Source organism: Nesoenas mayeri (genome assembly GCF_963082525.1).
Source record: "Nesoenas mayeri genome assembly, chromosome: 2".
Classification (NCBI taxonomy): Eukaryota; Metazoa; Chordata; class Aves; order Columbiformes; family Columbidae; genus Nesoenas; species Nesoenas mayeri.
The window spans coordinates 157958947-158241263 of record NC_137543.1 but is presented as its reverse complement, the minus strand read 5'-3'; the positions used below and the strand labels follow the sequence as shown (position 1 = coordinate 158241263).

Genomic DNA, 282317 nt, shown 5'->3' with positions numbered 1-282317 from the left:
AGATACGCCACAGTGTAGTGGACTTCTTCCAATATGGTTGATTTACAGAATAAGTCATGGCATGTATGCTATTGTAATTGTATTACTGTAGTTTAATGAAATAATAAATACAACTCTCAGTATTCCAGAGGTTTTACTCAAATAAGCAAAATCTTGCTTTGTATTTTGTCCATGAGGATTATTTTTTTTAATCTGGTTTCCTCTGGTGGAGAGGCAAAGGCAACCGTGCTGTGTGTCTATCAGTCACTCCATAAACAACAGTGTTTATTACATACCTTCCTCAAACCTCACACAATGGTTATGTTTTTTGTTCAAGCTCATTCCTCCAGTTGTGGTAGGCAAGAGAGACATAAATAAGTATTCCCACTGGGGGAAAACTGGCAGCATCACTTCAACGACTCCCTTACACATCAGAAACCCAAGCTGGAAAGACCCATCAGAGCTGCTTGGTCATGGTGGTGAGCGTCATCCATGGCCATGGAGTGAGGCCTTGACTTAAGGGAGATGTGTCCCATCAGTGGCAGGAGCCTTTCCCCCTTCTGCCTGTGTTTCTCTGAGGGGAGGACCAGTTTTCTCTATACTGCAAAGATGAGAAGAAACCAAAGTACAAGTAATGTGGACAGTTAGGAAATCTGGGTTGAAACATTTGTGGTTAATGTAAGACTAAGGATGTAATCATAAACTCTATTTCTCATGAAGCTACATGTGTACATGCTCTCTCATTATTTTCATCACATTTTCCTCATAAAGGTCTTTATCTTTCTTCATGTCCTCACTATCTTGGGGTTCCTCTCAGAAAAACACATGTCCAAACAAAGCTCTATCTTTTCACCTTTGTACCAGTACTTTGGAGATACTTTCAGCTGATGCACTTTACTATCTAACAATGTTATCTTATTCTTCGTCATGCATCAGACATAGTTATAAATTACCCTTGACATTTTAATTTCTTATTTATCTTCAAACACGTGACATGCAAGTCAGCATAAGATGCTTTATATTTTTCTTTGTCACAAGATCGTAGCTTTGTGATCGCTATTGGGGTTGGCAGGTTCTGTCGTGGCTCATGAGAGATTTACCCTCCATGCTGATTTCACACAGAAAGGAAAATGGATTTTGCAACTGAGGGGGACCTGCTGTACCCTCTGCTTGCAACTCCTCTCTTCAACACCCTTTCTCTACAGTTGCAGTTATATGTCCTGTCTTCTGTCATCTTCCTCTGCTGCCTTTTTCACCTCTTCAGATTGTGAGTTCTTTGGACAGAAATTCTCTTTTATTGTGAATGGTGAATTACACCTTAATAATGAGACTGTTTTCAGTTAATACTGTCTGAACAATGGTTGCAAATAAATAATATTTATAATACCTTTACATTTTAATGTTCTCTGTGGTATTCCCTTAGCTTTTCATAGCCACCATAGCATTTTTAATTAGTTTTGACTAATACTCCCTCAAATTTTAAGATAGATGCGTAGTCAATCTGCTTTATACCAGAGAAGTCAACAGCTCTGTGCCATTGGAAGCCATGGCACTCTATTCCTTCAGATTAAAAGATAAAACTAATAACTAAAAATAATTAATAAAGTTAAATGGCTTTCCATGGCTAAAATGATTTTTGAAACGCCCAGTTTGTCACTCACCACAACTTAGAAATTGACTACATGGCAGTTGTGAGATGGTGTTTCTCAGGTCCAGCCTGCCCAATATCTGCCTCTCATGATGTGTAGGGTCCATCAAGCAGCAGTAATGGGCCACACATACCATTCTCATCAATCTGGGTGTGCACGGAGCACTCCTGACATCGCAGCTTCTTGAGAGATTATGTATTTAAACACATCCATACCTAAAGGTTATGCAACTTCTCTTTACCAGTTCATGTGCCAGGACAGGGTATTTTTGATTGTAAGAATAGTTAATTGAGAGTGAGATACATACAAGGGTTGCTGAAGTCCATCTGCCTGGGAAGGCCATCCTGAAAATGACTCAGAGCTGTATCAGTATAGAAGAATGAATGCAAAAGACCGTTTAGTACCTTTAGTAAACTGTTTATTGGTGCAAGAAATGACAAGTACTCCCCAGGGTGAATTTTGCTTTCTGCAGAAACCTTTCTGAGTAAAGGTGTTACTGTTTCGGTGAAGCTAAGCCTCTTGGCATGTTGTTTAATCCTTCTGGTTCTCCTCTAAACCCTCTTAATTTTAGAAACATAGAACCATTTTTGGTTAGAAAAGACCTTTAAGATCATCAAGTCCAACTGTTAACCTAACACTGCCAAGTCCATCACTAAACCATGCCCCTAAGAACCTCATCTACACATCTTTTATGGGGACTCCACCACTGCCCTGGGCAGCCTGTTCCAATGCCTGACAGTCCTTTCCGAGAATAATTTTTTTCTAATATCCAATCTAAACTCCCCTGATGCAACTTGAGGTCGTTTGCTCTCATCCTATCACTTGTTCCTTGGGAGAAGAGACCAACCCCCTCCATGCTCCAAGCTCCTTTCAGGCAGTTCAGAGATCAGAAGGTCTCCCCTCAGCTCCTGTTCTCCAGGATGAACCCTCCAGGTCCCTCAGCCACTCCCATCACACTTGTGCTCCAGACGCTTCCCCAGCTCCATTGCTCTTCTCTGAACTCTCTCCAGCACCTCAATGTGTTTCTTGCTGTGAAGGCCCCAAAACTGAACATGGGATTTGAGGTGCAGCCTCACCAGCACTGAATACAGGGGGATGATCCCTGCCCTAGTCCTGCTAGCTACTGATCCTACCAATGTCCATACTCAAATCCTAGTTTCTCGTGATGGATGAGTGGCCTACAGCCTTGTTTCCAGACGGATTGTTGCCCTTTTTGGTTTTCCTGAACGACGTTTTATGTGTCAGTCTCCTTTTAGCCACTATTAATTGCATTAACAGCCCACTGTCTTCATTACCTCTTCCATAATCTAGGTATCACTTATAAATTTTACCCCAAAGTATTGCATTTTTAAAGAGATTATTGACAGAGGCAACAACACAACTATGAAGGCTGAGAGCTCTTCTCTCTGACAGCCCATGAGCAACACCAGCTCAATAAGGTTATGTTTTCATCTGTTCCTTTGATAGTGATGTAGCACAACAAATATAGAAATGAAGGACATGAGAATATCAGAACAATGGTATCACTCTGTAGTAGGCTTGATTTCACTACCTAAAGCACACATATTTTTCACAGGAAATCAAAGTAATGGAAATGCCTGGAATATTTGCACACCAGTCAAAAGATTTAAAGACAAAAATCTTTAAAAGTACTATATGGAACTAACCAATAAAAATCTATTTTCTTCAGCAAAAAGCATAAGCTAGCATGACTGAGATTATAATTATTAATGGTACCATGCTGATAATATATTTCAGTGTTTTTCAGCTCTTGGTCAAATCAATGGAGCTGCGTGGTATGAAACCCCTATTGCACTTTAAAGCAAAGAGAAGATTTTCCTCCCATTTGCCAGATATCTTTGCCATTCAACAGTTGTGAATTAAAATTGGATCAAGTGCAGAGAGGCAGTACTAGAATGAATAACAATGTATATTAGGAAAAGAGATTCAAGCTTAGTTTGTGCAGCCTAGAAATAACAGCTGAGAGGATGCATCATAATTCTCAGAAAACAAAGCAGGTGGGAAAATAAAAATGAGGGAGAAAAATGCTTAAAGGTCAAACAGAATAGTCAGGAAAAAAATTACCCTGGAAAATAGAAGTTGCTTTTATTCTTCAGAGAATGGAGTCATGAAGTAACATTGCAGGAGATGCAGATGAGCCAGTCTTACCAAAAGGTGAGTAGTTACTCGTTTCTTCAAGGGATTATTTTACATGGCACTGTCAAGGGGATCTGTGACCCAGCAGGATCCTTGGCGCCTGCTCACAGCTCTCTGAACTGTATAAAATTAAGGCTGAGATCTGCAACAGGACAGTGAAACTTGTTGAATGCTTCCTCCTAGTGGTTTTAGATCAAAATGACATAGTCAAAGCGCAAAAAAAAGTTGGGGTGTTTATCTCAACTGCAGAGATCAAAACCTAGAGAAATAGATAATTGCCTTAAAAAGGAATATTAGCAGCAAGCAGAGAGGTTAGAGAGAGTGGGACAAAGGCTTCTGCTGAAAGAAAGCTGCAGTTTATAGTTCAGAAAATGAAATGAGTGTTAATTTCCAAAGAGAATTTGACCATCAATAGGAATATGAAACAGAAATTTGAGTCAATCCACAGATGAACACAAAAAGGAATTAAAGCAATGGAGTCAGGGGCCAGAACAGGGGCTACCCTATTCAAAAATACTGGCACATAAAACTGCAAATCTGACAGTAAGGATTTTGTGAGAATCTGTTGAATCACGGAAGGTAGCAGGAAGGAAAAAAAGTCCCCCAAACCCCACCCAAATATCATACTTGTATTTGACTAGAAAGCAAGAAGAAATTCAAGCAATCAGAGATTTGCTGATCTGAACTGAGTGTGTTCCATGGCTATGAAACACATTTTGAAGGGGACATAATGAAAGACTAGGAAGATAGTGGAAAATTGAATAAAATAGGCTTGAAATCTATTTACTACTGTGGCAGATGCACTCTGCTCCCCCCTGCCCCAAAAGCAACAGAAACTTCTAGGCTGATGGACCACTATGGCCAGGCACATGCCCCTTGGTTGACAGACAGGCCTCTTGACCAATGAAATGCCTTGATTGAGAGAAGTTTCTGGGCCACTACCATAAATGACCACAGCTGGGTTTCAGTTAAGCTTTTAAATGGAGCCCACCAGCAATCCCTGTTGAGTTGATTGTCGTTAGAGCAGTGAGGCTGTAGCCTCTGTTTATTGGACTGGGACACCATCTATGGAACATTCCCTGTGGACTGAGACACCTTGCCAACCTGGTAAGAGATCATCTGAGTACTCTTGAGAGTCCTTGCTTTGACACAGAGTGGGAAGATGGACATTTTTGAATCATTACTCTAGAGTTTTGGGATCTGATCTCCTTGACTTAGTCATACAGTAATTGAACTCCTAACTGGTATATGAACCTCTGTTGTATAATTTTTTTAGAGTGCTGAATAATTCTGAATGAACCCCATTTGTAGTTTGTTTCTGTTAAACAGGTCTGCTTAGAATAAAGTCTGTTTGGAGCTTGTTGGGTTTTGGTCTGTTTGGAACTTTCTGGGTTGTCTCGGGGGCAACTAAGAAGGAAGGATGTGGTAGACCTTCTCTACTGGTATTCTGATGGATAAAATGTTGTAGTGCAGAACATGAAGTTCTCTACGGGGGGCCAGATGGTTTGTTACCAGATGATGGAAAAAGCAGAGCACTGTGAAGACCTGGTTAAATTACTGAAATAGAATAGTTGTGATGCATAATGTGATGTAGTTAAATAGAGAAATGTAAGTGAAGATCCATCAGCTGAGAGACAGTCCATGGAGTGCAGGATGTACTAATGCAATGGGCACGCACAGGTGAGGTCACATCTGTACGCATGCATCCATTTGTAAATGATGCTCAAGAAAAAATTCATACAAATCAAACAAGAATTGAAGGACTTCCATGATAGACAGGAGATTAGAAAGGCTTTGGAAAGAAGCCTGGGGTCGTAGCTCATTTAATCCTGCAAAATGGAAGTCAAGCGGAGAGATGTAACTGTTCCTGAGATGGGAACAAACGTCCATGAGGGTTAAAACAGATCATTGAGCAGTGCTTATTTTGAATACAACCTATGTCATTCACTCTTCTTCCGAAGTGTATAGGAGGGATGCAGCTCCCCTGTGGTGAATTTTCCCCGTAGAAGCTTTCCATGATACCATGACTACAGGCTAAGGCTCTGGCACTGAGAAAAACCTGGAAAATGCACCTAATAATTTTGTCTTACATACCCTGTTGGTCTCAAAGCACAAGTTGCTCCAGAACAGCAAAATCCAGACATCCAAAATGTACCTGCTTATCCCATCCAGTCAATTGAGATGGTCTCTGAGACCTCATGTTTTGGGACAGCAACACCAGAAGGTGGAAAGAGATTTTCCTGCAAAAAGTACAAAATAACTTTTGCAGAAGGTTATAGGGTGTAGCAAAGCAGGCTGGCCTGCTCACAAAGTCATGTGCAGGACACGTTAATGTAACTGCAATAAATAGATGCAGAAGATTGTTGGACAGGTAGTAAACTAAGGTTTGTGCAAGCTGATATGAAAAGCAGATCCAGAAGCTCTGCTTTTGGATAGTGCAAGTGCAAACAGAGTGACCTTAGTGCAGGTCACTATGTTATAGCTGTGTCATGTCGCCGCTGAAAGAAACTGGAAAAACAAGCTCAAAAGCTGATAAATGTTTTGCAGGTGAGTGTTGGACTGCATTTGACTAAAACAAGTTGTCCAGCTGGAGTAACAGTTCTTGACCTGAAGACTTCAAGGGGAACGTCTGCCCCCGTGGTAATTTGTTTGAGTTAATTAGCCTCACTCTTAAAATCACAAGCCTACCTTTTCATTTAAATTAGCTTGACTTCAGCTTCAAGCTACTGGTTCTTGATATACCTTTAATGCTACATGAATGAGACTTTTAGTACCTGATAGTTTCATTCAATGAAGGCGTTTATTCACTATTGCCTCTCTATTTGTTATTGTAATGGGTGTGGAATGACCTCTTAAAACCTCGCAGGCAGGCATTTGTCTCGTCAATCAATTAATCTTTTGTCTCTTTCCTGCATCTTCCTATATCTGACCCACCAACACTCTAGCTGCTGCCTGTTGTGGTCATTTTAGCCATGATAGTATGCAGCCAATTGTCCCTTTCCTGGAAGCTGAAGAGCAGAAAACAACTGTCAGAATCTTTACTAGATGTGGCAGGGAAGGTGTTAATTTATTCAGCCATCAGGAGCCAGCTGAAAGGTATAAAAGATGGGAGAAAGACTGGAGGAGTTGATTGCTCAGAACAGAGGTATCTATGAGAAGTGTGTCTCAGCTCTGCTAAGGTAAGTTGTGGGAGAGCTAAGTGCAGTTTTGGGGGGAGAAGTGGTTTGAGGACTAGCAGCTGGAAGAAGCCTTGGGTGGGTTTAATGGAGTTGGATGACTTTGGGTAAAATGTGAGCTTCTGTGAGTGGCAGGATCTCAAGGGGATGACCTACCCATGGTGAGTGAGGGCGTACCTTGATAATTAATTCTTGTGTCAAACTCCCTGGTAGGAGGAGATGACCCTGTGCTGTAAGAGGGGCCAGGATGAGCCTGAGTCAGCCCAGAAAACAGCTGTCTATCGGCACCATCCTGAGGAGAAACAATTGGGCTTGCTTACTGCTCTGGTGGTGGCTTTAGCCTATGTCAATTTAACCTAAAGGGGGAATCAAAATGTTGTATGTTTCGACATATCTAAAAGGAAAAAAATTCAACCAGGACCAGCATAAGATTAGTGACTTGGAAATGGTTGTCTTAGTTCACCTTTTGTTCCTTCAAATCAACACTGACTTTTGAAAGGAAACATCTTTTCCAATGCGGCAGATATATTCTCCCCTCTGCCTGAAAGCACCAGAAACTTGTAGGCTGTTGGACTACTGTGGTCATGCATGCTCCCTTGGTTGAAAGACCAATGAGATGCCTTAGTTGAGAGATGTTTCTGGACCACTACCATAAATGACCACAGCTTGGGTTCAACTAGAGTATAAACAGAGGCTGCTCAAGACCCCTGTTGACCCCTTCCTCAGAGCAGTGGGTCTCTCCTCCTTAGATTGGCCATCTAGGGAACATTCCCTGGGGACTGAGATATCTTGTCGAGCTTGTAAGTGATCTGAGTACCCTTGAGAGTCCTCACTTTGACACAGAGTGGGAAGATGTGTATTTTGAATCATCACTTTAGAGTTTTGGGATCTGATCCCTTGAGATTTGAGCCAGTTTTCTAGTAACTGAACTTCTCTCAGGTGTCTGAACCCGTGGGGGGTTTTTTTAACATTGTTGGAATGCTGAATAATTTTGAATAAACGCAATTTGTAGTTGGTTTACTGCTAAACAGCTCTGGTTAGAATGAAGTCTGTTTGGAGCTTGTTGCCTGCTTAAATTGATTTTTGGGTTGTCTCCATGACACCTGACATTGAGAGAATTGGTTAGTTAAATTTTAGGTCGTTCTGCTAGGTGATCCTCAAATGTATCCTCACACAATTTCTACACCCCCCACCCCTAAAAAAAAAGGCAGGCAGGGGAGATCTCAGATAGATATTTTTCCCTTGTTCTGGTTTGTCACTTCTCAATGGCTAAACCCACTGTTGGTTGAGAGAGTCCCTGGGGCAGTGAGGTCCAGAGTTTGTCTCTTGGTAACAGGCATGATGCAGTTCTCACCTTGGGCTCATGCTTTTTGGCAGGTCTTTTACTTCCATGAGGTTCAAGGCATATTTTCAAAGCTTCTCCTCGCTGTGTAAATTGCAGCTTTATTCTGAAGTAAGAACTGTGAGTCTGATGTGATACTACATCACAAGACTCAACACAGAAGCTGTCCCCTGCCATGTGTAGCTCGGGAATGCCAGAAGAGACGAGTGACCTTGTCAGATAGTTGTATTCAGGAAATGGTGCTAAAATGTGTGTAATGCAATGACAGCATTTCCATTGATACCCAACTGTAGGGCAGCCTCATCAGTGTGTCCTGCCATGGTATTAACAAAGCACAGTTTTAATGTTTCATTGGATCGCGTATCATGTAGCATACACTGTGTTTGTTGGCATTGATTGCAGGATCAAAATGCTTAATTAAAGTGGAGGATGCCAAAACTCTCCCTTTCATGCAACTGTGTTTGATAATCTCAGGCAAGAGTGACCACTGCTATGCTCTTGAAAAATGTGGTTCACTCCTGAGCTGAAGATGTCTGTGCAATTAGAATCAAATCCCATGAAAAAGCCCTGTGCAGGACTGGATAAACCCATGCTACAAATTGGGAAGACAACTGAAACTACAACAGCCACCAAAAATAGCTATTTTGGGCCCTGCTGCAAAATGTGTCAATGAGCACTGCTGCCACCTCTGATGGTGAGCAGCCGGGGAGGCTGGTGGGGGTGAGTTTGTCCCTGCTTCCTTCACACCGCTCTTCCCACCACCTTTGACCATCCTGTATTGCACTCTTGGGTTTCTATACAGGCAAATCTTCTGCAAGCACATTTGTCAGATTCCCTAGGCAGGGAGCAGGATGCTTGATGCAAACTTAAATATGTGGGTTCCTCCACAGATGTTGGTGGGATGGGAAAGACAATGCAAATAGCCCCTCCTGGGTGCTCAGCACCCATCCCCATCTGCATTGTATGTAGCAGGTGCAAAGTAAAACTTTATCACACCTCATTTATCTAAGGACAAAGATCTTAGTGGATTTGATTACTTTATTTCCAGAATAACTTCCCCCCTGCCCCGTTCTTCCCTAAAGTTTTTGGAGACTTATTTTTGAGTCATTTTTTTTCATGGAAAAAGCAGCTGGTGAATGTTTAGGTTCATATGGCAATTAGTTCCCTCTTCCATTGAGGCTGCAGCACAGTAGTAAGAAAAATTATAGTGACACCCACCATCACCCAGAAGTAAGTTAATTGCAGCTGTTCATTCATTTTTAATTTATCTGAGGAACTTACTCACTTTTCACTTCTTCAAGCAATTCCTGAGTTAGGCCCTCAATGGGTATAATTTCACTGATGGTGTTGAGCCCATTTATATCAGCTGAGGACCTTGTCTATTAAAATCATCATGAATTACAATGAATATATGGAGGCTTGGGGGTTTGGGGTTGGATTTTATTTCTTTTTGGTCAGTCATGAGACAAGCTAATATAAAATTTTTACATTAGAAACAATCCAGATTTTTTTCCCCATTTTTAGTTAAACTGAGTTCTAAGCCAGCCTTATGTGCGTTACCAAGCCTTTTAGCAAATACTGTTTTATCCTCTTGTTACTTAAATTCTGCAAACTTCCTTAAAAATCAATTTTTTCCTCTTTTTGTGCAAGTGTTGCCAGCCCATTAGCTGACATCAGTCCCAACATCTACTCCAAACAACTTCAGACAAATAAACTCATTACAGTACAGTTCCTTGGGCACCATCTCTCTCCTGTTGTTGCTTTCTCAAGTGCACCTTCAGGCACTGCACTTTCTTCAGGACTATCTCCACCCTTCTCTTCAATCTAAGAAAAATCTGAAGTATGGCAGCTGTTACAGACAGCAAAGTGACAGAAAAATCACATGTATCTCCACAGTAACACTTTGAAGGGGAGACATGATATGACTTATTTGAATTTGGGCTTGTCTAACACTTAGACACGTGAATCCTGCTATAACTCACACAAGATAAGAAAAAAATTCACAAACCTTGTAAAATACCAACCTCTGATGGGTGTACTGGACAATCACAGTTCTGGGAGAAAGTCCCAGACTCAGTAGTGAGCCCAAATCTGCTTTATCTAGTGAGTATTCCCTCTTGTTTCAGTCTCTGGGTTTCTTGTGCTATGCTAGTGTCGAGGGTTTAGATTGTGGGGTGACAATAAAACCCTGGCAGATGTATTGTTAACCTCCTCTCCTCCCCCCACTTCCCCCTTTTGCCCCTCCCTCTCCCCGTTTCCCACTCAGGACAGGCAATCGGGAGGAAAAGAAGGACAGAGAGAAGAGAGTTGGAAAAATTAAAAATGTTTTACTAATACTACTAATAAGAATAGAGAAAATAATACAAAATATACAAAACCAGTCTTGAAAGTCTCAGGAACTGCAGAGCCAGCACCCCAAGTCCTGGACTGGACTCTGCAGCCAGCCGGAGCTGGATTCAGTCTGTCACTGGCCTCAGTTCAGAGGGACAACTGGCAAGGTCCTCTCCTAATGTTGGCCATAAGCAGAAGGGAAGTGAAGGCAAAAGGGACGAGATCCTCGTGATCTCCCACTTTCATATGAAGTATTCAGGTGAATGGAATGTTATACACCATTGGTCAGTTTCTTGGCCACCTATTTCTTCTTGTCCCTCTTGCAAGATGTCCGTCCATGCTTATCAATAAGTTTGCATTCCATTGCTATGTTTACCAAAACATGTATCTGTTTCTCCAGGAAAATGCAGCTAATATGAAGCTTTACCTGACAGGCAAATTCACTAAAAGAGAAACTTGTTTTTTAACAAAACCAGGACAACTAGCAACCTGATCTGGGTGAAGACATCCCTGCTCATTGCAGGGGATCAGACTAGATGACCTTTGAAGGTCCCTTCCAACCCAAACTATTCTATGATTCTAGCCCTAAACCAGTTATTGCCTCTGTATCTAAGGAGGTAATAGAGCTGAGAGAGAGATTTATGCTGAATTTCTCAGAAGTCCTTGCTGGAGATATTATTGGAGCTAGGCATTCAAAACATGGGCACTTGGAGTGTTCAGCCTATTTGTTTGTTTTTGAAGAAATTACTGCTTTTGTTTGCTTATAAATGAAACTCTTGCTCTGTTGTATGGGCTGGGTTTCACAGATCCGCTTGTGTTTGTGTTGGATGGTAAACTTGGGGTGTGCAGTGGGACTGCAGAGTGGTGGGAGGTTCTTAGGGAGGGACTGTCATGAGTGAGTTACTGTGTCAGTGTGCTGTACAAAAACAGTAAAATGTGACCCCACTAGTAAGAAAAATGGGGTAAATTAAATCAAAAGTTGGTACCTGCCTTTTACATATATTTCTACTTCATTTTTTCCTTGACGCCATCCATTTGAACCAGATTCAGTGATGTTTTTCCCTTTTCTTCTGATATGAACATGACTGCAGAAAAAAGTGAAAATCCATTAGAAAAAGCAAAATATGAAAAGTGTCAGGTAGTGGGAAGTGCTTCTCCAGCATTTATCCTTTCTGTTGGACTCCCAAATGCCCATAGAGACCACTCTTGCAATCATCCAACTCTTTTGGATAGCAGAGTTAATTGTTAGGATTTTGTGTTATTGTCTGTGGGTGGTTGTGTTTGTGTTGAGGACAGCAATTCCTTTCAAAATACCTGGCAGAAGCGCCAGTTGTGTCCCATTTAAAGTCACCCCCAAATCAATGCCTGAAAATGGATGAAAGAAAAAACAATAATTTAAAAAAACTCTGAGAGAACACTCAAACTCTGCAGAGAAAAAAGAAAATGGACTTTGCTTAATGCTGAGGAGAGCATTCAATATCCAGCAAAGATCTGACGCTGCACTCAGAGGGGGTCAGCTTGTAAAGCAGAATGTGGTTGTTCAGTGTTGATGTGCTTTAATGTTAGATTTCCAGTCATGGGCAGTACAGTTCTCAAAGACTCCATTTGTCAGAAGTAGGATATTGCATTAAGAATGAAATATGAAAAGCCGAGACCCTTAGCAATTATGGCTTTATTTAAAGTCTTCTGCAAAGAGGCAAACCAGAAGGATTCAAAGGATTCCTTGATTTTTAACAGGGCAAATTTCCAGATGCTTCTAGGACCTGGTGACTACACTGCAGTTTATCCCAGCAAGTAGCTGGGTCTGTTGCATTAGAAACCAGATCCTGGTTGAATGCTGTCGTATTCCTGCACTTCCTTGTTGTTGTGAGTGGCAGACTGGTTTATTATGTTAGTTACAGGTGATTGGTGCCAGAGGATCTGCTTGTAGAGACTGTAATTTCGTCTCAATAGTTTGGTCTAAAAATTGCTTGCTAGGAAAAGGAAGATGGGGAGGGAATAGGTGGTGGGACCTGATGGAAGTACAAGTTTTAAGTCAGAGTAAATGAGAGAGGGGTGAGATGTTTGCAGACTGTGCTTGCAAACATGCAGACAGAGCAGAAAAGGAGAACCCCCAAAGAGAAGTGTGAGAGCAATACTTGACTCGGTATTAACTCAAGCAACAGGCAGCTAGTGCATATATTTGGTAATTATTTCTGGCTGTATAGCATTCGTTCAAAGGGTTGAGATCTGCGCCTGGAAGTTTCTCCTGGTTTTTGGTCTTGCTGGTGCCTTTCGTATTCCACAAGTAAGAAATGAGTCAGCTCAACACAACCACCAGTTTGTGAAGTGCCTACTTGTCATTCAGTCCTTTTCTACTTATAACCTTCTACCTAGGCTTTTGCTGATCACCCATCCTCCTTGTGCCTTCATCCCAGCAGGAGGAAGATGGGTACCAACACCCATGAGAGCAGTCCTTGAAGGCAACAGGACTCAGACACGTTGCCCATGTACATGCATTGTCATGGAACCACAGAATGGTTTGTGTTGGAAAGGACCTTAAAGATCATCTAGTTACAAACTCCCTGCCATAGGCAGGGACACCTTCCACTGAGCCAGGTTGCTCAAAGCCCCGTCCAACATGGCCTTGAACACTTCCAGGAATGGGGCATCCACAACTTCTCTGGGCAGCCTGTTCCAGTGCCTCACCACCCTTGTGGTGAATATTTTTTTCCTTATATTTAATCTAAATCTACCCGCTTTCAGTTTATAGCCAATACCCTTTGTCCTGTCACTACAAGTGCTTGTGGAAAGTCCTTCTCCATTATTCTTGTAGGTCCCCTTTATGTACTGGAAGGCTGCTTTAAACTCTCCCTGGAGTCTTCTCTTCTCCAGACTGAACAACCCCAACTCTTTCAGCCTGTCCTCATAGGAGAGGTGCTCCAGCATTCTGGCCATCTTTATGGCCCTCCTCTGGACTTGCTCCAACAGGTCCACATCCTTCTTATGTTGGGGACCCCAGAGCTGAACACAGTTCTCCAGGATAAGGAGTTTTACAATGAAAGAGCTTGAGGGCAAGCCCTGTGTCCACCTGGGACTCCTTAAGATGCTCAGGTTGAAGATGCTGAAAAAAATGCTAATGAGTTCCCTTCCAATCCCTAACATTCTGTGATTCTGTGACAGTTCCTGAATTCAGTAATTTCTTCCTCTTTCAGAAGGAAATACTGTCACATCTCTGTGCTGTTGCAGTAGAATTGGGTTGAAAATGGATGGAAAAGGAGGTGTGCTTAGGAAATGTGACCAGAAAGAAGTGATCTGGTAGACTGTAGACTTTTGCAAGCAAAATAACATAGGCAATCAAAGCCCTGCAGCCTGCAAACCCCTGATTTGTACCTTAGTAAGTATGAAAACATTGGTGATGAGCATCAGGAAAAGGGCACTGAAGGATAAAGATGATGTAGAAACCTTACAGGAAACCATGCCAGAAAGGGAATGGGTGGATAGGTTAGATTAATTTCCCTCATTTGTCAAGCTTTTCTCAGAATCTCTTGAGTCACTTAACCACTTGAAACCGCAGTTTGCTTGAGATCTGGCCCATGTGAGCATCACTAGGCCTAGACCAGTCCAGGAAGTCCACAGGATTGTTTCCATGCTGGAACACATTGTGGTATTCATTGCTTAGCTGCACTGGGTCTTTCTACTCCAAGCACTTCCCAGAAATTGAAAAGACAGTGTCTGAATGCAAACTAATAGGCATTATAATTAATTAGAAGATTCAAATTAAAAAAAAAAGTTTCATGATTCATGTAAAATATGAAGTAAATGTACTGGAAGAAAGCTTGACTTTAATTAGTGTTAAAATGGAGGAGGGAGAGCATACTGGGCAGCAATGAAAGGAGAGAGATCAGGGTAATAAATACAAAAGATGTTTTTTTCTTTATCACTTTGAATTTCCATCCAGTGGGAGTCTTCTCATCAGCTGTGCCTCCACGGTACACCTGTAGGCCCATTTCTCACTCCAGGATTGCAGGTACTGTTTGACCAAAACCAACCAACCAACTTTCTCTGACTCTTTTAGAGATTTTTTGTCTTCTTCAGTATCTTTAACATAAAGAAATTGCAAAGGACAAGCCAGTATTAGTTTCAGCCTGGAAACATTAGTGGGATACATTGGAGATCCTCTGTATAATGTGCAAGAGGTGGCTCTAGAGGCAGAAGTAAGGCAAGGATTTGCTTGAAGTGGCTGTGGAAGGGAAGGAAAGCACACAGCAAATGTGATTTGTGGCAAATCAAATGTGATTTTATTACATCATCTCTGGTCGATCTTGCAGCATCTACAAGGCACCAATATTTTATATACTGTAGATTCTATGTGGATGTTTTTCTAGAAATGGTTAACTTCTCTTTGTTCTGCTTTGAAGCCCTTCCCCTATGGAGACCCTAGCCAAAACTCGCCCTAAAACATCTCCCCAGGGCATCTCAAGTCTAACTACACCTCCATGGACCAAGTCTTACTGCTCCTCAAAGCCACTGAAGACATAATGGTGTTCTGTGCTAGGGTTGTTGCAAGAGTAAAGCAGCTTCAGTGTCATGAGTTTGTGCTTTTGACCCCAAAAGCAGGGGAATATGTTTCTATTTCTTGGTCACTTTGCAAAAAGATTCAGTGTGTGACTGCTCCCTTGTAGGAGGCTTTAAATACCTGGGAAAAGGGGGTGGGTGGGTTGATAAGTCAGCAAAGGAAAGTTCATGCGAGGTGAATTTTGCAATTCTGGGTGTCAGAAATTCATCCAGCATGCAGCTTATGATGCAGGGGACATGGGAGGAACAGAAAGCTTTGCTGTAAAGCCAGGCTCTGCCTTTCTGACATGGCTAATCACTAAACCCCATGTAAATGCTCTCCTCACTTAGCAAAGGAGCATTTCTCTACTCTCTCAATGGCTTAATCACCAAATATTTGTGCTGTCCACAGGCAGCAAGAGTGTGGTAATGGGACATAATTCAGCACAGCACAACCTTCATCCCCTTCTAAATTAAAACACAGCTATATTCTGGTGAGACACAAGTGGACTAATTTGGGGTGGAGTATGGGGGGGCAAGCCATTTCAGGCAGACAGAATAAATTTAACTTTAATGGTGTGAGCTGTTATGTGTCTATCATGGCACTGAATGCTTCCTTCACACTTGGACACATTTGTTGACAGAGGCACTGCCTGCCTGCAATTTTTTCCTTATTTTTTTTCCCCAATTAAATTAGATTAGCTCACTTTAGGATTGTATCTTCGAGTCTGATTGAACAAATGTAGCAATTTAGCCAGGCGTTACAGGATTTCCCCATGGATGCTTGATGAGAGATGCTCTGTGAGGATGATACACTTAATTAAAAGATGCAAGCTGAAGACTGATACAGATGTATTCTGACACAGCAGCTGGGTTTATGTCAGGGTCTCTTTGCTTATTGAAATTGAAGTGGGGGGATGAGAAGAAATCAGGGCTCTTATTGCAGAGGGAGAAACAAGCCCAGATCCTGGACAACATTATACAATGAAGCTTTATCACCATCCCTGGTGCCCTGCAGGTTTGCTCCATTTGCTTGCAATGGGGCTGGGGGGCTTGTGGGGGATCCTCATTGAAGGGGAGGAGGTCCATATGGGATGGCTAAAACCCTTTAGCCCAATTAATAAATCAGCAGCGTGTTGTTAATGCTGAACCCTTTCTTCATCCCACACACCTTAAATCTCCCACCATTTTTAGATAGGAAAACCCTTCTCCTGCTGTCTCCCTTTATTTCAAAGAGAATTACAACAAATCGCAATATTTTTCTTTACCAGTAGAGGGAAGTATTGGCTAAACTGAGTTTTGGGTGCGACAACCTCATGGCACCTTATGCTAAAGAAGCTTCTCACACCACTTAGCCCAGGTAGTAAAAGGCTTTCTAGAAAGCCAGGGTCTGTGGAAATCAAAGAGCACTCCACTGAGCACCAGCAGGTGGGAGGGCAGGAAAGAACCTTTCAAATTTTGAATAAAAATACATTTTGTTGTTGTTGTTTTGTCAAATGAAGTTTTGCAAGAAAAGTATTTCTGAATAAAATAATAAAAAAAAAACAAAAACCAAGAATGTCTTCTAAAACTCACAGTTTCAAGAACTGCACAGTTTTAGATTTCTTTGTTTCCTTAAAAAAGGTGGCAACAAATGTGTAGGTATATGGGATGAAAGAAAGCCTTTATAAACATCCTGGAAGAATAAGTGGCTCTTTGCAACCAGCACCGCTGTCTATAATACCTTTAAGAAAGCAGTAATTGCTTTGTGTGGGGAAAAAGGTATGTTTTTGGAAAGAAGTGAATAGAAAGATGACATAACTGATCTCCTGCATAGTGTTTATTTTGCTGCTGGTACTTACTTCCATCTGACATGCACATTTATTGGGTTTCAGCTGACTCGCCTGAACTTTCTCAGACATTCGGTAAGCCAGCATTACCTGAATGTTTCTTGCAGAATGGAAGATTTTTTGGCCAGGCAGCACATATTTAATAGATTTTTTTCAGTCTGTCTATAGGGTTCCAGTTAACGTAGTTGCTTTATGATTAGTGTTTGCATTATAAGTTGCTCCTGTGCCAAGGATGCTCCCTCTTGCTGCATGAGTTTGATGCTGGATGGACTCACAACCCACGCCCGAAGTGCTGCCTTCGGCTTATGCTCCTCGGTTATGTTTCTGTAGCTTCTGAAGCAGCACTCAAAGGCAATTTAGAAAAAAAAAAATCCAAATAACATGTACATATTTGCACTGAAAACTGGGGGAAGGGATGGTTTTCTGGACTGCGAGTTGAACTAGAGGGGAGCAAATGGGAGCCTCCCTCCATCCTGCTCGTGGCATGGAATAAATTTGACAGGTAGATTTCCTGTCCTGTCCTCCTTCCTACCTTTTATGCATCTTATTTATGTCCTTTGTGAATATTTCTGTGTTTTCTATAAGCTGGGTTCAGACTGAGCTGATTACATTATCCCAGGAATGAGGATTTGCTAGTGTTAGGAATAATTTCTCAATTTCAGAAGACAGGTGAAAGACTGTTTTCCTGGTGCTTCATCAGGGTTTAGTGTATTTCGTCCCTCCATCAACAAGCAGAAGAGTTGAAAATTTAGAGTAGCGTTACATATTACAGACTGTGAAAGAGAAGAGATGGGACAGTGGATGGGACATTGAGTGAAAGCTTGTGGGCTTTCTGCTCCTCTCCCTGGTGTGGCAGTTGCACCCCCCTGAGATCCGCAGCGCTCATTAGGGCAGTTGATGGCTCTTTTAGCACCTTTTGTGCCCCGTTGTGCCTGTCCCAATACACCCATCAAGGGTGGCACCAAGGTGCTGATGGTCACATCTCCCCTACCCCTGGGCAGGGTGACTTCACCCCCACCAGCTGGGGGGTAGGAGGGGTGGGACCATCAGTCAATTGACATGGTCCTCAGCAAGGGAGGTGCCCAGGGAAGCTGAGAAGCTTCTGGACCATGTTGTAATACCCACAGCCAGATCTGACAGGCTATAAAATAGTGTCCCCACTGGAGACCACCTTGGAGTGGTCTTCTCGGAGCAGCGGGTCTGTGAACTGGAGCCCTCCCCTTAGACTGGGATGCTGTCTTAGGAGACTTCCCAGAACTGAGTGCCCTCACCTCCTCCTGTGGTGAGTGGTTATTTACTGGGTATATCCTTGAATGAGCCCTCGCCTAACCAGGCGAGTGTGAGCCTTCGCCTAACCCAGGCGAGTGATTATTTCTTGTGGGTACCTTGGAGCCTCTGGTTTTGTTTCTTGTGAGTGTATAAATGTACATTGTGGATCCTCATTATTCTTATGTTGTTGTACCGCAATAATCTCCTCAAATGATATCCCAACCTGTGTTTTATGTTGTTGGAGTGTTAAATAATTGTATAAACTCTGTTTCTAGTCTATTTGCTACACTTTTCTGTCTGGGATAAAGTCTGTTTTTGGAACCTGTTGCCCACCTAAAATTCATTTTTGAGGTTCCTTTGTAACAGCTGGTTGTGACACTAAATCTGCTGACATTACTCTTGAAGGAGGGAGGACAGAAATGAGGATCTTCATTCACAGATTGTGAGTGGAGCAAGAACAGGATGGAAGAGACTAAAATATTGACTTTCAGAAGTCAAATGAAATTCCTAATTCGAAGTCAAAACTCCAGCAGTGTCTGTGTAACATCAAGCTGCAGACACAAGCTCTGCTCTCTGAAAGCACAGGCAAGGGTTTCCCAAACCAAAAATTCCTCCTAATGCATACGTGTGTAAATCAGCCCCAAAACATACGTCTTCACCTGCCATCAGCACAGAGGGCATTATGCCATAGCCAAGGGAGTCTGTTAATTAACCCCTCCTCCAAAGAAAGAAGCAATAGATTCAACCGTCCTCTCTCTGCACAAGCCTGGCTCATCTGTAATAATATTATCTGTTTGGGTGATTTCAGGGAAGAAACACCACTTTCAGAAGTGATGTAGAGCATTGCTCCAAGTAGGAGTCTGTACAGCTCTGAGCCCCTCACAGTGATGCTGGACCCAGAACTGGGGGTGTTTCTGGGTGCTGAGAGCATCTACATGGTGGGACCCTACCATGGCCATCCCAGCATGGAGGATTTCCACCGGGTTCAGGCCATCAGCAATTGCTACACTGCATTTTTGCTCTGGTGTGAATTCCTTTTTCTGGCTGAACTTAAAATAGTGTTGGAAATCAATTAAACTGTGCTGGGGGAGTGAGAAATAAAAGCTGTTCCTCTTGTAAGGTAGAGATGTCCTGCGGAGATGTGCTGGCACAGCGGTAGGCATTCAATGGCAGGGGCCGAGCTGCCAAGGATTCAGAGTTTGCCTTTCTGGTGTTGAAGACGTGTTTGTTCTGTGTGCACTTTGGGTCCTCATGAGAACAGCATTCCCTTTGCACAGCCACCATTCAGCTTCACGCTGAGTGATTAAATCCCCGAGGATTTGTCTTCCTTCAGTCTCCTACCTTGCACATCGTGCTGTGCCTCTGCACTGCTCTAGGCTCTCGGAGGCTGTTTTCCCAACAGGGAGCTCACGTCTATCCCCTTCTGCCTTTCCCAGTCTTCATTCCTCTCCATCTCCCTTCGTTTGTAGACTTTGGTTTCCAGTTTCTGACCCTTAGCTCTTCTTCTCAGCTCCCTCTCTCCACCTCCTCCCACTTCTGCATTTTCTGTTTTCCCGTACTGAGACTTATACTTTTAATTTCTAACAGATAACTTCTTGGTGTATTAACTTGTTTTCCAATTGACATCTACTCTTCATCCACCTCCTTGGGACTGCAGCTGCTCTTTTTCACAGACTGTTCTGCAGCCTCTTTAGTTTCCCCTATATGATCTCCTCCTGTCCCAGCACTTGCTTTCTTTGATCACTACCAAGCCCTGAGATGCTTTTGCAGGAGTGTTTATTGCAGCTCAAATCTCTCTTTCTGGAGTGGTAACAGCCACTTCACAGCCCATCACTGAGCCAGTGAAGTGATGTCCGTCTCATATGCCCTATTTTATCTTGCTCAGTATTTTGGTCTTTTACCAGTTTTTTTAGAAGTTTTTTCCACTTTTACCATCCTGAATACTTCAATATTGCCAGCGAACTCTTACCACCCCTCTCTCCACCTGTATATACCCATCTGTGACCTTCCCAGTCATTCCTGGGCAGCTTAATTTCAATAAAAGCTGCTGTTCCCACTCACTGGGGTTGCTGCCCTGTGTGACCCAGGCCTGAAGCACTTGGGGCAGGCAGCTGCAGGAGGCTTTGGGTTCCACAGTCTATGGGGTGAGCAGGGAGTCCAGCTTTGGCATTGTTCATGCCTGTCCCCTTCCCCTGCATGCTGGTGGCACCTTGCCCTGTCCTGCTTCCCAGCACCTCTTCCATTGCCCCTGATTGAACCCTCTCTCCAACCCCCCTGCACTGTGGCAACCTCCAGCTTCCACTGCAGCTCCCTCACAGCTTCTTCCCTCTCCCACCTTTCTCCCCAGTCTTCTTTATCCCACCTTGCCACCTTTATCCCCTCTCCTGCTTTCTTTTCCACCCTGCCTTCTCTTCCATCCTTCTCTTCTCTATCCCTCCTTTCTTCCTAGCTCTCCCCAACCCTCCTTCCTCCCTGCCCCTCTTCTTTTCCCACCTTTTTACCTTCCACACCCCTGCCTATCCTTCTTCCCCATCCTGCCATCATCCTCATCCTTTCTTCCTCCCTATCCTCTATCTTTCCCCATCCTTCTTAGAATCATAGAATCATTTGGCTTGGAAGGGACCTTCAAAGCTCATCCAGTCCAACCCCTGCCATGAGCAGGGACATCTTCACCCAGATCAGGTTGCTCAGAGCCCCGTCCAGCCTGGCCTGGGATGTCTCCAGGGATGGTTCATCCACCACCTCTCTGGGCAACCTGGGACAATGTTTCACCACCCCCAGCGTAAAAAATTTCTCATGTCCGGCCTGAATCTCCCCTCCTTTAGTTTAAAACCATCATCCCTTGTGCTGTTGCAACACGCCCTTCTAAATAGTCTGTACCCATCTTTCTTATAGGCCCCTTTTAAGTACCGATAATGCAATAAGGTCTCTTCCCCACCCCTCCCTCTTCCCCACCTTCCATCCTTCCTCCTCTCCTTCCTCCCCCTCCCTCCTCCTCCTCCTCCCTCCCCACCCCCGCATCCCCCTCCCCGGCCCCCCCACCGGCGGCAGGGGTCGCTGCGGGCCCGGCTGGGCTCGGAGGGGCGGGCGGTGCCTCCCTCCTCCCTCCCCGTCCGTCCCCCCCGGTCCCCGCCCGCCCCCGCCGCCCGGCCGGGGCTCCGCTCCCGCGGCAGCCGCAGAGCCGGCGCGGCGGCTCCGAACCATGCGGCCGGCAACCGGGCCCTGCCCGCGGGACGGCACCGCTCGGGGACTAAAACTCTGTGGATACGATGAAGTGGCTCTGGGACCCTTGGTTTAGCAGGAAAAATTAAATAAAGCAATGTAAGTTTCTCTCTCTTTTTTTGTTTGTTTGTTAATAATTTTTTTTTTTAAAAAAAGAAAATTAAGCCGAAAAGATGCCTGTTTCCGAGCGTGTCGCGGTGGAGGAATTGATAGTGCCGGGGTTTTCCCTTCCCCAAACTTTCCTTCGAGGTGAGAGGAGCGGTCCTGTCCGGGCAGGGTGGCGGTGAGGCTGCCGAGGCTGGAAGAGAGAGAAGTTGGCTCAGAGAAGCTTGCAACGGGTTGTAAAAGCTGAGCATATGGGCTGATACATATTTTGCTGTTGAAGGGTAACCCTGGTGGAGAATCGGTCTAGTTTCCATCTTGCTTCCGTGCCCAGAAGTGCCGGAAAGAAATAACAAAACAGAAAATAGACTGCAAATTGTTTGGTTCGTTGTCATGTGGCGGCAGATGTGTTCGAGTGGCAATTTAGTAGCACGTTTTGACGGGAGGAAATGAACTAGAGTGTGTATTTCTGTGATGGCAGGGAAATTGTATCCTTTTCCTGTATCATGAGAATATTACTGGCATTACTTGTTGTAAGAACTGACGTATTTTAAGAATACATCTTAACAGCCCCACTCACTTCAAAGCTGTTGGTAGAATAGCCCTGCTGATAACATTTGAAGTTTTTACTGGCACAAATTTAAAAAGTTGACTTGATTTATGCAAATAAAAGTAAAAAGGGGAGAACTGTTCTGCACTCTGGCAAAGGTGATCATTATTTTATGGAGGCAGCCCTGGGGGGGAAACAGTGACACGCTGGGAGCAATATAAGAATGAAAGCCAAATTAAAGCAAAACTTATGCAACCAGAGTGTGGTTGCGAAGGGAATAAATCTGACCTTTCAGTTTTATTTTTCATGGATATTTGGGTGAGGAGGTGAAGATGAGCTTCTAGAAAACGGAGAAACGCACGAGCCGCGCACACCTACAGCAACAGGTCTTGTTTTGCCTGGGGAGGATGAGCTGAGCTTTGCGAGTGCTTGAGCCGAGCCTTTCCAGTCGCAACTGGGGCAACCGCTGATCCTGCAGATGAGTGTCAGATCTGGAGCAAGTGGCCCCAATTTCTCCCACCACGGGGCTGGCAAGCAGCTCTTCCCGAAATACAGGGCGGATGGTGGAATAAACGTGGCGATTCAAAGAGGATTTGTCAATACTAAAAATAAACAGGCCCGCAGATTTGTCCTAGAGGGTCATGTCCAGGCGCAGCATTTTTGGGGCCGATGGGCCGATTTTGGTGATTTTTATTTTATTTATTTATTTTTTCCCCTTCGCGTGTCCTGTCCAAGGTGCTGAAGTTAATTTTGCTGTGATTTCCCAGGATTTCGGGGCTTCACAGAAGTGAGCTTGGAGGCTTCCTCTCATTGAAACCGGCGTGTGAGGGGGTGTACCCCCCCCGCCCCGGGTGGTATGAAGAGAAAGCAGGGATGTGTTTTCAGACACGTATATTTGATCCGTCCTTTTGGCGTGGGAAAGCAGGGCAGGTGGAGCCACAGATGGATCCGGCAGATCCTATAAGCTTTTGGTGGCAGAGAATTGGAAAGGTCAGAGCTGCAAGGCAGTGAGGAGGGAAACCCTCTTATTCTATCACACCGAGAAAGTGGTGGTTTTTGAGAGTGTCGCTGCTGTCGGTTTGGGTGCACTGCTTCCAATGAGATACCTGGTTCCTAAAAAGTTAAGGGGAGCCCAGTGTCAGGACAGGATGGGAATGATGTAAATGGGATTGGAGTGATGTCCACTGATTTATTTATTTATTATTATTTTCTTCTGGTGTAGCTGTTTCACATGGTAAACACAGTTGACAGCTTCACAAACAGAGGGTCCTTAAGGAAAAAAAAAGCCTGTCTTTTTGGGGGCAAGTGTCTCGACATTTAAGCAGTGAAAGTGTGTACTGAAAGTTGTGATATTTTTAGATTAATGTGCCAAAAGGTCTCAGCCGTAAGTAGCGGAGTTTATGTAACCTTTGGTATGAGGCAGATCACAGTATTGCCAGAAATAATTGTAGATGAATATGTTACTTAACTTGTATATCACTGAAGTTCGATGTTTTTCATTGTTTTTCTCAGTTCTTGACACTCACTCTGAATTCATTCTTTAACAAAACCAAGACAGGTTTGTACTACTGCTTGAGACTCTCAGAGGGTTTTACAAACGCAGAGGGTCAGATTCTAATGTCCATGTTTGCATGGAAAAGTAGTTTATGCTGTGAAGAGTCCTGCAGATTAAAAGCATACAAAAACTCTCTACAGTATGGTAAAGAACTGATGTTGTTTCATATTCTCAATCATTTGTCAGAGATCACGAAGGTATGCAGTTGCATCATTAGGTATGTAGCCTAAATTCCTTGACCATGAACGGTGTATGTAGACCATGAGGCTTCCTGTGAGTGACAGCTTATGGGTACAGACTTTAAAACTGCAACAGAGTTGGAAGTGTTGTATTCCTGGCTTGAATCAGAAACTGGCTTCTGTTCTTGCTATGAGGGACTAACACCTGTGGCACCAGTAAACACCTCCCAGGATTTTACAGACTACAGAGAAGCGTTGGGTAGTTGCTGTGTTCTTGATTCAAAAGAGTTGTGAAAATTGTATTTAAAAATGTGCTGATGAGAAATGACATCCTAATGGGCAGGTGAGATTTATGAACTATAGCAAACTTTAATTTCTTTAAAAAAATCCTTTTTATGATATTAGACAGGGATTGATCTCCTTTCTTTCTCTCTCTCTCTCTCCTCGGAATGCTCTCTGCATGTGTGTGAGGAAAGAACATTTTGGGGTTACATATTAAATCATGTTGGTGGCCGTTTGGAAATCCTGGTTATGCTTTTCTGAAGGAACAGGTTATTATTTGTTATCACTTCAGAGGTCTTAGATTTTTGGAAGCTCAGTTTGAAAAATATAGAAGAGACTGTGATTTTCAGAGGGTGGGTGCTCACTTCTTCCTGTAAATTACTACCTTGTAAGTTGTCTGCAATCGTCCTCAAGAATTACTTTGGAAAATTATAACTCTGATAGTTAAAAGGTGACAACAAGTAATTTCTCGGTTCCGTTAAATAAAACTTGGGTGCCACAGAAGCAGTGTCACTCTTAAGCATCACACTTCTGTGCTTTGTGTTTACATGCTGCCTTGATGTAGGGCCTTAATCATAGTATGAAGCAATTTATATTTGAAATTCTGTCATTGCTTTTAACTTTTGCTCTCTAACCTGGAGGAAAATACGTGAAGTTGGTTTGCTATATTCCTGTTTGGTTATAGCGAATATCTCTTCCATGGTGTCATGTATGACTGCAAACAGTTCAGATAAACCTGTGTTTAATTTATCTTTTAAATAGCGTCCTTACGAACATCTACTGAAAGAAAATTCTGGTTATATTAGTATTGATTTTGGTTTATTATTTACTCTGCAAAACAAACTGATGGGCCCACTTTGACCTGGCTCTGTCTCTTTGGGTTTCTCTTGCAAAGTGACAGTTTCTAAATCAGGAAGGAAATCAGGTCACATTTCTGGCTCTGCAGGATTTATCTCATTGCTCTTCTTTCAAAGTAATTAGAGCTACTAATAATGAGGAAAAAAAAACTTTTCCAGAACTGAAATGTCCCTAACCCCTCTCTCCTTTCGGTTTTTGTGTCACTAAAGAGATCCAGGTAGTTCAGAAAGTTTGCTGTGGAGTATCCTTTTGCTTCTTTATACAGACAGTGACTTCATTTAAGTTTAGCTGCAAATGTACCTTATTTTTCTTTAATTAATAATGTTTCCTTATTTATTTCCCACTCATCATGGGATGGTGTTACTGGGCCAGCTGTGGGCTGCCCAGCTGCAGTGGGTGAGATCCCAAATCTCAGCCTGGGAGAAAAATGAGATGTTGACCCAAGTTATCCCCCATCCCAGTCCCTAAGCAGGCTGGGGATGGACTGGACACACTGGTGTTGTTAAATGCATGTAATACCAGCTGTGACAAGCACCGTCTGTTCCCATCCATTTCAGGTTTCTTACCAGTCCCAGTTCACTGAGGTTTATTCCCAGGAAAGGTGGCAAATGAACCACAAAAATTCCCTCTCTTCTAACATGCCCGCCTTTGAGGATGTGCGGCTTGGCCTCCCGCAAGGAGGTCACCTTGTGAATCTTTTGTGTGCAAAATTTTTGTCAGTATCAAAAGATCCCTTATCTTTCATGGCAAAAACATGCCTCCCTGCTCTTCGTAATGAACAAAGCCTTTTAAAGCCACAATTCTGCATTACATGAATGACTCGGGTTTTTTAAAGTTTTATCATAATATTGCAAGAGCTTTTTAAATGTAGATATATCACACATCAAATAATATTGTAGCAAAACACACAGGAAAATTAACAATTCTGTTAAACTCTGAGTTTTCCCTTTGCCTTTTTAAAATGAGAAGATTTTTAGTTTTCATCTTGGAAAAAATAAGTCCATTCTTTACCAGATTATTTATTTCATCTTTCACCTTGAACTTTCTTGGTTCACTAAACTTCTGCCAAAGAGGCTTTTACTGCCATGCTAGAGAGCCTTACCAACAGGTTACAGATTCCTTTTAAACCTTGCTGAATTCCTAAGGTACCAAAACCGTTCTGCATCCAAGTTATCACTTGAATGTCATCTGTAGGTTGTGTGTTACTCATTTTAATCCATCTCCAGTATTAATATTGGACATTTCAAAAGTCTTACTGACACCAGATTCGTGTTTAAGTGTATAAAAGTCAGGTAGCTGAATGCAGACTGTGGACATGAGTAAGTGATATGTGTTAGAAGCAAGGAGTCCCTCTCAATATTCATGGTATTTGCATGCTGATTTTGAACAATAAGGCAGATTTTGGGGTTTTGTAGGGGTCTTAGGAGGGGGGAGTTGTGGCTAGTTTTTGGGATTTTATTAAGAGAAAATAGAAAAATCTTTATGATAAGAAGTTACCGGAAAACTTTACCATGGACAAATTCTTTCAAGACTCGTTAGCTGGATATAGATTAGATCTTAACTTTTTAGGGCAAATTCCATTCTTACAGATTGTATTATTTCTGAAGTGATGTTTTATAAGATTCTTTTTCTTATCATAATGAAGTGGTCACGTCATGCAAATAAATGAACAGTTTTGTTAGTGTCTCAGTGGCTGAATACACCACTGTTTCTCCGGGCCAGCTTACGGCACGCTGGGTCCAACAAGCTGTGTGTGCATCACGGCTCCAGGTTCACAGAATCTTGGTCCTGGGTAATAAGGAACAGGCCAGCACAGAGGGATCACTTCTAGTTATTTTCAGTGAGCAGAAATTCACCCTCGTAGGAGCCAGCTCAGATTTTATGCCCCACTGCCAGCCCATTTCAGTCCTCTGAGGAGCACCTCTGCTGCCGGCCTGTGCAAGGGCAGACACTGCCCATGGGAAACCCTGGAAAACACGCACTGTGAAAAAAGTGATGATTAAAGAAACAACAAAAATAATCCTCACCATCGTGTAAAGCTCCGTGATGAAATGTTTTTTTTTCCCTGTGATGTAGCCACCAACAGTGGGCATGGATCTATGGAGAGAAATGTCAGAGAGAGGTTTTTGGTGATGGGAGGAAGGTCTGCGAGTAGCTGGAGATGCTGCTGAATCCCCTGGATGGGGATGGAGGTGGAGGGGGAAACAGTGAAAAAGTTTCAGCCCAGACTCAACAGCTCTGAAACGCATCATTAAAGTATTAGTACAGCCTGACCTGTAGACGGGCACTTTGTTGTCGGAGGCCTGACATGTTAGTAGCTGTTACATAATGCACAATTATAAAGTCACACTAAAGCCTCTTTGAAATACCTGCCTGACTGTAACAGAGTAATTATGCCACATTTAATGGAGCTGGGTGCTGTGGGGAAGGGACTCCCCTTGCACCAAAGCCCCTTCCTCTCCCTGCCATGTCAGTTGCAGCCAGTGGTCCCATCCTCTTGCCCTGGGGATGTCCTAATCCCTCCAAAGCCCCCCGAGGTTGTGCGTCTGCTCCCCGCTTTGTGCTCTCGTGTTACAGGGATTGTCCTTTCCTTCCGGACGAGGATTTCTGGCCCCATATTAGTACAGCCAGTGCCACAGCGTGACGCAGCCGCCCTCTGTCCCTCCCCGGGGCTGAGCACGTCGTCTCCATTGCCTCCCCAACCCCATTTCCAGCTTCTGACATCGAGCTACGTGCGGCTCCCGTACTGCTGGAGGGGCCAGAGATATCACCAGCGGTGTCTGCAGCAAAAGGGTCTGGAAAGCACTGCAAGTATCTTAAGAATTTTTTTATTTTATTTTATTTTTACCCCTTTATCTCTTTTCAACAGTGTTGCACGTCGAGAGGTCTAATCTCCTTCGACGCGTGCGTGTAATTCTCATTCATGTCAGTGCAGGGGCTGCTGCTGGCGTGTGCTGTGCGTCACTTGGGAAATAACCCCTCTGGAGTTGCAGTGCATAGAAAAACTTCCCCCGGTTTGCCAAAGTCCTTGTAGCTCTTTTCTTCCCTGCATCCATCAAACAGAGGGATGAATCCTGTTCTAGGCTCTGCTGACATAAATCCAGATCGATTTGTTTGTCTCTGGTGGAGCTAATCCAGATTTACGCAGTCCTTTCTCTGAGGACTTCCCTGTTGTTGTATATTCTTCCTTTTAACTTTTTTTTGCTGTAGGTGACAGCTAGTGGGCCAATGTCAGAATACATCTGATGTAGTCAGATTTCCTGTCTCCATTAATTATTCCCTGGCAAAAGTTTCTGAGGAAGAGGGGTTATATTTGAAAACAATATACAAATTCTGTTGCTAATTTTAGAAAGTGAGGGGGACTTTTTTTTCCCCTCCTGTTGAAACTAAATATAATTTGAAAGATAATGTACAAAGATTTAAATATAGCATGCAATTATATATTGCATATGAATAGTTTCTCTCATTTTTAAGATGTTTAGTTTATTTTTCCTTCTTTTTCAGCAGACAGCTGTTAGATAAAGAGAGAAAAGTAAATAGTTGTTATGAAACCATATGTCATAACTGAAAGGAAAAAAAAAAAGCAATCATCATATGAATATGGGAAGAAAAAGGCAGAATAAATCCTCTCTGTGTTTTTCCCCTCTTGTCCCATCTTTTCTTGATACTTCTAGTAGTACTTTAGCTAAGGCAGTACTTTAGTACGTTGGTCTAGAACAAATGTCCCATAGTTGCATTGTGCTTCTCATCCTGCTGGGTTTTGGCAGTTTTGAATGGAGGCTCTGAGTTCTTCATGAGATGATGAAATTGGGGTAGAAAATCTCCTAGGAAAGTCTTAGAGTTCTTGGGTTTCTTTGCCCTTAGTGGAAATTTTGCTTGAGTTACATTGATTTTGTTTTTCTGTGAAGTTGCCTAAACTTGATGGTCCCCCAAAGTTTTGCCGTGACCACACTGTGTCTGTACAAGCATCTCCAAGGTGTCCAGGTGTCCTGGCTGCCCAGGATGGCTTGGAGAACCTGCTTTCTCCTATAGCTGTGAAACCACATCTGAAAAGACTCCATCACATGGATTTAGTGCCTGATGCAGCCCCACTGAAGATCCCTATTGGCTTCAGGAGGCTGTGGACAGGTCTGCATGTTCTGTCTGCTGAGGAGCAAGTGTCAGGAGTCAGGGACCAAAGGTGTCCCCAGACATGAGAGAGCCTATGGTCCTGCCAAAAGGCTGGAGGAGGTGAAAGAGGGACAAAGGTGATGTCCCAGAGGACCGTGGTCCTCCTCAATTTGTGGAAAACTGTTCTTTTTGTTAAAAGATTCCTCCAGGTTTTCCCTGTTTTGTGAAACCTGCGCGGTGCTGGGCTGGCAGGTCTTGCTCTGTGTGTTGTGAGCTGAATAGTCGGGACACAGTGAAGCTCTTTGCTTTTCAGCTGCTCCTCAGGGCAGGCCCAAAAGGACCTAAAAACACTGCACTAAGTCACATGTTGCCTTTTTTTAAAGAAATATGGAAAATGACAAAAAAGACCCCCAAAATAATAATAATAACTACAACAATAATTAAAAATGTCCTGGGAACTAGACTCCTGGGAACAGAGCAAGTGACTGGATATGAGATTATGGTCTGAAAACACTGAAAGGTTCTGGGCTGTGGTTTTCTTTTATTAATTAGCTAAAGTGATGTTCAGAACCTGAAACCAAGGCTTTTAGACACATCTCTGGTGCCTAATTCTGCTCACTGTCTCGTAACGGGGTGAATCAGGAGACTGTTTATTGAAATCAGTGATGCAGCGTCAACATAAAAGCAACATAAGGGAGGTGGAGGGCTTGTTTGTGAGCATAAGAGTCCCCTGGACAGTTTTAACAGTGAAAATTACTGAATAGCTGAAAAGCACAGAGCTTAAATGTAACTGAAATAAGTTTTCTGGAACATTTCCAGAACTATTTTAAGGGCCTGATCCAGAAGCCAGCGGTAAAGCTCCTTTTGACTTCTTTGAATCTGGCATTATGCTTTGAAACATAATTTCCTCCCTGGAATTTTCTGAAGTTGCCTTTTAGGTGTTTTTTGATTAACTATTATGCCAGATGTAATGTCTTTTGTGTCCCTTTAGTGGTTAGACTGGTTAAATGTAAGTAGGGAATAGCATAATTACTTTGTTGCACAGGAAATTTTAATTTTCTGTGTATTTAGTCATTCATTAGACCAGACATACAAAATAATATTTTGTTGCTCGGTTTCCCAAAGGCTGTTTTTATCGTTGTTCTCATTACTCATCTGTCTTATCCTGTAGCTTTTGAACTCACTGGACAATTCGATGTGGAGTTTCAGGACTAAAGGGTTTTGCAAGCGTTGCCAAATGATGTTCCTGGATAGAGAGTAGAGAGACTCAAAGGAATGTCATACATAAGAAAGTGGCTGTAGGGTGACTCAGTCACATACTAAACAGCAATGAGATCCATAGGGAAGCAGATTACTTAAGTAATGTGGGTTGTTCACAGTTTTTATTATGTTATACTGTATAGTATTGCATTTTGTGTTTAGTATCTCATTGTGAGTGCTTAACCTACATCAGCCAGGCTCGTGGCATCAGGTAATACCAGGTGGAGGCTATAATTGTGTAGTTTTAAAGTGAACTTGGAAATAAAGCCCTGGGATGTCATCCCCATTTGAAACCTCATCTGAAGCGACTCCATCACATGGATTTTAGTGCCTGATCCAGACCCACCAAAGATCCCTGTTGGCTTCAGGAGGCTGTGGACAGGTCTGCGTGTTCCATCTGCTGAAGAGCAGGTGTCAGGGACCAAAGGGACCAGACATGAGAGAGCCTGTGGTCCTGTCGAAAGGCTGGAGGAGGTGAAAGAGGGACAAAGATGATGTCCCAGAGGACCATGGTCCTCCTGCTCTAACCCTGCCCCACACACTATTACAGCTGACTCCCTGTGCATGTGGGGGATGTTTGACTGTGTTGGCATTGCTGCCCAATTATGTGCATCAGATATGGATTAATTACCGTAAATATATACTGAAATGTGTTTTATTTATAGATGCATATATATATATAAACAAATTGGGATTAAGCAGGGATATTGAAAATGCAGTTTCCAGCTCCTCCAGTCTCATACTCCCCATTTTGCTGGGAACGTGACATGAGTGCCCAGCTATTGCAAGAAGCAGGGTGGCAGCAGGGGATGCACTGAGGATCCCCGCTACGTGTGTACCCCCCTGCAACGAGTCTGCAGCTATTTCTCCCCCAGCCCTTGCTCTCACCATCACTGTGAATGATATGAGGAAGGGAAAATGGAGGGTGTCCCTGACCCCAGTAATCCCCAGCTGCCACCGAGCCTCCCGGGAGGGACCCGTGGCCAGTGCAGATTAACACAGCCCACAGCGGGGACTGGCCCGCAGCCAGCATGGCCCCGGGATCAAAGGAGCGTGGAGGTGGCCAAGAGCCTCCTCACCCCGCTCTGCAGCAGCTTTTGCCTTCCCTGATCAAACAAACCCACTCTCTGCAGTCGGCTGCAGCTCAAAATGTTTGTGTTTTTTTTTCCCCCCCTATATATTGCGTAGGGTGTTTATGGGCAGGTGTGCTTTCTGAGCTAATAATTGGCAGATTTTCTTCAGCATCCTGCTAGAGGACTGACATGCGTGTGTCCTGGCTGTGTCTTTTTTTTCTCTTGATAAATAGAAACAGGATCTTCTGACCCCAAACAATAAATCCCGGCAGCACGAGGCTGGGAACCATCACGAGGTTGTCACAGGCAGATCCGGCGCAGAAGCACGTAATGAGCTCTGGCCAGTTCTCTGCAGGATCCTTGCTGGCCAAGTCTCTAGGAGGAAAGGAGCAGGAGGGAATTTCATGCATCATTACTTTGGAGTTTTAAAGGTCACAAGGAACCAGGGAAAACACAGGCCAATGCACACCTAGTGCTGAAAATTGTGTATATTAAGGGCAGGTGGCCATGATTTGGTTTGCAGTGGGTGGCCTAGCTGAGATACTTTGTCAGTTAGAGATGTGATTTTGGAGGGCTGCTTGTCTGCCAGGACCAGGAGGAAGGTGTTCTAAAACATACTTTGAAGGGACAGTTTCCATGCTTTGGAGTCACCATCCCTGGAGGTGTTTGAAAGGCACATAGATGAGGTTCTTATGGACATGGTTTAGTACTAGAGTTAGGTTAGGTTATAGTTGGACTCTATGATCTTGAGGGTCTCTTCCAACCGGAATGATTCTATGATTATGTGACCATCAACATTGTTCTCATCAGCTATAGAAGCTTTCATTCCCCAAAATGCACAGGGTATTATCCTGTGTGTGGGTGAGCCCTTTCAGGAAGGTTCCTCATCCCATACACACATGCACACCCCTTGGGCTCTTTCATTTTCAGCCTTTTTATTGCGGGCAGAGGGCAGCTTTGTAAAGCAGTGAGTGCTGCTGATGGGCACTGTACAGGCACCAGGAACCAGCCCCATCAGCCCCGTGGTTGATAGATTCATTTTCCAAGGTGGGGATTGTGGCAGCTTTGCTGTGTTTATGGTGAGATGGTCCTTGGGGGTGGCCAAGGAATAACAGTGCCTTAAATTTTGTGAGTCTGTCGAGTTATCTCTCCCTGATGCTAACCCAAATTTCTGCTCAGCCAGGAAACAAGCTGAGCAGTGACACATGGGTGAATGCTCTTGCAAGGGCATTTTCTTCTCTCACTTCAGTGGACCAGAATCTTACCCGGAATGCAGGACACCATCACTTCATGACCATTTTAAGTTGTGGTGGTGGAATACTCAAAGTGGTTTGCAGGACCAAAGCAAAACTCAAAAACCAGCACCTCGCATATTTAGGTCTATATATGTAAAATATGTTGTATGTTCTTCCCAATGCCAGTTTGAAAGCTAAATTTTTGGTCGTGGCCAGCTTTGCATATATTTGAATGGTTCCCTGGTACATATTTTCTTTCAGGAGGTTCCTATAGTGTTAAAGAATGTGAAAACTGTGATTAGCATGGGAAATTATCGCATATAGCAACTACACCATGTATCAGCTTACTCATCACTCTTGCTGTTAGAGCACTCCGCAGAGTTCAATAAGTGATGCTGTTTACACAGTTGCTTTTATGATCTTGGGAAACTTCGTGAAATGTCTTATAATACAGGCAACGGCTTTGCTAAAAAGCAAGTTAGCTTCATTGATTGCAGTCCTTCACTTTTGTTACTGAGCTCACGCTAAAAATAAATTTAAAAAAGCAGAATTGGGATCAATCTCTAATTGATTTTTTGACTTGTTGTATCCAGTTAAAAGCAGAACCAATGCTTTCTGAAACGTTACTGATGTTCAGGAGCTTGGTAGAGCTGCGTATGAGAGAAAGCATCAATAGCAGAGTGTAAGATCTCTTAATTTGTGCTTCATACAGAGTTTTAGACACTTAAATGTCAGACAAAAGTTCAAGTGTTCATCAAAGTCCTACGAGGATCTTCAATGTCAATGAAATTTCTATTAAAAACTGTCCTGTGAGGCTTTGCTGCCTGAAAATGTTGGTTCCTTGAACGAGAAATTGCACAGGCCATTGAAGCAAAGGCCTCCACAGGATAATGGGATGGCTGGAGAGAGTTTCCGAGTGGGGAACAAGGCGAGAGCTGCCACAAGAGCCAAGCTCAGCGGCTTTGCTTTGGCTATGGGTCAGCTGGGGACAGCATCTGGGGGGCAGGGACAGGCTTTGTGGCTCTGCTCTGTCCCCAAACCTCCACTTGGGCTGGGGGCTCAGGGCTGCAGCTCCCCTCATAAAGGTGGTGGAAATCACTCCATCCCAGAAGCAGGAGGTCAGGCAGGGACCCCCTTTGATGCTCGACATCGCCCCCATAGTGCCTCATCCTGCTCCTCCATCTCCAAAAATACCACCCGGCTTCATCCACAGAGGCTGCTGCTTTTCTGGATATACTTTTTTTCCTGGACCGCCAACACCGTGCCTTCACGGGGGGATGGAGGGAGAGCCAAACCAGAGGACAGCCTATTTTTAGGCTGACTATCTCCCACTCCCTGGCAGGCTGGATGCCAAGGAGGCAATGTGGTGGGGCGACGAGCGCCTGTCTCTAATGCAGCCCCGACAGCAGCCAGGCTGCACTGGAGCAGAAACGGGGATTTGAGCCGTCTTTCTGCTGGCAAGGGACCCTGAGCCTCTCTAGATTTGCAGTGATGTTTGTTTTTCACCGTTGCATCTGTTTATTTTTAACTGGATATCTTTGCAGTCCCTCCCATCACATTTTATAACAGAGCTGTGTGCACGCTGTGTTATATGGTGTTTTGAAGCCCAAGTGTGCGATATTGACTTGTGCCTTTCTGTTCATTTGGTAGTGGGATGGAAAAAAAATATCTATATATGTAGATATATTTTTCTAAGCTATAAAATTGAGGCTCAACCCCATAATTTAGAGATGATAAATCTGTAAAGTAAAACTGTGATCATCTACTCTGTCTCCAGAATGTTAGAGGGCTCCTCATAATTATTGTTGTTTGATCTACAGCATATTCTGTCTAGAAAAGAAGAAATGAGAGGGATGGATTTTCCATCCTTCAGCCTTTGGTAAATCTGCAGTCTTTGGTAGACCATGATTAAATAATTTCCTTAAAAGTGTGCACATTGTGCCTAATTTATATTTCTTTTGTTCCAGTTCCTAGTCCCTGCATTTTTTTTGTATCTTAGTCTGACAGACTGCAAAGCACTGTGTAATACGTGGAGTAGCAGTATTGTTGTAGCCGTGTTTGTCCAAGGGTGCTGGTACAGTGATTAATTCACCCCTTTACTTTCTCTTTGGTATGATTGAGCTCTTTGCAGCATTTACTATAAGCCTGTTTTCCAGCCCGTAATTGTCCTTAGTGATACTTCCCTAAACCTTTCTAATTTATCATCATAACCCTTGCATTGTGGACATCAAACCCGAAATACTCTACAGGGGTGATGTTTCCACCAAATTGTATTACTGTCCTTTGAGCCCTGATTAACCAAAGCCTGCATCAGCTATTCTGCTTTTTTGCCCAGAAAGCAGAGAGGCAGACAGTCACTCAGATCTTCCTGTTCATCCATATAAAATACTGCCACAGCCACGGTTTTCTTTTGGTGCTGTACAACAGTGTCCCAATACGTAGGAAAGCAACATTGATATTCAGAGTACATCTTGGCCAAGTCTGTAGTAACTCTAGGGTGCAATTATCCTGACTTTTTGATTTAAAAAGCCTAGCTAAAGAGGCTGGTGTATATTGTAGTTCCTTATGGCTCTCAAATTGGAAAGAATGTCATTCTCAGCATATGATTGCTCTATCGCATGGATTTTTCCCAAGTACACAACAGAAATATGTATTGAACACTTCTGCTCTTTCCGTGCTGTTGCACCTGACAGTACTTACAAGATACATTTTGTTCCTTATATATTTGAAAAGTTCCTTCTTGTGCTTAAAAAGGCCAGAAATGTCTCTGTATAAACTTTTCTCACTCTGTCTTTGTACTCTATCACAGACAACAGAGTTACATGTCTTATTCTTGACTTTTTTTCTTCCTTTAAACATTTTGCATTATGGAGTGTGTGCAGCATTTCCTTGCAACGTGCAAGACATTTGGGTTGACATGGGATAGGAGGTAAAACTTTTTTGAGCCCTTCAGTGCTCAGGGAGAGTGACTGAGTGACTGTGTAGTCTCTGTACTATGTGGTGAACATGGGATTTGAAGGATAACGCATCTGGTATTTGGAGAGAGAACTAGAAAAGGGAGAAGTCCCCAATATCTCATTAAAGGTGAAATCCTTCGTCTGCAGAAAGCATCAGCAAAACAGATTTGCTTTGCATCGCCAAACCTTGATGCATTAATGTTAATAAAGGACAGAGTAAGAAGGGCTACAAGCCTCCAGCTGTTAGAACAGAGCAGTCTGATCCGTGCTCCCACATCCTATCACATGATGGTAACTGTAAATATGCTCTTTCCCCCCCCATATGCTTGCAATATCATGCCACCATCTTCTGTGTTTCTGCTGACAGCCCACATATAACTAGGACTTGGGAAAATGATACCAGGGTCAAAACCAGAGTCATCAGCCTACAGCTGCTGGTGTTTTTTCTACAGTCATGCAGTAAATTGCTCCTCTCTCAATCTTAAGCTGGACATGGCAACAAAAAGCATCCTTGGGACAGTCAGTGACCTCAGCATGCTCTTGCTGGGCTGAAATACCCAGGACTTCAGGAGAAGTCCTCTGCTTGGTGGGAAAGCCCAAGCTGGGAGATGAGCTACAAGCAACTGGGTCAGTGAGCCAAACACCAAGGGTTATGAGGAGGACCAATAACTTCCCAAATCACAGTTGAACCCCTACAAGCCATTTTCTTCCATTTACTGAAAGTATCAGAACTCAAGTCTTTCAACCCCATCAATACCAGGATCCTTTAGCGAAAGGTGCCAGGCCTCCTGGCTTTGACTGCACGTGAACTCTGGGCTGATGCATATTTATTATTATTTTATGTTTCATGCTGCTGATTGTCCTAGATGCAGGGGAGGAAAATGACTTTCAAATTAGAAGATTTTTTTTTCATAGGCCTACAGCGTAGCTGAACTTGGAATGCAAACTTTAATCAGTTACTTGCCAGAAAAATACGTAACAAAAGTGCAATCTCTGCTGGGTTTCCTTTCATCCTAGTATCAGGTGTAGGATGATGTCTCTTGGAGGAAACATGAGTTATGTGTAAAGAATTTAAGCACCTTGTGGCAGGGACCAACTACCTTTCCTATGTGCCCTGAGAGCAATAATAAATATTATTAATAAATATTAAGAGGAATGATGAAGTTGACTTTGTGGGAAAGCTGTGCTTCACTGGCTTTACTGGGGAAGAATTTCTAAACCTTGTTTTTGGATTCAAATGTTGTCGTCTTCAAAAGCAGCGGGTTTTCTGTACTCTTGGTCAAAGGAATGCCCTCACCGTTCCTTCCAGCGCCCCAAAGCCTCTTGCCCTGTGCACCTTGCAGGTAGTGACATACCAAGTGCAAGGAAGCTCTGCTGCAAGCCCAGCAGCATCTCTGTGGCTGATTGCATGAGCTGTCAAGAGTCCACACCATCCCTTACTATCCCACCGTGCCCAAGGGACAGTCCATGCCCCAAGAGCTTTTGCTGTGCACCTAAAAAACCACAGGCGATCATGTAAGTGGTTGCATAAAGAGCTACCAGAGGAGGCTATTTTTTTTTTCAGGACACAACCGGAGAGGCTACTTAGCATAGTTTTACAGGCTGCTAATGTGGTTTTATTGCTTCTAGGACCTGACCTACTCTCATTGTGTGCTGCTGTATTATGTGCTATGGATGCTTTTACTCATTTGGAGCTGGTCCAGGGATCTCAAACAGGGCTCTGCACTGTGTGACCTAGGTGTGCTCAGCGTGACACCATCCCCTGCGCTGGGAAAGCTGGTTTATAGCACTGCTGTGGACTGGGAGGATTGGGGAATTAGGCCAGCAGCCCGCCCTACCTTATGCTGCGGTCTGGAGTACTGAGGATGCCAGGGAGGGGTGGAGGAATGGACGCCTCTGTGGTTTCCATCACTGCATGAAGCCACAGGTTTCTTTTTGCTCCATTGAGAACTCTGCATGTGTGTGCAGGGATGTGGTGAGCAGTGAGACATCCCCCACTGCTGCCAATGGGAAACTTGACAGCATCCAAATTAGAAATGGACAAAGGATCATAGAACAGCAAAACAGTTTGGGTTGGAAAGGACCTCCAAAGCTCATCTAGTCCAACCACCCTGCCATGAGCAGGGACATCTTCACCCAGATCAGGTTGCTCAGAGCCCTGTCCAGCCTGGCCTGGGATGTCTCCAGGGATGGTTCATCCACCACCTCTCTGGGCAACCTGGGACAGGGTCTCACCACCCTCAGTGTAAAAAAATTTCTTCATGTCTGGCCTGAATCTCCCCTCCTTTAGTTTAAAACCATCACCCCTTGTCCTGTCACCAACAGGCCCTGCTAAAAAGTCTGTCTCCATCTTTCTTATCAGCCCCTATAAAGTACTGAAAGGCCACAGTAAGGTTTCTTGGACTCACCTTTCCCCAGGCTGCTGAGCTCGGGAGTCCTGCAGCTATAGCTGCTCTACTTCATCCCATCTTCTTCCTCCAGAAGGTTGAGTCTGCAGCTGTGAGAGGAAGGATGATGCGGAGGAACACACACAGAGTGCTGGTGAGGGAAAGATTCCCATTTCTTCTGTCACATCACCAGAACTACCCTCTGTCTTATGATTGTTCCCATGGCAAAATAGCAGGTCTTAAGGTTATCTGTAGCCCTTTAAACATTTACCACAGTGGTATATTTAGTAATGTAAATTATATTTTGTCTGTTTTGGTGTTGTTAGCTTTTATATATGTATCTGTGTTTTGTTTTTTCGTTCTTCACCTTCAAATTGCTGAAGTGAACATGAGGTTTATTGTGCTTTTCATGATTTCTTGACAGTTAATAGCATTTTGCTTTTGGAATACTTTCCTATATATTTTTTTTTCCTTGTCCATGCTTAAAATTTGGATTCAGGCAATAACATCTTGATTGTGAGGCCAGTTTCTTTCTGAAATGTTTAAATACAGATTGAAGAAAAACTACTTTTGGTAAATGGTGGCTTTTATGGCTGAGTAACCCATATGGGCTTTGTATTTTGAAAATCTAAAGAGCTCTTCTTTGTTACCAAAGTAGCAAACTATGCTATGATTCTATGATTGCCCGGAGACATGCTTCTGTCTCTGCACTTGTGCCATATGAACCTAGACTGTCTGTGCTCTTACCTTTTGCTTTGCTGAAGTAGGAGGGCTAAAATGTGGTGTTTGGGTGATCAAACACAAAAAATCATCTTCAGGGATGCTGAGTTTTTCAGCCAAGGTCTATGCTGCTCTTCAGTCCTCAAAATAGGCCTCTGTAGGAGCCTGCTTGTTTTCTTTTCTGCATGCAATTTGCTGTGCATGTTGAGATTGTGCTGTAGGAATAACAGAACTTTCAAAGTGTGGCATGAGTAGCTCTAACCCTGATTCTAACTCTGCATAGACTCTGAAAATGCAGACTCAACAAAACTGCTGAGCATGTGTTGGATTGCTTAGCCATGAGCATACAATGTCTGTAAAATATTTAAAAAGTAGTCAGAAAGGGGAAAAATTTAAGAGCAAAATGAGAAGAATGTGTGCTGCTAGTTCAGCAGAAAAGACAATGGTACCTGCTAGCAGCAAGAACAACTTCATCATCTGATGCATGGACTTCTTCCAGCTTGTCACAACAAATACTGCGCACTCAAGGCTGTTTGTTGCATTAGCAATAAACCAGTGAGCATAGCGAGCTGCAGTTCCTGTTGGCACATCAGCTGGGCACCAGTTACCGGCTGTGCAGATATACTGTTGTTTAGCAAGCAGGGGAAATGGTGGAGACATGAGTTGGGGTCACGCTTTGTTTCCCACCTCCTCTGAACTGGGTGTTGATCAAGCCCAAGTGCTGAGTTAAGCCTCAAGTGGTAGTATTATCTACTGTTTTGCTGGGAGTACTTAAGACACCTTTGCCCTACAGCTGAGGTTCACTCTACTGTAGTTAAGACAGGACCAATCTTTATTCTAGGACTGTGCAGAGCACAGCAGGAGCTGTCTTCAGATCCCAAACAGCAGCTCAGAGATTGAGAAACCCACATTCAGCTGTAAACGAATAGAGGGACATTATTTATCTTACTCTGAACTCAGGCAGGATGGAGGTGAGATGTTTTTCCCAGTATGACTGAATTCCAGAGGTAGGATCTGTCCTACAGACACAGCTTAGCTCCATCACACAGTTGCATCAGAGTGGCAGTACAGCAGGGGCTCAGGTCTTTCTTTCAGCTTGTTGCTAAGGTCTTTCACACTGAATGACACATGGGAGTGAATTAGCAGTCAGGTGTGCACATATCCCATGTGTAATGTACTCAAGTGGTCTTGTTTGTTCAGAAGGCAGACAGCCTCACATTGCAGTTTGCTACATTCTTGACAAAACAGTCTTAAACGTAGCCTCAAGTTGAGTATGTTGTGATAGTGCAACCTTGAAATTGCAGAGGCGTGAATGAACTCAGTGAGAACTTCATTTTATAAAGGTTATGTACAGTCTTTTGAAACAAAAGAAAGGTGCTCCTATATAGCACAGACAGAAATAATACCCCATGTTGTAAATGACCCAAAGGACATATGCCACAAAGGATAAGGTATGGAAGAACAAAAGCCCACGTTACTCTTGTTGAAAGCACTTAAAAGTAGTTCTCTGCTGGACATCACTCTAATTTATCGTATTTGAGGTAAAATCACCTGGCTTTCATGAAGATCCCAGTCTGTTCCAGGAACTGGATGACAGGTAGACAAGTGAGCTGCACCTTCTGGAAAAGGATTTTAAAATAGCATGTCATTGGCTTTCATGGTGGAACTATAACCAAGGTGTATACAACTTTGTAACCCAGAATTTTCTCAGCGTCTTGACCTGAACAAAGCTGTTCACAAGATAAAGGAATACAGAGATGGGAGTAATGAGGAAAGAGCAATTAGATGAACTATCCTCTGGGGAAAAAAATCATACTGCCTTGCTTTCTGATGGCAGCTTTGAGGTTGCCTTCAAGACAAGACTTGAAGGACACGTGGACAGTAAATCCTAAACCATAGAGATGGGTACAGCAGATGTGGCCTTGAAAATCACAGGGTTGTTAATAGCTGTGGGTTAATATATCAGAAGTGTGTTTACAGGCTGCCTGGGAAAGTGCTTACAAGGTAAGGAGAGGGACAGAGCACAAGGTACCTGGAGTCCATGGCAATTGATCTTTTAGGCCTCCACTAACCAATCCACAAAAATCTAATTCCACCAAGTCCAGTTTGGCCTCCCAGGCACCTCAATTGTACCTTGTCCTTTCAATTTCCAGCTCTGGATTACCTGTCAGGCACTGATTTTGAGGTGAGAGCTCCTTCTAGAACCAGAGCTTGACTGATGGCAAAGCATCTTGGCTGTTGAGTGGGACGATGACCTCCCGTTGTGGGCATAATTACTGCATTCCTTGACTGGGAGAGGAGCAGAGCAAGCCTGCCTGTGTAGGACTTACATGGAAATGGCATTTTTATGGGAATGTCTGAAATGCCTCTTATAGGCACCCAGTTAAACACTCCTTTCTGTCTGGCCACAGGCCAGTCTGGAGTCCTTTGAACTTGCCCTCCAGGCAGAACCCAGGCTTGAGTTTTCCTGCTGACTTCCAGGATGCTTGGTCACTGCTAGCCATAGTGAAGTGAGTCCAACCACCTAAAGCATTGCCCACAGCTTTGTGTGCGTCTCGTTGACCGTGGTAGCAGTTTTGCAAGCAGATCTGAAGGCAGGCTCTGTCTTCTGTGCTTTTTGTGGCACTGTGTCCACTGGCAGACCTCTGTTTTTAGCAGGGTTAGAAATCAGACCACAGCTGGTAGCCAGGCAGTCTGCCAGGGTACTGGGACCATCAGCCATTTCTCATGATATATAGCAGCTGAGCTAGATATTTTTTTTGGTGGAAGCTTTGAAACACATTGAACTTACCATGTAGGAAAAAGTCCTGTTAGTCCTGTGCTTGTTTGCATCCGTTTGCATGGGCACGTGAGTTTGGGAGTGTATTTTTGCTCCTGGATTAAAACTGGCTTCCAGCACATTGTGCATGCATGCACAAGATCTCTTGTTAAGATACCAAGATCCTGTTTCTAGGTGCGGATCTACAATGTGGTGCATGTAGTCAGGGAAATAAAGCTGAAAGTATGTGTAAATTCAGAGGCTGCTTTTGCAGATCTTGTGTACCATAGGCTGTTCTCAGGAGAGTAGAGTTTCAGCCCAACAATCAGGCTCCTGTTGGAGTCTTTCCCTGCCACTTTGCCACCCTGGTCAGAGGCTTTTCATGAAGTTATTACCCCTTAACCAAAATGAGGACTGAATGCAGCCAAGGAGGCGTGAATGTCTGTTGTGGTGTCACTATTCTGCATGGTGCTGCTTTAAGGGATTGATTCACGTTATCACTGTCGGTTTCCTCCTCTTTCATCAGGAGCTAAGTTTTAGGCTTTACTGTTTCAGGGTGGAAGAGGATAAGAGAGAATGCCATGATATTAATCCCTGCACAACCACACTGATTCTGCTTTTCTAAGGCTATTATCATAAAACAGGAAAAATAAAGCTCGTGTTGCTTTGTGAGCAGCAAAACTCATTTAGCATTATTTCCTATGGACCTGATGTCTTTGTCTTTAACTTGCATTTGAGGTTCTTAGGGACATGGTTTAGTGCCAGAGTCAGGTTATGGTTGGACTAGATGATCGTGAAGGTCTCTTCCAACCTAAATGATTCTATGATTCCAAGCCCATAGTATCTTCCTGACCACATTTGGGGGTAAGCGGCAATGCTTGCTATGGCTTATTGAGGATTCGTTTGCATCCCTAAAGTGATGGACATGCTGACTGCCATCTCTCAGAATAGATACGGGGTTAGAGCTACACCATAGTGGGGGCACTAACTACCATTGGTTTATTTTACTTAGCTCTTCGTTTCTATAGGATGACTGGGTGTTTAGTGTATCTGAAATGCCTACTTCCGTCTCAAGTGTGGTTGAAATTGGCCAATGGATTCAAAGTTATTAGAGGGGATTAAAAGACAGACAGCATGATCAGATAAGCCTGTTTCCTCAGAAAACTAGGCTAAAAAGGGAAAAAAAAAATCTAGTGCAAAGACTCCTGTGATGTTCTCTGTGCATCCTGGGTTTTTTTCAGCCTCTGCAGTAGTTAATACTAGAAGCTCTGAGTATTTACAAACAAATGATGCGGCACATGCAGACATGCCTCTGTCCTTTCCTCTGTTTATTTACATTACACCTGCAATATTGAATGTGCTCATCCCATTAATGTGGTATTGATTGTCTCTGTCTCAGCAACTGAAATTTGTCACGTGTGTGTGTGAGGAGTGGCTCCAGGTTACACACAACCCCTTTGCCCAAAACAGAATTTAACTGCCAGGAGACAAGCCCCATAGACTAGTCACTGTTTGTTGAGGGGCTGTAAGACACGTGAACAGGTTGGTCATTCTGTGTATTTGAGCACCTGATGAGGACTTTGCTGCTTCTGCTCAGTCTAAATGTGAACATGGAAATATTTTAGATGAGTATGGATATGAGGCTGTGCTCATCTCAGCCCCCAATATATATTTGAGTGGCACCTTTTGCAATTGGCAACATCTTGCTGTCTAGACACTGCCAATTCAGTTTATAAATCAATGTCTATAAACTCTGGGAGGTGGGGAAGCCCATGAGGGTGCTGTGCTTGGTCTCTATTTCAGAGGTTGCTACTCTGCATGTACACCAAAGCTGATGACCCTTTGATTCTCATGCATGTATTAGAGTTAACTCTGTTAGTTGTGATCCCATGATCCAGGAGGAGTGTCAGAAAGGGTTTGGGTTTAGAATCATAGAATGTCCTGAGTTGATAGGGACCATAAGGATCATTGTGTACAGCTCCTGTGTCTGGATAGAGAAGGGTGCTGGCATGAAATTCAGCCTCAGTTGAAAGAAAAAAAAGCAAATCAACAGTTAAAGCCTGTGAAGGCATTATGACTTGGAATTGAATTTCAGGCTTCTGAGAGATGGAATTGGAAATGCGAAAGAAAGGTGCGAGGCTAAGATTTGGGGTTCTGGGTTATCTTGGCATTTCCACCCCAACCTCCTGTGTTCCTGTTTATATAGCAGAGCTGGTGCAAATTTTCAAGCAGACACGCAAATCCAGAAATAAAAGGAATAGCTGCTCGTGGACCTGCCGCCCACACACACAAATCCAGCGAGCCAGCTGGGCTCCAGCGCTCCTCCCTCCCTCCTCCGACATCCCCGTCGCCTCAGCCCTCACAACATGCCTGGGCTCTGAGCATTGCTGAGGCTCGGGAGGCAGCTTTCTAGAGCAGGATGGGGAATGAGCTCCAGACAAGAGCCTGGAGAAACTGCCTGATTCCTTTGCACCTGTAGTGCTGCGAGTTTAGCACCCTCAGGGAGGTTTTATGGCTCAAAATCAGTGCTTTGAACTCCAGAGGAATTTGGATGACCTGGTGGACTACATGGTTGTTTGAAGTGAACTTCATCTGGCATCTATCACACCTGCGAAGGGAAAGGTTTCATCTGGTGCTTTATTGGGCTTTCAGACCTTCTGAGTGTGTCTCACCACAGTTCATGGTGCAGCTGCACTTCTTGCATGGAGAGGCAGAGGATGGGCTGCTGGGCAAGGCCTGGGAGAACTGGGATCCCTTCATTTCACTGGTGGAAGAGGCAAATAACTTCACACCTTCCTGCCCTTCATTCAATCCACAGTGTGTTTATCCAGCTGCAAAGCAGATTTATTTGGGGCCTCTGGGTGCTACTGTCAAAGAATGAAAAATAGCTACAGGAATTTTTGGGGCTGGGCTTCTGTTCAGAGGCTCAGAAAAATTATGCACACTTGAAAATCCATCCCTGCCTTTCCTCCTCAGCTGGGCACTTAACTTTGTGAAGGAATGCTTGGTACCATGCCTAGCCTTCAGATTAGTAATTAGATTTGTTGTTTCTGTTAATATGAAGCCTATTACAATGCAACAGAAATTCAGCCAAGTTTCTTCTTAGAATCATAGAATGTCCTGAGTTTGAAGGGACACACAAGGATCCTGAGTCCAACTCCTATCCTTGGATAGGACAGCCTCAAAATTCACACTGTCGGAGGGCATTGTCCAAATGCTTCTTGAATATTGTCAAGCTTGGGGCCATGACACCTCCCTGGGGTGCCTCTTCCAGTGTCCACCACCCACTGGGTGGAGAACCTTTTCCTAATACCTTGGAGAAATCTGGGAGGAGGTACTTAATCTGGTGTTAGTAACGAAGTACTGTGCTCGAAAGGGTCATTATCTGTTACCTTGCTGTCCAGAAGGGACCAAGCTGCCTTTACGGCTGCATCGAATGTGCAGCTGGGGGGAAACCCCACCATTTCCCACCACAGCCAGAAAAAAGCTCTGGAAATAGTTGAGTGTCACAAAGCATTTTCCCAGCTGAAGTCTGATGTTTCGTTTTCTCCTGTGGGCCGCAGAGCTGCTGCCTTTTGGCAGTTTGCTCTCCAGAGGTAGTTGAGAATAGAGAACTTCTGCCCCTGCTTTTGTTGGGTTGGTTTATGGGGGAGTTGGGTGTGCGCTGTGCTATTCACAAGTGGGGGTCACTGCCCATTCCTAAAGGCTGCAAAATACCTTGCAAAGTACTTATGCCTCTACCCAGGCAACATGTATTCTGTATAAGGTTCTGCCAAATGCTTCTCCCACCCGAAACCCCCACTGAAACCAGCTCAGACTCGTTGTTTTCCTTTGTTGCTAATTTGTGGTGGTGTTTTCTCTTCCTGTGCTGCAAGAGATATAGCCTCATATAACCTGGCTCTAAAAGACTCCTGATACTAGCTCCCTTCCAACCTCTTTATTTCCATTCGTCTTGTGTCTCATTTTGCAATTGCTATTATTTCATCCCTCTGGGGCACCTACTAAGGCAACCCCGATGAGGGATGCTGCCAGACCAGATGCATAAATATTAAGAAAGGTGGAAAGAGCCAGACTTGCAATTTCTTTGTGCAGAGCAGTGATGGGGATGCTGTTCTTGCAGCTGACCAACACATCTACAATCTGAGCTCCAGATTTAAAAGCCTGTAGATGCTGGTTATGATAAAGTTTTAGCTGGAACTGTAGCTGCATAGCATCTTTTGGTCAGGCAGAGAAGCAGACATGCTAGTTATACTGGTGATTTTCGCTAGATCACTAAAGGGCTTGTTCTGGAGACTGGGCTGTTCTCCAAATGGATACTGTACCTTCTCTAATTTCTGTTGCTGGTAGAGTGAGACAAATTTGTGACTAGATGATCATGTTTATTTGCAGAGTTTCCTGAATCTTGACATGAAAAATCTGATGTGAACACCAGACCCTGTGCACGGCCCTAGAAATGATTATGTTAACCGTCAATCTGCGAAGTTATCCTTGCAGTGCAGTATCACAAGTCACCTGTCTATGTGACCACCTTAATAAATCAGTGTGTGATTGCCTGGAATTGTCAGGGGTTTGGTATTATCAGAAAGCCTGATGGCAATATTCAGATACTGGAAGAACAGAAAGCCTTGATTAACGCTGAGTTAGCTGTCTCTTCTCTAATGCTGCTTCCAGTTCAATGGATGTCTTGATAATAGTGTTTGAAGGCCACAGACTTATTGATGGCCACAAATCAAAATACCATCACTTCTAATAAATTATGCTTCCCTATTTCTGTTAAGAAATGCACCAAGAAACAATATGCATAAAAACAGGGGCAAAATCTGAGTGTTCTCAAAGACTCACAGTGCTGCTAGTCAGAGTGAGAGCAAACATGACTGAAGTACATTTCCAGCAGTGAGATTCGGGGAATGCAAACTGATGCTGACAGTATGTCTTTATTGTGGACCCCACAGCACTTTAATGCTGGTGTTGTTTTTAGAGGATGCCAAATTCAAGCCTGGTCCTGCCTGCAACTCTTTCTGTATCCCTGTTTGCCCAGCTATTCCACCTTGGATCTGGTGTAGTTTTGGTAATTTGCGGATAGATAGATCAGGACTATTACTAGAAAGTCATAGAATATTTTTCTTACAGCTCAGGGCTGCAGCTAATAGTGCCACAAGTTTTTGATGGACTAAAATCAGTTCCATGCTCAGTCTCTAAAACATCACTTCCCTGTTATTAGCACTGAGTATTGAGGACAAGTGCAGCTGGTGTGATGATGCAAAGATCTCAATAACTCTACACCCAACACCAACTGCCTAAACTGATAGCTTGTAAAATCAGGGATTATGAATATAAAACAATCCTTATCTTGTAGATCTCTCCAGATTAGCGTGGAGTATCTCAGTGATCTCACCGCTCTGGATCTTACCTTGGCACTTCACATGTGCTGGAGGTAAAAGGAAGCTCATCAGATTTGCATTTTCCAAAAATATTAACTTTAAATTGCAAAAATTGTGCAAATTACTTTCCTCTATTTAGAGCTAGTGATCAGAGTCCTGTAGAGTTGTTATAGCAGGAAACAGATTGGAACACATTTCACGTCACAGCATACAAAAGTTGACCGTAGGTCCAGAATCACTTGTGTCCATTTACTACAACGAACCCTAAAAGCAGCTTTTTGCAGAGTTCACTTGTTTCCACAAGATGACAACTTTTGCTTTGTGACAACCTATGAGCATCCATTACAACACAGACTTGGGAGCAGAGCAGATTGTGTGGTACTGCCCATCTGCACATCGGATACCCATGCTTGCTTTTTCATAAGAGTAAGGAGATGGATGTAATGTCATACAGTCATAATTCTTGGCAGTTGTTATAGTTGGTATTTTTATTGGAGGCTGAAGCTTTGGAGCATTTATAAGATTTTTTTTCTATGCTTCCTGTGTTAGTGCTTGGGGTTTTTTTTCAGCTGAGCTCTCAGACTGCCAAAGCCCCGTTTGTAGGGACAGAGCCATGTGTCCAGTGGAGTATTTCATGGGATTATGCTGAAAAATGTGAACAAGTCTAGAAACACCTGTCTGGGCAATGCGTGTTCGTAAACATAGAGGTTTTGTTAGATGTTTTGAGGACAGGAAGATAACTCTCTTGTAAAAGAGTCGGTTGTGAAATGGAAATGCTAGCCTGAGAGATGACGGAGTTTTCTTTGGAGAGAAGGTGGGTTGTAGCAGACTGACCTCGGGGAAGGCAGCATTTTCTACCCTCTGGAAGTGAGCTGCAGTGTACTCATCTGCCCACCTTGGAATGTCATGTAAGGGTTGGACTCAGCCTTGGAGCCATGATGTGCAAGAGGGGGTGATAGAGCAGCTGGAGCCAGGGCAGAGTTTCTCGCTGGTCCATCCAGAAACCTTCCTGAAATCATATGCTGCCTCAGTCACTTCTCCTAGGAGAAGGCTCCAGGAACACTGAGGATGTACCTCCGCCACCACCGGTTTTGTTGTCCACTCCCTGTGCCGTGACACCGAGTGTTCAACATCCCTGTGCTCCTAAGCCAGACTAGCGTGTGTTCCCAGGCGTAAAATGAGAGTCACGGTCCTTACTGTGCAGGGCTGAGGGGAAGAGATAGTCCTAGGGCTTTGTAGCTCTAGGTGTGGGCTGTGGGATCTGCAGGGAGAATGGCTTTTTGGGAGCAGCCATCAAATGCAGGGGGCAGTGCTTGCAAGTCTCCTCCTCTTTTTTTCCTTTTCCCATTGCTTCCTTTGTGATTTAGGAGGTAGGAAGGCAAAAACAGAGGATGCTCCAAGCTCCCTGACTCCTTAGACTCCAGCCCACAGTGAGCCAGGTAAGGCTGGGGTTTGCCCTTAGGAATGTGACATGTTGTAATATTTTTCTAGGATGGAATTCCTGCTTTTAATGAAAGCCCCATTTAAATAACCAAAGTCCCAACGATGAGATGCAACTGGCTCATTTGCCCAAGAGAGCATTTCAGAATACTTTTACCCAACAGTTGGTCTGAGATCAAACAGACTTGGCGTTGTGCTGTTTCCTGGATAACACGCCATCATTATTTATTAATCTGAATCAAAGTGCTTGTTGTTTTCATGCTATCAGTTAGAGCTTTATCATCTGCCTCCTTTTTTTTTTTTTTTTTAATATATTTGTTGTGTTTCAAGAAAGTTTTGAAGCTGTTGCAGTGGGAAATCCATAGCTTAAGTGGCAGCTTGCTCATCTCTTATTTATTTTGGTAATAATCATGTTGTTACTCATTCAAAGCTCCAAAAGATCTTTGTCCTCAGTCAAGAGTTTCAGGCTTGTATGAGATTCTAATGATGACTTTTAGAAGAAAAGAGTGTTTTCCTGGTTTTGAATATATATTGTCACCTTCATTGCTTTGTGATTTAAAGAAAAGTCATTTGTCTGGTTGAAACTGAGTAGTTTTAAAATACATTTTTATACCGACCTCAAAATGAGTATGTAAAGTTCACAATTTTTTTCTTATACTTCAAAAACATAGATACAGGGATGTCAAGCCAGTGGGAGAAACAGCATTGGGGTGTGATTAGGGTGATTTCTGGTCTGTTTCCCATCATTCTTGGAGAGTTCATTCTTTCTTTATGATTTTTCCCTGAGAAATCTGTTCCCTTTTCAGTTTGGAGGCTTCTCTGTTTTACAAAGAAATTTGTGTCTCAAAGTAGATGCTCTTTACTGAAATGCTGCTCTTATTGGAAAAGCATTTTTCTATAGAAATGGAGTTTCAATAGGAAATTTGCAGTCAGCTGTTACACACGGCAGGCAGCTCTGCTCCCCCATCTTCTCAAAAGGGTGGCTTCATATAGAACCTGCACTTCTGCATATCCATGCCAGTGTTGTGGTTTTATAAGCACATTTTCCTATTTTAAAATGTTTTCCTGTCTCCTGTTTTTGTGTAAAACATCCTCACAAAGAGGGAGGATGATTAATTGGAAACTTTAGCGGAAACTACAAAATCAATTGCACTCAAAGAACTGTCTAATGTAGAAACTAAACTAATAAAAAACCCCGGAGAATTAGATGTTTTCTTCTCTCCCCTTATGCAGTCGTAGGAGTCTTAGCTGTTACTTGGAAGATTTTTCTGAAAGAGAATTGTAACCCTTATATATTATCTCATTGGTGCTCAGCTACACATTATCTGTGAACATAGGAAGCAATATAGACAGCCAAAAACAGTCTCGATGGGCTGAAGAGTCACTCTGACCATTTACACTAAAAGAAAAGATCTAAAAGATCTGATCCTCAAGCTGATTGTGCTTCTTTATAAAATTAATCCGTAAGATTTTCTGCTCATAAATAACTGTGAAATGATTGAACTTTAAAACATAAGACTTCTCATGTGCTAAACCTCACGGAAGAATAATCTCTTGATAAATTTAGTTTTAAAGTAACGGAAGCATAGATGATTGCAATTCTGTTTTTAGAAATGCACAGTAAAATATTTCTATTTGTTCTATAGTAATGTTAGTTTAAGTCAGAGCATCCAAATGAAGATGGAGATGTGAGAAGGAGCAGGAACAGCAAGGTCAGCATGGTGAACAGTCTTGGCCCTGGGTTTGGGGGCAGTTTTGGAAAGATGGACCCAAATTGTGTTTCCCAGGGCAGGAAGAAGGTGGCAATGAGTGAGATACAAGATGGCCAGAGCTGATGGCATCACTAGCCACACCAGAAACACTTGAAGACCAGGGCATGTATCTCTGCTACTTATCTATACCAGCCAACAGAAAGCAAAGCGCATCAGTTCTTGGGCTCATTGCAGTGTTTATTGGGTAAAATGGAGTTAGTGATGTCTGCGCTGACAGGCCAAACCTAAATAATAGACACAAGTAGACCAGGCATGGAGATGTGTTTCTGCTTCGGATGTGTAAGAAGTGAGTTACGATATATCAGCAGAACTCAGTCCTGGGCTATCTTATTCTTGTTAGCCACTGAGAGAGTAAATGTTAAGCATGTGAAATGGGTTTTCCCATTACATTCTTAATGTGAACCTTCAATTTAATTTAGATTCACCTGGGAATATTGTAAGTTGTAAGAATTGAGAGTATCAGTAATACTTTTAATGGTCTGATCTTTCCAGCTAGATGTTCTTCTTGCTTGGACCTAAGGGCTTGCTTGCTTTTGTGTTTCGTCACAGCATTTTACACAGCTCTCTTTGCCAGTTCCATCCCTTTGGGGGATGGAAAGGGGAGGGAGAAGTCACACTGTAGACCAAGGCTGCAGTCTGGTCTGCTGTGACCATTTACTTCCAGGGCATCATCTTTAACTTCTCTGCATCTTGCTGACTTGGAGAACAAGTGAGAAGCAGTTTTCTCAAAGGATAGTGTGGTCGGTTAACCATGTCTGGCTGCCAGGTGCCTACCAAGCTGCTCATATTAGGCTAACCCACCACAGATAATTATCAGGTAAGGGGGACCTAATATACAACTGTCCTATATAAAGGATGGTCATTAGGCCCTTAGAGAGTGTGAAATGTATCCTGGAGATGTGGACAAGGGAAATCTGTGAAATGCCACCCAAATTTGCTGCTTTTCTTTCCTCCAGTTAGATTTATCTCTTCTTTGGCAGTAGAGAACTTGGATCCCAGACAGCTTTTCTGGAGTTAGCACTACAAGTTTTGGGAATATTTTTGGAAGGGATTTAGCATTGGGGAAGCATATTTTGGAGCCAGAACAAACACTTGTGTGGGAAGGGAGGAACTGTGCTATCCCCCTTGTTTTGCTTTTAAACTCACTGTATGTTTTGACATAATCTGCAAGACAAGCCGAAGACTGGAGTAAGAAATTGGCTGTGAAGTAGGGCAGATATGCATTTTCACACCTTTTTCAGGTTGTTTCATTGTGGTCCTCTAGGAGTCATGGATGCCACTAGTCTGTGTTTCACTCTACTTTTAAAAATATTAGCTCAAAACAACTTTTTTCCATGTAATTGCGCAGTTCAGATCTCAATCATCCCTTTAATTTGTAGAAGAAAAAACTGTTCTAGATTTGTGCATCCATGGTGGGTCTGAGAGCATCAGGATAACCTGGGTGATCATGTTTCTGGGAACAATGTGGTTGTCATTTACTAATTAAATGTATGCAGTCTGTCAAAGCTGAAGATCTATACTTAATGTTATAAAGTAATTGTGGGCACTGGAAAGCTCTTGTAGAATTGTTAAGACTTTGCCACCCACTGGGATGATAGAGCTCCATGACTTGTGGCTTTACCATGATGCATGTAGAGATAGCTGGTCCCTTTTTTTCTGAGAAGACAGAAGCAGAAGAAAAGCTAACACACATTGCATATGTTGCATCGTATTCCACAGTGGTCTGAATTTTGGAGAGAGGGGACTGATTTCAGTCTGGATGTCCCTGCTCTGTCAGAGAAAACCAGTCATGCAAGTATAGACATCCACTTCACAGGTACCTACAGATGCATATCAACAGTTAAATTTAGGTGTCCTAATAAACAAATCGAATCATCAAGACCTTTGCTAGGGTCTAAAGCAGAGTTTTATCTCACTGAAGTAGACAAGAAAAACAGGAGAGATGACTCATGTCCTAACAGTGCTTACTTTTCCCTGAACGGCTGACATGCCACCTTTCTCTGGTATGGCTAATCTGTTCCAATGCATCAGAGAAGCTAGATTTTTGTTGGTTTATTCAGTCCTCTGTATGAGGCTACTTCACAGGAGTTACATATCAAATAGATTTTTTTTTTTTGCTAAAATTTTCTAGAATACATTATTTGCCCTGTCTGAGCTGAGAAACTATACTGCAGGATGGATAAGGATAGAGGTGAATGTACAGAGGAGCAAGCAGCACATGAATTATTAGCCCCTCATGTGGCAGATAACAAGAGATGTAACCAAAATCTTCCCTTTTCTTGTCAAATTTTTGGAATGTTCGAGAAGTAGAGTAACTTCTGTACCATTTTAGGACCTTACCAGAGCAGGTGCTATTATACCTCATAGACACAATGTCTCTTGGGGGCTCTTACCTTGCTGCCAATTTTCATATCTTATTGAAGACCTCTAGCACAGCAAGAACTTTGGCCATAGGAAGGAATTAGGGTCAAGATATTTGATTTCTTGGTGTAATTTCTGTTTATCACTGCTATTAGTAATAATAAAGTTATTTTTAGAAATAGTGTTTTTTCTTTCAGGAAGTGCAAACACATTCACAAATTCTGGATCTAGTGTATTTTCCATTTAGAAAAAGTCCTGCATCGATACCATCATCAGATGTTCCTCTTTCACAGGCTACTTGATGTATTATTTTCTGGTTTATTCATTGACTGTTTGGTCCCATAAGCTAAATTAAGCAAGAATCCACAACAGGGTTTGCAATATTAGGCCATTATTGTATGCTTCCAAGTGCATTGTGCCTCAAGCCCAATTGAGTATTACCAACCACTCAAGCATGCACTGTTGACACATAAACGCATATTTGGATGTAGCTTGTTAGTAAATGCAATATCCCCAGCAGTTTCATTTGGATGATTATATTATTGCTAATTAACAGAAAATGTCATGACTTTTGAAAAAAAAAAAATTTGTGCAACGTGTTATTTAGTCTGAAAAAATCTTTCATGTTAAAAGATGAGGAAATTATACAGGGGGAAAGGGGAGGAATATTCAGGAGATCCACAGGGTTCTCAGAAGCGTAAGTCTCATTGACATCAGTGGGTCATAGCCAAAACCACTCCTGGTGATGTGACTCACTCATACCTCTAAAATCATCCATGTTCACCACTCTTTAGATGTTTCCTCTCATTTTGCTCAGATAAACTTTAGGTTTTGGTTAATGTCAGGAGAGATAAAGTTTAATTCAGCTAACCTGCCAGCAAAATGCAGTAGCTAAAAGGCGGCAATCTTGGTGCTACCATTAAAGGTTACTTGTTTTTTGATTTTTATTAAAAAAAAACCTCACAAACAAACACCACCACCAAACAACCAACAAAAACCAAAAAGAATCCCAACAACAACAACAAAAAAACCAGCAAAAACCAAAAAGAATCCCGACAACAAAACCAAATACAATGAAAAATCCCTGGCTTCTTTGCCTCCTTGCCTTTGTCGGCCTCATTTACATAATGGTTTAGAGTATTATGTAATTCAAATCAAATCGCTGTCAGTTGGCACCAGCATCCATTGCATCTTTTCCATGAAGCTACGCTGAGCTTTTGGAGTAAACGTATTTTAAAGGAATGACAGAAGTGAAATAATTCTGTGTCTCTGGCGCCAGAGGTCTGACCCACCACCTATTGCTGTCACACAAAATATTCCCCTTGACTGACGTGAGCTGAGGATTGCACCCCCAGAGCCCATGTAAGCTCTTAACTCTGATTCCTAAACTTGGCAACCGAACCATGTCAGTTTTCAATTGCAAACGGGCAGAATATCCCTCCCTTTTGGACAGCAGTAATCTTTCTCTCTCAGGGAGGGAAATCTCTTCCATCAAGTGGAAGATCCACTAGCTTTATCCAAATGGTATTGTCAAATTTACAATGCACTAAATAATGAATCAAATCTTTAATATACCCCAGCAAGCAGTGACCGGCTACTCGCTGATAGGTTCCTTGTTCAGTTTGTCCTTTGTGAGTCTCTATTTCCATTACCGAGCAGGATAATTTTGCCAGTGTACTTCTAAATCTGTGCCTTCTGTTTTTTCTCTGGTGTGTTTTATTGCAAAACTGCTGAAAAGGCCTGCATATCATAGTGCTGAACACTATCTAAAACCATAGATAGGGACTATGCATCCTTGTCCAGGGGAACTTACCATGAGAGACACTGATGCATTTCATGGGACAAAGGAAAGAATAAAGTAACTGTGCCAAAATCACATAGGATTGGTGTGAATGTCATAGAATCATAAAATCATTTGGGTTGGAGGGACCTTCAAAGCTCACCCAGTGCCACCCCTGCCATGAGCAGGGACATCTTCACCAGCTCAGGTTGCTCAGAGCCCTGTCCAGCCTGGCCTGGGATGTCTCCAGGGATGGTTCATCCACCACCTCTTGGGGCAACCTGGGCCAGTGCTTCACCACCCTCAGTGTAAGAAAAATTCCTTCCTTCTATCTAAGTCTAAATCTCCTCTGCTTTAGTTTAAAAGAATCACTCCTTGTCCTGTCATGACAGGCCCTGCTAAAAAGTCTGTCCCCATCTTTCTTAGAGGCCCCTTTTAAGCACTGAAAGGCCACAACAAGGTCTCCCTGGAGCTTCTCTTCTCCAGGCTGAACACCTCAACTCTCTCAGCCTGTTCTCATACAAGAGGTGTTCCATTGCTCTGGTCATTTTGGTTGCCTCCTCTGGCCCCTCTTCAACAGGTCCATGTGTGTCCTGTACCTGAGGGCTCCAGAGATGGATGCAATACTCCACTTGAGGGTTATCACTGTGGACAGGGAGAGGTTTGTGGAAGGGTAATGTTGACTTGGAATAAAGTGAGTGGGAGGGCAAGATCATTTTCTTGGCGAGTGTTTAGGAAAGGGATGGAGGTGGAGAGGGATGGGAAGTTGGATGTAGGTTTGCAGATGGAGTGGAGTTCCATGAAGGATGGTGGTCATGGAGCAAAGTGCTTCCGATACTGCAGGCTTGGCAGGACCTGCTGTCTCACTTTGTATTTGCAGGATGTCGAAAGGGGACCTGCCACCTCTCACAGCTTAATGCTTCATAATTTGTGTTTGTCTGTCCCAGCCTTTCACGTCTAGTATTTTCTTGACCCTTCACCACTGTCTCTTTTTGTTTCTGTCACCTGAAAGAAGGAAAACCTATATTGTTCTGTTTACTCTGAATAATGGAGTTCAGTTGTTATGTCATGTTTGTCTGTTAGTTCAGTGCTAAAATTGTGAAAGAGGTGCTGGCTTTACTTAGAGTTTCATCCATCTTTTTTAATGTAAACGTGCCAGTTCTGCTGATGGCTTTTGTAAGTCTGTTGGTTTTCCCTGCTGATGAAATAATGTCTCCATAACTTAGATGGGGGGGGGGGGGGGTGGGGAGATCAGTGATGCCTTACTTATAACTTAGTGGTAATACATCAGACAGCTTTCCAGCCGTGTCTTCCTCTTCTCTGGAAGCATATAGCAAAGCTTTTGGTGGCCAGAATAAAACCTGCCATCTTTCAGCAGTGTAACTGTCCCATAATGGCTTCAGAATATGTTCTAATAGCTGTTTTACAGTGTCCTATATTCATTGGAATGTCCTTATAAAACACTCTGTGAATAAAATAGACCAGATTTGACATATTTTATTCATATGGGCATTCAAAGCACCTCATGGTGTGAGTAGTATGTATGATACTTGGCACAACATGGATTCCTCCTGTAGATTTCTTATTTCTTGTTCAAAAGCTAGTAACTGCATCCTGAGCTGAAAACATTCCTCTTTCTTGGTAGCTCTTTGCAAGCTCTGTAGTTTTAAAGTAACAAAGGAGAAATGTTTCCCTGCATCTGAAGGCTGGGTAGTTTATAGTAAAATAACTCCGAGGTGAATCTCTAGTTAATTAAAATAGATCTGAAAACCTGTTAGGTGCAGAGAATTATAATTTTCAGCAAAATATAGAGATGCACACTGTAACTACAATATGCTGCTTCCCTTTTGCTTATTTATGTTATTTGGTTGCAGCATAATTTGAAATAAAAACACCTGCAAAGAAAGCAGAATATTTTTAGCACACTTAAAATATATATTTTATTATAAGAGAAGACTTAGTGCCAGCATTTAATTCTTGGCATAACATTTGTCATCCCCAAATACCATTTCAGTATCAGAATGAAATCTTCTGAATTCATTTCCTTTTAGCACATGTTAGCTTTCTGAAGACTTTATCTTATCAATAAGCCATTGGTAATGTCATAATGCCAGCAAAACTGATTAAACTGGATTTAAAAGAAGCTGCATTATAGACAGACCTGGTTGTGATGAAAGGCTCGTGGCTCAGTGACTCTGAGGGTTTGGTTTGGACGTTTTGTGGGGGTGTTATTTTCCTCAACGATGTGAACGCGATGAGTTCTCATGTTTATTTCTGCCCTTGGTCAGCATGGATGGCGAACAAACAGGGCTCATTTTAGGAAGTCTGTGTTACGCGATGTCGTATCAACCTGCAGGGTTGCCTCGTGATGCGGGCAGCAAGAGGAACTCTGTCTCGCAGCTCCTCCTGCGTCAGACGGGGGCTGATTTCCATGCTGCGCTTTTCTTAGGAGATCTCCTTCAAGAGCTAAACATTGCAGCCTTTTTCCATCAGATTTTTGTGGAATAGAGAACTTTTCCACTGCAGGCCAGCCACAGGAGCCTCCCTGGTCCCCACCAGGTGTTGGTGTCTCCAGCACCTGTTTTTTGCACTCTGGCTCTGAACTCACCCAACAAGATACCTCTGGATGAAGAAGCATTTACAGATTGCCTTCACACATTGTGAAAAAAACCCAGGGTTTACCAGCTCTCTGCAAGCTTGGTTACCTTCTAGGTCATTACTTTAAAACCTCAATTACACACTCTCTGGTGTTTGTGCTCCAGTGTGAAGGTACTTTCTTTAAAGAAGGCATTTCTATCCAAATATTCCTGGTGCTAATAGATCACTTCCCCAGCTGCCGTGACCTCCCTGGGATGGGTAGAGCTCTGCTGATTTAAGCCAGCTGGAGGTCTGGCTGATTATATGTGTTAGGAACGTGTGCTACAAAAAAATCATTGTTTATGGGCTTGACAAAATTATGCCTGTTGGAAAAAAGAAACAAACTAGATATCAGTTTAAGCAGAAGTAATGAATGTGCTGTGTAACATTTCAAGGACTGTATTATTTAGTTCCCCCTTGTTTTGATGTGAGCGCACAGACCCTCAGAATGTGTACTAGCAGCAACTGAAATTTTTCAGTTAAAAGTGAATTTCCCATGACACGTCATAGCTGTGGAATTGAAGTGTGGTATAAATATAAGTGAATGAAGTCTCAAAAGTTTGGCTGTTGGTTGTCAGGAAAATTATGAAGAGTGTGTAAGTCTCCTAGACTCCTTTAACATTTTGATCTTTGTTTCTTCATGTAGAAGGTCTTTATTTGATATCAGTTAAAACCAGGAATTCTCCATGAAATCATTACTTCATGCCTGGAATAAAACTTCCATGCAGTCCCATATCCCCTTGTAGTCTTTTTAAACACGACAAAATGTTTGTGCGTATGTGTAAACTTATGCATGAGAATTTGTGAATCTAGGCCAGTAACATTAAATTAGATATGTCATCATAGGGTTCTGTATTTCCCTAGCCTGTTATTCTCATGTTTTGCAGTGCTCTGCAGGTCAAAGGAAAACGCCAAAGGGATTATATGGAAAAGAGGGGGGGAGAAAAGATGACTGGTTTCCATGTAGTCTCAAAAATTTAGGATAAAACCATCCTCATGACTGTTACCACAGCAGCAGGAATGCAAAGTCTATATTTAGTCACAAACACTTCTTAAATCAAAGGAGAATTTAGGACTCCTGATTATTACCTTTTATGCTTTAGATCTAGTAGAATCACAGGGGAAACACACGTGGTGCTACAGGCTGTCATCCATCTACTTAGCCCATGGTAGACTCTTGAGTGGCATCATGGATATCAGTAGGGTTGATTGAATACAATCCTACTCAAGATGAGCATGTCTGATGGTATCTAACCTTTGGCCTATGAGTGCCACGTTCACATTGTTGATCTTCAAGTTTGGCTCCTTTTTTTACCATTGCCAAATGTCTGAAATATATGCATGCATGTCCTTGATACTTGTCAGGCAAAGAATTCAACACTATTCTTCAAGCATCTTGGGCCATGATGAGGGGCTGGTAGGCACCAGAGTGGTAGTCTGAGTCCACAAAGCCTGTGCAAGAGAAGGAGGACAGCCAGCTTGAGGTGAGCGGGACCCACTTTCCCAGTATTTACACCACCTATTACCCATAGTGGCCATTTGAGTGATGGTCACCCATCCACAGGGAGTCAAAGAAAGGCTCGTAGGGCATGCAGGACATGCTCTGAGAACCTGAAAGGTCTTTTGAGCTGGGGTGGCTGAAGCTTATGACAGCAAGGCTAAAACTGCAATGGAAAATGACATTTATCTTTGTGAATAAATAGAGACGCTAGCTTATTTGTTTGTACTGTTCTCACTTCTTACCATGCCATAGGAAATATGCGTCTTGGGGCTTTGTTTTTGTATGCACATTTTGTTTACATAACCAGTACATTTTTATCAGCAAGAACCGATGTTAACTGAATTTAACAAAGACAAAGCAAGAGGGAAACATTCATTCTGTGCATGGTGATATCACAGAAACAATGTGTTTGAAGACTTGCACTTCAAAAATATGCTCAAGAGGAATGCAAAAATCCAGGCTTATATTGTAAAATGTGAGTCACAACAGGTATTATCTCTTAAGAAATGGCATTCCAGCTCTTTGATTCAGTCATTGATGATTTTCCTTTGTAAGTTGTGGTGCTTTTTTACTCTTTTAAGAAATATCTGGGCTAACCCTGGCTATTTGTAGAAATGCTTGCAATTAATAGATTAAAATAAATTAGGCATAGAGAGGGCCCATTAAATTATCTTGTCCATTTCCTGAAAGCATGTGAAATTAAAAAAAGAATTAGGCTAAATATATATACTAAAACTTGGAACTTTAACTTATATGCAATATGAGCACAAAACATGCCAAGATGTTTCAGTTGTAAGGCTGTTGGAAAAGTAAACAAAAGAGTAGCAAAACTCTATGTTTGTGTAGGATTTTCCAGTTGTTCCTAGGCAGCTGTCTTTCTGGAATTAACAAATTAAATTGAAAAGATCTGGTTTCACCAGTTTGAAGTTGAATCAATTTTCTACTAAGAGAAAGCTTTAAGCATTTAAAAAAAACCCAAACAAAGAATAATAAAAAAAACCCCAACTTCTCGTTTTGATTAGGTTTTTCTGGCTATTTTGTGTGTCTCACCATTCCCTATCCTTTTTTGTTTGTGGGGGTTTTTTCTTTGTTTGGTGGGGTTTGTTTGTTTAATTTCACTGTTGCCAGAATAGCTTTTCAGAAGTCTTCAAGAAAGTCTGAGAAGGATGCTGAACATACTAGTGAAGATTAAGTTTTTGAGATCCATGAAAACTGCAGCACTTAGCAGAAACATTCCACACATTCTTTTATCATCTCAGGAAGGTACTTGGTGTCCTTCATGCTATATGGCCATGCCTCCAGTTCACCTATAAGGAGAAGGTAGTGCAGAGGTGGCTTCCACCATCTTTCCAGTACAGGGAATGTAGGTTGGAGGCAGTGACCCAGCCTACCTGTTCTCTGAAGTATTAGAAGCAGGTAGTTGGTGCAGTGTGGATCTTGAGCACATGCAAATGTACAGGGGTATTAACTTCAGTTCTCTGTGTGCTTCTGTGTCTGTGTAAGCTCAGGCCAGCCACAAACCCTACCTGGAGTGGTGGTCCAGCTCTGGTTCCTCAGCACAGGACAGATATGGACCTGTTGGCTGAGAGAGTTGGGGTGTTCAGCCTGGAGAAGAGAAGCTCTGGGGAGACCTTATTGCGTCCTTTCAGTACTTAAAAGGGGCCTGTAAGAAAGATGGGGATAGACTTTTTAGCAGGGCCTGTTGCGAGAGGATAAGGGGTAATGGTTTTAAACTAAAAGAGGGGAGATTCAGGACAGACATAAGGAAGAAATTTTTTACAACGAGGGTGGTGAAACACTGGCCCAGGTTGGCCAGAGAGGTGGTGGATGAACCATCTCTGGAGACATCCCAGACCAGGCTGGATGGGGCTCTGAGCAACCTGATCTTGTTGGACTAGGTGAGCTTTGAAGGTCCCTTCCAACACAAACTATTCTAAGAGTTTATGATTCTATGACTTGGCAGGCAGATTGAGCCCTTGCCCAAGAAGCATAGCCTGTCTCGTGTTGACATTAGTGCTACACAAGGACAAAAGGACGTAAGATCAGATGACGGGTTTCTCCAGACTGGTAGCCTAGGAAGAGTGTAAAACTAGGGATATCATAAGTAGTCTTCCTTGCATGTGCCCGTGTTCTGCAACTAGGGGATTTTCTCAGTCAGAGACAGCATTTTTTGTTCAAGACCATTAATAGATCTTTCACCCTTGAATTTGTCTGGTGGCTTTCCGAATCCTTGCCATTTGCAGCCAACAAGTTTCACAGCCTAACTGCACCATGTGGGAAGTGGCTCCAGTAGTTGTTTCAAACCTGCTGATCTGTGATTTCATTTGAAGGTTTTCCATTCTTTTATTAGGAGAACAATCATTCCTCATTCGCCATCTAACAGTGCTTACGATTTTCTAGACCTCAACTAACAGCCCACAATGATCCCCTCTCCAGTTTAGAGACCTAGTCTGTGCCCTTCCAAAAGTACCGATCAGCCACTGATTTTTGTTGTCCCTTTCAGCACAGAAACAGGTTTCACTGTGAAGAAACAAAAACTGAAATGATAGAAAAACTGAGAATTCTATGACCACCTGTACTGATGTAATTTATAGAAAGTGAAATTCTACTTGATTCCACTGGTGCTGAGTCACAAAGCGTTCAGCATAAGAAAACTCAGTTTGCAGGAAAGCTTCTAATTTCCTGTTTTTCAGGAGGAAGGGAATAAAACAAATGATGTAGGGGGAGAATGGAAGGGAATAAAGAGAAAGATCTAAATAAAGAAGAATGTCAGAATACCCAAACTCGAGGGGGGCTAATTCATTTTAGCCATGCTTGTTCAAACACGCAGTAAAGCAGAGTATAATGTACAAGCTCCAGTAAATCATTCCTGTATGATAGGCTGTGATCAATGACAATTTAATGAATTCATTTGTAAACAAAGACAGAATAGGAAAAACAGTGGTTATTTGAAAGAGTACTTAAATAAATTGAGTCAATAAATATGCTATTTGTCATGCAGAGTCCAGTTAAAGTCTTGTTTGCTAACAAAAATGCTGTCATCGCAGAGCCTAATAGAAGCAAACTATCTGGAACTATCCACTCCAAATAGACAAATACCATCTGAAAGGAGAAAACAACAATCGCAGCTGAACAAAGAACTGTATCCTGCACACATCGATGAATGCGATAGGACAGCTCACCTCAAAATCTACTATTTTGTTTGTCACCAGCTTATATTCTGATTCAGTGTGCACGGTCTGGTGGTGGTTAAAAAACACGGGCTGTATTTCTTCTGTGAAATTAGTCTTAATTGTTGCATGGTGAGGATATCTCTTGCTGGAAAAACATACCACTAAAGTCACTCTTAAATTGGAAAATATGGCTTCAGTGAACTTGGGTGGATTTGTGCAGGCTACTAGAACAGGGATAAGCCTCATCCCTTTTCATACAGTAGTTTTACATTAGTTTTCACAGCTATCCATGTTGTTTAGAGCGGATAGAAGAAGGCATTCTGTTGTGTTTTTCATGCTTAACTTAATTCATGCAAGTTGAAGAGATGTGGCAATTCTCACTTGTTTTCATTCAGGTGAGAATTGGAAGTGTTTGCAGTGAAACACCATCAACCCAAGATGGTCAGACCTCTCTGGTTTGGGTTAGATTTTCAAACTGGTATTGGTTGGAAGGGGCCTGGTTTTCAGATGTGGTGAACTGGCAGCTGTGGTTATTCAGCATCTCAGAAGCCTGGAGTGCTCTCATGAAGGTCCCGGGGCTTTGGGAGGCAGAGTTGGGCTTCCAACATCCTTCAGATTGTAGGGTGTGGAGGAGAAGAAAATGCTTAAAAGTCTTGACAGATGTCTTGAAGATGGTATTTCCTATCTCAAAGGAAAATAAAAATTATGTTGCAGAAGCCTAAGACAGAGATTATAAAGAATTTCTATGTGTTTTAAGAATCTGAACTTGACCCTTCTTCACTCTTTAAATTTGGAATAGAACAGCTGGGACATTTTTAGAGTTTGCATCATGTGGCCAAAGATGGGCTGATTTAAATCTGCCTTGCAGTCATGTTGGGCACATCGTTCATCCACTCCCAGAGCTGCATTTTCAAAAATGAGTTAGGAATCCAAATTACTGTGGCTTTCAGTGAAACTTAAGCTTGTGTGAATCTTGAGTTACTCCTTAGTTTGGATTTAGGATCCCAAGTGACTGAAAAACATAAGGATACTCCAGTCTGTCTACAAAGTCTTTTTAGCTCTGATGGTGAGTGATTCCTACTTCAAAATAGTTTCAGTCTTTTCTGTTTTCCTTGATGTTCTACTAACCACATGAAAGTAGATGAAGGGGTTCCTGATAATAGATAGCCAACAAGTTATTTGGTTCATTTTGTTTGGTTGATTGGTTGGGTTTTTGATTCTGATGGCTTTGTTCTTCTTGCTTTGCTTCTGTCACTAACCTTTGGTACTTCTTGTTTCAGCTGTTTCCAGTACTAGGAGTAAAGACCAGTAAAGACAAAGCAGGATGAAAAGATGGCTGACTTCTTGTTACCACCGGGTACTAACAGCTTCCACCGGTTCACGCCTGAATCCTTGGCTGCTATTGAGAAACGAATTGCGGAGAAGCTTGCAAGGAATGCAAAGCAGGAATATAGAGAGCAGCTGGGCGAAGAAGAGAAGCCTCAGCCTCAGTTTGATTTGCAAGCTTGCAAGAAGCTGCCGGATATCTATGGGACTGTTCCTCCAGAGCTCATTGGAGAGCCATTGGAGGACCTTGACCCTTTCTACAATGATCGTAAGGTGAGCACCAACCAGACATCCTTTGCTTTTGCTGAAGCATAAACTCTGTCTCTATTTTGAGGGCTCTGGTTGTTATCTTTTTACATCCTGTAAAAATGGGGGTTTTTTCCAGATTAAGGATCAGAGTTTTGTCACAAGCAGGGCTCCCAGAAAACATCTAAGCAGGGGGGCAGAGAGGGATAAAAAACCATAATTAAAACTTAGGTGTTTTTAGATAACCTTGGGTATGAATACACAGTGTCTGAAAAGAGTAGAGCAGTAGCTCAGCTAAATGAAGCCAGAGGTTTTTATCTACTCTGTCTTGCCTACTGCATGAGCCTTGACTTTTCACAGGTCTGGTTATCTCTTAAGCCCCTTAATGTGAAGGACTTCTGGGTGACTTGAGCCTTGTGCTAGCACTCCACACAAGAGCAGGAGGCACCTCCGCAACCGTTCCTGGGGAGCAGTGGTTCTTTGCCTGCTGAGGGGTAGTTCAGCTCCATTTAAGATGACCAAAATAAGAGCCGAAGGGAGATGTGAGCAGCTTTTGCGATGCTGCTGCTTTACAGGAGGGTGAGGTTCACCCCAATTGAACATCACCTGATGAGGAATCACGTGTAGGCTGGACCAAAGCCACAGCAGCACAAACAGCTTCTATCAGTAGACTGTTGACAGCCGAGCTGGGCTGGTTGCTTACTACAGTTCATTCCCCTTTGCAAACATTTTGCAACACAGGGAACAAAAGAAAGCTTCGAAACACAGTGTATTTTTTAAGGCAGCTTCCAGTTCTTTCAGGTACTAGTATTCTGATTTTGGTATATTATTTCCTGTAAATAATAAATCAATATGATCATGATAATACTTCTATTAAAACAGTGTAGGAACAGGTGCAATGAATGGCTAATGAATAAAAGTTAAATGGATAGGGACAAACAGATTACTTACCTGGAAGGGCCAGAATTAACTTACCTTGAAATCTGCCGGTTATTCCAAGGCACAAGCAGCAGGATATAAATTTGCAACTTTACTGTCATGAAAGTCTTAGGCTCAAGGTGGATGAGTTGCTTGTAGTTTCTCTATTGAGTGTCCTGATACTGTCTCTGAGTGAATATTAGTTCCTCCGTGCATAGTGGGGCATCTTCAGAGCTCTGTAAATTGGACCAGCATCCAATTCACTTTTGCTTTGGATATAAGATAACTTGGAGTATCAGTTTCGTCTGCCCATATTAACCTGAGTGCGATGACCTGAGTGCCAAGGTCAGGTCCTGCTGCGGAGCTGTGACTTGTGCAGCTTCTTACTTGGTGAAACAACAGGTATCAACTGAGAGAAAGTGCTCAAGGTAGGAAAGATCGAATAACAACACAATAAGGTTCCCAGCACCTGGGAAGAAGAGCATCATAAAACTCCCTCCAATACCTTTTAGTGTCCAGGTAATTGTTTTATTTTTAAAGGTGATCCCACTCTCTTCCCAGTCCTGTGATGGGAGTTGTGGCACAGGACCCTGTAAGGAGTGAAGGAAATAAAAATAATTGGGATATTGCAATAGGATAGGCAACAGCTCTGCTGGGAGGGTTTGGACAAAACTTTTCACTTGAGTGAAAAGGAACTTGGGGTTCTTGGGAGGGAGTGAGGAAAGGAGTATGAGATACTGGCAGGAATTTCCCAATGGGACATGGGCTGGGAAAAGCTGAGCATAAATGCAAATACTGAATGTTCTCATTTTCTGTTTTGTTTTCCAGACATTTATAGTACTGAACAAAGGGAAGACAATCTTTCGATTTAGTGCCACTCCTGCCTTGTATATACTTAGTCCTTTCCATCCAATCAGAAGAGCAGCAATTAAAATTTTGGTACATTCATATCCTTTCTGTTGATTTCCCTCCTTGTGTATTTTATGTGGTTTTGAAACACAGATGGATGGAAGTCAGAAACCATTTGATTTCATTAAGCTGTTTTAAATCTTTTGGCTGAATTTGCTTGCACGAGCAGAAATGCACTTGGATTTTTGATTTGTTTTGTTTTATGTTGTTACGTGAGCGATGAAAACGACCATATTATACTGCTGGCATCAGATAACGTGAACTGCACTGGAGGGTCTTGGTGAGTTTATTCAGGACTAGAAGGTGTGAAGGGCCTGATTGTGTTTGGTAAAGAGTCAGTGGAAGAAACTGGCTGTGGAACCTTAGAAAGGAAGGGAACCAGGAGGCTGGAGCACACCTGGAGAAACCTGTGCTGATGGAGGGTTTTGCTATTGAGCTCTTAAGCAACTCTCCCATGAGACTCTGTGGCATTGTATGCAGATGGAATTTAATTTTGAACTATCTCAGAACTGATTTTTTTCTTTTGCTCTCTTTTTTTTTAATGTGGCCACAGAAACATTGTATTCTGACATAGTCACATCTCTGTGGAAGACCAAACTGACCCAAATGTTCAGCTTTGTGTGAACATTACTGAAAACACGCCCTTTTTTGTGAGTTGCATTCTTTGACTGCAGTGCACATGGGAGACCTGGCAGTGATAATTCAAAGACTCCACGTGCTGCTGTGATGATCGTGTAATGGTTTAGTGATGGAAATCCCCCATCTGCAATGCTCATGGCCACCAGAGAGAACTAATAAATACTGATCAGGCAGCATCTTAGAATCGTAGGTTTATTATCAAATTTCAGGGGAAACAGTAGAGAAAGAAGCAAGATTCCTAGCGGGGAAAAAATTCATGTAGTGGGAAAAAAATGCGAGCATAGATAATCTAATATGAGAAAAAAAAAGGTAAAGCATCTAGTAAAAGTAACTCTCTCTGTGCAAAAATGAATATGCGATATGAGCCAAGACATTAGTATGGTTACTAAGTGTGGTGTATTACCATAGAATTTTGAAGAGATATTTGCTTATGGACCAGGTTATACATGCAAGCAGCACAGTTACATCAGCACAGCCTTGCTGAAGTTAATTGAGGTCAATGAATTTGCACAGGTGTGACTAAGAGAAGAATTTGAAAACTGAGCTTCTTAGAAAAAGGTGTGTATGTGTGAATATTTGCTACAGCTTTGGAGGCCTGTTCTGTCTTCTGCTCACTTTATTCTATACTGACTAGTGAAGCCAAGATGTCACAGGTGTGTGTAGTACACAGGAACTACATGCTCTTAGTAGCAGAGTATGCAAGAAATCGTCTCACGTTACTTTGATGGATAAAGAGTACAGAGGAGTGAATTTGAAAGATATGTCAGGAGCAGAAATACGGTCAATAAGAGGTGTAAAATTTTCGGTGTGGAAGGTCAAAATGCAGGCAGCATTTTAGTTCCAGAAAGACCCAGGTTATTACCTTGTGTTGATTATGTCAGGAAATCCAATGGCTCAATCTTTGGCAAGCGCAGGCAGGAGGCAACAGCTCCAGTCCCAGTGAAAAGCGATGAAGTTCCTGCATCAGGCACTGATTTGTTTTCTGTCGATAAAGTCCTTTCACATCAAACTGAAACACAAAGGCCAACTGGCTGAGCAGGCAGTCGATATCCCAGGCAGAAAGGAGCCTGAATTGGCGAGTACTCAAGCAGATAATATCACAGACATGAATCTGGGAATCAGATCTGTTGTCTTGCGTGAGTGTAATCAAGCAGTCTTTATTTTCCCCTGGGCAGAAGCCGAAAAAGAGCATTAACAAATGGTGCCCTGTCACATAAGTGTCTGAAGCAACTTCTTTAGTAGATGCCATATTTCCATTTCCAGTCATTGAGTGTACCTTGAAGGCCAACAGTAGAACAGAATAGAGAGGACGGAGTAAAATCAACCTATATAGGAGCTGTGGGGGTCACGTTTCTTGATTACTTAGCTGTATATGGAGTTCTTCCTCTGAGACTTCAGACAGGATTGATCCTATCTTTTCCCTGCTCATCTAGCCAAGCCTCACTAGTCTACTCATTCAAAAAATACAGCTTTCCAAGGGAAAAAACATCTATGGCCTACTAGTAATGTGAATTATTTCAATTAGCAACCTACCTCTAAACCACTTCTAGTTATATCTCCTCTTCTTCAGAGTCTAGGAGGCCTCAAGAAAGGACCATGGCCCAGGTGGCTGCCTAGAACAAAGTCCTGGTCCATTTCTGTCACAGAGGACATGGGGAGTGTAGGTCTGCATCCCACTGAATGAACACTTTTTGAGTTATACATCATTATTAGCTATTATAAACATATTTATTTACTATCTCCATCTTTTAATAAGATTAAACTGCTACTCACACTTCATTGAATACTGTATGCTTAAGAGATTCCTTTCATTGTTCTTGTCTGCAAGCCAAGGACCATTCTGTGGTATCCATAGTTTCTCCAAGCAGTTTGCTGCCCTGTATAAAATCCATAGCAATTGCTAGTCCTAGTTTTTCTAGGTATTGTAGATAGTTGCTTTCAGTTTGTCACTGATCCAGAATTGGGTTTTGGCCAAAATTACTTTCCTGGATGCTAGAATTATGGATTCTGGCCCATCAGAAAAGAAAAGAAAAATCTTAAAGAATTTCTAGCCTTTGTTCATAGTTTCTGCTTGCAACTTTCCTCCCATCTGATTTTACACACTTTCCTCCGTAAGAGAAAATAAGACCTTGTGAAGCACCAATTATATGTACTATTGATTGGGACTAACCTTTGCTTGCATGTATTACATGTAATTTGGCAACGATCACTTAAAGAGCCTCTAGTATTCAGTCTGCTAATTAACAATTATCCATCGTAATGAAGTCTAGAATAGAAGTATGCTGTGTTTCACTCAATATCTTTGTGCCAAAAGTTAAAATTTATAACTTTTATAATCAGTTTGCTTAAAGGCTACTCTATAACTTCAAATTTGAAATAATAGGTTTAATTAATTGCAGAAAGGAACCTGATGAGCTTATTATATTTGGTTTGTGGTCCATAACAGAGTCCAACTGATGCTTCTGGATGAGTTAGCCATGTCAACTCATGGATCAGTAGGCTTTCAAAAACTGGAATTCACAACAGACAATGGTGGTAATATAGATTATCTCAATTTCATCTCCTTTACTTTGTTTCTGAGTAGATCATCATCACAGACTTTTTCTAATGCAAACAATTGCATTAGAATTCAGGAAGGAATGCTAATTTTCATTCTGTAGGAATTTCCGTTTTCTTTCTTTCAACACAGGTCTCTGACTTTGGTGCATAACCAGCTGAAATGTTTCTTTCTTTTTTGTTCTGTGTAATTTTCAGCTTGGTCATGAAACTCTTTGAATTCAGAGTGCATTCGATGTCCCGAAGCTGATCCCTTACATTTTCAACCCGTGTTCTCTAGTATATTCTCTTCAGTGTTTCAATAAGAAGGTGATGATACCTGCCTATGAAGGAGAATCTGGGAAAGCTGTTAAGATTCAACTTGTAGCACAAGAAAACAAGGATGTATAAATCAGACCAGTGGTTCTAAAATGGGTGGTTATAGAGGGATTTCCTTGCTTGGAATTCAGTTGGAGGACAAAATTTATTTTGGCTTGGCTTAAAGATACCCCTCTGTTTTACAGTTGTTGTTTTCATAGCATTTGACAGTAAGCTTACAACGTAATTGTGTTAACCAGATGGACATACCTTTTGGATATGCATCTCAGGCTGACTTGAGAAAATGTGGCTCGATATCAGATCTCCTTCCCAGTCCTTCAGCAGGAGGTGTTGGCCCCAGAAGTGGAAAATTTTGTGAGCTCAGCAGTCCCTTTGAGTTCAATTACTACCTCCTGCAATGGCGCTGGGGAATATGCAGGTTGGTTACTACCAATTTAACCTCATATTTGCTTATGTGGCCTATCGGAAAACATTCCACTCTGTATTCAGCAGAGATTCTGGCTTTGTGAAAGGACAATTTTTCTACAAACATTTTAGGACGTACCTTTGAAATTATATTCCTTGATCACTATTCTTAAACAAAAATTACCACCAATGGGATCAGTAAAGGGGTGAAACAGATAACCACACACTTGAATTTTTTCCTAAAGAATTTTTTCCTAAATTTGTATTCTACTGTTCTTCCTTGAGATGGGTTCCAACCTATTGACTGAGTTGTAGGCTGTTTTCCTTTGCCTTATCTTCTCTCCACTTAATCAGGTAAACTTTCTCCATTAGTACATGACCTATTATTTATGCAGGAGAATCCTTTAATGTTTTGCCATTTTTTTTTTCAGAAATTGGCATATGCTTTTAGGACAGCAGTTCAATGGACTATGTTTTCAATTTCAGAAATTTGGTTTAGGGTGCTCCTTTTCATATTTATGGCTCCAGCTTAGCAGCTAAGTGCATGGACTATACACTTGGGAGGTTCATTTTAGTCTCCAATTAAGGAAACTGGTGCTTCAGCTGAGGCAGTTGGCTTTGCAGAACAAGACTCTGTATTTGCCGTGAGAGTTTGCAGACCAAGCCTTAAAATTAGTGCTCTGAAACCCATATTAGCTTTTGGTGAAACTTTATACTGAAAGCGAGATCTCAAGCCCATAAGAGAGATTACAAAGACCAGATTTATAACTTGCCCTACTGCCTGAGAAATATTTCAGGATGCAAAATAATGAGGATTTGCAGACACAGGTTTTTCCGTTGATACTTAAATGATACTAATCCCTCTTTTCATGCAAAGTTGTGCACCTATGCACACTGTCATCTGACCAACACAGCTGTAAATTTGGGGTATTGTGTTTTCAGAAGACTGCAGAGTCAGTATGTTTGTTTGCTGTATAAGGTTATTTGTAAAAGATGCAGGCAAAGAAAATTAAAACGGGGAAGATTTCCTCATTTTTTATGTTCATATGATTATTTGTTTCCTCATGCACTTGAAAGGAAATGTCTATAGTGCTTTTTAAGCATTGTGCAAATTATGAGTGAGCTGTCACATCTTGTATGAAATGACAAAAGTTTATGAAGTCTTATATGCGTTGTTTTCCTTAATTCAGTTATTTACATTGTTCAGTATGTTTATTATGTGCACTATTTTAACTAATTGCGTATTCATGGCACAATCAGAGACTCCGTCATGGAATAAATACGTTGAGTAAGTATCCTTGCTATTTTACAGCTGCCCTGTCTTTATCTCATCCTTCCTTTTCCATTTGTTACATTTTTTTCATCTTCTTTGCTGTTGTCTAATCTCTTTCCATTAACACTGACCATAGCATCTGTCCTGACAAAACATTTTGCCAGGTGTTTCTTGTTTATGAAAACTCCCTTCGTAAGTCAACTAACAATTTTTAGACTACCAAGCTCATACTTAATGCTAAATGCATGTCCTCTGCTACCTCTGAATGAAATCACATATGAGAACAACTCAATTTGATTGAGTTCTCAATCTCAACAACTCAACCGTCCAGACTTCCATGGTTCCCATGCAAGAGATTCAGTGGTTGGACACAACAGAATAGGCTGATAGAGTTTAAGTTGAATTATTTCAGAAAATACTTCCTGGGTGTACATAGTTCTGTCCTTAAATTGAAACTTATTGGAGACAAAAGTTTCTTCTGGACTGAGCGTGTCATGATAAACGTTCCCCTGTAATCAGTGGTAGGCATACTTATGAGCAAGCATGAAATTGTCTGAGAACACTTGTATTAATGTCTTTATAGCTTTCAGACCTTCAGAAAAAATAGCAAAGATCTCAGTTGAAGGGTTTGCTTTGTTTAATTTTTTCCTTAATTATTAATATATTATTGAGGGAGACTGACAGGCTTCAGAAAGCCCATTCCATTTCTTTAAGTTGCTTTAAAATATTCCTGTTAGAAACAGATACCAGATGCACAAGCTAATCAACGTACAGTGCATTAAACAATTATTTTGGCTCATTGAACCAATCAGAACACACTTTTTATTTCTGACTGACATATGATAAACACAGCCATCTGCTGCTCCGTAGCCTGGTGGTTGGTCTACTCAGGGCTGTGAGGAAAGACAGTAAAGTGCCCTTATTTTAGGTTTCATAAAATCATGCAGGGCACATCTTCTAGGCCATAAATTACTAATTATAGGTAGTGCTGAACCAAATATTTCATCTGATCACAATAACATCCTAATCCCAGGATGTTTCATGTATTTCTGTATAGTGTACTACCCTCAAGTATGTCTGTGACTTTCCTTTTCCCTCTCATGTTGTCCTTTTCTTATTGAAAACTGTCACACAGAACCATAGCCATGATGTATTCAGCTGAAACATGGACATCTCACCCATGTGAGTCAAAATTAAGTCTACAGCTGGGAATCTGAACACTGTGAAGGAAAACACCCAAGTTCTTGTTGTGTCTTCCATAGTCAGGAGAATGTGGGTGATGTTATCAGTGCACCAAGTGGGGCATCCAAGAAACTTGGAGCAGAAATGCAAATGGACCCATGTGGGATGGAGTAAATATTTTCTCTTCCATGTTTCTTCTCCTATGTCCCCTCATACCTCTCAGCTTTTCCTCCTCAAGTGCAGAGAATGAAATCAAAGGCAAGTACTTTCAAGGAGCGAAATAACCCAATGAACTGTAATTCAAATTGATTAATATTGGATTTGGAAAAGAGACATTTAATCCATTTTGTTCTGCTGTTCCAGAGACTCACAGGGGATACAGGGGTAACCTTGTGCAAATATTTGTCCTAGATTCTTCCTTTAAAACATTTTCCATTTTGGAAAAAGAAATAAATTCAATTTACCACATTTATTTTTTTTTTAATCCTGACTTCTGCTGTTAAAGAAGCTGTTCAATTGCTGGAGGACTTTGCCCGATCCATTTAGAATTAGATGATGATTATACAATCAATTAAACCATCTGACATGCTGAATAAATACAAGTGCTTTATCATTTTAATGAGCTTATGTACCGTTAAGTATTTTTTCCAGTTCTTTGCAGGGGTTTTCTGCATGTATTACTAAATACACATGCTTAAAGAGACTGTCACATGAGTGACCTATATTTGAAATATCAGAGCAAAACTAAACAGGAGCCAGGAAAAGTCAGACACAGGGTAATACACAGGCGTATGGTCAGAGAGGAGATGTGAGAAATTTTTAATGCCCACTGTTGCACAAAACTAGTCCTGCTGATCTAGGCTTTAAGATGAAGCATGCTGAGGTTTTATAATGTATGTAGTGAGCTCTGCTGTGTGACATGATGACAGGAGGGCCTGAGATTTGCCACTACCTGTATGTGTGCCCATTTGCAGATCAGCAGGATACAGCTAATAGAAGACCTTTCCTTTTTATGTATAGTGCATAAGTTCTCTATATTATCAACTTTATTTGCTTACACCTTTTGTTTTTGCTAAACAGGAATCCCAACTCCTACTTTTTTCTGTGTATGATGGCACCATCATAGCTATTGATGTTTAGGGGCTGAACAGAAAACCCAGGCTAGTGTTTCTAGTGAAAACCCTGATATCCTGAGATTTATGTTCTGTGGAATTTCAGGTGTTTGTTGTCTTTAACAGGCTTTGGTATCATCTGCATCTTCAATTGGAGAAAAGGAATAGGGAGTGCCAGTGGTGGATACTAAACATTTATTATATTGGTTAAGATATGGCCTAGAATAGCTAGTCTCATTGGGCTAGACGTCTTGGGTAGAAACATTTAAAAAGAGGTGTCGTATGCCCTGAGGTATGTCTCTAACAGTAGGTAAAGCCCTGAGTGAATACAGATCTGAATGTTATAGATCAGATACATTACTGTCCCCCACAGAGCATTTACTAAATTTTATTACAAATATCATGTTTACTACAAAAGGTGAGATGTATGTTCTATCCAAGATCATCACAGTAAAGAGGCTGTCGGTAGTAAACAGCTTATCTTCCTAAGGAAAAAAAACACCCTTGTGTCTCTTTTACTGTCAAGAAGGTCAAAATTACTACGTATAGTATTCGGATGGGAGTTGTTTTCCTCTTTTTCAGTGAGAGCATTCTGTTGTTTAATTCTGAGGGCTGGCGTGATTTACTGTGTATAGTGAAACACAAGGGAAACAATACCCTTTTTAGCTAATAAAACCAAGTGGTGACTTTTTTTCTTTCAACTCACTGTCCTTCAAAATGTCCCAAGCAGGAAGAGATGAGAGGTATGAACAAAACAACCTCCCTCCTTCAAATCAGAGAAACAACGAGGAATGTGGCATAATCCATTGCTCTTCAACTGACAGTTGCAAGCAGAGCTTCAGAAGTCCCGTAGCACAGCTTAGAAATATAGTATTCATGCCTGAGTGGGGATTCATCAACGTACTCCCTATGGAGAAAATTATCCTGCCGCTGTCATTAGCGCTTTCCCATTTCTTACATATTCCTTGGTCCACACATGGAGCTGCTCATCGTGACTCAGGTGAACAACCCCAACGAGATGGGCAGGAGTGTCTCAGACAAGTAGGATTGGGTTGACTGTGCCTCTGCTGTTCCTGCCATCTACCGCTTGCTAATGCCCTTGCTTATCTTGGCCGCTTTGCTCCCCAGGTACACTTTCACTGGCATTTACACTTTTGAGTCATTGATAAAAATACTGGCGAGAGGATTTTGCATGACAGAATTCACCTTCCTTCGAGACCCGTGGAACTGGCTGGATTTCAGTGTTATTGTTATGGCGTAAGTAGCACTCCTCTATATTTTTCAAGACTGCAATATACAATAGAACTTAAAAATATCTAGCTGTTCTCTTATTTTATTTTTTTTTCCACTCAAATTGTACTGAAAATGAGAAAATGCTGAAGTGCATTAGGATGGAGGGGTTTTTTTTCCTGAGTGGTTTCAGAGGAAGAAGTCAGAGGAATTCTCAGTTCTGTTCTTTCAATTCACTAGATTATTCTGGGGAAATTATTTACTTTCTCTGTGCTCCACAGAGAGAGCTGTTTGTAAAATATCTTTAATAATACTTGCCTATCTAATGTAGTTTTGGGAACATTCAGACCCCTGAAGAGTAAGTGTTACATGACTGAGTACCCTTGTATTTAAATCCCTATTTATACTTTACCTATATCAGCACCAAAGGTGTTTTTCTGTTCTTCATAAATCCTCTTCACCCTCAAAGTAGTTACTATTTTCCTACAATAGAGCATTAACTTAAAGGCCTCTGAGACTTGTTACATATCTCTTGGGAATAGAGATCTGGCCCCAACATGACGTTCCCCTTCAGCTGTATAGGTTTACCTAGATTGTTAGAGTTCACTCAGGACATGAGGGGTTCTTGTGCTATGGAGATGCTGATGGATTTGTGGCATCTAGACAGCTAAAAATACATAGGGTAGGGGAGCAGTCGGCCAACACTCACAGCAGACACAGGGTCAGGCCAAGCTCCAGCCAAAAGCAGATGTCTGACACTGTCGGTATCTCCAGCTGAGCTAGAAATCCAGATGTCCTTCATAGTCAAAGAAGAGAGGAAAAGCACATGAAGAGCACAAGTTGTCCTGAAGTGGAAGCTAATAGAAATGCTCTGAAAAGCCCCATTTCCTAATTGTAGAAGGATTTCGTTTGATCTCTCTGTATTTTCTGCGTAGTGATACCTATATTATGTTCTGGTTTTAGTTTAGTTCTCGCTGCCTTCTTTAAACCTCATCATTCACAGCCTCAGGTGAGATAAAGCACTGACATTTGAGCTGAACTTCTAGGCCTGTGACATTTGAACGGAACCAAAATTGGTAAACAATGTTCAATTGAACTTAGTTCAAACACCAGTGAGGGCCACTGAAGTTGTTGGAAAAACCCTGGCAGGCTGCGGGAATCAGGACCAATTATCCAAAGAGGGTCTGGGTGATGCTCTTAGTCATATGATTTAGTTTTGGGTAGTTCTGTGAGGAGCAGGGAGTTGGACTCGATCCTTTTGGGTTCCTTTCGACTTGAGAAATTCCACGATTCTACAATTCTTAGCAGCATTTAGCAGAAGACCAGCATGAAGATGTGTAAAACCTATGTGGAATTAATTGGGAAGCCTCCTATTTATTTTAGTAGGCTTTGGATCAAAGCCAGCCCTAGGCCAGATCCTGGTATCTGTTACTGCATTCCTGTGGACTTGGCTGAACTGACATCTGGGCATCATGATAAGCCTTAAAAAAAATGGAACACAGATAGGGAGGAGCTTTTAGAGGTCAGCAAACAGGTATTTTTCTCAGATAAACTTTCCACCAAGCAGTGCTAAGTTCAATTCTCCTGCAACATTGAGAAGCGGGACAGAATGACAGAAGTGTCACCTGCCTGCTCTCCTGTCTGTCAGACCTGTTTGTGAGTTAGGATGTGAGTTTATTTGCAGGTGTCTGAATTCAGGACAACATGAAGGGCTTCTGTGCATGGGTTCCCTCAGTTCTACAAGGAAGGAGGCTTTTGGCAGTGAGGTAGAAAGGCACAGAGAAAAGGACAATGAGCCACGGCTTGAAACCTTGGCAATGCATCTGTTGCACTTCATCTTCTCTGCTCAGACAGAGGTTGGGGTGTCACCCCTGGTTCTGCAGAACTGCTCTGGGAGTATCTTCTTTCCTGTCACTGAAATTCAAGTCTGAATGTTCAGTGCAGGGCAAGGTCTGGATATCTTCTAAATTATCTGCCTTATCTCTGAGTGTTTTGGGCTTAGGGAGCTGAAGAGACATGAAGGTTTGCACAGATCTTGGGAATGGACAGTTGGCCAGAGGTGAACTCATTCCCTGCAGGTAGAAACCAGGGTCTGGTGCCAAGAGGTTGTGGGCTTAGACCTTGTTCTGCTTTTCTAATTCTTCTAGACTTCAATGGCCACTCAGTGCTCCAGCCCAAGGATTCATTAAAACTTCTTTAAGGCTTATTTAATGAGAGGGTTGGGTGTCTATGCTTTCTTTCCTAGCTGCGTTTCAATTTTCTTTCCAAATGATATTTCATCTCCTAGTTAGAAGATCCTTAAAACAGGGTTTAAAAGGTGTTTAGAGAGGTTCTTAGGGATGTGATTTAGTGCTAGAGTTAGGTTATGGTTGGACTCGATGATCCTGAGGGTCTCTTCCAATTGAAATGATTCTATGTGAAAAATCAAGCTTCTCAGTATAAAATTATGGCACTGTCTGCACTCTTCAGAACCAGCATCCATTCCTATTTTTCTTTAAGACTTATTGTACTGACATTCTTAGAATAGAAAAATAATTTGAATTCTGGAATAGAAAAGAAATAGGAAAGTGTTTCCATGAGCTCACAGGCAGCAGTGAGAGAGTTAAATCTGACTGTTACATGATCTTAATATATACAACAAAACCTCCTTCCCAAGTGTGCAAGCAGTGGATAGCACAGAGTGCTGGATTATGGACTCTATTCTGATATGATTTATCTTTCATATAAATCCAATTTGCAAGTAATTGAAAGTAAGAGTGATTATACAGGTAACTCCGGTGTTGTCTTTGCTAGTAGCTAGTGTGATTCTAGTGGTATTTCTGTATCTGTAAACAAAGATGGCATGACGGTTCAAAATGAGAAAGCCTGATAATGGGCCATGAGATCTAGATGGACCAAGGATTTTGAGGTAAAGGAAGATCCGATTCTTTCAGTGGTACGACTGTCACTTGCTTTACATTTATTGCCAGATAACTTCTTACCTCCTCTTTGAGGCAGAAGCAGCACAGATTGGGTTTCAGAGAGTAGTTTTAAATACCATGCTAGAGATTAAGTGGTGCCACAGGTCTCCAGGGCTTTTCTTCTGCCTTGTGCTAAGAGACACAGCTGTGGCTTGTGACCCTCTCTGGGGCCATAAATGGGTTCAGGGGAGATTATGAAACTGTCCCTGTTTAGGTCACTCCTTCCCAGACAAGAAAGTACTTTCCCAAACACGTGAGGAAGAGGCAGCTCCAGCTCTGGGTGGGAAGTTCCCTGGCAAAACCTTAAAAATTATAAGATGGTTAACAGGAAAATTCTGGATGGGAGTTCCAGTTGCTTCTTAGTCCCTGATATGGAGGAACTGGTCTGCTGCATTTTCATCCAAGAAATGGCTGAAATAAATCTTAATTAACTATTGTGAACGAGCAGTAGTAGTCTTTGCTTCATATGCTGTTCACATATTATTAATGTGTTCTTACAAATCTCTGGGCAGCAAAACCATATTCCTAGTTTGGGAGAAAAGCATTGGGTAAACCTGGGGAGGAATTACCAAACAGGTGAGTCTTTGCCCAGGCTCCTCTATGAGATTATGAAAAAGAGAAGCAATATTGCTCTTCCAGGCTATAATCTGGATTAGTAGATATGAAGAGGATGCTTTGTCCTCCCCAGAGGCCTTTGCACAAAATCCACTTACACAGACTTTGTAAAATAACGAGGTGAGGTTTTTTTTTCCTTGACATATAAAAACAAATGCCTTAAAGAGGCAGAATATGCAAATGAAATTTAATAGAAATTTAATAGTCAAATGATCCAAGAGGTTTTTTGTTCAGAAGATACAGTGGTGACTTTTCTTCTACTGCATACTGACTTGGAGGAAATAATTTTGTGTAATGCTGAAAATGCCAAACTCATTCCATAACAGACCCTTCTGGGAGCATTTTGCTCAGATGTGGCGTGGTTCTCCATGATGAACAAAATAGGCAGTGAAGAACTGCGGTTGGTATTCTAATCATAAGTAGTTTTTAGTAGGATCACAATTATATTCTTTCAAAATCCATATTCCTGCAGCCAAAGGGCACGGTTTTTATGTACAAAACAAAATAAAATTGTATGCAACTCTTGAAACCAACTTTTGCTTTACCACAGCATAGAGCATCTTAAAATAAACAACGCAGTAGAAATGTTTGCACTGATATTTTCACATGTTGTCCTATATGTAGTTTGCAGAAGCTATTATGTAAAAATTACTTGAGTATTTGAAGCTTTTATTTTTTTTTAAGAGTGGCAAAATAACTCTTAATGTGTCCTAAAACATAAGGAATTTTTGTTATACTACATGATGGTAAAATCTTCTAAGTATTTATTGCTGAACAGCATGATAACAAGTTCACCCAGTAGTTTTAAAGAATTGATGCCTATTACATAAGTTTAATAGTTCAAGAGCCATTTGAAAGAACATGAATTATGAAAAAAAACCCATGACAAATGGCATTAAAGAACAGCCTGAAAAGTGGATGCACCTCTCATTTGGCTGCGTTCACTCCCACTGTTTATGAATGTATTCTTCATTCAGACTAGTCTCATCCTCTATTGTATAATGCCAAATAACTGTGACTTAATTCTACAGGTATGTAGGAGAATTTGTGAATGTAGGCAGTGTTTCACCTCTTCGGACTTTCAGGGTATTGAGAGCTTTAAAAACTATTTCAGTAATTCCAGGTAAGAAGCTCTGATCCTTATGTTTTGGCTCTCAGCTACAAGTGATTCTTTCTCTGTCTCTCTTTGTCCCTTTGACTGTTGTTTTTTTTGCTGGTGTTTTGTCATTGTCTGTGTGTGACTTTCCCTTGTTACAGATACATAACTGAATTTGTGGACCTGGGCAATGTCTCAGCCTTACGAACGTTCAGAGTGCTGCGGGCGCTGAAAACAATCTCAGTCATTTCAGGTGAAAATCAGGTTAAACACTCCGGCTGCAGTTGAAGCCTACATGCCATTTCCAGTAGTAAACACAGTAATTACAAATGACTTAACCATAGATGCTGATCAGGAAATGGAGGAATGTAGGGAATGTGACCTGTCAATAGAATACATTTTTCATATGTTTTTCCAATACTGTTTTTGTGGGCAGAAGTAGTTACAGTGCCTCCAAAATTACACACTTCACTAAGATGAGTGCTGCTGTAAGAACGGCGGTATACCATGGCTTGTGAATCACATACATAAAGCACTCATTCATGAACCATAAGAAAATGGCAATGAAACTTTTAAAATCTTCGGATATTGATTTTTAAAAATGGAAGGTTAATGACCTCAAAATGCATATTCGTGTTTAAAAGCACATCAATAGAAGAATCTATATCTGCGCTATGAGCTGAGGTTTCAAGACTGCAGGCACAGCCTAATTTGTCATGGTGTTTATCCATTTGCATGTGACAGAAACACTATTTAAATTTCAGACCCTGAAAAGATCAGAAAATGTTTCATCATTGATTTTGGTAGGTTCAGCATTTCTGCAGCTCATGTCTTCTCACATTTTCAAGGATATGATTCCCTACTGCCTTCCCCCACAAAAAATAACCCAAAAAGGATCAGTGTTTTACTACAGATCTGGTAGTGAAATAAGCTATTTTTTCATAGCTTTTTATCTAATTTATTACTATTTCTTAAAATAATAAATGACATTTGCTATTAAGTAATTTATGCAGAGATGAGTCCATTGAGGACTAACCATATGACAATAATTTCTTGCCAAGCATTATCTATGGACAGGTCTCATTCAGCCTCAGTGTTTAACATCTCCAACCTGCATGACAAGGTAGAGAAGATAGCAAAAACCATGCATGGTAGATCCTATCAGTGATAATCCTGAACAGATGTTGGCAATTACGTGTCAAAAATACTCTACATAATGGAGAGAACTGCTCAGATTCTCAAGCACAGCTCTTTAAGGTTAGAAAGGATTTTCTATCTATCATATTATGTACATCTACACTGTAATATAGATCTAAATAAATTCCATGGTGTAAACTTTTATGAACGGCATTCACATGGAGTATGAACTAGAAATAGGAATTCTGGAACTGATATGTTAAGAAAACACGTATCTCAGTCTTACTCCCTCATTCCAACATTAAAGTGATGAAAATCGGTGAAATTATTGAAAGAGCAAGGTACTTTTCATTGGAAATGTGTGTCAAAATATAGCTTTTAAAGATTAATTTAGGATAATTTATTTTGTCTGGTATTCCTTGAACTCAGTTTCTGTCTTAATTTTTGTCTTTAAGTTTAAAAAGAATGATCTCTTATCAGAGAGGATTTGCTCAGTGTTCTCTAATTGTATATCCATTGAGAAAGGACTTTTCTTTTCTTGGGAAACAGAAAGTTGAGCACAGTTTTACAGATTGTGTGGGATAGTCGTGGCTAATCAGAAAGAAAATTGGAGTTTGCTCGGTTCCTTTGCTAGCAATGTGAAGACTAACTTGGGGGGACAGCCATCTCCGGGGGACACCATTTCCTTTCCGTCGTGTCTCAAGCTTGAGCCTCTTCAGAGCAGAGCTTGTCAATATTGCTGAGTTATATATATACATACATATATATATATATATATATATAGCAATTTTCTGCTGCCCTATATCAGAGTTGGAGCAGAATCCTGTTTTGCATCAATTGATAGATTTTGGCTGGTTTTTTTAGTAGAAAAGGAGTACTAAGATTCAGATTTTAATACACCAAAGACCCTCAGTGATGTTAAAACCAGAGTTGTTCCATTTGTTGCTTAATAGATTAAAAAGAATGAGGAGTATTATTTATTACAGTAATACATAATAACTCACATTCTCTTTTTTATTTCTGACTGACTATTTGATTAGTTTTTTTGATAACTGCATCTTTAGGTACAAGTAACTAAATTATTTCCTGACATAACTGCATGAAGATATACTAATATATCATCTGGCCTTAGATTTTATTGTCAAGATTACCTGTGCCCTGTTTAAATTACAGATGTGGAGAGCTACAAATTGCTAAGGAACAGCAAGCTGCCTGTAGAACAGTTATTTTTGTTTTTAATGTTAGCAGATAATTTCAGAGGAGTTGGTTCATTTTTCAGTTAGACACATGTATTTTAAAAGAAATATTGGCCATGATGCTGTGGTTTATTTGGAGATCAGTCTGAGTTTTTAATGATAACACAGGCTTATGCTGAGATGAAATATTTTTCCACAATAAAAATGAATATATGATGAACACTAATGTCTTCCATGAGATTTTGGGTTCAAGTGCTAGGGAGAGTCAAAGGAGGCTGTTAATTCTGCTTCCTCTTACACCTAAGGTGAAGAATGCAAAGATGGATTCTCCTTTGCATATATCTAAGCTTTTCCTTAATAAAATTGATCCCACTTTCCTATCAGGTAGTTCTGTTTGCACAAACATACTTGGACTCAGTGTGCTCAGTGAAATTGTTTACCGAAAGTAAGGGGCCAAGTCCTGCACAGTATAAGGCTTCAGTCCAGCAAAGCACTTAGAGGCTGGTTTTCAAAGGCGTTCTGCTCCACTGGAAATCAATGAGTTTCACTATTGACTCCAGAGGGAGTCGGTAAAGCTCACAATTAGTGCTTTTAAAAATCTCACCTACCTTCACTGCCTTGCCCTAAGTGCACATGCAGGCACAGGGACATTTACGGGACTCAGAAAGATCTCCTAAATTCTCGGAGTCCGTTCCCCTGGCCTAAGGCTGTGTTTAGGACAGCTCAGTCCTGGCCTGATATGTATTACCTGACTTATTCTAACAATCCTTCAAAGGTGGAAGCCTCATGGTCTTCCTGAGCAGTCCGTTCCAGCACCTCGTTACTTTCGCCATTAGATTTGCCCTGGGAGGACGAGTTCAGATGCAGATTCGGTGACCCAAATATTAGTGTTTACCAGGAAGCTGTGTGCTTCCTGCTCACTGGAGATCTGGGGCTCAGTTTGGTGGCCATCACGCTGGCATCTCCTGCTCCCCAGGGCCATGGATCACCTGCAGGTCCTATCTCTGAATCCAGACCCCTACCTAGCCTGAGTTTCTTAGCGCATTATCAGCTCATTATTCTTTTACCTGACAGCCAGGACATCAGGCAGCCCTTAACATGCCAGAGAATCTTCACAGGTTCCCTCGATTTTCCCTTTTCTGCACTAAGCACACCCATTTCTTTCTGTTTTCCAGTTGCCAATGGTATTGGGAGAACACAAGCTGTGTACAGTAGCTGGATATCTCTTTATCCAGCCTCATTAAAAGAAAGTTATTCATTTTTTCACGTACTCATTCTGTTGAGATTCTTAGAAACAGTTAACATTTTCTCTATAGGAACATAAAACCTTTAACTCTCAGTGATTTTATTTATTACTTAGCGTCTTGCACATTGCCATGGCAACTGGATTTGTTCATTTTCGATTTAGATAGGAACATGGTCAGCAGCTGAATAACCCACTGAAGTCACTCACTTGTCTCCCATTACCAGCATATCCAAGTCCCAGTGTGCTTGATAGGAACCATTCCCAGAACAATAAAGGGTCTCAAAACATGTTCTACCTGTGTGGAAAACACCAGCATTTTTTGATAACTACTACTTGAGGTAGTGTAAAACCCTGAGGTAGAACCTCCTGTGCCTCCCCATGACCAGGATTTTGTAAAGTACCTGTATCCAGAGAAGCTCTGATGCCCTTTGTGGAATGGGCATGTACATCACGAACATCTCGCATAAAATGACAGGATACCTGCAAAAGGTGACCTCATAGAAAATTGGGCCAAGGCACTTTGGGGCCTGATCCAGCTCCCATTTAAGTTGGTGTGAGTCTATAGGCTATAAATAGTGCTGTGAATGTTATCCAGTACTTTACTGATAGCCAGAACAGAGCTCGGAGCACAAGAATTAAAACTGTGTGGAGGAGACTGAACCCTGTTCACTGCTTCAATCTCACGGAAGTTCTCCTGCAGAGAGATAAATGTCATTCTTCTGGTGGGTAAATCACTTAACTCAAGATGTAACTATCCCAGAGGTGAGAAATACATGACATATTTATGTTTTCCTTGGAAACTGGCCTGACAGTCACATTTCCATGCAGTGATGGTCTACAGGAATGCTGACAACCATTCACGTTTGCTGGCACGCTGTTAAACTTTTTGCTGCCCTACGTGTCATTAGCTAATGACAAAATACATTAGTCAAAAGTGAAATCTTCCCTCCTTGCATGCATGCGACTAGTACAGACATTTGCAAGACACGTATATCCTCATAAGAAGGGGTAGGCTAGATGGGGACAATCATGCTGCAAGTCACAACTCTTTATTTTTCCTTCTTCCTGCTCATTTCCAGCCTGAAAGTGTCTGATGTTCTACAGGTGATTGCCAACATCTGGTATAGATGTCATACTGAATTACGCTAATACTTTCTCACATCTCGTGGGAGGAATGGACGGTGTTGTGAGACCTTGCCATTGCTCATTGTTTGGTGTTGCTTGCATTTTTTTTATGGTTTCTCGTTTGCATTTGGAAACTGATTATTTAATTAACCGCTGAATGTATTGAATAATTTTCTACATGTATTAACAGGAATGTTTGGGCCAAATCCTTCTTGCTTTCTGCAGATGTCAGGCTGCCTCTACAGTCCCCATTCCACTGACTTTGGATGCTGTGGTGGTGTTCATGTCACGCAAGCAGGATTTGGCCCAGAAGTGTGGAAAGAATTCAGTGATTCAGGAAAAAGCTGTATCGATTGTTCCATAGGGAGTAATCTATAGACCCGTTGTCATTAACAGGTGTAGATGTTACTCAACTTTGGATCAGATCCTCAGTTTTTTCTGCATGCTGCCTGTTTCAATGTTTGACTTGCAAGAATTAAGTAAATGCCTTTAATGTCCCATAAATAGTCTCTTCTATTAAGCTATATTGCAGTGCTCTCATTGGCATAATTTCAAGGGAGGATTATTTATCTAGAAGATTTAACAGTGCTCTGAATTTGAATACATCTAACATTGTTTTTACAAACATAGGATTGATTCAGAGAAATGCAGAGCACCTGCGGGAGGTTCTGGATGTCCTTATTTTCCCTCAGCCCTTCCATTTATGAGGCACAGAAAGTTTAAATGTATGGTGATTTAAACACTCTGCTTAGCAGTGAGTTGTTCCAAGAAACTTGATGGATGGTAGTTCATTTTCTGGGCAAATTTTGTATTTAAAGGGTGAGAAAAAAAAAAGTTTGATTGATTGGTTTTCCTGGAAAGTTTTAAGAAAGGTCCAGGAGGCAGAGCACAAGTTATTTTTAAAAGCTTTTAATTGCAGCAATTGTATTACTAAAACATTCTCTTCTTAAAATGTTCGGAAGCCTGTATGCTATTGAAACAAAACAACAACAACAAAAAAACAACTACAGAAAAAAAAAAAGTAAAGCAGAAAGCCCTTTCACAAAGAAATTATTTGACACCTGCAAGGAATGAACTTTCAAAACTAATAGTATAGAATTACTATTCTATTTAAACCCCAGTAAGTAAACTGAGAAAAACATGTTTCATGAAATGACCTTGAAATTAACAATACTGGGGCTTGATTTTCAAAACAGATAAATTTTATTGGTGATGAGGATTTTGTAGGTCTTGTTTTCCTAATATTATCCCTGTTCACATTAGGACTCCCATTGTCCTTGCCCATTTGGGTAAGATTAATTAGTGTACTTAGATGATAAAAATGCAGCCTCCAAGCTTGAATTTGTATTACAAACAAATAAATGTGCTGCGGGGATTCCACAGAGGCTACTGAATTAAAAGAAGTTGTGGTTTGGCTTTTATCCCTTTTTTAAGACTCGGTTTGCATTTGGGCTTCCCAAGTTTCACCAGCTTGAGTGAAGAAATGTCTGTGCTTTCAAAGGACAGCCAGTGATGAGAATAATCAAAACCATTTCAGAATATGAGATAGAATTAAAAAAAAGTTCTATTGCATTTACAGATCATATTTGTTTTTCCTCACCCCACTACTTGTTTGAGACCTGACTCTCTTAAAGGTCTTACATTCTTAACACTGGATAAGGGTGAGAGAGCAGGAAATCCTTTAGAACTAATTTCACCCGAGACCAGATTATCAACAGAGTTATACTTTTTATTTAGGCATGAAAATGGGTAGCCCAATCTATAAATGAACTCAAAAGTTCAAAGCTGTCCTTTTCCTAGGTACCTGAACAGATTTGTAAAATCTCGTTCTAGTGAAGGGTACAGGTAGCATGAAAATCCAGGTTTTGCTTAATGTTTGTACTGCAATATTTTTGCTTTATTTTTGAGTAGAGCAGGGAGCTGTCGAAACTCTCCTTCTTTACCATGACACAAACTAGCTTAAAAGAGACAAAGAAAGAATTCAGGGGAGAAAGAGGGGAGAAAGGGGCTACCCACACCTGATGGGTAAATGGTTAAATGGCCATTTAATATCCATTAATATCAGTTGCAGTTTAACCTAATGGCAATACCTTATTCAGGAGTGGAATATTTTAGGCTGCTGGACCTATTGGCCACTCTGGCAGCTCATCCTCTATTGAGAAACTATGATTTCCCCTTACTTGAACCTCAGAATTTTAAGCAAGACCAATACCTCATTTTGCCTTCCTATGAGTCCTCAAGTACATTTTGATATTATTTTAAATTATACAGCACTAGCTCAGCCTTTGTGACTGCCAAACTCTTGAGGTAGAATTCCAGGGAACTGAGAATTAATGTGTGTGATCATATTCAGTGAGCAAATCAACATGCTTGTGAGAATTGCCCAGGAGAATTCCTCCTGTTTCCTCTTTGCATTTTCTTTTTTCCATTTAACTAAATTTCTCTTACTGCCGCCATAGTGGTGGCACTGGTTATCAGAAGCACTGATTGCTACTTATTGAGTATTAATGAAATATAAATAGTAAAAGACCCAGCAAGATTACTACCCTCGTGCAGCTGATATTAACGCCCTACTGCAGCACATAGGTTTAGAAGGGTCTTTTTTTGAGAAGAGTGGTTTTATCGTGTTCATGTAATGTTCAATCAGTTCAAATTGTGCTGATCTGCAGGAACACTTCAAAAGCAAGCAATATCTTTTGAGAAAACAGTGTACTTATTTATATCTGTGTATTTGTAGAATAATAAACTGAAGCTAGTGTTACAGGGTGAAGTAACACAGGAGAAGCTGATTTGTGTGACCCAAGCCTTTGGTGTTTCTAATAAAACGATTTATCTACATTGGCAGCATGTTACAAAATGATTAACTTTGCCCAGGTATTGTTGAAGACTCAGGTTGTTTTACTAAAATAGTTTCCACTGGATTTATTTGATTGCCCATATTATTTAGCTTATTTCTAATCCCAAATTGATGTTGTCTTAAGCAAACGAAGGCAGAGGAATTGTTCATATGAGGACAGCGAGCTGGATTTGGCACTAAAATATGTAAAATAATCGGGGAATAAATAGCATTTCTGTACCTCTTCATCTGTTTATGTGAGGGATAAAGTTATCAGAGTCACCTGAGTGATTTAAAACTAATTCACATTCTGAAAATTCAATAGGATTTAGGCTTTACAACCTTTACTTCGGCTCATGAAAATATAAAAGGCATTCCATATTTTCTTTATCCATGAATATTTTTGTATCTCACTGTTCCTCCATCCAGTTCTTTCCTTCCATTTTTAAATCAGTGTTTGTGTAAGAGTATTACCAAGACTTTTGTCCAGACAAAAGTGGGCCAAACTAAATGTTCATAGTGATGACTTGTCTCTCGTTTCTGCTGTCCAGTTACAAACACATAGTAGAAACCCTTTTTAATTTCACTTCCATGGAGATATTTCATCTTGAAAAGCAGCTGTCTACAGGCATTTTTAAGCCTCTCAGTCTATAAACTCTTGGCTTTTATCTCCCTAGGACTGAAGACCATTGTAGGGGCACTCATCCAGTCTGTTAAGAAACTTGCTGATGTGATGATCCTGACCGTTTTCTGCTTGAGTGTCTTTGCCCTCATAGGCCTCCAGCTCTTCATGGGCAACTTGCGACACAAATGTGTCAGGGACTACACCAAGTTTAACTTCACCAACGGCACGTTGTACTTGGATGGTAGGATGTGGAACACCTCAGAGGAATTTCTTAGTGATCCAGGTAAACTCTTTACCTTGTTGTCTGCTCTTTGGTTGTTTGGGTTGACAGGGTGTTTTTTCTGTATTAGTTTGGTTTGGTTGGTGTTTCTTGGGGTTGTTTTGTTTGTTGTTGTTGGTTTTTTTTTTAGTAAAATCTGTATGTGAATCAGCAAATGCAGTATTATGTGACTACTTGCTCTTCATTATGTTAATGTGGTTTCAAAAGACCTAGTTAGCATTTTCTGATCTCTGTGGTGCCTTCCCAGTTCATGCTAAGAGTATTTCTGGTGCTTTCCTATGATACAGACTAAGGTCCTTGGGCACATCATTGATGATTTTCACAGTTTTAGGGTGTCTCATGACATTTTTCTTAAAAATCTCTTTCCTGGAGTCAGGCAGTCACGTGAAAATTTCATCTCAGAGTGTGGGTCTTGTTTGCGTGCTGTTTCTTTAAGATAATTCATAGCTCTTACATTTTCTAGAAAAACTATAACATTTGAATTAAGAGTCTTAAAAAAATCAAAAAGTGAAGCAGAGCAATTCAGTATTTATTAATCTGAAAAATCCCAAGGGCATTTTTTTAAGGAACTCTTATTCTATTAGGGCCTTAACTCATTATCTGGGTTGGGCCATCCCGCAGTATCTGGTGCTCTGATGTTTATTATCAAAAGGCTTCTTTCTAGGCCAAAGCAATATTTAATACTCGACAGTCTTCTGTACTTTGCATTACAATGAAATAGGTTCACTGAACTCATTTATTAACATCTAAAAAAAAATAAAAATAAGCATTTCATGTAAATAAATTTCAGAATGTAAACAAGTGGCCCAGCTGTTGCTCCTCCAAAACCCCTTGTGTCACCAGAGGACCCACACCAGTTGCAGTGGATGTGGGTCACATCTGAAACTATTCAGTGATGCTCTTGAGAGAATGAAGCAGCCAGAGTGACATGCATTGGTAGGAACTTGCGACCAGTGACTTGTGGTATTTTATTTGTTTTGAGGAGGAGAATGAACCACATAGCTCATTAACTGGAAATTTGCTTGGGAAGTACTGGTTTGGTTGGTCACTTTTGTCATGGGGTACTTCTGCTCTGACTATGTGGACCCTACAGTCCATAATTCATGTATCTCCAGCCATCTGCACTATAAAAACCATCAACCTGACTTCTTGCAGTTGCCTGGCTTCACCCAGGGCTCAGTTGGATGCCTGGCATAAGGTTGCCCCAACCACTGCTGGCTTCTCGGCTTGGTACATGTCTTCAGCCAGGCTACGTGGTCCAGAGACTGGGCCAAGGGCAGTCCCACCATTCCCCGCTGGTGAATTCTAGCGTCCTCAGTTCCTGGAAGGAAGTGGTGTTAGGAAGGTCGTATTCAAGGAGTAAAAAAACCTCAGCATTGGTGTGTTTAATGCATGATGTGGTTGAGGCAGCATTAAGGAATGGTGGCTCATGAAGCTCTGGCTGAATGGGGGTCATCTTTGGGACTAACCCTGACCATCAGGTTATGTGTCACCTCAGTATCACCCTCTTGTCGGCTGAAATGTGGAAATATCTCTGTGCCAGAGCAATAAAAACTACATTGAACCTATGCTTTCTGGTGATAAGCCTGCTGGCGTGTTTTCCCATCCATGCTCTTCATGCTTCCAGCTTGGAGATGAGAGCTTGAGGAGCTACCAAAGATGTCTCTGCACCTGTGCGGAATTAAGGCTCTTCACGGCTCCTCTACCCACAGATAACTGACAACTCTGTGAGGTGATGCTCTTCTTTCATAGAGGCATTGAGAGATACAATAGTGATGCTGGAAGTATAAAGCCCTGCAATAAAGGTGAAGGGATGAAGTGAAGCTGTGAAGATAGTCTGGCTCTCTAGGAATGGAATAGGGTAAATGTACCACTGGATGGTTACACAGTTGATGTCAGGACCAGCGGCTGCATTGTTTTAAATGGGAGGAATTGTACAGCTGCTCCAGCATGCCATGACCAAATTTATTTGTGTGGTCCTGATATGGGGAGAAGGGGAGATGCTCCCATAATTCCATTTGGTAAATCCAGAAATGGTTGATACGGTTGTGAAAATACAGTTGTTATCACTAAAGGAGTTTTACCTGCTACAGAGATAATCAACTTGGTGAGGTAATGGATTAAAGTGAATTAAAGTATGAGTATGTGACATTAATAGTAAGTAAGAATAACACCAGTGAATGGCTTTTTATGTTTTCACAATATCTGAAAATAAAGACATGGTTCAGTATAGCAAACAGATGTTAGTTATGGAGGATGGACAAAAATATAGTTGAAGCGTTGAGTCAGTTCAGCCAGCCACTGAACAACTAGAAGAAAAGTAGATTTACAGGAAAAATATACTGGCTTCTGAATAAGAATTATGAAGTGTTCCTTGAAATGCCGGAGGAGGTTGCTTAACTATTAGGTTGGAGAGAACAATATTAAGTAGCATTTTCATTTAATGTTGACTATTGCACTAAAGTAATTCAGAAATGGAAGGACTGGCTCATTTTGTAACTAGATGGGATAGTGCTTTATATTTCATTTTGCGTAAGTATTATGGTGAAATGAAGTGACTGTTTAACAAAGTAGTACTGACCACAATTTAATAACAGTCTGAATTTCAAGTGCTGCAGGGAATTAAGCAATACATACAGTTAGATTAAAGTGTAGGCAGACCAAATTAGATAAAAAGAGGAATGTATTAAGAAACAGAGTAGTGTCAGTGTTTATTTTGAAGAAGAACTAGAGGAGAAAATTGGCCAACATGTTGAGAAAGTAGAGTTCACTCGAAGGGAGCACAGACAATTACAGAAGCTCTTTGGAGACTTCAAAACCAATGTGGCTGAGTCAGTTTGGAGCAGGGATACTAATCTAAAAAGAAAACAGAAACTTGAAATATTGTCAGAGATTCATAATACTTATTTCTTCACATGCTTTAAAAAAAAATGGAGTAAAAACCACTCAAAAACAAAATTGGAAAAATTATTTGTTAATTCTGTTCATTGGGACACCAAAAGGGGTGATAAGCCAGTTCTGCTCTCTTGGAGAATAAAATTTTGCTCTGGATTATCGGAGAGAGTTTTTAATGTTTTAAAGGACAGCAGGGAGCCTCTGAAATGGCATCAGCCTCCTCTTGTGCCCTTGAACCTCTTTTGCATGAATGGGAAAACAAAAAAAGAGTAGAAACCCTTAAAAGGGTAGTACAGTGAGGGATTGCCTGGTGCTGCAGAGGAAGTAGCTGACAGACGTAGTCATAATGTGAACTCAGTTTTCAGTCTTTCAGAGCCCCTTTTAGCTTGAGATAGCTGTGTGCCACAGCCACTTGGTACAGGAGACATTTTGGTTTTGTAGAAGACCTAGGATAGCTTCAGCGCTGCTTTTTTTTCTTTTAATTTTATCTTCTTTTAGCCCCCAGGCAGGAAATGTTTCTCATCTGTCTTATTAACCCTCTTGTTTTGATTTTATGGATGGGGGGAAAAAAGTCAATTTGTAAACTTCATTTGCATCATCATTGGCTTAACCACAGATGTGTGGTAACGCTTGAGTTTTGGTTGATCCTTGAGGAAATACCCACCATGCCCCCAGGGTTCAGGAGCTCCTGCCCTTAGGCACACCACTCCTCTTCTACCTCTGTGGTCACCACAACCATCTTGGCTTCTTCCCACTTCCCAGCCCCTCTGTACCCATGTTTCTGCCTCCACCACCACTAAAGGCAGCAATGACAGCACCAGTACTGGTGGTGAAAGGAGTTCTAGTGGCAGAAGAAAAGTCTTTTTTTCCTAAATCTGGAAAAAAAAATATTTCGTCCATTTCTGTGCATGATAGATCCATTAGTGGTCAGCCCTCACCACCTCCCCTTTTAGGCCTTTGGCTATTACTTAGTCATTCTTGCATGAACTTGTGAATCCTGCATTGCAAGGTTGGTCGTGTTTTTGTGAGTTGTTGGGTTTTCTCCTCCTGACCGTCATATAAACTGAATCCCACCAGGAGTAAGGATCTCCTACCTATCCACCCAACACTTTCGCTTGTTTTTCCCAGCATGAGGACTCAGGAAAATTCACACTGAGAGATCTCTTCCATTTATTTTCACTAATCACTTAGTTCTAGTGTACAAAAATGACACTGAATGTTCCTGATCAGACTGTTAATAAGGGCACTTTCTTGGCATTCTCATTAAAAGCTATTTCTATGAAAGAATCTTCATCTGAGCTACTGCGGGTGGTTTCTTGACTTAGTTCTACTGGGCACAACAGTCATGGTAAAATAAGACATCTGCATAGTCTCTCCTCAACTCACAGCAGAGACACAGGTTGAAAATTTGCTTTTTGGTGAGCACATGTGCCTTGTGATGAACAGGAGGGATTTTCTGTTCTTTCTACCAATGTAAATGACTCTAGGTCTTTATAATTTACACACCAGCCTCTAAGAAGAAGTCTTATCAGAAGAGTTAGTCCAGTTTGGTTTTGCCTTCCATGAGTAATGCTTACCCGTGCAAACCTAGGCGGGGGGGAAAGGAAGATAAAGACAGGAGTAATTCATCCAGTCTCCCAGCCTCTTCCATAGGACTGTTCTTATCCTGTATGAATGGAGTATGGGATGGGGAACAGTTGAGCATTAGATAGAATCGGGCTAAAAAACTCTTTATGTCAAGTGCCAGTGGTAAAGTTAAAATGGAGACACAGCTCATTCACCTGGGAAAACACTGACTATGGTAAGTAATGATTTCTCTACCTTCAATTCTAGATTGGGTAAGGGACTGCAATCAATAAGCCCAAGGAGGATTATTTTTAGATATGAATAATAACAAACAGGGGAATCTGAAGTTGTAGATGCAGCAGTGCTCATATATAAAAATGAATTGAAAAAAAAGTAGAAAATAGCGATAGTTTACATCCACAGCATTATGAAAATTATGTGATCAATATATCAATATCAAAGTTATTGAGCTGTCAGTTATCTTAATTCCAATACTTATAAAGATTTCTAGGAAAGCAGCTGCAAATAGCATGCTTGAAAGCCTGTCTTAGGTTGTGGTGTTTAAATTAAAGATGTATTTGATGAAGTGAAGCTTTATGAATGTGTGAGTCAGAGTGGATTGAAAGGTAAATGATGTCAGATATGTCACTGGCTTAGACATACCAAGGGACTGAGTGTAGTTGATTCACATGGCTGATGATTGTAGAATCTTTAATGTCATTTATGTATTCCATTACTAAAATGGATTATTGACTAGTCAGTAAGTAGCAAGTAGAAGTCTCAGTTTAAATAGTGTGTTCTTTTGTAGAGCAGAGCTCAATGGAAGTGCTGAACAATGCATAAGAAAACCACTTAAGAAAAAAAAAAACACTTTAAAATATAGTAAAATTATTATAAAATCACTTTTGAGATGATAATCTTAAACTCCAGTATTTTCTTTTCTTTTTTTTTTAAACTAAATATCCTACTTAGAGACACTCTGAAAGGTTCTCGTTTTGAATGTTTTCTCTCATAATCAGTATCTTGTAAGGTAAAATAAAACCATGTAATTTCTTTTAGATAACTCTAAGATATTGAATTAAAAAAAAATGTTTAAGCTTTATTAACCTTTTACTGAGAGGAATCAACTGAGGAAGAGTGTGACCAACAGGTTGAGGGGAGGTTGTTCCTCCCCTTCCACTCTGCCCTGGTGAGGCCACATCTGCAGTTCTGTGGCCAGTTCTGGGCCCCCAAGTTTAAGAAGGACAAGGAATTACTGGAGAGAGTCCAGCGGAGGCTACAAAGATGCTGAGGGCTCTGGAGCATCTTTCTGATGAGGAGACACTGAGAGAGCTGGGGCTGTTCAGCTGGAGAAGAGAAACTGAATGGGGATCTCATCAATGTTTATAAATATCTCAAGGGTGGGTGTCAAGAGGATGGACCAGACTTTTTTCAGTGGTGCCCAATGACAGGATGAGGGGCAACGGGCACAGACTGAAACACAGGAGGTTCCATCTGAACATGAGGAGAAACTTCTTTCCTTTGAGGTGCCAGAGCCTGGCCCAGGCTGCCCAGAGAGGCTGTGGAGTCTCCTTCTCTGGAGACATTCAAACCCACCTGGACACCTTCCTGTGCGATCTGCTCTGGTGAACCTGCTTGAGCAGGTGGGTTGGACTGGGTGATCTCCAGAGGTCCCTTCCAACCCCAACCATTCTGTGATTCTGTGATTGATGTGATATCCATCCAAATAATGGTCTTGGTACTTGAGAAGGGCTCACAGGCTGGTTTTGCACAGGGTTTGAATGCAATCAGGACCAGTCTGGCTGCTTGGAGCTGATAAATCAGGAGCAGTTCCAGACCATTAGACAGTATGAAATATTTCTAGAGTCTTTTCACCACCTCCTCTTTGATGCCCTAGGTGTAATGCATTGGTGATGCAAACAGACATGAATGCTGAGGCATATGTTTTTGAATATTTAGAAATATATGCGTGTGTACATATATATATATTCTCTAAGTTTTGTGCCTGATTGTTAGCTGTGCCTGATGAACTGCTTCATTTTTACTTTTAGAACCACTGAAATGGAACTGTATGAACAGATATTCTGAAACTGTATGAGAACTGTATAGAAAATAATGATGTCCGAATCAGATAATAAGTGTAGAGAGTTTGGGGAGAGCTGAAGTGTTTGAGGTGTTTTCTGAGGTGGTAATAGAAGACAGTGAGTGTTTGATGAGTAATTATGGAGGTGGGAGGAAAGAGGGAAGCAATAAATCAGGTTGAGACTGGAATAGGTGTTTTATTATGTATGATTGTATGTGAACCAATGATTAAGACAAAGAACCTCTCTGGGCTTTCAGACTGTGCTTGTCAGCATGGAATCTATGCATGTTACTCCACCATTAACTGTAAATATTGTGGCTTTGTTCAGGTGCTGTGGATCTTTTGACAAATAGCTTCATAAATGCTCAAACATTAATGCTCTGATGTGTTACTAACATGGGTATTGCATCTGTGCACTCTAATGTTTTAAGCTAAATAGAAAGGCCCAGCAAAAAAAAGTACAAGGATAGAAAAACGTAAGAATTGGTACTGTTGTATCCAACACTTGCCTTTTTTTTTCCCCAGCCATTCAGTTGCATTTTTTTCGCCTTGTGGTACCTTGTCTTAGAACAGTTTGTAAAACAGGGATATTTGTCCCTCAGGTACATTTCTTTTGCTTTCATCACTGCGTTGCTGCTCACAGAAAGGAGAGATCTGCTAGAGATCTGCCACGGAAGATTCAGACTGAACATTTTCAGAGTCTTCCTCCACCTTCAAATTGTTCATCAGCTACCAAACCAATGTACTTGCACGGTGATGTGCATTTGAAAGGACCTCGTCTGTGCCCTTTGGAGCCTGTCCAGAGACTTTTGCTTCTCCATGTTCAGCAATAATGTGCCTTGCAAAGGCAAGAGGGAGATCTTGCTTTTAACTCTCAGCCATCAGTACAGGTGCACTATGAACCCACCGGCAGAGAAGGACTTGCGTTGCTGCTTTCCCTTATTGCGCTGGTTTTAAGGAATGTGTAAGGAAGTATTTCCTCCTGATACTTTTCATCAACACTGAATTCACTCAAGTGAAGTGGAGATAAAATATGGGAATTGCCAGGCTCAGTCTGGCCTTGATTTTACCTACAACAGCATCTGTCTTTGGCACAGAGCAGCCCCACGTGTTCCAGAAGAAATTAATACAGCCTGGATTATAGATATTTTTCTATATTTTTATTAACATGAACTGTTATAACTCTGGATATCCTTATCTACATAAGCAACAAATCTCTCTTTGAATGTTTTGGCCACAGGGGCAGCCTGCAGCAGTAACGTCTGCAGTTGAAATGGCAAGTGCACTGAAAAATACTTCCTTTGTCTTTAGTTTTGTGGGTTTTTTTTTTCCTTTCCACTCCCCCCTCAATTTTCTTAGGGCAAAAAACATTGTTATCATGTTCTGTGACCGGAACTCTGATAGTCACCTCTTTTTTAAGATAAAAGATCTCAAATTTTTCAATTGCTCTTTAACTTAAACTTTTACCAGTCATTCTCAATACCCTCCAGTCCAGCAGTTACCCCGTGGAATGCAATGCTGCCGTCTGTCCTCTGGATGAGACAAGCTGCTGGTTTATGGGTTGTTTCCTTTATCCATCCTGCTCCTCCTGCCTCTCCATACTACAGTCTTCTTTGGTCACAGCTTGACTTTACATAAAGTGTTGCTGAAGAATCCCTGAAAGTATTCTATATCTATACCTGAACTGATACAGGGAATTTAAAACTTGACGAGATTATGGATGGATTTTGTCTTTCACTGTTTACTTCGCATGCTGACAGCACAATATCTCACTTTGCAATTCTCCACTCTTTTATTTATTTTTTTTTTATCAGTGGATAGGCCTCTTTAGTGTTCCTCATTCAGTCCTGGCCTTGGACTTGATTTACCTGGAAAATACTGTGTATAGTAGATTTGTCACCTTTCTGCTCACCTTCTCTGTCCTTTGTACTTAAAAATGTAATAAAGTGATGCAGATACAGCCTTCTGCTAGCCTTCAGAGATATTGCACATTGACTTTTCATCTTAACCTTTGTCTTCTGTCTCTTAGTCATTTTTGATCCAATTCGTTTGTTTTCTTTATCACTGTACAAGCAGGAGTATTTTCTTCTATTTTCTGGCATCTGTAATCAAAAATGCATTCAACCCTTGCAGCAGCTTTTGATTTTAATTCCTTTGTGTGAAACACTTGGGAAAACAACCAACCAACCAACCAACCAAACAAAAACAAAACAACAAAACACCACCAAAAGGCAAAAACCTCTACAAAACGTCCAGAGAGCACACTTCAGCATTTTGCTGCCTATTCATGTGGGGTGTATGTCTAAACAAGTGGTACTAACCATGCTTTTAGTTATGTGCTATGCAGCCTACATCCCTAAGAGCATGGGGCTGCTGCCTGGTCAGACAGATACATGGAAGGAGGTTATCTGAAGATGTTTAAAAGCCAGCATATATATTTATTACTGGTGATCATCTCCTGTCTTGTCTTCCTTGGGACGGTCATGGAGTTGGTGTGGTCTCCAAAACAATTTGACAACATCTAAATTCTCTGTTCCCCTCTGGTCCACAGCTCCAAATGCTCCTGATGTCCTTTTCCTTCCCTTGGACCAGACAGACAGCACGAACCAGGTGCTGCAGATCTTGGAGGCTTTCAGAGCCTCTTCCTAGTGTGCAGGAACCATCTGGAGGAGGGCTTGATTGATATTTTTAGTGGCTTTTTCTCAAAGAGGAGAAAAAACTGTACTGTCAAAATTGGACACGTTCTTTTCTGTGCTATGGTGACTGCTGAGCCCTGGTTGGGAAATTGCTTCTTTGGCTGCTGTCAGGCATAGGGGGATAGACAGACAGGTGTCTGCCAGAGACACTTCAGCATAAGAAGACCACTTTCCTTCCAGGACCTTGTTGTATGGTGTTCTACGACCTCTTCTCAACCCTTCCGTATGTCCTGCAGGACAGCTGATGCCTAGGGCAGTCCCTGAATTCAGAGATGCAGTTACCCTAAATACACATATAAGCCAATGCTGGATATTATAGAATCACAGAATAGTTTGGGTTGGAAGGGACCTCCAAAGCTCATCCAGTCCCACAACTGCCATGAGCAGGGACATCTTCACCCAGCTCAGGTTGCTCAGAGCCCCGTCCAGCCTGGCCTGGGATGTCTCCAGGGATGGGGCATCCACCACCTCTGTAGGCAACATGGGACAGTGTTTCACCACCATATAAAGATGTAAGAACCTGAAAAAGAGTTGTCTGCTTGTACTCTGCCCCTCTACCCCCCCAACCATCCTCACTATTAACTCTTCCTTTTATAACTGAAGGTTGGAAAACATCCTCCGAGGCAGTTATGGGGCAAGGTGGTGGGAGAGAGCTGGACAGCAGCAAGTGCTCAGGGGAAGAGGGAGGGAAGGATGGGAAGAAAGGGGAGGAAAAAGGGAGAGAAGATCCTGTGAAACCCAGCAGAAGGACTGGCAGTAGCAAATGCCAGGGGAGGCAGAGGACAGTCCGATCCCTTGTCATGAGGTGAGCAACAGGAGAGCACCTGATTATTACAATTATTTGCAACCCCTCTTAGCAGGGAAGAACTAACTGGCAGTGCTGTTTATTCCCAAACATTCTTCCCTAATAATACTCTTAATACAACCTGTTCCATCGCTTTTGTGAGGCATGTTTTTCATCTTCAAACTCAATTTCATTTATTAGGGACTTCACCGTATGTGACACAGTGTGCACACAGCAAGTGCAGCAAGGATTTATTTTAATTATTATGTATTACCAGGAGGTACAGTGTGTTTGTGCCGGTGGGCTGAAGGGCGAGGAGGGGGGTGTTATCTGTTTTGATTCTGTGTCACGTATCACAACTGTAAGGTGGTGGGGCTTTCTGAATTGCATTTTAAATTTGGAATCAGGACGTTTGGTGACTGTCAGTGCTCTGTGCGAGCTGTAGTGCAGGGAGAAAACCTCCAACCAGCACCCGTGTGGCTGCAATAAATAGTCTGAGATAACAGACACCTCTCTGAAGTTTTTGTTAGAAAGTCAGCCAGAGGACTCCGCTCTGCGTAGTGACTAATGATATTTTAACGCTGCTCTTTATGCAAGTGAGGTAATATATAGTTGTTTGGTTTTTTTTCCTTTCAAACTGGAATGAATTTGTTGCAAGAAACAGCAAAATATAATTTCAATTGAGTCTTCGAAGGAGGAACAGAAGCTGGATTCAGAAACCGTGTTTTCTAAGCTGACTCTAACCTTTTCTATTTTTCTGAACTGGAAACTTTTCCTTAGCATAGAAATGAGAAGGACTTCTACCCTGCAGCTCTACACACTCCGCTGGCTTTCTGCGCGGTGGTGTGACATGTAGGTGTGCAAAGTATAAGCTGAAACCATTGTGAATGTTTGCTCTGTTAGAATTGCCTGATGTGGAATGGAGCAATGCAGAAATCTGAAAGATAGCGACAAATCTGAGTAAGTGTAGAATCAAACAGCAGAACCATGAGAATTGACTTGGGAAGGAAGACAGTGCAAGGTAGTCTAGAGGAATGTGTGTATTTCTTCTCTACTTGCATACAGCAACTTTAAAAGCAGGGCTAATGTGTGATTTGAACAGTACATAATGCAGAGCATGGGCTTGCGGAGACATAGCAGCTCATAGAATCACAGAGTGGTTGGGGTTGAAGGGACCTCTGGAGATCATGCAGTCCAACCCACCTGCTAAAGCAGGTTCACCAGAGCAGATCACACAGGAAGGTGTCCAGGTGGGTTTGAATGTCTTCAGAGAAGGAGACTCCACAACTTCTCTGGGCAGCCTGGGCCAGGCTCTGGCACCTCAAAGGAAAGAAGTTTCTCCTCATGTTCAGATGGAACCTCCTGTGTTTCAGTCTGTGCCTATTGCTCCTCATTCTATCTAACTCTTGGTGTTACCAAAGGAAAAAATTACTTGATATATTTTCATCTTCCTAATGAGGTTTCAAATCTAATTTTTAAGGGACCAGTGATCATTAGGGCTTCTACCAAGCTTCTTGGTGTCCCTGGAAAGCTAGGAGGTCTGAGGATGTTGGAGAGATTGAATTACTATGGGTTGATGTAAATGTAATGGAGAGCTGGATTAGTGAACATTATTTCCTGATCTGTGTTTAGTTTAAGGTCTGTTTGCTGGTGATGGGAAAGATCAGGTGTTACTTGGCTCCATAGTCATGACATTTTGCTGTCTGGGCTTTGTGTCACGTTTCAAGACAACCACCAGTAGTCCCTACCAGATAATAACGTTAGTGTTTAACAACTGTGCTGAGTAATATTTGTTACTAACCCTTCCCTCAAAACACGGGAATTCATTAGAGGAATGTTCGCTCTTTGATGCTACAGGTGTGTTAATGTCAGTGCTAAGGAAGATGTGACCCATAGTAGATGCAGTTCAACCTCTACTGCTTTCTACCTACCTGGCACAAGTAAGAGTTGCAGTGAGGTTCTGGTACTGTGAGCACTATCATAGCCAGCTAAGGTTGTGGATTTGGGCCAAATCTTTACTTTTACTGATGCTTGAGCCGCTTTGAAGCAGTTGCCCTTGTTTCACTGTCCTTCTGTTAGAAGGTAAAAGGCTGCTTGTGAGCACTTACTTTACAGGATTACTTTATTGAACTTGGCACCTCTAAAACAGAAGCCATGGAAAGACAGCACCAACATATGGATTCATCATACACCTATTTAATAGCAGTTGAAACAATCTGACACAAGCGATGTTAAGCACTGGAGATACAGGGTCTCAGTATATATTTATAAGCCTCAGGAACAAATGTGTGTTTGTTTTGAAGATAATGTGGTTATTAGAAAACATATTTCTGTTGAGTTTTTGACTGCTGAGTACTGACGATAAATGTTTTGTATTATTGAAAAATAGATTAGTTTATCTGGAAACAGTGGAGTAAATAATGTGCGACTGACCAGAAACTGATGTGAAGCCAGTATTTTTCTGACTCATTTTTTCAAATTCTTTCAACATGATCAATGGAAATACCTGTAGAAAAGTTCCTAAAAGGCATTGTATACACCATAACTGTGACATCAACATTGTACTAAAGCCAATAGAAAAATTTATTATAATTTCCTTTGCAAAGAATGGCATGTTGCATAAACACTATGTGTACACGCACACATATGCACACAAACATCATTGTTTTGGCTTGATTTTACTTTAAAAATTGAAAGAAAACCCCACCTAATATTAAGTTTTTCAGTTTTGTTTCCCCATTTTCATTTTCTTAAGTTGTTTCCCGCTGACGTGCAGAAGTTTTTCAGTGAAAAATCTAACAAAACAAAATAATCTTCCAAAACAATGAAAATGTCATTGTGTTTTTCAGGTGGTGTTGATCAGTTTGAGCAGTTTGTGTTTCAGAGAGAAAATCCTACAGTAAAAAAGGAGTTTTATGTTCTTTGTCCATGTTAGAGTTAACTGATGGAAAGCCGAGGCCATAGGTTAATGTGATCCCAAGGTGGTTTGTTTTTAAAAGCAAGAGTGATGACTGTTTGCTTCTTAAAGACCTCCGATTGCCCAGTGTGCTTGATCAAAATCCAAATCAACTTGCTTTGAATGACAAATTGATTGTTGTGCACATTTTTTTATAATACAGCAATTTGTCTCCTTGGGTATAATACTCTAATCCCCTCTTCATTTATGAGTAGAGACTCAGCAATTCAGCTTTTCCCCAGGCTGAGGTTTGGCACGGTAGCTGTGACGTTCTGCTGTGTAGTTGCAGACTCCATGGTGAAGTTACCCCCTCCCAGCAGCATCTACGCACTGGTTCCTCAGTATGCATTTCTTACCACTCTTTGGCATCTCCCATATTGCTTGTTTTAGGAATGTTACATGTTTGTCAACAGCAGACATCAGATTTTTTCTGTTCTTGAGGCTTTAAATTTCTTGTTTGCACACAGAATCTCCTTTTCCTCCTTCTGTGCTCTCACACTGTTCTCATCTTCTGATTTGGTTGACCAGGAGGTGTTGGTTCAGTCTTCAACCAACACGGTGCTCCAGAGCTTCATCCCTCAAAGAAACTGGTCAACACACAGTGACAGATCTATGGTCTTCCTGGTGTTAGCATTTGCAGTATGCAAAGTTGCAAATCCCAGGGAGTCATGCATATTTGTCAAGCTCAGGGTACCCCGTGTGGTGGCCATTTCATAGCAAGTTGCAGAACCTCTGCAGTTGTTTGTCTCTTATCTCAAGGTTGTGCCTTATTTCCTCCATACCCCAAAGTCTGATGAGTTTATGTCACTATGTACCCCAAATAAGATACCACCTGTCCTGAGAAAAGCACACGTCTTTTACCACCAGAATTGGAGGGTGGAAGGAGAGGGAAGACACAGCATCCTTCTCCTATTTGTGGTGACCAATCACAGATCTTTAACTGTATTGAATACCTGGGTATTGCTGTCGGTTGAGATGTTTCTGCAGAAAGCTCACATGTAAGACAAAGTGGAAAAGCATACAGTCGGAGCTTGGATGTATGCTCCGATAACTTGTGAACACCATCACGTGCTCTTGTAACCACAAGCTCATGGGCAGTAATTCCCTCTTGGCATGCAGCAGGGCACGGCTTTTCCACTGCTCACAGCTTTACTGAGAAAGCCACAGCACATCTGTTCGGTGGCCTGAGCCATTGAGCATTCTTTGCATAGCCTGCCTAGATAAGCTGTCACTCTCGATTTTTAAAGCATTTCACAACAGAGACTTAGCCTGGAATGAAGAACCTCTTCTGAGCATCATCTGCAAGGCTGCCACCACCGTGTCTTATGTCAACAGGGAAACACATCCTCTCTGCTGCGGCAAAGCACACTAGTGTGTCTACCCTCCATCAGTTGTCTGCTGTCTTTGTTTCACATTTGTTATGTTTCTAGATCGACGCTTTTATCTATTCTACCACACGAGTTTTAGAGATGCTCCTTAGAACCTCTCTTTTCTTCAGATTCTCACTGGAAAACCAGTTTTGATTACTCTTTTGAGAAGAAGTTGGCTTACTGTTCTGTTTCTCTGAATTTTAGAGTTTGTTGGCTGGGGATAGAAGAGGGAGTGTGTACACAAAGGCTCTCATTAGCCTGGGGATGCTAATTTCTTTAAGCCTCATCGATAGTCAACCAGGGAATGATCCACAGCACTTGCATTTAGCTTACTCCTCTGAGTCTCCCTTGAGAAGTGTCTGTCTGTCTCCATGGCCATTACAGATGACTGTGTTGATAAATATTTGTCTTTATGAATACCTCCTTGTTTGTTCTTTAACAAGTTGTATTTTTATGTTTATTTTGCTTTATACTGTATGCTTTCTATGCTGAACAGAATCCACCAGATTACAGGAGTAGGCTGCTTCGTTAGTATTGTTACATGACTAGGTGATGTTTCCTACAAACATTGCCCACAGCCCTACTGCCACCTTATTAAACTGGTCATTTTGAAACACAAGTAGCAAGTGCTTGAAGAGCTTTGAGAAAATGTATTGGTTTTTTGGAATTTATAGAAGTTAAAATTAGGAAAACAAAAGCATGCCTTTCATATTTCAGTTACTGTACCAATTGAAGATGCTGGTTGGTGGATGATATTTGTGAATGTTATAGTTCCCAGAATGTACTTGTTAAAAAGCCATTTCTCTATTTCTGTTGCAGTGAACTATTTCATAAAAAATGGTACAGAGGATGTGTTACTGTGTGGCAATAGCACTGATGCTGGGTAAGTGCTTTAAAAATACCTTCACTTCTGGTTTGGTTTTGTTGCTTTTTTTTTTCCCTATGTTTTCTTTCAATTCTGTCCACTTCTCACCAGCATGAAGTATATATTTCAATTTCCTTGTGTCGGTCGTAATAGGAGAGAGGATAATGGCAATATTTTGCGTAGTAATACAATTTTCTGAACTGCAGGGAAAAGAAGTTTGTGTGTGTCACTTATTCAGGTCTAAAATCTTTAGGGGCCTTATTACAGTTCTTTTTCAATAAGTTTAAATTTCTCAGTAAAAAAAATAGTGAAAAGTAAGACAGACTTTGGCTGAGTGGAGAGTATTTTAAAGGAAATGAAAGAGGAATGGAAACTGAAAAGCTGGAGGGATTTAGACTGATGATGAATTCTTGGCTTTTGGCAAAGGAAGATAAACAAATCAACAAATGCTAGTCCCCAAAATAACATGCTTTGGAAATGGGAAGGTACTCAGTTTTGAGTTGTGTTCTACATTTGTACGTGATGTGTTTATAGAGTACGCATGTTTGATTTTCTTATAGTGTAGACAGTGAAGAGATCCAGAATAATGTGGTATACTAACTTACTCTGGATAAAAGGGTCCCGCAACATAAGGGCATGGACTTGTTGGAGTGAGTTCAGAGGAGGCCATGAAGATGATCAGAGGGCTGGAACATCTCTGCTGTGAAGATGGGCAGAGAGAGTTTAAGTTGTTCAGCCTGGAGAAGAGAAGGCTCTGGGGAGACCTTATGGCAGCCTTCCAGTACCTAAAGGAGACATTTAGAAAAGCCTGAGAGGGGCTTTTTACAAGGGTGTGTAGTGAGAGGACAAGGGGTAATTGCTTTAACCTGGAAGAAGGTAGATTTAGATTGGACATAAGGAAAAAATTCTTCACCATGAGGGTGGTGAGGCCCTGGAACAGGCTGCCCAGGGAAGCTGTGGATGCCCCATCCCTGGCAGTGTTCAAGGCCAGGCTGGACAGGACTTTGAGCAAGTGGAAGGTGTCCCTACGCATAGAAGAGAAGTGGGTTTGGAACTGGTCTTTAAGGTCCCTTCTGACCCAAACCATTCTATGATAAAGGACTTCATTCATATCCCTACAATCTGTGGATGATGGCAGTACCTCGTGCATCCAGTCCTGGTCTAAGTGCACTGCCTGTGTGACTTTATTTGAGAGGTTCTCTTGATCTCGATGGAAACAGAAGACTTTAGATGGGATGGAGATGGATGGTATCTTGTGTGGTCAGAGGAGACTGTAAACCATGCTAAGACTGTAGGCTGTTAGGACCTACAAACTTGCTTGTGGACAGGAGGGCAAGAAGACCCATGGGGTCCTGGAGAGAGACACTTGACTTTCAGCTGACACCATCTATATCTGTATTTACATAAAACAAAGGGAAAGCTGAAGTGTCAGCCTTCCCTCTCCATGTCTGGCGTGATTGATCTGTGTTGCCAGTCTAATTTAGCCTGTAAGCTCCTTGGGCAGAGGGCCATGTTTTCCTCTTTGTTTGTTCCAAGGAAGGCACAATGTCAGCATTCAGTAATTAAATGCTTTGTTGATTGTAATACATTGCATTTATCCAGGCTCAGGCTGGGCTCCAAGACTACTGGGATGTTTCCTGGGAATCCCAGGATCTGGCAATCTACCTGTGCTTGTGAACTTCGACTTTTGCTATCCAATAGGCAATAATATTGAGGAAGAAATGTTCTGCACATCAACAATATTTTGCACATCATTAAATATTATACATTATTGTCTTTGATCTGAACTATTGTGGTGGCTGGCTGCTAAGGTCATAAATGATTTCAAAAATGTTGATTAGATTATAGATTGTGAGGCATAGCTTAGGGACTACTGCTATGGAATTGCCCAAATGGTGGAAAGTTAAATACTGATCCAATACCCACAGAGTATCTAGCTAGTAGCTAGTATGGTTTTAAGGGTTGGGTTCTAGCAAAGCATATTAGCAAAACCACTCTTGTTTTCTTCCCTAGAAAGTTAATAAATTGGAGTGTGTTAGCAAAAAGCCATGACTGGAGAAAGCCTCCAAGGGAGGTACTGTGCCCACGATAGAGTCACAGCCCGAAACAGCCAGGGGAGAAATTCCAGCTCTTGTGCATAAGAGGAGGAAAATGCCACCCCCGTGTTTAGAATCTGAGTGCTTGTTTTGATAAATACATTAAAAACTATCAGTTTTTGTGCCATTAAGGGACAGTGACTTTCTCTTTGTGCATCAGTTTGTTTTTCCTCAGCCTCTTGCTATTTTAGTTAAGTATTTAATACCACTGGGTAAAGTTTGGATTTAAATGCCTAAAAATGTGGAATAAATACTTTTACTTTACACTGTTTTTTAGCTCAGGACTAGCGAGTATTGTCTCATCTGCTATAATTTGCTCAGAGTTCCTGACACTCATCCCTTTGTTTAAAGACATGAAGATAATTAGGAAGATGATCCTAAGGCCTCAGGGGACCTGCAAAGTCATGTATTCCCACCTGTTAAAAGAGACCGTAACTTACAGGCTGATGTATCTAACAGAGTGAGATTTGTTTTCTCTCATCCTTCAATGGTCAAAGCCAAGACCAAGTACATTCAATAGTAAAATGTAGAATCTGAATGAAGGGGACCTTTTAGGACAAGTTGTACCACAGGATCAGGGGAGTTGAGTTAAGAGTGAGTGGACGAATCACACTGTGGTTTTACCCTATTAGTACAGAAATTAATGACACATGTGGATGCTTAAGTTGGGACCCCATCAAGGCATCAGGAAGGGGGATCAGGAAAGACAGATGGCAAGGCCATGTCTGGATGTTCACAGCATTTTCGCAGCGTGCGTATGCTCCCAATTTGGAGCCTGACTTTATCACCCTCTGGAGTGCACTGAAGACCCAAAGGAAACGTGGGGAAGGTGGTGTCATGTGTGCACTCCTGGAGGGATGTGTTGTTAGAGAGAGGGATATCTGTGTTGTGGCTGGGATATTAAATCTCGAGATAATTGACAAAGCCATCTTAGTGCATTTTTAAAAGCATGTTAATGACACTCTGAGGTTTGGCTGGTTGCTGTTATTATAGCAGAGTAAAAAAAAACAACAACAACAACAGCAACCTAAATCTACTATGGCAATTATTAGGTGATGAGACTCAGATGGTCTGATGTAAGAACAGGTAGTGATGGAGACTGCAACTTGAGCTGGAGCAGCAGGCCAAAATCAGCAGGGAAATGATCGGCAGTGGATGCTATATCTCAGACAACCTAATTATCTCCAAGGTGGGGGCTTTATTACATTACTAGGAGGGACTGTTTTCTGAACAAGCACCCAAACTGCCAATAAAACAGGAGGTAATGGATCTATCTAATATTGATTCTAGTTCAGGAGGGATTTGAATGGATGTATGTCGCTCAGCAGCAGCAAACATAGCTCTAGTACTTTAACTGGTAGTTGGAAGAAAAAACATTTGTTTATGTCTTTAGGTAGGCTCAAGCAACCTCAAGGAGCTACTTTAAAAATCACGTTGCAGAGACATGGTAGAAATAATAGGGAGATGGCCTTTTTCTTGGTTGCACAAGGGCTAACCTGTCTGTGGGGTTTCCCATGTGATGCCTCAGAAACTTTCTTCACAATGCCTGAAATTTGATGTTTCTTCAGTTAATCAAATAGAACTTTTGTGTCTTTTTCATTTTTTTTATCCAGCTGCATTTTCCCCCTTGATGTACTGCAAGACTTTTCTTTGTATTTACAAAGAACAGAGTCTAATGGAAACAAGAAGTAATGTCTGGAGTGGGGAGAAATAAAATGATTGTGATCAAAGATGTTCTTTGACTCAAAGTGAATGCTAGTGATGCATACTCAGTGTTTCACAACAGGCACATTCAGGGTCCTACATTAATGGAAAAATTTTCTGCTCTGAGACGTGTGTCACAGATTGGTTGGACACTGGAAGCAAAGCTAACAGCAAAGCTCTTTTAACAAAGAAAATGTAGTGTATTTGCAGAACTATTCATGTTCCTAGATGTGTTTCAGGGTTAGATTTGGTTGTTCTTTTGGACGTGGCTGCACTGGGATTTGTCCAAGTTGGTTCTCTTTGCGATTTCAGCTTCTTGTATTTGATTTGGTTAAAATAAATGGAGAAAGCTCCTATAGACAGTCTGATTTTCAAAGGGATTACAAATTCTATAATATTGCTTTTCAATTTAATTCCCAGTGTAGTAGCTTATCCAATTTTGAACACCTTGTTTTAGCCCTGAGGAAGGTCCAGGAGAGATCCAGCACAATAATCAAATTGTGCTGGATCTTAGCTAGGAGCAGAAGCTGAAGTCTCTTCTAGCCTTCATGAAATCCAGTCTTAGCATCAAATGGACTATGGTTTGCAAGGGCTGCAGAAGGGCAGATGTCAGCAAGCAACACCATACACTTCTATAGCTGGGCATCATAGTTCTTTTGAACGCATCTGCCCTACTGTGTGGAAATGACCCTTGAAGGCAAAGCTACCACATATCCATAGATCAGTATTTATGGTGACAGTGCCAAAGGGAAGGCTCATAGCTGGACGCAATGCTTGAGGGTGTGTTCGGGGACCTAGAGCAAGGACAAACGCAGGACCTTTGTGCCTGGCCCCAGGCAAGAAGAGAGGGAATCTCCAAGGGCACTGCTGTCAGGAGGAGATGCCATCCTGATACCACCTTCAGATCCAATGAGCCATCTCACTAGAGCACACCAGCAGTGCCTCTACCAGCCATCACCCGACTGCGACCACCAGACCACGTTTCCCAGAGAGGGGCTGTGGGAACCATTTCATGTCAGCTGCACTAACCTGCTCCAGACCAGCTATGCAGTTGCAGCTTGCTCCTTCTCCATGACTATCAGCCGTTCATTTTGATGAAATGACCAATACCGCAGAGTCCTGTGCTTCCCCACATAGTAAAGGCATATGGGGGCTGCAGCAGTGTGGAGTTATTGGTCCATGGAAAAGCAAGATATATTTCAGCTCTAAAGTATCTCCACTTTTATCCTGTTGTTATTTCATGAGGACATTTTTCTGCTGTGGTTAAACTGCTGGTTTTTCTTCCTCTTCTGCCTGAAGGCTTGGAAGAGCAATAGAAACAGCAAGGAAATTTGTCGATTAGGAGAAAGACAAACAGACAAGATGCTATCAATGTACAAGGTAAACAAGCAGAAAAAAAAAGAGAAACTTATCTTTGTTATTTTCACTTTTTCACTTGCAACTACAACAGGCAGCTGGCTTTTCAGAAAAGTGTAGATGTTTTAAGTCAGTTGTGTCCCCTTTGGATCTCAAGGTCAGACTGCGTAATTTTTTCTTTCCCTTTCACATGATATGTCCTGTATATTCAGCTCGTGGGCAGGAATAGTCTACGAGATGATACTGACAATGAAAGCACATTTGCATCGTGTCGGTACTGATATTACCAAAAAGTCTAGTGAAAAGGAAGGAAAAGCAGCCAGTAAAGATACTTCAGGATGCATCAAGAAAGCACCTTTGGCAACTGCATCCTGGTAACTGTTGCTATAGAAACTTTAGCTACCTTTATCCTCACTATGACCTTGATTTTTCTTAACAGGGTACATTAAAATAATGTACAGTATGGGACAAGGTTCTGTATGGTTTGGTAAGTTCTGCTGTCACTGAGCTTATTGCATATAAGGAATGAAGGAAAGACCATGTGGTGTAACACTTCTCAAAGTTTTTGAGCAAGTCCTACTTCTAAAGTATCATCAGAAAAAAGCTTTGTTTCCTTCTTTGTTGGGGCGTTTTACTAAGGTAATTAAAACCAACACATAATTGCATCAGATGCCTGTTTTCGTAGTCACCCTGAGTACAAAAAGCAACATTTTTATGGTAGATTCTCCACACCACTGTACTGTCAGCATACTCATTGCGACATGTCCAGCGATGCAGCACTTGGATCTCTCCAAGCTGTATTACCATTCCTTTGCCTTTATGCATTCTCCACGCAACGATTTAAAGTCCCTTGCAAGGGCTTATCACATCCCTCAGGGGCAGAGAAGAAACATGCACTGTACTGAGGAGCAGAGAGCTGTTATCAGATGCTTCCACCGGTGTTACTTTGCGCAGCACGGTGCTGCAACCCTTGCCCAGCCCTTAGCAGGTGGAGAGCATGGACCACTGTGTGTGTCTGCCAGAAGAACGTGTCAAACAGCATGTTCTCCCACAGCTCTTCGTCCCCTGACTGCAAGCAAACATGCCCACTTACACAACTGCAGCTGCACTGGAAATTGGGGAACTGCAGCAGAGAATAATGCACCCAGTTGGTTCTTTTAATCCACTTCTGGCAGTTTGGGCCACTGCAGCTCTGAGTTGCCTGAACTTAAATCTGTATTATTATTATTGTTGTTGTTTTTGTTATTATTGCTTGCTGTCTTAGTATCAGAAGGCCCCAGACTCAGTCACAGCACAGGACACACATGGACCTGCTGGAGAGGGGCCAGAGGAGCCACAGGAATGATCCGAGGCTGGAACAGCTCTGCTGGGAGGACAGGCTGAGAGAGCTGGGGTGTTCAGCTGGAGAAGAGAAGCTCCGGGGAAACCTTACTGCAGCCTTTCAATACTTAAAAGGGGCCGATAAGAAAGGTGTGGACAGACTTTTTAGCAGGGCCTGTTACCATAAGACAAGGGGTAATGGTTTTAAACTGGCAGCATGTGTTTGACTTGCTGCATGAATGGGTTCATCGCAGGGAACGGGCTCCTTGGGAGCTTTGGCATGTGCCTAGTGGGACTGCTGTGTTCATAACTCCCACCAATTCAGTTTGATGGGATACAGCTGGCTGATGAGAGGGAAAGACTGGAAAGGCTGGTGGAGTAGTTTGAAAGGGAATACAGTTCCCAAATGTGACTTCTTCAAGTACCCCATGCAACTTCAACAACCCCAGCCAGTGCTACAGGTTTAGGGAAGAGTTGTTGGAAAGCTGCCTGGGGGAAAAGGGTGTGGGGGTGTTGATCGACAGTGGCTGAACATGAGCCAGTGTGTGCCCAGGTGGCCAAGAAAGCAAACAACATCCTGGCTTGTGTCAGGAATAGTGTGGCCAGCAGGACCAGGGCAGTGACCTTACTCCCCCTGAACTGGGCACTGATGAGGCCAAACCTTGAATCTTGTGTTCAGTTTTAGGCCCCTCACACCAAGAAAGCCCTTGGGGTGCTGGAGCGAGTTGAGAGAATGGAACGGAGCTGGGGAAGGGTCTGGAGCACAAGTGTGATGGGAGCGGCTGAGGGACCTGGGGGGTTCAGCTGGAGAACAGGAGCTGAGGGGAGACCTTCTGATCTCTGACCTGCCTGAAAGGAGCTTGGAGCATGGAGGGGGTTGGTCTCTTCTCTCAAGGAACAAGTGACAGGAAATGGCCTCAAGTTGCACCAGGGTGGGGTTTGATTGGATATTAGGAAAATTTTTCTCCTCGTAAGGGTTGTCAGGCATTGGAACAGGCTGCCCAGGGCAGTGGTGGAGTCACCATCCCTGGAGGGGTTTAAAAGGCGTGTAGATGAGCTTCTTAGGGACATGGTTTAGTGCCAGTGTTGGATTTACAGTTGAACTCAATCATAAAGATCTTTTCCGACCTAAATGATTCTATGATTCTTCAGATGTCACCAAAGTGAGGATATTTTGGAAAGATTCATGTGTGTTGTTTAAATTACCAGCACAAGTAATATAATTATACCCCAGATTAGTAAGCAATATTAAAAAATTTCTTACCAACCTTCAGACTGTACAGCATACCTTAAATGAATTTAACTAGATTTTAATGTAAATCACATAAACTTGTCCATGTATTCTGTGTTGGTTACGGTGTCATGAGAATGAGGATGATTTGCTCATGATGAGAAAGCCTCTCACTTGAGTTTGAGAAAAAACACAAAGCAAGTAAGCTGCTGAAAGATGCTGCAGGGGCCATGGGTGTAACTTTATGTATTATACAGGCTTAGGGGCAGCAATACCAGTCCTCACTCCTGGGAATCAGTTGTGCATTTGGAAGATCATGTCTCTAGTTAAATAGCAGGAGTAGGGATTAAATATAAATCCACTCACTTCTTAAGGATGGGTAATATTACCTTTTATACAAAGCTGTAACAAGCTCATCAGCCACAAGAGAGAAGCAGACTGACTGTGTGCTGCAGTCTTCATTAAGCAGTAATCTTTCATTATGTTTATGGTGATAAATTATTGCCCTACATTTTGTTCGATGGGTTAGACAGAAGATCTGGTGTTGGGCCACTGGATTGAGTGGGAAGAAATGAGAGTTTCCTTACCTTGCTGTAGCATGAAGTCTAAAGAAGCCACCTTGCGGCAGAGGGGGTTCTTCCTCTCGCTGATTGCATGTGTGCATGGAGAGGTCTGACGTCTCAGGCTGAAACCAGTGGTTTCCATCTACCTGAATGAGTAGCCAATAAGGAATCTGAAACCTTTTTTGTGGATGCAAGTCTGTGGCATACAGAGGTCAGTGGGTGCTCGCAAGCCTGCTCATGGGCATCTCCTTCCCTTTGCTCCTCCAGTTTCAGCTCCTGGTCGATGTTGCTCTTTCTCTTTTTATTCTGACCTCTTTTTAAAATTTTTTTATTTCTCCTGTGCTGTTTGGTTGGATTTGCTTCAATGTCCTTCCTTTCAGACCATTGGCACCCCTGGATTTAAAATACATCCTTCAGATTCTTTCTGACCCCTTGGATGCCTGGAGTGAGAGCTGCTGGGTGCTCCTAGTGAGACCTGACCAATGTGAAGCATAACTCTGTGAGGCAGATGTTGGCTCTTAGATGGTTATTAATAGGAAATTGTAATTCAGACCCTCTAACCATGGTTAGGTTTTAATATAACAAAAGAAGAAAGAGAAGAAGGAGAGTGACCTGTGATTTTCAGGCAGACCAAGCACCTGCTGACAGCAATGCCTGGCTTTGGGTTTGGTGGTGCCTTTCAGCCCCTTTCTCCTACATGCCCAGTCACCCTTACAACATCAGTTTTTTAAAATATTGCATGTTTCAGAATGGGTAGTTTCATCTTGTCAGTCAGGAGCAAATGTTAGTCTACGGATCTTTATCTGTTTTGCTCCAACCACTGCTCGATATTCACTGCTTGTTTGGCTGCTCGTCTCCACGCTCAAAGCCAAGGGAAGTGAGAGAACATGGGAAGAGCAGCGAAAAGCACTCAGGTCTGTGACCTAAAGGAGATCTAAGCCTTTCCTTTGTGACCCGAGGAATTTAATACAGAGAGATAGGCTGAAAAAGACTCTACCATGCACATCAACAAGCCTTGGAGGCCATGGGCACTGTCTCTCCTTCCAGTTCTTACTGCCAGGCTTTGAAACCCCATTTTGCTCACCAGGATGGTTCCCATTCCTCTGGAATAAACCATGTGTCAAAGATATCAGCTATAAACATTTCAGCTTGGTTTCTGCATTCTTAGGCTTAACCTGTGACCTAAGCAGGAACACTAAGGAACTCTCATCACATTTTTGTTTGGTTTAGTTTTGTTTGGGTTTGGTGGTTGTTTGTTTTTTCGTAGTTTTGTTTGTTTGTTTGTTTTAACTTTTGGTGTGTCTGTGGTATGCAGTGTATCTCCTCTTATTGCTTCTTTTATATGCTATTTGGTGTAGCAAGCCAAAGTGTGTCTGCCACCTAAACCAACTGAAAGTGCAGCCTTTACCTTGCAGATGTTGCAGCCGACATCAGCAGCTGTTTGGCGCTGATTCCCGGTAACACATGAACAACCCTCCTCCTATTTTCAGGGGCTGAATGTTACAATCCAGCACATGGTGGTTTTACAAATCTTCTTTTATTGCACAACCCTATTGGCTACTACTGTCTGGATCAGCAGGTTACTTGGCTTGCCTAGATTAAACTCTGGAGTGAGAGCATTTTGTAATTACATCCCTCAGCTACAACTCTCTGGCATTCCCAATCTGTGTTATTTAAAAGAAAGCTGTTTCTTATGTTCTTTAATTTCCTGTACCAATGCCAGCTTACAATGGTGATTACAGCCTGACGGATAGGTAGGTAGACTGATGCTTTTAACTTTTCCAAATCAATAACACTAATTTTATTGTGATCAATTGAACGGCATCCTGTGAGGCTCCTGTGGAGGTTGTTACATTTATGCAGCTTGTTGCTGTTGTCCATCCTCATGCATCAGAGGAGAGTGTGATCCTGTGAAATGCTTCCCTGAGGTAAAAGAAGCTAAAGATTTTACTAAAAAATCTGAAGGGGAAGGCTTAATATTATACATCAAAGATGCTTCAGCAAAATCTTGAGACTCCTTAAAAAAATCCTCAGAGGAAATGGTGTCAGTTACAGAATAATACTCTCATGGGAGAGTCTTACACCTGAATTTCTATAGAGTGTTTTTCTGGGAGGAAGCATTTTCTTTCCCTCTCGGTGTTTTTAAGGCGTTCCCACACCCCATGGTTTATTGCTTCTGATGGCTACAAAAAACAGTGAGCAAGAATAAGGATTTGAAAAGTAGGGTATTTTGTCTGAAGTGTCTCTAGTCCCCGTAAGAAGGATATGAGCTAATATTAATAGGATTTTTGAGGTGGAGTTCATGCTTTTTGTGCTGAAGACACCTCGTTTGAACGCTCTTACACCTGAATGTAATATTAGAGAACCGTGTACCCTCACTGCGGAGTCAGACAGATCTTTCCACACCAGTAATCTATTTCTGAGCAGAAAAGGTTTTAGAGACAAATAAAGACAGAATGAAACATGATAAAATAGCTGTATTATAAACAGAAAATAGTATTCTGAGGTACCATTGCTGACTTTCACAGTCAGAAGAGTTGCATTTCCATGTCCTGGGGCTTTCCAAGGAGTTGTGATAAAGTGCTTTGAGCAGTTTCTCTAATGTTGTTCTGCATCCAAACAGATTTTTGCCAGGAAGCAGCATTGGCAGTGAACCTAAGAGTGATTTTTTTTTTTAGCCTCTAATCTCATGGTGCCAAGAGGTTCCTATGAAAATACATCTAAGTGCAGTTCTCCTAATATCTCCTTTCTTTCAGACTTTCTTGCTCAAAATGGTGAAGGGGATTAAGAGGAAAGTCTCTCTCATATTGAAGCTAATGGTAAAATTTCCATTTTGCCTAAGGTTTTAGGTAATTTATTCTAGATGAAACCTAATTTCCAAACAAATGCCCCACCTAGGATTACGTTCACCATTAAAGGAGTCACCATCAAGTTTCCCACAGCCACGTTTGGATGTTTTAGCCACTAGTAATAATGTTAAAACATGAGCTGTGAGACCAGCTCACTGGCACCACTTGGGATTGGTCTTTTGTGGAAGACTAAGGAAAGTCCATCCACCTCTAGACGTGGTCGCTCAGTTTCCAGCCAAGCACAGTGTGTGCATTCAGTCATTTTCTCACGACAAAAGGAAAAAGAGCTTTACAAAAGTGTTCATGTCCTGTCTGGACACAACGTCTTATCACAAGTGAGCGGAAAGGTTTTCCTTCTCTCAAACCCAGAGGATCAGTTTCTGGGAGCTCTTGAAGAGTGTCGGCAGCACGTCATGGGCACCGTAGTCTGCAGCAGCAGATCAGAGGCAGAAATCTCGTGTATCTAAGGCAGAGAGTGACGGCAGATGCTGCCTTTGGGAGAGCGGAGATGTAGTGAAAAAGCTGCCTCAAAAAAGGACATGGATATACAAGAGAGATTCAGTGTGCATCTGCATATTTTAGGGGAAGAAAGCTGAGATTTCTGCATTTCATGCTCTTCTAACTCTGTAATGTTACTGTGACTTTTATTTAACTGTGGCTCTTGCCAGGAGATGATAGGTAGTCAAAGTAGGAAAGATCTAGAAGGAGGCATTTGTAGGCTGGCGGGGAAAAAGATTAGAAGCATCTCTCTTCTTCTTTCTTTGTGAGATGTAGTATGATTTATTATATTCTCACTTTTGTATTACATTTAATTCATTAAGCATCAACTGTTCTTTTTCATTTTTATTGCTTCTTCTAAAGACTGCTGCAAACAAGGATAGGCACACATTTTGTGATGCTTCAACATTCCTTTTCTCTGTGTTCAAAGCAGACATACTTAAAAATTTGTGCTTGAGTAATGATATGAACTTAAGCTTCTTAAAGTGTTGTTGAATGTCTAATGTTGGTGGCTGACACTGTAGATTGGTATGACTTCAAAACATATAGCAATGTATTCTCATCTCGACATGCAATACAGGGTTGCTATCCAATGCTGTAGAGATTTGATTTATATCAAGATAAAACTGATCTTTTAAAAAAATATTTATTTTTGATACTGAGATGTACTCTGCTTTCTCAGGAGTTAATTTTTTGGGTTTTTTTTTTTTAATTTACATTTCAGTATTTAGCAAGTGATAGGTTACATTAGTTAGCAACTGATAGGACAAGAGGAAATGGCCTCAAGTTGCATCAGGGGAGGTTTAGATTGCATATTAGGAAAAAGTTATTCACAGAAAGGGTTGTCGGGCATTGGAACAGGTTGCCCAGGGCAGTGGTGGAGTCACCATCCCTGGAGGGGTTTAAAAGGTGTTTAGACGAGGTTCTTAGGGACATAGTTTCATGCCAGAGTTAGGTTATGGTTGAACTCTATGATCTTGACGGTCTCTTCCAACCTAAATGGTTCTATGATTATATTTCTATTACCACTATGCATTTTGATTTGTGGCAATATTCTGCTTTGGAAAAAAAAATAGCAGTGGTTGAAACAGCCTATGGATTATTGCTGGGCAGGGCAGGGGGGGGTGGGGTGCTAAAAACCGTACACATTGGACACACTCTACATTACTGGTGAAGTGTCTAAAATGGTTGGATATTACAATAATCATCCTATTTGGAGGCAGTTCAGAAAACCTTGATTCCTCCATCCGACAGGCAGAACATCAAGCTCACCATCTGCCAGGGCAGAGGGTATTGCTGTTATCAAAACGCTGCCTGGAAGTTGATTACTCTGTGTCTCTGATCTCTGACAAAGTGCTTTCACAATCCCCCTTACTCCAACCATCCCTAGTTGTGTCAGCTGGAATTTGCACTGAATTGTACCATGTCCATCTCGATCTGAAGCACAAGGAGAACAGAGGGAGCTGGTATTGCTGCAAATTCTGCTGAGATCTGCTTCTCCAGATAGTTTGATGCTTCCCACCTAACAAATGCCCCAAAACTGTAGGGCTCCAGTGCACTGACAACATCCTTGATCTCGTATTCTCTTCCTATGATACACAGTAGTAGTTCTCCTCTTCTACGTGGCATTCTTCTCCTTTTCTGGCATATGGGGCTAGACAATTACTTGTAAAAACTCTCAAAGTTTAGTAAGACCCAGTGAAATACATGCTATCTATCTGCATGCCACTTAATACGTGAATCTGCAAGTACATTTTCCTGGCACGAACGGAAAAAAAATGTCATGACCCCAGACTATGGTGGTGAGTGGAACAGAGAGTTTCTTAGATTAAAGATTTAGTCCTTGCAGGGGGTGAGGACAAGGTCAGGCATAGGGAGCAATCAGGAAGGTGCTCAGATGGCACATACTGATGTTATCCTGCCAGTGTCAGGCAATGTAGCCAGAAGAGCAGGTTCACTGTTCACAATATTAGCTACAACCGTAACAGGACACACTAAATTTATAATTCTTAATTAGGAATAAGTGCCAAGAGAAGTCATGTTTAAGTCCTGCCTAGGCACCTAATTCCAATCTATTCCAAGTATCTGAAATGTTAGGTGCTCGTTTGTCGTTGCAGCTCAAGCTATGGTTACCATTTTCCAGTTTATCCTATCAAAGAAAAAATTAAAATTGCAAAGATCTTCAGTATTGTGCAGTTGGCATCCACCTGTTTCTGGAGGAATTTACCTTTGAGCATTTGGGCTCTTAACCAAGAGCATTCAATATGTTCCCTTGGAAAACAGTTTCTCCGTGCTGAAGCCATTTATGGTGCATTTCATGTATTGTCCTTAATGTTTTGCAGCACGTGCCCTGAGGGATATATATGTCTGAAGGCCGGGGAAAATCCTGACCATGGTTATACAAGCTTTGATACTTTTGGCTGGGCCTTTCTCTCTTTGTTTCGTCTTATGACTCAAGATTGTTGGGAACGCCTTTATCAACAGGTATGAGATTGTTCCATTACTGTTAAAAATATAAATACATCATCATGTTGCAGTTATATATTCAATACTTAAAGAATTGCTGGTTATTAGGTAAACTGTCTTGTGTGTGTTGTGGACGAGGACCATCAATTGTTAATGGAAATGTTGGTACTGAGAGAAAGATGCTTTGAATGTGTATTTTACCTGAATCTGAATAAAGTTCACCACTCAGTGAAGATCACCACGTCACCACTTAATGACATATATATATTTTTTTGGTGACTGGTGTTATATGAACTTATCTTTTGAGCCCAGCTCAAAAAATAACTAGAAAAGGACCTGTGTACTTGCCATATCTGTTTTTGCAAGGCATGGTAATGAACAGGTATTCAGCAGATGGCAAGACTACCTGGTACTTTTCATTTTCTCTGATGCAAACTTTTCATTATGGTCAACTTATGCTCCTTTTAGCACATATTTTTCTGAAATGTATGTGAACTCTGAAGAACTACATATGGTATTTTGCTACTAAATTACATGTTCTGCCCATGAAGCCACTGAAGATTTACTTCCACATCTCAAAATTGTAAAATTCAAGCATTCTCATAAGGAAATGAAGTTAGTCAGTTAGTACTGACAGATACTACTCAAGATACTGAGGTAGACATCTTTGAAAGTACAGGGGATTTCAGCTTCACATGTAGCCAGTTTTACAATTTTGTTATGGGAAATTATAGAACAATCAAACTGAAGATTCTTTAAACAACTATATTCACTTACCTGTCACAAAGCTGTATGTACAACTCTGGAAGGCTGAAAATGTCATGGCAAATAAGGGTGAACATCACTCCCTTTTATTATTTGACCTTATAATATCATACAGTGGTTTCTATCACCACCATCAAGTCACACACCATGAGATATATCTGTAATATAAGCTCAGCTTGTTGCCTTGGACTCCAATTATGCCTATAAATCTGGTGGAGAACTGGGCAATATACTCAACAGCACCCAAGGTTTGGTTCTTCTTATCCTGAGGCAGATGTCTAAATAACATTCAGATGAGTTGCACCCTAAAATTATCTTTTTTTTTCTTCCTATTGACTGTAAAGGACCTACATTGTAGACATCTGAAGTGATATAACATGAATCCTGCTTGGAAAGTTTCTGTACACTGCACAGAAATAGATTGAGCTATCTGGGGGAAGCTTTCCTTGCAACTGATTGTAAGATTATATATTCTCAAAGAAAACCAGCAGAAATATTTGGTAAAGGAGGAAAGCATTCTTCTTTTAGAAATGAATTTTACTGCAAGGCACATAATTTTTCACTAAGGTATAAACATTTGTTGTTGAGAAGATTATTTCCTTGCATGCGGTTGTCATTTGTCATCAAAGGGATTCTGTTTGGGCTATTAACAAAGGCTGAATTCAATTATATTGTAAATCTAAGTTTAAAAAACATGGCATTTTTTTGTTTTTGTGGGGTTTGTTTGTTTTAAAAAAAAATTGTAAACAAGTGTTAGTGATTTTACCTTTGTGCTTCCAGACTCTCAGATCTGCTGGGAAGATCTACATGCTCTTTTTTATGCTGGTCATCTTTCTGGGCTCATTTTATCTGGTCAACCTGATTCTGGCTGTTGTGGCCATGGCGTACGAAGAGCAGAACCAAGCCACTATTGCTGAAACAGAGGAGAAGGAAAGAAAGTTTCGAGAAGCCATGGAAATGTTAAAGAAAGAGCAGGAGGTCAGTAAGCTATATGACGTGATTAGCCTTGGGTAACTTGAATGCATGGTACCTTGAGATTCACATTCTCTTTCTTTTATTTTTATGTGATAACTGAATTAAGAGATTGATTGAAAGCAGCTTAATGTTTATTGTCCTAGGCAGAGTTATTACAATGCTTTCTAAAAGAAAAATGACAGATTTTCCTGCTAGAATTGGGGCCATTTACGGTTTACGTATCCAGAGTTGTATTGGTTTAACTGTACCACATGTGCCAGCAGAGGAATTTATGTTGGTTGGCATATAAGACATTTAAATTATTCTGAAACTATACCTGTATTTGAGCACAGAACAGCTGCTCTGGTAGCTCAGCCATAGCCCCAGCTGAACTTCTTCCACCACCGCTTTAGCACATATTCATTTCCTCACTGTCTCGTTCAAACTGCCATGAATATCCAACTATTGGATAATGAAGATAAAGACGTAGAATAACCCGTTTAAAGCATGTAGGACTTCATACCTGAACAAGTGAACATGGAGATCTTGAGCTTGCACATTATGCAAATGATGTGGATTTAATGTTATGTCCTAAGTTTAAACAAAACAAGGAGGCCAAATGGTGAGTGTAGCCATGTAGCCTTAATAGCACTGGTTAATTTGCCTTTCACTTGTGTTGGTTAGAAAGCTGTCATTAAACAGCTGAAGAGAACATTTTAGATGCTATGAACAAGATGACAATAAGAAAATTAGTCTGAAATAACATGTAGCACTGTAGTTGACACAAATAAATCCTTGATACACAATAGAAACTAATATACATAATTTTCTTTCGGGTACACATGGCTTCAGGGCCTAATCCACAGCCCATTTAAATCCTTGGAAAGAAAATAGAAAATGCAATTTACCCTTGACAGAGTGCTAGTAGAGGCATATACATTGTTTAAGTCCTTTTAAAGGTCTTCTTTGATAGTTTAAGTAATAGGTAAATGCAATTTAGTCTATGTACAAGCACTTTGAAAAGAGTAAATTTCTGCCCTAACGCAAGGGAGCAAACTGAGCTCCAACTTGTACCTATTTTGTACAAATTTTCATGTATTTTGACTCCAGCTGAGCTCTTCCTAATAACAGTCAACTTTGGTAGCCCTAGCTATAATTAAAGATATTAAGAATTTCCTTTCAAAGGTTTTAATTTCAGTGAAGCCTGTATGTACGCAAAAAAAAAGGAACATTAAGCCCTGAGAGTCAGAACGTGTCAAACTAAAGGTTGCTCCTGAAAACCTAAATTGTTTCCATTTGTCTATATGTTTTATAACATAGTCCTTCTTCAGCCGACCATGTTATCATTTGCCTTGCTCAGTACAAAGGGTGGACAGTGCATGACTCAAGAGCAGCTCTTCGCTTTCTCATCATTTGTTCTCTAGCCTTAGGCCAGCTCAAGCAGACTTCCTAACTCAGGCATGAAAAGCCTGCTTCAAAGACAAAATGACTACCATCTTCAGAGGTTTTGTAGTGCCTCGTGTCACTGCTCAGATTCTGTGTGCTTCAAAAATACTCATTTGTATTTGCAGTACTCCTGGAGAATTATTCTAACCTTATGGAAAGGAAATTTAGGAGTACAGCAGTTGGCATCCACTGTGTTCACTAGTGAAGCCCAGTAAATCTGAAGATCAACCCCTGATATTTCAAATTAGACATGTGGAATCATAGAATCATTTCAGTTGGAAGAAACCCTCGGGATCATCGAGTACAACCATAGCCTAACCTAAGTCTAGCACTGAACCATGTCCTGAAGAAGAAGAGGCTCAAGAAGGTGAACTGAGTGGCTGCACCTTGCAGCTTTCAGATGTCCTTCTCCACTGTCTCACTCTGGTCATCTCTACTCAGTTTTAATCTTGCTCTCCAAGCCTTTGTCAAGATCTGAGTTTTGACTTTCTCACTGTACTGCTAAGTTCTTGCCTCATGTCCTGTCTCCTGCATAGTCAGTGCTCATCTGAGCTAAGCTTTTCTTCTATCCTTCAACCACCACCCGTCTTTGACAGACATGCCCAATCCGACACTCCTTTTCTTCCCCTGGGAGTTACTGCAGTAGGTTATGGCTTGCAATGCCTGAAGATCAGGACATGATCCAGCCAGAGGAACCCAACCAGAAAGTGTAGATAAGCAGAGACCTTCTGATCTCTGAACTGCCTGAAAGGAGGTTGCAGCATGGAGGGGGGGTTGGTCTCTTCTCCCAAGTAACAGGTGATAGAACAAGAGGAAATGGCCTCAAGTTGCACCAGGGGAGGTTTAAGATTGGATATTAGGAAGAGTTTCTTCCTGGAAAGGGTTGTCAGGCATTGGAACAGGCTGCCCAGGGCAGTGGTGGAGTCACCATCCCTGGAGGGGTTTAAAAGACACCCAAATGAAGTTTTTAGGGACATGATTTAGTACTGGAGTTAGATTATGGTTGAACTCTATAAGCCTGGGGGTATCTTCCAACCAAAATGATTCTATGACTCTATGAATTCAAGGAATAGGTAAGAAAATGCTCAGAAACTGAAAATTAGTTTATTTTGCAGTAAGCATACAACATCCTTAGTAGCACAACCTACGATATTTCCAGGATCAATAAAATATGATGGCAATCAGAAAGCAAAACCAAAACTCTTTAGACCAGTTTTTACATTGTGCAGTATAAAGAGTGCACAAATATAACTGATAAGCCTGCTTGGGGGACTATCAGTCAGTTTATACAATTGGTCTAACACATTACTAATCCTGAACTTAACTTCAAAAGTCTTGCTGAATCTTCAGGAAGAGAAAGCACTTCAGCATAGCAATTAAATCAATTGAATTAAAAAAAAAAATAAAGAAAGAAAAAGAACAACCTAGACTGGTGTCTGAGCCCTCCTCCTCTCTGCTCCAAGCAGCTTGCTCATGAAAGATATTTCCCATAGGAATTAAGTTTTGTTGTGCTCTCAGCTTGATAGAGCTACTGCTACTCCTTGAAATACATGATTGATTCTTTACACGACTGTTAAGTGCCTTCACTTTCCTTGGACTGATGCTTGTGGGAGGAAGGGAGTATTTTACTGTGGAGAGCTGATTGCCTGTTTGATTCTAGTTGGTTACAGACAATAGCGCTGAGGATTCATCTGTTTCTCCTGATCTTGGGAACCTGGAGAGACTTTTTTTTTTGTGATTCACTCACTTTACATATTCCAGCTGGGGGCTCTGCAAATGGGTTTGTCTCCAGATCCACTGAGAAGCAAACAGCTCCAAACCTGACATCGTACTTTGTGTTCAGAGCCCCCTCGCTCCTCCTGCCCGCACCAAGGATGGTGACCCCTTATGTTGTTGTGGACCGTGGCTTCCTCCCCACACCTACCAGTTCTTCCTCCTGGCTGCTCATTTGCTTCTAAAACTGTGGCTTTGTGTGCTCAGGCTTTCGTGTTCGGCTTCTGCTGGGTTTCTAGCAGCTGGTCTGTTATCAGTCAGCTCCTGCGGCAATCCCGCCTGATAGCCAGCGCAGCACCAAAGCACATGGCAAAGCAAAGTCCACCTTATCTCCGGTTAAGCCTGCAATTTTCTCTTTGCATCTCTGATCGTCGCTGCCCATGCTGCTCCATGGGATAAGTGTTTACAAAAGCGTGCCAGCTGAAGTGCCTGCTGTTCCTAGCATCCCTCTGTGAGCGATTGATAGGGGAGGAAAGCTCCTGGCAGCCAGCTTGGCTCCCCTCCGATCCAGCCATCTCGTTCCAAGGGGCTCAAATCCAGGGGGGGCTTCATCTGAGGTTCCCCAGCCTGAGATTTTTGACTGGCACCAAAATTGTTGGATCAGAGACTGTGTGAGCAGCGTACACATGCAGGTGTGCGCACACAGGCTGCTCCTTTCATGAAATGTTGAATGTTTGTGAGTTTCATGTCAATCACTTTATTTTATGCAGCTGTTCCTAACGCTCCATCGTTGAATCAAGGTGGCAGACCTGCACATGTGCATTTGTACCTGTCTCGCTACTTCTTTATTTTGCTATGGCTAAATGTAGAGGTTAGAAACAGATTAACACTGGTTCCATCCATGTTGGCCTTTATGTACTTAAAAGGGGCCTGTAAGAAAGATGGGTACAGACTTTTTAGAAGGGCCTGTTGTGATAGGACAAGGGGGTGATGGTTTTAAACCAAAGGAGGGGAGATTCAGGCTGGACATGAGGAAGAGATTTTTATACTGAGGGTGGTGAAACGCTGTCCCAGGTTGGCCAGAGAGGTGGTGGATGAACCATCCCTGGAGACATCCCAGGCCAGGCTGGACGGGGCTCTGAGCAACCTGAGCTGGTGAAGATGTCCCTGATCATGGCAGGGGTGGCACTGGATGAGCTTTGAAGGTCCCTTCCAACCCTAACTATTCTGTGATTCTGTTCTACGTGAGATAGTTTTATCATTAATGACCAGTTGGAATTTTTGATTTATCTCCTATACAACCTTAAAACTTAGAATGAAAAATAATTGCTGAGCAGAGTAATTATTAGTTCTCACTGAGATCCTAAACTGAAATAATAAATTTTATGCCTTTTACCGTCTTCTGTTTTAGGCACTAGCTGCTAAAGGAATTGATTCAATGTCACTTAGTTCATTGGAAATGTCACCTTCAGCATCAAAAAATGCCAAGGAAAGAAGAAATAGGCGAAAGAAAAATAAATCTTTGGGGACAGAAGAGTATGGGGAAGACCAAAAGAATCCCAAATGTGACTATGATGATAGCCAGAGGAGAATGGTAAGCCATGATCTGAAACGTCACTTATTCCACACTGCACTTTGCTGGACAGACCAGGCTTTGAAAAGGCAATTAAGCTGAAAGTTTCAGCTGTAAAGAAGAATCAGATATTTAATATCATGACTGACCTGCAGACAGTCTCTGTTAGAACAGTGGAAGGAAACATATTACCACTTTATTTTCAAAATGAATTTAAAATGCCCATTAAACATTCCTACAAATATATTTTGTTTCATTTTTTAAACCTTTTTTTTTTGCTTCAAGATTACCCACAGTCTGGCTTATTTTCTTACTTTAATTTCATTCATCTGATTATATCTATCCTATCCCTCCTAGAGATGAAAAATTCTTAGCAGAAACCTGCAAATCTTAAAAAGAAAATAAAGCAGGAAAAAAGGAAGAAACTTGTCTCTGAGGGCTTTTTAAATGCTATACAAAGGCATTATTAAAATTTTTATATTCCTTTGCTAGTTGCCTTCAAGTCAAAACTTTGAGGCACTTGTTTCTACTTTCTATTGCAAGGAAAAAAAGAGTGAGACTTGTTAAATAGGGTTTTATATAAATGTTACTGACATGCATGAATATGAATCTGCACATGCTGTATGTATCAAATCATCATAAATAGCTGCAGATAATTAGTCTTTGCTTAACTGAGGGCAAAGTTTAAATCAGTTTATTTTGGTTTGTTGAATAGCCATGTAATGGGCTAAGTCCTTTTACATTTTGCTGTCAGTGAATTTAGGGGTATTTGGCAGCCATAAAAAGCTCATAGAAAACATGTAAGTGTTGTAAGTAAATGTGACCAATTAATGACTCCCCAGCTCACAAATATTACACAGAACTGGATTTCTGTAAATGACACGCATTTTTTAATCTAACAGTTATTGTTGTCATCTCATTGGTTGAGTGGGCCGTGTTACAAATCACACCTTCGTTAAAGCTGGAATTGCTCGTTAGCTTCATTCTGGATGTGTTTCAAGACACCACATACCAGAATGACCGTGGATTGGAGCTGTGCATTGCCACTTTGTTTCTTAGATTAATATTTCTTGTTTTCACTTTTCGCCCCTGGATGTCATACGCATGAGAAACATGGGAGGCACATTTCAAAGCTGTAGTAAATAGCCTCTGCAAAGGCTGTGTCTGGCATGGTTGGAGGGAGCAAGGCTGAGTCATCATTCAGATGCTGTCTGAGCAGCTGGAGGTGTGTTGCCATCAGAAATCAGTCTCAACGACTGTGCCATGGAAACCCAGTCCTGAATTTTTGACCAATTAAAATTTGGTAGCAATCCAAATGTGTTGTTTTTAGTCAGAAAAGGGCCCGGTTTTTGTACTCTTCTCTGTGCCAGTGTCACAAAATAGCATCGTTACATAACTCAGTGTTGTAAACTATAGTTCAAATGAAACCTGATTTCATTTTGGTCTGTGGGTGCTGTGGAGATCTGACCTCTCTTTGTATATACCTGGCTCACAAGAAAGTCCTGAAGAAACCGAAAATTCTGTACATGCCATAAAATCAAAATAATTTTCTGCCTAAAAGCTCTTACTCCAATAATTTCCTCTTCAAGATACAAGGGAAGGAGATAGACTTGAATTCCTTATGCATTTTCTGAACATCCTCTTTACTCTGCCAGGGTTTAGGTGTGTTTAGTCCTTGGCTACGTCTTGCTGATGCTCTGTCAGAGTTGGTCCTCAAGGCTGATGATTGAGTATGAGGGCAGCTGCTGTGTACTGAGGTTACCTACCCCTTAAAGCAGCCATGTGCATTGGAATAATAATTTTACAAACTAATAAATCATATCCTTCTTCTTGTTCTTGTTTTGGTTTTTTTGTTTTGTTTTGTTTTCCTTTATCACCTTCTTCCGTCGTATTCTGCTTCTTCTTCTTCCCTCTTCTTCTCATTTTCCCTGCAGTTCATTTCCTGCCCTATTTCTTTATCTCTTCTTCTCCCACTGCAATGTTCCTTCCCCAGCTGTTATGAAGACATGTGATAATGCAATAAACCAGGGCTGGATCCCCTTCCCTGCTCCTGCCTTCCACTCCTTGTGCTGCCTTCCCAGGTCCTTCGGCACTTATCAGATGGGGGGGAGTAGAAGCAAAGGAAGTCTCACGCTATGAGGCAAATGCCTCCTTGACCCCTCCTATTTTAGCACATCTTTAACTGTCAACTACTAGACAAATACCTAATGGCAAGCAATGACTATTCAACCTCTTTGTGGAGGTTTGGATACGCGGGATTAAGTCTTTCTCTGAAGCTTTTGATTTAAAATGGAACTTACTGCTCTCTCCAGACCTTCCTCAATCCTCAAAAAAAAAAAATTATGTTGCAAAATGTTGTTTCTCTTTCCCCTTTTTCCTTTCTGGGGGTTTCTAGACTCTCCTTGGCCTTAGTTATGGTCCCAGCGCACACTTGGTGAAGCGCAGAACCAGCCACGGGAGCATATTCAGTTTCCGACTCCGTGGCAGAGACACTGGCTCCGAAACAGATTTTGCCGATGATGAGATCAGCACTGCTGGGGAAAATGAAAGCCACCGGGGCTCTCTCTTAATTCCAAGATCTGGGAGGCGTCCGAGCGTGCAAAGTCAAGTGAGCCATAGTTCTCACCCTACTACTCCCAACTACACCCAGACGGGCAAAAGGAACAGCTCAGTGGATTGCAATGGTGTGGTTTCCCTGATAGGAGGAGGCACCGGGGCACTCAACCCAGACCCTACTTCTCCTGCAGGGTTACTGCTCCCCCCAGTTATTATGGAAAAGCCTGGGACAGGCGACCTGGTGAGTACTTTATAACTTTTGTATGTGATTCACGCTCTTGTTTCCTTCTGAATGTTGTTGGAGTTTGCTGTAATTGATACACGTGATTTGAGGTCTGCAGTGAGAAACTCAGACTGAGCATCCTAGTCAGGGTGGGAAGACAAGGGGCTTAATCCCACAACAACGTGTGTCTGGTGCTGCATGAGAGAGCTTCATGAATTCTGGTGACACTTACTCTTCAGAGCTGGCTGGAGGCAAATACCTAAATCTTGGGTTTGATAATTTTTCTTGTAGGGACATTTTTTAAGTTGGTTTCTTTTGACATTTGAATATCTGGTGTTATCCAGCAGCTAGAAAATGATGTTTTTAAAATGATTCAGTGTGAGTCTTACCATCTTGAAGACTGCTTTTTCTCCCACTGGTTGCTAGCTGTTTGCATCTAATCTCTGGTCTTCTGTGTAGCTACTCATGGAGGGCTGTTCTTACAGCCCAAAGGTAGATCCAAGAACGGATTAGTATCCAGTTCAAATAACATGCAGGAAAGATGAGCAGATGATCAACAACTTCAAACCTTTTGCAGATTGCCAGGATCTTTGTTGCAAAGCATCACTGCTGCAAAATATTTAATAAGGCTGTAAATAAAACCATTGCAATTGATATCATTAGGAGCCAAGCGTGACTTTACTTAGAAAACCATGAGATGGTGTTTTGGAAACAGCTGCTACACATGCAGGGCACTTTGGACAGGTTGCCAGTTTGATATGGTGGGACTTAATCCTTTTAATGTAGATAATCTACATTGGAGCTCATCATTCTCAAAAGTCTTTAAAGCAATAGAGGTCTAATCGTTACAGTCAGTGTGGGCAGGATTTATTTCATCTTAGAGTTCTAAAATGTGTCAGAATAATCTCTCTACCTAAAAGTGCCTCCTTCTGTTCACTTTAACTACAAGGTAAATAACTCCATATTGCATATGTCTTAAGTCAGGTGATATGAAGCCCACTCAGAGCAATAAGGTGTCAAGACCAGGTTACATTGATGGGGAAATGAGCAAATGCGATTCTAACATGTATTAGGCAATGTATTTCCTGAAGAGAAAGGTGAGTGAGATGGATCCTGGCCATGATGTCAGATTATCAGTAAATTGAGAAGGTTTCGTTGTTGTTTTATTTTTCTTTAAAGCCAAGCAGATTCTTCCCTTTCAAGCTTTGAATTTTTTTCCTCACCTATCTGGACATTCCCTGTAGTCCTGCAAATAGATTCTCACACTGTACTTGACAAGAGGGGCCATGTCATGTGTGGGAAACTGGGGGGTGTGAGAATTACCTGTTTCATTGACAACTTTGAGGCTCTTACCACTTTCTCAGATGTTCACACCTTTGTCCTTTTAGGGCTTGGGTGTTCCCGTTTTTACTCTTTGCAGACAAGGAACATCCATCCTGAGAGCAATCTCTAGGCAGCTGAGCATAAGAAATACTATTTGTAGATAGCAGGGTTTTATTGCACTTAACTTGGTGTAAAAAAGCTGTGCATTAAAGGAACTGTAGAAGAAGGTTTGGCATCTGTTAGAAAAAATAAATCTGAAAATAAAAAGGCCTCAGTAGATGAGCAGTTGATGTTTCCCTTTTCTCTGTAAGGAAGGCAGCTCTGCAGGCTGCTGAGGCTCTCCCAGCTGTCAGAAAAAAAGCTTAACAAAGCATGAGAGCACTCAAGCTTTCACAGCAAATATTGGTATTTCACAGGATTGGGCCCTGAGGTGACAGGGAGGCTTTGAGCTCTGCTGGCATTTCTTTTTGTTTGCCAGCTTCCTGCCTTTTAAAAAAAATGGATGTTGAAAATTGAATGGCCCGGGTGGGTGAGCTCACTTGGCAGTTCCCTGGTCATCTAGGAAATAACACCCAGGCACTATAGTAACAGATGCTCTCTCGGTGATGCAATGTGAAGGATGTTGTGTCTTCTGTAAAACAGGTTTGGTATCTAATCTATCCAGAAAATGTGAGCTGGAGTTAAAAGCTAATTGGCAAGGAGCCCATTACGGTACAGATGTATTCGCTACAGGAACCATAAGCGCTGGGCACAAATGTGCAGCCTCAGCTGTGGAGTGCAGGCAGAAGGAATCAACAAATCCAACACCTCAGTGTGCTCAGGGATAAAGCAACGTGCTTCTGGGCTTAGCGTTTGACTAGTTTCACCTTTTTCTTGTTAAAATTTGAAGCTGGGTTTGTTATTTGTTAGACTTCTTTCATAGTCTCTTCATATGTTTGGGGGAGGCAAAAGAAAGATGTTGCAGGGTAAAGCTGAAGTTGCCGCATTAACCCCACTGACCTTGCCACTGTTATTTATTTCATACGAGTGTAAGCCAATGGTGAAAAAGGACCCACTTGGGCTCTTGTATCTTCCCTGGACAAGAAATTAAAGGTCGGTCTCTTTTCAGTGGTGCCCAACAACAGGATTAGGGGCAACGGGCACAGACTGAAGCACAAGAGGTTCCATCTGAATATGAGGAGAAACTTCTTTATTTTGAGGGTGCCAGAGCCTAGAACAGGCTGCCCAGAGAGGCTGTGGAGTCTCCTTCTCTGGAGACATTCAAACCCACCTGGACACCTTCCTGTGTGATCTGCTCTGGTGACCCTGCTTGAGCAGGTGGGTTGAACTGGATGATCTCCAGAGGTCCCTTGCAACCCCAACCAGCCTATGATTCTGTGACTGGCAGAATGGCATCCATCTGTGCAGTCTTCTGCATCAGAGTGGTCCTGCCAAGTCACCAAAACCTTCAGTGCACAGCCTGAGCAAGAGGAGGGGCATCCTATCCTTTTTCAAAGAACCCATGCTTCTCTGCACACTTGCTACACCCATTGGTGTTCCCATGACACATAACAGCACCCACAAGGAGTGGTGGCAGCGTTGTTGGAGAGCAGCCCTTGACAGCACAGAAGATTACACTGCAGTGTTCAAGATAGAAAGCCCTCTGAGATCATATGAAGAGCAAAGTAGTGCAATATCAAAGTATGATCTGCAAACACCCTCCACAAAGGTGACTCTGGGTCAGGCAGTCTTCATCTGGATGTGAAGGGCAACAGACATTCAAGTCCATGTGGTGCAGAGAGCTTGTCCCAAGAAAACCATGGTAAATCCTGGTTACTGTCCTGGAAATATTTGGTGCATCCTGCAGAGGACTGGTTCAGGGCTGCTCCGGTGCTCCTACCAGCTTTTTTCAAGTGGTGCAGTTGCTGATTCATCAGACTTGACCCACTGTAAATAAGACACATGCATGACCTGGTGACTACTTAAAGTCCTACTTTTTTCTGGTTTGACTCGAGACTGAGAGGTTTGAAAAAATGATGCATTTTTTATGATCCTGCTGATTGCTGGACTGGGAGTTTGGGCTTTTTGCCTTTTTTAGAGAAAGTTTGTATGTTAAGCAAGTAACTTCAGGACACACTACAAACTGAAGTTTCTGCACATTCTTGTAGTATTTATTTGTAGCTATGTATTGTTGTGTCTTGGTGTGTCTTAGTTATTTAAGAGGTTAGAATAGCTTCTCCCTTCACAAGGTATTGATCTGTTTCAACAGAATTGGATTAAGTTAATGAGCCGTTACCTGGAGCTCAATTTATCCATGAGATCTGGTGAGGATGAGTAAGACATCATCTGTGGTTTTCAAGAATTTCTTGAGGATTAAAAAATACACATGGCAGCTCTCTTGCCTCCTAAAGCCAACTGGAGCCCTTTCTGTAACTCTGCAAGGATATGACAGTGTTCTTTTGGTTTAGCCTGACATTCCAATTACTTTGGAGATTAGAAGTGGCAGAAAAATGGAAATGAGACTGAGGAGGTGGTTGTTTGCAGGTGGGCAGATGACTGTGAGCTGGTGGTCCCCACCGCTTTGTGCTCACCCACACACCAGAGCTGCTCATCAGTCCAGCAGCAGGGCTGGGACACCTGTGACACGGCTTTGGGATGAGCAGCAAGGTGGAGGTTGGAGTTACCTGGGGTCTCCCTCTTGCACCTACAGCCTTTCCTCAATTTCCTCTTGGCTGCACATTTTTTTTCAATTTTAGGAAATCAGTAATGCCGAGAATTGACAGCAGTGAAAACGACTGGGGCGTGAGCCCTTAAGAAGGGCCAGGCTGCTTATCGAGATCCCAAACAAAGGATTTAGAAAGTTATCTTTATATAAATTTGTTTCCTAGTCTTTTTTCTATGGGGGAAAAAAGACCTTGACTTTTCTTCTCACTAAGCGTAGAACAGTTTTGCTGACCACATTGGTTTGAGATTTTCTTGTTGACCCTAAAACTGCCCCAAGGTAAAATTTCTTTTTTTCCCCCCTTCTTGCTTTACCACAGGACGGGTGAAAAAGGCAAAGTGTTCGCAGTTTCCATGCTCAGAAAAAAGTCAACAAAATAAGTCATCCAAGACTTGCCACCAATAAGTCAAATGGACGAAAGCTAGCTAGCCCTCTGCCACTGTCACACAGAGAGCTGTCACCACATCTCTGGTTTCTGCTCATTTAGAATTTTACTTCAGCACACCCGAAGTGTAAATCATTCTGATTTGACACAAATACTGCAAGCTGTTTCAGTTTACAGTGCATCTCTTTAAATAATCAAGTATCCACAAAATTAAATGGCCTCTTTTATAATGTTGTACGCTATTGTGATCACCTTCAATCTCATTAAATATTTGTGCTAGTGCCTTACTGGGTCCATTGTTCATGGTGTGCCCTGTCCACCTCTTTTTATGCTTGAAAAGATTTTTACTGTACGGAGAAAATTAAACCTGTCCCAGTTCCCAAATGTGGTCTTTTAAAATGCTGATGTGTGTAAGCCCATTTTCATATAACAGTTTTGACATAGCTCAGAAGAAAATAATTCTGCAGTTTATGCATTCTCATTTACATGTAAATTACTGAATAGTATATCTGTCCCTATAGAATTTAGCTAATGCAAAGGAGAAACATTTCCAGTCAATCAGGGAGCAACACAAATAATCTTGTCCTGCTGGAGGTGCCTGTGTTTAAGTCGACTGTGATTTCTCATCTGGATCCCAAGGAGGCTCCTTGCATAACTGTGGGGACTCTTGTTATTTTTGCTTAATTTCTACAGAAATATAAGTATGGTGAACGACTGTGTATATTCTCTCTGTAATGATAATAGCCTTGTATATTCTCTCTGTAATGATAATAGCCTTTATGCTGCCTTGTTTGTCCAGTTCCTGGAACTGCTCTCTATCTCGGAGTGCAAAAACTGCCAGTTCATTGCGTGACTATTAGCTATCTCTGTTCTAAAATAAATAATTAAAAAAAAAAAAATCAAGTCACATATCTATTTTTACAAAGAACAAAAGCTCATGAATGTCCCTAAGTAACTTCAATAATTCTTAAGCAATTCACCTGGATGGAAACTTTCTTTCCTGGAAAAAAATACTTTATAGTAAATTGCAAGATGACTGTGTGATATTCTAGATTTACGGCTATGTTGGGAAAGAGACCACATCCTCCTGCAAGAGCACAGGAGCATTTCTTACACCCCGACATTGCCTGCCAGACGTTGTGTGGCTCTGGGGATGACGTTTCGTGGTACCGAGCAGCTGACAGGGAGCAAGTGGGCATGGGGCTCTGCCCCCCTGGCAGGGATGGGTGGGTGACCATCAATCGCACATGGTATCATTAGTTCTGAATGCAGTCCAGCAGCAAATTGCACCAGCTCATCCCTCCACAGATGAAGGAAAGAAGGAGCCATGCACATCTCCTTCAGAAATACCCCTTTGCACACTGCAGATGGTCCCCTTGACTCCAGCAGGAGCTCCTGAAGTGTTGGGGACCAGTTCTCATGACACAGATGGCAGGATAGAGGATGCTGGACTGGAAAGAAAAATAGAGTGACTCCAAAACTTGAATTGTGACTATTACATCAAATATAGGGAAAGAAAATTGGTTCTCTGGCAGGAGAGGTTTAGATTGGATATTAGGACAAATTTCTTCATGGAAATTTTTCTCAGGCATTGGAACAGGCTGCCCAGGGAACTGGTGGAGTCACCATCCCTGGAGGGGTTTAAAAGATGTTTAGATGAGGTTCTTAGGGACACAGTTTAGTGCCAGAGTCAGTTTAATGGTTGGACTTGGTGACCTTGAGAGTCTCATCCAACTAAAATGGTTCTATGATTGCATGTTTTTTGTGAAGGGTATTCCAAACCTGTTTAACTCAGACTTTTTATTTACCCTGGTTTAGCTGAATCAAATACGAAGTGACTCTGTGAATGTTTTTCCTTAGACATTTAACCTCTGCAGTGAATCCTCTTTGCACTTATGAGTAAAAGGTAACTTTCAGATAAAGGCCACCAACCCATAACTTCTGCAACCACTTCTGCACACATCAATAGGAATATAGTATCTTTGTAGACAGTCAGAAAACTGGTACTTCTGGGGATGAGATTGTTGAAAGACACACTACTGGTATGTCCTAAGCTTTGCGTCAGATAGGATGGGAAGATGGTACAGTTTAAAATTAGTTAGATGATCCAGAGGAATTTTAAATCTGAGTTTTTCCTATTGATGCTACAGACAGAGGGAACTGGAATAATTGGGTTTTTATCTGGCTTTTTTTTTTCTTTTACTTTTTTTCTTTGCTTTTGCATTTTTAGTTTATTCTAATTAGAAATTTGTCTCCCTCGCGTCTTTTATCTCTTTCTCTAGTTATTACTTTTCAGTCCCATGTATTTGTTTTGTACTCCAAACTAGTGCAAAGTATTACGCAATTTTGTAGATGCTTTTTTAATTAATAAAACATTTGTTCTTTCTTTGTTTTTTTTTTTAATTGAATGTATTTGAGGTGAAGGGAATCAAGTGAACTTATGCATCTGGAATACCGTTCCTGGTTTCCCCAGCTTCTATGCCAAGGGAAGAGTGTTTTCTTGTTATGTTGTGCACAAGTAGGAGTCTCTTTGAATAGGTTCTGATTACACCTCTCACCTTGAGTTGACTTGTCAGTAACTCAATGGACAATGAGCCACTTGTTTTAACAAAAGAGAACATAAGCACTTTAGAAGTATTGCTGCTTTCCTGGCTTTGCTAATGTTTTAAGTGCTTGCTTTAAAAGTTAATCTTCTCTGGTCTTGCAGTGATTGATATTTTCAACTGCAGTACTTTGAAGTGACCTGGACCAAGTATCCTGACTGTTTTTGGTGTCCCAAGTGGCTTTGTCCTTTGCAACCACCTGACAGGGGGATGTCTCCTGCTCTGAAGAGGTCACACTGCAGAAAGACAGCTCGTAGAGCTTCTGTGCTTTTCTCCTGCTGTTCTCATGTAATTGCCTTTCTTGAAGAGCAGTTTTGATAGAGGAATGGCCAAGAGAAGGGATCCTGAGTCCTTCTGGGCACACATCCCAGGCATGGACAGCAGAGCTGTGAAGCTGCTGCCCATGACAGGTCTTGCTTGACATCCTGGATGCTGCTTGGTGTGGTTAGGGCAATTTCACACCCAAGTGATGAGAGAAGATCCAGAAGACTGAATCCAATCCCTGTCCCTCATTTGACTGTGGTGAACCAAAAGCAGCTACTCTGACATCGCTATAAACCATGTTTCCATCTTCATAGGAACCTCTTCTCCTTTCACATTTCCTTGAGCTATATTTCAAGAACCATCAGGATCCATCTATCTACAGTTCATCTCTTGCGTACATACTGTGTCAGACCTGACAGTCTGTGTTCTTGGAGAAGCAGGACAGGGGCTTTTAAAACATTTATTTTGGGAGTCTGACTATCTTGACGAGGAGGTCTGTGATAGAAAATGGTGTTAACTTGGCTTTCCCAGATCCTTACACCTTAACCACCATGTTTCCTTCTGCCCATGGGAGAGCTGGAGGAATAAAACAAGCAAGATTTGTCTCCATATGAAGTGGGAGCTCATAATAATAAAAGTCTTGGCATCTTGCTCCTGTGAGCTGACAATATAAAGTACTTAATAGTGTGACTGCAGCTATACTGTGTTTCTGTCTGACTTCAGAAACCCAAGCCTTCAAAAAGCATAAAGCTAATTTAAAATGAAACATTAAATAAAGACAATTCGGGAGTTCTGTTTTTCTGGTATTTGATTTCTTTGTGAGCTTTTGGTGGTGGTAGTGGTTTTTTTTTAAGCTTTTACTTGAGAAACATGAGAACTAGAGAGTTTGGGTTATTTTTTTATGTTTCCTGAGAAAAAAGCAGCTGAGATTGTCTCCTAATTACAGAGCTGCAGAATCCATGACACCAAAGATCACCAGAATGACAATATGTTCCTGAGATTTGGCAGTGTTACAGAACAAGAAAAAACACGTGTTGAGGAGCCAATTTGCTTGGTACAGTATCAGAGGCCTGTAATGGAGCTGTTACCCGTGCCTCTTTTCCTCTTCTAATGGTATAATTAAACAGTTAACACATTTCAGAAATAATGAAATAATTAATGTAATTAAGCAGGGCTTCTTTCAGAAGCTAAGAGCATGGCAAAGCAGCACTGCTGTTTCTCCAGCATCCGAAGCGTCTCTTTATTTTCACCTGCGCCTTTTACCTGTTTAGATGAAGGTAAAGGGCAGGGCAAAGTTTCCAAAATGGCTCAAAGTGCCACTTTCAAAAGCAGTACCCCGTCAGCATGTGTCTAATTGGGAAATCAGTGAGCTTTAGACCTTCTCAGATGGGAAAAACAGTGCTTAGACCACTTTAAAAGTGCTACCCTATATCTGCCTAGTTTTTGTTCTGCTGATCCCATGTGTTCGTTTAAACAGACCTCCCCCTCGGACGAGGCAAGCAAGAAGCAGCTTTTAATGACCCACCGCCCATCGGTGGACCACTCGGACGAACCCTTTCAGAGGCAGAGGGCGGTGAGCGCTGTCAGCATCATCACCAGTGCCCTGGAAGGTAGGACACATCTTTAGTTCCCCAACTCAAAGCCATATGCACCTTGACATGCAGGAACAGGTGACACAAAAGATCATAATAAATCTTGTTTTGTGAGAACGCATTGTAGATAGTTCTTGCAGATGAAGCTGTAACGGAAAGCGATATAATCGCTATCTTATCAATGCACTTGTGAAAATTCTGACAAAATGCTGGACATATAATCAAAAAGTCAGATCTGGTAACGTTTTGTGCCTCCATGGCATTTAATTTACACAGGGCTAACAAAGATACAGGGCAGTGGAGGACATGACTGTTTGGGTGACTGTGCATACTATGTCTCTTCTCTTTGGAGCTGATGCAGAGCCTGGTGTGTGCAGTCACCAGCTACATGCAGAACTTCCAAGTTGTGGGGGAGGAAAGTCTCCTTCATGCAGAGAAGCTGGTGGGACACAACAGTTTGGTGGATGTTTGAATCTCACCATGAAATTAAAGGGTGCTCAAAGGACCCGTTTATCCATGCAAATATTTCACAGCAAATGTTTCCATTGCACATTAGGCCTCTCAGTAGGTGCAGGAGGATTTCCCTTCCGTCTTTCCATACACAGGAGCTTTCCATTTGCCTTTCACAAATTTATTGATAGCAAGACAGCAGTCCATAGCAAGACATAACACTTCTAGGCTCTTTCCATACAGCATGAAAGAACGTCTTAAAATTCCTCATGTCTAGACCATAAATTGAGATAAGATAGAAGGGAGCAACTAAGAGTATAGAAAAACATCTGTCAAGAATGCAGCATGGAACAAGGGAAATTTTGGATTCTCCTGCAGCCTACTGATGAGTAGGAAGGCAAGACAGAAGGACTTCTGTGGGAAACGCCTTGCAGAAAGGCACTATACCTAGGTCTTTGGACACAGCCCAGTGTTTAACCACAAAGCCCTTCTTCTTCCTCAGCTTTTTACCATCCCCTGTGGTTATAGACAACAGTAGTGTGGCCAAAACAGACATATATATGTGTTTAAATAAATAACGAGTTGTATTCTTAAAAGGTAAATAATCGCTTTAATGTTTAATGTAGTCTGCAAAGGTTTTACTTATTTTCTGTGAGGTATTTAGCAATTAACTTTGTGATTGATTTCCTTCTTTGTAATGTGTTCAGAATGCCTAAAATGCCTGAGCTGGACTTCTGCTTATTTATTTAATTATGCTTTCTATTACTTTTTGCCATAGAAATAGAGACTATCAAGTCTAGGGTTACTCAGAGGATGTGCATTTTTCACCTCATATAGAAGAAAACTCTTCTAATCTTTATCAAAGGTTTTCTAACTCCCAGACTTTGATTAGTCATTGAAATCCAATACTTGTTAACAAGAGGAATATCAAATCAGAATAAAATCTGTCCCAGGCTTTAACTATAATAATAGCTTTAGGATTTGTGCCAAATTGTGTACAACAGCCAGACCAGAAATCCATTTGCCTTTGGTTACCTGATTTCTGCTCAGCCATTCATCACTTGGCTGTGTTTCCCAGACATTGCAAAGTATTGCAGACAAAGAAGGACCTATGCTTTTTTCATTCAAAAATGAAAGGAAAAATACCTCCAACATAAACTTTGACTGTGTTTTTCTTATTTTTTTTTTAAACAATATAAAGTAACAGAGGAAAAAAAAAAAACAAAAAAAACAACAAAACCACAACAGTTGAGTCTATATTTACTTTTCCTTTTGTACGTGTCTTTCAAAACCTATTAAATCTGTTGTGGTTTCCAAAGCTTCCCTGTAGTGAGGAAACGATGTGGGTTATTAATTGATTTAAACTTTTTCAATGGCACATCATGGCCGAAAGAAGACAGTCACACCTTCCTCCTCCCCTTGCTGTGTTCCTGTAGTTTGATTAGACTGTACAAGCAATTGGTTTTCAATTGGATCTGTGAGCAGAACCAGCTCACGCAGAAGGTCCAGGAGCACAAAAGCTGGCAAAAGGACAGGAAATAACATATCACTGACAGAGATGCATCTACCCTTTTAGCAGCAACCTGGACTTAAAGGGGCTTGTGTCCAGTGTGCAGCCTTGGGGAAATGTGTCACATCTGATGTGTGTCTGTCACGAAGGGTGCAAAATTTATGATAGTGGAATCAGCAGGGTTGGTTAGAAGTGATTATGAGGAGTATGGATATAGACAGATGTGTTCTTCTGGATTTACCTGGAAAATAAAGTCCTTTAGGAAGTGGCTTCCCCGAATTCTTTATTACTTTGAGGTGGGTTTCCAAAAAAAAAAAAGCCAAATTAAGATTTTGCATTGAAATTGTTCAGGGTATGGACAGTCCTCACATGATTTGAGGCACTTACCTCTAAACCTTCTGTTTGAGCCTGGGAAGAGATTCCTCAGGAGCAGTTTGGTTTTGCAGAGGTCTTGGAGCAGTGTAGGTGTCTGTGCAAAACCTGTGCATGAAGGACATCATCTGATATTTTGAAACCTTCTACAAGACACTTAATACCATAGTTCTGTTGTCCAGTGAAGGAAAATGCAGAGAGAATGCATCCTGGCTTGAGAAAGGAGGCTGTTCATGGACTGACTGAAATAACAGCCTTGGCTGAAGTTTTCCTGTTATCAGTGCAGGTTCTAATTATATAGACTAAAACCGTTATACAGCATTCCATACCCATAAAGGAATCAGAAAAGGAAAGCATTAAGCAATTCCGCTAATCATTATCATTCAGCCATTAACTGTCTTTTTCAGCTTTTCTTTTTTACCATTGAACACAAATTATACTTATGAAGCTATTTCATGTCTTTTGTGCTCAAATAAAATGAACGTATAAAAGTTGTATTTTAGGTAATAATTTAAAAGCACCTTTGGAAAGCTCATTGGAGCTTTAGCAGCATTTTCAAACTGACTTATGCACTCCCCTGGTTTTGTATCTGGGCCTCTTCAGGAGAAATCAGAGGCTTAATGCCTTTTTGGATTGCACATCAAGAACAGAAACCCTATTGATAACTGGTGATACTTGGGCTCTCAAGCATTTAAATGAGCTCTAAATATTGGATTTAAACTCTTTCATCTCTTAACTGCTTTAAAAGGTATCACTTAAGTTATTCAAAAATAGGACCTGGGAATGAAAAAAATATGTTCTAATCTAAGTTAAATGAAGATAGCGTGTTCTTATCCATTTGAGTTTGCCAAAATGGAAAACAGAGTAAAAATCCGAGCCTATATATAATACTAGACTCAATATATTTAGTGTGATTCTCCCTTTTTGGTTGTGACACTTTTAAAAGGTTATTACATTCGGAATAGGTCACTGTCTGCTAAGTGCAGGTCAACTGGCAAAAACCCCAAGGTGTGTAATTTGCCAGCCTGTTAGGAGAGAAATGTTTTTATCCTAAAAAAAAACACCTTCAGGGTAATTCAGGGGCCTTCCTTTATGTTATGAGTCATTTCAGGTGTTCTCTTGTCATATAACTCAGTGTGAATTGACTGTTACTTTACTGCTTGTGACTTAGAGCTTGAGGAATCACACCAGAAATGTCCTCCGTGCTGGAACCACTTTGCTGTTAAATTTCTCATTTGGGATTGCTGCCCACTTTGGCTTTTAATCAAGAAATTTGTCAAGTTCGTGGTAATGGACCCATTTACCGACCTCACCATCACCCTTTGCATTGTGCTGAACACGCTCTTCATGGCCTTGGAGCATTACAAGATGACGAAGGAGTTTGACCACATGCTTTACATAGGCAATCTGGTAAGTGAACATGAACTTGAAGTGCTGCCTGAAGAGTGTTTTTATTGCTTTTTAAAGTTTTGGCTGCAGCTTGGAAAGACCCCGTTTTGATATTCTGTCAGCATCACTTTGCCTATGACATGTCAAGCAAGTCCACATAGTCACCCCTTTCTGTGGGCAAAGAGAAATCATGAAGGAAAAGGATCTATTTTTATTAAGCTAACATATTCTAATGTTATTAGCAACTATTAAAGCCACACTTCTGGGCTGTTCCTGATATAGGTATCTAGTTTGTATCTGTTTAAGGAAATGAGATAAGAGAAAGGTTAATGAGGTTTATTTGGGATTTCTGGTAAAGCAGTTCTTGGTGACTAATAGTGACTTTTAAGTTAAAGAAACCTGCAAAAAAATAAGGGAAGATCTTGGAGGGAAACAAGAGTGATGTTTGAGTGTATGTGCAGATGTGCAGGGACAGCAGAACAGGCTTTCAAGAGGCAGCATGGTACAATTTTGTTAACCCGGTGGGTCACTAAAATTCCTCTTGTACTACAAAAGAGAAGCTTTTTCTTTAATTGTCTTTCTCTGACATTATGTTTAAAAGCTACCGTGTTTTACTGCTTTAAAACTGAATGTTTCAATTCTTTTTAATTTTAGAATAGTCTATATTGGAAAAGGCACATTTCACCTAGCTAAGGTGTGGTAGATTTGCCCCTAAAATCTAGAGGTAGAAACAGAGATCCTGTGGGATCATAAGAAAGTCTGGAGTACCATGGAAGGTGGACGCTGCTGAGTTTGAATTTGAGAAGCTCATAGTGGAGATGAGAAAAGCCCTTTATTTCTATAACAGCAAAGGCTGTGGTATCTCAAAGTGGGATTTGCTTTGCCTGCCTTTAGGTGTTTACAGTGTAGGAGGCTCTGTCAGAGCTGGTTGTCTTTGTCTCCTTTTAAAGTCAATGGAGAGTAATGGACAATTTTAAGGCACAATTAGTGTGATGTATTAAACACATTTACTTTTGGGTAAGGTGAACTGTGTCCTGGAGGCCAGTGACTGTAGTGACCATCGACTATAGTTGGAGTATGCAGAGACGCTATAGATGAGATGTCAGCCTTTATTGAGAAGCATCCTACTCTGGCAGGGTTAGGTGTATAGCAGCAATAATTAGACTTTCTGATTCAGTCCTTGCGTATGTGGTACATCACTAATGGGTTTTTTTCTTTACCTTGGCCCTGGTTATTTTACCTCTGGGCCTCCTTGAGCAGGTTGAGGCTCTTCTCTTGGCCTGTGGGACCAGTTTCTCGTTGTTAAGCTGCTGTGTCATGGCAAATCTCCCTCTGTTGTTGTACTAAGTAAAAATGAGTTTGGGTCTTTCTTGATTCAGACCCACATTCTTGCTCTCCATGGGAAGCAGTAGACAAGGGCAGCTCAGAAAGTAATCTAGCCGGACCACATCTGGCTCCCCTTTGCAACCAGCCCTTGCGCAGGGTTGTTGCTCAACGATTTATGGGGTTGTTGCTCAACAATTTGTGGCCATCTGAGATGACTTTAAAAATCGCCTTGGGACCCAGTATCCATCAGAGCAGGTGGCAATGCTGCTGTTTCACCCCTCTGGCACTCTGGGTAGTGAATGTGTCTGCTCTTCGCTCTGCTTGTGGCAGATCAGCTTCCCCCTTTGCAGACCACAGACAGTGAAACTCTATGCCCTGGCATCCCTCCTGCCAACGTGACTCCTGCAGACCTGCCAGGGCCACGCGGGGCTGAGCCAGGTGACAACAAGGGAACAGGGACAATGAGCAGGGAGTGGAACTGCAAAGAAATTTTTGCAAAAAAAAAATTGCAAAATTGTTGAAAAAAAAAAAATCACTGTGAGTTTGTCAGCACTGCCTGGAGCTATTTCTCTTCTTCATGCTAAAGTGTAAAATAAGCAAAACCGCTTGCTAATATATTTTTTTGTAGCATACTGGTGGCACAGGGCTCCCCTTCCCCCAAGATCGCAGGGTGGGCTGGTGAGAGACCAGCCTGTCCCAGCTCCCCCTTCACCAGCTTTGCTAAACCCCTACATAACTGGATTGATCGTGGGTAGAGCAGGTCAGAGGAAGGTAATTCCATTTCATGGAGGATTTTGCAAAGTCATTTCTAATGAAAATTGACTTTTTTTTTTTGCAATCCCCTATGAAAGGGAAGGGAGCCCCAGCTCCAGGGCAGGCTGCCAGGTGATTGCATCCCTCAAAGCCACCGACTGCCAGACCCCTCCCTTGCCCCCATTGCTGTCTGTCATCTTCCCGTTGCATCTAACCCTCTTCGAGTGATGATTAAAGTGGGGGGGAAGTACTTAAAAGGGCAGATCTTTGCCATTTTTTCCTCAAAACAAACATTTCTGAGAGAAATGAAAGAACAAAAGTGGAGCATGGATTCAGTTTCTTGGAGAGCGATTCTTGGTTTGCTGGCAGACATTAGAGGTCTCCCACTCCTGTTGTCCATCTAATTCATGCTGCACCTGCTGCCTTTAGTTCATCACTTATAGGAACCAACGTTTTCAAATGAGATCAAAAGGCCTGACAAGCACATGTACGTCTCTACATGGTTCATCTGCCTACATGGTACCACCACTTAAAAAATAGGTAGATAGAGGAAGATTCTCCCAATTTTTGTTTTCCATTAGAAACTGAGCCACCATTATGCAAAATTAGAGCTTAAATAGCTGAAATGATAGAAGTTTGGTGGTTTTTTTTTAGACAGATTCTTTCAAATAAGCAGTGCATATTTAGCACCAGTGGGATGTTACTTGTTTTCTTTCCAGCCTTTATCATATTCAGCATCCAGCCACTTGTACAAGCACAACTCGCCATGTACCAGGTGCCGGTAATTTGACAACCGCTGTTGGAAATTCATAGCTGGTACACGTACACGGTTCCTGACGCCTTTAGGAAGGCACAGACATTTTTCTATCTCACTGTAGCATTTCCTTCTCAGAAGGCTATTGATTAAAATGATTCAGGCAAAGAAAGTGATCCTCCTGAGTCATTTCTCAGCAAGATGGTTGCATAATGCACGCAGCGTGGCATCGTGGTTTTAAAGACGGTCCCTTGGATACAATTTCCCAGACATCCAGTTTTGTCTTGTTCTCTGTCCTAAGGGAAACTGGAGCATTCTAGCAGGAATCTTTGGTATTTCCGACCACCATGAGTCAGAAATTGTTGGCTAGTGAGAAACATGAGACAGGTTGTTGTGTTGGGTTTTTGGTGTGAGATGGTGACTGGATGTTGTTTTATCCCAATGTGTTGTTGCAGTTCAAGGTATCGTTTTCCTGATGAGAAAGAAAAGATGTTTTACACAAGGAATTGTGTAAAATGGCTGTTTGGAAGAATTAGTTCCTGAAGCTTTACAGAGTAAAGCCAAGCATACCTCAAATGCAGGCTATGATAATGTATTTTTATTCCATAATATCATAATTACATAATCTTAACTTTTCATTTCCATGTCTTAATGGGTTTCTCATCTCTTGTTGCTCAGAGTCGATCGGTTTTGCTGGGATAATGCTGCAAATATTCAGCGTATTGGAAGGAAAATTTTTCTCCTTGAGTGTGTATTACTTATATGTGAGCTCTGGATTCCCTTCTCTTTTTTGACTAACACAATGGATTAATGTTGATTGTTTCACGGAAAACCACGTGCTTTAATACAAATGTACAATAGACAATTTTTCAGAAACATAAAGCTCTGTGCAGCTTGTACTGGGCCTTGGAACAAAAATAAAACAGTATATGAAGAACTCGGTGCCCACATTTTGTCAATTTAAGTTGATTGTAGCCTTGCGTTCTGCGTTTAAACTGTTACTTAAGGAGGGCATGGGAAAGGACAAGAGCTGATTCTCTGAGATACTTTGCAGAAATATGTTAAAACTAAAATTGCTGTCAGCAGCTTTCCCTTTCCCTCTCCCTCTGCCTCATAGGTAATATTTATACGTTGTTTTAAAGAAAAATGTTCCAATTAGAAGTTCCACCATACGGCATTTGAACTGGGTCATAAATAAGCAATATGTTCCCAAGATACTGTGGAAAGAAAATTGCCGTGACTATTGTTAAAAAAAGACTAGGACTCAAATTAAGAGTTTATAATCACCTTTGCTGCCAGTAATAACCTCAGAATGACTGGAGGCTTGCGTTGCCCTGGTATTGATAATAACAAAATAAAAAGGATAATACAGCATGTACACTACAACCCAAATACCCCTTTAACACTCCCACTCTATTCATTCAGGTTTCTCCACTGAAATGAACAGATTTAACCTTTATAAAAGGCACCTTTACATTTTATTTTCTACCACTGAGATTATTCAGGTGGTGGAAGGAGATGGAAATGGATGTTCCAAACCAGAGCTTGAACTCAGATGTCATTGCAAGTTTACGGCAGTATTGAATATTATTGTGAAAAGACTAGACAAAGTTGTAATAAGGATAAAGAATCAGCCATGACAAAATAGACAATATTTGCTTTTAAAATGTTTTTGATTTCTGCTGTGTTCAGCTGTACCAGTGGAAAGTCTGCAAGCAAGAAGCTGTGCTTAAAAAGTTACTTTGACTTCATATTTTCTTTCTGCAGGTCTTCACTGGGATTTTTACAGCAGAAATGATCTTCAAAGTAATTGCCCTTGATCCCTACTACTATTTTCAGCAGGGCTGGAATATTTTTGACAGCATAATTGTTATACTAAGCCTGATGGAACTGGGTTTGTCCAGCATGGGAAACCTGTCCGTTTTACGCTCCTTTCGATTGGTAATGGTCTTATTCTGTTCTTACCCCTCTTCTTTTATTACATATAAACTCTGACATGAATGCAACATAATTTCTTAAAAGCAAATCTGCCGATAAAGGCTTTAATTTGAACAGTACATGACACTAATTATAGGCTGCGGGATAAATGGAATTGTTCCAGATTTACATCAGGGTAAATGAGAACATAATTTGATTCCTTCTATCTGTGCCAGGTACTTGTAGCACACTTAAAATGTCTGAGTTCCAATTTGTAATAAAAATCTGCCATTTTATACCTGTACACCTGTTAGCATAGTCAGCAGATAATTGATAGCCCAAGAAATACAAGAGCCAGTAACTTGTTGTTTTAGAAGCTGTTATTCCTATATTATGTTATAAACATGCCACCATTCTTTTAAATGTTGTCAAAAGAAAATGTCTTTGAATTATTCACGGAATGATTTTTTTTTTTTCTAGAACTGATCAGCATAACATAGCATCTGTCTTTCCTGGGAACTCCTTAGCTGTCAGCCCCTTTGTTATGCCCGGGATAATGGTATTCTATTAATGAGAGACTGTTGACATACTGGAACAGAAAAGTAGTTTCCTTGCCAGCCTGACATTTGCATTGCACTTCATGTACCAGGATGTCCATGCTAATCATTCTGGCCATGATATGGTTGCACGATTTGTGAAGACCAGAAAAATAAGCCGTTATGGTTATATTTAGCGGAAGACCTTTGTTTTTTTTTTAATATATGTTCTTTTTTTTTTTTCCCCCTAAAATTCTCTGGACTGATTGAAAATGCTATTTTTTCACCGCTGCTGCTAGGTCCTGAGAGTCTCCTGTCAGTTTTTGAGCAATCCCTCTTCAATAGGGCTGAAATTAAGCCTTCAGTTGAAAACACAACACAACGGCTAGGAACCATTTATATCCTTAAAATAGGTTTTAAGTGGGACGTGGGTTGTGCATAGACTGCATGATCCTCAGCACAGAGGTGATTTTCACCCTGGGAACTAACAGCTAATAGCAGCTGGCTGAAGCTTGCTCAGAAACACAGAGGCGTTGCTTCTCTTGCTGTAGGATCTAACCCTAAACCCTTTCCCTCAAATGCCTGCCAGGCTGTTTAATTTGAAGAGGAAAAGCAACGTAAAAGGAAATATTAAGACCTGAGATTTCCTCCTTACATCCTCTCCCCACCGTGATATTGGGGGAACGAGCCTCTAAAAGCACATCTGTCTAACAAGGCAGAGCAGAGCTCTGGGAAGGTTAATTCTCATCTAAGAAGCTCAACTGATATTTTATTAATAGATGTAGTGGGGTTAACAGGAAGTACAGCTAAAATCACCTTGTACCGCACATACTGTGGCATTTAACATCTTTCACATGTCACCCACTTTAATAATTCATCAGCTGAAATTTCTCTTGCTTCTGTGAACTGACACTGTTGTTTATGTTTTGTTCACAGCTGCGAGTCTTCAAATTGGCAAAGTCCTGGCCGACCTTAAATACGCTCATTAAAATCATTGGTAATTCGGTGGGTGCCCTTGGAAACCTCACTCTTGTGCTGGCAATCATCGTCTTTATTTTTGCCGTGGTAGGAATGCAGCTTTTTGGGAAAAGCTACATGGACAACGTGAAGAAAATAAGCACGACTGGCAATTTGCCACGGTGGCACATGAACGATTTCTTCCACTCGTTCCTCATCATCTTCCGTATTTTGTGTGGGGAGTGGATCGAGACCATGTGGGACTGCATGGAAGTTGCTGGGCAGCCGCTGTGCCTTCTCGTCTTCTTGTTGGTCATGGTGATAGGAAACCTGGTGGTGAGTTCTCGAGATGTTTTATTTCTTCCTTTCCTTCTGAGTGTGTGAAAATATACCATTTTTTTAATCCAGAAATGGCAAATCTCACATTGCTCCGTGGGTTTAATTTGATGAACCAAGTTGTCATCCAGAGAAGCTTGTCCACATCCAAGTACAAAATCGATAGCATTTCATTACTGATTAGGAATGAAGGCTTACTATTTTTTTTTGTGAAAGAAGTCATGTTTTACTAGAAGAAAGGCATATGGGCCGGTCATATTTAATTTGTTTCTGAAGCCATTCATGAAGCTGAAGGTATTCCAAATCTCTTTTCCATACAGAAGTAAATATCACCTCAGCTGTCACTGTTTCAGGAGATATTTTTATTTCCCTTCATGTTTGGTCCAGAACACATGAACCTTACAACTAACACAGTGTCTTTGAGGGGAGTTTTGAATGTCTTTATCCTGGATATTCTAGGGAGCTGCATGCTGTGTTTATAGCAATGTCACTTGCTCACTTGCCTTTTTAATAGACTATCCCATAAGCGTGGCTTACATAAGCTCTGAACCTATTAAGACTGAATTGTATTTCCCTGTTGACATCTTATGGAGCGCTTTGCTGGCTCGCAGTCATTGTGGCAATGTTTTGCCTGTTCAGCTTACAGAGCATCTTTGACATTGTGGCTCTAATGGGCTCACTGTTTATGTTGTGAATTGTTTAATAGTAGATGCTGCTATTAAAAAAAAACAAAAAAAGGTTGGATTTTGCTATCAATTGTATTTAGTGGTTGTTATGCTTTTAAGTACCCAATGTTTTGGTTCTCAGCTGCTGGGGTAGAAAAGTTATTGAAAGATCTTGTAGAAAAACAGAGCACATTGTTTTATTTACATTAATTTGTATTTTAGCAGTTTCCACTGAAATGTTACTTTGCAAAAGCAAATTATATTTCCTAGTTGTTGGGGTTTTTTTTAATATAAAGTCAAAATGTTAAACTATGATTACTCAGAAAGTGGCAGATTACGTATTTTTTTTTTCCCTAACTTCCCTTTCTATAGATTTTTCTTGGAGCTAAATGTAAATAGAGGAGTTGGGGCAAATTATTAATTTCTGCATATCTTGTTGGAGAGTTTAGCATGTGATCCAGAAAATGAATCTTCTCCTGCCATTAAGCAATGGATTCTGTGTATGATAATGAAACCTGAAAATAAGATGTGGTAAATTCTGGGGAAAATGTTAACATTTGAAATATTCATGGGTTATTGAAAGATGTGAATTTGCAACATCTGATGCACTTAGATATTAACACTCATCAATGTGCGTAAGTTCTGTTAAATATGAAATCTGATTCAGCAGAGATTGCATTAGCATTGTCTACAACTATCTAACCATCAGTGCTCAAAAAAGTCTGTCTCAGGTATAAAAACATATTGAAAACCTCTTTGAGCCCGAATAAGCTGTAGTTACTGGTCAGCTGAAACCAAAAATGTCAGCTTTATCTTTTTCAGCCAGTAAGCATGCGGCAGTGACTGGTGAATAGGAATGATTACTGTCTGTATATCACTCAAAAGAAAAAAAAGAGGAAATGATTCATAGGTGTGAAAAGAACAACAGATTCTGAATCATGAGACTCATCTTGTGTCAACTGTGTTACACAGAGATTTCATGAGGTTGATTAGCAGGTACAAGAAAGGTCCTTATTCCTCTGGCATCAACACAATTCTTGCTTTCCTCACTGAGAGTGCATTGAACTCCCAAACTCAATTATTTGCTGAATATCATCCTATGCAAAACTTCCAGTACCCGAAAAGCACCATGAACCCTTCAAAATTAGAAGACTCGAGTGCTAAGTGTTTTACCTGTAACTGGGTTGCTATCTGTGCCAGCAGAATTTCTCTTTTAACTTGCTGAGATCCTTATTCTTTCTCTGCATTTCAAGAGTCAGTTCTGATATGAAAAAACATTATCCTGAGGTTATATCTAGTTTGGATTCTGAATGCTTTCTTAGTTTCTGAAAGCATGGAGGAAATCTACTGCATTTTTCTCTGTGTAGCAGATCTGCACACTCATCTAGATTAGATACTTCTATCTGTCACATATGCCAGTACTTATGGTAGTGTCTGTGGTCACTTTCCCAACTTCAAGGCTGCGTGTTACGTAGCACATCTGCTCTTTAACTACTGTAAAAGTGATGTCTGCAGACTGGTGCTGGAAGAGTTAAAACCACTGCGATTCTGCGGTATGGTCAGTGATGTGGTTTGCAGGTCTCACCAAGCTCCAGTAACATAAATTCAGAGGAATAGCGGAAGAAAAGCTAGGAAAGTTAGTAAGTGCCCTTGGCAATTTCATGTTAGAGCAGTCCGGCTGTTGAAAGGTATTTTAGTAAATCTTAAATCTTTGGTTTGCATTCATATGTCCTGAAGGTGTCTTGGACCAGCAAAGCACCACATGAAACTATGTTTATTGCCGGTCAGCTGGTATTTGAGTTATCTTCAAAGAACCAAACTTTGCAGCATAGTTGGAAAATTATGTGCTGTGTAACTGCCTTTTGCACAATAATACTGTGCTACTATTGTCAGAAGGCATTTTTGGAGTCATTGAAGCCACTTTGGAAGGTAGAACCAAACCAGACAGATAATAAAATAGTTTCTCCCTCATTTGTAAGAAAGACCTTCTGAAATTGCTAACTGGATAATTATGCTTACTGTTAAGTTTTGTAAAGGACTTAAAATATTTCCTATGTACATTTATGTTACTGAGGTTAATAAGGAGAGTCACTGAGACAGGAATTATTAAGAAGATAAAGGAGGGTTTTTGCTGTGAGGCTCTCCCTGATGCCCCCTACTCTGCTGGGTCAGCCAATGTGAGAATTGAGCATGACACAGCCACTTCTCGGGGGATAATTGTGTGTAATGAGTGCTAACCATGTGCATGAATAAAACTGACACTCAATCATGGAAGCTACAACCTTCCAACCTCATCATGTGTGCATTACGTACACTGGCAAAGTCACCCTTTTACTCTTCTGCTGGCCACCCATAGAATCATAGAATAGTTTGGGTTGGAAGGGACCTTCTAAACTCATCTTGTCCAACCCCTGCCATGAGCAGGGACATCTTCACCAGCTCAGGTTGCTCAGAGCCCCGTCCAGCCTGGCCTGGGATGTCTCCAGGGATGGTTCATCCACCACCTCTCTGGGCAACCTGGGCCAGTGTTTTACCACCCTCAGTGTCAAAAATTTCTTCCTGGTGTCTAGCTTGACTCTTCCCCTCCTTTAGTTTAGAACCATCATCCTTTGTCCTATCACAAGAGAAGAATGCAAGAAAATAATTCCCCAGATGAAGCCTGTTTTCTACCAGCTTCTGCTGAAGTGCCACCAAGTGACGGACAACTTGACACAGGGCAGAAAGGCACTCACTTTCTTTGCTCATGCTCTGATTTGACTGTGTATGACATAAACAGCACCCAAAAAGCACCAGTGTTACCCCAGGCTAACAGCTGCAGTGATTAACTCACCCTCAGGGCTGAGTTTCTGCACTGCTATTGTCTCACCTCTGATTTACATACATCCCTGGTACTTCCACAGCACATCCACCACCATTCCCCAATCCACCACAAGCTGGCAATCCACTGCTGCATTTCCATGCTGGATTTTGCCTCTTGGAGTCACAAGCATGCCAAGACATAGAGTCGGTAACCAGGGAAGTGACATCTTCAGAATTTTTCTGAAAGGTGAAATACAACTCTGGAACAGGTCTCTTAGGATGAGTCCTCCTAGGCTTTTTTTTCTTGCCTGCTGTCCATGGAAATGTTATTTATTCAGGAAAATATTAATGACATTTTCTGATAACACAGAGGCATAAACAATGACCAATTTCTAGCATATCAGTCTATCCTATAGGAAGAATTGCAAAACCATTATAATTGAATTAATGTGTGATGCATGTAATTACACAATACGAAGTGTAAGGTTATGCACTCAGCCCTATTTAAGAATTTATGCTATGGCCAAGTAGGTTACCAGCAGCAAATGTTTGAGAGGATAATAAAAGTATACATATCAGCCACTGTGGACATCTATATCTGAGATAACTGCATGGAGATGCGTTTGTAGTCAGATCTGGTTAACGGAGTTTGTGAAGTCACAAAATATCTTACCTAAAAAGACATCGGAAATACATCAGATTAAATAGACCCTAAAAGTACCTGTTTCTGTTCCTGAAGTCTTGGGAGGTAAACTCAGCCATAGATATCTTCATGTACATAACACCCTGGCTGACCGAGCCAGTACAATGTTTCGATGTACCAATATACCAATGCCTTGCACCTGTTAAAAAAGTGAATAAGATTCTAATACATATCAGGAAAGGTAATTACAGAGGAGAAAGGAGAGTATGAATGCTGTTGCACAGTGATCTGCAGTACCGAATGTGCAATACACCGCATTAATGACTGATGCTCAAGAAGGATTAAGTACTATTGGGAAAAGCACAGTATGGGATGAGGGGAATGCAGAGCTAGGCCTAGGAGGAGAACAATTTAAGTTGCAGGATACTGCACATCCCAGAACAACAGAGTATAAATCACTGTAGGTACTTTTAGGCTGGGATTGGAAAGGAGGTTCCTGACTATAAGCACGGTGAGGTTGTTTAGGAGGATTTTCCAGCATGACTGGCTAGCCCCAAACCAGCAGTATGTGAGATGGAGCTTGATTACTTTGTGAAGAAATGTTAGGAGGAGGCTTGACTTGGTGGCCCAAGAGGACATTCCAGTCTTGTCTTCCTATGCCAGTTTGAGTACCCAGCAGCAGAGCTGCTCAGCATGGTTTGGATTAAAGTTGAAGTGACCTACTTTGCTTAAACACACTGGAAACTTTTATCTGAAAAAGTCAGATACTTCTGGAATCCATCCTTTTATTTTACTTCCACATCTCAGTCAGCCTTAATGGATATCTTTTCTGTTTTATCATGACCCATGACTGTGGCACACGGAAATCTGGAAATGTCACGTTCTTGGAAAAAAAGAGGTTTGTTCCTCTCTACATGCCTTTCCTACAGCTCAGTGTAGGACAGTTCCTTGAAGAGATGTTCTGGGAAAATGCTGCTAAACCTCCATCACGTTAAAATCTGTGGATTCTTAAACTGGTTAGATGCCAAAAAAACCTCATTAGTTCTCATTCATCATCATTTTGATCTTTAACAGCCAAAATCTGTTGATAAAATGACATATGACCAGACCTGTTCTGACAGAGGCATGCTTCTGCAGCAGGGTGAGAAAGAAAGAAATGAAGTTATGAGGTATGTCAGCACTGCATAACTTCTTAGCATTTCCACTTCAACATGTTCTTCCACAAGAGTCTCCCTCCTTGATGCTGGAAGGTTGTCCTGAGCACCACCAATACAACATGGATGGGAATAACTGTTCTAGAAGGAGGAGAAGGGTGAGAAGGATGAAGGGCTGTTTAGCACGGATCCTGGCCTGGCAGATGTGCAAGAGGGAGATGTGGAGTGGGGAGGATTTTTTGGGTGAGGAAGAGAAGTGACAACAGGTATATATGAAGCTTATTCTTTGAGAAAAAAATCACAGCAATTTCTTGTCCTGAATAATTTTCCTAAGTGACAGACCCAAAGTAAAATAAGGAGACATTGAGTTCCATGTGGCTATCTGATATTTACTAGCTATATGCCTGTAACCCTACAATGAGGCAAAATCAGTTTCCGTGTGTGCCTGCAAATTTGTTTCTATCCAGATAAACTGTTTTCTTTCCTGCCTATATTTTCAGCATTAAGAACAAAGAAAAGGCATGTGGTAAATGTTTAACTCTGATTAGATTTATTTACTTCAGGTTTTTCTGGTTTTGTGTTTTTGTTTGTTTTTGTTTTTCTTTACTTGCTAATGTTGCCTTTAGTTATCATAGTATCACAGTATGTTTGGGATTGGAAGGGACCTCAAAAGATCATCTAGTCCAATCCCCCAGTTTGGTGTTTGCAGTCAAGAAAACAGAATTCACAAGAGGTAGCTGTGATGTATAGTGTATAAACATGCAAGATGGGGCTGCTATTTGCATTGTGTGGTCTTCAGCATGGGGACTTGGTTTTTACATAAAACCATTTCCTAGAGTTAATTACCGAGTGCTACTACATGAGCACCATGACCTCTAATCGAGGAACATAACAGAGTGCATATGGCCACCTATGTAGGAGAACTGGTAGCCCACCCTGTGGGAATCCATCAGCTGGCCAACTGTACAGGAGTTTCGCAGGCAAGGAACCATCCCGGCTGAAAGTTTGTGGTCAGTGCAGGGTACAAAGAAGTTTAATAATATGGAGCAAGATGATCTTTTTACATTTGTCCCCAGTGCCAGAAAAATGTTCCTGGGCACATTTAATTTATTAGTGTAGAAGCAGCCATGAAATCCTGTCTCACCCAATACTGATGCATCTCCATCACTGCAAATTTCTCAGCAGATCACAACCAGGCTTGAAAGAGGCTTATGGTGATGTGTCAGGTTTTCTCTTTGTTTAAATGAAAGTGATATAGAGGACTATCACTGTCCCTTGTGGTAAAATCACAAGTAATAGCAAAATACCTAGACATATAACAGGCCTAGGTAAAAGTGGATTACAATTTCACATTTAGAGAGCTCAGATGGCCAAAGCATATTATGATGGTAAAAGGAGGTCTTCAGATGAGACTTGTATTTCTGCCTAACATGAAGGGACTGTCACTGAGGGAAGCAACATCAAGACTGACCATTCTAAAAGACATTAATCATTACACCAGGGCGTTTCAAGCCCATGAAACTTTTTACAGGGTGATTAAGTCTTGCTTTACCCCAAAGGAATGAGGCCTCATTCATTAAATGAAAATGGAACACTGATGCCATGATAGCACTTTTCCAGCTATCTCCTTATTTTCAAGTTACGTACAAATCTAGAACTACCAGTCCCATTTTCCTAGTTGTTTTTGTCTATCCCTAGAGAAATGTACAACTCAAGAGTCGTAATGAGACTTGCTGCCCTGAATTAAGTAACTATTTGTTCTTTTAATGCCAAACATACTCTTATTCATTGAGGCCACTGAAGACATCCACTTTGTGAATAAAGGTTAATCTCCTTGGAGGGAAATGTAGTATTTGTATTGTATCTAGTGATTAATATAAATGAACGGTTATTTTAAAATATGGTGTGCCTCCTAATTGCAAATATTAGGTTAGATCTGCTTGCTGGAAATTAAAGCAAGTTTGGGGAGAAGGTATTACAAACACCAGTTAAAACATTCTGGGTTTTAGGGTTTTTCTAATTTTTCAAACCAGAGTAAAGGTCTATGTCCTCAAGCTTTATACTTCTACCACCAAGCAGGTACACTCCTTGGGGCCCACCAGTTCCACTTCTCACACATTGGAAGGAAGAGGGAATAAGATACAACTGTATAAAGCTGGGTTTTATACAGAACGGTGTTTTTCAAGGAAATGTGCATCCACAGGAGATTAAATGAGAAGTTCAGGTTGTCTTAAGTTTTGAATGAGTGCTACCTTCCCTCTGCTCTCTCCGTCCCTCCAAGTTTGTGTCCTGGATGCCTTTGCTTGCCTTATCTGCTCTTTCAGCAGTTCCCAGCATTCTGGAAATGTGCGCTTGTATTTTGGTTACATCAGCTGCGAATGCCACTGTGACAAACAGGCGAGAATAGGCATGTCAGTAACAGTCATCGTCAGGACACACAAAATCTGCAACGCGACGAGCAGAGTGCGCCGAGGAGCGGGACTCATCAGAAAGCTGCAGGAGCCGTAATGAGAGCTGGGAGAATACTGGAGATAGGGGCTGGAGAGTTAAGAGGGTCTGAAAGTAGCCAGAGAGCCCAAGGGATCATTAGCGAGAAGTGGAAGTGTCATTTGAGTCTGTCTCGTCAACTTTGGGAACTTACATAAGGGAGACGAATTCTCTTTCTCGAGTCACGTGCAGCTTTGCAGAAGAGCAGCCCAGAATACATGAATAAGCACATTTGGGGACACAAGCAAAATAGAATCAAAACAACTGTCAACAAGTTACCATCTTTTTTGCTTCTCCTGATGTATGCTTACAGCTGGCAGCAGATACATTTAGTGTGATACTGGAGAATTCAAACCTCAGAGGAAAGTAGCTAGACCCCAGCACATTTCACAGCTTCTCCATATTTTTCCTGCCAGCTACCTGCATAGTCCATGTGTCTCGAAGCAATTTTTGCTATTTGTATTTCCCATTATCCACCCTTGCTTGAGCAGTGTCTGGGAAGCAGAGCACTCAGGTAGCTGGTGCTTTTGACCAAAAATCTGGCTGTATCTACTTAAGTATTAAACATCCTCAACAATCACAGAAGGTTCACCAGACAGAGATAGAACCATGTGATGAATCAAAAAGATAAATCCTGACACCAACTGTCAATCAGTCCAGTTGCCTCTGATGACTCCTAGCAGAGATGGAAATCTTTCATCCTCATATGAGTTAAAGACAAGATGGGAGGAGAAACTGCATTCAAAATGTACTCCGAAAAAGTAATCTGCTTCCTTCTGTCACTCCAGATTTATGAGTTTCTGTATCCTGCCACAGGCTCAGTTCTTTCTTCTGAAGAGTCGAATCTTGGCACTTGGTGACTAAATATGAGCACACATCTTGTATTAAGGGACAAGTGTGTTCGGTTCCTGTTTCAAGGTACTATATGGTGTCCATGTTGAATATATTCTCAAAACTGCCAATTTTTCCCTACAACATCCATCCACAGAGGGGTAAATATTTTTAAATACAAATAGCCAAAACCCTAATAAAACATGGCGTACAGAAGAGGAGCAGTGGTTTCTGATGCAGCTCAAAGGGGGCTGAAAACAAAAACTGGACTAAGGCTCTTTTTAAATCTGTGAAGTAAAGAATTCCTGAAAACAATAATCCAAATGAGATTCATTGGTGAGCTGTGACAGATTTTGGCATTTGGTGCAGATTTGCATCAGTAGAATTAAAAGTATTGCTTTTTGATCTATAAATGAGTCACTGGAGTGTATCAGAGAGGAACAGAATCTGATCATAATGCTAGTGGTCTTCTGTAGGTACGTATATCAGGGAATATCAAACTATCTCCCATTGACTTTCATGGGTGTGAGATGATTTAGAAATACGGAGCAAGAGGAATGCTAATATATTAGTTCAATCAACCTGCCCCTTGGAAACCATCCTTATGCCTTTTGTTCTAATTGTGTTTCCAAGTCAGAGATTTTTCTCTAAAAATATTGCTTAAGCATTGACTCCATTATATGAACTGCTGACAAGATGAAATATTTTTAATAGAATCCACTATATATATCTATATGTACATATATAATTTTTATTTGTGAAGATGATACTAGCATATTGTTTGTTGAGATTTGGTCATAGTCTGAGGACTGAAGAGTACTTGAGTTTTCAAAATAAAACCTGCAGCCCTTCTAATGTAGTAGACATCAGCAGGGGAAAATACTGCCCACCTTTTGTACTACACCTGTCCTTGGTCAATAGTGTAATGGGGTTTTGTCAGTTGTTGAGTTCTTGCTAATAGCTAGGTAGATATTAAAAATCTAGAAGACATTGAGTCAAATTTAAATGGACAAGAGTGTGCAAAGGTAGGTACAACTAAATGTGTCTCTTTTCATTAATGTTGCTGTGCGAGTTGTCTGGGTTTTGTTTGGATCTTCCCTAGCCAGACTCTTGTTTAAATTAGTTCTCATTGAATACGACCCAGATCTGCCCTTCCTTTACTTTTCTTCTGCCTAAACTGTATTTTCTTTCTTTTTGGTTAGTTCTGGCCTTGATTATAGTAATCCCCTCTTTGACATTGCCGCATATCTCTGCTGTAGTCTTCCTACTCTTATGCCTTGAGCAAATCTCCTCCTCTTTCAACATTGCTTTGGCTTTTTGCCTTCTATGACATCTTTTCCGATCTCCATCTCATGGTGTATCTTCATGTCACCCTTCCCAATACACAAGCAAAATCCAAGTCTCTATCCCAAAGCCTTTTGAAACTCTTGTAATTATTTCAATGCAAAAGTAGTTTTATTTTTTGATCAAGCCACTTTTTGTACAGAAGCTCTGCCTTCTGTGGGTCACGGTCATATTTTGTGGGGGAATGAATACATGCTAATTGATATGAGGGTTTGGACTCAATGGTACTGTTAATAACGTTGATGTTTTCTGTGCTGAATTTTCATGGGGATGAAAATAGGCACTTATATTTGTCTTTGAGGATGGACATTTTTCAAGCAGTTCTACTCTCAGTTTGTTCCCCTTCCCCTCTGGGTGTTTCTTCCAGAAGGACTTCCATGTCCCTTCTCCTCTCCTCTAATCAACGGTGTCATGCCATCCAATTTCTGGTAGTTTCAGCCAGCGCAAAATGCCTGCCGATGTCTCTCTGCTTGAAAACACAGGCAGGTGGTTGTACCTATGAACTGGCCAGGGCATGAACTCAGACATTCTGAGCATCCCTCCTTGTTCTTGGTTTGCACATTCCCCGGGCCACCCTGTCACAGCCGGTGCCTGAGCATTCAGGGGACAGCCCTGTCTGGGGACAGAAGCCACAAACAAACCTGCCTGTGGGAGGAGTGGGCTAAGGGAGGTCAGCTGCTTGCCCCTAGGGAGGGAGAACAGGTCTTGGCTTGTCTTTGTTTACTACTGCAGATATAATTTTTAGATGGTAAAATGGTCTAGCTGCCTAGCTCTCGATTCCTTTCTCCTCTCTAGCAGACTGGCAGTAAGCATGAACTCCTAAAAATGCTCTTACAGACAACTTATACCAGCAGCTTTCTCCTCTGTTTCCCCAATTTTATGTCCATCTGCCATTACAGAAGATTTAAAACAACTCCAGTTCATGAGATTGCAGCCAGGCACACAGAATATAATTAATAAATAAAATAATTTTCAAATTTCCACATCAGCAAAATACCTTTTGTATTTCCTGATACAAGAAAGTAGTCAAAGATGAGGTCATCATGCCTGGAAAGAAGAGTTTGCATTGATCATGCGGGTGAGCACAGACTTGACTTGAAGGATGCTGGTAGCCAGTCCTCCATGAAGTGCTTTTCTTCTGATTTTAGTGATGCTTCTCTGCAAAACACGGCTCAGAACCAACTCTACCTGTAGACACACACTACAGGATGAGAGGACATCCACCTCCTTCCCTTCCTTGCAAAAGAACAAGGATATCTCCTGAGACTTTGGGAACTAAGAAACCTGCAGAAATAGCCACAGCTAAGCCAGAGACCAAAGGGGACGGGATGCTGAGTGGGGGCTCCATGGGAGCCAGGAGCCGATTGTGGCGTTGGAAATGGGTCACTTTTTAGGACAGCAATGAGACATGTGTGTCAGTCTTGCAAATACAGAGCGGCTCTTGTTTTGGATGTGTAACCAGGAGCACTGCTGGTAAACCTCTGCCCTGTTTCTCTAACGAAAGGTAGTTGTCCTGCTCTTAGGTCACTTGTGCGCTCCAGCAGAGGTATATGAAAGGTGCGAGCCCAGCTATCTGCTATGAACGCAAATTCCGTAGTGTGCAAAATTACGAGCAGAAATCTATTTTGCAGCTTTCCTGAAGAGGCCCTCCCGGCTGGCAGAAAGGTCTGTCACCCTGTCCTGCCCTCCCAGGGATCTGCACCTGCAAAACACACACCCCAAATTTTCACTGAATAGGAGTCTTTTTCACATTTCACTTAATATGAAAGTGTGATTCTGTGATGAAGCCCGAGTTGTAATAGCAAACCTAGGAAATGGCTTAGAAAGTAACATTTTAAAGGAAATAGTATTCCCCTACTCATTAAAGAAAAAAAAAAAAGAAGAAGAAAAACTAATATTAATATTTCTTGACTCTCTGATTTAATTTTCTTGTCTCCAGGCCTACTCTCATACTGATTTTGCTTTGGTGTAATAAATTCAATGCAGGAAAGTCATTCATTACTATAGCCATTATCACTGGTTTTCTTTCTGTGGTTTTGTATCCTTTCATTTCTCTGTGGCCTTTACCTTTCCCCAGATGTTTCCTGCCATGTGTGAATGGGAATTACCTCTTAATCTTCAGTCTTGGTGGCCCAAGGGACATGATGACCAATAGATGGCTGAGCTCAAAACTAAATGTAGTCTTTGGTCATGGCCAGGTGTCCCTGTCTCAGGGAACATGTAGAATCTGAGTTTTAAAGGGATGATTCCAGGGATCCTGCTCTGCCTTGACCACACAGTTTTATTCCTGTGAGCCCAGCCATGCAGGGTTAGGGTTGATTTGGTCTCTAGGTAAACACCACAGAGCTTAAACTTCCAAAATTAGTGTATTTTTTTCTTGTGTCTAGTCATTGTATAATAATGAGTAGAGCAGCTGATGAGGTGTTGTTTGCATTCGAGTAGTGAAAATATTCCAGGGATAATACAGGTGTTTCTAACTCCTTACTGGAAGACTCTCAAGTGTTTACAGTCAGTCCAAGCCTGTACAGTCTGTCTTGCTCTCCAGTTGTCTTGACACCCTCATCACCATGACAGCTAAACACTTTTGTTGACTCAGCACAAAAGTAATTGTCTCTTGGCTTGTAATCAATAAACTTTCCATAGTTTCTCTGGTGCTTTTGGGGTATGTTGAGCCTTTAACATTGTGTCTTACTGGCAGAAGTTCACAACTGGACTTGACTGATACCACATTATGTCTGTCCAGACAGTAGTTGGAGAAGTCCACAGCAGTTTTGATGAAGCTCTTACTATGCTGGTGAATTAGTGTTGTTTTGATGTCTGAAGAAAACATGCAGGAACATGTTTGGCTTTATGGTGTGGCTTCAGTAGTGGAAAGAATTTATCTGCCTCCCTTCGCCATCTCACCCTTCTCTCATATAGGACTTTGAGACTAAGACTTTCTGGTCAGGAAGCACTTGGTTTCCAGAGACTCATCTTCTGATACTTTTAAGGGACTTACGTTCAAAAAACACTGAAAGTCATAATCTAAAAAAATCTAAATTCAGTTCAGTAGTTCTTGACCAGCTCTTGGAGTGGTATGGTTTGTGTACATGTATATATGAACAGAGGTGGTTAAAACAATGAAAAAGACTGGGCAATGTGAGGGATCCACCAGGTTATGGTGAGAAGTGTCATGGGTTGTGTTTCACAGTGACAATGACATAAGTCCCCTCATTCTGCCTGCTTTTGGGGTGCTGTAGAAGCTGGGGGTGAGGAGAGGCAGAGGCTGGCGACTGGTCCTTGCAAGACAGGAGCTGGTGAAGCATCAGACTCCCGTCTCAGTTCGACGTTCCTCTCTGAAGAGGCATTTTCATTGTGTGGTCCAGTGTGTCAGACTGGCAACAAGAGCAATGTTGATGTGATGCCCTTTGCCTGCCTTCCCCTCTCAAAAGGATGTACCCATGTCAAGTCTGACATACCCCGGTGCTAGTCCAGCTTTATAGCTTCACTGAAAGAAGGGAGGGATGAATGGCAGCTTAAAGTGACCTCAAAAAACTCCTATGTGACAAAAAGGTGCTCTGAAGTGTAATTAATTGGCTTAATCTACTCTCCCATTACTCAAGGAGATGTACTCCTATGTGAAGTGTTGAGAACAGCACCAAGTAATCTGTCCCGTTAATTATACATACCCCTTTGAAGCGAAAAATAGGGTGACCGTCCCCCCCACCCATGCACACACCATCAAGCATGGGTGAGCACAGCTGCCATCCAGCATCAGGGAGGGTTTAGATTGGACATTAGGAAACATTTATTCACTGAAAGGGTTGTCAGGCATTGGAACAGGCTGCCCAGGGAACTGGTGGAGTCACCATCCCTGGAGGGGTTTAAAAGACACATAGATGAGACTCTTAGGGACATGGTTTAGTGCTAAATTTAGGTTATTGTTGGACTCAGTGATCTTAAGGGTCTTTTCCAACCAAAATGATTCTATGATTTTATCACTTCTCTGCCTGGTGCTGGTTCAACACCACGGGCTGCACAAGAGACCACTGAAACTGCTGGGAAAAGGAATGTCAATGCCAGCAGTGGAGAACAGTCAGCAGTACTCCTGGCCTTATGGTAAATACCACATATTCTTTACAGTCAATGGCAAGAAAAGGCATTTTTACTCCTTAGTTTCATCTCACCTGGTGCAACCATCATTTTTAGGATGGGACATGTTGAGCTCAAGCTCATGGATCAGGCCTGTCTGTAAAGGAAACCCTGGATGCCTTTGTCTGCCCTAAAGGGAGTGTGAGTGTCAGCTGTGCCCCAAGGCTCAGCTTTTCAAGCTCAATCTCTGTGAGCGCTGTTCTGCATGGGCAGGGGAAATACATGTGGTAGCTATGAGGACAGGGGGAAAAAATCGGGCCTTGTTCTTTTCTTTCTTAGTGAAAATTGAAATAATTTACATGGAATCACTGAATTTATAGCCATTTTTGTATTTGAATATGAGAGAATTATTCCTACCACATTACTTCCATTTTTGTTTCCTGTGGAGAACATCCGCTCTCATTACCATCATTAGGTAGTTTAGAGATCTTACGTAGGAAATAAGCTGAATTTGGTGTATTGTTTCTATTAATTATTATATTTATTTATACTGTTATTTATATTTACAAAGATAAACCAGTTATTTCAGCAAGCAGATTAACATGGAGTAGATAAAAATACCTGTTGGAACAAACTGGTATTATGGTGCCTCACAAACCTCTCATCTACAGCTTCTAGCCTGCCTTGTAGGATCAAACACGATCCACTTGAGGATGTGTCTGGCTGCAGGACAGTAGATCCATATCCCCATTTCCATGTATTTTGCTAATTGATATTGGGCAAGATACATGAAGGAGATCAGTCCTGCTCCAACCTGTGTTCTCTCCCACCTGCCCCTGGCCATGAGGACCACACTCCATCCTTGTGGTATCATGATCATTTTGACAGCGACAAACTAAGATATCATGAGAATGGGATTATGAGATTGACTACAGGATCAAGAGAAACTGGGCTGGGAGGATATAAGCTTCTTAACCAAGCACAAATAGCTGGAATAATAGAAAAAGGGAATACAGAAAAAAAAACTATCACGTAAATTGCTTTTTGCAGGAGTACTCTCTCTTGGTAAATTTTGCCCTGGGATGAAAATGTACAAAGGATTGGAAAATATATTTCCAAGGAAGGAAATAATTCTCCAGTATCAGAGAGATGTACTAGATGATCTCTTATTGTAGGTCTCTGGCTTAAACTTAAATCTCGCACTTCCTTGATGCAGTGAAAGCCCCTTTATGAGCAGTTTTTCCTTGCAGCTTCGTGGATTTTGCTACAGTAAACAAAATAAAATAGTTGGTATTATTGTATTATGCTTGCTAGAAGTCATCAAGGTCTTCAAAGAGAAAACTGCATCTTTCCCATCTGTGCTGGGCAAAGAACAGTGCAGATGTCCACTGCCATCGTAAAACAAATAGTAAGGAAGAAAATCAGTTTCCTCTGCTGGTCGGAGATACCTGAAGAGCTTCTTATTGGTCCTGTGTCTAACAAGAACTGCCAGAGAAGTGGGTTTGAATAGGTTGAGGTGTACGGGCCTTGTTTTATCCACCAAAAAAAAAAAAACCAAACAGTATTAGATTTGAGTCCTTGATGATTCTGGCAAGTACCTCACCATGCTGCTCTGCCTGGGCTTTTCTATGCAGCTGAGTGACAGAAGTGACAATTTGCTGCCACAGGGATACAATATGTTTTAACTGCTTGCTTTTTTGCATGACAGAATTCAGCAACAGGGCATGTTTTCTGCTCTGGTCCCTGTTGTTATAGAAAAACCTGCTGAGCTGACTCCTAGGAGATTCCTCATCCACAGGGAAGCATCCTCAGGTGATGCGGGTCCCTCATATGTGCCCTCAGCTGTCCTTCCTATCCTTCCTATCCTCCCATCTCCTGCAGTGGAGGTGACAAAACACATCTGCAGTCTGAGTGTCTTCAGATGTTCAAAGGGTCCTGTGGGTTTACAAGCTCATGAGAACAGCTCCTGTACTGCTCTGCTTTCTGAACCTCCTGCCTGAAAAAGTGATCCCCTTCAATCTGTGACCTCCCTTTGGAGACCACTTAACCCTGCCATTGAACTTGGGCAGGTGCAACTTCATGCTCGCTCCTAGCTAAATGAAATACAGAATTATTTTCCGTCTGCTCAGAAATGGCCTTGGACTTTCCAGTGGATTTTCAGCTCATATTTAGAGCAGCAAATGCATCGCTGAAGCAATTCACAGGAGTGTAGAAGGATCGCAGGGGCTGGACACTGTTTGACTGAATAACAGGTGAAAGGTTAAAACACATAAATGTGTATATCCTTCCATTTTTGTCAAATCAAGGTAAATAGGAGAATGAAAAGGAAATTAAGGAGTAGTTGCGTGGTTTTAAGGTAGAATCATAGAATCATTTTAGTTAGAAGAGAACCTCAAGATCATCAAGTCCAACTTGCCTAACTCTAGAACAAAACCATGTCCCTAAGAATCTCATCTACACATCTTTTAAACACTTCCAGGGATGGTGACTTAAAAAGTCACCACTCAAAAGTATTTTAACTTCAGCAACAGAGTTTGTAGACAGGTATTTTCAAAGAGGTATTGATCAGAAGGTGTCATCTGAAATTACACTGTCCAATATTCTACTGTGATGACCAAAACAAAAGGAGGTGATGGAGCTGAGGAGTTGAGAAGGCAAACCACCACGGCAGTACTGGTGGGTCCCAGCCTCCACCAGCAGCCCCTGCCTAGGGCTCTTTGGGGAGGAGTGGTCCTTCCAGCAGCCTGCTTTCTCCCCATGGCTGGGGAGATAGGAATTAGCTTCACAACTTTATGCCTCTGTGCTCCTTACCTGCTGTGACCACAGAATTGGTGCAGGGCTTTGTGCAATGCCAGGCTTGCTACCTGTGTGCTGCAGTTCTGCTCAGGGTGGGGCTGAAGCATCCGTGATCAAATCTCACCTGGTGAAGGCTACCTGGTTATAAAGATTGGCCACCACTGGCCTGGGGCACGGAGTACCAGACTGACACCAAGAAGGACTTTCTGGACACCTGGTTGTGTTTGACAAGCCATGAATGATGCTCTTAGTCTTCCAACAATAGAACCTGAGGGAATGGCAGAAAAATGTGCCAGAGGAGGTTTAGATTGGACTTTAGGAAAAGGTTCTTCTCCCAGAGGGTGCTGGACACTGGAACAGGCTCCCCAGGGAAATGTGATGGCCCCAAGCCCGACAGTGTTAAAGAAGAGACTGGACAACATCCTCAGACACATGGTGTGAACTGTGGGCTTGTCCTGTGCAGGGACAGGAGTTGAAATTGATGATCCTTGTGGGTCCCTTCCAACTCAGGACATTCTGTGATTCTCTGATAATATGATATGATATGATATGATATGATATGATATGATGTAGTTTTAGGTAGTCCTGCAAGGGACAGGGAGTTGTGCTCAGTGATCCTTCCAACTTGAAATTTTCTATGATTTTACAGTTCTGTGTTAGGTATCTGGTCTGCATCGTTAACTGCCCTGATTTTAATCTAGCTGCAAGATACTAAACCCAAGCTGACGTAGTCTTCAATAGGCACCACCAGAGATGGTTCAGCTCTTCAGCACCTCCTGGAATGCCAGACTATCTCTATCATCTACAGACATCCTACGAAAGGTCGTCCAGCTTAAGCACCTCAGTGGGGCACCTGACATTAGGCTGGGTGAATCTGATCCTTTGTGCCTTATAACTGCATAACCAGTGTCACCAGCTTTGGAAAGGCAAGAAAAAGTGAGGAAGCCCATCAAAGCATGCTGTACTGTCATTAGGGTAAATGCTTAACATCATTATGCTGAAGGAGCTGGGGTTTCTTTCAGTGTCTCTGTCATTTGATTCCTAACCTCAAGCACCAAAAAAGTGATTTGCTTTCAGAGACTGACTGCTCGGTATCACTGGAAAGTGGATTCCTTTTTAAGGGGATCCATATAGACATACAAATTTACCATTGCTTTTGAAAACAGAATTAGTCTTTAGTTTGCTTTTATTTAAACTGAAAGCATTGCTTTAGCAACCAGAACGACTGGATATTATTAGTAACCTTTTACAGGAAATGTGGTGTGTCATGGGTTGAGCATATATTTTTCTGGAAAATGCAGTGTACAGTGAAATGGGGGAGAATAAGTAAACAAAAAGTGCTTATACCGCAGTTCTCTTTATTTGAATGCCCAACAACACACCTCTGAGGTTACCTGCTCACAAAGGAAGGAGGGAATGATATTTGAGATTTATTTTTGGCTAAAAGCATGAAGTGCAAATAGCTTTTTGTGCAAAATGTCAGCTGCATTTCTGGGAAGCAAACAACATTGCTTTAATAATCCATGGTAAATAACAACACTAAGAATGTTACTACCCATTATATACACCTGCAGGTGTATCTAGATAGACTTATGTAACTGTAGTTTGACATCCAAAATAAATACGGAAAATTAAACCAAGAAATTGCGAAGAAGTTATTCTGTGGATGGCAGAATTAATGAAATACAGGATGAAATTCAGCTTCTGATAACAAAATTTGGGTGTCCACATGGAGGTATTAATGAATGGAGAAGATGCCTGAGGTACCGCTACAGTCTGCAGAGGTCTAGGGGTTGACTCAGTTTTGTTTAGCACCACCGGGGATAATATAAGGTGTCCATCCTGGTCTCCCAGTAGACACTGACCTCCCATAATACTATGTTGTGTGGGCCAGTTTCCTCAGGATGACTTGGACATGCTCAGGTTGGTGGGCACTTGATAACTACATTTTGGCAGCTGCATGCAGCTCGAACATGGCCACCTGTATTTGGTCAGGCTCCACTGTCTACATGATTAATTTCTTTTAATTGAAATAGGGCTTAAATTCCTCATTAGACCCTCAGGCTTTGGTGTTCGAGTCTGGAGGCAGGTACCATCCTTGAAACGTCACTGAGTTCCCTGAGCACTGCCAGTCTGTGGCCTGCTGAAATACCTGTTGTGCCATGGTTGGATGATAGGAGGACACATATCTCCTGTAGGTCTGGTGCAGATGCCTCAGATACCTCAGACAACAATAGGCACCTTTGTTAAGGTAACTGAATTGAACTTATAAAGTTCACAAGGTATTTATTCTGGATTTATTTTCATCTCCCTTCTTCCAGCTGCTTCCCATGTCCCTAGGTTGCCACTGGGAAGGAGACACACACTGTGGCTTAGTGCAATCTCTGTCTGTACTGGTGACCTGGGCAGTGTCCCTTCCATACGCATGTTCTGATTTTCAGGACACTTGTAGCAGTGTGGTTATCTCTGAGGCCACATCCTTCTATCAAACTTGGTTGGAAATGGCTAAACTGATTCTACCAGCAACTCCTTCACTGATGGGCTCCCAACTGCTTGGCAGTATATCCAGTACTCTGGTTTTCAACTACCTATCGCACAACACCACGTACAATACCTCTGAGTGGGCTATGAAAGATTGGTTCAACCCAGACCACCACAATGATCAAGAGGAGACCCACACAAGCTGTCAGTGACACTCCAGTATGATGGACCATCTAAGAAACAATTAGCTTTAATCTCACTTTACTTTAGAGCAGGGTGGTGCTCAGTGCAGCAATAGGTAATTCAGTAGTTCATAATGGACACGGGCATCTGCTGTGCTACCAACTGCTTTCATTTATAATCATGGTGATTGCAAAGAGTACTTTACTAAACAGCACTGACAAGACACTTCAAATGCAGTGTCACAAGAGTGATTAAGAGCAGACTGGTTTTCAAAGTTCCATCTCATATATTTTGAATATTTGAAATAAGGAGGAACAGGGTGGGGGGATGATAGCAGAAGCTTGTGGCTCTTTGGTAAGGTGCAGTACATATACCATTTATTTTGGTCTAACAGACTGTATCCATTTAAAATACTATCAGAAAGACAGAAGCCGGGGACTAACAAGTATTTCTAGTAGTATCAGGAGATCACAGAGCTGGCACCCACCTACCTTGAACAGGCAGAAGATGAGTTTGATACCAGACTGATACCAGTCAATTTGGCCCTTGTTCATTTTCAGTAAATATATTTTAGTTAATATGGGTTTGAGTCACCTTTGGGAGGAGATTTAAATCATCAAATATGTCACCCAAATGTGTAGCTGTGTCTAGTCTTGCCAATAAAGTTAGACAGTTCTGAAGTTGCCAGCTCATGTCCAGTCTTTCATTCCCCAGAACCCCCAAGTCCTTCTCCACAGGGCTGCTCTCAGTCCCTTCATCCCCAGCCTTTATTGATACCAGAGTTTGCCCCAACCCACGTGCAGGACCTTGCACTTGGCCTCGTTGAACCTCATGAGGTTTGCATGGGCCCACTTCTCGAGCTTGTCCAGATCCCTACTTATTATATGCTATGAAATATAAATATAATATTTACACTGAGTGAAAAACAAAAAGGTCCCAGAAACATTCTTCCTACCGTCTTTTTCTACATTTAAGCAGTACCTTTGTGGATGTCAATTAACGTTGCAGTTAGTGATTTTCTCCAAGATGGAATACTGGCAATTAAGAAAATCATAATACCACCACTTATGAGAATACTTATACTATGTAACTTCCAATGAAAATTTTATCACATGTTCTGTTTCTAAGCTTTGCCTTTTTCATATTGTGGGAGGTTGGAGGTGGAAAGGGAATGTCAGAGTGTGTTATTGCCTATGCTATACTTCTGCACCTGAAATTAATGTGTTCAGAAATGTCTGTAGACCTCCTCTTCCTACTGAAACCACCTGTTATTAGAGGTAGTTCCACAAATACTGGTGGTACAGTGGCACAGATGAGACTCAGACCCTTCTGCTTCGAAGACCAAAGATTTGCCCTTTATTATTATGGGTCATTGATTTCCTTTTAACTTTATTCATTGCAGGTGCTCAACCTGTTCCTGGCCTTGCTGCTAAGCTCTTTCAGTGCTGACAACCTCTCAGCACCAGATGAGGATGGGGAGATGAACAACCTGCAGCTTGCTTTTGCTCGGATCAACAGGGGTCTTCAGTATGTGAAACGCACGACATGGAATTTTTGCTGCAATGTTCTCCGGCACCCCAAGACGACGGCTGAAAAGAAGGCAATGATGAAGCTTGCTGCCCAGAACACGGGTGCCCTTAACAATTGCATGAACAGTCACACAACTGCTGAGCTTGGCAAAGACATGGAGAATCACAAAGAGAACCACGCTGAGGATGGGATGACTAAAAATGGGGAGAAACACCTAGGAATTACAGACAACGATGATTTTATGACCAATCCTGACCTTTCAATTTGCGTTCCTATTGCTGTCGGAGAGTCGGATATTGAGGAGGAAGATGAGGAGCAAAGCACCTTTACGGAAATGGAGCAGGTAGGCAACTAAATATTTGCTGGTTGCAGCTTATTGAGATGGCTTTTGTTCCCTCCCTTGCTCTGGATCCATGGCTCATGATGCAAATGTCCTATGGCCTAATCCTGCCTTTGATATGTTGTTAACTTCAGAAGAAGTTACACGTGCATATCTAAGAGCAAAATTCTGTCTCCAACAAGAGGCATTCCCTTGGTATTCTTCGTGCTTGTCTAGATTAAATCTTCTAACCAGAACAATTAAACCCTTTCCCACACAGGAGCCTGTGTTTTTATTTTCAGCTGAATCATGGGAATGTCACAGAACAAATCTTAGGTCCTCTAACTATGACGGAATTTTCTCAGTGCGCAAAAATAGTCAATGGCTTTGTTTGATTTGTGCAGCAAGAGTTGAGGACCAGGTAGTTCTCTTAAAAACGGAGTGAGGCGGAGGCTGATATGACAAGACACCAGAGAAAGAGAGAATATATGTAATTCTATGTATTCAGGCAGAAGAATTAGTTATTTGCCTTTTCTTTGGTATGACATTGCAGATTTTAATATTCCCCAGAGCACTCAGTAATAAAGGCTGAAAAATTCTGTGTGGTTCAGAGTATTGGTGTAAAATGCAGAAGAAAAATCTTCACGGGCACACTTTTCTTTTTCTTCTTCTCCTCCTCTCCCCTTTCTAACAGCTTTTTCTCTTGGCTCCATGCACTGTAGGTAGTTAATATTTTCCAGACCCTTCAGCCTTGATCCAGCATCCTCTGAGTCAGGCTGAGACCCGTGGAGCTCAGCAGGCACTGGATCAAAGCCGCTGTTTGGATCCAGCTGCCAGGAGAGATCCCCAATCTCTTGGTCGAGGGGAAGAAAGTTTTGAAGCAAAGCTGTCCTTAAAGAAGGACTGTCCTAAAAAAATCCCTGAGGAAGGAGTCTCTGTCAGGAGATGGGCACAAATTGACTGATAAACGTTAATTTCTCCTGCTTCATGGTGGAAATACTTTCAGTGTTTATGTGTCTGCGCACCATCAAGTCTTACACATTGACCATCTCCTTGGGGAGCTGAAGGGTGAGGGGTCAGAAAACTCTATGATCAAACCCCGCTGTCCAAATGGACACCTAGGTAACAAAAAAAGAAGTCTAAAATTTTTGGTTAATGCTTGTAGGAGATGTTTTGTATCGTTTTTGAGGAACAGTTCTACTGAAATGACCTGTGGATCAATGTGGGTAGCATGGTTAATATCTGGTTTTTCTTTGAAGTCATTTTCTTTTCTCAGCGTTGAATTAAACCTACAAGCAGAGTACACTTGAAAAGTGAAACATAAATATAGCAGATGGGTTTCTTAGTATTAACAGGTCTGCAAATACTGAGTAGCATAAATGAGTATAATAGCATGTAAATGTGTTTAATTCTGGAGGAGTTTTTTTTCCTTTTAAAGATATCTATACCTTTCTGCTACATCTGACAGAGGGTCACAATCTTTAAATTTCTCAGGTTTTCCTTTCACAGTACAAAGCAAAAGTTTGTTGAAACTTCGCACATAAGTGTCCTTGAGGTCCAGATGCTTGTGTGTCTGTGTGCGTATGCACAGGTGTGTATGTTGTATCACTGTATTCACATAGCAATGTTCACAATTGCAAGCTAAGCTGCAACATAAAGCATGGAGGGTTTGGGATTTTTACAGTTTATGGTACCTTAAAAGTATAGAGATGTGGATGTCTATTTAGCTACACAATGTGTCCATGCAGGTGCTGGCAGGTATAGTAGTAGATGGGACAGGTAGTCATCTGTTTTATTTTGTACAGTAAGTGTGGAATTAGGCCTTTAGTGAGATCCGTTGGAGTCATGAGGGAGAACTGATGTAGGAGTGTAGGCATTTTAGTGAAATAGAACATTATAAACAAAAGTTGATTTTAAAATATTAAGAAAACTTCTTCAAATTATTTCAATAATATTGAAATATTATCATATATGATACAACCATTGAGGATTCAGAATTAAACCAAATAGTAAGAACCAAGTAGGAGGAGTAAACCAAAATACTCCACACTGTACCTTTTCACAAAATTTTCAGTAAACACTAGGTTAACATTGTCACATTTCCACAAGATGTTTGGTTTGCAAGTGGAATAATGTAGTTCACTGCTAATGTGTGCATTAAATAGAAGGCGTGGAGTTGTGAAATGTGTTAATTAGCTTTGTAACTAGTGTTTTCCAGGCTTTGACAAACAGCTGCTGCAGGTCACTGCTGTTCCTCTGTGCAAATTTCTAGAGAGGAAAATGTGTCTATGTGGGGGGGTTCCAACTCAAAGACTCAAAACACATTGGCATAATAACTAAATAAAAATAGGAAGATGCTCAACAGCAGAAATTATAATTGCACGATGAGCTTTGCATTTGCTTTCCTGCAAAACCCTGATAAATTTGCACAGCTGTAAAAGTCTCCATAAGGAGCAGAGCCATGAGAAAGCAAATCTTGAATGATTCAAAGATCTACAATTTTTAATGGTGCCCATTCCAATGATCTATGATCTCTGGACCCACAAAAAAAACCCCTCTCTTAGTCAAGGTTACTGCAGAAGAAGTTATTGCACCTGGAGGTCAGTATGAAATCCCAGTTCCCTGGATGTCGAGTTGTGAGAATTACAGCGTGCTGACCTTTGTATCAAGGGCAGCCCTGTGGGACTCTGAGCAATAAACTTCCCCACTCACTCACTTTAATCCTGCAAACCCCAACTCTGAGAGGCTTCTCACCTCCTTCCCTCCAGGATGGCCACAATAACCACGGCAGAGCTCGCAGAGGAAGAACAACATGAACAAGAGCAAAATTTACATGATTGCTCTGAAAGGGCACAATTATGGTGAAGTATCTTTTTGTGTGGAGGGCATCACACAGAAACGAAACAAGAACTATCGAGGCTACACTAAACATTCAAATCTATTCTAACTTCCCCCTAATTATGATCCATATTTTTACATATTTAAATATTTTAGCATGTACAAAGAGAGTGTGATATGTATATTTACTTCTCAGGAGAAGACAATGTACCCTGCTTCACTTTATAGTTGTTGGCTGACCTAGAATTTCGCAGCCCTTTGGCAGCATTGCCAGAACCTGCCTTTGGTGCGATAGAGAGGAGGAGAAAGGAGATGCATATATGGGGAGTTTATGTATTCATGCCTCTCAAGTGCAAGGCTAGGTAAATCTACTCAATCCCTACACATCCTTTACACTTTCTCTCTGTCGGTTGAAGATCCTGGACCATATTCTGTTCATCATGCGCTCACATCAGTCCAGACTCATCTGTTGTGTTCAGGTGGATAAAGGGAGGCTGCCCTCAAACAAAAGTTGTTGATCCCAGTGATGGATTTTAGGGTGGTGATCAGCTCAGTTTACAGGTCCTGTACCAGTGCTGTGCTCTTCCCAGAAAGTCACAAAACTACTCTAAGCCATTGTGGCTATGAGAAATGGGCTCCACAGTGTTATATGCAGCAGTTTGAAATTTAAGATGATGAGAAAACCTTTTGTGACTGCACACTTTCCTCTGAGTAATAGAAATGTCTAAGTTTAAATTTCAGCTGCCATTTCTATTATCAAAGCTTACACTGGCTGCAGCCGTTTTCCTGAAAGCTCCCAATTTGTGGCACTGTCATTGCCACATCACTCGAAGGAGCGAGACCACCTGATAGCTTCTAAATCTCTTTTGATTACTGAGATGCAAGTGAGATGCTCTTCCGACTCAGAGAGGCAGGAGGCACATGCCTGTAGCTCACACATACGGTGAAAGGATCAGAAAAAAGAGCTGAACAATGGAAGTCAGGACAGGTGCAAGAAGCTGGCAGAAGAGGAGTGATGCTGAGAAAGGACCACCTTGAACTTCATTAATTAATCTCTATTGTGTTGATGTCAGTCACTGCAACATTTTGACTTAGGGCTTTAACTAAACCCCTTCCTTGCCCTGCTTGCAGTGATGGGAAGTGTTTCCTTGTCAGTCCACAAGATTTTTTCAGGATTTGAAGAGAAGTTTAATGGTAGAATGAGAACAAGAATAATAACAACAAAAAAATATCATCCGCCTGATCATACTTTGGACATGGCGTCCAAATAACCTTCTATTACATGAAAATTGTCTTCCTTTTTACTCCTTCTTTGAGATGTATCATCCTAAATATGGGTTGTCCTATCAGAAGAAAAGCTCTCAAAATCTCAGCAGGAACCACAGCAAATGTTGCATCTTCTCAGGGCTCTTTCAGGTTCTCATTGTGGCTTCCTAGATGATTAAAATGTGAAAATTTATTTTTTTGAACCTCCATAGAGTGTCTTGTAATTGCTTATAAAGACCATCTTTTCATATGTGACATCAGCTTTCAGTCTCCTGAAGGAGTAAGAAACAAATAATGGAGGCAATAAGGTGATGGAATGATTCATTGCCCACAGTCCAGTCCACCTGATGCAGTAGATCCTACCAGAGTTTACCTGCAGTTTAATTACGTTGAAAATTCCAGACATCAGAAGGGTTTGTACTATTTACATTAGAAATATAAGTCCAAAGCTTAAATCTTCAAAATTCCTGCTTTAGTATTGCTTAACCTTCTAGGTGTCCACAGGTCTAGCCCAGAATAGTGTGTGCCTTTTTCACAGTAACATCACTTTGTGGTTCAGAGGTATCCTGTGACAGACTAAAATGAGGTTCCAAATTAATAACTCTGGGTGTAGTGAAAGAGTTCCCAAAGTACAGTGTCCTGCACTTCACTCTGTCTCATTTCTATTACCCCAGGCTTCAACAATGTCCAAGTCTTCCTGCATGGGATCTGGACCCTTTTCTGCATTGATGAGTTCCTACAGTTCACAAAATTCATTAGCACAACCTCAGAAAACGGCTCTACGTTTTCCTCATTGTTTGTGTCAGCCCAGCGGGGTGGTTATTGCTTTCTCCCCTTTCTTAAATTTAATTACTGCATCTTCTGCCTTACTCAAACCGCTGCCCTTGACTTGAGCTGACTGTAGAGTGTCACAGAGAAGAAAATCCATGCTGTGGTGGCTGGTGGCTCTTGGTCACATCTCACATTCGCCCTCTCTGCCGTGTCAAAGCCAGGCACGGATGCTGCTTTCCGCAGAGATAACACCTTTGTATTTTCACATGCGGCGCAGTGCCGAGCCAGCAGCACTTGCCTGCTTGTCTCCAGAAAATGCCATTATTGATTTGTTCCGACGGAGTGGCTAATTGGGTCATATGGAAAGTGCTGGCTGCCTGCTGTAGGACGGAGCGTTTTGCAGCTTCTTACCCCATCCTCGGCACCAGGCACGCACACCACGGGAGATCTGACTTTCCGTGCGCAGCCGCCAAGCCCCAACTTGCTCATTTGTGCCATCCCTAGACCTCAAAGCTGGTGGAGGGCTTGCCCATCCTCTTGCCCGAGGCTTACCCTTGGCTGTGGAAATCCTTAAATAGCAGAGAGCTGTTGCTGTGCCTGCTGTGCCTTCCCGTGACCCGACAGGGAACGTTGCCTGTGGGAAGGGGACAACGTCTTTCGTTGTCTCTTGGGGTTTCCCACCTGCACAGCTGCACTTCTCTGTGCTCTTCCTAGACCCCCCAAGGCAGAGCAGCACCTCCGCTGTGATTTTTCAAGAGGTTTGGGTCTGCACAGAGGACCCAAGGGGTACAAGTTGCCTGGATTTTGCACCCAGGGCGAGTATTCCTTGCTGTAGAGCACACCATGCTTTCTCAGTCATATTCCATTTTTTAATTTATCCTCAGTTGGCAGTTCTCCCCTCACGTATACCCTTGCCTGGCCTCCACCACTACATTTGCCAGGAAAATCAGTTTTCCAGACTTTAAAGGAGTGACTGCCTCTGTACATGTCAGTGACAGAGCTGACTGCCACCACAGTCTCTGTTCAGTGGTATGGTTTCTATATTGCTCTAAACTGAATCAAACCCCCAAGCTTTTATTCTCTTCTTCCCCATATTTACTTCAGAATTGTCCACTAATTTTATTTCATCTGACGAGGTGAAACTATTTCTGATAGCTTTTTTTTGTTTTGCATGTTTCTACCAGCAAGAGATTCATAATTTTGAGATCAGAGAGGAACATTAGGATCTTGATGGTTTAGCTTTCTCATAACACTGAGTCAAAGCCAGTAATTTCTGCACAGAGCTTGTTAAGTTTATTTTAGCTGTGATACATCATTTGTAAGGCAGAGAAAAGATGAAATGTCTCAGGTAACAGAGAGTTCACCATCTGCATCTGGACCCACATCTGTTTCCTTTGTATACAGTGGAAATTCCACTGTACAATTTCTGTGCATTACTGACCAGCTCCTAAACCTGAAGTGATTCTGTAAAAGTCAATAGAATTATTCCAGGTTGACATAACTGTAGCTGAAATTATTGAAAATTGCTATGAAAATGGCAGCGCTTAAAGATTTTGATATAAATTTTTTTTGTGGCAGTGTCTTATTCTCCTAATAATTCTAATGTCTATAAATCAGCGATACTATGAAGTCATGTGTTTATTTGACAGGGCACATTAATTTCAACCTTTTACTGCAGGAAATATACTTTATTGTCAGGAACCATAATGCCCTTTCAGACAGTATTTATATTCCATGTGCTTTCAGTTCCAGTCTGTGGGACACGTTCTCTTTTAGTGCAACTGGATAAAATACCTCTGAATTCAGTTGATGACTCCCCAGTTCTTACTGGCAGGAGAGGGAGCCCATGTGTATACATGCATGCAGCATGCAATAAATCTTACAGCATCCTTTTTGTCAGCTTTATTTGGGCCCATATTTTTTGATCATGAAGTAAGATAGCAAGGTTCTTTTTCATTATTATTAGGTATGTGGCTTGCCTGGATTTGTTGCTTCTCAAACTGTATGTTTTGCTTTGCGTTCCTGAAAACTGTGTAGAACTCAATTATTTTCTAGTTGTTTTGGGCAATAAAATAGAATATTTCTGTATTTATTATTTTCAGAAGAAGAGCAGCAAAGCCATTAGAAAATGGACTGTAAGCCACAGCAGCAGATTTAAAGCCACGGTTAGTGGCCGTGATGATGTTTGTCTGGTGAAGTTTTTAGTTCGTTTTTATTCAAAATGAAAGAAAATACCAAGGCAGGATGGTTCCAGGGGAGTTTTTGCTGTTAACAGCCCCTGCTGAGCAGCTGTGGTGTCTGTCCAATCTTAGCCATTCTAAATCATTAGGGCCAGATTCTTGTATTTTTATCCAGGTTTAAATGTCTTAATCTTTGGTTTTACACATAGAAAGATACTCGTGTTTGTTTTATTTCAGTACGATGGGGCAGAAGGAGAAGACTCCGTGTCAGGTCCCTTCTGACATGATTAGAGCAGTCACACTGCGAACAAAGGTTTTTAGGATGCTTATTCAGGACGCGGTGGCAGGGAAATATATTTGTCCACAGCATCACGCCTGAGGTGCAGGAAACACAGGGAGATGATGGAGGAGAGAAAGAGGGGGGAGAATTTAACACACACACACACACACAAAAAAAAAGCCTGGCATTGAAAGAGCCGATATCAGGCGTAGCGGACTTGACAACATGCATTTGGACAAGTGCCCAGACCGGGACCTACGCGTCAGTCACAGCCTAGTGGGTGCCATTTCCCAGTATCCATGTCCCTCCCTGCAGCGAAACGCTGCCTAGAAATGAGCATTTCTTACTGTTTCTCCCTTTGGTAAAGAAAATGCCGACATTTACAATTTTTAGACAAAATGAACAGCAGCCAGTTCCCCAGCAGCTCCTGTGCTGAGTGAGACAGTGAGTGCGTGTGTGTGTGTGTGTGTGTGTTGGGGGGGTTGGAATTATTCCTGTTAATTATGGTCCGAAATAACAAAATTTAAAATAATGGTTATTGTGTTGCTACTGCCTATAATAATAGAAGATTTCCTTAAGGATCAAAATATTAATGTCTTATTTGGGTGAAAGGTAACGGGTTATTTCAGGCACTCTCACTCACTGCACTTTGAGGCAAACTTCCAAAACTTAAACTTCCATCGGAGGAGCCCATTAGTTTGAGTTCTTCACATTATACTGTGGAGAGATCCCAATTACCAAAAGAAACATAAAGCAGAGTGTGATTAAACTTCAAAATGCAATTTAGCAGAGGGTATTAGCTTGAACTCTGAACAATGAACACTTATGAAATACTTTCACTGCCTATTTAAGCCTATTGAATTGATAACGGGTTAAATTAACTTTGACAGTCCATCTTTTTTGCCAAGTTTTCCCACTTAGACTAATTTCAAGAGTCAACCCTTGGAATAATGAATCTGTGTTTTATTATGGGCAGTGTGTTTGCCTGGTGTGGGAAAAGATCTCAGGCCAGCAAGGCAGAGGGCACTAGAAATAATGTTCCTTGCTCCTCCATGGCCAGAGTTTCAATGCTTATAATGTTCTGGATTAATGCAAGAAGTAGCACCGCCGAACTGCTGTTTCCCTCCTTGAGGGATGACGTTTGGCAAAGCATCCAGCCCTTGTGCAGCAACCAGCAGTTAGTGGCTGTGATGATGTTTGTCTGGCAAAGTGTTAGTTCACCTTTATTTAAAATGGAAGAAAATACCAGGGTTGGTTCCAGGGGAGTTTTCGTTCTTAACAGCCTCTGCTGAGCAGCTGTGGTTTCTGGCCAGCTTTAGCTTTGGCCATTCTGAATTTTAAGGGCCACATATTGGTGTTTTTATCCAGCTAAGTATTCACAGGTGCACAATTTTTTTTTTTATAAGAAGTACTGCACTTTGCTTCCAAATACCTTACAACTTTCAGGGGGAAAATGTTTCTGAAGGCCATCAGGAGGACAAGTTCTGTGTTTAGCTAAACAGGTGTAAGTTCAAACTACAATGGCATTAACTCTGACAGCTGACAGCGTAAGTGGAAACTCCCTGGGGACCTGTGGACATCCAGGTTAGGGGCATAATTTCATCTACTGGTGCCTTCACCGGGAGATGGAGAACAGGCTTGTGCTGTTTCTGGACCCAGAGACTATTGTGTTGAACCTGTTTTGCAAACATTGCTCTTCTGCATGCATGTGTTAGTGATTTGTACTTTAATAAATGGGGTCCCAATAAAGTCTGGGTCATCAAGAAGAAGAAAAAATCCAGATGTAGTCACACAGCAAATGTGAGCAGCACTTTCTAATTCTGGCCTTTTACTACTCCCTTTGCACCAGGTTGTTTCTGGCTTTTGCACAGATGAATGGCAACAGAAAAGGCTGGCAGGAGTAGCTAAGAGCAGCAAAACTGAAAATCTACAGGCTATTCTGGTCTGATGTCTGGTTGTTTCTGCTGAAGTGGAATAACAGACTAGGTGGCACAGGATGGAGAGTAGGAATGCCCAGTCTCAAATAATCAGGTTTAGACTTTCCCTTTTCCGTTTCCATACCCTCTCTGAGGAATCTACAGCTCCTAATATATGTACGTGCTTCCTGTGTTGCAGACTTAAGGGCTTCATATGCTTTATATCGGTTTTGGAAACGCTGTAGTCTGCTAATAAAATGGACTTGTAAAGGAATGTAGCGTAGCGTGAGTCGTCTCCATGTCTTAGCTGCGATCCCAGTGCTGTGATGTGATATTGCTCCGGGTCTTCCTCTGATTTCTTATTAAACCCAGGAGTAGCAACTCTGCTTTGCAGAAGCAATTCTTCAAAGCGGGATAGAGAGATTCTCAAATGTGCACGCTTAAAGTTGACAGCTGCACACCAGCCCTCTTTTATTCCTAGCAGAGTAAGTTATATAAATCTTCCACTTCTTGTACTGAGGAAGCGAGGTGATTTTCCTGGTGTATTTGGTGACTTCTCATGCTTAATGTGCAGCCAGATAAATCTACTGTTTTTATCAGTGCTACAAGGATTGACATTTGTTTGTGAAAGAGGAGAAACAAGATAATAAATGATCTATTCTGGCAATAAGAACCCATGGTTCATTTCCCTGGTTCATGGTTATTAATTTCTCTCCCGTTTTAGCCCAGATTCTTTCAAGGCTTCTCAGAAAGACTGAATTCAGCATATTTGAGAGTTGCCAGCCTGACAGCTCTGCAGACTGTAGTCTCCTGTTTACACACAAAACAGGTGCCACCCAGGCAGTAATGCAATTTCCCTGCATTTCAGCAGCATTGCAATCTGCTTGCTTCTCCACTTTTGTAGAGGTAGGATATAAACAGTTTGGTTTTCACGATCATTTACTTCTTGGCTTCTTCACAGAGGAAGGGTGCCAGTTACTAGATGCAAACTGTTGCTGAGAAAGGATGCCAGTTGCTGCCAGGCATGGTAATTTTATGAAATCCATAGCTGTCTGCAAGGAGGAACACAAACATCAACAATTCCTTTATGGAGTAAACAGGCCTCAAATAGCTGTGTGTGTCACACTGCTGAACTGGTTTTGCTCTACATGAAAAGCTCCTCAGACTCCTACTATGACATCCGAAAACTGGCTGTAGCTAGCTTTGCAGGTTGAAATACGTTGTCATGTATTACAAGACTAACTGCTGCTCTTTTGAGCTGCATTTCTTGAGGAGGCTCAGTTTCATAGTGTCAGGCATCTCTGAATGGCTAAACCAGAAATGTTTCTGTTGCAGCATCCTTGCTGCTGCTGATGCTTCCTCTGATGGGTGATGTCCCATGGTAAAGCAGGGTCCCACCTGTATGACCAAGTATGTGCAGAGTTGTATGTGAGAGGACCATGACAAGCCTCCACCTCTCTGAGTCTGCACCTGGAAATGTCCTGACCACCTCATTCCTGCAAAGTGACTGCAGAACATCCCTGAAATCCCATTAGTGCCTCAAAATAGGTTTTCAAGGAGACAGAGGTACACAAGTGTGGTGGGAAGCAGAGGAGATACATAGGATTGAAGCTTGCCATTGCACTGTGGATTTAGTAAGGGTCAGTTTGCATTTGCACCATCTCAGCACAGACAGTGGATGCCCTGTCCACCTCATAAAATGAACGTATCCATATGCTTGCTCGCTGGCTCTGCAATGACAGTTGCAAGGCGGGGAGGGCTCCAGGGCCAATTCCCATCTCTTGCCTCCCCACCTGCTTTGGGGAGGAAGCTTCCTGGTATCAAAGGCTTTGCACGTCTTCTTTCCCACAACAGCCGTGGCCAGGACATCAGGGAACAAATGTTACAAGCCAGGGTCATGAACTAGAGAGTGAATGAAGCATCAGGAGAACCCATTTGAGCTCTCGCCATCCAAAAGGCAGGTCCTGGGATCCTCTTGCTAAATTTGTTTGCACCGGATGGAAAAAAATGGTATTTCCATGGGGAAGGAATAAAGCGAATCCGTGCTGATGACAGGCATTTGTCTTGTTTTGCCAACAGCAAGTCCTCTTTCCAAACGAGTGGCATTTGCACTAATCCCCATTTGAGCCTGAAACAATTAGCCGATCCGTGCTTTTCAGAGGCAGAACGCAGCGTGGAGCCTTTGTACTTATTTGTGTCAGCAAACAAGTACGTGGGTCCGTGCACAAACACACTTGAGATGTCACCCAGATTATGCTCTATTTTCAATCTGGTTGCTGTTTTCCTGCTGCTACAACTGACCTGCAGCATGCAAGGGGACAACACCATGTCCATCCTCCTCCACGTGCTAATTGCTGGTCCAATGTTGGCAGATCACCTCTTTTTAAGGCCCGAATCAGAGGAGAGATAAGCAAACTTTTGGCTTATGGTCTAAAGGAGCTGATGTCTGTCCCAGGCTCCCAACCCTCCATTTGCACGCACTAAGAAGTTTTTGTATCACTGAATGATTTTACTTTATAAATTATGAAAACAACTGAATCAATAAATATTAACATAATGTGTATTACCTTGGCAACATGGCACTTGATACAAAAATTAAAAACAAATTATATAAACCACCCACGGTGGGGAGCTTTACAGGAGATAAACCCGCTGCCATTGCTGCCAGAAGAATGAATCATCTGGAATCAGAACAAAAGCAAACGGTCCAAAGTTAAAGAAAGTGAAACAAATGCACCTTTTCCCAGAGAGGTCTGTGCTGATCTTCAGGTGCCGTGTGCTGCAAATGAGACTGTTGCATCCCATGAGAGTGGCTTACCAAGGCTGCCTCCAGTTGTTTGAAAAAAACTCAGCAGTTGATTCCCTAACACTCCTTTGGGGATAAATCTATACAATCAGTTCCTTTTGAAAGGTTTACATATCTTAGACATTGTCTCCCACCTTAGAAATTTGAAGGACAAGTCTGAAAACACGTGGTGATGAACCACATCATTGTCTGAGCACAGGCACATGTTATCCCCGTTGGATAATTTGCCAGGATATATTTAATCAGTTCTAATTAATGTTAACTTATCAGATAGCTTGTGCAATTGTGATTTCTGGGAAGCAGATGGGTCCATGTTTCTTGGAGTTTAAGCTCTAGGAAAGTGTTGCTAAGTCAGAGGGTTAGTAAATAAAGAATTGTTGTAGGTTTGGCATTTGACTCTAGTGTAGTGCAGTAATTTGCACTATACTTGAATATTCGTCAGATCAGCTGAGTTACAGAGCCTGTTCTTGTACGCTGCATAGTTTCTAATAAATCTGAGTGTACAACCTTTCTGCATTAATGAATTTGAGATGTCACCTCAGGTTGCATTGCATTTTTAAGATGAAACAATTGTTTCTGTTGTTTTAGTGTTACAACCACTATCATGCCGTTAAGGTTACTTGGTACTAAGTTGTATTCACATTTCATTTAAAACCGACTTTTTAAGGCTGGGAACTATACTCCTTACTTGTATATACTGTGCCTTCCACATTAGCCTCTCCTCTGAACATTACGCTGTTTTCAAAGATATACCTTAATGAGTGTTCCTTCTTGACAGGGACAGAACTGTAACTTAATGATTATGGAGCAATCTTTGGCCTGCGAAGATCAGTGCTAAACCGTGCCTAGAAATTGTATGTAGTACATTCTCATGCGGAGGGTAGTACAGGCTTGGACATGCATAATTTCATTTATTAAAGTTAGAATATATTTTAGACCACATGCCCTCTGAAGCAGGAAACAAGTAATTTGATTTTAAATTAATTTGCTAGAAACACAGAACGACATTTGAAAGGACTGGTACGAACCTGACAGCCTGAAAGTATTTACACGGAGAGCAATTTGCTTAACCAACTGCTTCCTTTGTGTCATCTGTTCTTTCGGATAGTTATATTTGGAATAAAGTGTTTTTCTGCTCCTGGTACCTCTTGAGGGACTTCCTGTGGTGATGTGGCTTTAGAAGTGAGGCAGGTAGGCTGCTGCTCTCTGGGGAAGGGAAACTCGCTTAATACATTAATCATGTTGAATGTTGGTCAAGCCGGGGGGGGAGAAAAAAAAAAGGGTGGACAAGTGAAAGATAAATAGGTTTAAATAATTACTGTTGAAATCCTGTTATGCTTGTAATTTTTTTCTCAGCATGGAAGTCCTTCTGTAAGCAATTCAGCACAACCCTTTGAAACCGGCTTGGGTTTTATCAATATTTTAGTAGCAGCATTAGTAATGGCATGAACGATGGTAGTGCTGTGATGAGCTATGGAGTTTTCAGAGAAATCCCTGTCTTAGATGAATCAATAAAGCCCCACTGATTTACACCAGCAGAGAAACCTGGGCCTCCAGATGTAGGGACCAACCCTGCAGACGTTCTTTCTACTGCCATTAGTCCTTCTGGAGAGTTCAGCAGCAATAATCACCCCCCCAGGAAGAAGTGGCTGGATTTAATGGCACCATTTGTACTAGGAAGCACTGAGTCTAGTTAGACATGTTTGCAGGAAAAAAAGAATATTGCTCTGATTCCAGAGTTCACCTCTTTTTAGTGAAGTACTTAAGGATGTGCTCTTCTTACAACCTGTGGTTAAGTCCTGTTGGCATCAGTGGATGCAAAGTAGTCTTAAGTGTTTTGCTGAATAGGAGCTCAAAAGAAAAAAGTTGGCCTGTCTGTATTTCCATTTTGTACAGCCACGTATTTTGACATATCCAGTTGCTAAAGCTGAAAAGCTACAGCATAAACTTGTGTTATCTTATTCCTTACCATTTTCCTTAAGATGTCATCCACTGACAAGTATAGTCCAGGTTATTTCTCTTCTATCTGGGGAGTTCTCCTTAAGAAATAAGCATGCTACCAAAGAAAAAGAAAATAAACCCATCTAGGATTATTTCCAGCAGGACAAACAGCTGCAGCTGAGGGGGCAGCGATGCCAAAGCCCAGGCGTCCGGAGTCAGAACTCTGAGATTTGTGAAGAGTTCAATGAGTTGCACATGGATAAGCAGTTGAAGGCTGAGCCACCACCTCCAGTAGGGAAAACAGAGGTAACAGAAACAACTTTCCTACCTGATACTGCATGCAATCTGTTGCACCAGCTCTGTAGTGCATGTCACTGATTTATGTTGCATTTATACCTTGTAAAAAAAAATACATGTTTGTCCCGTGGTAGGAAAGCAATAGTATGTAGTAGGTATTACAGTCTTAGTAAAGAAAAGAGAGGATTCCGTTGTCATAAAAATAATTGAAAAGCTTGGAAAATTGAGATGGGATGACAAGACACTTTGAAAAAACACAAAGTCTTCTATAATGTTACTGTCTTATTTTAGGAGCAAATATGTATGTGCTTTCCCACTGTAAAGTAGCTCTAAGAATGACATCTGCTGACCGAGTTCACTGGAGGGCATCTGCTGTCTGTTGCAGATTACCATTTATTTTCCTGTTAGCACATAGAACCAACAAAGGTGCCACAATTTAAGTAGCTGGCATGAAGACACTAAATACTGAGCCTTGGTATCATTCAGCCAATGATGGACGAAGTGCAGTTCACTAATTGTTCCTTGATGTCTGCACATTGACATTTATTTTCAGTTTGTAAGAATATGTTGTCCTTATAAACATGCATATCGAAACTACATATCTTTGTAGTGCACACTGATTGACTCCAGACTTTAAATTCACTGTATCTTTCTTGCTCTCTTGTAAGGTTTTTTCCCAATTTCGAATTTTATTGACATAAAATTGCCTTTTGTTATTAGAGAGTCATGGATTCCCATCTTTGAAGGGAGGAACGGGAGGTTTTGGGTGATGTCCTGGAAGTTTGGGGAACTCCATAGCTCCTTGAGATTGGAACCAGTCATGGTTTTGGAGGACTGAACTAATTAAGGAGAAAGGGTGACATATTATTTACATGCTCTCCCAATTCTGCTATAAAACTGGTGGCAAGATTGTGCCCAGCAGGAACAATCCTGTGAAGAAATCTTGACAGGACTACAGGAAACATCACAGAGCCAGAGCTCATCTTCTCCAGGCCTGCTGATTCATATTGTCATATGGGGTGGAATTTACTGAACTAAATGTGGACATCTGCATCTGAACTTGTCATCTGAGGTCCCTTTATAGTCAATGGGGATCTGGAGCCAACGTAGTTAGGCAAATGTGTCTCATCTCCGGCTGAAAGCAACATTTAAACTAGGTCAGATGAATCATCTTCTCAAAGTGTCTCTTTCTCGCCATTGACTACAAAGGGAACCCAAGGTAACTAGATGAGTTGTACACTTAGGTGAGCTAAATTCCACCCATAGCAACCAGAAATCCCCTAAGCCATGAGGTATTTCTTTAAGGAGCAATTCTCCTTATCAAAATACTTCTTGGCATATTGAACTTCGTCTTCAGCAAGAAAAGATCCTGAACTTTAGAGGAAGCAGACTCAAATATTTGATATCCCAGTATCAGGGGAAAAAATGTATATACATTTATCAAAGAACCTCAAAACTTTACAATAATGAGACGAAGCATTGTAAATAGGAGGAATTAGAAGACCGTTTCAGGAATTTTTCTCTGAGGATATTAGATATCTTTCATGTTTTAAGTGTCTTGTTGAGATAAATAAACCCTGTGATCCTAACACAGAGACTGGAAAACTATGTCCTTTTTCAGTGCTATAACAAAATGTCATGATAAATCAGGAACATTCTAGCCTTGATATATTCAGCAACATCGTGATAAAGAAATAATCCCCATTTCCTCCCTCAACTTTCAAAGGGTCCTGGAACACAAGTGTCACCTTTCTATAGTAGAGTATAATTGATTCTATTTGCGGCTGCTTAGAAAGAGGTGGAGGAATATGGCAATAATCCAGGGATGACTTGAAGTCAAACGGAAGTTCGCATGAGGCTATGAATGCCAACATGAAAGAGCAAAGGCCAAAGGATGCTATTTTTGAAGGCCAAATCTTGTGTGGACGTTACATACTTACACTCCTCCTATTCAGAAGTAATCTTTGTGCCGGCGTACGAGGACATGCTAATCATCTTTTTGATGAATGTCCCAAGAACTTGCGACTGGCCAAATAAAGCCAGCAACTGGGAGGAAGTAGCTTAACAGATCTGGTATGCCCAAGAGGCAGGGCTGTGAGTGATTCAGTCGATAACTGGAAGCATTGAATCTCTTCTGAATAAAACGCTGTTGATGTCAGTAAAGGATACATTATATGATTAAAAATTCATCCTATATAGATCACCAGAAAGACACCATAGAAATAAAATCCTTGATGTCACGGGTGGCTAAGACCTCAGAGGACAAACTGGTTGATTTCGCTGCCAAAACAATGCCCCACAAAATATTTTGTACAGCTTTGTGGAATCTACCTTTAAATGTATCAGGCAACTTAGATTTCTTCATTTACCAAAGGGAGCAGTTCATTTGCTTAGAAAAAAACCTCATGGCTAGGTATATTGCCTTAATAACCAACTCCCCACTTTTTTCTTCTTTTCCCTTTTAAAGTACCACTTCATTACTCTCATTTACCAATTTTATCCATAATTTTCTTTTTATGAATTAATATAACTGACTGTTGTTTGCTTCATTTTGTCTTTGGCTTACCCCTTGAAGTCACATGCCATTTTTCTTTCATTATTTCTTTGAAATTAGTATCTCTGTGCCCTCTGTCTGACATTTTTTTACGTCTTTCTTTGCAACTCCCTCAACTGTTCCTTTCCGGAGTTGTTTTGTCAAGAAGTAGGCACAGTATTCCAAATACAACTTCCACAGAACTGTAAAGAGAGGAAATAGTATCTCATTACCTAGACATGATGCTTTCATATAGGTTTTCTGTATTGTTATATCCACTGCAAAATCATGTCTGACTTTTTAATATTCCTCTAAGTTTCCAGGGTTTCTACTGATGTTTCCCTGGAACTCTCTCATTTGTACTGTTTTGAGTCAAGTCCCATTTTGCTGTATTCTCTCCATGTTTCCCCTCTCTGTTCCTTTCTGCTTCCTCAGTTTCAGTACTCTCTCAGATTTAACGTTATCAGCTGACATGAGAATTATATCGGCCAGTACCCCCATATCTTTACTGAACGTAATGCTGACTTTAATCCTTACAGACCTCCTCCTCTGAAGATAAATTTTGTGTTACATTTGGGTCCTTAGGATGGCTTTTCTCCACACAGTAACGGGTGAATACAAGCCAACTGCAACTTACTTTAGAAGTAGACTTTTCTATAATAGATATCCAGATATTTTCCCAAGGTTTATATATCATATGTCAATTTGATAGTTTAAGGCTGTGATCTTCAGAGGTGAGGGAGAGGGGAAGGGTGATAAGAGTTAAACCTTGAGCAAACATCAACTTTCAATGAGATTTCAGTATCTCACCTCTAAAGGATTTTTGAAAAACCCATTCAGATAGAATCATAGAATATCCTGATTTAGAAGGGACCCACAAGGATCATTGAGCCAAACTCCTGCCCCTGCATATGGCAACCCCAAAATTCAATAAATTTGCCACTATTACAGACACAAGCAGTGGCTGTGGAAGCCCTGTCCAGGTACTTTAAACAGCCACTTCACCCAGAAACTCATCAAAAACTACCCTTTGCATCACAAATTTATGTACTAGTGGGAGGTCTCCCAAAGGGGCTTGTGATAGATCCCGTCATCTCTGCCTAGCACACTTGCTCCACTCATTCGAAGAAACAGGATATTCAATATTTGTCCTTTTGCCTTCTTTTGGCCTCTTTGCACCCCATTTGCGCACAGTACCCCCAGCATACAGGAAAGCCTTGCTGCCTTTGTCTCTATGACATTTCACTCAGAGAAGGCACTCTCCTTTTCTCCTCTGAGTCTTTATTTAATTTACTTTAATCACAGGCTACAGGGAGCGTTTACTGATCTGTGATTCCCATGATTGTTCCTTTTTCCTCTTCTCTAAGCTCAGTATCATGTTTACTTATTGCTGCTCTCCTGGGCTGTTTCCAGTTTTCCATGAGCACTCACTATTGATCGCTAATGGTGTGTTAACTTGGTGTTTGGGATCCCTTTATGCCCTGCAATGTGCCTTGTCTGGATCTGCTGATTTGCACATTTCAGGCTTTCTAGATACTTTCCTGCTTAAGTTTGTATGAGTTCTAACAGGTTTCCCCCCCTCCTCTTTTTATTGATTGCCTTGTGGGTTTCTTTTTAAAAGCGTTTATTTTCTCGGGCAACTGAATTTTGATTAATTACATCTCCCTCATCTATTGTTATTATGTCTCTAGCTCTTTTCTTTCCATTACTGATTTCATGAAAACCTTCTTAATCCCTGTAACTTTTCTGGCAATGAATAACCTTTGCTTCTTACCTACAAGCTTTCCTAATCTTTCTCTCCTCTCTCACATGTACGGTTCATTTTTTAGTCAAAGTTTGAACCCTCAAACCTTTGTCCTGTGTTTTCCTAATCCATGTTTGCTGCTTCTTCTTCTTTGAAAGCTTTCCAGAAGAAATCCTATTTTGTCTTGCATGTTCCTCCTCTCCCTTTTGATGCTAATGGATTCAAATACTTTCTGAAAACTCTTCCCAATAAATAACTCTCAAGAATTCTTGATTCTTTAAGATGTTTTCCCCATAGTCTATTACAATTGCACCATATTATGTTCTGTGAATTTCCTAACCTGTCTCTGCTAAATTCAGCTCTCTCATTGACAATGCTGTCGAACTGACGTTCTCACACTTTTCTTTCATTTCCATCTGTTGGTAAGAATTATATCCAACAAGGCTTCTTTTCTCATTGGAACCTCTATTTTCTACATCCTACAGCTGTGTATGATTTAGGACTATTTTGGTGATCTGTGTTTTGACGTCTTCATAACAGAGCAGATAATGACTAAATGCATTCTCTAATGAACAGTATCAGAAAGTTCTGACTGTGCTAAAACTTGGTATGACATTTTTTCCGCCATCATATACAGTTGGTAGTCTGTAGAAAATGGGCTCTGTTCAGCAGTTGCATTCTGAATATGGATTTTTTTAGAAGCTTTATCCATGACTTTGACCTGTGCTTTCTGTTCTAACTCTGTTTTTAAAAGGTCTCTTCTCGATTGTTTGCAGTCCTTTTGAGTAGAGCATTAAAAACCCTAGCCAAGACTATGACCTTCTGGATGCTGCAGCTAATTACAAACAAGTAGCTCCCATCCCTGCTTGCAAGCGTTGCTGGAATGGTCAATCTTTCCCATTTTACCCCAGGTTCAGCATTTCTCTGAATTCAGCTATAAATTTTGCATTGACTGTATATACTGGAAAACGAAGGGCCCATTTTCACATTAATAATAAATATATGAAGCTATATACTTATTCTCCAGCTCCATCACCATCATCCTCATGAAAATAATATTTTATGTGTACATGCCATCTCTCATATAACTCTCACAGGTTGTTTAAAAGCATGGGTAAGTATTATTGTCCTCTTTTTTTCTTTTTGAATAAACACAATAGTATTGCAAGATAAAGCACAAAAATATTTCAATAGGTACTCAGAGAACAGAATAAGACTCTTAAAAAATATGACCAACAGAAGATACCAGCTTTGGTGTTGTTCACTTATGCCAGATAGTGCTCTAGTACAGTCAGAAACAAACCCTGAGCATGGCTTGGCAAATCTTTCACTTTAGTGGCCAAGCTGAATAATCAAGTAAAATACAATTTTGGATTAACACAAAATATAAATCTTTTATTTTGACTAGTAAAATAAAATATGGGAAAAAATTCCTACGTTCTTCTGAAGAAAATGTTTTGATTCTCTCAAAAGAAAGTTTTGGCCTGAAATGAATTTTCTGTTTCATATTTGGACGAGTTATTTAATCATGCATCATTTCTCTTCTAATAGCAAATTCAACCTCTAAACAAAATTTTAGAGTAATATATTCCCCAGAAATATATTACCCGCATCTACTTGAGTGTTCCTGCTCTAAATAGATAAGACAACCAATGCTTCAGGGAGCACAAATATTCTTGTCCCCATTTTGTGGAGGATTTGAGAAACACTGAATTTAAATAATGCACCTAAGATTGTGGTATCAAATATTTCAGGCAAGTGATAGAGCCTCTGAAAGGCTTTCAAAAGCCACGTGTCCCTCCTGCTACGTCACCTTGAGAGCAGAAGTGTGTGACCAAAAGGCAAGGGGTCACATCATGTGGTGGGAACAAGTCAGGCAAGTAGAAGGGCCCTCTCAAATATGTGTCCCTGTAGCATCATGTCACCAGGCCCTGGTGACAGAGGGACTTCTGTTCGTCTCAGAGGAGAAGCTGTGGCAACAGGGAGCAGAGCATGGTCCTGGCTGACAAGGTGCAGGTTTCACCCATCAGCCATGGGTGAGGAGCTTCAAGAATAAAGATCCAGAGACAAGAACCCAACACAGGTCATCAGATTCATCCTTCAGCATTTCAGGAGCTAGGTCTCACTTCTGGTCCCCCCCATCTGAAGGTATGAGCCTTCAGGACGCACAAGCCTTAAAATCATGAGTGGTTCCATCATTCCAAGCTTCCACCTACCATTAATATTCAATGGCTGTTTAGTCTCTTTATACGATTTGCTTCTCTTTTGTTCTAAAAAGTAAGTTTTATGTGTTAACGTTTTGTTGTTGTTCTTGTTGAACTGTTAGCTCACCGCAGCGTAGGCAGAGCTGTCACTCAAGGAGTGGGCATCATGTGGAATGCATGGCAATGTCTCTGTTGTGGTGGCTTTAGCTGGGATATTGGTTAGTGGAATAAAAACTCAGCTACTTCCTTCGGGGCGATTGATCAATTTGTTTTCCTCATCTTTGCTCTTGTTGACAACAAGCTTGATGAAATCAGTCTTTCTGAAGGCAGCACAGTGGATTTGACAAATCCTGCGGAACTGCTGGAGCAGATCCCTGAGTTTGCTGAGGAGCTGATGGAGCCTGAAGATTGCTTCCCCGAAGGTAAGGGCCTGTGTATTTCACTGCAGTACGGAGGCAAGAAGCCTCGTCTTCTCTTACTGAACATTTCTCCACCTTCACACCACGTTGCTCTGGCTGCTTGCGGTAGCGTTTCACAGGGTGCGCTTAATTTCTTAGATACTGTAATGCTCCAAACACACACTCAGAATCACTTGTTATCGTTAGTCTTTGAATTTCCAAGGTGACATATGCCAAAAGCATGCTCTAAAAGACTATGCAGCTTCTAAATTGCTGGGCTTTTTTAAATTTGTGCCATAAAGGGTTTGTTTTTTTTTAAAATGTTGACTTTTCTCACTTGGCCAATGAAGATTTTTGCCTGTTAATATATGTGCATGATCAAATTTGGTAGAGAACTGACTAGGTCAGGAAGTTTCTGTTGCTTAACTGTATTTAGGCAGTTAGCAGAAACTGTCTGGAGTGTTCATGAGTCCCAGGGACTGTCTTCCATTTATTTTAAAGGCTGTTAAGATTAGCACATCCAGTAACTTTCATCTGACCAGGGATGTGCTATATAAAGGGTATTTTACTTACTTTAGATAACAATTCACATTTACGTAACTCTCTTAATGCTGAAATACACCATCATTTTATTCATTTGTTAACACCAACCTGCTCCAAAACACAGGTTTAAAACCCAGCTGCATCAGAAGATCTATTTTAATCTATAAGGTAAATAACATCCTAAGTTATTTCTTCTCAGAGTGAGTTTTATTCCAAATATTATTTCAGTCAGTTCCCTCATTTTCCTTTAAATCTGGGTTAGGAAAAACAGGGTTAGCTGAATGTTAGTATATTCCCTTGAAAATTCAAGTATTATTATAAATAAAAACAGAGCTGCTCAGATGGGATCAGACAGAGATGATTTGCTGGGTATATGAATGCCCCTGAAGTCAGCAAAAATGTGCATCTCTGTATGTGTGAGAAAGATGATTGAATGAGGTAAGGGAGCCCTGCAGGGCTTACAAATGTCCCTAGGATCTAAACATTTTTTTGGCAGCTCTGCTTAAAAGCAGCAGCCAGAAATTAATGCAGTTGATGCGAGAAAGCATGGTATATCTATTCTGGCCCATACAATAACATTTAGAAATTAGATCTGGTGTTTTCATTCTTTCACAATATATTTGTTAATGAGGCTACTGAGCAGCAATCTATGTTGTGCACTGCAAAGTGAGAAATTATATTATAATTGCTTAAACAAGCCAGTGCTGTAAGACTGATGCTAGGCAGATGCCAGTTTACAAATTGTGAAACTGTGCTTGGAGATGATCACCCTCCAATTTTTAAAAGAAACAAGCAGACATCCCGCCACCCATTGCTTCATTCAGTGCATGGCCCTGATTCATTCCCAGAGGAGCAGCACTCGGTAATTTGCTCTGTCTTAAAATAACCAGAACTGCCTGAAACTCCATCCTGCAGGACCACATCAGTACCAACCCAGTTTGCCAGATCTTCTCCACTGCTGTCAGTGGGACAGAGGGTAGCAAGCGCTGCTCTTCCAGATGGATCACTGGAAGCATTAAGCCAGTTTTGAAGGCCACCCATCATCCTGACATCAGAGAAATGTAGAAATGAAGGTGGTGTGGGCTGAACCCCAACTTTGTCCTGGGTTACACCCACCCTGCTGGCTCCTGCTTCCTTCCCCCTGAGCATCTCCTCTCTTTTACCCTTTATTCCTCATCTCTCCTGGTTCTGCACTGATGTGTATTCAAGTCGGGGTGTTCTCCTTTTCTCCGGGGGTACGACCAGCTGAGCCTTGAGCTTTGACTAGGAATGGAAGGAGAACCTGCTCCCAGCCCTTGGCTCAGTGTGGGGTGTCCTGGGGCACTGGGGATGCAGTTGCAGGTGATGTCCTCCCCAACATATCTGCTCTGCCTTCCTGTGCAGCACATATCAATGCAGATTTTTCAGAGGCTACCGTGTAGGCTAAATGTGATCACATTCCTCACGGATTTGGCAAAAATGCATAAACTTAACATGCAAATGTTCACTCATAAAATTTCAAGTCAAAGTGCCATAAACTGAAAGTCCAAGTGGTTCTTACTGAAACGACATTAATATTTGTTTTTATTTATGCAAGGAAACAAAGTGTTTTCCTATATTTTTTAGCCAAACTCACCATTGCAATTAAACCTTATAAACTTCAGTCTAGTTAAAAACAAGCAAGCCAAGAAAAAACAGTCTAGTTAGCAAAGATATGACAAGTTTATACAACAGTAAAATGGAAGTTCTGAAGGGCGTGCACCAGGCAAGTTTATCTAGTGCTGCCTTTACTGGCTTTTTATAGATACAACAATATTTGGTATATTTGGGAGAACGACCAGCTAATATTTGTGAAAGAAGGAGATTAGGTGAGATGAAGAGGAGGAGTGAGAGAGGAAGGGTTAAGTTTTCACCCTGTTAGGTCACCAGCTATCTAAATTCAAACTATGACATTTCTAAACACATCCAGCACAGGTTATGTCCTGAACAAATATGTTCCGGATTCAGCCCCCTTTTTCAGATAACAAAGGCAATGAAGATAATGCATGTTCTTGAAATAGTTACTGAAAGTTTGCTGAGGTCACAGTTTTCCAGGACTTGGGTGACCCAGATAAGCCATAGGTTGTTTTTCTTGGGGAGACTTATTAATTCGTTATCATCTCAAAATAGCTTTGATTAGGGTCAATGGGGAATATTCTTTGGTCGGGAAATGTGAAGCCAAGGTAGGGTCATGGGTCTGGCAGCTAGCAAGTAATTGCTGGGAAAAAACTGATAGAAATTGAGAGATCATTCTTGTTGCCACTTGATGGGAAGGCAACATCTAGCCAATGCCAGCTATTTGGGTATTTTTTCCTCCAGATGCCTTGCAACACTCCAGTCCTGTTACCTCCATTGGTATGCGTTCTCTCCATCAAAATTTGCTATCTGTTTGGACATTATCTTCTGTGTCTCACAGAAGGTCATCCAAAGAGAACCCCCTGGCCCCAGCATGCTCCTCTCTCCCAGACCCTAATAGGAGAAAGTTTTCACCGTGTCCTCAAGCGTAATTCCCCGGACGCAGCCCGCTGGCAAAGGTTTCAAAGGAGTATCATCAGATGGTCGTGCGAGAATGAGCTACCTTTCTCAACGCGCGGTTGAGCGCAACTCGTGACACCAAGGACGCCCAAAACCCATTTTTCATGTGACCGTGTAAGAGCAATTATCGCAGCTGGAAAATGCCATGTGCTAAAGTGAAGTTACTCTGATTAATGATGGGATCTGCGTCATGCCCTCCCCAACCACACTTAGCGGCTGGTTAGAAATAAAAAAGTGAAGAGGAGCAAAAATAGACTGTTAAACTGAACAAATCTAAACTAAGCTACAGGGACGACCACCAGATGATGTTTAAAAGCTGAGTAAAACCAAACCCAACCCAACAAAATGTGTTAATTGTCATCCTAGAGAGAAATCATGGAACAAAACCAAGTTTAAAAGTATCTTTTTCTTGTAGCCATGGTACCTGAGATAGGTTGTATTTTTGCGACAGGAAGGGCATGCTAGTATTTTGTTGTATACAATTTTCAGACATCAGAAGGCTTCTACAGTCCTATTGCATGTACACAATTAAAATGATTCAGGTTGGCCAGGACCTCTACGTTTCAACTCATCCACCCCCTCACTCAAAGCAGGGTTGACGTTGCTGGTAGGTCAGGTTGCCCACTGCCGTTGCTTCAAGGCATCACACTGTCATTTGTAGTGCCCTCCAAGAGGATATGTTTTGAGGAGCAGCAAATAAACAAGAAATGTACCCTTGCAAAGCCCTTGGAAGAGTAAAAACACTTGGCAGACTATGGATTTGTCAGATTTTCTCTTGGCAGCACCTGTTCATATGACGCAAGAAAAGGCTCAAATCTCCACGTGTGTCTCAGGTACCAGAATTCCAGAGAAAGCGGTGGCAAATCTTTTCCATGTTTGCCCTAGAGCTGCAGCCATTCATGTCAATGGATTAATGGGGCCAGAAGACAAGAAAAAGAGAGCCTGCAGAAATAATGTTCCCTCCAGCATGGGGAGGCAGCCAGGGTCTTACAAAGGGACTACAGCCAGGCTGGCTTTATTGCTTCAGCATACACAGCTAACCAGACTGGTCATTAGAAACCCAGCTTGGCAGGTGTATATATATAAAAACCATATTATGAATACCTACCTGCTTGAGTTTATGCTGAGGAAGCTGTATTAGTGTAAAAACCAAGCAATGCTGTAAGTAGCATTCAAAGCTAAGCAAAATACTGTTTTGTTCTAAAAATGAAAGTTCCAGTAATTGGGAACTCCTGTTTAATGGTAGTAAAAAAGTTACCACAGTTTGAGCATAAGGTACCAGATTTACTGGACCACAGTACAGAAGAAACTAATTGATGTTCCTGCTTTACAGCAGCCCAACCCATCCAAAACATATTTAATAATTTTATGTAAGTTTAAATGTATATATTTGTGTGAACAAGCAGAGCATTTGTAAAGTCTTTACTCATAAGTCTGAAATCAATAGTCTTGGCTGTCATGCATGCAGGATGAAGGTTTTGCAGTATAGCTCCCACATTTACAAAGAGATTTTTTTCCCAATGCACCAAGGTAATGCAATCAAGTCTAACAGCTCCATGATTATAATAATGCACCGGGCTAGAAAATGTGAATGTGGAATCAAGGAATATTTACACAAAATGCATTGTAAATTAAACTTTTCCTGGCTTTTTTATTTTTCTAGCAACTTGCTTATGATTGAGGCAGATGCTCAAGAGATTTCTCTGTCATACCTGCAGTGGACACATTTTAATCTGTAATTTGTGATTGTGCTATAGGACACCCCAGTGACTGAAGGGAATAAGTCCCTTGTTATGAAAAACAAACAAAAAGTAAATAATGTAATGGTAAACAGGAGCGTTTAGAAAAGTTTCTTGGTAAACAGGTCTCTGTTTCATGACAAATGGTATATAATGTTCAAATGAGAATTGAAAACAGATGTTGTTCTTGGACAAGTTGACCACTGATGCAGCTTCACTGATTTACCCGTAAATAACTCAGCCTTTTGGACTGACTTTTTCTGCTGTTCTGTGTTTTTGTTGAGCAGTAACCTACTACCCAAAAGGCCGTGGTGGAAATTAGTCTGTTTGCTCTCAAAAAAGATTTAGCTCACTGTGAATTACAGTGGCAAAATTAAGTCCTAACTAAATCACAAGGCGGTCAGCTTCTTCTGCACAACCCGTTCCCTATTAGCCTTAATTTTAGGGGGGTAACACAAACCTATTAGACAAAGCAGTGTGAGTAATGCTGCTAGAAGAAATGCCAAAGGGTTTATTCCTGCCCTGACACTTGCTGTGCTAAAAGGTGTTAATGAATAGTCTTCTTCATGTGAATAAAGTAGATTTCAAAACCTGAAGCCGGGCTCTGCTGACCACCTGTCTTGTTATAGAAGCCAATAGAAGTTATGATTCCTCAGACCCTCACCAGATCATGCCTTAGAATGTTTTTGATATTCTGATTCCACAGAAATGGAAAAACGAATTAAAAAACACCTTTAGAATGCTGACAAAGGTCAGGTAAACTTTTTCTGTGAAACTCGAATTCAGCATTTAAGCTTGGGTCAGTGTTACCAGAACAGTAGGCTACCAGAGCTACGAGAGAGTCCAGAAAAGCACAGACATGAAATAACAGTCAGTGAGGGAAATCAGAAAATCTGAAATGGCGATAGATCTTTACTAATTCATTAAAAGTCTCATTTGTGGTCAGTTTTCTTTTTTTCTTTTAGTTTTCTTTTTTTTCCTGTTTGATTTATGAATAGTTAAAAATAGCATTTCATCTGAAATGCAGCCAGCATGATTATTCACGAAAGTGCTACTTGACATTAGTAATTGTATCAGAATCTGATCTAAACATTTCTGAATTGAGACCAATCAAAAGCATGGGATTTAATAGCGCTGTGATTTTGGGCTGACTCATCTGAGGAGCTATTTTGGATTTTTCAAGGTATTACTGTCAGTAACCAGGACTACTTTTTTTCAGATTGGAATTGCATGAAAGCCATCGAAGAGCTTTAAAAAAATATCATCAGTGGTCCTAGTTGGCTTTCTGTCTTTAAAAATACCTGTAGATTATCAGATGGAAGCTGACTGAATCAGCAATAGCCTGTTTATATCATTTTTTAAAGTATTTTCTGTCACAAATGGAGTGACTTTGGAACTCACGGTGCCCTCCTCATTAGTGTTTAATTTGAAGGTGATCCCCCAATTTTAGCTGTGACTGGGCTCAGGTAGACTCCCTGTGTAGCAGAAAGAAAGAGGCAGATTCCTCTAGGGAATGATTCATCCAGCTCTCTTACAATGGGGAAAACCCACTTCCCTGAAAACCCTAACCTTTTCCAACTGTACTTACAGATCATTTCTACTCTGTAAGAGCATGACAGAGCACATCATGCCTGTTACTAGCTGAGTCCAGACACTGGTTATGCAGTTATAAGGCACAAAGGATCAGATTCACCCAGCCTAATGTCAGGTGCCCCACTGAGGTGCTTAAGCTGGACGACTTTTCGTAGGATGTCTGTAGATGATGGAGATAGTCTGGTATTCCAGGAGATGCTGAAGAGCTGAACCGTCTCTGGTAGTGCCTATTGAAGACTACGCCAGCTTGGGTTTAGTATCTTGCAGCTAGATTAAAGTCAGGGCTGCTAGTGATGCAGACCAGATACATAACACAGAATTGTAAAATCACAGAATATTTCAAGTTGGACGGATCATTGAGCACAACTCCCTGACCCTTGCAGGACTACCTAAAACTAAATAATAATCATATCATCAGAGAATCACAGAATGTCCTGAATTCAAAGGGGCCCACAAGGATCATGGAGTCCAACTCCTGTCTCTGCACAGGACACCCCACAGTTGACACCGTGTGTCTGAGGGTGCTGTCCAGTCTCTTCTTGAACACTGTCAGGCTTGGGGCCGTGACACCTCCCTGGGGAGCCTGTTCAGTGTCCAGCACCGTCTGGGTGAAGAACCTGTTCCTGATGTCCAACCTAAACCTCCCCTGGCACATCTTCCTGCCATTCCCTCGGGTTCTGTCATTGGTCACTAAAGAGAAGAGCTCAGTCCTGCCCCTCCTCCTCCCCTTGTGAGGAGCTGGAGCCGCCATGAGCTCCCCCCTCAGTCTCCTCTTCTCCAGGCTGAACAAACCAAGTGATTTTAGCTGCTCCTTATACGGCTTCCTCTCCAAACCCTTCACCAACTTCGTAGCCCTGACCAACTTCATAGCCCTTCCAGCTTCCAGTAAAAAGGGGAATTTCTGCCTAACAGGAGAAATCCACACTTACATAGTAAAAAACCTGCTCATTAGAATTGACTGATGAGGGATGCGAGCTCAAGGCTTCGGTCTTCCTGATCCAGAGCTGAGTTGACAATGAGGTGGCCAGTGTACGTGTGTAACAGCACAGAGTGTGGACCAGACACCTGAAAGAGGGTAATGACCATACAACTTCTGGAGTGGGAAGTAGTGGAAGAGTTTTCTGGTAGCACTTCTAAGAGATGCAACTAATAACCCCCTCAGTCATGTCATGCTGGTGGGACTGTACTGCATGCGCATCTCTAAACAGAGCTGCTGTATGTGCTAGCTCATATGATGTTGTTATAGCTCAGGGATCCTGGTACCATGCAGTATTGCATGCCTGATGTCTATTTCATTTACCAGCTTCCTTAAATATACCCAAATCACACACGTGACCATCTATGAGCAGTGTACCTGTTATAGCAAAAAGTAGTGATTAATATGATATCCTTTTATCACTTGACATGGTTCTTTGGTGTTTTGGATTGAAGTGCTTGGAAGGATAGGACTTGCCTTTGCCAGAGGCAAAGAGGCAGAGAGCTCGTTCTTACATTTCTATCTTCTTCTAGCATTATGTTCTTCTCAAGTACTTTGATTAATTCAGTATATTCAACTGAGCCCAGAATTTCTTTGAATTCCAGAATACCATGGCAAACTGGTAACCAGTGTGGGTCTGTGTGATGCAGGCATGTAGAGAACAGGTAGTTACGTGTGTCACTGTCCCATTACCTTTGCATAAATGATTTCAGTGTCCTGTTAGTCCCCTACAAAAACCTCATACAGCCAGGAGTCTACACCTAAACAGAATCTCAGAAAGAAGAGGGAAAGGGAAGCTCTGGGAATGGTTGACATATGAAACATCCTACAGTTCTGCTGCTCTGTGGCAGGGATATAGGATAATAAAAACTAACAGAGAACACCAGGAGGACCAGAGCAGACTTACCAGGTCTGTTCCTTCTGGCACAGCCTGTTACCAGCATAGCCCCATGTCCAGCTGCTTGGGAATCCCGGCATCCCAGGAGCAGCACTTTATCTCCTTGCATATCACATGCAGCTCAACCGCCTCAGTTATGCCACCTTGAATTAGCAGCATCTACTGCCAGTGTAACCTTGGCACTCACTCTCTTTCCTTCCTCATCTTCCTTGCCTAAACATTATTTCTACTTGCAATAACATTGCATTACATCACCACAGTGAGATGTCCTCTCCTGTAGCTTCCAAACAGCTGTTGTGTGCTTTAAGACGTGTCAGTGATCTTGGACACCTTTCAGCTGTGGAAGCAGTTGGACTGTGATTTTCTTTTTGCTCATGGTGAGACTGATAAACCTCCATAGCTAGGTCTCCTTCTATAAAACACATGGATTGAATGTTGGGCAATAAGCTTACCTTTTAGAAATAAACTGGTTCCTGAGGGTCATTCTTACCAGTAAATGTTGTGCAATTTGAGTCAAAATATCTAATAGAAGGCTGAATGGCCAGCCTGGAAAAGGACACGTCCTCATTACCAGGGTGTCCTCTCACACAATTTTAGGTTCTTACCCAGCACAAGGCAATGCACATGGTGCTTCTTTAAATGGGAAAGATGGATCTGTCTATTACCAGTGACAATATGCTTTTACTATAGTAAATAAGTGTTGCTGAGGAAACTAAAAATGGCCATGGTTTCGCCTATCAGAAATCCTTGTGTGTTCTCCATTACCACCACAACATTCAGCTATCACACAGTATTTGTCACTAAGGTCAAAAAATGCTGTGAAGCATCATTGGGAAACCTGCTGTGGACTGGATATCTAAATTTCTGCTGACACCAGAGAGAATTTAGCAGCCTAAGTATATTTCCGAAGTTGTTCTAATGCCTCGTTTAAGCTCATGAGAGTCCAAGAGATCAAAATCTGCTCCTGCTTTTGCTGTTCGAGTCTCTTCAGCACATTGGTCCCATCCGCACTGTTGCACATTTTCCCTTCATGTTGCTTTCATAAGATTGCCACTTTTAATCAGTAATTGTAGTGGCATTGTAGTACCAAGAAAATATCCTTCCTCTGTTCAAAAGGATGTTGAAACTAACGGTAATGCCCTGCTAGAGTCATTAGTCCTGATTAAGGGTGTTGCCTGAGCTCAGCTAACACAATGTGATCAACCTGGGGCACTGGTGACTCATGGCCAAGATATTCTGTATCATTAAAACATAGGAGGAAATCACTGGGACACATTTTAAGTCTCATTAAAACATAGGAGGAAATCACTGGGACACATTTTAAGTCATTTGGTATGTCTTTTAACAGAGGAGTAAGGGGGGAAAATGAAAGGCAGACTAGAAGAGATTGGTGAGAAAAACAGGGGAGGAAAGACTCCATGCAGTAGTTTGTTGCTAGAAGAAATGTCGTTTAGCAGCTCCTTACTGCAGCTTTGTGCATTAAAAGGGCTTTATTAACAATTGCTTTGTTTGTGTTTTTCTCCTTTTCAGTGTGTGTGCGATTCTTCCCGTGCTGTTTAGTGGACATCACGAAATTTCCAGGCAAAATTTGGTGGAGGCTGCGGAAAACTTGCTACAGAATCGTGGAACACAACTGGTTTGAAACTTTCATCATATTCATGATCCTGCTGAGCAGCGGAGCCCTGGTAAATACAACACAATTTCCTAGCTGGTTGAACGTGGACATGGGTCTCATAGAAGGTGTCCTCTAGTTAGCTGTCTCTAAGATCTTATGAGCCCTTACTGATCATTTTTCAAAGCAAAGCACGTTTAGGGTTAAAATGAGTTTTCTGCTTTTCTGATTTTACCTGCCTTTACCATATGGTTGGGAAACTTCCTTTTGTTATAATATAACATTATGACGTGCACATGTTTTGAAAAGCAAATCCTCAAGGAAATCTGTTTGAGGAAGTATCATGGAGTTACTTCTGCAGCATCCCATGACTGCACCATGGTAGTTCCCATCTGGAGGCTTGTATTTTGCTCCAGGGATGGATTCTCTTCTCTCCTCTCTCCTCTCTCCTCTCCTCTTTTTCTTTCTCTTTTCTCTTGTCTCCTCTTTCCTCTTCTCTTCTCTCCTCTTTCCTCCTCTCCTCTTTCCTCTCCCTTTTCCTCTCCTCTCCCTTTTCCTCTCCTCTCCCTTTTCCTCTCCTCTCCCTTTTCCTCTCCTCTCCCTTTTCCTCTCCCCTCCCTTTTCCTCTCCTCTCTCCTCTTTCACTTCCCTTCCCTTTCCTTCCCTTTCCTAGCATTTTGTAACCAGCAGAGCAAATCATAAAGTAGCAGGGGGCACTGAATCAGTGCTACCCATCAACCTAGTGGGCACCTGTCATATTTTGAATACACCTTAGGTTAAAACACCGTACCTTCCCTGCACAGATGAGTGTGTATGTATGGAGGCTGGTTGATCGTTGCCCAGGACTCTGATAAGGGATCCTCTCCTCCCGAGACCCCGCTGCGCCCTGGGATTACCGTCTCTGTATCATCAGCCCTGGACTCTTTGTAGTAATGGCAGCGTGTATTTATGTTGCTCATTTACATGTCAGGAATGTCACTGTAGTTGGTGGGACTTCTCCCAGGTTTTTATCCAGGCATGGGGCAAAGGAATACACCAAGAGTTCTCCAGGCTTTGGTCTGGTGGTCACCAATCTTCTCTTGTGTGATGGAGTAAGAAATACACCTACAAAATTTGCAGGCGGTGCCACGTTTGGACATGTATCCATGTATTTCTGGAGGTCAGGATTAACTTGAGAGAAACAGATCAGTCGCCCTCAGTGAGAGGAACATTATCTTAGAAAGGTGCCTGCTTCACCTCATCAGGAATAATCACAGGGAGAAAGGCACAGCGCGGGGTGATGGTTAAGGTAGCAGATTTACTAAAAAGGGCTGGAGAGAGAATAGGCAACAAACAGGATGGAGTAAACTACACCACAGCACCGCACAAAAGCCAAACACCCCACTGAGCTGCACAAATAAGCGTGTTCTTCCACTCCAGTTGGCATCAAGGAGGCCTCAGCTGGAGCACTGGCTTCTGCTCTGGGCATTGCACTTTGGGAAAGACAAGGGCTAATTGAAGAAGCTCCAGAGGAGAGCAACACGAATTACCAGTGGCCTAAAAAAAGAGAGGAAAACACACAAGTACTGAGTTTATGTAGTTTAAAGAAAGTCTCTGCAGGGAGACAAGAAGGTGGAAGTACATAAATGTTGATGCAAAAAGGAAAGGCATGGACTGTTCTCCAGGTCCATCAGGAACAGGATGAAATTTCACCCAGGGGATTTTATTTTATTGTGAAAAGTAAGAGGCTGAAAAACTTGGGTAAATAATAGGCTGCTTAAAATTGTCATAGCTTTGCTGAAATCAATGGAGTTTGACAGTTCTTGCACCAGCTTGAGAATCAGCATGTTAATTTTTAACACATTTTAAAGGGGGCACGTCGCTTGCTATAATATACTTTAGATGAATACATTTCTTTACATACGTAATTAAAAGTGCCTTAGATACTGAACACTGCTATATAAATCTCATTTAATTTTCATTGCATGCTTTCATTTACTTATTGCAATTTTCAATTTAGCCAGTGCAATTCTGTATGATGGTAAATTATGCTGCATTTTCTCACATATCAGCACTGTGCTTCAGTATTTTAACTGGAGATGTTAGAGGCATCACACGATGTTTTTTTGTCTGTTATTCTGGGGTGTGATCTTCAAAAACTGAGTTTACCTGTCTACATCCCTGGGACATGCTAAGTTCTTAAGGGAGTTTAAAAGCCAATATGTATTTGTATGTGGTAGTTTAAGCACCAGAGTATATCTATAGTTTACTGCAAAAGATCCAAAGCCCCTTCTTATGCATTTAACCAATAAGCACCCAAACTGGGAGCCTGTGTTTTAATAGTAATTGTAGATAACACTCCAGGTATCCAGTTTAATTCACTTTTAACACACAAAGCAAAGCAGAAGAAATAACCCTTAATAATGTTTTGTAATGCAAAGATTTCATCTGTTGCCACCACGCAAAATATGCAAAGTGACAGAGTTTTGTCATTTGGATAATAAGTACAATGCACCTGAGGCATGCAGGTAGCATCTTTATCATCCTTTATTAAGCTGCTTCCTGACTCACAGTGTGCTTTTAGTAGACAAAACACGATGTACTTTTTGACAGGCTAGTAGAAAATAGGGAGAGCAAAGGAGGGAGAGGAGGAAATCACTATAAATAGTTTGTTGTTATTTTTGCAGTAATTGCAAAGTACAGCAAGTCATCTGACAAAGTGAGTGAGCCCCTACAAGAAGTGATAAACTCCAGTCTCTCTGTGTATTGTTTTATGTGGCTTTGTCCAACAGCTCTTTCACACTCTTGAAATATCATTTTTGAAGGCAAGATAGGAGACCAAGTTGCAGTGAAAACGTCACCCCAAAGTGTGGGGACAAATGGACAAGCTTTGGCATGGGCTGCCAGAGCTTTTCTTGTCAGTTTAATTACTGTTCCTTGGCAGGCAAAAGAGCAGTGTGACTGCTTGAGTGACAAGTAACACGCTTCTTCTATCTCCAGGCACTGGGTATTTGCTAACTTTTTGAAGTTCCTCAGAAAGTAGCTACAGATCTTGAAATATGTAAATGCAGATAATTAAGATGATTAGCACAGACCCTCTCAAATTATGTTGTTTCTGGCTGCCAAGTGCTCTGGGTCACGCAACAGGATGAGGGTAAGATATCGAAGCTTGGGTCATCCAGGTTACAGGGATATGAGAGCAGTTTGTGTGATAACAGTCGCGAGAGTAGCTGGGGACGCAGATCGTAACCACTGCTTGACTTAGAAACCCCACAGCAGGATGTATATATGCAACCCTGACACTAGGATTCTGCCTTTTATTTGATGTACATTATAAAGTGAAAGCTAAATATGAGGCAATTTTTTCTGTTTTCTTTTAGTAGGCATATTGTTTTATATCTTTAATATTTAAAGGGGTTATTAAGTTGCTTGTACTTGATACAGATACTGAACTTCCTTTGATGATGCCCTGCATAAGATTAGAGAGACAGATGAGATGGGTAGATAGATCCCTTGACCTTTAAGATATAATTGTTCTGTTAAGTGAATAATGATAAGCATTTCTTGAGGCAGATAGTTGTAGCTACCTGAAATGTGATGGCTGAACAGAAGCCAGGGAACTCTGGCCCTCTGTAACACAGGCGTAAGCAGGTTAATAACCCAATTTGTCATCATTAGCAATAAGATGTATTTGGCTAAATGTAAAGGTTGGATTCTGCCTCCTAAAAGCAGGTGTCCTATGACCTGGTACCTCTGAGGTGTCCTGATAGCAGTGGCACAGCTGACAGGACCTGAGGCAGGATGTCCTTGGGCTGCTTGGGGTGGCCCCTGCTCACAGATTCATGTTTTCAAATTTAAGATGCTTGAGCAACTCTTAACACCCAAAGGATGTCTGATCAGTAGAGGGTGGAGAGAGAGACAGCTGAGCATATGTCCATTATAATGGAAAGCTGAACAGGTCTCTTTCAGGCTAGGGTCAGTCCTATTTGTGCCTATGCACTCATTCTGATGGTAACATTAAGATATATCAGAAATCACAGGCAGCATGTGATATCCCATCAGATAATACTATACACCTTAAGTACAGCACCGATGCTTTCTAACACAGCTTAGAAGATGGTTTTCATCAATTTTTTGTACTTCCAGGCTTTTGAAGATATTTACCTTGAAGACAGAAAGAACATAAAAACTATGCTGGATTATGCTGACAAGATATTCACTTACATCTTTGTCTTGGAAATGCTCCTGAAATGGGTGGCTTATGGCTTCAAGAAGTATTTCACCAATGCCTGGTGCTGGCTTGACTTCCTAATTGTAGATGTAAGTATCATTTTGGAACTATGATGCTTCTTGTGTTGGGCTTTGTAATGCATAAGAACGAGCTGTTGTTCATCAGCTTTGTTTTTGCAAAATGACAGCTGTCACTCATTCTGAGCAACAACCTTAGGCAAACCTCCAAGGAGATCTGCAGAATTGGTATATAACCGTGCATCCCCAAAAGTCAGCATGCCAAAGCAGAGATCACTTTGTGTTGTTTATGCAGAGGTGTCACCCTGCTAATTTGAGCCACATTCCCTTCTTGTCCTGAGGAACTCGCTCTCTCTTTTAGCATTTGACATCTCCTTCCACACTGACGGCCAGCATGAGGTCCGATTTCCCCCGACTGCTCCACACATGACCTCGACACACAAGTCGTTCAGCAGATTAGAGAAGCTGTCCTTGGCGGAGTTTCCCGGTGAGGCTGCCAGGGGCGCGTAACAGTATGTTCAGTCCTGTCTCCCAAGTATTTATCAGTGAAGGAGTCCAGAAGAAGGTGTGAATAGTCCTCTTGTCCAAGTAATTTCACTATTACAAAACCTTGCAAAATACTCTAGATCCTTGAAATATCACAATGCTTAGTTCTTCTGTGAGGGTAGTTCTTAAAAATGAATAATAGTTCAGCAAAAGGGAGCTCATGCCCCAGGAGTGTCAAGAGCGTCCAGCAGAGAGCTACAAGATGATGAATAGTCTGGAGCATCATTCTTATCAGGAAAGACTGAGAGAGCTGAGTCTCTTCAGCCTGGAGAAGAGAATCTGAGAGGGGACGCTGATAAATATCTCCAGAGTGGGTGTCAGGAGGATGGGCCAGACTCTTTTCAGTGGTGCCCAATGACAGGATGAGGGGCAGCGGGCACAGACTGAAACACAGGAGGTTCCATCTGAATATGAGGAGAAACTTCTTTCCTTTGAGGTGCCAGAGCCTGGCCCAGGCTGCCCAGAGAGGCTGTGGAGTCTCCTTCTCTGGAGACATTCAAACCCTCTTGGACACCTTCCTGTGTGATCTGCTCTGGTGACCCTGCTTGAGCAGGTGGGTCAGAATGGATGATCTCCAGAGGTCTCTTCAACCCCAACCGTTTTGTGATTCTGAGTGTTGCTGGGGCCAGGCATGTCGCCTCTGAAGTTTCACATTGCCTGGATGTGGGATCTGCCAAATTCAGGAAAAGCCAGCAAAAAACAAGCCAGCCAAAAGCCAGGACAAGCCCCATCCTCCAGGCAGGGTTTAACATTTCCTCACAGTCTATCACTAAGGAAGCAATTATCTCCCTGAGGCCATTTCTTATAAGCTTGAGGCATTAATGTGGAAGGCTGGCAGAGCTCTGCCATGACTGTAACTTTTAAAACTTTTGATAAATTATTTTTCCCCATTTTACATCTGAACCTAGACTCAGGGGACAGCTACACTTTCTTTGGCCCTAGTCCAGGAAAGCACTTCAATGGGACGATTTACTTGTTTGAAGTTATGGACATGTCTTAAGTGCACTGCTGGATCAGAGCCTTTGGAAGCTTCTCCAGAGCTTTAATAAATTGATTTATGACAAGGAAGTTCTTTACATAAATTGTAAGTCATAAATTCTTCTTTGCATACATGCTTGGAAACCTCTTAAAGGGAAGGCACTCATTTTTCACAGATCAGCTTCAACAGAAGAGGAAGGCCTGTTTTAATTATCTAACCACAAAATTTGAAACCACTGGTTCCTAAGTTATAGTCCAACCCTGAAAACAGTGCTCCCTGTGGTTTAGGTCGAGTGACATAGCTTTTCTTCCCTGGTTTCTCAGTCTGTAGAATGGGACTAATAGGACTCCCCTAAAGTATGATATTGACTTTCAGGTATTTGTTATTGGAGTTATTGTTTTAATAAGCTTCTGAAGATTAGAAGGGCTTGATGAGGGACAGATATTGTCACAACTATAAGCAAGGGTCTTCCTGATAGGAACAAGAGTTTGCACTATTAATTCAGTGGAACCGTTTGGAGCCCGGCTGCATCATTTACAGTTCAAAATGAGTTCCACTCTTGTTAGAAATATGTACTTTATATGATGGATTTCAGAGGCAGCCACAGGTGGGCTGGGGAAAAGGGCTTCACCTCCCCCACCACCCATCCCGAGCACATATGACATGAAACAACATCATGAGGAACAGGGTTCAGAAGCCCCTGGGACTCCCCTTATCTCCAGCAAATCCACCCCAAAGCCTTCTTAATGACCTAGAGTTTTTTATTTTCTTAACCCAAATTTAAATGTTGTTTTTGCAGGCTCCCAATCTTGCCAAAAAGTTGCTCCATCCTTGAGTTATTTTACTTATTAACTGATTCTAGGAAATCACTTGCCCTTTAGTGTTCTCAATGAAAAAAGCTTTTCCCTGTGCCCCACTCTTTTCTTCAAAGTCATTTCCCATTCCCAATGCAGATTATGAGAACCCAGTACTGTATTTTTAGTGGGTTTAGCAGATGATCTCCTACCCTATTGCTCACACACCCTGCCACTCTGAATTGTCAAAGTGACATGCTTTCTTTTTTCCAGCACACTTTTTACTTCAATTTACATTTTCTTTTTGGTCCTTTGAGAACCAAATCACTGCAACTGAGCTGCAGAAGGGAGTGAATGGGTGAATTAGCTGCTCCAAAAGAAGCAGATGAACCACTTGTCTGATTTTGTAAAATTTATTTGTTTAAAATTATTCACTTAAAAAATCCTGATCTGCAAATTATTCATTAGGAGTTTGGTATCAGTATTCAAAATTCAAGCTGCGATGGTTGATTTTTTATTGGACATGTGAAACCATCTATCATCTGTGTTTTCTCATTGCAGAAATGCAACTCAGAATCCTTTTTCTGTTGTGAATAATTCATAAAACTAGCTCAAATTTGCAAGTATTCACTATTTCTAAATGGAAAGTGAACCCAGAGAGGGTAAAAGTGTATTGCTGCAGATTTTGTTGGTTTGGTTTGGTTTTTTGTACTTACCCTGCCTTGTGATAGACCTTTGACACTGATTTTGGCCTGTGGAACAGCAAAGGCTCCTTCTCACAATTGTGGATTGCCAATGTAGTTTCTGTCTTGCAAAACCTGAACATCAAAATGCACAGTAACCCACAAACTGGGAGCTATTTTTGCTGGATGTAGAATCCCTAAAGGATGATCTCTCATAATGGGCTTCTCTGCATCTCATGAAAGTGTGTTAGTGTAGCAAAGCCATAAGAGAGTGCTTTTAAATACGTTTCAATACAATAAAGTCCTATCAACAACACCACAACAGATTTCTTTGAGAGTAATCAAACCACAAAATACATTTCAACTGAGAGCACCTGGAAAAGATGCCTTAGATGTCTGTTGAACCTTGGATTTACTGAACAAAAAGCATTAATGTACATCTATACAATATCTCCCTGCGAATAGCAAGTATATTGCTAAACATAACCCCCTTCTACACTGCAACTATATCTTCTCTACGCACGTGAATTGGAGTGCTGGGCAGCAAGTCCATGACTCTTTTAAAATGAGGGAAAAGCAGAGAGTGCAGTGTGTCTGAAGTGTAGACAGACATCAATATCACCTTCAGGAGTGGTGTTTATTCACAGTCCTCTTTGCTAAGATGCACAGGCAAATATTTTCACAAAGAATAGATATTTTCCAAGCGTTCATGCGATCAAAACCTCTCCGTACAAAGCAGATTAAACAAGGAGCCTGAACTTGGCCAGAGATGGAGGCACATGGCATTCAGAATGCATGTTTATGAAAGCTGCTTTCAACCAGGCGTGTCCTGCGACAGGGTTTTAAAACAAGAGACAGATCACCCGTCGTGCATGCTGGCGTCGTGTTTGATGTTCACTTCAATTGTTTCTTCTGACCTATAAACATTATCTTGAGCTTATCTAGTTTGAGCTTCAGCCAATTAATCCTGAGCTATGTCCCGGTCTCTGCTGACAGCAGATGGATTATTCCATCACAGTGGTCAGTTTAGGAAAGGCATCAATCTGGCATCAACCATCATTTAAAGACTGGAGGTGTTGCATTCAACAGCTTCTTCGCTTGCTGATCATGCATTGAAGGCAGAGGGGAGAGACTGGTACCCTATAGAAGCTGTCACAAGAAAGCTCTCGGGAAAGGGATGTAAAGTCTCTAACTTGTTAGTAAGAATGCTCAGGAAGAAAAGTCACAGCCAATTTCATTGCATGTGGCATACACAGAAAAATCCTCTTAAGCGGGCACTAATGTCATCTGCTTATAAAAGTCCATTATCACAAATCCTCCATCTCCATTGCAGCTTTTGGGTTCGATTTAATTGACCAAAAGTTAGTCCCAATCCAGGCTTAATAAAAACTGATTGTCGTTTACTGACTTGAGATGAAGGGAGGTGAGGTTCTCTCTAATATTGTCTCATCTTTCAAGATTTGATAATTGTGAAAGCTATGGTTTTTTTAGCAATTGCTCTTTTAAAGGTGCTGGCAGCCTCCTTCCCCTTCAGCCATCTCCAGCAATGGGCCCTAACGCTACATCCTGCAGCGAGGAGGGGACGGTCATCTGGAGTTCTCTGGTTTTGACCTGATGCCCCCAACAGTTTCTCTCCAGCTGAGTCACCATGGAGAAAGATTTTTCCATTCACCTGTGTGGCCCTGGAGGCAGGGGCTCACAACAGCTTGAAGCAACATACCTGTCTGCAAAATAGTTCAAGCAAGGCTCAGCAATGGATTTGGAGACCAGACATCTCAGATGAGTTATTCAACAAGTCCAGCAGGCAGAATCTTGTAGATGCTTCTGTGGAAGTAGAATAATGCGTAGGTTTCCCCCCACATACCTCTTGTGAATGGTTATAACAGAACATGTTTCTGCTGTTTGCCTGGAGCGGCTGAGTTTGTACCTGGAGCTCTGTATTCCCCACTGAGCAGCTTGCCAAATTTCCTGTCCGCTGCCAAATTTCCTGTTGGTTCTTTGAGCACTGCTCATGGATATTTAGTCATTACATGCATCATCACTCTCAAAGAATGCTCAAAAAATACAGATATTATGTTTTCCAAGAGAGTTTCCTGGAAAGCACTTGCTCTAAGATTTCTGCTTTGGAAACTTCACTGCTAGATGAGTTAAAGAGCAGATAATAATATTTGAGTTTGAGATGAACAATTTAAACCAGTCTTTCCATCCTCAGTTAAAAATTGGATTGAATTAAATTATAACTTTGTGTCGGATTGTCTTTAAGTGACAATTAAAAACTTGCTGTGTGAAGTAAATATTGATGGCTTATGATTATGCTAATTGTTTTTTCCATCTGTATTCCCTGTTGATTAGCAAGGTGATTTCTGTTTGCTTTACCAGTAATTACACAATCTGCTGTAATGAGTTGTTCTCAAACAGCACTGAAATCCAATTTGTATTCTTGGGAAATTATCCTAAAAGCATGCGAATTTTCTGTTCAGAAAAGTGCACAGGAACAGAATGACAAAAATGCAGCCAAGGCAAAGTAAAAATAATATAGCTTGTCAGTTGGAGGAGCATCTTATGAGAGAATTTATTAGTGCTCTCTTCAAGTTATCAAAAATCCGCAGGTTACAACAGGATGCTATTAATTCAGAGCTCGTTTTTTGACTGGTTTTCTCCCAGTTCCTCGAAGCAAATGCTCATGTGGGATTTTTGAAGATTTTCAGTGCACATTCTTTCTGGACCTGTGCTGATGGCATAAACCTCTCAGAGAATTAATAGGAGAGAGAATCCCTCTCAAGAAGGCAGGGAGCCTGGTTTGGGGAAAAGAGAGAAAGAAAAAAAGCTCATTTAATACATGTTACCTAATTCAGGATAAGGGGAAAAAAAAACCCACATGAAGATAAGTGGTTTTACTGTGTGTTAGCAGGTCAGTGGAGGCCGTAAATCTCCCCTCTGCCTCTCCATGCTTTATCTCAACATAACACATGCAAAAACATCAAAATGTCTTGTCTTATCTTGGTTTGCACCTCATGTTAGTTACCGCATAGATGCTAAAAGGAGCAACGGGGCTTTGCCAAGAGAAGACGCAAGCTCAGTTTCAGACAAGGCACAGCAGGACAAAACATGCTGGAGCTGGAGGAAAAGGGACAGTAAATGAAGGTGAGGAGAAAAGTCCAGTAGTAAGTGTAGCTCATTGCCTGCCTACACCTTGTTAAACAGTTGCAATATGAAGAATTACAGCAATTACTGAAGAATTTCAATTACTGAGGGAGAATTTCAACTTTTGAAAGCAATGTAAAAAACCATTCTCAACTCAGATTGTGCTGAACTAGGTTTACCAACCCTTTTTATTTCTTGAAGTTATTTGATGATGGAGCAGATTTCAATGTCCCTTTTTAGTAGAATATGCTTGGAAAGAATATAATGAATAAAACGTTGAGCTCTTGCATGTAGCTTGTTTGACCCTTTCCATTGCTGTGAGCGGAGCAACCAAATTCCTTATACAGAGATGTTCTTCCTTGCGTGGAGGACCAGAGCTGGGACAGAGATGTAGGCTCTACTTAACAGTGGAGACAGAGTCCCACACTCTCTGCAAGGACAGAAAAGGGTTGTCCTACAATTCCTGGGGTAATGTTTTGAACTATGAGGGGAGATTCAGGCTGGACATGAAAAAAGAGATTTTATACGAGGGTGGTAAAACAGTGGCCCTTGTTGCCCAGAGAGGTGGTGGATGCCCCATTCCTAGAGACATCCCAGGCCAGGCTGGACGGGGCTCTGAGCAACCTGATCTGGTGAAGATGTCCCTGCTCATGGCAGGGGTGGCACTGGGTGAGCTTTGAAGGTCCCTTCCAACCCAAACTATTCCATGTTTCTATGATTGCTGTGCCTGATGACCAGCACCTTTGCAACCCCAACAGTTGCAGACGGCAAAACCTCTTCCCACCACCCTTGTAGCTCTGTCCAGAATGGCCATGGGCTGCTCAAGAGACTGGTGGCAGGAGGAAGGAAGAAGTGAAGGGAGGGATACAGCCTGTAGAGGGGTCAGGAATTCTTTGTTAGAGGAGTGAGAGATCAAAGGAATTGTGTTGAAACTTGAAAGCTCCAGTGGTGCAGGGACTTTGTGCTGGCCTCTTACCCTGGTGTGACTGGCTGTGGTCTGCTAAGGCAAATGAAGATGAGGACTTGTAGTATGTAGGATTCCTACTTGTACTATTGTCCTTTCTGGCAGAAATCACGGAACCTATAATTATTTGGAGTCCCTCTCCATCCTAGCATATTCAATGCAATACCAGGATCAACTCAGCTTCAAAAATCCAACTAAACAGAGATGACTTTCAGGCTAAGGCTGTCATATTTCCCACATCGACTTGGTATTTTTCATATTGATTAGGAACATCTGATTAAGTCAATGCTTTAGGAAACTGACCCAATGCAGAACAGCACCTTGTGGAAAACAGACAAGGGCAGAGTCGATGGGGCTGAGCCCCCAGGGAAATGTGCTCTCAGTAATTACTATGCAGACCCCTGGCATTATAACGCTACCTTCAAACAATAAATAATAATCAAGTATATTCCCATCTACTCCTGGCAACGACATTCAGCATCAAGAAGGTACCCTGGGATGAATTATGCGGTGGGTTTGGAGATCTTCTTAAGGCTACAATAGCTTTCCTCTTCAGCTGTCCTAAATCAAGGGTGTCTCCTCACAGCATCTGGATGAGAAGCAGAACGTAGTTGATGATGCTCTAAATCCCGGTAGAAATACCAGACTTTTCAAGGCAGCTGCACACACACAGCCACCGCTGCTGCAACAAGGAGAAAGACCTTGGGTCTTGGCCAAGATTTGGCTGATCACAGAGTGTCACCTGTTCCCCTAAAGTCACAGGAATCCTTCTGCCATCCCTACCCAGAGCTGAGAAACGGACCTGGAGGTCTTGCAAAGGTGTCTGTTTGCAGTGAAAAGGTGAATTGAGACAGGCTGAAAATCCATTTGGAAAGGGTAGGGGTGGGAAAACTGCAAATCAATAAGTCAGTTTGCCGTCTCGCTGGATGTAAGCTCGCAGCAGCAGGTCATTCTACTCACCCTCAGAAATTAGCTGAAGTTTAATTCTTGACTCACAGCCAACTGCCTTGGGATTTGACTGGAGTTGTTAGAAAAGCCTGAGCAGGTGTAAAGGAGGTGACAGATTAAGAGAACAGCAAGACGTAAAGAGGTTCTTCTGGAAACCGCCAGGAAGCAATTAGGATGCAGGAATGATTTATTCAAAAGCATTTAAGCCAACAGGAGTGGCACATGCTGTTTGCATCAAGGCTGCCCTCTGAAAAGGAAACACTGCCTCAAAAAGCATGGACATGAGGACCAGGAAACAAGCTGAGAAGATGGAATACTAACAGAGTTTCACAGCCTTAGTTTGAGTATTAGATGGGGGAAGTAAATAACTAAATAAAAGAACAAGAGGAAATGTCCTAGGAAAAAAAATAAGTGGATGATGTAAAAGTCTTTTTAATCTGAGTTATAAGAAGTACCATCAGGCTTTCCAGGAGATAATTTTTGTTTATAATTAATGTAGGCACTCATGTAGCCCATCATATTATAATACACGAGAGCACTCCACAAGCAGTAATGAACTCGGCTGCCGGTGAGGAAAGCTCTTCATTAACTCATTTGCAGTCACGCTTTCATCTCCATGCCATGGACTAACTCCAGAGCAGCGCGTAGTCTTTACCTGAATGTGAGGGTTGTGATTCAAGGAAATAGGTAGCAGAGGTGGGAATTTGGTTTAGGTCACCTTAGTCTCTCTCTGGTGTCCTAATTTTAAAACCTTCCTTTAACTTTATGCCCTTCATTCGTACCATACAATTTCTGGATTGGCAGGTGCAATCATACAATGAGGTATCTATATGGCAGAAAATACAATGTCAGAGTGAAAGAGTAAAGAGATATTTTAAAAAAATAACGTTACAATAAACCTCTGTTAAGAAATGTTAGATGCTAAAGGGAATACTAACCTTCTTATCAGTCCTTTTCACCCAATAGTATATCAGAGTGGCAATAAGTTCCATGTACTTCAATTTATTTGCAGATTCCACTTTCCCTGTAGTTTTTCCAGTTTGCATTTGGGGTATAGACCTAATTTTGTTCCTTATCAAATCAAAGGAGCAACTTGGGACCACAGATGCCAGGCTGCTGCTCTGGCTGTGCAGATCTGCTCTTTGGGTAACGCTGTCCTTGGCAACAATGGACAGGACAAACCAGACTGGATTGAAAGAGGCATCCACAGCAATCCAAGCTCTCTTTTTTCTACTATTCTTTTTTTTGTTAAAAAAAGTACAGTTAGAGAGGGGGAGACTCGGGTTCCTGGGGCACACAAAAAGCTTTTTGAAAGCACCGAGGACCTGCATTAGCAGAAACTGCTTATTTAAATAAGTGGCCAGAGCTTTCAACCCAACTGCTGTGTTCCTTTTCAAATGTCCTTTTTTTTTTTTTTTCCCCGCCTCCCTCCCCTCCAATTTGAACAAGCAGGTTAATTTGATGAAATCCCCAGCTGCATAAAGCATATGCTGTTGCCCAAACTGGGAAGGTCTCTTCTTCTCCCCGAGACAGCAGCTTGCAGCGTATCACTCACAGCTGTCTGCTGCAGCAGGCAGACATTTAGTAGCTGTTCTCATTTTTCTCATGGGTTTTAGGATTTATATGACCAGCCAAGGAGGATTTTTACCATTGCCCAGGAAGAACTTCTTGTTCTCTGGGCTCTGCTGTTAGTTCATCTCAGTGGCAATCTGGGGTTAATTCAAGAATGTCATCGATGCCGAGCAGCATCTGCCTTGGAATGGTGCTGCTCAGGTCTGCTTCCAGCTCAGTCCAGCGGATGCTCACTGTGATGTGCTTTTAGGCTGGTGGAAAGAAATACAAAAAGGAGAGGAACGGCCTCAATTCCAGCTCAAACCCACCTCCTTGCTATGAGAAACGCTGTCAGCCTGAGGTGAAGCACTGCCCCAAAACTGCGCCCTTTGGATTATGCCACCAGCATCATTTCATGGCCAGGGAGCCTGTGCATGCTACTGATATGCTTTTAAGATGTATGCATATAGGAAGGGACCCCACTACAGTTACAAATGCAACAGCTCCTTGTGAAAAGGAGTCTGTCATCTTTTGATTAAAGACCATTTCCCCTGTGTGTACTGAAAGCAAGCTGCATTATCGCACTTCCTACTTTGTTTTTCTACAGCCTTAAAATTCCCTTCTGACAGCTTTACTGGGGTTTCTATTGGTTTACAACACGGATTTCTTAAGTCACTGTCAGATAACGAAGGCATATATAGTTATTGTATAACTTTATCTCTGTGTGTTCTTAATGAACAATTTTAATTGTTAAAAAGTGCTGTGTATCTCTTAACTGATTAATTACTGTGAGCACATTGGGGACCTCACACTAGATGGGTGACACCTGAGTACAAACAAATGAGTCGTATTTCTCATCTCAAGAGTGACAATCTTCCACTAGTAAAACAAAAAAGTGGCAGTTACTGAAAAGAGAAATTCCTGTTGCCTGGAGAAGACATTATTTTTTTGTCAAATATAATGTAGTGGTGGATCATCAAAATAATTCAGAAATTCAGGCTTTAATCTCACTAGAATATATTAGGCAATAACTTTGAACAGTTATCAGTGAGGCTATCCTCTCTTCAGAGACCATTGCCTGTGTTCTAGTCATCTAAATTAATTGATTCTTCTTGATTTTACCCTGGAAACACATATGAATATCTTGCAATGGAGCGCTCTAGACCCAAGCTGCTAATGCCACTAAGCCACGTAGATGACGAGAGGATTCAGAAGGCCAGCCACAGGCTTGGTAATCCCCATGACTGGGATTTCTAGTGCTCAATGCACTCACAGGATGTAAAATATCACATTTTTTTTCCTGAGCATAACATGGAAAAAGCTAAAATGAAAGCTGTGGGTTTCCTTTATCTCTCCCTTTACCCAGCTGCCATACAAACCGCTGTAAAAATCTATATAGATAAACTTCCATGTAGGAATATAGAAATACAGAAATGCAAGTATATAGATAGAATATTTTATAGATATTGTCTATATAGATATATAGATGGATCGAGGTATATATGGATAAATATAAATTTATAGAAAAACTATTTCTGGGCAAAGAAAGTAAGGAACAGAGGCAACAAACTTCTCTAAATGCCAGGATCGGAGAGAACTCAACACTCCCTGCCTGTTATGATAGCAAGAAGAAGGGAAAGTGTGTAGGTAACATGAGTGTGGCTTTGCCTGGAGCCGTAGCTTTGCTGGGAAATTCTACCATTGAGCTGGGCACCAAGTCCTGACTGTTTCAGGGTGCAGTAAATTTTGGGAAGTCACTGAGAGGCTAAGGCTGAGCTCTTGTTGGGATGTGCTGAGGTGATCGGAGGAAAGCAAAAGGGAAGAGCTGCCACGTGAATGAAATCCTGACCCGTGCAATTGGTGAGAACTTTGCCGTTAATGTCTGTGGAGGTGGGATTGACTACGCTGATTTATGAGGATCACTCCCCACTTTAGGGACCCTCATTGTGGGCCAGATTGTACACTGGGGTTCATGCTAAATGGCAAATTGCAGTGATCGACATCATGCTGGGGACTTCAGAGGCACCAACTAAACGGCAAGTCAAGGGGATAAGGAACAGTCTAGAACTAATACAGAGGACCTTATTACTTGATTAAGGATAAGGAAGGTTTAAATGGAAACCTCTGAAAGCTTCCTTAGGATTTGCCTGCTTTCCACGATGTTCCAGTGCTGCCTGGTCTTCAGGGGTATTTTTTTCCTGAAAAACCTAAAAAACTATTCAGAAAGAGAAAAGATTGGAAATGTGTGCCATATTAAGAATCTGGAGGTTATTTTGACCCCAGAGGTGTTTTCTGGTTGCCAGCAAGTTTTTGATACCAAGCAGAGCTCAAAGTAGAACCTCAGAGCAGCTCTGGGCTGCACAGCCTTGTAACGGGAAAAAAGAATGTACCAGAAACAGCTGACTTCACCTTTTGCTGTGGTTATGTGGGGCAGTCAGCACCGATTTTGAAAACGGCTTGATTTTTTTCCTAAAAATAGCCTTCCGGGTCACTTTTAATCAAGTCCAAATGGCCAAGTCTCTGCGTTAGTAAATCTCCTATGAATAAAATTTGACGGATATACCTTCAAAACCAACAGCCGAGCATTTAAACAAGTTGTCCTAAGCTCAGCTCTGAGTCCAGCCTTGTAAATCATTGCCAAGTATTACACAGCTTTGCGTCCTAATCCTCTGAAGAGATATCTAATGCTGTGTAAATCTGTGTCAGGAGGACAAGAGCACCTGTGATGTGTTTCAGGGTGACACTTACGACACTCTAAAGAAACCGGCAACCCGCTCAGATCCGAAGTCTGGCCTTCCATGATTTGAAGAAAACATCTTTTGCCTTGGGAGAAAGGCAATTTATAGAATATAAATCTGGGATGAGGGAGGAAGCATGCAGGTGCATGAACCAAAGCAGTTTGAAGACCTCGGGAACATCTGACTTGCAGTCATTGTGGGTACACCTACCAAATAAGGGTGTTGGGTGCTCTGTATTTCATTAATTTTCTTTTAAATCTCTACATGCATTTTAGAGATGATGAGTTCCCCTTGAAATGTGTGAGTGTAGACATCTTGGCTCCTGTCATTGAGCATGCCATCTTAGAGATGGTTTTCTTATACCTCCAGCCTGTCTGGATAGGGAGCTCCAAGGCTGTAAGCGGTTAAGGCCATTTTCTGCAGTAAACTTTCTACCAAAGACAGAAGTATATGCCACAGTGTTACTCCTATCATGACATCTCAATAGTGCCAATTATATTACAGTTTTAAGATGACTTCGTTGAATAGCTTTAGTACAGAAGTATGCTGCATATTTGCTTGCTGTTATTAGACAAATCCATCAGTCCTTTCTCCTTATTTAGGCGACATCAAGTCAATGGGGAGAGGGAATGAGAGGATAAGGCTTCGAACTACATGTTAATGAAGCTTCAGAGTACAGGGTATAATCAAGGGTGGTAAGAAATAGGGAAGACAGAAAATGGGTGCTGCCTCGGTTTGGAAGCATTGGTGAGTTTAAAATGATTTTGAAGTCAAACCCAGATTTTCATCTTTAACTGTGAGCATTGACTGAGCAGGACTTAGGTGAAAGAAGCATTCTAGTGAATATATGTCAAACCTATACCATTACTTATGCTAAAATAACTTCTTAGGTGTGCGCATGTCATGTGTTCAGATCTGCTCTTTTAGAGATGGAAGCGAAGGCTTCACTGGTGACTTTTACCTGCCCAGTGTCTGAAGGTCCTAAGACATCAGACCTTGAATCTGGTCTGCCTGTCCATTGTGATGTTTTTATAGCACATTCACCACTAATACACGGAAGTGTTTATTAAGGCCTTCCTTCCGCATCAGCCGCTGGGTCTGTACGTGGGAGGTGAGTTTGTGTCACACCGTGTTAAAGAGTGACATGTTGAAATGTGACAGTCAGCCTCTGTGCCACTTTGTCATCCACCAATCTGGGCTGTCTTATCCCAGCAGATATCCATCCCGCTGTGTCCAGCCCAGGCCTGGTGTCTCTGAGACCTCCTGCCCTTAGGCTTGCTGTCACCCACATGCCACAATAAAGCCATCAATAGGTAAATAATTTAACAAATTGAGCAAGTTTTACAAAGATGCTTAGCCCTGCAGACAGCGCTGGTACATACGTGAATGCATATTCAAGAGAAAGGTCCCTCCATAGAGGACATTAGCTTGTGACTTAGGGAACCAGGCTCATCTTATCCTGCTTTATCACAAACCTCCTGGGCGAAACTAGGCTGGTCAGCCAACAGTGGGGTTCAGAGGAAAAATCATTCTACCCTAAAATAAATAGGAAGATTTTCCACTAGAGCTAACTATCTTCATGGGGGGAGCCTAGAATTTCCTTCTACATTAAACAGCTATTTTTTGTATAGTGTAGAGGAATCCCCAGGTTCAGACTTCCTTTCTATCTTTAAAATGACAATAAAGCACATTCCTTGCAGGCAAAGTTTGCACACTCATATTGTGAAGCACTGGAACAGGCTGCCCAGGGAAGTGGTGAAGTCACCATCCCTGGAGGGGTTTAAAAGATGCGTGGATGAGGTTCTTAGGGACATGGTTCAGTGCCAAAGTTGGTTAATGGTTGGACTCAATGATCTTGAGGGTCTCTTCCAACTAAAATGATTCTATGATTACTGGTGTGAGATAATCCAGTACCATGATAACTGAGGCTGTGAAAACAGAGTAAGATGGGAGTAAGGGATCTGTGATGAGCAATGTGCATAGGTCTCTCTTTTCTAAGAAAATAACATTTTATAACAAGTGGTGATTTATTTTGTTTCCCTTTTTAATACATTGAGATTGGCAGGAGAGCTGATTGTCTCTCAGTTCCTGTTCTGTAAGAATTCAGGCTGTGAACACAGATTTGGGCGTGAAAAACCTAGTTGCTCTGTGGGCTTTTTAATCTCACTGGCAACCTCTGCTGCCATTCGGTTCATCCCGACTGCAGTCCTCTGCGTGGTGGCATTAACATTTCTGACCAGCTGGGAACTACAAAAGCTCTGAGAACATGAAGAGCATTGGAACCTCTCCGTGCTTCCTCCAGTTTTGGACATGGATAGTTTATTTCACAGAAATAGTCTTTAAGAGGTATGAACCTCAACGTTGAACACCTGTCAAGTTTTTTTCTGCCTTGAAGGCTGTGCAGAAACCAGAAAAAGTGAAAAAGTTCCAAATCAGAGAGCCATGTACATAGTTCCTTTAGAGTCTATGGAACAAAGTCATGTTTACCAGCAATCTAGAAAGCTCGTTTCTAATCAGTAAGTTTAAGATCAGTAACTGAATGGTAATCTTACTTGTTTTTATCTCTGCTGGAAGTGGTTAGATCTTACAGATGCTTTTAGCCAGAAAGTCCTAAATTGTAACACTTACGTGAATCATCGTATTTTCAGTAGTGGAAGATACACAGACCTTGAGGGGTGTACAGGAAACCTACAGCACGAGCATCATCGAGGTAGGGGTTTGTAATGGTGATCTCTTTTCTCACCCACCTTGTGCAACCTGACATTAAGAGGTTTTCTGTGTGCTTAGCTGAAAGAAAAACAACGTCTTTGAAAGCCTCTTTTCCTATAACGTTTGCATTAAGGTGGAAACAAAGGGTTTGTGTGTTGGTAAGAGTTCTGTGGATGTGTGGATGTAAAAACTTCCTATTTTTCTGTGTTGGTCTAATTTAATGGTTTCCATTTAAGGCGCCGTTCTTCTTTTCCCCCACTGTTCCAGCTGTTTCCAACTATCCAGCTGTTTCTTTTCAGGAAGGAAAGTCAGAAGAAAAGGCAAATGGCAGGACTGTACTAACAGATTGGATTTTTGCTTTGTGTCTTCATTCAGGTCTCTTTAATAAGCCTCATAGCCAATACACTTGGATACTCTGAGATGGGTCCCATTAAATCCCTCAGGACCCTCCGAGCCCTGCGACCTCTGAGAGCATTGTCACGATTCGAAGGGATGAGGGTAAGAACAGATAAAGCATCAATCAAAGCTCAACTGTGTGACATCAAGCATGTAACAGGGAACAGTTGCACATGGTTTTGACTTCATTCTGTCTGCCAAAGGAAATGTATGATAATGCTGTATCAAAACAACAAAATCAGAAATCCCTCCTTTGTCTTGATTGCAATTGTATCATTAGAGCTTTATCCTCTGGTGGATTTAATGATAAACTAATCCTGCTGCCTAACTTGTCACATTGTGCTTTAAAAAACAGATTTTTGGCTGAGGAAGCATCTGACTAACAATTACCTCTCAATTATAAGGCGTATCAGGGGAATAACCAAGCTACAAGTTTGCTCCTTGCATGTGACATGTATTAAAATGACACTGACTGGGAAAGTTCTTAAGGACTTTTTCACTAATAATTAAAGCAAAAATTAGAAATGCTAAAGATAGGGAAAGCAAATGAATGATTATATAAAATCTTTCCTTTGAACAGATTGCATTTTTAATACAGAATGTCAGGATTTACATTAAAACCATGTAGCTCGTGTTTGTTGATCCATATTGCGCATCCACCTCTTTCCCTTCATTCCTTTGCAGCGTGACTATATTCACACAGCATACAAGTTTATTTGTTAAGCCTACCTGGTACACTAATCAGTTATTGTTTAGTTAAGCACTTTATTTAACTCCTTGCACCATGACCTGCAGATGACAACTGTGTTCTGTACAAACGGAGGTTAATGCTAATTGTGCAGATTGCTTAGCAAGATAAAGCACATAAAACATGATGATCTCAAATCTCTCTACCAGGGCAACAAAAAATGCTACAGCTTTCATATTGAAGTATATTGAGGGTAAAGCTTTCCTGTAGACAAAATTTTTGTCTGAATCATCAACGACTAAAATGTGTAGTTCATGCACTGAGCTCCTAGTAAGTCACTGTTCTCATTGCAATACCCTTGTAAGACAGACTGAAGGCAGAAGAGCTTAGTTGTGATAACCCAGGAAATACGGTGATAGAGCAACTTATGAAAACCCTGTACCCATACTTTGCCTGTTTTGTGAATGACCAGAACTGGAGATCTATGTCTTTGTCCTGCAGACCTTGTGATTATCTAAATCATAGTATTTTTGTGGATGAAGATCAGACAAATCTTGTTGCAGACTGCTCTCCTCTGTGTTAATACTAAGACAAAAAGATTCAAGAGGCTCTGTCCATCTGGGCAGCCAAAACTTAATTGTTTTGTTCACCACACTCTTTTTCAGTAAACACAGGAAATATTTCAAATATTATTCACAAAAAAAAAGCTGCAGATCCTCAGCTGGCACAAGGTGATGTTTTACTACTGACATCAATTAAAGCTCTCACTCTCACGATGTCATCTAATGAGGTTCTCAGGGACATGGTTCAGAGGTAGACTTGTCAGTGTTAGGTTAATGATTGGACTCGATGATCTTAAAGGTCTTTTCTAACCAAAATTATGATTCTATGACCTCACTCCAAGTCTTTATTAAACATACATAAATTGAGCAAACGTTGATATCGGCAAAAGCTGCACTAGTTTAACTACCAGAGTGATTTGTGCACAGACTCTCTCAAATCAATTTAAATCTGGCTTATGAAGGCTTAGCTTCTACTGGTGGATTTGCAAGTTCAAGCAAAAACCCTTTAACGTATTCTAAGATGACATAAGAATGTTCACCCATGACTTTGCATCAGTTTGACTAAATTGGATTCAAACCTGAAAAGCAGTGGCAGACTCGTACAACGTATCAGAAAAGTGAGGCTGAAATAGGAAAGAAATAATAGCCTGAAAATTCCTCATCCCTGTCTGAGAATAGCAAGAGGATGGCTTGGAGGAGATCCTATGTGGTGCAAACACACACATCAGCCCAGCAAATTTCCTTCCTAACGTGCTCCTACTTGTAGGTCTCCCTGGTCCCTGACTCAACACCCCTTTCCTTCCCTGTACCTTTGCTGCAGATGAAATATATTCAGTCTTTCTGAGCTACTGGAGGTAGTGAATTAGCTTCTAAACTGTGATAAAGTGTAATTGAGAATACGTGCTATTGGAAAATCAAATCATTTTATTTTTAGTTTGTCTAACCACACTTAACACGACTAGGGACAGTCAGACCTTTCATTATTAGGAGCTCATATGCTCCAAAATGCACAGGAAAATTGCTAGCGCAGTGATGGATTATATAATGATAATGTCGAGAAGCAAACACTGACAGTAAGAAAATTATAATAGTTTGCTCTATTATAATGTCTTTTTCTTGAATAACTGAAAGATCTCTGCATGGCTAGAACATGGGTAAGAAGTTCTCATTTACACTGCAGTAAGAGACTTACTTCATTGATGCCATACCTAAATTTTGGAAATGACTGGTCCTGAGGCAAAGGCACAGAGTTGTGCTTGGATGACCAAGAGGACCTTTTACCATCAGACTGTGGTCCTTTCCCTGTCTTCAAACCAGCTGGGAACTGTCTGAGTTTGACACAAGTCTCAGCAGCTCCCATCCCATGAGAATTTTCAAAAAAACATCTAAACTGTTGCCTTCCTGCCCTTCTGTCCCAAAAAAATACTCCCATAAGACCAGTCTCCCACCTGACAGTTACTGTAGACCCTGGGGGTGCCATGCATGTGCCACCACCCTGTGTCACCCACCACTTCCCAGGCCATATTAGAGCCCAGCGTAAATTAACTTAGGTCTGCCTGTCCCAAATCATGAAGTCTCCCGTGTCTCCTCATTTGTTGTCCATCAGGGAATTATTTCAGATGTGCCACTTCCCTGCAAGTTTCTTCCCGGCAAGGGAGGTTGTTGGAGTATTTCAAAAGGAGGAGTGGGATGATGATAGACCATTTAATGTGAAAATGATCCTAGGCAAAGTCATGGTGAGGCTGCTACAAGATAAATGCAGGGAAGAAATAGCATAATTAATGCTAGCTAGCATGATTTCAGGGGAATAGTTCTTGTAAAACTGATATGGTCCTTTGATTTGATTACAAATTATGCTGATGACAGTAACTGTGCTGATATAATAGCCTCAGATTTCAGAGAAGAATCTGATACCACAGAACACTGTGATGAAAACATGAGCTTTGTACCAAGCCAAAATAGTTTAATTTAAAATGGGTGATGGATCTCAAAAAGTAATTGTAAACAGTGATGACACTGTAAATTTGGTGATGAGTATGTTGGGGCAAGGGATTCTTCAGAATAAGAACTGTCCTTAATCTGGACTTTAACGGCATCTGGAAGAAAATGTAAAATCTTTGCTGACAACACACAAAGTGATATTGCAGATACGGACTGATCTGGATCACAGTGAAAAATTGATCAATCATACAACATGCATTTTAATAAAACCACAGACACCGTACACCTCGGGAGGAGGAAAGTAGGTCGCTCTGGGGGATGTTTCTTGGAAAACAGCATCTGGGAAGGACTTAGGAGTTGGAATGACTGTTCAGTGGGACACAAGCTTTTTCGGGAAGGTCTGATAAATGAGGTGACTAATACAATCCTTCAATATGCAGGGAAATAACTCAGCAAGCAGAGAGAGAGGGCAGTGCTTCAATACTGGAATTCCACAAAACTGCTGGAAGTGGGGTATTACAAATGGGAAAGTCTCTGCAGGGATCTATGAGCATTAATCAGAAATCTGAAGGAACCATGACCATTAGAAAGCAGTTCTGTTTTTTTAATTACCCAAAGCAATGATATTCAGTGGTAACTTACAGTGCAGACAGGGATGATAGGAGAAGAATGTCTAACAGCAGACAAGTAGTGCCTCAGGTTCAACAAATCCAGCCTAAAAACACAGCGCCTGTTTCTAACAGTGAGAGCAAAGGACACCAGGAATAGATTGTCTAGTAATAATGATTTTTGCCTGTTATTTGAAATCTTGACACGGTAAATTAGATGTTTTTGCAGAAGTTATGCCCAGGCTTGGTTAGGAGGTACAGCCTGGCATTACTGCAGAAAGTCTGGTGGGCTATGCTGTAGCAAAGGGAGGATTAACACATTGTGCGAGTCTATTTCTGGATTTAAAATCTGAATCAGGTTTAGCTGAGAAAGTGGCCCGTGAGATCAGGAGAGCTAGGCCACCAAATCTATACCTGGGCCACAAGCTCTAGGTTTGCACCATTGTGGATTAAAGTGTAGCTCAGTTTCTAGGCTATGCTTAAAGAAATCACCTGGAAGATGGTTTCACCTATAAAGGCATTGGTGGAAATCAAAAGGCATGAAACCTTTTCTTCTACATGGCTATATATGTTGTTGTTCCTAGATGCAGCAGAAGTGTAGCTCTTTCCTTGGCAAGGTTTGCAGCTGAACTTTTAACATGAATTTATGATAACAACTTACCTTTATGTATTCCGGTCTTTAAGTTCTGTCACATGTCTCAGTGCAAATCAAGAGTCCTTCCAGCAGACCAAACGGCATCCTGCTGGTGTAAGAGCAAAAGCAGTGAGAGAAGAATGAAACCCCTTGTTAATAATTAATTCTGAGAAGTGTTAGAGGATTTGCTCCAGCCTCGTGTCGTGTTTTGTTATCTACAAGCCGTTGAACATAATTCAGCAGGAGGAAGAAAAGCAGGATGCGGGCACGGCCGTGCTGAAACCTGGATGTCTGTGTCCTGTCACAGGGCTTGCGGGTTGGAACTGAGTTCAGTGGCAAATCTAATACAAGTGCAGTGGCTTTGTGCTGCATGGATTAAAGTGGAACAAAAATACTGTCCCATACAGCAGCAAACGAAACCCCCTTTGACAAGGGTCGAGGCTGTATCTAAATAACCCCTTGATTTAGAAATGATGTGGCATTTTGGTTAACACTTCAAATTCAGTCTTAAAACAAAGTTAGAAATTTGTTAACATCCAAAACTGAAAGATAAAATTATCAAAAATAAAAACAAACAAACAAAAACAACAACAACAAAACACACACAAAAACCCAAAACAAAACAAAAAAAAACCCCACCAAACTTTAAACAAACTGAAAAATCATCAGGAACAAGATTATACAGAAAAAATAAATGGTCAAGAGCTTTTCCTGTGTGAAAATTAGCTTCATTCATAAATGCACAAAATATAAATCTGGGGTTTGAAAGATCTACATAATTTTGTATTATATATTGTAGAAGCTGCTGCTCTACATGCATGAAAACCATTTTACTCTTCCGGGTATTTTTCTTCCTCAGCAATGCAAAAAAATTATGGGGAAACAAATGTTGCATTATTAGCTTGTCAGAAAATTGGACACTAATACAAGAGAAAACAAGAGCTGACATTTTCCATAATCAGATTCACAATTGAATAAAATTTAATTTTTATGGATCAATATCACCTTGTCTCAGTTTCAGAACTGTAGAAGGAGAAGAGCTTAGCATCTGCCTATGATTTTAATCTCCAAAGCATGAGATAGAGATGGAGAGCAATCCATGCTCATGTCTGCAGCAATGCTGCCGGGCAATTTTGCCTGGGCTGAGTGCAATGGCAGCATCTCCAAAACCTGTGAATACCAAGAGCTGACATAGAAAGGGGAAAACTACATTTTGTCATAGTGTTCTTCACTCAGAAAATGTATCACAGGGGTTTACAGCCCTTCCTGGGTTGGTCTGTAGGAGCTGCAGAGGATGTAATGGAGAAAAATAATGCTTTTTTTTTGGTTGTTAAATTAGAATGGCTTCGCTGTTTTAATCATGTGTACTGAACAGAAAGTCAAAGTTGGTTTAGCACAGTCTGTTTCAATCAGTTATTATTTAAATAAGCAAAATTTATTGCAGCTAGAGTTCACATCCCAAGAACTACAGAGGTTGAGTTCAGTAAAAGATCTCAGAATTTTTTTCTCTATTTTGAGACACTGTGATGAACCCCAGCCATTTCCAATTAATCATATGATTATTAGAGATGGTTTTACTGAAGTGTATTATCCAGTAGGATCTGAGAGGTCATGATGACTTCGCAGATTGCTCCCGCATTAAAAGATTCCACTTGAAAAAACATCATCCCATAGGTGGGATGCCAACAGATTAGTTCTTCAGTTACAAGAGTGAAAAAATAATCAAGTGTGAAGCCTTTAATGGTGGTCTGGCTCCTAAGGTAGTAGTAGTAGTTATCCACCTGTCACCATGTGAGGGTTCAGCCCAGTTAATCAAGGGTGCACAGCAGCTCATTAGCGAAGTGTCTGTGTAAGTGCTGACATTAATTCTGTGTTTTCTCTCCTGGTTCACCCAAGGTGGTTGTCAATGCCCTCGTGGGAGCCATCCCTTCCATCATGAATGTTCTGCTTGTCTGCCTCATCTTCTGGCTCATCTTTAGCATCATGGGAGTGAACCTCTTCGCTGGGAAGTTTGGAAAGTGCATTAATAAGACAGAAGGAGATATGCCTTTAGACCCTAAAATTATTAACAACATGAGTGACTGTATACTCTATAATGTGTCAGGCACATTTTACTGGACGAAAGTTAAAGTTAACTTCGATAATGTTGGTGCTGGGTACCTGGCTCTGCTACAAGTGGTAAGTGTGACCACCAGGAACTAATAGGCAAATGTTGCTTGTTCCAATTGAAATAATCAGCTTATAGGCTCAGGTTAACCTCTATACTTTTCTGAGTTTTTCAGCCTTACCCATCAGGGTAAAAGAGTCATATTTGGCGTATCAATTTGGCCTAGAGATATTGATGGCAGCTTCTGGTTTTGAGTTTCTGGTGCATCACTAATGTAGTCCTCTGGGAGGTAATTGGACTATTGAAGTGAATTAAAGATCATTTGGTCAATATTGTAATCCAGAGCAAAGTTCAGTTCCAGGAACAAAAAGTCATGCTCCAGTTCATGCAGAAAGAGTGCACTGGCCTTCCTGAACAGCCCGGGATTTCACTGTACCCTGCTGCGAAAAAGTGAAGTTACCGTATCTTCAGTAACTCAGCTGAAGTTATTGCTTGAAGCTGGGATCACAGAGGAATCTTAATTTACAGTCCTGTGCTCACCTTCCTTGGAGATGTTTGGGAAGGACACTGGTGCTTCTCATGGTTCCTCACCTCATTTCTACCTGCTAAACATAATTAGTCATTTTGAACCTAACTATGAAACATGGTGGTAATCAGAGTGGTGTAACTCTGTAAAGCCTGGTCTCTCTGGAAAGGTCATGAGAGCGTATCAGAGAAGTGACTGTTGAGGATGAAGATGATGGTAATAATTGTTCTATAAAGACAGAAGTAAGCCACTTTTAAAACCTGTTTCAGCAGCAAATGTGGGTAAATGGGTTGTATGCATTGATATTTACTTGTGATGCAGCACAACCTAATGGATGGAGCCACAGGAGACTCCATCTTCTCAACCAGGTTCTGTTGCTGGCCTGCTGAGTGCTTTTAGACAAATTGTGTTTCAGTTCCGTGGGGCCCTCATGTAAAATAGTGGCGATTATGCCTGCTTCCTTTGTGCCTAATTTGCTCTGAAAACTGGTGACGGCAAGGGCTGGATATGCTCTAGGAGTGTTTGCTGTGTTGGATTTTATGTACGCAGAGTGAAACAAGTCCTATATCCTTAGGCAGGAAAGCTACGCTTTTGAAGCATCTGTGATGGCATTCCTTGGTTCTGTAAAAACTTGCGTGGTGGGAGATCAATTCTCATCACATATAGACATCCACCCTTTGCAATGCAGTAGGGTACTGCCCCAAACCCCTGCCTGCCCTTCCAAGAGGGCATGAGCCTCCCACCCGTCCCCCATCACATCTGCTAGCCCTTCTCCTTCCTGTGATACAAATTTGCTTTCTCCCATATCTTTTTTCCTCTGCCACAGTCTCATGAAATAGCTCCATCAAGTAGTTTTCTTTGCTTGTCGAAATATATATCCTTAAATATTCTTTTCCTGGTACACAGACACTTGAGTTTGAGATCTTCTGACTGCTGTCCATCGAGTCTTTGCTTTCATACCCTCTGGAAAGCAGAAAGGTTAGAATGGGCAAAATCACTTGGTTCTTTCCACTGAGAGCAAGACTTTTATCTTTTGCATGTAATTATGATATTCAGCTCACACATGCAGGGTACATTAATTCACTTTTAATGTCCTTAATTAGATTTCCCGTTCTATATAGTGCTTTCTTTGTCTTTTATTTAAACATCCAATCTAGCTGAGCAAAAATTTCCAGGTTTAAATTATCACGCCTCACCTGAACCTTCGTATCTCCTCCATGACTGCATAACAGATGCCTGGTTTGTTTGTTTTAAAAACTCCATCAGAGTAGTATTTATTCCATCACCATTTCTTTTGTAAGACTTGCTCTCGCTTTCTGAGAAGCTGCAACTTTTCCTAAATTGGTATTATCTAAGGAGTATCGTGAAGTGCTCTCTTCTACTGTTCTGCAGCATCAGTTCCTGGACACTTGACACTGGTGACACTGGTGGGACTGCCTTCTGCTACGATCAGTGATGACAGCAAAGCCATAACTGGTCGTAAGGTGGATCACGGCATGTTTATGAATGGATGGTCTAATGCTGCTGGTTTTCAGCTGAAAATGGACTTGATGGCCCTGCGGGTTTCACTCAAAGTTGTGATCCTGTATTTTGCAGCAAAGAAGCAGGTTTTCCAGCTGCAGAAGTACAAAATAAGTGCCATAAATGTAGAGTCTGTGCAGGCTGGACAAACTGATGATGGTAGGAAACGAGGGATTCCTAAAACCTTGTCAGTTCCTATGGCAGGTGCTGGCTTCTTCCAAGAGGAAGAGCAGGAGCCAAATGTCATTAGAGGATTGATTTTAACTTTCAGCCTGCACCTGGAGCTCTAATGTCTGCTGCTAACAACAGTCTTAGGCAATGAAGTGTAAAGATGACACCCACAGAGAAGGGGCCCAAACATCTGGATCTCTTTTGCGAGACTCCAGCCGAGGGGTGTCGGTTACAGGTGCTCCTTGCCAAATGTCCTCCGTATGGAGTCACGTTTCATGAGCAAACTACCATAGGAACTGCAGGGGATCAGTTAACAGGTCAGCTCTCCTAAAGAGACAGGCACATCGATGCATCTTCGTGCACGCTGAGACAGTGCAGAGCAGTGACGAAATGAGCGTTTTGGTTAAAACCCTCCAGGATTCAAAACACAAGCTCTTAAGTGGGACTTGTCTTTTGACTGTTGACATTTGCAGCTCCTGTGCAACACACCTTTTAAGTGACTCTGAAGTTACCTTTGGATGCCTGAATGTGTCTGAAAGTCTAAATGGAAATACATAAAGCAATTTTCTCTGCCTTATGTTCTGTCTTCACTTCAACAGCATCCTTTAAATAAATGAGAAGTTGCTACTGCGGAAACTTTAAGGCTTACAACTATCCAGAGGCAAACTTTCTGACGGTGTGTTTGAGAATTGCATGAAACTTTCCCCAAATACCCTTTGGTCTTTTCCTACCATGTTTAGGATCCATCGGGTTGTTCTGAAGATGCCACTTTGAATTAATGAGTGTGAGAAAACATTCCTCTGAAGTGGTCAGTCAAGTTTAAAGCTTGTCCAACTAACAAAAGCGCTGCCTCTCAACAGATTACTGAAATAGGACATAGTCTCTGCCCACTCTACGAGCAAGAAAAATGCCTCACTCACAGAGAGGAAAAGATCTTTATTATCATGACTTTTTAATTTGCAAGAAGGATGGTTCACTCTTCTGGGGATTTAACACCCTTAACACCCTAATCTAATAGGAAAAAAGTTATTGCTACAACCCAGTGCTTCAGTAATGCTTTTTCTATATTCCCAGAATTGCTTTGCAGATCACAGCACCTATGTTCTATAAATCTGCATTTGAGCTGAACAAACAATTATCTTAAATTTCCAGTAGGAATTTCGCATTTCCCTTGTGGAATCCTTCCCTTCACATTATGATCACCTCCACGTATTTTTTTGCAACATGTCTTAAAATTTCTGCAATTTATTGAAGAACACCAAGAAAACAAGTGGTCTCTCATGCAGCATCTGGTTTGCTTGGAAGAGTTCTCCTTAACCAGGAACAGACTTACATCTAGTATGTCCTATGTAATGTAAGTTTGGGATTCCAGATGAAGAATGGGAAGATAACAGAAGATCTCTTAGACCAGTACAGCAACCAGGAGCTGTAGAGTTAAATCAGCCTCTCATACCAGGTTCAAAGTCATGATGGAGCTCATAAATCAGCTACAAAATGGTCATGAGACAACAGCGTGTGTCTAAAGTTACTGAGTTACACGATCTCTTGCACTTCTGTAAACTGTAATGCTAGATTTTACTTTCACCGTGTATGCAAAATGTGTAAAAAATCTGTGCTTTTGAACAAATGATAAATTATTGTGACAAGGTAGATTTCTCCACGTGTCCAAAGATCAGGAGTAAGCAGTATTTCCACGGGGAATTACTAGTGGACAGTAATTCTTACAGTGCAGACCTCCGGGGTGCTCCGGTGGGTCCAACACTCGCCCGCAAATCATCTTAATGCAAAATAAACAGAAAACAAGTATTCAGTGTGAAAATTCAGCAGAAGAGCCAGCAGACAGTGGAGTTAGAGCAGCCAACTTAAAGACGTGTAGTTTGGCTGTGCTGTTGTGGCTCTGTTGTAAAGTTTAGAAGTTTCTGTCACCAATAGTAATGCTTAAAGAAGAATTTCAGAAGTGCAAAGACCAGTATTTATGCCATCATAAGCAGCCATTTTTATTGCACTATTGCAGTACCCTTCTAGAAAAAAAAAAAAAAACAACCTTCATAGATTTAAAGGTTTGTGTTTTTTTAATTTTAAGGCACCATTTGGTTATACAATAAATGGTTTGAGGGTAGCTAGTGCTATGCCACCTGTCCCCCTCCCCACTAATTTACTGCATTGCAGCTATAACCACCAGTCAAATAACAAAATGTAATCCCATCCCGAGATGAGTTTATCAGTAGATAATCTCATCACATGACAATTTCAGTAGAAAATGATGTTTCTCTGGAGAGCTTCCAGGCTGGATAATATCACGAACACTCCCATGAAGATTTTGTCACTTCCTTATCCAGAGTGTAAGTGGTTACTAATTCCAGATAAATAATTTCTTTTCCCAGTGTTATATTTCTTTCATTCTCAGTATCTTTTACTCTCCGCAGATGAAGTGCCTAGGGAAGCTTTCCAGAAGCCCAGTGGATTTTTAATTCTCTTACTTCTGGACAACTGGGAAAAACAGAAAATCACAGTACTTCATTCTCTTAATATCTATTTTTGTCAGATTACTTCATCATCTGTTATTGCTATAAACCACTGTGCCTTGCACTAGAGTCTCTTGTGTCTGTGGTACATATTGAGGGGTAAAATAGCTACTCAAGAGAAAAGATTTCCTCCCAAGTGGGAGAAGAGTACAGGGTAAGATCATATTGTTTTGCTGCACAGGGAAAAGGATTTCTTGTTTCATCCTGTCTACCCTTCCTGAATGGCACTTTGAGCTGGAAGCTGCAAGTGAATGTAATGACATCAGAAAATCTTCCATCACATCAGAAAGAGAACACTGAAAAAAGGAAAATATTATAACAATTAAGGAGGATCAGTATAACAGGTTCAAATAATTGTTTGTGTCAATAAAACCGCTGGTCATTCCTCTAAACACTTTACATCTGAAGTGTTTCCTAACACACAGTACCATGGAACAGATTTTCCAAAAGGTTCTGATTTTTAGGGCTTAATCTGTTTTACCCAGTAGATAAAAATGAGTGCAACATTTCAAACGTTAGTTTATAAATACTTTCACGACAAAGATGGTTGACCTCTTGTATAATGTTTTCCTTTGGCTCAGTAGCATTCAGAGAGAAATGGGAAGGCAGCATTACCTCCAGGATTCAATTTAATAATAGAGAGTGTATAATGGAGCATTTCTAAAACAGCTGGATGTACCAAGCTCAACACAAATTTCTGGGTTTCTCCTGGGAACCACTGGCCAAATTTCTATTAGCTTTATCTGGAATCGCATGTCTGCACACAATCGACAAAATTCAGCTTAAGTGTCAGTAGGATTCAAAAGAAAATTGGGCATGGATCTTTCCTGCCTGCTAGTGTAAATCCAATAAATCAATAAATCTAAAAAATGCCACATTATCTCCTCACACTGATTTTAAACACAGGATGAGTCTAAATGGGTCAGAAGTAAAATAAGAAACAACCCCAGAGGACTAATATAAAGGTAATGTGGCTTAGACCAAAGTCCAACTTAATGCCAGATATGTTGAGCATCAGGTTGTGTCTAATTAGAGACATACATTGAGACCAATGAGTCATGGTTTTGCTACAGAATAGTAAAAATCACTTCTGCTTGTTTCTCCTAGGAGAAACTAATCTTTCTTCAGTGCAGGCTGCAGTAAAAGGCACTGGCTTCTGTGGAGTCCCATCTTGCTTAAACTATTTAAAAAATGATAATTAGAAAGGCTGATTTCAAGGAATAAAATCTGAACAGTAAAGCAGACGGAGTTTCTGGGGCCAGGCTCACAGCAGATGTTGATTGCCTTTGCTCCTTTCAAGTCAGCTGAGATTTATGCATCTCCCTGGGTTTTGACATCATTGCCTTGATTAACCCCTTTTTAAAAGAGGGAAGGTTTCAAGCTTCAAGGGGATCCTACAGTGTGGTCACTGCCCATCAGTGTGAACAACCAGTGTGGATAGGACCCATCTCACCTGGTCTGAGACTTGTGCAGGACAGTGATCTGTGTTGTTTTATGTAACTGTGTTTCTTCATTATTTGAATTTCTTAAGGTCGAAGCTTCCAAAGATTTAATTTCCATGTTTTCTCTCTTTTTTAAAATCTCCTTTAAAAAGCTCTGGTTTATCCCTACAACTGCAGAAAATCAGAAAACATGAATGAGAGAATCTAAGAAAAAACCATTCTGGAATGATTTTAAATGTCTAAATGAACATAAACTCACGGATACATGTTGCTTTAAAAGAGAGGCAATTCATTAACTGTGAAGAAAATGCTCAACAGTGCATTTTGAAAACTTGTCACAAAGGTGATATCATAATTTCAAAATATGCTTATTTAATACATTTAATTATGTGTTTTGTGGGGTATTTTTCAGGCCACATTTAAAGGTTGGATGGACATTATGTATGCAGCAGTGGATTCACGAGAGGTATGTAACTACAAGGAAATTAGTTATTTCCTTTTTCATTGATTTTTGCAGCACTCATCATGTGTAACAACAGCAACCAAATACAGGCAGGTTCCCAGTCCCTGTCTTACTCTTGTTGAGGCAGTTGTGGATCCTCCCTTTTAGTGTCTGGTACTCAAGCATCATGACTCTGGGATTAAAACAAATGCAGCTCTCAGTTCTACACAGCTGATTTATCTATTCGTACTGCAAACTCACAGCAGAGAGACTGCTCCAGAGTGAAACTGAGTCTGTCAAAAACTTGAATTGTTCTCTCTCTTTCTTCCACTTTCCCCACTGACCGCCATATTTTCCATGGATCTAATTAGTGATAACCAGAACCTCTTTAAAAGCACTGGGTTTAAATTACGCTATCTTATAATCTCCATCCTCAACCTCCACTATATCTTCTCCTTCAGCAATTCGTTGGTCTGTAACCATCAGCTCCAGTCAAGGGGGGTGGAGGATCTCCTGGCAGGGAAAGAGGCTGGTGTGAACTTGAGCTCTGGCTTGAAACGTGTTGGACCTCTGGGTACTGCTGACTGCCCTGTGCTAGCAACTGGTTCCTACTTACATTCCATTCAGCTTTCAAGTTTCCTGAAATTAAGGGCTTTTCCCTTGCAAGATCACGCATGATTCTGTTTTGGTGTTTTTCTTGTTTCGTTTGTTTTTTTAAATTTCTTTATTGATGAAGATGTTGTAGCTCTTTTAATAATATTAAAGGAACAAGCTTACACTAGGTATTGAGAATTAGGCAGTCTGAATTGAATAACAGGGAGTCGAGCCATAAATGGAGGAATAAGGGTGAAAAACACTCATGACACCAATGGAGCTAAGAAGTACCTTTGCGTAACATGGCTCATGATGTTGATGTGTTCTTGTACAACATGTACACATGTGTGTATCCTGCCGGCTACTAACTGAACACATGGGTATCCATGAGAAAATACGGTATTTGGGGAAATGCGAGCTTCTAGCATCTTGGATAGATTCCTGGACCTGGTGAGGCAAATCTGAGCATTTTTGCCAACTGTGGTCTATGTGATCTGAGGCTACTGGACTTCATTGCTCAGCCCTTCCACAAAAGATTTTATTCATTTTCACCCTTCACAAAAGAAAAATTGTAATTCTAAACACATTGACTCTCAATACAGAGTTTTTAAGTAGCATTTAATTATACTGCGATCGTACTTTCCCTTTTTATAAGTACTATTGCTTCATATAAGGTTAGGGATAATCTGAAAATTATTTTCCCGTTCTGGGTTCAGACTGAGAGCATTTTATAGGATTTACTGTGAAGCTGCATTTTTGGAAGCAGTGTGATCGCTGTGACAGTGTTGTGAAATGCAGCTAAAATGACCATGGCATCGCAGATACCAGTAGTAAACTTCAAACAGAGACCATGGAGCGTTGACTCTGCTAGTGGGAGTTACACTATTTAGCCTGTTCCATAATCTTTATTGCTGATGGACAGTTTTCTTTAAACTGCATTAATATTGTGATGTTTGCAGAGATGGTCTCATTTTTGCATTTTCCATTTTCCCTTTGCAGTGTGAGGAGCAGCCTGAATGGGAGTCTAATTTATACATGTATCTGTACTTTGTGATTTTCATCATCTTCGGGTCTTTCTTCACATTGAACCTCTTCATTGGTGTCATCATTGACAATTTTAACCAACAAAAGAAAAAGATAAGTAGAGCATATGCTACACATCACTTCATGATTGCTGCAGAGATAAGGGCAAGAGATAGATGTATAAGCAGGGGCTTTGCCACATTAGGCTTGAGATTATCATTGACAGAACAGCCTCAGAAACCCTCTTGCAGAGCTTTTGCAAAAGCATAGTTGTAGCAGCTGCTGGTGCCTGCACAGGATGAGCATCCTGAAAAGCAAGGCTAGGGGATTATAGTCTGGTCCAGAGGAAGCCACGAAAGTGGTGAGAGGGCTGGAACAGCTCTGCTATGAGGACAGGCTGAGAGAGCTGGGGTGTTCAGCCTGGAGAAGAGAAGGGTCCGAGGAGACATTATTGTGGCCTTTCAGTGCTTAAAAAGGGCCTGTAAGAAAGATGGGCACAGACTTTTTAGCGGAGCCTGTTGCAATAGCACAAGGGGTGATGATTTAAAACTAAAGGAGGGGAGATTCAGGCCAGACAGGAAGAAATTTTTGACACTGAGCGTGGTGAAACCCTGGCCCAGGTTGCCCAGAGAGGTGGTGGATGAACCATCCCTGGAGACATCCCAGGCCAGGCTGGACGGGGCTCTGAGCAACCTGATCTGGGTGAAGATGTCCCTGCTCATGGCAGGGGTGGCACTGGATGAGCTTTGGAGGTCCCTTCCAACCCAAACAGTTCTATGATTCTGCACAAAAAGCAGTGGAACCACTTCTTAACCCATCACCTCCCTGCCCCAAGGTGCAGCCATGGTCACGGAGGAGCAGCCTGGCCTTAGAGCTGTGTTTCTCTCTGCTTTGTAGGCTCTAAACAAAGGACTGAGGTTCCTACATTTTCCCCTTTCACCCTGGACCTACCTCGAGCACAGACAGAATCTGAGTCTTGCTCCTTGTCAGTGCCTGAAGTGCTCTGTGTCTCCTGCTCTTCCCCTCTATGCAATAAGCAGCTCCCAGCACTGCATCTCATCAAGCCCTTCTTAGATATTTTGATGAAAGCTACATGAAAAGGGAAGTAAGAAAACAGAAGAAGATGCAGCCCTGAATTCTGGATGGAGGCAGTGTACCTCTTTTCATCAAAAATAATAGCTTTGTTCTCACCCTGTACTTAGGTGGCCAGGATATCTTTATGACAGAAGAACAGAAAAAGTATTATAATGCAATGAAGAAGTTGGGATCTAAGAAACCTCAAAAGCCAATCCCAAGGCCACTGGTAAGAATGGCATCATTCAGTTGAACTCTGTGTAATAGCTGAATATTTATTTAATTGAATGAATGCAATTCAGCTTTCCAGCATAGGAAGAGTGACTGTTTCCAGGTGAAAGCCACTTAGTGTTTAGATGTTTCGATTTTCGACAGTGCTTGCAAGTCCAGTGACCTCTGTGGTACAAAATTTCAATTGTTCTCCAATATTGACTAAAAGTCCAATTTACATATGTAGTCATGGCTGTGGCCACATGCCTGCATTGAATTAATGTGTGGCCCCAGTCCAAGGTCTTTTTTCAGTAGTTTCAAGAAGCAATAGGATTAAATGGGTTTGAAAACTCTATCACCCAACCATTCTTCATCATCTTTATGTTTATTAAGTTCTATTCAGAAGCAGTATAGTGCCTGTTTTCTTCTACTTTTTGATAAATCAGGAGACAATTATGTCATCATTTTGATATGGTTCAAATTTCCTAACTGAATCTTCTCCTTTCCTCCAGAACAAATACCAAGGTTTTCTTTTTGATGTTGTCTCAAAACAAATCTTTGATGTCTCCATCATGATTCTCATCTGCCTTAACATGGTTACCATGATGGTGGAAACAGATGACCAAAGTCAAGAAAAAGTGAACATCCTCCATAAAATCAACATGCTTTTTGTTGCCATCTTCACTGGGGAGTGCATCATCAAGATGCTGGCCCTGCGACACTACTACTTCACCAATGGCTGGAACATATTTGACTTTGTCGTCGTGATTCTGTCTATCGTAGGTAGGCAAAGCCAGATTTTCCCTCAAACTCCGAAGTTAAAAAGGCAGACATAAATTTAATTAGACCAAGTTGAAGGCTCCATGCCATAAAACACACTTTCAACTCAGAGAATTAGATCCTCACCATATTTTTAAAAAATATTTAAATAATAAAACATAATACTGCCTAACAATAACGTGTGGGATCAGTGAAATTATGAGATTTATCACACCACAGTATTAGTTTCGCTGTACACTTAATGGTTCTTAATGATAAAACATCGTGCAGAACTGGTACCATACACTTAACCCCAGTTCTGCATAATGGCCAAAGAGAAGTAAAATAGCCACATGAAAAGGGCACATGCAGAGTGCTGTTGTTTTGCTATTTACTTTTTATTACACCAGTGTGAAACAGCCCTTCAGGGCAGGTTTGGGCAGGTGCAGTGAGCTTGGCTGTTTTCAGTCCTGTTGCGTCTGGAGCTCCGAAGCCTCATCCGGCCAAGGGAAGAAACAGAGACATGTAGTTGTATTGTCAATTTGTGCTTTATGCTGTCCTGCAGCCCCAACAATCACATGGTAGATGTTACAGAAATGCACGTCAAATGTGAATCTGAATCCTGCCAAAAGAGTTTTCATTGAAGTTAGAAATAACTTCAACTGGAAGATGATCAACTGATCCAGGGAGCAGGAGGAACTCAGAAATGTGGCTCTTCCAATGTAGTTTCCATTTTGAAGGAGGGAATAGATGAATAGGCATGTAGTGACAGAACAAGGGGTAATGGCTTCAAACTGAAAGAAATGAGATGTAGATTAGATACAAGGAAGATATTCTTGCCAAGGCACTGGAACAGGCTGCCCACATAAGTTGAGGGTGCCCCATCCCTGGAAGTGTTCAAGGCCCGGTTAGATGGGGCTTTGAGCAACCCGATCTAGTGAAAGGTGTCCCTGCCCATGGCAGGGGGGGTGGAACTAGATGATCTTTAAGGTCCCATCCAACCCAAACCATTCTATGATTATTTTCCATGTACTAACTCTCTGTTTGCCTCTTTTCAAGGCACCGTACTTTCTGACATCATCCAGAAATATTTCTTCTCTCCCACACTCTTCAGAGTCATTCGCTTGGCTCGGATTGGCCGGATCTTAAGACTCATCCGGGGAGCCAAAGGAATTCGAACTCTCCTGTTTGCCTTAATGATGTCCCTACCTGCTCTGTTCAACATTGGACTCTTGCTTTTTCTGGTCATGTTCATTTATGCCATTTTTGGCATGGCTAACTTTGCCTATGTTAAGAAGGAGCATGGGATTGATGACATGTTCAACTTCCAAACCTTTGCTAACAGCATGCTCTGTCTCTTCCAAATCACAACATCAGCTGGCTGGGATGGTCTTCTCAACCCTATTTTAAACACTGGACCACCGTATTGTGACCCAAACCTTCCGAATGCAAATGGTTCGAAGGGAGACTGTGGGAGCCCTGCCATAGGGATTTTATTCTTTGTTACTTATATCATTATATCATTTCTCATTGTTGTAAACATGTATATAGCCATTATTTTAGAGAACTTCAGTGTAGCCACTGAGGAAAGTACAGAGCCTCTAAGTGAGGATGATTTTGATATGTTCTATGAAATCTGGGAGAAGTTTGACCCTGAAGCCACTCAGTTTATTGAGTATTCTGCACTTTCAGACTTTGCAGACGCACTGTCAGAACCTTTGCGCATAGCGAAACCAAACAAAATCAAACTCATAGCAATGGACTTGCCCATGGTCAGTGGAGATAGGATCCATTGCTTGGATATTTTGTTTGCTTTTACAAAACGGGTGCTAGGAGAATCTGGAGAGATGGATGCCCTTAAAATACAGATGGAAGAAAAGTTCATGGCAGCAAATCCGTCTAAGATCTCTTATGAACCAATTACAACAACTCTCAGACGGAAACAAGAAGAGGTCTCCGCCATCGTCATCCAACGGGCCTACAGGAGACATTTGTTTCGGCGCTCCATGAAGCAGGCATCTTACTTGTACCGGCACAGAACTTTTGACGGCAGCATCCTTGAGGATGATGCACCCGAGAAGGAGGGTCTCATTGCGTTCATGATGAACGAAAACTATGGCAGGCCAATAGACAAATCAGAAACTCTGTCCTCCACGTCTTTCCCTCCATCCTACGACAGCGTCACCAGAGGTACAAGTGATAATCTGCAGCTGAAGATGACAGACTCGAGCAAAAGTGATGAGGCTATCGACTGTCTGCTCTCACCAGACAGGGATAAAGAATCAATTGTTTAAATGTTTGTTTAGAATGCTTTAAAATACTGTTTACAGAATGTAATGCTGTAACTACACAACGATTGAAGCAGCCTTCTTATTAAACATTAGTTGCAAAAGAAATAACGGAGTTTTTACCCTTACCTACAGGAGTCTAATAAGTCATATAACCTTTGACTCTGCTCTTTTTGACTTGGCTCAATATTTATATTTACATATGCACAGGAAAAATCTTTGCAGGGTCATAGCTGTTATATCAATGGTGTGAATAAGAATATGCTAGACTTTAAAACAGTAAACACAGTGTATATCTATCCACAGATAAAGCCTGGCTGTATACATTCATTTAAGGTCTTACTCATATTAGTGTGTTTACTTATGGCAATGTATGACCTTGCGTTCTAAAGAAAAAAAGAAATATCACAGCTGCTGTAGCAAAATGTAACACTTACTGTGTATGTTGTGAATGGTCTTTCATAAATTTATTATATTTGATATTTTTTTACTTAAAAAAAAAGATGTCTCTTTTTCCATGGAGATTAATGATCCTCACACTCTTCATGATGAACTCTGAGTCAAAGTAATAGGAACTTGTGGGATCCCCATCGTTTGAAGAAGAAAGTTTTTGCAAAGTAAATTATCAAATTAGCAACAATTTTAACTGTTTATTACAGTAAGCCCTCCCTCTTGGGACTTGCAACTGCTCATCAGCAGAAATACAAAAAATAAAATAAAATTTTAAAACAAGAAAAAAAAGGAAATTATGTCAAAATACTGAGAGAAATGGCTTGTTCTTCAGGAAACTAGACAATAATGGATTCTGTTTGTAAAACTGTTAATAAAAGCACTAATTTTTTAGTATGTTTCAAGAATCTGCTTTGAATACCGCAATCAAACTCGCCATAGAAGTAGCGCATGACGTTTGTGTGTCGTGCTCCAAAGCACCATGTACACTGGCAAAGTTTATGTTAAGGTAGTGGGATAGGTTACATTTTCCCCAGGAACACTGAGCTAAGCAGCCTTATTGGAAACTGTGCATCAACATTACTCCAGAAATACTACTGCTACTAATGGTAATAATATAAACAACACCGACTGGGCCGTGCAGAACGGCTGCAACAGTGAGATCAAGAAGGTGGGAGGGGAATTGCCATTGGATCCATATGTAACTTTAGAGGTTTTGAATCCTTTCTACTCGGTGTCCACCGTTTGTTTTCTCAGACAGTATAGTTAGATTACTGGGGAAGGAGAAGAAATACAGGAACCAATAAAAAGAATTTACTAGAAAAATGAAGTATCCTCATTCTTGCAGGCAAAGGAATATTGACAGCTGATGTATCCATCAGCTTCAGGCCAAAGAAATGAGAATGGGGTGAAATGTGGGTGTGTGGCTGTAGAAGAGTAGTAGAGGCTTTACGTGCTAACATAGATTATTATTTATTATTAAAGTTCCAGCCTGAATCAAATGTGAGAAAGCATTTCTGGAATACAGAGACAAGTCCGTAACTACAGACAAGTTCTTTTTCACTTTCAGACTGACTGTCTTTGGGTTTGGTTGGACTTTGTAGAAAATCTTGAGATTTCTATAATGAGCCATTGCACTTTAAGGAAGAGTAATTGTGCTTTTCACCTTGGAGAAGCAAGGATATCAAGAATGTATTTAAGGGGTATTGTAATTGACATTTAGTTACATCCCAGGTTGTAAAGGAGTCAAAATCCTCATGGAGTTGGCAACAAGAATTAAAGCTATATGTTACAGTGAAGTTTAGCCATGGCCATTGTTATCTGTCCTCTAAACAAGTCAGAATATGTAAATACAACATGTCAAAAGGATGACGATGTATCTGTGTAAATATGGGCTAATATATTCTCTCCATTCATTGAGAGGTGTCTCAGGCATTCACTTGAGAGTGGTCTGTCAGTTAATTCAGTGGATTTGCCATCAGGATTCCTGGGGTCTATTCCTAATTCTTACTACATGATTTTTAGGCAAATAATTTAACCTATCTGTGCCTCAGTACCCATCTGTAAAATGGGAATAATAATACTTACCTACCTCACCGGAGTGTTGTAAGACTTTTCTGGTTGCAAAGTGCTATAAGGGAATGAAACGTACTATATAAGTATTATTATAATCATGCTCTCTTGCCCTTTTAACCCCATGTCTATGGTATATAACATAGGGCTGTTCCTCCAGGGATTTTGTTGCCTTTAAATCTTGTATGTAATTAGATTCTAACTTAAAGGAACTGCTGTTCATTCCTTAAAGTGAAAACACTCTTTATTCTTTCTTCCCTCCCCACCCCTAACCCCACCAAGAAAAAAAATGCTCAAGGCTTCTCAAATTAGAGAAACTTTATACAGATTCCCTGTGTATTTATGCTGTAATGTTATTCTGACTGTACATATCACCCAGAAAGAGTATGCGATTTTTATATTTATATGCATATATATATATACACACACACATACTTATACCTATACATATATATGTATCTTGTGAGTTTATAGAGTGGCTGACACTCAGAGGACACGACTTACTGATTAAAATGTTTTCTTCTCAATGGGATTTACTGATCATTAGCATTGAGCTGCTGCCTATAATGAAACTGTTTAATTAGAAAATAGTACATTCATTACTTGCTGAACAAGCATTTATTGGCTGACAACTGGTAACATTATTTTCCTTTCAAAGCTTTAGAATAAAAGAAGAGGGGAAAATACTACAAAAAAGGCATTTATCTGATTTTTTCCACATACAATATAAACTGTTCAAAACCCTTGGAAAAAGCCAGCCAGTGCTCAGCAGTGCGGTGTTGATCATGCTGTTTTAAATATTTTAATTATTTGCAACTTGTATTAGAAAATATTTGACTGATACTAAAAGTCAGACCCAGTAATGAACAGGATGTAATGGGATGATTAGATGGTCACTGATTATATTAGAGAAGAGCTCTTCCTCTGGTCATTTCACCCTTGCGTTGAATATTTTGTTATCATTGCTGTGAGACCCTATAGTACTGATGCAATTACAAACCATTCTGTCTTCTACTCAAAACCTGTAAGAAAAAAGTAACCATAATGCAAAAAAAAAAAAAACCCAAAACCTGAAAGAGCGTCTTAACTATAGATGTTTACAGTGCAACTTTCTAAAACTGAATTGTAAATTACTTTCAAAACCTTTGTAACTGGAAGGTTGGGTTTCTATTGGGTTTTCTGTTGTTTTGTGGTACATTTCTTTAGAGCTGAAGAGGGAATGGTATCCTTGTGTGGTGTGCAGAACTCCCCTCAAAAACATCAAATAACCACACTTGCAGATCTTTGTTAATGGAGATGCCGACCTGAATCGAGCAATGATACAACCTCCCAGTGCAGTGATCTAGTTAAAGACACTAACTCAACAGTTGGCCCACGTTGTCTATAAGCATGGTGAGTGCTACCATTTTTTCTGTTGATTTGTTCAATAAAGGCTACCACATGAATCACTCAAGCTACAAAAAGAGCAAGGAAAATATCAGCCAATATCATAGGAGATATTAAGTTGTTTGTACCTGGAAAAATTCAAGTTTATTATGTTTCTTTATTAAATAAATAAGGATAACAAATATTTCCTGTGCCTTTTTTGGGGGGTTATTTTATCAATATCTATGTTATTGTATGTCTGACTCTTTTTCAGCACATTTGATTGGGAAATGTGTGGTGACTTTTGTTAGAAGGCTTGTCAATTAAAGCCCTTCCAGTTCATCTTGCATTGTAGGATTAACAACAGGGCATTAAAGGCTTGAGACAAAGCTTGTTGAAATCGATGGATAATTCTGGGGTACTTCAGATGGATTTGAAGCAGATTCTAAAGCTTCTCTTCAAAGAGAGTAACTTACAGGATGAGCCCAGCATTGATATTTCAACCCAACCTGCCTAGTAGAATTAGCTGGAGGAGGAAGGGTTTTACTGGAAAAATGGGATCCCACCTAGAGACTAAATATGTATATATGTAAATGATATTTTCTTAATGCTAATATTAATGTCTTTCCAGTTTAATTTTATTGATTTGTTTTCTACTTATATTAGTAATTTGTTAAAATTCGTATTAAACGAAGAGTAGCATCCTTCTCAACACATGTCATGTCTTAATCCAGGAAGGAGCTTCAGAAGGGACACAGACAACCCTTAGCTGTTATCAGCATTGAATGAATCGTCCTTATCTTCACCCAGGGCGGCACCAATTTTGTTACCCTATTTCAGTGCTCTGATTTCTATTTAAACATGGCAGGTTCCTAATCATATTAAAACGGAACAAAATTGAGCTGGGTTTAACTGCACTAAAAAAATCCACTCAGTCATTTGAATTAGTTTATTAAAATCAATTTATAGTCATGTTTTACGTTAACCTGAGGAAGTCCTTGTGCAAAAGACTTTTTTTTATTAATTAGCTTTGCTACGATGTGTCATTATAATATGACTTCTGAGTAATTGTGTGTATCGAAAAAAATCTGTCTGGAAAATTTTCAGCAAGATATTTTTGGTTGGAAGGTGCAGTTTGGTGAAATGAGAACTCTCTATAGAGACTTGTTCAGGCTAGTTAAGGAAATTCCTTAATAAGTTAGAATTTGTAGTCAGAATTCCCATGCGAAGGAATTCCTGGGTCATAATCCGCACTATGAGAATTTCTACATGTAGATTTTTGTCAGAATAACCTAACTCCTATACATGTATTCCCCTCACTGTGCTAGGGCCTGCTTTGGGTTATAGGCCTTTCATTATTTTCATGTAGATCTTGAGAAAGTTTCTAAAGGCTTTCAGATTTCACATTTTTCAAGATGGTACATCAAATAATATTGACCATTTTTGCCAAAGGAATTTATTGTTTTCCAGCCCTTAGCAAGGAACCTGGAGCACTGGCTCCTCAGTTAATGTAATTTTTTATAGGTTTGGGCTTTTTTTAAATCAGTCAAATTATGTTGATTTTACAAAGCCACAGATCTATTAAATAAAACCTGTGTGAAACCTGTGAGTTCAGAGTCAGGTCCTGCAATTTCCAGGTTCATCTTGAGGTTTTTATAGTGATTTCAGTTCCTTTTTACTTCTGATGCAAATTGTCTTACTAAACACTAGGATCATTTTGGAAATGATCCTAGTTAGCACAGACAGTTACAGCAGTGCGGGCAAACTCAGGCAGCTTTCTTAGAAAAAGCCACACATTAGAGCTTGCTTTAGATCCAGAGAGGATTTTTATAATCATCAAAAGTTGCTGTAATGCTATGCAGTGCGAAGCCTCCGCTGGGCTCTAGTATTAAAAGGACACCCATGTAGGATGACAGTAAGTGTCATGTTTCTGACAACAGCAACGCATTTTTCTGCTGTGTACTGGGTTGCTGCGACAAGAGTGCAACTGGATTTAAAACATGAGAAAACAGACAGGAGAACAGCACAAAAAAAAAAAGTTAAAAAATCAAATGCTTGTGAAACGGCTGCTTCTTCACGTCAATTCTCCCAGCGAGCTGTGAAAGTCCGTCTGCGCCGGGTAAAGAACAAACATGGAAATCCTTCTGAGTGTTTACATATTGCAAAGAAATAGCAGCCGTGTCAAAGGGAAAGCATGCAAAAGCACATAGTCTAAAGGGAATAGCTATTGGCAGCGAGCAAAAAAATGCTTCGGAGTCAAACGTCACTGATAACCCCGCGAGGGCTGGAGGTGTTGGGCTGCAGTGTGGGGATGGGTTTGTCAGCACCTCCGCTCGAGCTATTTTAGCCAGCTGACAAACAGGACTTCAAGCGGCTCCTGGCCCGTGTACTTTTGCTGCCGCAAAGTTTGAGACCGTCGTTGTCCCTGGAATCTCGTGGCTTTATGTCAGGTCATGAATCCCTGCCAGTCCAGGGCATCAGGGGGTCTTTTTCCCCTAGAAAATAACTATGTTGAATGCCACACAACACTGTAAATCACAGTACGGTGCTCAAACTTCACCAGAGTGGCTTAAAAAAGAAGATTTTAATTCTAAAGGAATGCATCTTGTTTGGGGGCTTATTATTTATTTCCCCAAAACTTCAATAGTATGTCCTGCTCATATTTTCAAGCTTTCTGTTTTTCTAACAACTATGATAGCATAAAACCTGGGGCTTTAAAAGAAAAAGACCAAAGACTGAGACAGTTATGATAAAGCCATGCAAAGAGGCCCTAAAAGGAGTTAAAATGCTCTACTATGCTGAAAAAGTGACTTGAACTTTGTACCTGTATTTTAAAATATCTGGGTGTTCTGTGAAATCCCAGCTACTCTAAAGCCAAAGGGAATTTAGCAGTTACCCTTACAGGAGACAGGTTGCCAACCCTTTTTTCGTAAACTGTTCATAAAGTGTTCCAATTTCTCACATTTGCCTTAATTTTTAATCTTCCCACACCTGCAGACCAAGCATAAATGAGATAATTTTCATTTTTACCTCAGGGACAAGTAGTGCAGTTGACAATGATTTATGCTGAGGACACAAACCTGGAATCATGGGCCCCAGTGCTACACAGGACAATTCAGCTCTTGGTGGCCTCAGTGACATGTTGGAGTGCAAAGAAATATTTTGGCTTTTTTCTGAGGACCAGCTAAGTCCTACAGGATGAAACCAGGAGCACGGTTTGTCTTGGTGATGTCTGACAAGGAGAAAAGCTCATTGCATCAGGCAGGCATGGCTTTTTAGAAAATATTTGTGCAATTGCAGCCCAGACACAAGGAAAATTGGACCCTAAGCCCAAAGTTGTCTCCTATATCCAGGCCCTTTTCTAGACAAAACAAAGGGCATCTTCTCACAATGCAGCATGGCAGTGCTTGAGTGGCACACCTAGTATTTCTGAAAGGTGTTTTATTGATCTTGAAGGAATACATTATTTTTTACGGGCTGTAGTTTGAAGGTGGGTTGCTCTGGACGTTGCAGGGGGAGCTTTGTAGCCATGACAAGTGCTTCAGCGGGGCTGTGCTGAGGTGCTGCAGATGTGCAGGGCCTTTGCTGAAGCCTGTGGTTGAAACAGGGTGAAGATAACTGTTTTTCTTGAGCATTAGGAGACAGAAGTCCCTTGCCCAGAAGGGGAAGATGGATGGTGATATCAGCCCTCAAAGGAGGGAAGGTGGCACTATGTCCAGTTCTGGGCTGCCCAGTTTTAGAAGGACAAGGAATTAATGGAGAGAATCCAGCGGAGGGCTACAAAGATGATGAGGGGCCTAGAACACCTTTCTGATGAGGAGAGACTGGTAGAGCTGGGGCTGTTCAGCCTGGAAAAGAGAAGCTGAGAGAGGATCTGATCAATGTTTATAAATATCTCCAGGGTGGGTGTCAAGAGGATGGACCAGACTCTGTTCAGTGGTGCCCAACGACAGGATGAGGGACAATGGGCACAGACTGAAACACAGGAGGTTCCATCTGAATATGAGGAGAAACTTCTTTCCTTTGAGGTGCCAGAGCCTGGCCCAGGCTGCCCAGAGAGGCTGTGGAGTCTCCTTCTCTGGAGACATTCAAACCCGCCTGGACACATTCCTGTGTGATCTGCTCTGGTGACCCTGCTTGAGCAGGTGGGTTGGACTGGATGATCTCCAGAGGTCCCTTCCCAACCCCAACCACTCTGTGATTCTGTCATTTGTCTGGCTTTCTGTGGAAACAAGCTACATGCTCAGAGCACCCATGGGCATCTGCCTGTGTCTCTCCTCCATCCTGTTTCAGTCTTTTTTGATGGAGGGTTGAGAGCCTCAAAAATAACTGAATTCCTACGAGTTTTGTGAAAATAAATGTCTGAGGAGATATCCACTGTTAGGCTTCAGCAACAAGGAAATGTTTTATAAAAGAGTCTTAAGGAGAGACAAACAATTTTCACAGAGAGGGCAGATCTTGTAATTGCTTCAATTTGTAGAGGGAACAATTAATTTGCACTTGTTAACCACCAGGGACGATCAATTCCATGGCATGAAACACAGAAAAAACAGATGCTGTTAGTTCTGGTGCTTCAAGATTTGTCTGGATTTTTGTTGGATAGCCTTTGCTAACAAATGGGAAGATGCCAAGGCTGAAACTATTGTATTTTTTGCTTTCCATGAGGAGCTGGGAGAATGGCTATGCACCTTAGGATTAAGATCAGCCCATGTACCTCTCTCCCTCACCTCACTTTTGTGAAGGGCTTCTCACCAAAAGCTTCAAGCATTGAGAAAATAAGGAGAGAAGCAAGGTGAAGGGATAGGAGTACACGAGAAATTTGATTTGCTTTGGCATGAGCAGTTATTGAATAGTGGGTGGGTGAGGGAGTAAACTAAGCAGTGTCACAGTGGCGGTGACATTAGTGTAAATTGCTTGCAATAGGTGATGTTCATCTCAATAGCATCAGCAGCGATGCAGACATGCAAGCAGCTCAGAGGGCTATGATGGATGCCTCCGTGTGTGCACAGCACAGGTACCTGCTCACCTGCATGGCTGGTGCTCTGGTATTCCTTTATCCCCAAAGAAATGTTGCAGGGTTTAGCTGGGCAGGCTGCTCAGCAGGGAGGTGCAGGGGCAGCAATCTGGATGTGCTCCTGCACATGGAACCCCAGTGGTTGGATTCACCTCCCAGAAAGTGTGTCACAAAGTACTGTGATGCAGTAACTCAAAAGAGAAGGTGAGGTGAGCTAAAAATTATGTCCACAGGAAGTAAGATCCCCTGTCTTTTATTTTCTTTTCTTTTTTCTATTTTTTTTTAAACTCAGGGCTGTGCTGGGGGACTTGGATTTAATCCTCTTTCTCCCCATTGTCAGAGAAAAGCCCCTCTGGAACCCTGTAATATTAAATCTCTAGTATTCAACAGCCAGGCTGTTTCTGTCCTTTCCATATGACAGGGCACACTGCACAGCTGGATGGTGGTATAGGATTAAAAGAACCAAAACAAAACACAAAACCAAACAAAACTAAAAATCCAAAATAAACAAACAAACCAAAGCAAACCAAACCACACCAAACTGACAACCAAAATGCCCCGGTTTAAGGCCTAAGTTTTTGCCATAGTGCAATTCCTTTTTCCAAGAGTGTGTGCCTGGCAAAAAGAAATATATTAAAAAAAAATGCAGTTCCTTGCAACAGCATTTGCAATAGAGCCTGGCTAAATGAGTCATCCTGCTTTCTCCACTGGGAAGACAACAGTGGCCAGCAGAGAAACCAACTAACTTCTCAGAGGTGGAGGCTTGCTGGGCTCCGGGGAGGAGGTCTTCATTTCGCTGCAAGCTTTTAGTGGCTAACCAGAAAAAGAATTGCTCAGCTGGGTGAAGTGGGATTTCCTATGAGGACAGGCTGAGAGAGTTGGGGTGTTCAGCCTGGAGATGAGAAGGTTCCAGGGAGACCTTATTGTGGCTTTTCCATACTTAAAAGGGGCCTGTAAGAAAGATGGGGACAGAGTGTTTAGCGGGGCATGTTGTGATAGAAAAAGAGGTGATCATTTTAAACTAAGGGAGGGGAGATTCGGGCTAGGCATAAGGAAAAAGTTTTTTACACTGAATGGTAAACCCTGTCCCAGGTTGCCCAGAGAGGTGGTGGATGCCCCATCCCTGGAGACATCCCAGGCCAGGCTGGACAGGGCTCTGGGCAACCTGAGCTGGGTGAAGATGTCCCTGATCATGGCAAGGGTGGGACTAGATGAGCCTTGAAGGTGCCTTCCAACCCAAACTGTTCTATGATTCAATGACTATATGATTCTCATCCTATTCAAAGCCTGTCATTGGGCTGCCTTAGTATAGCTGAAGAGAAGTCAGTGAAACAGAATTACACAGTGCAAGGGGAAGCCTGTCAGGTGTGACCACCAAGGATAAAGCCCCAGTTTGTCAGCTCGCTGTTGACCCATGCTCTTGCACCATGAGGAGGTCTTGCATTTCACATATGGTATGCATTCGCTGAGAATTATAATCCACAAAGGCTGCAGAGCTTATTTTTGGGTAGGGTCTCAAGGACTTAACAGCTTCAGGGCCCAGAGCACGAACCTGCTACCCAGCAGCTGTGATCTCCTCACACCTCAGCCTCCCTCAGAAGGGTGGGAAGATCAGCCTGAAGATTAGTCGGCCTTGACATTCTTGGAGTGTCTGGCATAGAAACACTCCTGGACACTGACAGGGGGAAGGTGAAGAGCTACCCAGGCCACAGAAGGTGGTAAACGTGGCCCCTGTCCAAATCTAACAGGGGTAGTAGGGCTGTTGCTTTATAAGGTTGTATGTGACGTGGGGAGTGAGGGGTGACTCACTGGTTTGCACCTCTCAAATCAGTTCAGTGTCGCAATATGTATTGGGAAGGGTGAGCAAAGTACACCCCTTTATGCTCCCCCCTTCCTCCCTCCTTCCTCCGAAAGGAATTTAGTCCATATGCTCAGAACCAGTGTGGGGCAAAACAAGGTATTTTCAGTAAAAACATGTTATCACCTCCATAAAGGCAACCAGGGTGTGTCTTCCTTAGCAATCAGTCCTAGAGCAAACTCCAACTAAATTTAAAGGGAGCTTCCCAGAGCAAAGAATGAGATAAAACATAAACCTGTAGGAACCTCTTTATCTGATGATGTTTGCAATTAGCAATATAAGCTTTTGTAATTGTCTCTGTTCTTGGTGTAGTTAGTTGACGGTTGCAAGTATCATGGTTCTGGTCTCAGAGCTGTGTCCAAATCCCTGGAGCCTGAAGCTTAAGGTCCTTGCCCAGCTCTAATTTGAGAGCTTTGACTCTTACACCAGCTGACTGCATGGATTAAATGCATGTAAATACCTTCATAGTGACTGACAAAACATACTCATGACGCTCTCCTAAATAGGGATGCGCTCTCTCCAGGGATGTCAGTTTGATGTTATCACCTACTCAGCAAATAAATCCCTTTACTGAAGGAGAGAGACTTCATGCTCTCCAGTCCTACAAAGCAGCTTCTTTACCCTCTAAATCTGCTTTCTACACTGCTTTGCCGTCACTAAAGCTGGTTTTCTAAACACCACAGCGCAAAGATTCTGTTATTAATGCTTCAATATCACCTCTATTTCAGCTCAGTTTGCTATGAGTCACTCTGATGTTTTCACCTTGGTGCTCTGTCTTATTGGTCTACGAAAGAGTCAAGATGAGAGTTTCCATTCCAAATGCTCACCTCCCTCCCAAGCTAATGGGATCAGACAGGCCTGCTTGCAAGACGCAGATTTTCTTAAGGGCGTCATGTCACTGACAAAAGATATGAGAAAGTAGTTCCTTTGATATGAATCCAGTGTCCCTTGGCTTACAGCCGTACAACTGTGCACAAGTCAATGCCTCACATCCAGCATGAGACATGCTTCATTCCCCCATCCCTGCAAAATTGCTGAGACTCCCTGCACTGGTTCCTAGTGCAAGTTTTCTACTGATTTCCCTGTTTATAAGGATACACATTAACTTCTGACTCTTGTGGTTTGGTTTGGTTTGGTGTGGTTTGGTTTGGTTTGGTTTGGTTTGGGTTTGGTTTTACTTTGGCTATAGGATTTAGGTAAGAACAATGAAACCATGCTCTCTTTTAACCTCAGACATCATTATTTTTGGAGCAGTGAGCCAGGCAGGTCTGTTCACCTGCATGGGCCACATCTTGGGCAGTGTTTCCAACTCAGACAGGTTATACCCACACTGGCAACCAAAATTAATCCAAGGTTGTTCTTCTTGTCCAGAGGCTCACTAGGATGGCAGGACTAAACTCTGATCTGCCTGAGCAGGGTCTTACCTTCCAACCCGGTGAGCTGCAGCAGTCCTTAGACAGTCTAAACCCTAAAAAACATGTTTGGGAGATGCAAATTGACCCAGATTTGAACAGGGATCTTTCACTGTTCACCTATCAGGGCTTGCTGGTAGACCGGCCTCCACTAAAGCTTCAAGACCTTATGAGAGGGGAGACAGCTGTTGGGAAATGAAATGTGGGTAGAACAGGCAGCTGCTGATGGGAGACAATCAAGGAGAAATTGGGCACTGTGTTATAGTACAGGGGGATTAAATATAGGTGGCATGGGATGACCTGAGGACGCCACCAAGCTGCTACTGCTACCAGAAACCACACAGGGAGCACGTGGTGCAGCACTTAGAGCAATTTTGTACTCTGGAAGATAGTGTGCCAGCACTGAGGTCTGCGCCTGGCTATGTCTCACTTAGTGGTATAGGAATAATCACTCTGATGAAGGGCTCACACACCTGGAGAAACCCAGGGACTTTCCCAGACAGGCTGCTTCTCCATCTGTTCAGTCCTGATGAGAAACCTGGCTGATTTGTCAAGTCACCAAAATGTGTAGTAAACTCTCATTTGAGAATATGCTCTCCTTGGCAGGCTTCTAGGAACTGAGGGCTTTGTGGAATTAACGTCTGGGGTTTGGTTTTTGTCTTTTGTTTTTTTTTTTTCTAAGTTTAACCAATCTCATCATACTGTAAAACGTAAAAGCAGAAAAACAAATCTATAGGGGTGTGTGTGTGTATACACATAGAAACACGTGGCTGCAGGAGGAATTTCTGAGAGTGATTTACCTGGAGAGGACTCCACATCTCCATCCTGGGCTTCTGATGATACTTGTCTGAGCCAAAACATGGTTTTCATTTTCAGAGGATGGAAAAGGTAGGTTATTTTATATGCTAAAAACGAGCGCAACATTAATAAAGCCAAAACCACAAAAGGGCTCAATTACACTTGCATTACAAGGTGACCACAAAATCTAATATTGATGAAGTTCAAATGTCTGCTGTCTTGCAAGAAGATGACCACAAGGAATGCAAAGCATGGTCTGGCTACTGCTGTCGCCACTCCTGGGGAGAAAACCTGCTGGGCTAGAAACCTGCCCCAAGCAGCTGCTGACCCAAGATATAATTGCAGTTTGCTGTTATCTTTGCTTCCTGCTTGCTAAATCTCTTTTTTGTTTGTAAGGGATCAGAGAGGGAGGCAGGAGGCTCCTTGTGCTAGTGACAACTCATCTTGCTAGTGACAGCAACATCATCCCAGGACCCAAGGCCAAAGTGAGACAAATGCATCTGACTCAGCAGTAAATCAGCTTTCCTCGTCTCCCCGCGTGCAGCATGACTACTGCTGATCCATAAAGGATGCTCTGGGCATCTCTCGTAACAGCAGCTGTCCCTCCGTTCAGAGCAAAGAGGCATCTAAGAAATCTTGGTATGTCTCCTGACACACTCAGCAGGAAAACTCAAACTGCACTGCAGGCTAAAAGTGATCTTGCAGCAGGGCCAAAAGGTTCAAGACCCAGTCGTCCTTGTCATAGCACATTAAAAATGGGTAATCATTCAGCTGTGCACAAGCAAAGGCTTTTATGTAGAGCAAATGCAATCTTCTGCCACAAATCAGCGTGAGAAGCAGTGGGTGAGTTCCAGGAGTTAGCTTTCTGCTGACGCTTGGAGTATCTATAAAGATTGCCTGCTCAGCAAGAGCCAGCTCTCCGAGAGGGAGAAATCAGCCAAGGATTCCCCCTTTGTTTGCAAGATGCCTTCCAAAGAGCACTGATGACTGATGTCCTCTGGCCATGGGGCAGATGCAGTCTGTCCTTCGTTGCTTATGGCCGGTGTTTTAGGCTCAAAAGGACACAAGATGCTTCACAAGAGGCCACATGGCAGTCCAGGGCTATCAGCTGTGTTGATGTGTCCCCTCCAGAAACGCCGTGGCTCCTGTTCTCTTTCCATCCCCATCTCTCAGCATGGAGGTCTCCAGCTCATTGCTGGCTAACAATGATTCTCTTTCCCTGACTTTCAGTGAGAGAAGCACAGCCATCACATGTTCTTCTTTCAATAGCTGAATGAAGTCCCAAATTCAAACGTTTTGGTCAACTTTATATTAAACATTTTGACTGAATCAAAAGTACATGTATATTTATTAATGGCAGCTTTGCCCAAATAAGTCATATTGAAATATCAAGCTCAAATATTTGGACTCTGTAGTCTTCTTTCTGAATATGCTGTTTCCCTATCTGCCTTTTGTTTCATTAAGATTTGAGCTAAACCAATTTCAAGCCCTGGTTGGACTTGGTTGCAAAGGCAGAAAAGCTGCCCTAGCTCTGCCCAGGTCCATCCTGCTCCGCGGGATCTTGTATGTCAAGCCCAGCCCTGGCCATGAATAAAGACAGTCTTTGCCCTAGGTGGCTGATGCCACAAAGAATCAAGGTCATCTGATATCTCTTCAAATAACTGGACATATTCTTTATATGCTGTTTACAACTGAACTATGTCCAACTTCATGAAAATTTGAAAAAGGGGGTTAAGAAGTACCCTGCTGAGAAGCAGCAACTGAAAGCTTTACCTGAAGCCTCCTTGATCTACCATAACACTTTTTGGCCCTGCTGTCATGTTTGCTTTCCTCAGAACAGCCTAAGAAAATGACCACAGTAGTCCTAGAGGATTTTGGTGGCAGTGGTCATGTTAATAAGCTCTTCCCTAGCTTCCTTCCCACTACAGAGTGAAATACTGTCTCTGTTTATTGCTGGGTCTGTGGAGAGCCCCACAGAGTCACAATAATTTGCAGTCCCATCTCTTGTTGTTGTCCAAATGAAGCAAAGGAGCTGGGGTGCAGACATATGGCTTGAGCTCCACAGTGCCAGTATCCGTGTACCACCCTTTAACTACAATTGGGTTCGTGAAGAGGATCACTGCTCTTCCTCCTGTGGTTCAATGCTTCTAATCTTTTTGCGTAAGTAACAGACTGACATTTGTACCTTTTTTGTATTTTTGCATTAGTTATGGACTGAACTGTTTGGATTCAGCTGACAGCACTGCTCTTAAACAGCAAATATGTGATCATTTGCTCTTGCACCCACTATGAACAAACCAACCCAGTGAGACCATCCAGCTCCACACTTGCATCTCTCACTTTAAGAATGCAAACCCTTGAGTACAGTCTGCCCACGTGTTTGTGGTGGGTTAGAAAATATTTGCATTGTGACAGCCATTGCTGAAATGTGGTCGCTTCTGGGAAAAGAAGCAGCTGCTGTTTGCTGAGGGAAGGGAGGCTTTGTGGTTTGGACAGCGGCTGGAGCCCAAGATTTTATTCTGGTAACACCACTACCGGGAGCTACAGAATCATGTAGACATGTCTTTGCAAGACGGGCATTACACAGCTCAGGTGCTGGTGGCAATGTAACCACAGACATGAGGACAGAGCCCTCTATGAACTGACACATCTGCCTTCTTGGGTAAATTATGAAGCCCATGCTGACCTCTGTGCTGTTTTAACTATATTGCTGCAAGCCAGCAGGCTTAAAACAAGCTCAGGTACCTCTGGTACCAGGGCCTAGAAGATCCTGAAGTGTAAACCAAAGGGTTATGTTGCAGATTAACCCCTGAGGAATCTGTCTGCTTTCTCTGCCCTCTGTGAAATGTATGGATGGAATGCATGTGTGTGGAGGTTGTAGAAGAGCAAAATAAAAGGAAAAACTGAAGTGTTACTTATAAGTTAATATACGTGTCTGCAGCCCAGAAAGGTCCAACCCTCCCTTGGCTGAAGGTCTGACACATCTGACCTGTCGCTGTTCAGGACTGTGGAGGTGGCTACTGAGCTGAGATGGGAAGGTACGAAGAACCTCCCAGGTAGATCTTTCCAAGTGACATTATCAGGCAAACTTGAGGCACTTACATACCTTTCAGATCTCCTTTTTATTTTTTCTCTTCTCAGAAATACCCTGTCTCAGTGGGGATTTAGGAAATGGCTGAGGTGAGCTGGGAGTTCTCCCACTTGTCCATATGGACAGATGAGATGTCTCATGGTATATGTATTACCTGCCTCATCTCCCTGCTTGACTCAAATGCTGATGGCAATAGCAAAAGGCCTGTTTTGCCAGATACCAGAAAATAACAGAAGAGGTGAAGCTGGAAATGGCCAAATGCGGATAAGCAGGAGGTAGCCTGTTCATTATTTTATTTTGGGATGAGAAAGATAAAGCTGGATCCTACCCCTAGTACGGCTTAGCTTTTTCTGTAAAGGTCGCATAAGGGCATCAATGGTCATATGTCAAACCAGAAAATACCAGTCTCTACTAGAAATACTGGCTCATTGAGCCTTATGCATAGATGTGTTTTATTTGATAACCAAACTGGATAGTTCTTTTTAATGGGATCCAGATCTGAAGCAGCTTTTAAGTGCTGCCAAGGAGCGGTTTGAATCCGCTGGGTTCAGCTCTTCCTCGTCCATCACTTTAACGCGATGTAGCAGCCCAGGGTTATGGAGGCCCAGCAGACTGCAAGGGCCGTGTCTGTCAAACTGCAGGATGTTTGGGAGGCTACATTTGCAGCCCCTTGGGGACAGCAGGGATAGGCATTGATCAGTCAGACATAGAAAGTCTCTCAAGGATGGGGAAGGGAGCAGCAATGTTGTGAACAGCAGCCGGAGATTTTACTTCTGCTTCCCTCCCGTTTCCTACCTGCCTGGAAAAAGCTCAAGCCACCAAAATATCACATGCGAGATTTTAAGAAGCAGAGTCAGAGCAGATTTGGGGTTGTTCCGATAGCCTTTCGATACCTAAGTGTTAAAGCCTATCTCAGAGCTGTACCCAGCACTGAGCGATAAGGGCCTGTTCCATTTTCGTGGTGGCATTACGCTGCACATGCCACAAAGCCAAGTCACGGCGCTGAAAAAGGTAATGAGACACCCGATACGCCAAACATGTGGCAAATCACAAAGGAACATGAAGAAATATTCAATCAGATACTCAACCGCAGGAGCACACTAACCATCCTGGATGTGGTATATCATCTTCCTCCAAACGAGACACCCTGACAACTGTTACAGTCCATCAGTTACAGCCCCTCGTCCACCTCCAGCCACACATGAGTTGAGCAGGAGAGTATTTGCTCAGTTTATTGGGTTTTGTTGCTGTTGTTGCTTTGGAAGGCTGCCTGCTCCAAAGGGAGCACCGTGTCCCATCGCAGCGTCCATTCCGACTCTGGTCCCCGACTCCATCCCAACTGCAAAGGATGGCGGGGAAGAGCCGCCGAGCGAGAGGCTGGAGAGCGGCCGCCTCGCCGCGATCCCCCGCCTGGCAGGGGTGGCTGCATTTGTCAGAAAGCTTCCATTAGTCGTGCATGCCAGCTATAATCTCCCATCCCAAACACGGCAGCATCTGCTCCAGAGCCAGTATTATATAACCACAATTGGCCTGCACAGGGCACGTTAAAACTGTGGGCAGGAGAGAGCAATTCACTCCACCGCGGAGCCTGTCTTGAGTAAAAGCCTTTCTGTGATTCTACAGACCTATATAATGTTGGTTTTTTTTCTCCTGGTGCAATTTTTAGGGCTGTGTCTCTTGCAAGTAATATAAAAACACATGTATCCCTAAGCACTAGCTGCTTCAATAACTGATCTAAAATTCCCAGCCCTGGACTACATGAAGTTAAGAAGAGTTTAAAAAATAAATGAATAAAACAACAAAAAACAACAACTTAGAAATGGTGACAGCAGGATTACACACAAAGGAAACTCCAGTGTGTCAGATTTGTTGAGAGGCTAAAAATATGTGTCTTTTTTAGAGAGGGGGAAAGTGACTGGCAGATAGTATTAATCTGAGGCAGCCTGAAGCAGATAGAAGGATTATAAAGCCGCTCATTTAGGACTGCAGAATTCATTTTCAGGCAACTCCTTTGCAAAATGCTCGGTGACTCCTCCGCACCCGACAGAAGCTCTCTGAAAGCAGCATGAAAAACACAGGGAGGGACTTTAGCCCCATTATGCACAATTGCAAATCTCTGAGTAGAACATCAATAACTGTACTCGAGTGACAGCCAGGATTAACTTGGCTGAAACCAAACAGCATCGAAACATTTAAGACTAAATTCAAGGATTCCTCAGAAACAGGCAGGATAATCTGTCGCAACAGCAGCTTTAGGCACAAGAAGCCAAAAGGTCCAGACGGACTTTCCTGCTGCTCCGTGACACTTATGTGTTGTATTTTACTGGCTTTAAGTGATTCTATCTGTGCAGATACATATAAGTGTTTGTGCATACGCACATGTATGCACAGATACAGACACATCCTCTGCTTTCCCTTCTGGGGTGGTGGAAGAAGAATATATCCATAGTCATCCCCGCAGCCTTATAGACCCTCCTGCTCGTCCCGCACCGAGGGGGCTGCCAGGTGACTTTTTGAACGAGTATGAGCAAAATCTCAGGAGAGAACACCATCTCTCTCCAGGATGCTGCAACCCTGAGATGGCAAAGAAAGGCCCTTTTACACAGCCTACTTTCACAGGAATGGGGAGTGCTCAGGAGAAAAGGCCAACCTGCCTGAAAGTACACGGGTGACCGCACAGAAAACAGCAGCTGGGGCATAAGAGCACCTTTATTTTGCTTTCAATCTGCCAGGCTGGTGCTTGGAGGGCCCCAGCAGCACCCTCTGGTGACCCGAGCTGTCCCAAACAGCCAGCAGCTGCTGACAAGAAGGAGCTGGGCTCTGCAGGGCTTGTGCCATTACTGGAATAAATCATTCAAAACTCTGACAGTCCTCCAGGGGAGTTTGAGGTCATGAAAAAGTGATGGGAGAGGAGAAGAATGAAATGCTTTGCAATGCTCCTAAGAGATGGGTGAAGGTTACCTTCTTTGTCCAGTCATCCTGTACCAGGGCCGTATCTAAATGAAGAGGCAGTTGATTAAGTAGGTTATAATGATGTGGGCAGGAGAGACTTTAGGAGCTGCTGCCTGCTCCAATTCCTGCTTGCAAGGACGTGCTAAGGGGTTATCGATGCCACAGCCTCTCACAGTGGCAGCTTGGTCGCTGACTTGAAGGTTACAGAATCATAAAATCATAGAATAGTTTGGGTTGGAAGGGACCTCCAAAGCTCATCCAGCACCACCCTTGCCATGATCAGGGACATCTTCACCAGCTCAGGTTGCTCAGAGCCCCGTCCAGCCTGGCCTGGGATGTCTGCAGGGATGGTTCATCGACCACCTCTCTGGGCAACCTGGGACAGTGTTTACCATTCAGTGTAAAAAATTTCTCCCTTTTGTCTAGCCTCAGGCATGAGGCACGGCATCCTCCTACCACAAGCAACACCTGCTAAACCCACAACGAGCATCACCCAGAAATCTAGTCCTGCCGTCTCCTGCCCAAATATCCTTTTCTACTGGTCGGTGACACAGCTTGTCTGCCAACGCTTCTTCTTACCTCCCAGCTATCACAGTGCAATACTCCTGGCACACAGGCTTCAGCACACGGGAAACCCCAGACCTCAGTGTGCTGCGTCTCCCTGGTGATACCGGCTCCTGCGCTCACATTATATCTCCTCCGCTTCCCACGCTGCCCAGGGAATACTGGATCAGATTAATGGTCTCTAATCCTCACCTTGCAACCATTTAAAAGCACAGACTGAAGGGATCTGAAAGATTGCCTGGAGTTCTTAGAATAAAACCCGTGGTTTATAACTTTGATTTCTGCAGTAGAAGTCAGTAATGTGCCATAAAATCATAGGATAATTTAGGCTGGAAAGGACCCCTGGAGGTGCAATGCCCTGCTCAAAGCAGAGGACAGTTCAAGTGTTTGATATTAAATTGGGTGATTCAGAGCCCCATCTACTCAGGTTTTGAATATCAGCAAGAACCGCGATGGCACAGCCTTTGTGTCCCTGTTCCAGGTTGCATCACTCTTTTTGGGGCTCCCCCCCTCCCCTGCCTTATATGTAATTGACATTTCCATTGCTGCAAATTGTGCCACTGCCCTTCATTGTTTTGCTGTGCTCCTTGGGAAAAAAAATACGTCTCTATTTTCTCATTGATCTTACATCAGGTAGATAAAAACAGCAGTGTGGTGCCTTCTTAGTCTTTTCTTCCTTCAAGGCCGAGGAAAATCTGCTTTCTCCCCCTCTTCTCACACTCTCTGCCCTCCAGCATCCTAACCGTCAAGCTGGCCATCCACTGGATGAGAACCAGTTTGTCATATCCCTCTTGAACGGGGAAGCCTGAAACTGGACACAGTAATCCAAATACGGCCTTATGAGGCTCAAGAGAAGGAAACATTTACATCCCTGGGCACATTAGCTCTACTCATGTTCATACAGCCCAGCACGTGGTAGACCTTCACTATTAAGAGTAGACTCCTCTTCAACTCGTTACCCACTAGGACCCTTTCTGCAAAGCTGGTTAGTCCCAAGCTGGTCCAATTTTGTGGGGCAATTCTGCCCCAGGTGTAGGACTGTGGCATTTGCTCTTGCTGAGCAAATTACAAATGTGTTTGTGCTTGCTGCAATTTGTGAGGTCCCTGTCTGCCCATTTCTCTGGCTGAATGGCAGCCCTGACCTCCAGCACGTTGTCCACTCCCCTTGGTTTACAGGGAAAGTAATAGCTAGCACATGAGCAGGCTTTTAAATGGCACTTGAAGCCTGGTATGTATGGCTTCTGAGATCAAAAAGCAGGAAATCTGAAAAGGACAGTGATTTACTGGTAGCATTGTGCCACTTCTTTTTGAGGTGACAACACCAGACCCCCAGTAAGCACATTAACTGAAGGAAGAGGACATACCTTGTCTTAAGATACTGTAAAGGAAAATAGTCATTGTCTGGTAAAGTAAAACTCAGTCCCAGTCCCTAATGTCTCAGGGCAGGTCCAATCAAGGAGTGCTTCAGTTTCTCCTTGCCATGTGGAGTCTGGGTGGTGGAAAAGAGCTGCACTGGGGTGCAGGTGACTTCAATCTCCCTTGAAGGAGCAAGGGACTCATTGTTTGTGCAGGAGCTGATCTGGGACTAAGGCTTCAATGTGCTGCCTGCCTCTGGTCAACCCACGAGGTCATCAGACAAGTGGTTATCAGATGTTAAGTAAGGACAGTGACTTTTGAGTGACAGATCTGAGAGTGGGTATCACCATGGGGAATGGCATAATGCAGCAGTCAAGAGATCTTGAGCATCAGAAAGCATCCTATGGGAGCCCTGAACCCAAGGCATGTGAAGTCAGTTTGAGGACCAGGCTGCTTTAGAAAATAAGCTGGCTGTTCCCTCTGAGATGAGACAAGTAACTTCCAAGTTAAAACAACATTTCACCCATTTTTATATCATCATTACCTGATCTCATCAGCAGTTATGAACATGCTCGTGAAGAACACGGATCAGCTCTGAGTACACTCTTCCTAACAAAGATGTGCAGAAAGGATCATTTATGGCCAAGGTGGTTATAATTTCAGGGTGTTCAGAGACCGGGACTGAAACAATGTGGGTGCTTTGCTCTCCAAGTTTGGCTGTCCATGGAGGAGAGAATCACAGAGTGGTTGGGGTTGGAAGGGACCTCTGGAGATCATCCAGTCCAACCCACCTGCTCAAGCAGGGTCACCAGAGCAGATCACACAGGAAGGTGTCCAGGTGGGTTTGAATGTCTCAGAGAAGGAGACTCCACAGCCTCTCTGGGCAGCCTGTGCCAGGCTCTGGCACCTCACAGGAAAGAAGTTTCTCCTCATATTCAGATGGAATCTCCTGTGTTTCAGTCTGTGCCCACTGCTCCTCTTCCTGTTGTTGGGCACCACTGAGAAGAGTCTGGTCCATCCTCTTGACATCTACCCTTGAGATATTTATAAACATTGGTGAGATCCCCATTCAGATTCTCTTTTCCAGGCTGAACAGACCCAGCTCTCTCAGTGTCTCCTCACAAGAAAGGTGCTCTAGTCCCCTAATCTAGGCTCACACTGAGCTGAAGAAAGATCTGTTCCAGTTAATATAGACTACTGTCTACTAGACTACTGACTACTGTGTGAGGAACTAAAATAATCCTTTCAAGTATGAATTACATTATGTCTGCAGAGGAATGTAACCTGCCACCATGCTGCCAGGTCACCCACCTCCAGTAGATGAGCTGTGCAGGAGGTCCACATGCGAGTCAATCCTGGATCGGCATCGCAGTGATGAGAGAACTTCAGCAGAAGTGCTTCCTAGAAAAACATAGTCTCTCTGGGTGCGTATCCTCCTTTCTTCTGATAAGGAATCTTAAAAAACCAGTATTTTGAAAGGGGATTCTTTTTTTTTTAGAGGAAGGAGGAACTTTTTGAAATAAAATAGGAAAATTTCTCAACACTAGCTAAATTAGAAGACAAAGACTGTGATGTGGACATTGCTCTCCTCATTCACAAAAGGTAAAGTTAAAGCTTTCTTCTAAGTTCTGGCATTGGAAAGATGACTCATTATAACTGAGAATTTTGTTCAGAGGCTGAAAAATCCCACTGAACTCCTTGTCTTTTTAAAAACTATTTCTCCTGAAATAGGAAAGCTTTTCTTCTGAGTTCTCCATTTGAGGTTTCCATGGAGTTAACATGATTTTTGTTTTCATGCAGGTGGAATAATCCAAGTAGAGATGAGGGTCACACAACCACACTATTTCTGCTCCAGCATAAGTGCAGAAACCTGAACACACAGTGCTTAGGTCAGCAGCCTACTTCTGTAGCTGAGGATGCAGAATACTATTATTTTGCTTGTGCCTTTATTATTTTTAGTTCATAGTGCCCTACCACCTTCCTCACCTGCTTAACCCAGTTCCTAACTGCTTGTATAGATGGGGTGAGATATATATATATACAGTCCCAAAACTAAACCAAGGGGAAGCTTCATACCATTTTATTTACAAGTCCCTTTGACTGTTGAGCTGACTATTTGGCCACCTGCTTTCTTGACCTCCAAGACGGATCTACCACCATCACTATTGATCCAAACCCGCTCTTTCCAGCCATGGAGTATTTCAGTGCTAAGTTGACCTGCCCAGTTCCCAGCACAAGGGTTTTGGAGGATGCAAGCCTTCTGCCCAGATGCACTGGGATGTTACAGAGGCTGGCTGATGTTCTCTGCGGGTGGTGCAAAGGTGGTGTGACCTTAACACTTGTGACCTAGAGGCTTTCTCGATGAAAGCAGTTTTCTTCTGAGCAGTGAGTATGAACCAAGAAGACAATAAGGGAAAATAGTTTCTATTGGGTTTGGGGGAAAAAGACAAAATAAAGCCTTGCTAGAGGCAAAGTGCAGGGCCTGAGGCTGGCTTCCTGTCCAGAGCAGAGTAATTTCCTACTTAAAAGCTGATTAATCCAAATGCTTTTCAATTTAGAAGGCAGAGATCAATCAATAATTATCCCATTTAATCCCAACATAAATCCTTTAATTTTTTTTTTAATTAAAAGCAGCCAAGCACCACTGGCTGGGATACACCAAATTGCATTAAACTCTGGAGTCCCAGGGGAGAGGCACAGGCAGCAAATTGTGCATGTGATTTTCTACTTTCACTGCTGAGTTTAATGGCTGTTCTCTCTGCCTCCTGGTAGAAAATGATGAGCTTGGGATGTGTCTGTCAATAAGCAGGCAAATCAGACATTTCTCCCAAGCGTGTAATAACTAAGAAATCATCAAGTGTCCTCTTTCTGGAAGGAGAACCAGGAAAGGGGAACTTCACCAACTCCTCCTTTTCTGCAACAAGGCCCTCCTACTGTCGCGGTTGAGACGGACAAGCAACATAGACCAAGTTCTTAAGTACAAACAGCAGTCTCCATTTATTGCCACAAAGGCTTTTTTATGTAGTCTTTACCAGCTCAAGTGTCTTTTTGCTATTGGTTACAGGCTGCAATAGTAACATATCATTGGCTAATTTTGCTATCATAAATGTTACTCTTTTACTCGTTTCTCTCTCACGGGTACACCTCAGTATCTCCAGATACTCCTTTATCCCCTTCTTTCTCATGGGTACACCTTAATATCTTCAAGGCCAATCTCTGTTCGCATACCCTCTGTCAGGTAATGCACAGACCCACCATAGTCCCTCACACTCCAACAGAGATAATGGACCTTGGTCATGGTAGGATACATAAAGTTCAAATTTCCCAGCTCCATTTGAGCAAGATTTGAGTAACTCCTAAATCTGGATCTTGGCTTGAGAATTTCAAGAGAACTTAATATTATGGTACATCCTATTACCTGCCTGCTTACACCAGAAGTCTTTCTTCCTGGCTAGCAATTACCACAGTTTAATTGTGGGTCTAATCAATTGTTTAATGTAAACAGTAAAAATGTCCCAAGAGCTATATCTCAGCTGTCATCAAACTGTAGAGCCACCATGCCGGTAAAAGCTGCAGGGTGTACAGCATATGCCTTTGTTTGCAGCCTTAATTTGGTTGTTGAATTACGATCCCTGCTTGCAACCAGTTCTCAGATACATCCAAGTTCTATCTCTGTTGGTCTTAGCAATTAAGCTGAAGTCACACCTATCCTCTTTGATGCCAAGGAAATCTTCATTAAATGTTTATATATCTGCATGCTCCTGCTACAAGTTTAATGGCAAAGTTCAATTAAAAATGCCACTAATTAAATCAAGTTGGGCTGTGTGATTGAGCATCTATTCTGTGCTCCTTACCCACGGTAATGAGTCAGTTGTGGGAGACAACTATGGAAAGGGTCAGAGGCTCATGAGGTTGGAGGATTCCTTCTACAAACAAAAGATTGTGTCTAATCCACCTCTTCTTCCTCCAGTTTGATTTGAACATCACCAGAGTTTAAAAAATGCAGGAAGTCGCTGAAAATGGTGATGCTGCCTTTTACATAGCAAGATGATGAGGTATCCTTAAGGCACTGTGCTGGAGGGGAAAGCTTTCTTTGTTTCTTCCCAGCAGATGCATCTGGTGGGAACAGCATCCCAGCATCCCCTATCTGAAAGTCTGAAATGAAGATCAAGGGCTATAGAAGCAAATGGAGCCAAAAACATGAAACATGCCCCTTGGCTTGTAAAGCAGCTTTCAATGTAACGTAGCTACAATTTTTTTCTTACCCTAATTTGATGACCTTTTAAAGACTTCTTTGGATTTTAAAAGGTTGTTTATGCTGAGCTAAAAAAGGGCTTTGCAGCACTGTCCAGTAACATTAATGTCTTTGTTGGCAACAGCAGAACAAGGGACCCTTATTTAAATGCCTCCTTTTTGCTGGTTCCAGTGTTCTGTTTTTGAAGTGTGTGTAATTTAGATGTCTCTCTAAAAGCAACCCTTCGTTCATTTCTTGGAGTTTGAGGGTTTATTTTCTGCCAGCTGTTCTTTGAAAGGCTTTGAATAAAGCAAAGTTTAATTATCCATAGAAAAGAAAAAATAAAAGGAAAAAACACAACTAGATATTTTCTGCAGCACCCTAGGACTTGAAATGATTGAGGCTTTTCAGAAAATAAATTGTCAAATAGATGTCACACCTGGTGAAAGCGAAAGCTGTGGTAGAGCCACACCATACAGGCATCCCCTAAGGTGTTAAGATTTACCTAAGAAGTACCCTGGGAATATTTTGGATTACAGCAGTGGTTACAGCATCTTTGAAGTATGCACCACCGAGCATTGCTCCAAGGGCTATTAAGGGTGTCCTAAAAATCAGCTGAAGATTGAATCCATTAACTTGAATGTTATGTGCTGGCCTGGCTCTCATCTGTCTCTGCCGAGGAACATGATACTACTTAACATGGCGAGTCACCTGCTGGGTTAGCTCAGGGATGAGGATGTTTCAGCGACGCTCATTAGCACGACTTGTTGGACAAGAGTGCCCGTTCTGACATTTCCATGTGTATCGACTTCCTAAAGGGAAAATGTTTTTAAGGACAAAAATTGAAAACTTATGTTGGTGTCTGAGGTAGTCATTGACATGCATAAGCAGAGCCTGAGATGTTAAAGGAGAGGCTGGGAATTGCCATGCTGGTATTTTAGTTGTTTTTCAAACTGTACATGACGTCTGGGAACAGCAGAAGGTATCACAAGACCTGTGAACAAGACCCCAACCATGATTAACATCCACACCCACCTTCCCTAAACTTTGGGTTTGAGCATTCCCTGGACAACCCACCTCCCTGGAGCAGCCCTTTGCCTCACAAAACCCTGACTTAAATCTGCCAGAATCTTGAGAAACCACGACAAAGCAGCAAGAGTAGTGCTTGCTGTCACTCCTCCCAAGCTTGCCACATGCAGAGCCTCTGCAGCTCCCATATTCGAGTTTTATGTTGAGGGTGGAAAAGGGACACATCCCCCATAATTCTGGCCAAGCAGCCTGTGTCTCTTCCATCGTTTCCTCCTCAGATCCCTAATGCCCCAGGATTAATAATTCTGCCAACTCACTCAGTGGCTGGGGAATGTCCTTGGTATTGGGTGAAGCTGCTGCTATTACACTGAGATACTCTGTAAACTCATTAATTGCTATCAATCAGCACCATAGCTCTCATGCACACAGAGCTGCCCCAACAACACCAGCATTGGGGTTTTTTAATTGTGTTTTGAGGACAACAAATGAGGAGTTTGGGTACCTGCTGCTACGGAAAAGGCAAGGTGAAGGATGCATGTCCCACTCTGAGCAGAAGGCACTGAGGTTTGAGATGGCCATCAGCCTCCACTGCAGCTCTTCCTCATGCATGTGTGAACACTACCCTTATCACCCACAGCTCTGCAATACCTTGAGAGCACAGCTGTTGAAGTCCAACTCTTGGACCTCTGAGAGGAGGAGGGACCTGGTGACACCTTGGAGATAAGGTCTGAGAGCTTGGTGTGATTTGGTGCTCCCTGAGGATCCTGTTGAAGAAGGATTTCTCCCTGTGCAGAAGCGACGATTGCAGAGAAGAGGTACTATAACCCACAGCTGAACCTGCAACACAGCACCTACAGCACAACCCGCGACCTATAATCAGCTGAAGTTTCCTGTTGAAATTCACAGAAGAGTGAGGCCAAATTTTAGTCCTTTTATAGCAATGGCTGTTAATTGCAGCAAAATCAGGTTTTGACATGCAAACCATTCCAGCAGTAAATCCACAGTGCTAAGGAAACTCATCCATACTCTGGCAGGAGTCCATGTCTTCAAGCAAGGGTCACTTGAGTAGATGCAAGAAGGACAGTCCTGGAGATGGAGAGAGGGAGAGGGAGAGACCTGGAGGTCTGTCCTCCAGAGTGAGGTGGCAGCAGGGTGTTGCAAGAGGGGGTTGGCAGTAGCTCTGTACAGTGGATGTGGTGCAAACTGCTGCTCCAGTGCCACAAATGCTCTGGGAGGTTTCTCTGGGGTCTGTCAGAGGAACACCTATGGAACAAATGTCTGCTAACCATGCTGGCTGGCAGCCAGAGAGCTGGGTTATGCTGCTGCACACCACCACTGACAGCTTCTCCCTGCCCCTCCGGCCCGGCTGATTAGGAATGACTGGGAAGAGCTACCACATGACACATGCCATAATTACAGTATCAGCCCTGTCAGAGAACCCGTTTAACAGGGTATGCTCAAATGCAATTTAAGAAAGGCCTGCAATATGTGTTTTTCCCAGATGGAAAAAGAAAACAAAACAACAACAACTGAAAACAAAAACAAAAAGGAAAACAAAACCAAAAACCACAATATTGGGAAATCTGTGTGAGGCTGATTTACACCCTGGCACAGACATAAATCACAAATCAGGCAGCTCACAATGCATCTTTTTTACTCACCCAGTAGCAAGAAGGCAATGTCTGTGGCTTCCACGTGAGTCCCTTCTCCATGTATGTTATCCATAAATGCTGTCTGCTGCCATTTATCTGGTAACATATACACTCTTATAAGGATAGAAAGGAACCTGCCAGTTTCACAAACACGAGTATCCCCAGGATGTACCATACCATGAGGCAGCCTTGAGTGACCTTTGCCCTGGCACTTTCAGCATCTTTTAATTTTTTAGTATCTCTTTCATTAATTAAAGCAATCTCTTCTACTCTGTATGTGACCTGCTCTGCAAGGGGACACACTGTTGGTGAATAACGATGTTAATGAGTTAGACTTTCACTGCTTGTGGCTTTGTACCCCTTCATTGCATCTCCTTGGCATATAACTTGTGTTCAGCTGAATGAACATCCCTGGTATCTGAAGACTGAACTCACATTTTAATTCTACCTCCTTCCCTAGCATGGATTTTAGACTTCAGAAATGGACTTTAAAAGAAAATCATTATTTTTCTTGCTGTTAAAATCACACCTGCCTTCAGATGATGCTCAGTGACTGACACCACGACTGCACAGAAAATGAAAACAGGTGCTGACATATGCCAGGGAAGTACCTTATTCCTTTTTAAACCTCATATTTTTCTATTATTTGGAAGTGGAGTTCGGGGCAAAACAGCATTTCTAAATTTGTGAAGTACGGGGATTATGTTCTGCTGGTGTGTGCTTGGTACCTAACTAGTGTAACTTCTCATTTCTCCGTCCTCAATATAACTTGACAAAGTCCTTCAGCTTGCTTCACTGGCAGTTTTTTATATAAAGAACTCAGATTCATGGGTATAAACTGAGGGAAATATCCCACATTTGGATTTCTACACATGCAACTGGGGGTAGAGCTTGTTCTGCCTCTGACTCCAGGGGTCATCTCCATTCCAGTCAAAAGTTGGCTGCAGTGAGGGTGCTTCAGTACACAGACTTGACTCCACATACTCCACTAACCTTGTTAAAGCAAATGCCTTCTGTGGGATGTGGATGTGGAGCTGGTCCTTGGTGTGATATATCATCAGGCCTCCCAAATGGGCTCAGTCCAGAGAGGACTTCTGGTTGCTAATGCTGCATACACATAATTCAAGATCCATTAGCAATGGGGTTGTGGAAAGGCTTTGACAGTGATATATTGCTCAGCTGACAGGACAAGTGGCTTCCACGCAGAGTCTTGGCTCTCCTAACCCATCTTCACACCTGGTGCAGGATTTGCTTTCTGTAGAAGATTTGTGTGGGGGAACAGACTTCCTTCCTTCCTTCCTTTCTTCCTTCCTTCCTCCCTCCCTTCCTCCCTCCTTTCCTTTCCTTTCCTTTCCTTTCCTTTCCTTTCCTTTCCTTTCCTTTCCTTTCCTTTCCTTTCCTTTCCTTCCCTTTCCTTCCCTTTCCTTCCCTTTCCTTCCCTTTCCTTCTCTTTCCTTCCCTTCCCTTTCCTTCCCTTCCCTTTCCTTCCCTTCCCTTTCCCTTCCTTTTTTCCCTTCTTCCATTCTCTTCCTTTCCCTTCCCTTCCCTTCCTCTTTTCCCTAGGACAGACTTGACAGGAGGGAGTTGGAGTCTTCAGTCACTCTGTGGAAGACTCAACCTTGATGTTTTGCTTCAGACTGACCCAAATACAAGCAAATAAGGCAAATGTCTTTCCATGAGAAAGCAGTTGATCAATTACCTCCCTTCTGCAATCAAAGATGTAGACTGGCTCAAGAAGGCTTGAAGGAAAGACAAATCATGGAGATATTGCCTGGCAAGGACTGGTTACTAGTCCTGGTGGACACCCTACAGCACATCACCCCTAAAAACATTGGCAGCCTAAAGCATGGGGATTAATTTTAGGGTACATACTTTCACTGGACTAAAACCAGCTTGCACCCAAGGCGAGCATCCACTGCACGGCACTTGGGATGCGTCTCACGTGGCTGACACATTTCTGACCATGTAGCCCTAGTGCCAGTGCCTCTGTGCAAAAGAGGGACTGGGTGAAACGAGAGCTGAGCACCATTCGTTTGTCAAAATCCCTTTTCACCAAGAAACTGACTCTGCAGTGATGCCATCTGTTGTGAGAAGTGTTTGCTTGTGATTAACAGATCTCAATCTTGTGAGGAAACAAAATCTTTTTCCTTAAAAAAACAAAACAAAACAACTTTTTGAAAGAGTGAAAAGCAGTAAATATCTTCTGAAAAAAAACAACTTCTGTGTAATATATACATTCAGGAACACCCTTCTGCCCACCAGTGAGTGACTCCAGTCTAAAAGAGCATCCATGTCTGTGGGAGCACAATCCCCTTGCTGTTGGTATCACTAACATAAATCATGACTGGCTACCCGTTTTTTCTCTTCCTGCCCCCAACAGCAGGGTGGGAGAATGAAACAATAGAGCAGTATTTAAAACAAAAATTAAACATTTTTACCTCTTACTTTTTTCTTTTTGCTTATGACTTTTGCCTCTACAGGTTGTATTTTTCAGGCTGCAACATGATGGGCATTTTCTCCACTGGAAGACAAAAAACTTGCTTTGTAAAAATGCTTCCTAAAAAGATGTATAAAACACTGAATCACCAGACTCCCAAAGCCAGGTGTTCAGGGAAAACACAGCATACTGCAAAGCAGGTAGTTTGAAGAGAAAGCACTAACAGTGTGCTCCTTCATCCACGGCTCTCACACAGACCTAAAAGCTCCTATTACTTCTCCCCAGACTAAGGGAGCCTCAATTTTGCCCACTGAAATAGTTTTATCCCTTTATTTGTTGGCTGAAATGATTAATTTGTTTAGTAAGCAGTGGCCATACTGAATTACCACACCCCTGGGCACTCATCCCTTGGGCTGCCAGCATTTTCACAGGATACAGAGGGAATTTTTCCCATTTTAACACTTGATACCCCACTCCTGGTTTTACAAACATGTCAGACACTGGTGCCAACGCACATATGATTTGCATTCAGTAACCTTTGTGCCTATGGCTCCTGAGAGTACATTTCCCAACTTTGTATCACCTTGTAGAACACTTATACAGTGAATGGGCAATAATACACAGATATTACTCCACGGAGCAACCATTCGATATGTAAAGTCAGGAGTTCAAAGAGGATTAAGAATCACTGGCAACGAGCAAGTCGCATTGCTCGTGGATGTGGAAGCAGCCACAGCTGCTCTTGCTTTTCATGCACTGGAATTATTTCAGCGTCAGTATAGTATTGCTCTGGAGTTTTCTCTCTCCAAAAGCCATTGACCCATATTTGTTGTATTTAGCAGAATCAAAGGTCACAGGGTTAGGAAAAGTAATGAAGACAATGAAGACAAGACATGAAGAAGTTGTTAGCCACTCAGGGTGAGAAAATTCACTGAGCACATCAAGATAGAAGTCAGGCTCTCTTTGTCTAGACACCTACCATCTGCCCCATGTAAAAAAAAGGTGAAGGACTTCCCATCCCATTCATGTCATTCCTCTCATGGCCAGTGGCTCCTTATTCTAGTATTTAGACTATCACTTCAGAGAGGGTGTCCTGGATGGCTCATTTCAACTGTATGACTATTCTCCTGCTAAAAATAAAACAATTATTCAGAGAAAAGAGGCGACAGCACAGGAAAGGGATACTACAGAACAATATTACTTTGACAGTAATGTGTACTTGAAGGAGATCCTGTTTGTGAATACTGTAACAGCCTTTTCCATGATGGTAATAGAAAAGTAGATACAGGCAGTAACGTCTTGGGTCTCTCTCTCCATATTCTGACTCCAGAGCGCCACTTAAATACTTGTGTACAAGACAGGGTATTCAGATCCTGGAGATACTCTTATCTCAAAGGAGATAAGAATTGACTCTCATAGAATCCATAATTACAGGAACAGCGGTTTAGATCCTAATTAGCTTGAGCAAGCATTACAAGCTCCCACTGGCTACGAAGGCAATGGGGACACGATACCTCTCAGTCACATTTTGTCTGATGGAGCCTCACTAGATGGCAGCTGCCAAAAGAGGGTTCTTTCCTGTACGGGTTGGCAGCTCTTCCCAACCTCCCTGCTCCAGCCTTGGGGATGTGCCCCCCAGCTCCAGCCACACTGCACTGCCCACCCACGAGTGGGGGAAAATGAGTCCTTCCAACCCCAAAACCACTCTCAATGCCTGGACAATCTGCTCTCTGCAGGGTGTGGGTGCCACATGCTGACCTGGCACCTCATCTTCAGTTGTCCCTGTGACATCTGGCTTGCTGATGCAGACAGACAAGAGCTGGTGCTCCTTGCAGCAGCTGCACACAGCTGCCTACCCAAGAAATATCACCAGGTGTTATTTATTGAGGGAATGGTCAATTATGCAAATAAAGCCATGCTGAGTGAGGCCATATCTTGCTTTGACTGTGTTTGTGATATACAGGACTACTAAACTGAGATAGGGAAGAAATAAGTTCTGTAAGTGTGGCATGTAATGCCCATTTTTGGATGCAGCACAGGGAGTCAAACTGTACTGATCAAGTCTGAGACTTATTTTTTTATTTTATTTTATTTAATCCTCCAATAAAAGTTCGGGACAGGGTTTGTACGCTGGAAGTTTTTTGCCTCCTTACCACAGCTCCTGTTGGAAAATGTTTGACTGTCTTCATGAAATTAAATTATGGAGAATCTAAACTTTAAGGGAATTAGAAAATTCAGACATGGATCGTGTTTCTCTTTACTGCCGTTTTTAAGGCTGGATAGCTGAGTGCTCACCTTCAGGGATGCTCGCGGTTATTCTGCCCATGGATTATGTCACAACAATGTAGTCTTTTCTCCTGTGGTTTCTTCATAACTGAGATTCTTTTAAATGTAACCCCAGAATATTTTATATGGGTCAGTTTTCCTTCTAACTCTGCCATCTTGCTTGGCAACAAGGTCTAATGGTTGCAGCAAACCATCTGGAAGGCAGGTAAACCCGTTGCAGACCTGCTTGGTGTCTCCTGTGTGGAGTATAAATTGGTTTAGCTATAGAGGTGGGGTTTAGAGCACTCAAAGTTTACCACCTAACTTCCAGATGTGGGGATAATGCGTTCTGGGTAATGCAAAGCCATAGGAAAGGTTGCTCCAGGGGTTAGGTGGCACTGGGCACCTTCTTCTGAATTTCTCACCTAAAACTGATGTCTCGGTTTGAGATAGAAACCCGTGGCTCCAGTGGGAGTCAACAGAAACAGGCAATTTCAGAGAGCAATTCCCCATAGACAGCCACATTAGGAGAAGATGAATCACCCTGTAGAGACACCCATTTCTCTCCATTAACTTGAAGACAGGCTGGAGCAATAGTTCAGCTGAGGTCTCCTGGCTGAGGGGTCTCATCCTGGCTCTGTCCACTCTGTTGTGCTCTTAGAGCACCCACAGATAAAGTCACATTTGTACTATGTCCTTGACACATGATAATTCACCACGGCCACCCTATGGACAGCTTATCCATATGTTCATGTCCAAAGTCATGAGGTTCTACACCTGTGTACACCATGCTTGGATCCGGAGCTTCAGTTCGTTATCTGCCCAGCTAAACTGCTCCATAGTGGCTTCAAAATTCAAGATTTATTCTTCTAGGTCTCAGTTCCCAACAGGTAAAGTAGGAATAATTGCATCTCTGTTCCCTTCAGGGTTTTTTTAAGGATAAATACAGTCAGGCCTTGAGAAAACCAGGTCCTATAGGAGCTGTGTGGAGGGATGGCATAAAAACACCTAACTGCCAAGTTCAAGAGTGCCTCTGACAGAAGCCACTGGCATTTTGTTATTTGGGAAAAGGTCGGTTCATACCCCAGGAAGAAATTTTTTAAACAACTTCCTCGAATGTTGAATTAAGTTTGTCATTCTGCTTTTTCAGATTATGTAAAGTTTAAACTAATTTTTAACAGAGGGAAAAGTTTTAAATCTCTGTATTCTTCACTTGGACTCTGTGAACATAATCTGACCCCAGATAAGCCTGAGACAGATGTTTGTCTTAAGTGCGTTCTCAAACCAGATGATACTGGAAACCTGGGATGAAGACGTCAAGTGACCTTATAAAAAAAGCCTCAGTGTGGGTGCTCAGCTCTCTGCTCCTGGTGCAAGATCCTTGGTGTGATAAAGACCAAAAATAAGCAATAGAAAATGCTGTGAAGAGCGCACCACAAGAGCATACCCGTATATCGAATGATGAAAGGGAACTTTGAGCCATCCAAGGTCTGACAACAATAGCTGTGGACCATGAGACTGCAGAGGTGGCCTTGGTTGCAGCAAGAGTAAGTCCTTGTGACTTTTGGAGAATTTCTGGCATGTATTGATTTCTGCTAACAGTTAATAGGAAGGGCAGGAGAGAAGGTAGATGATGGAGAGAGAAGTATGAAAAAGTAGGAGATAGAAGGGCTAAAACCAAATCAGGATTAGACTGATTTATGTAAGATGACAATATAGTCCTGCAGGTTAGGTTTACATAGGTACGCTGTGAAGAGAACAGGTAAGTGCAGGAAAAAGTGAGTTATGTCCTTTTTTACCCACATCTGTCCTTATGTCAGGTACTGAGGAACAAGTTTTGGCACAATCTGATTCTTAGCTTGTACAGGCTGGCAGAGAAGGGGGTTGCTTTGGTTAGGGTAAAAGGACCTGGAAAATTTATAATTCCTTGCTATGTGTAATAAAGAAAAAAACAGGAAAATCATGGCTAAATCAAGAGTTGCCAATAAGTCAGTAGGGTTTTCATGCTTGTTTTCCTGGTTACAAAGATGCATCCCCAGCAGCAACTTTAATATCCAAAACCAGTATAGCACTGCTGGAAGGACTGTGCTGTCATGCCTACATCCAACTCAAAGCAGAATAACACAAAAATCACCTTAAAATGCAGTATGTTAGCTCGGATGACTCTTTGTTTCAGCTTTCATTCAGCAGCTGGCCCATTCCCACATCACACAGGTTCCCCAAGAAGAGCAGGATCAGGGAAAGTGTTCACAGCACCAAATTTACAAACATGCACCAAGAATTATATTTGCTTTTAGAGGGAACAATACAGGGAATAAGGTGTGAGGAGCAATGGGAAGATGCAGCCTTTACCCTTGCAATCTTGTGCTGTCTGCTTGCAGAACAAGTAGGCTTTGATGGTATTGTTGCCCCTTTGAATGTCTAAGGTTGGTTGCTGGTGAGTTGTCTAAAGCCCATCATGTCCCTTGCTTAACCTGATCTTGGCCACACCTCCATCTTGAAGCAGCAGGGAAGGTGAGAGCATCGTTAGACAGACCTGGTTGTAACAGTGTCCTGTCCAAACTGCAGAAGAGAAGGTAGAAGAGTCTGGGATTAGACATCATCTTCGTCATCTTCGATTAGATATCAACTTCCTTCTCTCCCACCATATGTGGGAGAGCACCTGAAGTTCACATCTGACTTCAGCATAATGTTGGAGCTGATGTGTGTGGGCTCATGTCCTCTGGCTGTAATGAATTTAGCGGGGGAGCTCGTTTTGATGGAGGAAGATCACAGAGATCTGCCAGCAGGAGCTGAGCAGCAGAGAAGTCTCCAGGCAGAGGCAGGATGGAGGAGGAGGTGTTTTAGGTAACACCATACACGTATCTGTGAAACACATTGTTTTTGCCACCCTCAAACTGTGATGCACATATTTCAGTTATAACTCCCTGATCTTACTCAAACAAAAGCCATGAAAGACATTATTGAAATATGGTTGCGTTTTGTTTTTTTTTTTTAAATAAGAGCTTATTTCTGTTTCTTTTATTATATTTTTGAGCTCTCAGAGACACAGCAGTGGACTGAGTTTTTACAAACAACCACTCACGAATATAAGTGAGGACCAACGCTAAGCTTATAATATACAATGCAGGCAGATTTGAGCTCGCTTTTACAAAGCTGACCCGAACAGTAACAGAAGCCCCAGGGCCACACTCGCACTGCCAACCTGGCTTACCTCACCTGGGCAATGCAGAGTGACCACTACACACCAGCAATGAGCAAGCCTATTCCCCAAATGCCATGCAATTCTCTCTTTAAGCTGTACGCAGGGGGCATGGGACTCAAAACTGTCTCATGTTCCCTCCTCACATATAACCTCGGTTGCTTTTCCCTACCCCCATCCCCACAGGACAATGTGGTGAGCCTGGGTTTTGCATCAATCTCTGCAAAGCTGGCTCTAATCAGCACTCTCCTGCCAGCCCTGCAGAGCATTCCCTGTTATATCAGGATGGCAAAAGAAGAAAAGAAAAGAAAAGAAAGAAAGAAAAGAAAAAAAGAAAGAAAAGAAAAAAAAGAAAAGAAAAGAAAAGAAAAGAAAAGAAAAGAAAAGAAAAGAAAAGAAAAGAAAAGAAAAGAAAAGAAAAGAAAAGAAAAGAAAAGAAAAGAAAAGAAAAGAAGAAAAGAAAAGAAAGAGAGAAAGGAAGGAAGGAAGAGAGGAAGGGAGGTAGGGAGGAAAGAGGAAGGGAGGAAGGAAGGAAGGAAGGAAGGAAGGAAGGAAGGAAGGAAGGAGAGGAAGGAAGGAAGAGAAAGAAAGAAAGAGAAAGGAAGGAAGGAAGAGACAAAGGAAGGAAGAGAGGAAGGGAGGTAGGGAGGAAAGAGGAAGGGAGGAAGGAAGGAAGGAAGGAGGGGAAGGAAGGAAGGGAAAGAAAGAAAGAGAAAGGAAGGAAGGAAAAGAAAGAAAGAAAGAAAGAAAAAGAAAGAAAGAAAATCAAGCAAAACCTGCAGCCATCAACATGGTCTTCATAGCTGTTTGTGTGCTCTGGCTGTCTGGCCTGAAACGTGTATACAGACTGCGTCCTAAGTGCCCTGATAAGATTGGGGCTCCAGAATGTGTTGTCCTGAGAACACTTGCTGCTATTTATCTATGAGCTGAAAAACTTTCCAAAGTTTCCCGGCCATCAGCCCTGACACCCTGATTCAGACCAGATGACAGGCAGACGCGATACCAAACAGCTTTCGTGCCTCGGGGTGATACCAAAGTGGCTGAGAACCCAAAAGCTTCGAGCGAGCTGTTGAGTTGGGTCTGCTGACATGGTGGTGGCTGTTGATACCCGTCACCGCTGCTCTTGTGGCATCCTGTGAAAAGCATGGGATTTGTCCCCTCCCGAGACCCAGGGTGCACCTCATCCTCCTGCAGCTGGTGGTCAACCCATCCTCCCTTCTGTTCCCTTCAAGTCTATCAGAGAATCATAGAATCACAGAATCAATCATTTTGGTGGGAAGAGACCCTCAAGATCATAAAGTCCAACCATTAACCCAACACTGGCACTAAACCATGTCCCTAAAAACCTCATTTACACATCTTTTAAACCCCTCCAGGGCTGGTGACCCCACCACTGCCCTGGGCAGCCTGTTCCAGTGCTTCATAACCCTTTCAGGGAATAAATTTTCCTGATATCCAATATAAACCTCCCATGGTGCAACTTGAGGACATTTCCTCTTGCCCTATCACTTGTTACTTGGGAGAACAGACCAACCCCCTCCATGCTCCAAGCTCCTTCCAGGCAGTTGTAGAGAGCGAGAAGGTCTCTCCTCAGCCTCTTGTTCTCCAGGCTAAGTCAGATGTGATTTATGTGTGAATATATGCAGCATCAGCTTATGAGCATATATATTGCTCCAGCACAGATGTGTTTAATGTGATGGATGTGGGAAAGATGCCAGAGGCCTTTGGTGTGGGCATCTGTGTTCTTCCCTGGGTAGGCACTTTGAGTGCCAGTGGGTAGGGGCTGTTTTAAAGCTGAGGGGATTGACTTTGAGCTGTCCCTACTTTCCATCCATGTACAGGACAGGGGAAATGTCGAGCAACCTCCTGGCTGCTGTGCTCCCAAGGCCACCTACCCACAGCCGGCCTGTGTTTGATCTGCTGACATTACCCTGATTTATTAGATGTTTAAGTCATTTGTATGGAAAAATAATTTCTGGATTTATTTTTGCCATTTTTCAGAAGAAAAAAAATCTACTAAGAGTAAAACTTAATCTTCTTACTGTATACATCCCTCTAAGTCCTTACATACTCACTGGGGTGTTGTGTGGTTTAATGGCTTAATTAGTTAATGTTTATAAATCACTTCTTATATCCTTCCGTGAAAGATGCCGTAGAAGTACAAACGTACAGTATTTTCAACACTCACTTAAGGTCAAACAACGTATAGGAAAGAGATTTATTTACACAACTTAAGCATTTTATAACCCTTCCAGAGAGAAGAAATCAGACTGACTGCTGCTCTGGATACCAACTGCTGATAGTCCTGGAGTTTTCTGGTAACCCACGTTCTACAGGAAGGGAGGTATTTTCTACAAGAAGCCGGTGTTCTTTCAATCCTGTATGGTCTGCGGGGTGGTGAAACGTGCTTGGCACCGGGGCTGCCCACAGATCCTGCAGTTTGAATTCCAGACACTAGAGAAACTGTGTGGAGTTTCTGGACTTTGGGCACTATTTCTGGAAGTCCTCCTCATCAAATGAGCTAAAAATAGCAATAAATGCCCCAGGTCCTTTGCTGAAAAGGGTGGCAATCAGGGCCCATCAGATCTAGTTCCTACCTATACAGATACAAGTCTGGAGTAAAGGTCTACATGGAATTATTTGCTTGCTTTTCATTCATGTGTCTGATGTCCGCTAGTAGCAGCAGTTTTAATCAGTGATTTACGTGGTTTCTGGATCCAGAGCAAACATGGAGACATTGATTTTGCCCAAGCGCATAGCTTTGTTTGTGTGTTTTGCAGTTTTGAAGTGTCTACTCCTCTTCCCAGCAGAGCTGGGGATCTGGCTTGTGCCACCACCACACAGCCAATTTCAGACAGAGGTGACCAAAAAGCCTCTGTTTTGGAGAAACAGCTGCTGCTTCTCAGGAAAGAAATCCTGGAGCTGAAATGGGTGTTCTAAGAAAATGTCACCTCGAAGGGCAGTTGCGGGCAAAAAAGCAAACTCTTAGGAATTAGTGGGAAAGGTATCAAGCTGCTTCTCCATAAATATGGGATGGGTGTCCCTCTTGCCTGGTTCCGGTCTCCCCTTTGCTCAAAGGATGGTGCAGAGAAGGGTGACAGGCATGATCAAAGCTATAAAACAGCTCCCATGTGAGGAAGGATTTAATAGACTGGGACTCTTCTGCCTGCAGGGCAGATAAACTGAAGGAGGATGTGATAGGTGTAAAATCATGACTGCCTTGGAAAAAATGAATAGGGAAGGAGACACTGACTCCTCTGATCCAAGGACTAGGGAGGTGTCATATAAGCCAGCAAGTGGTGGGTGGGAAAGAAATAAAATGACACATTATGCACCCTCCGTGCACTTCAGCTTGGGAGCTTGGACCTCGGGACGCTGTGGGTATTTACGAGGGTTCAAAATGCAACCGTACAAGCTGATGGATAAAAAGTCCTCCCAGGATTGCTGAGCACAGTGAGTTTGCTGTGGTGCTGCAGGACACTGCTGCTGTCTGCTCACCCTGCTCTTGCTCACGGGTGAAGGTGGGACACTGAGCTAAACAGATCTCTGGCTTGGCGCGGTGTAAGGAGTTTTATGGTTTTGTTACGCAATGTTTATTTGCCACAAATGAGCGGTTTCCTCCTTTCCTGTTAGTATCTCAAGGAGGCAGCTCTGTTTTTACACATCAAGAGAGAGCCCAAGCCACAAGAGTGATCTCTGCCTGCTTGAGCATCTCCTCGGCCATGGTGCTTGGCCAGCCATGCAATGGGCCTCCTTCACATGGGCAAGCAGTGTAATTCCAGCTATGCTTTTGGTGCTTCTTTCGCATTTTCTCTGTAAGGCTTTTTGCGAAAGAGTTCAGCCACAAAATATTATGTAAGCATTTTTCAGACAGCATTGCTTCAGCTCTGCAGCCCTTGGAGATGCTGTTCCCTCCATGTTATGCACACGGGTAATGAAACAGGACCTCTTCCAGTTGTAGGGTGAGCCCCAAATTCAGCACCAGTCCATGTTAAGATTTCTCCTATTGAAACTCCACAGATGACTAGGCAATTTAACCACAAGGACAGTTTCAAAATACATTTGCAATACAAACCCCCTGTGACTTACTCAAGAGCACCCACTGGGACCTGGCCAAAGGCAGAAGCTGAACACTGATTTTCTGCATCTTATTTCCCTACCTAAAAGAAGAGCATCTCTCTGTTTTTAATTTCATGATTAAATCAAAGCTCATCCTTCATCCTTGACACAAGAACATTAAAAAATCCTTCCTGATCTTCTGCCTGACTTCATTCCTTCTATATTTGCTTCTAAAACTTGGGTTCACCACTCCCCTTAATGGTGACCAGTTACATTTCCTTCTCTTTTCCTACAGCTGCAGTTCCGTTTTGCTGGACTTCTAAAGCGTAGTCACAGGATGACTCTGATCTTCATCTCAGCTAAGTCTATATACATTTGAAAAAATCACCTCTGCTTTTGATCCAGGTTTCCAGCATGAAGTATTTGGCTCTCAAGTGTGGGCAAGGGATATAGTCAAAAAATGAAAAGCTGATATATATCCAAATCCAAATATATCCACGGACTGTCTTAGTCTTCTGGCTTACTAGAGACCTGCTCATGTGCAGATCCATGTATGTCATCAACACTGAAATCTGTGGCCATCTAATGCTCTGCAACAACAAAACAAATTCATTCAATCTCCTACTTATTGTTTTGATTATATATATTCTGTCCTCTCTCATTCACTGACTGTATTTTTACTGTTCCACAGCACAGGCCTTTCAAATATTACAGTGCCAGCATTGCTTCTAATTGGGTATTGTTTCAGCCTTATATATTCCCGTATACAGCACGAGGCTTGGGCAACAAAATAAATCCTTACGTTTTGAAGCCACTTTTTAGTTTATCACTTCATTATTTGGAGATCATATAGGGCTGCCCCCTCAGCTTTGAAATTACAGCCTATATATTTGCAGCTATTTTGTCCCTCAAAACACCTTGTCACTGAATTATTTCATGCAGGAACTTTCTTATAACTTATCTCCTTCTCTGACTTGTTCACACTTAAAGGTCACAGTCCTCTGCCTCCACTATCACAAGCTCTCACCGCAGAAAGGGTCGGAGTCCCAAACTGCGGCAGGAATTTGAGAAGGAGGAGACAAAAGATTCCACAACAAATCCATCCTTTTTTATTATTATATTATTTTTTTCAGATAAATTATGGGCTGTTGGAGAGCACAGAAAAGGGCGTATGATGAAGGGTAACAGAGCGTGAGGTTGCAGCTTCAAGCAGGCAGCCAGGCAGCACAGATCTTGCCGACCAGAGCTCAGAGCTGCAACCAGAAGTGTCCCCACCTCTCACTTGCTCCCTGCATGGACTTTGCTGCCCATCTCACCATTTCTGAGCAATGTGTTATTCAGAAAACACTCGGGTGGCAGCCTCTAGCCTGCCAACCTGATAGCAAGATGCTCTGTAATAGGTCATTTAAATGTAGCCCGTAAAATGTTTCACTGAGTATCTGTACTCATCATGGGAGCCCAAGACAGGGAGGAAGTCGAAACACCTATTATCTTGTCATTAAACTGAATATACTTCCCCCAAAAAACCCTAAAAGAGTTTCAAATCTCCAAGCTGGATTTTATTAGGATACAAACTAGAACAGTAAAACCTCTTAGACAAAGAAAACAGGGACGTGCTGGGTGAGATAAAGGGAAGTAAAAGAGATTGGGGGTGGACTTGGTTAAGACTTCTGTCCCTGGAGGTCTTTCAACAGCTCACACCCTGCAGACAGGTGGGCTCAACTACACCTACATGTCCTATTTCAAGGTCAAAATCAACTAGAAAGGCTCCCAGTGTCCAGATTTAGACTGGAATCAAAAACACATGAGTTAATTTTGTTTCTGATAAAAGGGCCAGAAGATTTTGCTGCCATTTCAGAGGAAAGGAAAGGAAAGAAGGAAAGGAAAGGAAAGGAAAGGAAAGGAAAGGAAAGGAAAGGAAAGGAAAGGAAAGGAAAGGAAAGGAAAGGAAAGGAAAGGAAAGGAAAGGAAAGGAAAGGAAAGGAAAGGAAAGGAAAGGGAAAGGGAAAGGAAAGGGGGAAGGAAAGAGGGAAGGAAAGGAAAGGAAAGGAAAGGAAAGGAAAGGAAAGGAAAGGAAAGGAAAGGAAAGGAAAGGAAAGGAAAGGAAAGGAAAGGAAAGGAAAGGAAAGGAAAGGAAAGGAAAGGAAAGGGACTATTCTCAGAGGCGACCTATACAGGCTACACAGTCCAGGTTTCCATTTGGTTGGAAATATCTTAAAGCTAATTGAATTTCCTTTGGCAAAACAGACAACTAAGTGAGAGAATGTTGTGTTTTACCACACTTTTAAAGTAATAAAAACTGTTGTTGAGGCTCTGCAAAAAGCCAAAGCAGCAGGTTCTCCTAAACTTAATCAAATTCCAACAGGATGTATTATGTAGGGAGGCAGACAGGCAGGTGATGATAGAGTGATGGAGAAAGACATGGGAGGGCATTTATAGATAAATAGGGATTTGTAAATATTAAATGTGAGTCTTAATGGACTTGCATTCTCTGCCAACACATTTACAAGGGAAGAGGATTAGTGAGAAGTCTGGCACAAGGATCTACATCTACGCAGCAGATATTCTGCAATTAAGAAGACTGTTTTTTGAGAAAAACATTTATTTGGGCAATCTAAAAGCAATCGTTGAAAATCTACCTCTCACACACACATACTGACTTGCAAAATATTTGCTTTTTTGCTTCCCATGGTGAGCAGAGACTGAGATCTGCCCCACCGCAAGGGGACTGTTCAAGTGATGTTATTGTGAAATGATACAGATATGCTAGGATTTACTGTTCATTTCCAATAGATCTGAATAATTGATTTTGCTCTGTTATTGCCAAAGGAGAAAACTTTGAGGAGGAAACAGAATATTAATAAAAAAACTAATTTTCAGGCTTTTTTCTAACTCAAAGCTGCACCGTACTTTGTTTTGTTCCTTTTTTTCCAATCAGTCTAAGTTCACAGCAAATTCACTGGATAAAAAAGGAACGTCTGTGTTAATAATTGTGCAATGCTTTGGGGGTGTTACTTTGATGTACAACATCTCGTTTGCATCCAGAGACTGTCACCATGCCTGGGTGTAGGTTTTGGGGCTGGGACAGAGTTAATATTTTCCATAGTATGGGCCCAGCTTTCCTAGAGATGGCTGAACACCTGCCTGCCTATGAGAAGCAGTGAATGAATTCCTCGTTTTGCTTTACCTGTGCACACAGCTTTTGCTTTACCTATTAAGCTGTATTTCTCTCAACTCATGAGTTTCCTCACTCTTACCCTTCCATTTCTGCCCCCTATCCCACTTCAGGGAATGACAGAGTGGCTGCGTGGGGCTGAGCTGCTGGGGTTAAACCACAGCCCTGGGAAATGGCATTTCAAATCTGCACTCCTGGTTCTCCACACCTCTGAAACAACTTGGCCGCTACAGGACCACGCAGTAGACATCTCAGGTTGCTGTAGCAACTTCATTAAGTTCAAGCTGAATCGAGCTGATTATGTCTCAAGATAGCAGCTACCTAAATTTGCGTTCGCCACCGCCTGGCACAACTGTGACCTCCAAGAAAATTACTGCTTTTCTCAGTGCGCATAGAAGCAGCCACCCACGAGCCTCACAACCCGTGAATTCACTGTCTTCATCACACATATATTACAGAAAAGCTCAGTCTTGACTTCTTCCTTGCACTGTCTGAACTGCCCTTTTAATCAGCATTACTAAACTACCCAGGAGTATGAAACAGTCATGGACTGCAGTGAGTTTAATTTTCCATACGTTTTCATACATTCTTGTCCCACATCTCTACCTGGCAGATTCTGTCCATCCCAGGTAGGACTCCGCAACACAGACACCTCTTGTGAAGAAACAGTGTTGGGTGTTTTACCTTTCTTCTCCCTAAGTAAATTTCTATTCTGCTTACAAGATAAAATTAACAATCTGAAATCAACTGTTTAACAGGTTGAAGCCAAATATGTTGAAGAATTGCTGCTTTGGTAAGCAGCAACTCCAGGACCAACAAACTTCAAAATTTGCAGATATTTAGACAGATGTATATCATGAAGCCCCACATAAGCACATCTGGAGTGTGTGCACTGATCTGATCAGTACTTTATCCATCCATCTTTACCAAGGCAACATCCATAAAACAATTCATTTTAGCTGATACATGCTTTTAAGAAACCTCTCAAAACGCAGCTTCAAAAATACCAAATATCAGTTTGTTCCGTTATGTTAGGACATCATCACCATTACACCAGTGCTGCATTTTGCTACTGCCGTTATTAAGCTCTTCAATGTTCACCTAAGATAAATCCACTGCACTTCAGATTATTTAACACCTAAATGAAGTTGACTTAGTTCATCCCACTGAGTTGCTAGGCAGCCATTACACAGCATCATGCATCTGACAGCAGGTGAAACTATTGAAGAAAGCATAAATAAAAAGAACAAACCTGAGTAGATACATTTTAAAGTCAGGCACCCACTTAGCAGGCATGCTTTTGTACCTGGGTAAATAAGCAACTATGCGTACTTCAAACACGAATTGTTCACATGGGGTACCTGAGTGTCCACTGCATGGACAAGCGAGTGTCGTCTGTGATTTTCATGTATGCTTGTTCAGCTGCAAGGACGTATGATCCTTAAGCTTTTAAAAATGAATGTGGAGCAGTGCTTGGAGAAAGGCAGCACATTGTGGCACTGTGGGTCTCCCACCCTGGCATGCAGGGCATCTCCTGGGACATTACTTAGCAGCAGTCCCAATAAGGGATTAAGCATCTACATGTGATTTAGGCAGGTTTAGGCATTGAAAATTCTGGAAGGGTGGAGGCTGGAGAACCATCCACCTCTTCTGTGCAAAATGAGCCACTGTGGTCCTTGGATTAATTCAGGTTTAGTCTATTGTCTGCTTAATGCAATAATGAACAAACAGGTTGACGAACAGGAGCTTCAGCAGAGGAGACTCTACTCCTACAAGAGTATGCAAATCACACGGTTTCTGAGCAGTGCATTATGCCATGAGGCAGCAATAAGATACACCAGTTACAAAGCTCTTCTAAACTTTTCAGCATTTTTTTCCCTTTCAGAAATCTCAGATGGAGATAATTTGCCACCCAGTTCCCTCCCGCTGTCCCCTAAGGTGCAGAGCCACAAGAGATCGGCTCCTCTTCTACCACATGACACTCTCCAGAAGATGAATTTCAGTCTGGTAACTTTAGAAGTTTCAGAACAGCTCGAGTTTCTCACCTTAGAAAATGCACCATACTGGTCATTATCGAATAAATATAACAAATGTAAAATCCTTAGTGCTGGCATAAGTTTTACAAAGGCTGAAGAGCAAAGTACTGTCAGAGAAGACTTGAACGTAACAATATGCCAGGCTGGTATTATTTTTTATACCTTTTTTTTTGCAAAACGTGGCTGAGCATACAAGTCATGATCCTGCCCTAAAATGACCAGCTGTTAAGATATCCCTTCACAATATCATGTCGATGCATGAGAAACAAGGTAGAGGTTATATTGATGAAGGAATGGGGATTGTGGAGAAAGGTGCATTGGTCTCCTGGGAAAAGCAGAATTTCCCTGCTGGGAGGTGAGTTGGTGCTGGGCCCTCTGGATCGGGCTTGTAAACATCATCCTTTGCTGGAACATCACGGGCTTTGCGAAGTCGGATTTATTCAGAACTATTCTTCAGCTGCACAGTGATTATAATGAAGTTCAAAAAGAGATGTATGTCAGAAAATGCAGGAACCAGTCACTTGGTACTTTTTTGTTTTGAAATGTAAAATAGCTGTGTCGAGCTGAGTCTGACAGGACTGGAATTTTGTGGTAAATTTACAAGTTCTGGACTTGTAAGGAATACTTCACATTTATTAAAAAAAAAAAAAAAATTAAAATCTTTTGAGAAACAGAGTTTTGGAGACATAAACAACATTGTGAAAACGCCTTAACGACAAATCATTTTGTTTCGGTAGTACCTACACTAAGTGCTTTTCATCAGTTTCTTTGAAGAAAAAAGAACACACTTTAAAAAAAAAGTTGAGTAATTGTTTTGGAAGTGGGTTTGGGAAACAAACATTTAAAGATGTGTCAGGTTTCACATGCAAACTAAGGGTTGGTTTGGCTAAGTGCAAATGCCTGTGTCTGGTTGGTACACCTCCCAGCACAGCCAGCAAGGAGTGAAGAACTTTATGGTGTCCATGGCCTAGTTCTGTCCTAATGTCTAAACCAGGGCAGAAAAATGGTGCTAGAAAGGACTGCATTGTGGTTTAACCCCAGCTGGTAACTAAGCACCACGCAGCTACTCACTCACTCCCCCTTAATGGGATGGCAGAGGGACTCAGAAAAGTGAGAAAAATTGTGGGTAGAAAGACAGTTTAATAGGTAACGCAAAAGCTGTGCACACAAGCAAAGCAAAACAAGGGATTCATTCACTACTTCCCATCAGAGGGCAGATGATCAGCCATCCACAGGAAAGCCGGGCTCCATCACGCTCAGTGGTGACTTGGGAAGACAAATGTCATAATTCCGAACATTCTCCTCTTCCTTCTTCTTCCCCAGCTTTATTGCTGTTTCCTGAATGCTGACATGAGGTTTGAGTGTTGACTTCTCCCAGTTATAACATATTCCAGAGCTGATTTAAGATCCTGCGTCCAGCCTTTTGGCATCACCTGCCTGGCACTAAAGACCGTTGTCTGCCCAAAATACCCATCTTCTGAAGAACTTTCAGGACTGGAGGATGGCAGATCCCAGAGAGAACGAGCATCCATGCCAGCTGCTCCAGCCATCTCAGCATGGGGATGTGGGATATCCCTTTGGTCAGTTGGGGTCAGCTGTCCCAGCTGTGTCCCCTCCCAATCTCTTGTGCACCCCCAGCCCACTGACTGATGGGGCAACCTGAGGAGCAGAAAAGGCCTTGACTCTGTGTTCAGCAATAACAACAACATCTCTGTGTTATCAACACTGTTTTCAGCACGAATCCAAAGCACAGCTACCATGAAGAAAATTAACTCTATCCCAGCCAAAACCAGCACAACCTGTCCCTCCCCAGTGACTTCAAGAGGAGTTTAAGGTGAGTAGCTCTTCTGCAGATGCCTGCACGGTGGACACCAAAAGTGAAATGAGATGAATGCAACTGCATTTTGGAGGGGATTCATCCCATTTCACTTTCACTGCTGCCCTGTATCAAATGTACACGATGTATCTACCACTCTGCAGCACCCGTGCAGGGGCAGCCACCTGCAGTGCACAGGGCAGAGCGGCTCTGTCACTGCCACCGTAGCTTTCCATCTGCTGTACGACCTCCTGCTGAGTTGCCTTATGCATTGAATATTTGGGAGATCTGAGTCTATTCAGCTACG

At 41.9% G+C, this 282317-nt stretch overlaps 1 protein-coding gene across 1 annotated transcript; it reads left to right on the top strand.

Moving 5' to 3' along the window:
* Positions 1–62893: 62893 nt before the first annotated feature.
* SCN5A (sodium voltage-gated channel alpha subunit 5) lies at positions 62894–235679 on the top strand (the record flags this gene model as incomplete). The annotated part of the gene is made up of 27 exons (XM_080338593.1): positions 62894–63160; positions 64880–64990; positions 70069–70166; positions 73574–73702; positions 78508–78599; positions 86564–86794; positions 101961–102024; positions 115966–116107; positions 117635–117832; positions 122379–122561; positions 124936–125337; positions 134073–134205; positions 137691–137929; positions 142509–142682; positions 144131–144487; positions 165344–165814; positions 179951–180079; positions 186868–186988; positions 196797–196951; positions 201004–201177; positions 216537–216659; positions 222888–223169; positions 229696–229749; positions 231319–231460; positions 232545–232645; positions 233139–233409; positions 234445–235679. The coding sequence occupies 27 exons, from the start codon at positions 62894–62896 to the stop codon at positions 235677–235679; spliced, it is 6078 nt and encodes a 2025-aa protein (XP_080194719.1).
* Between the last annotated feature and the right edge of the window lie 46638 nt (positions 235680–282317).